Here is a 248,386-nt window from a genome sequence, read left to right on the forward strand (position 1 = left end):
ACTTACGGAAGGCGTTTGCACACTTTATGCCATCAGTTACGACAAAAATCCAAGTAAATTTGAGCAAAAAGATGTCAAAGGATTACATGCTGTTATTCAAAGACGTTGTAATGAGACAACGTGCGGAGCGCCATGGGAAACGAAAGTTTATGAAGGATACAGATTGACAGGATTTGTTGATCGTGTTCGTGATGGATGTTCTAAAGATGAATGTATCAAAGCATGCGCTGACGAAACACGATTCCCATGCAAATCAGTCAATTATGATCCGACAATGAGAGTTTGTGAACTCAACGGAAGAAGTAGACAAAATTTGGCATCTCTTAAATCTTTGGTTTATGATACAAGTGAGTTTTAACAAACCTTCAAAAGTTAAATTTTGCTAATTTTAAATTTTTTTCAGACTCTTTGTACATCGAAAATAGTTGCGTCAGTGAACCTTCAATGGTTTGTACATTCGAAAAACAAGAAAATATGATCCCAAATACATTCGATGCCTTCCATGTTGATGTTCGCAATGAAGAAGGATGTAAAGCAAAATGTGACAATTCACCTTTGAAGTAATAATTTCACTCAAATTTCATTTGAAAACATTTTAATTCAAAAAATATAATTTTCAGATGTCGTTCATACACTTTTGGTCTTGTTGCGAACATTCCAATGTGTTTCTTAACACACACTGTCAGCTCAGAATCAATTGAAGCTCAAGAAGCTATGTGTATTTTATCGAATGTTAATACCACGGAATTGAAAAATTGTTATGACTTTGATGCTGTTTGTACTCCTGATGGTTTCCAAGTTACATTCCATGCATCACGCGAATTCGATGGAATTGTTTTCCCGCCTGAATCTCCATATTGTCAAGTTCATGTTGATAATGCTCATACATTTACCTTCTCTGTAACTTCAAACAATTTCTCTGAATGCGGAATTATGTCTGATGGAAATGGGCATTATTGGTCTGAATTGCAATTGCAACATTACAAACCCGTACTTTCGGATGCTGATTTCATCATTAAAGCTGAATGTGATGTTGATCCTTCTTTAACTGAAGAACCTAAAGAGCCCGGAGAGATTACAACAACAGAACATAGTCAAATTAGTACTGAAGAACCTATAATTACGGAAGCTCCTGTTACCCCTGAAATCATTACAGAAGCTCATGTTACTCCCGAAATCGTTACAGAGGCTCCAATTACGCCTGAAATTAGTACAGAAGCTCAAATTACGCCTGAAATTAGTACAGAAGCTCAAATCACGCCTGAAATCAGCACTGAAGAACCTTCGCCCATGTCAACAACTTCAATGTCACAAATCACAGAAGCACCCATCGAACCAATTACTTGCCCTGAACCCATTATACCCGAGCCACAAATCATTTACGAAACAGCTTCATGCCCGCCAACGCCTGAATGTCCCGTTTGCAAACCAATTGGTCCTCCGCGTTTGGGTATTACTGTTCTCCATCGCAATGTCACAGAATTAACTGAAGATCCCAAAATCGGAGATCCCGTTTCGTTGGCTTTCTTCACATCTGACATCAATTCTCCATTTGGTCCTCGTATCACGGATGTTGCTGCCGTTAATGTCAATGATGATAGTATTTTCCAAATGATCGATAAACGAGGATGTCCCGCAAAACCATACATCGCAGGAAAAATTTACAAAAAACAAGATGGGCTTTACATGTCAGATTTCGAAGCATTTACTTTTAATCAACTCGACACGATCAGATATCGCGCAAGCGTTGAATGGTGTTGGGGCGAATGTAAACCTGCAATTTGCGATGAAGACGACGATGAGTTGGCAAATCATAACGATGTCTATTTGGATTCTTTGCAAAATCGGATATACAAATAGACAAAAATTTTAAGTATTTTTATTGAAATTTTAATTAAGAAGCTTGAAAAGAGCTTGGGTCTTAAATTATTTATACAATGGAGCGGGTAACTTTTAAGATTTGTATTAAAAAGTAATAAAATAAAATAATAAAGAAAAAAAAATAAGAATTTCTTTGAATTTTTGGCAAAAAAAAAAACATGCGTAGATCCGTTAACTCAAAATCGATAAGATTTTAGCATATTTATGACTTCGATTATGACAAAATACCGTTTTAATGTTTGTTTTTCTAATTTTTGGACATCTAAGTATGAGAGAGATATCGCGAGAGAGAATCGCAGAAAGATATGGAAGAAATTTGAGAAGAAAGTCACCATTTCCATGCTAATTTTTGTTGCTGTTTTTAAATGTCTCATTAAATCTGGATTAAATGGAAAGACGAAATATTTTTCTAAACGCTCCATTTAGTAGTTGATTAGAGTTGAACGGGAAAGCACCTGTTTCAGCAAGAAAGAAAAAAAAACTTTTTAACGAATATTCAGAAGAAACATAACAAGAATAATCTGAAGTCAGAAGTGAAAGTGACGATCAGAAAAAAAAGAAATCGAAAAATTGTGAAGGTCAGTTTCAAATCGTATTATTGGTTCAACATGAGATTCTTTCTTCTCATATCTTGCGTTCTTCTGTGTTTGAATGTCGTCTTTGGAAGAGTTGCACGCGATGAACAATCCGTTTGGGAGTATCAACAACTGCTTCAGGAGCTGCAAGACACAATTCAACAAGATCCAGTTGTTACAAATTGTCCTCTTGAAAACACTGGATTTCAGTTGATAAGTGAGTGAGTAACTTCATGATGATCTAAAATATAAGAAAATTTATTTAATAATTTTTTTTCGTTAGTTACCCTTTCTTGACGGATGATAATTCGATTTTAAAGCGAGTATTGAATATCCCTTCGCTCGTTGAGTGTATCTATCATTGTAGAGACAACCTTCGATGCTCATCTGTAACATATTTTAAAAATGTTTGCATTTTGAATAAAGTTAACATTAAAGATTTTCAAGGTAAGAATTTCAAGCTGCGGAAAATGTTAATTTTTTTTTTCGATATTATATGCATATAATTTGTATATTATATGCTTAAAATATATAAATAATATGCATTTAATTTTTATATAAATTTTTTTTAATACTAAATATCGAAAATTTGAGCATATATTGAAGTTCAAATTGTATAAATTCAACAAAAATATATTTTGTATAAAAAAAATTATATAAAAATTATATGCATATTATTTATATATTTTATGCATATAATATACAAATTATATACATATAATATCGAAAAAATTAATATTTTCCGCAGCTTTAAAAATTTTCATTTGAAATTTAGCTTTTTCATTAATTTTTATTCTAAAACGTTTTTCAGAGCTCGCTGTTTCAACATCAGAACGTCCCGGCATCTACAGTTATGCGGAAAAGATTTGTTTGGAACACGCTCGTGAATGTTCAGATGCATGGCAAATCGAAAAGGTTCTTCATAAGGAGATGATTTACACACAAGGCGAACAAAGCACGATGGAAGCTGAATCTTCAATGGATTGCTATCGCAAATGTGTTTCAAATGAAGAATTTAAGTGTCGTTCAGCAGTTTGGATTCAAAAAACGAAAACATGTACAATTTCTATTCATAATCGTGCAACGTTAAATGGCATTTCCATCCTTACTCCAAACATCGATGCTCAATATATGGAAAATTCATGTTTTGAAGAGACTAAAAGACGATGCACATTTGAACCTTTGATGAAAAAAATGGTAAATTATATCGACACGACAATTTCTGAAGTACGAAATCACATGGAGTGCAGACAATTGTGTTTGGGAGCAAATTATCCGTAAGTTTTTCGATTTTTCAGTAAAAGTTAAGATTAAATTTGGTTGATTTTTTTCAGTTGTCGCTCATACTCATACAATCCGGATAAGGTTTCTTGTTATTTGAGTCATCATTCTTCGTCGACAGTCTCTCGTCGATTGGCATACAAGCCTGCGGGTATAAATATAGAGACTTTTGAGCTTGTTGCTTGTTATGATTTGCAACTTGCTTGTAAAGCAGATCGATTTGTAGCTGATATCACAACAACAAGACTTTTCAATGGCAAAGTTTACATCAAAAATTTAGAAGATGAATGCGTTAATGATGTCAATAACACATTAGCATTCAGTTTCGAGGTAAAATATGAAGATGAAAAGTGTCATGCCAAACAACTCGATAAAGGATTCTTTTTAATCGACTTTGTAATTCAATATTTCGATCATATTGTAACTTTCAACGATATTTGGCTCTCAACAACTTGTCAATACGACGTGCGAGACCAAACGCTCATCAATGACGGGGATTTGGGCGTTTACGATATCAAACCAACAGATTACGATGACATGCTCGCGTCATTGCCTCAAATAGATCTTGCTGTTGTTTATCCCAACGGAAGTTACATCACGGAAACATCAAATGTCGGTCAATTATTGATTTTGCGTTTTGAACCTTTGGAAAAAACTGCTTTTGGATTTATCGTTAAAAGCTTAATTGCGACAGATGCACGTGATAACAACAATGAAGTCGTTCTCCTTGAAGATGGATGTCCTGTTCCTCCGTATTTAGTTTCTGCTCCTTATCGAAACGCCTCAAATGTGCAAGTTGACTTCAAGGCATTCAAATACACGAAATCCAAATTTGTGAGATTTACAGCTGTTGTTGGAGCTTGTGATGAAGATTGCAATCCTATCGCTTGTAAAATGCCGGATGATGATATCGCGGGAAATAATGAAAATGCGTCAGTTGTTCAAATTAATACATCTATTGGACAAGGCACGAAACAAGAAGATGAAGAGATGAATAATGTCTTACCTGAAAAAATTGTTCAATCGAAAACTTTTGAATTTGTAGAAGATGCTGAAGAAGAAGATGGATTTGGAAAGTTGAGAAAAGCGAGATCTTTAAAGGAAGTTGAAAAAACAGAAGATGTACAAAAATTTAAAGAAATGGTTTATGTTGGAATTGTACTTACAGTTTTGTTAGCTGTCGTTATTGTTTTTGTATGGACCGCATATGCGATTTCAAAACGACGATCATCAAAAGTTTTTGTTGCTTTATAATTTCATATTTTTATTTATTTATTTATTATATTCTTCGATGAACTTTAAAAATAAAACGTTTTGCGCCTATTTCATTCTTTGAAAATTGAGATGGTTGGAATTTGAATTCATTCACTTTTTATAACTCCTCTTATAAAATCAGTTATTCCATATAAAAAAATTCCATGTGACATTCGTTTCTGTTGTTTTGAATGTTTCTCAGTTTACATTTAGCAATGGTTGTGAAAAGTCTCGTTTCTTGGTTTCTTTCTGCCTTTTGGCGACAAAAACAAATCAAAGTAAATCGTAATTTAGTTGTTCTTATAACGGGATGCGATTCAGGACTTGGTCATTTTGCTGCTCGAAGATGTCATGAAGAAGGCTTTACAGTAATTGCTACTGTGTTGGACAAAAACTCAAATGGTTCGAAGAAACTTTTACAAGAAATCGGCGATTCTGAATATTTTCATTCAATCCCCATGAATCTCAAGAGCGACGAATCCATCAAAAGTGTTTATGATTTTGCTTCAAAGTTTATGGAGAACAACGATGTTCGCTTTCACGCATTGATAAATAACGCCGGCGTAATGTGTTTTGGAGAATTCGAATGGTTAACATCGGATATTATGAATGAAGAGCTTCGCGTTAATCTTATCGGACCTATGACGCTCGTCAAACATTTTCTTCCAATGATTCGTCAACATAAAACACGAATTATCAATGTAACAAGTCATTGTTCATTGAAATCTTTACCCGGATTGTCTGTATATTCCGCAAGTAAAGCAGGTTTTCGTTTTTGGACAGAAGCTTTGGAAAAGGAACTTTACAAATTTGGCGTAAGAGTTGTTAATTTCATTCCCGGATCGTTCATTACGTCAAGCAATATTGTCAATAGGAGTCTCATGTTATCGAAAACGATGAAAAATGGATTATCAAAAGAACAAATCGACACTTATGGATATTATTTTGAAGAGTATTATACATATTTGGGTCACGTTGCGAACTATGTGACAGAATTTCCGACAGAATTTCATCCAGAGATCATTTCAAAGTTAATGAATGCCATAACTGATGAAAATCCGAGATGTTTGTACAAAGCTGAACCATGGCGATACACTTTTTATTATAATTTATTTAGAATTATTCCTCAAGGGCCTTTGGAAAGATGGTTAGTTGAGAAATTCATGTTAATGCCAAAAATGAAAATAAATAAATAAAAATGCTTATTGATTTATAATTTTGAAGCGCAGCTTTATTTAGTGCTAAATAAACGACTCTTCTTTATCATTTGAACAACAGGATAAATAATTGATATCTACTTGTGAAATAGTGCATTAGACATTTCCTCTGTAATTATTTTTATATTAAACTTTGAGAATTTTTATTATTTTTACTTATTTTTTGTCACGACTCTTAAACACTTTAATTTTTCAATCAATTTTACTATAATAATAATTAATCATTGTGTGTGTAGTTTTTTTTGTAACATGTTTTATATCTTCTTTAATTTTTTGTATTTTATTTTTATTATTTTGTCTAATATTTATTTTTTGAGAGAATTAAAATTTTTGTGTCTTCTTTATTTTTTTTTATAATTATTTTACGTTTTTTATTATTAAATTATATTCTCTGTTCTACGCTTTTTTTTATAATTCAAACATTTATTAGATTTGCTTCTGTGTTTTTCAATGATAATTAATAAATTACTTCTTTTATTAAATTTTAGTTCATTTACGAAAAAAAGGGAATAGGGCAGACAGTTTACCATCCAGGTTTATCAGTTTTGTTGTTATCAATTCTTTCTCTATTATTATAGTTCTATTTAAGTTTGTTCCTCATCAGAAACTTCCTACTTGATCTTGATAAAATTAATGTTTAAAATACATTTACGTAATAATAACAATTCGAAGTTTAACTATTTCTTGCTTGCTTGTTCAAATTTAAAAGTAAAGACGACAAAAATATTTGTGTTGCTTACTATTTGCTATTATTCTTACGGGAGAGGGCCGGAAATGTTTATTCATTATTTTTATAATTTTAGAGGAAAAACGATGCAACTGTGTATGTGTGTGTAATCTTTGTTGTTGGTTGTTGTTGTTTTTGTAAAGATGAACGAACTTAATAATAGGTTTCTTGCTCGAGCCAGCCTCCTGGATTGCGACGCAAGTAGAAACGACGGGTCTCGTCGTACAAGAAAATTGATAAACTGAATGGCAAAGCTGGGAGCCACCAAACGAATCTAAAAAAGAGAAAATAAGTTACTATCTGATGCAAATTGATGAAAAACAAACAAAAACTTACTTAAGAGGGAACATACGCAAACCCTTATCCATACCGGGAGTGTATGATAGAATGGCAGCCAATACTGTTTCAAAGATGATACCAAAGTTGAGAGCCCAATTGCGCATTCCTTGATGGAAAATGGAGTTACGACGTGTCTTACAGATGATCAAATCAGCCCATTGTACAACGACAATTGAGACGAAGAAAGCTGTGTGACATGTGTATTCAAGTGTTTTACGATCACGATAAGTCTGAAAGAAATTTCGCATTAAACATACATTTTTGAGCATTAAATAAGAGAATTACATACCCATTCTTGTCCATAGGAATCAGTTAAATCGTTGACAGCCTTTGAATCCCACATTTTACGGATACCGAACAATTTCAATGGAAGGAATCCATTTTCAGCCATGATGACGAAGTATACGAAGAATCCAGCAGCAGCTTGAATCATACCAATTTGACCGTATGCCATAGAGATAAGTCTAAATAGTTAAAGGGACGCGAAAAAAAATTCTAAATTACTAAAAAGCTCTCTATTTTGCCAGATTTTCATATTATTTTAATGTTAGTTTTTAAAATGAGCATTTCGTTTATGTACAGAAAGCTAAGACAACAAAATTGAATTTTGTTCTTTACAATTTTTAATTCAATTTTCTTGCCTTCTACTTATTAATACTCGAAAGCTTTGTATATCATGCAAAATTTAATTATTATTATTATATTTACACTTATATACAATCATGCATTAAGCTAATATAGACAGCATTTAAAGCTAATTTACGTGCAACATGCAGAAAAATTATGAAAAAAGTAGGAAAAATGATTTTTTTTTGTTAGTTAAATGAAAAAATGGAAAGGATGATAAACTTAAAAATAAATACTTCTTGGGTTTGGACAATCTTAACAAAAAATAACTAAACATAACATTAATATTGTTCCTTTTTGTTTAACATTTAAGTGCTTCATGCTTGATTTTTGGACTGAGTTGTGTCTCTAATGTCTAAAGGATAGAAATTATTTTCTTCTTAATTAAATAAAATTCAATGCTATTCTATAAACTTTATCTTTATAGAGAAATGACTAATTAGATCTATTTGTTATAAGAATTAAAAGGTAAGGCAGAGCAGATGCTTCAGAAGGCAGTAAAGTTATTAAAAAAGTATTGTCTTGAAATTGTGTAAGTAAATGTATGTTTGAGTTAATTAAATTATGTACAAAAAAAAAATATTTTTCAATATACTATACTCAGGTTATGTAACTTAACAACTGCTCTGTTCTGCTATTTCATTCATTTTCCTCTAAAAAAAATTTTTTTTTTGTTCAAAAAGCTCTTTCTCTAAATGATCAACAACATTTCTCTAAATATATATATTTTTTAACTAAAAGCTTCTATCTTAACTGTCTTAACTGTTGGAGACGAATGAGACATTTTATATTATATCTGAATGGCAGTGGTTGGGACTTTCATATCAAAAAACAAAATAATAATAATAAGACAGAAGATAATAAATGTACAAACTGTGTTGTTGATGTCCATAGAAATTGTTGTGATTTTTTATAATTAATTGTGTAACATTAAATATATATATATGAAAATAAAAAAAAAATGTTAAACTTAAAACATTACAAATATTGAAGGTTAAAATTTCGCGACTTGATAACAACAATAAACATTTTAATTAAAAAAAAACGTTATCAAGTCAATTTTAAGATCATTTTTTGTCATTTCTTTAAATTGTTGAAACTTTTATAAAACTCTTAATTTATCTTATTTTAAAAAACCGCACATTGAAAGCCACATTTAAATGAGATGTTGGATGAAATGACATTGAAATTGATGAATTTGATGGTTTTAAAATTATAATTCAAACGAAGTTCTTTATAATAAAAGTAATAATTAATGTTTCAATATATAATATTATAACAATTAACGTTTTGGGATTTAACATATAAAAATAAAAGGTTTGCATAGTTTGGGACAAAAACGCCTGTACCAACATAAAATATATAAAACAAATCATAAACAAAAATTGACGAGTGACATTTTATGAGAAATGGGCGAAACTTTATTGTTTTTGGGCAACATTTACGCATATTAATGTTATTCAATTCAGGAAAATATTGACATCACAAAAACAATCTGTTTTTATTTTCCTGCATTAATTAACAATCTGTTTATAAATCCATTGATAGATATAAATTTGAAAAAGAAACAATTTTGAACGAACGGCTCAACTACCACCAGGTCAAATATATAAAATTGTTTATATATATATATCTAGTTTTATATAATATATAATTATATATATATATATATTCATGTAACTTTTAAAGGTGTATTATATTTATTTGTGTTTCGGTATATTTATTATTCTGACCTGCGATTTACCAAGTTGTCGCGATATGGATCTCTTGGTTGCCTTTTCATAATGTCACTCTCAGCAGCTTCATAGGCAAGCGAAATGGCTGGCACCTTTTTACGTATATTTTACATGTTTGTTATATTTTTGTTATTTATTTATTAATTGGGGTATTTTTTGTGATGATGTGTGATTTTTTTTAGTAACAGTAGATGTAGATGTAATACAGTAGAAGATGTATAGAAAAATATAATAATATAATAAAGAAGGAGAAGTTAATTTTTGTTCAGATTCATTATTATATAACTATTATTAATCAAGGATAAACAGAAGTAAACAGGGGGGAGAAGGCGAGGGCATTTGTTATCTGAAGAAGGACTTTCAAGAACAATTCTTGTGAAATATTGTACGATTTATCAATTTTTTTTTAGTTTTCAGTTTCATAGATTCGAGCAAAAATCGAATATATATATTCAAAAAAATATAAAACCAATATTAATTTTTTTTATGTTATAAACTTCTAAAACATCGTACGAATATTTCATCTATTCAAAAATCAAAAATAGTTCTTGAAAGATGGCGACACATAGAAATCCATAAGTTAATCTGAAAATTATTTATCATTATGTTTGTTTGTTAGCACTCTTATTATTATTCAATGTCTATTCTATTACTTTATTTCTTAAAAAATATCTACTAAAAAAACCAGTTGAAATTGTTACGAAAATAGAAGATCTCTACAACTGCAATGGAAGTGTTTGTGTCACTCATTCCGTTTCTCTATATATTTTGTTGTTACACAGGACAAAACTTACCCTCAATACAAAAATATTCAAGGTAGATGTTAGAATTTTTAAAGTTAATAGATAGAGTTTAACTACAAATAGACCTAATATCTAGTTTTCATGAAAATTTTCATGTTTGATTGTCAAGCATGTCAGTCTCTATGATAGTTAGTGGCATTCAGCGTGCTTTTTCGAGATGTAGTTATTTTTTGTTTACTTAAAATTAAACTATCTAACTCTTGTTTAAAAGAAGTTACTCAAAAAATTATTATCCTTAATATATAACTTAATATATATAATTAACTTAAAAATATAAAATATATATGATGTTTATAAAACGAAAATAATGATGATGTGATGATGATTGTAGGAAATATAATAATATTATTTATATAAATATATAGAGAGAAGAAAGAAAATAAAAATGTTAGAAGTTAAATATATTAGATAGAAGGAAAATGTGTAAAAAATGTTGTGAAGAAGAAGAAAGTTTATATAGAGTAAAATTTAGTGTTTGTTGCAGCTGTTTATGTATAATATTTATATAGCAAAAGTTGGCACTCTGTTTTTCGTATGTTTTGTAAGAAAAAAAAATTAAACTTAAAGAAAGCAATATGGAAGTTTATAAAAAAAATCGTCTAATTAAATTAGAAATTATTATATATATAATCGCAGAAAGGAATCGTATACTATAATAAGGTATTGTACACAATAACAACAAGAATACACGACTTTTCAAATTATTATTAAGGTATATTGAGAGAGAGGAATAGGTTAAAATAGTTCTACGAACATAAACATTACTCTAATTAGGAAGATTTCTACTATGAGTGTGTATAAAAACTACTTAATAAATTTCAAGATACGAAAAAAAAATTAAATTAACATTTGTGTTCATAGAACTATTTTGTGTTACTGAATCAACGCATCGTGGAAGAAAATCTAAAGGGCGGATGATGTTTACGGGGTTACAGATCAATAGGAAACATTTGTAATCAAATATACACAAGGAAGGTTCAAAATTTTGTCAAAAAAATCATAATAATTTTTTTTTCAAATATACGATTCCAATTAAAAATGATAAAATAATAAATAATTTTAAATATGTTTAACATAAAGAATGCCAAATTTGTTGATTTGCTGTCAATTCAGCCCAAAAATAATAAAATATATTCACATGACGTAATTTTTGATAAAAAAATTAAAAAATAATTGTTCATTCAATCAAATTAATATAATCATTACAAATCTCAAATATATATATATTAACACGTTACAACACACGGCAAAGTATTTTATATATATATTTATATCAAAAATACATATTTATTAAAATTTATTATTTATCATACAACGATCATATATATAAAAGACGCACGATGCAATCAAAACCTATATATGTGAATGATAACTTTTGACTCTTTAGATCGAAGAGGTAGATTGTAGAGCATAGAATTTTATGTTTTTGAGAGAAAGTGAATGTGCCTAATTTGTACTTTTATTGTTAGTTAGTGAAAAAAGCCAATTGCTACGATAGTTTTTAGCCCCAAAATTACATTATCTACATTCTACCTCGCTTGAAAGTTGTCGTATATTATTAAAAGACAGTTATTATTTATATATTATGTATATAATGGTAGAGTTTCTTTTTGTATAGAATATAGGGGAGATATAGTGTTGTTCTTTGCATTCAACATTTTTTACTTTTTTTTTTTTTTTGAAAAATGCTCAATTAACATTTACTTTAATTCAAATTATTTTTTAGAATTGAGACATTTTTTACCTCTCGTTTACCAATTTGTCTGTAAAAGGATTCCTTGGCTGTCTTTTCATAATATCTGATTCAGCTTCCTCATATGCTAATGAAATAGCTGGCACCTATGTATGTAATTATTTGATGAGATTTTTAAAATTCTAAGTTTCGATTTGGGTTTTTTTTACAAAGTCACTCTCTCTCTCTTTTGCTTTTCATTTTAATAAACAACGGCGAACGGATAATTTGTTTTTTTTTTGTTCAAAATGAATCCGAAATGTGAATGTGTGTTTTGGGTTGTTTGTTTTGGAAGATGATGTTTGTTGCAGGCGATGTTTGTCATACACTTATGATGTATCAAAAGTAGAGTAAAAACAAACTCAAAAATAAACATGTGAAAGGACAAAACATTTTCAATGATGTATGAAAGGGATATGATTTAAAATTAACGTAAAAAACCTTATGAAAAATTTTTGTTTTAGTAATCGCCGAAATTCCATGATGTAGTTGACGTGATTTTTAATCTTACATTGTTATTATTATGATGATCACATTCGGTGCAACTTAACGCTAAATGCAGTTAATTAATCCAAACAACATTCACAATAAAGTGATTAATTAGCAATCGACCTTTTTGTTATACTTTGGTAAATGCTCACATTTGGGGATATTATTACAGGGTTCAATGGTTCAAAATTTTGATTTTTTCGACCAAAAAGTTATCAGTTAATATTAGTCATCATTCAAATATGTTAAAAAAGTTTAAAAATGAGAGTTAATAATCAATAAAAACGTGACAAGAAACTTCTTGTACAAAAAAAAAATTAAACTTAAAGTTAGAGACATTCAAAAAAATAATTAAAATGTTATTTTTTTAAAGGAAAACCATTACAAGAAAATAATAAAATTTTATAAACCTTTGATTGACAAGTTTGTCACTGAACGGATTACGAGGAGGTCGTTTCATAATATCAGCTTCAGCATGTTCGTAAGCCAATGAAATGGCAGGAACCTAAATTATTTTTATATAAACGGTTAAAATAATATTTAATAAAAAATTTGGTTTGTTTTTTTTCATTGATGGGTGTCGTCGTGTGTACGTTCAAACGAATGTCATCATCATCATTTTTCATCGCGCAAAATATGATTTTTTTTCTGTGACGACATTCGATTTTTCTACTTGGCAAAGTGCCTCATCATCATAAAAATCACGTGACTGCATATTCTAATTTTCTTTGTGATTTTCTGTGCAAACTAATAATAAATATGATGATGAAATAAAAAAAAATATACAAAATTTTACTCCTATAGCAATAATATTTTTATTCATTAAAAAACAAGAGAAAACTTTTGTACGATCATTTTCCGATGTTTTTTAACAAAAACTAAAAATGAGTGATAAAAATAACTAGCATGAAGGATTTTACTTTTTTTTTTGAATATTAAGCAGATTTTGCATCAATTTTTGTTAAAATTTAATTTTTTTAGAATTTTTAATGATAAAAATCACTTCAAACTGTTCTTTGTTTTATTTTATAATGAAACTTTATCTTGTTTCGAGATGTAACAAGTTAAGTTTTCATCATATACAAGACATATATGTTGTCCATTCGATTTAGTATGAAAAAGTTGGAATGGAATATATATGAAAAAGTTTTCGAGTGTAAATTGATACAAATATAAAGTTTATAATAATAATAATAAAAAAGTAAATTTCTAATAAGTAATAATGATAATAATAATATAAAAATGGAAAAAGTTTGAAATTTCGAAATTAAAAATAAAACTATTTTTATTATTGTAATAAAGTTGCACTTCAATCGTCATGCCAAAGTAAGGCCATTTCGAGGATTAAAGTTTGTTTGTTAATGTATATATTACTCTATTATATTATGAGATAAGAGATAACAATGGAAAAGTATGAGATAAATAGAAAATTTACTGAATAAAGTATTGAAATAAAACAAAGAAAAAAAAGATATAAAAGTAAATACTGAGCGTTAGAAACGAAGAACATCGTATCGTTCGATTTTAATTTCTGAACGCTCAAAAAATCAAAATAAAATGCTCAAATCTGCGTAATAATTTTCTTAGCTACTTTTTTTTTTGGTAATAATATTTATTATTTTTTGGGAAGCTTAATAAATATATAGACGTAAAATTGTGAAGGAATATTGAATATATATATTGAATTAAAATATATAGGAAAAAACTTTATAAGAAAATATTGAAGATAATAAAAAAGAATTGACTTGAAAAATTGTGATTAAATTTTGACTGTTCCTTCACAATATTTTACCTTTCATTGACTAGTTTATCACTGTAGGGATTACGAGGTCGTCGTTTCATAATATCTGACTCAGATTCCTCGTAAGCTAATGAAATCGCCGGTACCTGTAGATTTATATTTATTTTATGTGATTTTTCTTGATTTGAAATAATTTTGTTTTATCAACTTTTTTTTCTAATCTACAATTTGTTTTTAGAATTTCTGTGTAATTCTTTATCGGTAATTATTGTCACTTTTACCTTCGTTTGTATTTATATTCGTAAGTCACGTAAATAAGTTTTTGTTTTTTTTTTTAAAGTTCGAATGAGTGAGATAAACACGGATTTACACTCTTTATGTCAGAGTGTTTGATTCCTATTTGAGTATTCAAATTGTCGAAGTATCTTTTTGTTTTAAGAGAGATGGGGTAAAGGGGAGATTTTGATAATAATATAATGTTTAGAGGGCTTTAAGATGAAAAAGGGCACAATTTGGAGAGAAATTCTTACCATGTCAGTTCCCAAATCGATACACAAGATAGTAACAGTACCCAATGGCAATGGGATATCGCACAAGATGAAAGCCAAGAAAGGAGAGATTTCGGGGATGTTTGACGTGAGTGTGTAAGCAATTGATTTCTTCAAGTTATCGAAGATAAGACGACCTTCTTCAACACCTGTGACAATTGAAGCGAAGTTATCATCGAGCAAGATCATGTCAGCAGCCTATAAAAGGAAAATTTAAGTTTTGGAAAACAAAATGATAAAGAAATTCTTACTTGTTTGGATACATCAGAGCCTGCAATACCCATAGCAACACCAATATCGGCCTTTTTCAAAGCGGGAGAATCGTTTACGCCATCGCCAGTTACAGCGACAATAGCACCCATACGTTGACAACCCTCAACAATGATCAATTTTTGTTGCGGCGAAGTACGAGCGAATACGATTTCAGTGTGATAACGTAAGATTTCGTCGAGTTGATCGGATGCCAAGTCACGCAATTCAGCGCCATGAACGACAGCAGCTTTAGCTTCACGAGGATTAACTTCGGAAACGGGAATGTTCAAACGTTGGGCAATATCTTCAACAGTTTCGTTGCCTTCAGAGATGATACCGACAGATTTGGCAATAGCTTTTGCGGTAATTGGATGATCGCCTGTAACCATGATAACTTTAATACCAGCTGAACGACATTTTGCAACAGCATCGGGTACAGCAGCACGAGGAGGATCAATCATAGACATGAGACCAACGAAACGCAAGTTATCCAATGGGAAGTTGACTTCGTCAGAGTTGAATTTGAATCCTTGAGGGAATTTGTCGGATGGCAACATGAAATCGCAGAAACCAAGTACACGTTCGCCCAAGCCTCCGAGTTCGAGATATGCGTTGTTGAAAGCTTCCTTCATTTCTTCATCCATCAATTTTTCCTTGCCATTAATGAAGATCGTTGAACTGCGTTCGAGAATACGTTCAGGAGCTCCTTTCATGACCAACAAGTAACGAGGATCGTTGGGATCTTCAGTTTCGTGAATTGAAACTTGGAATTTGTTGGTTGAGTTGAATGGGATTTCAGTAATCTTCTTGTTCTTTTTACGATAATCCATGACATTTCCGAGAGCCAATTCCATACATTTGAGCAAAGCAGCTTCTGAAGCATCGCCGCTAACTTCTTTCTTCAAGATTGGGACGCCTTCCTGACCTCCTTTGAATTCAGCCCGATTGCACAATGTGGCAATTCGCGACAAAGCCTTGAATCCAGGGCTTGTACGATCATATTGTACACCTGACTGATCTTCTGTTGTGTCGGCTTCAATAATTTGGTTATCGAACCACATGTGAGCGACAGTCATACGATTTTGTGTCAATGTTCCTGTTTTGTCTGAGCAAATTGTTGATGTAGATCCCAAAGTTTCGACAGCTTCCAAATTCTTAACCAAGCAATTTTTGGAAGCCATACGTTTGGCAGTCAACGTTAAGCACACAGTTACAGTAGCGAGTAAACCTTCTGGCACGTTAGCGACAATGATACCGATCAAGAAAATGACAGCATCCAACCAATGGTATCCCAAGATGAAAGCAATAACGAAGAATGTAACTCCCAAGAAAACAGCGACGCCCGTAATCAATTGAATGAAATGATGAATTTCCTTTGCAATTGGAGTATCTCCTGTATCCAATCCAGATGCCAAACCAGCAATACGTCCCATAACAGTGTGATCGCCACAGCTGATAACAACGCCCTTTGCTGTTCCTTCGACGGCGTTCGTTGAGAAGAATGCCAAGTTACGTGTTTCCAATGGATTTTCGTGTGTAAATTCAGGTCCGCGAGATTGGGGTTCAGATTCTCCTGTCAACGACGAGTTATCTACTTTGAAGTTACGTGCTTCAATGACACGGATATCAGCGGGAATACGATCGCCGAATTTCACTTCAACAACGTCGCCCAACACGAGATCTTCAGCGCGCAATGTCAATTTTTCGCCTTCACGAATGACAGTAGCGAATTGAGGGACCATGTTTTTGAACGATTCCATAATTTTAGACGATTTCGATTCCTGATAGTACGAAAAGATGCCCGTTACGATGACGACAGCTGCCAATACAATACCGAGATACAAGTTATCGTCAGCAGGTTCTTCAACGGATGCTGCTTGAATGGAATAGGCAATGAAGCAAAGAATGGCGCCGATCCACAAAAGAAGAGCGAAACCGCCAAACAAGTTCTTGCAAAATTTAACCCATTCGGGTGTCGTTTTCGGGGGTGTCAATGCATTTGGACCATCACGTTCTAAATTTTCCTTTGCTTTTGCATGACTGAGACCCTAAAAAACAAAAAGAAAACTTTAAAATCTACATTTTTCATAAAAAAAAATTCATTCAACTTACATTTTCGGGATGAGTTTGGAATCGTTGATATAATTCTTCATTGGAGATTTTGTGATAATCGATATCTAACTCCTGTTTTAGATCATCAAGATTCTCGGTCTTTTTCTTAGGCGGCATTTTGCGTCTCGACTGTTGAAGAAAAAAAGATAAAAAAGGAAAATTAGTATAAAAATTCACACAAAAAAAAAAATTGTAAAAAAAAATTATTACAAAAGCACACTATTTGAACTACAATACGAAACGAAAGCTATAACACGAATGAATAGATCGACGGAAAAATCATTAAAAGACAATAACAAATCAATTATCGTCTATTATTACTGAAATCGTCACTATTTGACACTTAACGCTCGTCTTGCTACACAATTCATTTAACACTTAACTCACTGTATGTCACGAAATAACCTTCAGAATGTTTCGAGGAGACGACGGGCACAACAGAAAAAGTCTAAAAGCCGCTTGCAATAGCAAGAAAATTGCATACAAAAAGTTTATATAACTCTTTTTTTCACAAAAAACAACGTTTCTCGTGCGCATGCCTGTGAATGTGGGCCAACAATGCGTGTAATAATGTGGCTTTCAAATATTGGCGCCATATAAATGACTGTACAACTCTCCAATTCTCTCTCTCTATGGAACCTAAATCCTTATCATCATCGTATCATTTGACGAATTCCCTGGATAATATCCAACAGAAAAAATTTCTCATGGGGATATCGTTAGTTTAACTAAAACTGGACTGTGTGAGAACAATAGCAATTTATTACATTGTTCATTCGTTCGTTCAATCGCTGGAAGGACAATTCAGAACTTTTGTTTCGTAACAATATCGCGTGATTTAAATTTTGTATGAATATCGATTTGGAAGTCGTCGTCGGTATGATTTTTTAAATAAATATTTAATGCAAAAACGACACACATATACAAAACGATCCAATTTACTTGTCTTCAACACTAATGTTGAACATTGAACGTTACATAAAAAAAGCGTCTCTACCGATCTGAACGGAATACATGAATGCATAATGATCATCGATTTATTTTACAGTTTTATGGCTTCTTCTTTTGCGGTGAATTTGTAATTTAGTAGACTTGTCGTCGCTTCCTTCGCTCCTTTTTCACATTTTATAAATTATTTGCGAACGGAAACTTTTTTTTTCTATTATTAGAAATTCTATAAAGTTTCGTCATTCAAACGTTGCACCATTTTTCAAGTGTTTATTTGCCATCATTGACACAATTTGTTGCATTTTATTCATTCACGCTGTGTCAGCAATTCACAGACTCGAACACAGATAAGGCGTAATCGAGTATGAAAAGCTTTCAATATCAATTTGATATTAATATCAAAAGCACGTGGTAATTTTTTTTGTGAAATATTCAGCACGAGTTTCTGACCAAACACTTGTTTCAATTGATATTATCGATAAAATATTTTGAAAAACTTTTATTTTGCAAGAATCTGTTGAATTACCTCACACTTCACTCCTTGTCGAACGAATGAAAGTCTAAAGTATACTAAACATAAAAGCTTTTTCGACTTCAATCATTCAATTAAGTATTTCCTTTTCTTTATAGTGCTCTGACAAAATTCTATGTGCAATAATCAGCAATTTTATAACAATAAATTTGTGTGTTGAATGAACACAAACACGTGATACGAACGACGCGATTATGTCGAAAAAACGAAATAAATAAAAAATTATGTTGAAATTGTATTCTAAATTGTACAAATGAGCTTCATTTCCATATGAGAGAGAGCTAAAAGTTTGATTAACGGAAGGAATGTAGGAAGATTTGTGAGTAATTTTTGCATAAATGACGTGCCTTTGTAGATTACGACGATAAGAAGAGTACATCTGTACCTAATTCAAAAGGAATTTGATCGCTAATTGATTCAAAACTTGTGAAAATTTTAGTTTTTCAACTTTTAAAATGAGCTTTAGAGCAAAAGAAGTCATAAATTATCGGATATTCGATCTCAGAGAGCAAATAAATCAACCGACGCCCTTCAAAATATTTCACTTTTATCGTTTTTCATACGTTTTATATTTGCCATCATATGTTAAGCCTCTCCATTACATTTATTATACTCATTTCAACCTATTTTGACATAGCATATCATGCTAATTTGATGTCTACCTTGACAACGTACGATCTGTGGATGCACAAGTCGAATATTCATCTCAATAATGAGAAAAAAACATTGTTTTATGTAATAATATTCTGTCGCCTCTGTGAAACGTGTTCAAGTTGCGGTTATTTAATCGAATCAAAGATCATTAGAAACGAGAAGATTCTTCCAGACTCTTCAATTGTTACATTTTGTGTAAATATTTATAGGAACAATTCAATTAATTTTCAGAATTCCGCATGTTTCATTTATTGTGAATAGAATTTGTACATGTCGATTGCTGAGATAAACAAAAAAATAATAAACTTTTTGTATGATCCAGCTAAACCTGACAAACAGGTTAGATATTCATTATATTATTTACTTTGCTCGAATTTTGAACTGTTCAAGAGTGACAAATATTTTATGGTTGTGAATACGATATGAAGTGTAAAAAAACAAACAATTGTCGAATCAGAGTAAATATTGCGAAAGTTTTTTTTTGTTTCATTATCGCGAGACTTGAGTACATAAGAGGACGTTAACTCAAGTTACCGGCTTGAATCAAATTTTTTTTAATGTAAAAAGTTGTCTCTTCATGATAATTATGATATCTCGCGTTTATTTAGTTGTTGTTGTGTAAATAACAGATTTACCTGCATTTAACTGGATTAATCTGAATTTTTATTATCATTTGTGTGGCAAATTTAGATCTAACTAGTTAATACAGTTCAATTTCGAAAGAGAAGAAATTTTTATTTGTAACAATCTAAAATTTAATTTAAAGTTTATCCTGTCAACTTCGGGATTCTTGTTACATAACTATATTTATGACTTCTTGCCAAAGGAAGGATGCGAGCAAAAGTTGTCATGAACAGACAAACTTTTGAATCTTTGCCCGTTTTTGCATATAAAATAAGTTTTTCTTGCGGAAAGTCTTCCGAAATTGAATTGCTTTCTTACATAATTCGGCAATACATGAGGCGTCTCCCCATAGCTTCAATTTGAAACTTTTCTCTCGTTGTCACAATTGGAACGCGTGTCACTTGCAACTAAATTTTCAATATAATAATTACGTTTATAGACCGAAATAATTAGCATTTTCGTGATAAAATCGTCAGCATTCGCATGGCGTTCATTGATTTTTGATTAGGACAAATTTGAATCTCTGTCAATCATGACAAGGCTATACGTGACTGTGAGCTACATAAATTGATGACGTAAACGCACAGAACACGAATGAAAAAAAAAACGGGAATGTCCTTCTTTTCCATTTATAAAACGTTGAATTATTGAATTTTTCCATTTTGTTCATAATGTGTTACATTAAAGTGACGTCTATGGCTCAATTATTTCACTTGTGTTGTAATTTAATGACGATATTTTTTTTCGATAATCTGTTTTTCAAACTTTTTCACTCACAGCACGTTTTTCAAATGTAAAATTATTACCTATTTTTATCGTTCACTATTTATTTGTTACAAAAATTGTGTGTATTTGTGGCAGTTTTGTTCTTAAATATCTTTTAAATATTTCATGAAAAAAATATATATAAAAAACGGAGCCTGACGAGCTCAACACTGCATCAAGTACGAAACTAGTTTGATGGAAAAATTTCTTTTTCCATGATGTTTCGAGTCGTTTGTCGTGTGCAGCTATGGAAATAGGCGCACAGTTACGTAATACGAAGAAATATCAAAGAGCGGGTGCTAAATGCGCAGGTCGGTACTAAAATGCTAAAAAAAAGTCTTCATTGTACTGAAAAAACCAACCTTGTACTATTATATTATAATAAGCGACGTGTACGAGTCTGCGATGAAAAACCAAGTCTCTTATGTAAGGGAGAATTTGCATGTTTATGCTAGAATTGTTACAGCTTATAACAATTTTCCATCCAGTTACGAAAAATATAATGGAGACAACATCGTGAAGCAACATTAAGAAAACGTTCGAACCCTTTTTCCTCTTTTACTTCATCTCGTTACTCAATTTTATGACCAAACGACACAAAACACGCACATTTCTCATAAAAAGTGAACCGAAAAAAATCGATGATTCCATGAAGGAAGGTCTTGAAAGGTCATTTGAGACTTACCTTCTTAAACATCAAACGTAGGAGGATTATCTTAAGACTCGTTAATGAGTCGTTTCATCCAAATGCTGAATAATGTTCTAAATACATGCAGACACCGCAAATGAACATCCAACAGGAAATTCAAATTAAAATCTATTATGGCAAACAAACATCTTACAGTCGAGCGATAAAAGTTGTTGCAAAGTGAATAGCAAGAGGAGGATTAGAAATGATGATACACGCTATAAAGTTTACACTCACTCTTTTTATCATATCTATCTGGAGCGCATGAAGCTTGATGATTATCTATCATAATTTCAATTGATTAAGATTAAGGTCAAAATTGTCATTCACTCGAGTGTATGCGACTTTTGTGTCAATGTCTGCCTACCTTATCAAAAATATTGTTAATTTGAAGAATTTAAAAATTTTTTCTCTTAACGAAATTATTTAAATTAAAACTTTTTTCTTAACATTTTTTATTTAAAAATTTTATTTTTAAAATTTTTTTGTATTTTCATGTAAATATTTTTATTTTAAAATAATTATTTTGGTTTCAAAAACATTAAAAAATACAATTAAAAATTATTTTAAAAAATATCAATTTAAATTCAAAATTAAATTTATTTATCTATATTTTTCCGTTTTAATTGAATTTCAAAAAAAAAAAAAAATTTTTTTTTCGTATTGAACTGTATATTTTCTCTTAAAAAATACATTTTTTTTTTTGTAAAAAAATATATAATAATTTAAAAAATTATTTTTCATTTTTTTTTTTTAATTTTTTCATTTCAGATACAAATAAAACGATGGAAAATTTCTTCTATGGAGTCAAAAAAAAAGTTCATCGATAAGCTATATGAAACGGAAAATGGCTCACAGGTGTGTTAATATATTGCAATGGGGATTAAAATAGAGTAATTTAACGATAAAATTGCGAATGTTGCTTCACAATAAAATCCAATTAAGGGATGTGAATAAAAGTGAACAAAAGTAAATATCAACCTATTTTGCCATTAGCTTTCTTGCGGTAGCTTATCGACTTTTGCACATTTATTTGTCGCTCGAGGGCGACTTTTCGAAATGGGGCAACATTAATCATGATTATTATTTTATGATGTGATTGTTTAATGTTTCGCTAAAATTTTGTCCCATGTCACCGCGAAAGCAGAAAAAACGAGAGACAAGACAGCAAACTGCCTCGTGATTAATAATACATTAGGATGATGACCGTAATAAATGTAAATGCGGAATAAAAGAGAGATGAAAAAGATATTAATGATCATCTAAATAAAAGTACGCAATGATTTGGAAGGAAAACTGGATTTCTTCTACACAAACACACAAAAAATCTTCTTTTCCAAAAAATAGAAACATTCGGAAAGGTAAAAAATGACATGAACTTCATTCAACTCAAAAGCCTTAATTGTATGAAATGACACCATTTGAGAGTTTGTTACGTAACATTATTGAAAATTTTATTGCGGCGCCGGCAATTTGCCGGTTAACACAAATCATCGCATCGATTAAAATAACTTAAAAAAATTCATTCGCGTCAATTAAAATGGTATCATTTCATGCGACGACAATGCGCGAATAATCGCCCATTAAATTACTTTACCTTGTATTGTCCATCCGCAGTCAAGTTGTCATCTTCCACTGAATCTACAGTGGCAACTCGGTATGAATCTGACCTTGATAACTACGATGATTTTTTTTTTTTTTTATGAAAAAACATTTAAATTGTGAAACAAAATTGTGTCAGGAATGGATGAATGATGTTTAACGGGAACAAAAACAAAAATAAATGTTAAGCAAAATCAAATAAATTAAAAAAAAAAAACGAAAAATGTAGACCAAGAATAAATGAGACCCAAAACTGATTTAATATCTTGTCTATTTGGATACAAATCGTGTATGCAATTTATTTTAGGACTAAAATGTTTAATTTTAGCAAAAATTGCATAAAATAGCGAGTTGGATCAGCGTGCGGCGATTTTTTCCACAAAACCGCCATCGAGGGGAAATTTTTCCACAAAATCGCCAAGAGAGACGAGTGTTTGTGAGTTACTCGCTCTCGCTCTTTTCTCTCATTTTGTTCGTCAACGTCATGAGCTACACGCGTTGAGTTGACGCCCTTTGAAAAATTGTAAATTTTTTCTACAAAAAATTACGATTCATATTTTTCTGCTCTTTTTATGTTTTTTTTTTCAGCACTTTTCGATACGAATTTAACAAATTTCCAAATTCACTTTCAGCTCACAAACACTCCGTTTCGTCATTGATTGTATTGTATTCTGGAATAGCAATATATATGAGGTAAAATATTGATTTCTACGAATAAAGAGACTCGTTGTTATATAACACAAACGCGGTCAAACTAAATTTACTCGGTTCTTTTTTTTTTTGCTGAAATTAAACTATTTTTGTCACACATTTTGGGTCTCATTATAGTATTTTTGGCTTTATGAAAAATAAAAAAAAAAGTTCATAACCTACCTCAGACATGACGGGGTTACACAAATTAAAATCTATAAAAACACACTAATGGTTTTTTTGCTACGCAGAATGAAATAAAATAAAAAGAGGAATTAGATGCAAAAAGGTGTCGTCGTATTGAAATTCATATATTTCAGATTTGACATTGAGAACATGTAAAGCAAAATGAAAAAAAAATATTCTATAAAACGAGCAACACTATAGAATATTTAGCATATATTTTGATTAAAACGTACTTGAAAATAAATAAACCTTGATTAGCAGAGAGAGATGAAACCCTTCTTATTTATATTTTATTTTTTCACAGTTTTTTTTTTGTTGCACTTCTGTGGTGTTTCTACACACTCACTCGCTTCTTCTTGTGCACACAAAATAAAATTTAATATTTTTTTCTTGTAGGTGCACACTATATTTTAAAATGAATCTCCGATCTCTTCACAAAAACACTAAACCAACTATCACTGGCAAGGTTTCAGCTACTTCTGACTACACTTTTGAAACTCAGCAAAAGTTTTCAATGTGCTCTCTCAATACCAATACAACTGCGCAAGAACATCTACGTCGAAATATAGGCAGCGACGTCATCAAGCAACGAATACAGCTAAACAAGTTGCTTTTGTTTTTTCAATGGTTTATGTGAGTGACTAAAATGGCTGTACTCAGGTAAAAATTCATCATTAGACACCTGTTTCAAATCGAACGTTTCTTCTTCTTACAAGAAAATTTCGTATAAGACATTTTTTTGCTTCAAAAAGGTGCTAATTACTGAAATATGGCAAACAGAAGACGTCATAATGTTCAAATTTTATCAAATTAGCACAGATATGCTAACGAAGTTGAAAGAGATTTATTGTTGACCTCAGACTATGAATTTAATCCGAGTTTCAATTTGATTCAATGTCAGTTCGCTCGAGAACGATACAAAGTTGCGATTTGCAACACAGACAATTTGATAAGAATTGCATTTATCGTCAAGTATCTCTTAATGTGATCCAATTGTGAAATGTCGTTAAGAAAATAGATAAGAGAAGCCCATTTGTTGCTGATTGTGGCTGATTGCGTTGCTGATGACGTCATACTGCGCTAAATTTCCCCTTAATGAGTTCCCCTTATTCTCCCGAGGCTCGTGACGATGGATTTCGCGCGCAATTTCGTCCCGAGCCTCCTTGCCCTGTGGCAAAAATTAACCCCTTAAGAGGATAATTTGACCCCTTAAGAGATCAATTGCGCTCCTAAATGGTCAGAATAAACAAATTAACTTCTTAAGAGACAAATTGACCTCTTAAGGGTTCAAATTTACCTCTTAAGGGGTTAATTTTACCCTCTTTTCACCCGCAGGGTAATTTTCGATGCTCATGCGCGACATCTGTTGAATTTTTTACGGAATTACACTTTTTTTTTTAAATTTAACTGAAAAATATATCTTAATTAAAGCCTTTTTTGGCTGAAGAATTTAAACGAAAAAAGCTTCGCAAGGACTTGAAGCGAAGCTGTGATATTTAATTTTTAATTAATTTTAATTTTATTTAACTTTAAATTAATTCGAAGGAATAAAACATTATTGTATTGTATTAAAATAAAAAAAAATATATATCTTAATTGAAGTCTTTATAAAAGCAAATAAACGATACATAAAGTTTATAAATAGAACGAAAAATCCCCTAACCGCAACTTTTGACGTCATATATTTCTTATCAGCGTATAAATTTTATTCAAATTTAAACTTATAATTTTATTCACATAAAAAAACAATAACTCTTTTTTCAAAATTTAAAGAAAAACCACAAAAACGAGCCTCCGAGATGATTTTATTTGTTTAATTGTTGAAAGAATTTGAATCATTTCCTGACAACGTACTTACAAGAAAGTGCATGACATGCTAATTTGCGGTTTTTTGTTTGTTTGTAAGATTACACAGTGTTTCAAATTTAAAAATAATGTTATTTTTAATTAAAAAATAAAAAAAAAAAAAATTTAAAAAATTATTTAAACAAAAATTAAAAAATTATTTAAACAAAAAAAAAAAAATTAAAAATTTATAATTTTGTCAAAAAATATAATTTTTAAAAAAAAAATTTTTTTTTTATATTTTTTTAATTTAATTTTTTTTTTTAAATTTTAAATAAATTTTGTAACACTGTGATAAATACTTACGCGATTCTCCTTTTTTCTTTTATATTTTGTTCGAAATTGTTATTGTTTGAGGAGTTTGTTAAATCAAGTACTTGTAAACAACTCAATTACATTTAGAAGTACGCTAATCTTCCTCTTTAAAGGAAACATGAGTAACGTTTTTGATAAAAGCTTACAAGGATAACATAATCAATTTTTTTTCTCCAAGTTTTCCATCATTTGTGCCATATATTTGTTGAAGAACAGTAATGAGTTAAGAATTAATAAAAGAAAAAAAATTAAAGAATGTTACCTCCAATAAGATTCATTCACAAAGGACTTCGTTCGTGCCGTTATCGTCATCCGCAAGAAGAAATTGAGGTACGTGAAACAAATTGTAACCCCTGCTTCGCACCTAAAATATTTCACGTTATATTCTTTTTGATTACCAATACAAACGCATTTTTCATTCATATTACGGCGATATACATTCATTCAATACGATAGTTGTGTGTTTTTATTGCATTTTACATTGGTATGTGAAAAACGATGAATCATCATTCAGAAGTAGACTGCTTTTTAAAACATGTACAAACAAGCATTTGTGTCTCCCAACTAGAATCTTGCACAATTTTTTTCGTGTTAAGGAACAAAGTTTTATATTTTTATACAAAAATTACACTTAAAAACCCATAAAAATTGCTAAAAATCATCCAAAAGAAATGGTAAAGCTAAAAGTGAAGGTAGAAGTAGAAGTAGAAAAAAGTTCATGCAAAAATAAAGCTGTAAGTAAATTATTTTATTATTTGACGTCAAACATTGTGACACCTTTTTTATACAAAAAAGTCACAAAATTGGAAACAAAGAACGCATCTACCTGCACACTTGAAAGTTTTTTAAGAACAAGAGAGACGAGACGTGTATTGACTTGTCTGTCTCCAAATAGTGTAATATATATTTGCCTGTCTGAAATACGTTAATGAGCCTTTTTACACTTGAACGTGAGTGAGCTTACTTTATCTACATATAAAAATTGTGTGTACATAATAAAATTCATACACAAAATTTGTTTGCGATCCCGATCATCGTTGTCGGAGAGAATTCGAAGTGTGTGAGCAGGCACTTTAATGTATAACTTGACGTGTAGCGTATTGTACGTGATAAAGTGTTTCTCTTGACGAAAATTTATATTGTTTTAAATTGCATGTGTGCAAAGTTGATATTAATTTATTAAAAAAAAAAGTGTTGATAAATATTTAAAAAAATAATTATTTAAATTAATTAAAAACGGGTTAAAATTAGTACAAAAGACACGTGTTTTCAAATTATTAACTACAAATTAAGGTAAGAAATCTTATGAAATATAAACGAATTTCGTGAAATTACGAAATCAAAAGCAGTTCGAGACTTTTCTGTTGAAATGAGGGAAAGTTTCCGTTGATTCGAGGACACGCAAATGGTTTTTCCATCCATACTACCTTCCATCGAGCTGAATCTCGATCAAACTAGAATGATTTTAAATATTAATTTGTTCTTTCAAATAAAAGAAATACTTACTTGTGTGATATTACGATAAATTTGGTTCATTAGCATATAGCTCAAGACTCGTCCCTGAAGTTATTGGAAATCCCAACATTTCCAAAACATTCATGTCAATGGCATTTCCGGTTCGTGTGTCTGTTGAATGTGACGATAAACTGTAACAAATTGAATGAAATATATGGCGCCAAGTTTTTTCTTCTTTCTTTCATTTCTTGAAAAAAAAATTTGGAAGTAAATTTTAAGTGAAAGATTTTAACTTTGGCAAATCACGCAAAAAAGTGTGATAAAAACAAATAAATAAAAAAAAACAATATATGATAAAAATTCAATATCTTGAGCAGGAACAAACAATCGTTTTGTTTATAAACGACTCGATAATGAAAATTGCGCCGAATTGTTTAAGCACACTAACACAAACTCCCGAGCTTCGAATATTATTAGGTCAAACAATTTCCAAGAAACTTTTTTGTTTTTATGAATGAATTATTTAACTGTTGACTCATCTGTCATTGATTGATAGTAAATTGAATTGATAGTGTTATCGTAAAGTAGAGTAGACAATACATGATGTCATCTGAAGAGCCCTTTAGCTCGTAATGTTCAAAGAGAACAATAACAAGTGCGACAATTGTCACCTCAAGTTACATTCATTCATACATTTTTTTTTGTTTCACTTGCTTGTTCTGCCAAATATTCGTAACAAACGTAAGAAAATTGCTTTGGTATGCCGGTTTGTGTGAGACTACACAGATACCTTCATACAACAAGCAAGAGAGTTTCTCTTTGATGTACGAAAAAACATCACAATGAATGACGTCATGGAGCGATTCCGAGAATTGGCGATGATTTCATAAGATAATTTTATTATTTGCTCAATTGCTTGTCTGTGTGGCATGCGATGCGACAACGGCGGCAATGACAGTGAATGTATTGGAGTCGTCGTTGTATTGATGATCACAAAAAAGTTTTGAACTTTGAAAGTAAATATTTATGTGGGTTGAAAAGAGGCTTGCTTGTTTGAAGTTTGACAAGTTTTTGACCAAATATGGATTTTTTCTGTGTTTCGACAAAAGTTAGAAGGATGAAAATGACCTTTAAAATTTCCCGTTACTGTTGCCTGTTGTTTTTTCTTGTTGTTGTTTTTTTGAAAAAACAATGTTTTTCATCAAAAAAAAAAAAAATTTTTTTTTTTGAAAATTTGGAAAAAAAAATTTTTATCTTCGTAAAACGCCTTCTCATGAAACTTACCCTGAACAATTTTTTTCATCAAAAAAATTTTTTTTTTGAAAATTTGGAAAAAAAAATTTTCTCTTCGTAAAACGCCTTCTCATGAAACTTACCCTGAACAATGTTTTTCATCAAAAAAAAAAAAAAAAAAAAAATTTTTTTTTTGAAAATTTGGAAAAAAAAAATTTTTTTCTCTTCGTAAAACGCCTTCCCATGAAACTTACCCTGAACAATGTTTTTAATAAAAAAAAAAAAAAAAAAAAAAAAATTTTTTTTTGAAAATTTGGAAAAAAAAAAATTTTCTCTTCGTAAAACGCCTTCTCATGAAACTTACCCTGAACAATGTTTTTCATCAAAAAAAAAAAAAAAAAAAATTTTTTTTGAAAATTTGGAAAAAAAAAATTTATCTCTTAATAAAATTTCCGTAATTTTTAAACTTAAAAACCAACAAAAAGACATTCAAAGTGAACTTTCGTATTTTCATATAAAATTTTTAATTTACATGGATTTTCAATCGATATACTTTTCGATAAATCTCTTTCTTCCATTCATCTTTTTCCGCACGCTTTTATGTTGAAACAGAAACACCCAACAAAAACAATGACGTCATCTGTGTTTTCTGAGAAATGGATGGATTTACTCTACAATACCATGTTTCGTTGCGTGTTGGGTTTTTTCGGTTTTGCCTATATATCCATTCACGATTTGTCTCCAAGTTCAAGTGATTGTAAACTTTTTAATTAACGTTGACTTCTGTGAAATACAATAAAGATTCTTGGAAAAAATCAAACTCCTGACATAATATAATTATCGTTCTTCTTCTCCTTCGTGATGACTAATTTTACAATTTTCCAATGCAATTTCATCACAAAAGCAGTAAAAAAACTTGTTGACCAACGACCTTCAGTGACGATTATTTTTTTCTTCTTCCTTCCACAATACTACTATTCGATACTCATCGTAATGCAATTATGTAAACGAAATGAGTAGAAATTTCAAAGGCAAAACCGGAACTTTCATGCATTGGAACGTGCGGTTGTTGTTGTTGGAATGTGAATTCAATTTGCTTTAATAAATAGATCATACGACACTTTTTTTTTGTTCCTTCACTCTAATGAAAAATGAAGAACTTTTTCATTATCGCCTCTTTTCATCTGTCTCGCCATAAAATTGATGCATGCAACGAATATTCATTTGTTGATAAACAATAAAGCCTCATAGCTCGCGATTTAACGAACGCTGATTGGCTCAAAATATCGTCATGAGTCATGAAATTTATCCAAGAAAGAGAGAACGAGCAAGGGAGAGTCGTAAAAATTCGCTCTTTTGCTCGTACAAAATTAATACAGCGTCGTACAAACTGCCTATCATGCTTGCTCTTTTAATATAAAACCAAAGAAACAGTGACGCAATGTGCTTAGTCAAAAACAGTTTGTCGAAACGTTCAGACACAAAACGGAACAGTCAAAATATTTACATAAATTCCAAAATTACACAAAAAAGTGTTAGAAAAAAAGTTCGTTTAAAAAAAAAGCTTTTGAAAGTATAATTAAAAAGCAATAAGTGACATCCTTTGTGTTTAGTTTTTGTATCGTACGATTTGTAAAAAAAAAGAAATCCTAACAAGTGTTTGCGATATCACGATAACAAACAGAACAACGCAAAAAAAAACTATAAATTGCTGTGTAGTCATCATACTGCAAAAAATATTCAAGTAATAAAGAGACACATTCAATCGTAGAAATATTGGCCTTGAGCAAAGTTCAGTAGAATTTATCGTTGCGTTGTCGTGTGTGTGTGATTTTTATTACTACTATTTGTTATCCGGAACAAAACACAAAAAAAAACTATCGCCATGACGTTGGATAACCCAAATATCCTAAATGACGTTCTTCTAAGTCACACAATGACTCCATATCATCAACTTAGTTCGCCATTGACGCCGGTTATCAAAAATATGGTAAGTAAAGACATGTTTTCGGTTAAATTCAAGACACTTGACTTTGGAAATTGTTCAAGTATGAGAGCTTTAACAATCAATTACGTTCCGAATTTGATGACTGTACCGAAATTCAGGCATTTACGACTCGTTTTGATAAGGTTTTGCTTGTTGAAATTCATTTTGATTACTCAGATCGATGTTAGGGACGACAAAAATTTCTTCGTTATTCGAATAGCAACTTGACAAGTGTCTTCAATTCGCGCAATCCCTAAAATTTGATAAGAAAAAAATCAACAACTTATAAATTCCTTATCGCAGTTTGTTTGTTTGTCTTTAAATAGTAATCATAATAAAAAAAAAGCTCTTCGTACCTACTTGTTAGTCATCGAGGAGTCTCATCGTTATATAATCTCTTCTTCCTTGTCAAGTTACTTTCGAGTAAAGACGGAAGTTAACTCCTCATTTTTTATCGTAAAATTTCCTGACACTTGACAGGATTTTGTTCGTTAAATGAAATTTCAGTACTTTGAACAATATTTTTTTATCAGTTCATTTCTTATCGACTTTTTTTTTTGTCGTCGAACGACTTTTCTTGATAATGTGTTGCGAAATTTTATCAACTTTTAAAGTCTTTCAATTTTTGCTCAAGAATAGGCGATCGTTGTACTGCAATTTCTGAAAAGAAAAAAGCCTTTGTTATAAATGTTTTTGTGTAATTGTAGAAAAAAAATAACATTACAAATATCTAACTAAATACTCGGCAAATAGTTTAAACTCCAGTTACAATATTTATTTGTAAAATTTGTGTAATTTCTGTATGAAGGCAATGCGATGACAATAACGTTTTTTTTATGATTTTGCTTATCAATGTAAATAATTTTGCTTTGGCACACAATTAGCAAGCATTCCATAGTTGTTTGTTTGTTTGCATACCTACAACAAAAATGAAATGAGGCGGTAATATGAGATCTAATTGGTTGTGCAAACTTTTTATCTTTGTGCGCGATATTCGCTTAAAACCTTGTTTGACGACTTTTTGGTATCAAAAAGTCCATTGCGCACGTGTGCATATTTCAGTTGTAGGCGAAGGCGCTTGCAAATAAATTACACACAGCTGCAGTTTCTCAATTTATTCTCGAATAAAAGTGACCATTGTGTGGAATGTGTGAAAATGATCATTAAATGCAATTATGATGACTTTGAACGCCTATCGGGGCAAATAGGGGCATTTAGTTTTTAATCAAATCACTCATCAATCGTAAAAATTAATAACAATCTCTGTTCTGTTCTCTAATCAAATCACAATAAAATAATAATGATGACTAAATTGTTTGTAGATTGCACGACATGACACCGGCATCGTTATAATGGTCATTAGTGCAGCTTTATTGAATCAATTTGTAAATAAATAAAACCAAACCAGCAGAGATTCAAAATTTACTCATGAGAAAAAATTTTCTATTTTTGTTACTTGTCTCATCATCTCGCGGTACCTTTAATTCTGAGAAAGAACTTTTATTCCCTTGAAATTCGTTTCAGTTTGGACCTTATCCAATATTTTTTCTTTTTTTTAAGAATTGTGCGACAAGTATATCTTCGCAAATAACAATATTTTAATCATTGTTACAATTTTAAATGATGATGTCAGGAAAACCCCCTTTAGTCAATTGCTTCAATTGATCAACAACAAATCAAAAGCTTCTATAATTAAATTTGTACTTTAAAATCTTACTCATTTTCGTTTAACCCATGTTAAATGAGAGAGCGACAAACACCCAAGAGAATAAAAATTTCCCATTTTTTTTTTTCATTTTTGCGATTCGTGCAGTTAGTTTCGAGCTTTTGTGCTTGATGCACACCTTTAACGAATTCTCAAGTCACTTTGGATTTGAGAATACTTTTAGTTTTTAATTTTTTTTATATGTACAAAAATCCGAACGAACTACATTTTTCTTGTTAGCGCAATTTTGAAAGAAATAAACGGAAAAGTTGGATAAAACGACGAATCACTCACTAACAAAAGCGAAAATAAGTGTGAAGTGACATAATCTTTAAAAAAAAATATTTAAAATTGATTGAGCCTATCTCAACTACTTAATAGTAATATTGAATTGAGACGAATTGGATAAATTTAGAATCACAAATACACACGCTTATACGCGGACAATCTGTGCAAAAAAATAAATACTGTGCCCTGCTTATAGATAAAATAGACTGAACATAAAAAAATAGATTTTTTCTCTGAATTTGCCCACATTCAAAAAAAAAAATTGTCGTCTTTTTCTCGATTAAAAAATAAATGCATACGTAGAAAAAAATTAAAACAATAATAATTGAAAAGACTAAGTAGAAAAAACATTAAGGGCGTAAATAAATGGTGCAGTGAATAGACTCAAACTTTATGTGAATGATTAGAAAAGCAAAACCAGACACTAAAAAAGTAACAATACACAAACGAAATTTAAAAACGTGGGCGGATTTATAATTCTCTTTTTCTGTGCACACACGACAAAAAGGTGTACGGAACAATACCATTCTCAATTCGAGAGACAAGTCATATTATATTTATTATTATTGTATAAAGGAAAAAGATAAAACGTAAATAACGAAAAATGGATGCGTGTGAAATTGCGAATTTTTTAGCAAAAGAGCTATTTTATCAGGTTACTGTTAATATAATGAAAAAGTCGAATAATTTTTTTAATCAAAAAAAAAATTTTTTTTTTTTTTGTCTCATTACAGCTCGCAAGTTTTGATGGTTTCAACAATAGCGGAAATGGTGCATTAACGCAAACAACAGCAACCCTTACTCCAACCGTCTTACGCAATATTGAACAAACTTTTTTGGATTACGCTGACGATACAACCAATTCTCTTCCTTTTCAAGCGGGATTCGTTCCTCCAATTGCCCCTGCATACCAAACATCTTCCTCAATTATCAACGGTACGAATAACAACAGTTCGACAATCCTCACGGATCACGAATACAGTATGGATAGCAGTTCAATGTCGAGTAGTTCATGGCATACAACGCCGCCGCCTCAAGATATTGTCATTGAATCCGCGAAACACAATAAAGGAGTTGCAAATAATAACAACAATAATAGTGTTAACAACAAAAATACCGTTGGAAAAGCTCCTCGTCGTAATGTCGGAGGTCGACGTCCCAATCGCCCAAGCAATTTGACGCCCGAAGAAGAGCAAAAACGCGCTGTACGACGCGAACGCAACAAAATGGCAGCCGCCAGATGCCGTCGTCGACGCGAAGATCACACGAACGAGCTGATGCAAGAAGTCGAAGGCTTGGAAAATGTCAAAAAAGGTTTGCAAATGGACATGCAAAAGTTACAACGCGAAAAAGAAGAACTCGAATTCTTGTTGCAAAATCATCGAACAACATGCAAACGACAAGTTCGTGAGATTCCGATGACACAATTTATTCTCCCAACGGTTGATAGAATCAAGTCTGAACCTGTAGAAGAATCGTTTGATAATGATTGCAGACCGCCGTCGCCTAAACGGTAAGTTTTTGCTTTTGCAAAATTAAAAATTGACAATTTTTCTTACGTTTTGTATTTCTCTATTTACAGTGCTCTTCTTTCAAGTGTCGTTTTCAACTCAAATCCCTCCCAACAAACACAACAAACTCAAGCACTTCCCCAAATTCAAACTGTCGTTCAACAGCGCCCAAATCGACCAAATACCCTAAATGTTCCAATGACGATGCATCCCTCGTCGCAAGCCCTCAACAACGTTCAAATTGAGACTCCATCAAATGGCACAGTTAACTTTAACTTTGACAGTCTCATGGAAGGCGGCACAGGACTCACGCCAATCAATCATCCGCTGAAAGTAATTACAGATCCCCGCCATGGATTAGATTTAATCACACCCACAAGCGATGCAAGCAGATTGTGTAGTTTATAAAAAAAAAGTGATTCTCTCAGCAAAGATAAATAAAAAAAAATAGGACGACGCTAAAAATTTTAATACAGAAAGCTTTATAGTTTACGCACGATTTGTGATCTTAATTTAAAACAGAGAAAACAATAGAAAATCATATTTAAGAGTTATGTTAAAAGAAAATCTATGAAAAATGTTTACCAACTAAAACAAAAATCAATAACAAGAAAATTGTATTAGCTTTAAGTTGAATAACGAGCAATATTTTTTATATCAAAATTATTGTAATGATCCAGCAAAAAGTTTATGAGGTGCCTAAAAAATTTCGTACTACTTAGAACATTCAAAAATTCAGGAATCTTTTGAAAAATTGTTGTAATTGTGTCTTAGAAAAGAAAAATAAAAAAAAAATAACGATGTGCTCTTGTGAAACTTTCCTTAAAAAGACAAATTCAGAATAAATGAATATTTTTATTGATAAATGAAAAAGTTTATATGTATAATAAAATAAAAGCCATTATTTGATACGAAATCTGCAATAAAAAAATTAAATAAATAAAATATTTTAGAACAATTGAGTTATATATTTTTTTATCATCTCTCGCATTTGTGTGATCCAATTAAATTTTCGTCTCAAACTCAAACAGCTTTTTTCTGTCCAACATGATTTTTCGCATTGTTCTTTGATTGTACTTCATTCAGTTGAATTTTCTGTTTCTTTTAGTATTCTCATGTACACAAATTTCAGCTGATATACTTTGTACCGTAACGAAACTTCATTCATGACTTCAATTCGACAAAAAAACATCATGAATGAACACAAATAACGGCGAATGATGTTCAACTTCTTCTTTTAACACAGGCAGTTGAATCAAAAAAATACATTAAGATGAAAATATTAGAAGTCAAGGGAGGAAATATACGTTTTTTAGTTGAAAGATATTGACAAAATTCTAACTTTCAAAATCCGAAAGCATTTAGACTCTCACAATTAATTTTGACATCCAAAACGAAAATTTCAACTACTTAAAGTAAAATTTTTGATCTTGCATGATTTTCTTATTGTTTATTTGTTTGATGGTTGTACGGCTTAAAAATTGATACATGTGAAAATACGTAAAAAAATACGTAAAAAATACGTAATTTTTTTTAAATGTCTCATTGATGGTTGTAAAGCTTAAAATTGAAAAAAATAACATACAAGTAAAAATTGAAAAATATTTCTTCACACTTTTTTTTTAAGAATCTAAATTCCGAGATCATACAGAGCCTCAGCATAATTTTAAAACTTCATTATTTTCATGATTAAATGTAGATTATTTCTTTCTTTTGACAATTTTTCAAATACTTATGTTCAAAATTTCATGTTGAAATTTCAAAGTCAAAAATTTTTTCGTTGCTTAAGCTCTGTGATAAGGTATGATTTTTGACGAAAATTGTTAAGCTCAAAAATTTTTTTTTATTATGATATTTTTTTAATTTTTTTTATTTGTATTGTTTAAATTTCTACAAAGTTGTTAATTCTGATATAATTTTAAATGAAGAAGCAACTAAAAATGACAAAAATATGCTAAATATGAGATTCCAAGCAAATGCTCTTGTTCCCCGTTTTTGCCCGATTTTTGAGTGAAAAGCGGTAAATAAATCACTGTAGCAGGTCTGATGGCTCAATATTCACGTAATACTTGACAAGAATAGTGACTAAATTAAATATTTCTTCCAAAATTAAGCTAAAAACACAAGAAATTAACAGAAAATATTCAAAACAAATAAGATTTGACATTTCATACGATTATCATCCCTGTTTTAACACCCCAGTTAGCTGCACACCTGAGTCAGGCTCCCAAAACCGAGTACTCGATAACCGGATAACGAAATATTTGCTCCTAACCGAAACTGGTTATTTTGGAATTAACCGACTCGGTTATAAAAAATACTAAATTTTTGTCACTTTTTGATGATTTTTTAAAATTTTATCAAATTTTGGATTTTTTTATAAAATCTTTAAAAAATGCTTGGATTTGAAACAATAATAGGTATTCTTCAATAACAATTATCAAATTTTTATTTTATTGCCATAAAAATAATTATTTTTCGAGTTGATATTATTTTTCAGCCCATACATGAAAATTGATATTGTTCCAAAATTTGGATGGCGTATTATAAAATTTGCTTTTTCAATAATGTTTTTTAAATTTTTTTATTTATAGGAATAATACGTATTTGTTTTTTACAGAAAATATTATTTGTAGACTAAAAAAATTAAAGCATCTAAATTCTAATTCCAAATATTAAAATTTGAAATAATTGAGTTTTGAAAATATGCTTTCTGCACTTTTTTTTATATATTCTTTTAAAAATATATCAAAATATCAATGGAAATATTACTTTTTTTTAACAATAATGTTAATGTTTTAAGACTTTTTATTAAAATAAGTTATAAAATATACCTATTTTATCAAAATTAGAAGTGAAAATTTTCATCAAATAACCGATAACCGGATAGTAAAATAGCGGGTTAATTGGGAGCCTTACATCTGACACACATTAATTGAAATATATTTCAGTTTATATTCAAACGTTCGCAAGACAAAATGTTCAAGTCACCGGAAAAGTGTGCTAAATGCAATAAAAATTTTGCAAATCTACCGATGCACGTATTCACTACGCATTTTCGGTCCATTTCATCAACGGAGGAGCGAGAATGCCTTCGTCAGGGTTTTGAAAATGTTCTGGCGGGAATAGATGCCGAAGCGACGCCCATCACACCATTACGAAGCCCCATCAAATATACAACAATATCAACGCAATATAGCCCGCCAACATCTAACCCATCCATAGAAACACAATACAGCCCGCCAATAGCAAACTCATCCACAGGAACACAATATAGTCCGCAACAGCCATCATCATCATCAGCCGTTTCCGATCAACAACAACCCTCAACGTCAGCATCAACATCAGCAGAACAGGAATATGGTCGTCCTTCCGAGGTCCTTCCGCTTGGAAAGTTGGACAATCGAGTTTGTTGTCTAATGGAGAATTGTAATTTTGATTGTAAAGAAAGAAAAGAGCTTTACAGACATCTCCGAACAAAACATGGGATGAAATTTACATTTGATGGATCCCGAAAAAAATGTACTTTGGAGAAAAAATAAATTGATTTTTTTTAAATTTTCAATGATTTTTTTTTATTGAATTTCCTTTATTTCATTAAAAATTGCTCCAAATACTCCGTTTCCAACGGATGTAATTCCTTTGCCGGCAGAATTAACGAATGTAAAGGTGCTCCAAGATCGAAATTTCTCATTTTTTCGAGTGAACAAGCAACAATTTGTTGAGTTTCATGCCCTACTCTTGCCAATCCAACGAACAAACTCTCTTCTGTGTACGCCAATTCTTGTCCTTCGTTACGTTTTTTTACAATAATTTGATATAATTGCTCGCAAGCTTCAGCTACACTCATAAATCGAGGCGGCATGTATTCTCTTTTTTTCTTCATTAAACTTTCCAAAGTAGGCTCTTTCACTTTTATGTCTAACAAACACAGCGTATGTAATCCATGGTCGACATTCGCTTTTATTTTGTCATAAAAACTATCCGGTTTCCATGTATCGCTCCAATAGGGGATAGAAATTGTTTCTCCAAAACTATACAATTGCAATCCGCAACATCCAACAGCATTCATAATCGAGGCATTATGAACAACTTCGAATTTGATGCCGGATTGTTTGGCTCGTAAAATTAAATCCGTATGAGTTGTAGCTCCAAATGGATCTCCAACAACCAACATTGCGACATCTTTTGAATCAGCATTCGATAAAATATCATCAGCTCCTTGCTCAACAAGATCCCTATCAGCGATTATTAACTCTCTTCCGTAAAACTCTTCCTAAAAAATCAAACTATCATCAACTGTTTTATTCGAAATTGTTGAAAAAATCTTACCAATGCTTCTTTGCCACACGATAATATTGAAGTATATGCTTCCAAATACACTTTTTCGCATCTTTTGATGATTTCCAAGCCTTTTATTGTGACGTCTTTTGGGTCGCCGAGTCCCAATCCAATCAAATAAAACATTTTTTCATAAAAAAAAAACGAAAATCACTTTTTTTTGTATTTTTGTTTCCATACACGTGAATTTGACGTTTGCTGAATCAGCTGACCTGCACCAGCATGCAAAAAAAAATTCCTGCCCATGTGCTCTGGGGCGGGCAGGAATTTTTTTTTGCATGCTGGTGCAGATCAGCTGTTCATCAATTTCATTCGACTCACCCAACCGCTATCTGTCCCAGCATGCAATTAGGTATTTTTTAAAAACAAAATTTTATTCAGCTAAAAAACGTTAACTAATTTTATACATTGGTTACTAAAATTACGGATGGAATATTAAATATTTCGAGAGTTACACACACCAACTTCTATTTACTTTGCATTTTCCCACAAACCATTTGATCATCATTTGATTTTTCGCAGATAAATGACGAATTTCGTTCTCATCGAACTTTTCGGGATCATTTATCTCCGGAGGGAAAACTCTTTTTGTCTCGCCTCGATTGACGTGTTCTCTGTAAGCGGCGTGCAAATCAAAAAGTTGATACGAATTAAGACACGACATGCAGAGTTGACATTTTTCTGCTGCACAAGACTCAATACACGGAGCTTCGCTGCATATTTCGGGAAAAACTACGACATTCTTGTTGGCAGATTGCATGTGTTCTGTTGCAGTTTCTCTTCGCTTGAACGAATCTCGTTGAACTCTTGATCCGATGCCTACAAGACCAAAAACGTTGTAAAGAACTTGTTCGTACAACAAAGCATTTGGTTTGAAATGATCCGAAGAGAGATTTGGCGACATATTTGCTTCCATGATGTACACATTCAAATCGTCATCGATAATCAGGTCAAAACGGATCATTTCAAAGAAACTCGAACGATATTGATAATTTTGCAAAAACGGAAGAATTTGAGATTCTGCTTTGACGAGAACTGATCGAATTGCTTCTTCGGCACGACTCCAAATGATTTTCGGATCTTTTCCTTGACTGCGCACGTAAGCATCAAAACTATCTCGCATTCCAAATCCTTGATCCTTATAATATTTTTGCAACGCAGGAATTTGCCAAGTTGGTAAATAATCATCTCCAACGACATATTTGTCGATGTTTTTCGGATCAAACGGATTGTACTTTACAGGGCAGTAACGGAACAAAATATCTCCATTGTACATGTAAATTCGCAATGGATTGAGAGAAGTTATGATCACATAAATGCCGATATCGAATTTGTGTCCGTCAACCAAAAAGGGATTATCAACATATTCTTGAATAAATGTCTCTTCATTCTTATAGTCGATCTCATCGACGCTCCTGATGTAAATATCTCGATGCTTATTGCCCTTTTGCACGAACATTTTAGTCGGATTCTGTTTCGCATATTCACGAAAAGTTGCTTCGTCTTTCGGCAATTGAAATGCCTTTGGAATGAATTTATTTTCCGGATCTGATACAGCCAAATCAACTTTGTTCGTGACAAAACCTGTTGCAGGTATATGATTTACGCGTCGATATGACTCAAGATTTCTCAATATACTTCCGAGAGCCGTGAATGGATAATCGTGTGCCCATAAAACATCCCATGGATCTGTTTCGTTGTAAACTCGCGTGAATCCGAGTCTTTCAAATACGGCAACAACGTGTTTCAAATGCCCATTATCGATCCGTTCGATATTCCGTTGCCACATAAAGTACTTGGGAGAGTTGATAGAAGGCACAACGACATTTGATACGCAAGATGAGTTTTTACGAATCTCTTCATACAGCAAAAATTTTCGCAATTCCTCTTTTGAAACTAACGCCATGAGAGATGCCGCCAACACAGTTACGACGAAGAACAGAAATTGACCTCGTTTGGTTCGCAAATCGAAGAAAGTTTCTTCATTGTCGGCAAACGACACATCTTTTGGTGTTACCTATGCATGTGATATATGTTAAAAGGGAAAATCCCGTTAGAAATGAAATACTTAAACGACATGAAGATGACACACTTACAGTTTTAGCTTCTTTTTCATTTTTCTTCTCCATAATAAATAAAGATGTGAGTTAAAAAACTCAAAAGAATTTGTGAAATAAAAAAATTTAATGAGACAAAATCAATTTAACACAAAAATTAACACTTTACAGCATTTGTTTTGCTTTTCTTATGTATCACATTAACTTTGAATACTAATTATTGTAGCCCAACTCAAATTCAGCTTCATCTGAGCGGCTCGTGCCTTAGTAGGTAGTGAAACGAATGCAATATACTTAACTTAAGCCAACTTTTATACATTTTTTTTTCAAATTTTGAATAAAAGTTAAAATTCCATTTAAAAACTGAATTGATTAGAAGATACATGTATTTGAAATTCATAATTTTTAAGAAGTATTGAAAAAAAAAATTAAGAAAAGACAATTGGTCTCGTGTTAGTTGGTTGATATTGCGAACAGAATCTCTCGAATTCAGCTTCCTTCTTCATGTAATCTGCAATCATTGGGCTATCGGGATGTGCATCTTTCAAATTTGACAAATTCCTATTGACGTTATCTCCCTTTTCCAAATGCTGCGAAGCTGTAATCAAGTTTACGAGCGTATCGTAATTTGTGGAATTTCGTTCGAGAGCATCACGCAACAATCCATCAGCTTCTTCGTACTTGTGTTGACCAATATTGCAAACTGCTTGACTGTTCAACAATTGAATGCTCGGCGAAAATTTATCGACAAAATCTTGAAAAATGTAATATGCATCTTGCAGTTTATCGCCTCCCATTTCGATGCTAAGCCATGCATGAGCTAATTGCGTTAACGTTGCATCGTCGTCTTTTTGCTGCATTTGTTGATAAACTTTTTTCGCAACATCCGGGCGATTTATCTTCAATAACGTTTGAATCTGAAGAGCTTTGCATTCCAAATTGTCAGCAGTGTGCAAAATCTTCAATGCTGACTCGTAATTTTCTTCGTTGTAGTAAACAGTTGCCGCAGCAATTACCCAAATATCCTCCAAATCGTTTACGGGCGCCGCAAGTTTATCATCGAAGAATTGCACGATTGTTTCTCGTTTGCTTGGTTCAGCAAAATACTCGGCTAATTTACGAACAGCTTGCAATGACGTGGCATCGCCGGAGCTTAAAACGAAAAAAATCCAAAATTACACGAAAAGAACATCAAAATTTACTTTCAACTCATTTTACCTGATTTCATCTAAAACAATGCGATAACGTTTCTGAGCTATATACGATCGATAACTGCAAAAAAATGAAAAATATTAACAAAAATCTCCAAATTGCCCAAAAAAATCAAAACATACACAAGCAAATCCTTTTCCAATGACTTTCCGCGAAGAGTTGATGCTCCATTTATACATTGTTGATAATTTCCGATGTAGAAAGCATTACGGATCTCAAAGAGATCATCTGAACCTGCATCTTTTTTCGACATTTTAGAGAAATACACAAAAATTATTTAGCTTGACTGAAAAATATTTTATGGAATGTCAAAGAACTACTCTTTTCCGTCGACTCACAACTCCATGATACAAAATGACAATCAGCTGTTTCGTTTTGTCTCGCATGTTTTGAAGAAAAAAAAACTTTTCCGGCAATTTTTCTTTGATTTTCTCATCTTCTTTGAACAAATTCGCATCATGAGGATCACATTAACGTTATTGAAACAGCACAATGCACGGATGTTTCGTCGACATTGGCAGGTTCAAGGCAAGAGAATCCCAAAAGACATGAAATCCGAAGAGAGTCTCGTGGCGAGAGGTATTCCAATTGTCGAAGCGACGTCTTTTTTGCAACAACGAGAGGGAAAGTAAGTAAATTATTTTTTTACATTTTTTTCTTCTAACAACTTCTTTTAGAACTCCTGAAATCGTTCCCGAAGCTCCAAAATTGCCGGAAAATTATCACTCCAAGCCATGCGGAGTATTTGGAGATTCTAATGCTCTTCTATTGGGTATGCCTCAAGCGCAAATTTTACTTAATACCCTCAAAATCGACGGATATCCCGAAAAATTGGAAGATCAAATGGAGAAATTGAGTATTCCAACAAACATCGAGAGAGCAATGTACCAATCGGTAATGAATGTTTGCCTGTTTGATCCGGAACAAGTAAAGTTGGAACATAGAAAGAAGGATCCCGAAAGACCTGCTTATATTTTTCCTCGAATTTATGGATTAACGGATGCTCGACGCAAGTATGAATTGAAATTTGTTGAATTTTCGACATTTTTGTAATTTTTCTTTGATTTTCAGTCGTTTATTGTTCCATAAGTTCATCCAATCGTGTGAAAAATTTGCTCCTGCATCAACTCTCACGGATCGTAGAGTTACAGAAAACATGTTTTTCAAATATCCCTTTGAAGTTTCGGAGAATCAATTACAATTGGAAGTTCATTCAGAAGTTTTTATCGCATCCAAAAAAGCTATAACACCCGTTGATGAAAAGAAACGTTTTGAAGGTTTGGAAATGCCGAATATTTTCCCCGCATTGCCAACTGTTTCAATTCCACGCACCAATATCTACAAATTAGAGAACATTTATCGTAAGATTGATTAAAATTTAAATTTAAAAGTTTATAATAACTTTTTTTTCGCTTCAGCATTAACCAACAATTCAGCTTTTGTGCATCCTCACACCCTTTTTTTGCACTTTTCGACTTTGGATGTAAAGCATTTGTCGGATATCCCTGTTTCAAATACCCAATTTGAAAGTCGAGCTATCATGAAGGCATTTGCTGTTGCCGCAAGTAAAGCACGAGCTTCATTGGGTACAAATGTCACGGATTTGCAACAACCTATTGTCGTTCAAACAGTGCAATCTGATGGAAAACGCTTCCAATTCGGCATTTTTCAATTAAATTCGCTTGATTTGACGAGTCAAAAGCAAAACTATTGGTACAGTAGTCAAATAATGAATTTGTATGAAGAATGCGGAGTCAAAAAAGGAAAACCAACGCTCGAAGGATACAATCGTGACGTACTGAAACATATGACAGTACTTTATAATAACAGTTAGACTACAAAAAGTCAAAAATTTTAGTTAAAAAATAAAAAAAGTAAAGTTTAATTCAACTATCTATCACACAACATAACAACAAATCTAAAAATTAAGTTTAAACAACATTTTTCATCATATCCGATAACCCGTAATACATAAATTGTAAGTTAATTGTGCACGAAGCAAATACTTTATCACAATTTTTGCCATTTCGAGCTGTTAAAATGGCATCTTCAATAGCTGTTCCCGAAATATATCGCATAATCCAATCGCTTCGTGTCATTCCTTCCAATATGATATCGATATTTGTCGTTTCAACAGCGTTTTGTTCGATTTTAAACAAACTTTCTTGCACTTTTTGGCAAATTCGATGTTGAACACATGCACTTATGTCGACATTGTATTTCGACAGAGCCTTATCGAACTTTTCAATTATTTGCCAAATGTTGATTGTTTGAATCGTCTCATCAGTATCATCTGAAATTTTAATATACAGGTAATTTTTTGACAAAATTTTTATTTTTTTTTTTACCTTTTCTTGATCTGTTGAAGAAATAAAACGGAGCCTTTCCTTGCACATATTTGTTAAAGTTGAAATTTTCCATCAACACTCCAATACTTGAAAATCCAACGCATAAAATTCCAATCAACGTCAAAGCTTGGAAGTTAAAATGAGGTTTTGGTAGCTGACCTTGCATCACGTCATAAACGAAAGTTTGCAAACCATCAATAGTTCGTTTTGTGGGAATAGTAATGAAAGGAATACCGAACTCCATACGAATATTGATGTCATCGTCTTCAGTATTAAAAGAAAAAAGTCGAGGTTCTCTTTTGGATTGAACGAAATTTCGTTCGTCTCCGATAAAATTAATTCCTCGCGATATCCGATGATTCGTTGGACAAGTTGTTACATTTCCTTCTTCAGAAGACGTTACCAAAGATGCTAAAATTATCAAAAAATATGCATTAAAATGAATTCGTAACATGTCCGTTACTTTTGTTAGTTCAAATTACACTAAATGTTAAACGAAAAATTCCTTCAGCAAGATATTTTTCGTTTAGTATGGAAGTATGGAAGGAAAAACAAAAACAAACAATAATTACAAGTTATAAGCGATGTGTGAAAAGACTTTCAAGGAAACAAAATGCCATCAATTACAAAAAGCAGAAGCGGCAAAACTGCAGAAACGAAACGTTTGTCACACAAAATTTATTTCATAATCGCTTTGTTGTTATCTTTTTCACCTACATTTCGTGTGATGTAAAGAAAAATCGTGAAATCACAAAGTATGAAGTACGTTACCCACTAAAACAAATAAAATGAATTGCAAGGAAGGTAACAGCGGCGATTAATTAACGTGAACAATGAAGACGATTATAAAAAACCTTCTTTTAGTTGAGTTGAGTGTAAAAACACGGAAAATTTAATGTTGACAAGAACGAGATTGTAATTAAGGATGAAAAAGGTTTTTGATTAAATGTCTTGTTGCTGACGATGATGAGGCAAAGGAAACGACAAATTTTCAAGGCACGTGAGTTAATAGGGATTAATGACATTTAAAAAAAGGTCAAGAAATATTGAAAAATTATGTAAGTATTTATACTTCATGAAAAAATTTTTTAATTTATATTGTTTTCGGAAACATGTTAAACGCATTGAAAGTCAATTTTTAATGATACAGTAAAAATTTTATTACAAAAAGTATAAAAAATCAATATAAAAAGTACAAAAATTTCATCTAAATTCTATTTGAAGCATAAATAACTACAAACTAAAGTATAAAAAGAGTTTCAATATCACCCGCAGCTATTTCTGCATAAATAATTAGTTTAAAGTCTTTAAATTTGTTAGTAATAAATAGGTTGACTAAACATCTAAGCAGGAACAAACACTTTGTTAATTCGTATTGTAAAACCAAAAATCTGGATTGCATTGCTTGAAAACACGTTTACAATCTCCTTCGCTGCGCCCCAAATTAATTGCGTATTGAAAAGAAGTTCCTTCAACATATTCAAGAGCCCAATCCGAACTAAAAAATGAAATTTAATTTTTTTTTTAGAAAAATTTTTAATTTTCTTACCGTGAAAGTCCTTCAATGATACGATTGTAATGACTTGCATCAATGTTTCTTGCTTTTTTGTCGATCACAGCATTTTTCACGTACATGCAAACAATTCGTTGTGCACAGACATTCGTATTGACCCCATATTTCTCCAATGCGGAGTTGAGTATTTGGAAAATGTTCATAACGGAGTCGAAGTTATCCATCATTGATCGTGCATCGCGTTTTTTGTGCAAATTAGTTGGAATGAAGGGTTTGAAGAATGATCGCAACGTTATGGAGAACAATGTGCTGATGAGAGTAACCATAGCAACCATTACTATTGCTGTGATGTCGAAATTTATCAATGGTCTTTCGCGCTGAAAGAAATTTTTTGAATAAATTTTGAAAAAAAAAAAATTCTTATAAAACTTACTCTGTACAAATCTTTTGCCAAATTCAGGATGTTTGAAGTATTGGCAACGGGAATTCGGATGAATGGAAAGCCCAAATTCAAATCGAGCTACAAGTGAAATACTAATTAAAACTTTATTTTATTTTTTTTTCAGAACTTACCGTCATCGTAGAGTCTTGAGCATTGAACGTGACGAAATTCGGTTCTCGGCGTTTATCGAAGTTGGCAAGAGGCTTGAGCCATTTGTACATTTGCATCATGCCATTTGTCCAAAATGTATTGCTGCTCGTGTTATTCAACGTGTTGTAGATCCAATCGCTGTATCCGAGACGATTTTGATCGCTTCCAACTTGAAAACTCGGACCATAACTGCTTTCTGTTTCTTCCTGCGATTTGACAAGAACAACGACGGAGCAAAGAAAATAACTTGTTGCAACGAATATGAACACCGAATAATTCATGATTTTGTACAGCACGTTAAATGGCTCGCGAAAGACTGAATTGTCATTTCAAATATTATTATAATTATTATTTCACTTTTCATCGTCAGTTTTTTCGCTCAAGGAAAATGTGAGTGTCTTTTTTATTTTTTTTTTCTTTTTGTCTTTTGTTTAATTTTTTCTGTTATTTTAATAGAAACCAAAATGATAAAAAATAACATTCGATTTCCTTGAAAGTAAAGCAAAGACTGAACAAATAGTACAAGGAAAAGCAAAAAATAATCTTTTTTTGGAAGCAGCGTAACGCTAAATAACTTTTACAATTATTATCATCTTCATGCAACACGTGTCTGTCTTATTGTAATGAAGAAGGCGTTAAACAAACAAATAGCCTTTCATTGCAAAAATGAAGCAACATAATAATAATGATAGACAAAGTCTTTTCTTTTGTGTTTGTTTTGCTGCGACAAATAACAATAGAAAAGCAGCGAATTGCGATTACCTCATTCAATTTGCTGATGGTTCGTTTGTGAAAATTCATGTTGCAATTTTGGTAAAATGTATGATTCGCATGTTTTCACTAAATTTTCATTCAGAACATGCGAAAAATATTTTCCTTTAATTTAGAAGAAGAAAAAAAATTCAATTAAAATTTTGAGTTTTTTTAATAAGTTTCCATATTTTTGAATAATTTTTGCTTAAAGTTGTAAATGTTTTCTTATAAAAGTATCAAAAATGAATAATTATTATTTTGGTAATTAAATTTGTTTTTTCATTAAAAAAATCAAATTCAAATTTTCAGATTTAAAAAATTTTGAAAAATTTCAAATTTTGAGATTTGGGATGTTTGAAAATGAAAATTTTCCGTTATTATTAACGTGAATACATAAAAAAAATAAAAACATTAAAAAATTTAAATGATAATAAAATAATTTTTGCCAAAAGTTAAATTTAAAAAATAAATTAAAATTAAATTTTAAAAATAAAAATTAAAAAGCATCTTTCATATTCAATTATTTCTTTCAAAAAAGGTCACTGTCAAGATTGAATAAGAAGAATTTTCACTTTTCATCATCTGACGTCTTCATCAACTCGATCAAGGTAAGAACGAACAAAAGCTCAATGCACTTCAATCTGTTCGGAATGCATTTTTAGCATATGGGCGTCTCTTACAATATGACGAAAAAAGCCAATTATCGTTATTTTCTTTTTTTTTGCATTATGTTTTTACGCACGTCATGTCTATAATATTATTATCTATTGTGTTATGTGACAAATGTGCTCGCATTTTACGGTAGTTAGATTATGTTAATATAAGTTATTCACTTTTTTTGTCTTATTGTTGTCTTTATAGCTTACACGAACATACATTCGAAGAAGGGGGATGTTTTTATTTTATTAACTTATCATATTTTGACGAAAACAGAAGAAGAAGAAGAAGCGACAAGTCGAAAAAAGAAACAATTAGATAATTTTTTTCATGCATCAAGCAATGACAAGCGTCGACTGCAATTCTTTTATACATTGTTCGAAATTGTCTGTCTGTGACAAAATTTTCGTATAAAATATGTTGCTATTTAGGAATTAGTTAACATATTTGTAGAAGATATCAAAAGTGAAACAAGTCTCGTGGATATTTTGTTAAAAAAAAGTGATTTTTCCCGAAATTTCAAGAATGTTGTCGACAACAAGACTTTGCAAGCTGCTTATTGCTTGTGTGCTGTTAGCGAAATTAAGTGCTGCAGTCCCTAAAAAGTACGAAACACAAAGTGACGGGTAAATTTTCAAATAATTTCTTCAGAGACTCGACTTTTTTTAGAACGTGATTTTGAAGTTTTTCTTTTTAATTAATGGAAAAACTTCGAATTACAAGACCTAACGATTTTTCAAACTAACAAACAGCGAAAGTACGACAACGACAGACATCGCAAGCACAGTGACAGATTACCAAAAAGAAACAAAAAATAACGCTACACTTCCGTGTATGTCAAATTGTGGCGAATGGCGTGTTCTTCAATATCCCGAATTCATTCACACGAATTATCACGAGTCACAATCCAATGAGAGAAGCAGACAAAATACTCCCTATAGTAGTAGTAGTTATAACAAAAATCAGACAAATGACTATTTTAGACGACAATCTGACACTCAAGACAATCATTTTAGCGCAGATGATCGTTACTTAAACGACATCAATCATCATACAATCCAATTTCCTCCAAATCAGGCGCACGCCAGGTACTTTTTTGTTCATGTCTTACAAAAAAACAAAAAGACACTTTTCCCAATACATAATCCGACATCCAATTTTTATTTCTGTGTAAATATCCTGACCTGACATACATCTCCCCTAAAAAAAATAATACAAATCACAACATCAACAATACATTACAACACTCGTCAGTTGTCGTTTTTATTGGATTATCAAGATATGATGAATTTGGAAATGAATAACATGCCAAACGCAATTTTTTTGTATAAAAGAAAAATAATTCAAACTAAATTTTTATTTTTTGATAATTTTCAAAGAATTTTTCAAAAATCAGTTTTGTTTCCAGCACTTATCCTGATAATCCATGGAGACGAAGCTTCCAAAAAGATAAATTTAATGAAACAAATGCTGCTTACAGCGATAATGCGAGCGATCGTACTCAACGACTCGGATATTCGACGGGACTTGGAGCGGGATACGGAACTGCTGGATATGGCGGAGTTAGTAACGTAAGGTTTTATTTTTTTTTATTTTTTTTTTTAAATTTTCAATTTTTTTTAAATTTTCAATTTTTTTAAAATTTTCAATTTTTTCAAAATTTTTCATTTTTTTCAAAATTTTTAATTTTTACATTAAAATTTTTCTTTTTTTTCAGGGATATGGATATTCAGGCGCCGGCATTGGACCATACGGAGGATATGGAAAAGTTGATTTGGGCGGCGTTGTTTTAGGAGCAATTATTGGCGTTGGAGCTCTTCTTATCATCCCCAAATTTATTGCAGCTTTCCATGGCGGAGCATATGGAGGCACAGGATACGGAAGTTACAGAAGTAAGAAATTCTGAGCATTTTTGCGAGTAATCTTCATTATAGCTGCTATTAACATTTCAGATATCGATGAATTTGGCGGCGTTACTGATATGATGTCGAAATTCGATGAATTCCTCGCGAAAAATAATGTCGATTCGACGGCTTGCGTGCAAAAAGCTGTTTGCCATTACATTCGTAACAGCAGTGCAAATGCGAATCAAGGAGCATCAAATCAATTTGAAGAAATGGCATTGTCTTTAGCTGATAATTCAATTGTTGACTACATGATCGATGGTACGGCGATCAAAGAAGCTCTTACGAACGGGCGAAATGGCGATGGGCGTGATTGTGATGCAATTTACTCCAATTGTCCGTTAGATCGAGACAGTGCGATTGGATTGCTGAAGAAATTTCTGCCCTTTCAGACAAAATAGTACCTTGTCAAGCAGATCAGGTCGTAAAACCCTTGACGATTTTATGATGAAATACGCCTTACGTATGTTAGTCAATTATGTTCTTACGAAATTCTTCTCAATGCCGCCCATTGTACCGCAAATGGTAGCAAAATTCTTAAACATTTAGGTGATTAGTCTCCCGCTATTCTTCTCTTTCTGTAAAAAAAAACAAGAAACAGGGCAATAATGATTAAATAAATAAAAACCAATGGAATAAAGGAATTCAAATAATTTTTTTTGTATCTTGATGTCTCACACAAATAAATAATTTTCGAGATGATAAAATTTTTAAGTTAAAAAAAAAAATCAAAGACGAGAATTAAATATCGTAAAACTCATCAATATGTCGATTTCCTTCAGTTTTACGCCCTTTTAATATTTACCATCATTTATATCTCTCGTTCGTGTAAAAATTGTGATAAAAATCAAGTCTGTGATTGATTTAATAAACGTCAACGTATCTTCATGAGATGACATTCATATCAATAAATGGAGTGATTATCGTTGTCATCAGGATATTAACTACTGATACTCGGAAATTGAAAAGCGATGAACATTTACAAGGTACAAATTTTAAGAAGAAATACTCGATTTAGAAATTTGAAGAATACAAGATGGTAAGAGAGCTCATTTGCATAAAACGCGCGATAATTACAACAATTAACAACTTTCCGCAAAACGCACACGCAAATACGTTTCTAACTAATGAATAGAAGAAAATTTAATTATTTATAAGAAAAATTGTGCAATAAATTCATTTCATTGTGTTCCAAAGCACACAATTGTGTAACAAAAGTGCATGTTGTTAAACTGTTCATAATCGAGTACATTTAAATTTATTTTATTTTTCCGCATATTTCTGCAAGAAGACGGAAAATGTCTTAACCGTACGCCATTTCGCATTGTGTGTGTGCAAAAGTGCATGGCAGGATAGATGGAAGGGAACAACACAAAAAAAAAGTTATTCAAGACACGACTTTATGCAATATTTGTGGCGCGGCGTGCGGTACTGTTGCATCAAATAGATTACATTTGCATTTATAATTGTATGCAAGCGTCAGTCAATTAAAGCAGTTCAGTGAGGAGGAAAAGAAAAGAACGCGGCGCGAAGGAAATGAATGGCGTGGCTTATTTGCAACGATAAAGAGGCGGAAAATGGCTTTTAAAAAGGTAATTTTTCATGTTTTCTTTTGTTTAGATTCAAGTTAAATAGATTCTTTACACGTTGTTGAACAATTTTTGACTTTTTGCTGTTCGTCATCCCCCAATAACTTCGTAACAATCGACATTTCTCAACACAAAATAATGAAAAATGACTCAAAATCACCGTTAAACGCAACTGCTAAAAAAAATAAATAAAAAAAATCATATTTTCTGCCTCTGATCTGTCACACAATACATAATAAATTGGTTTTCATGCATGAGAACCCCAAACAGCTATCTAAAGTTGTAGTTACAAATGAAAAACAGGCATAATCGTTTTTCTGTATTCTTTTGCAGTCGAAACAAAGCATTGCGGAGACAGACACTAACACTGTACAATCTAAATGGGTCACGTTTGAAAGTAAGAGTGCCTTAAAATAAATAAAAATGTTACATGAGAGACCATTTTTTGACTGAAAATGGAAGACAAATTGGGCACAAAATTCGTTTCTACGTTTTCCAAATCCAATAAATTTTGCAGATAGTCATTCGTTTGTGGGTTGACTGCCCGTTTAAAAATTGAAGCAGAAAAGAAATCTCTGATAGCCCATGAAATATGTTCTTATAAATAACGTCAAACGATTACTTTTCAGAAATTAAGTTGCCTAAAGGCAAAATATCCTAAATTAAAGTTGACTTTAATGTCATTAAGTTCCGCTTTTAGTTGCTAATGAGACGGGTTTTAATACGAAATTAACATATTAAATGTCAAATTATCATAAAATATAGCATTAATTGCTTCAGTAGATAAAATTCAATTATTTCTGACGAAATGCATTTGAATAATTCCTTGGAGCTCATCTTCCGCGTATATACGTTTCAGCCAACTTCATGTCTCGTATAACACAGATGCGTCGACACACATTCAATTTTCATTCATAAAATCGTTGAATGAAAAGCATTGTCATACACCTTTCTACTCTTACCATATTTATGTTCCTCATTAAGTTGTCGCGTACATTATTGCACACGTGAGCATGTGTTTTGCGTGATGGAAACGCAACAATTGCTTCAACACGTTGAAAAATACAACAGAAAAACACTTGATAAATCATGCCGCCGTGAATCAGATGTTTTCGGTACGGGCAGTTGTAAAATTCTCGTGAATCCATGTAACTATGCGAAAGTAGCTATACATTTGCAGGATGATGTATATGGGGTGTTGGAAATCTGTGCAACCATCCTCAGTTAAAAAGAACGATATGATTCGAATTTTTTTCTCAGTTGCCTGCTAGATTTCATCGTGATCGGAAGTCAAAAGAAATAACTGAAAAAATATTTAAAAAAATCTTTAATGAACTTGTCTCAAAAAAAAGTGAGAAAAAATGTAAATAAAATTAAAAATCATTGGAAAAAAATTAAATCAAATAATCCTTAAATAAATAAAAAAAAATCGAGTATAAAACAAATAAAAAAGAATTTTTACAAATATTGACTTAACAATATTTAAACAAAATTGTGCACAAAAGAATTTTAAGGCAAATATTAACGTTTACTTTAATGAAAAAAAAATAATAAAAAAAATATCTGAATAATCATAAAAATATTAAAATCTCTCGAGAATTAAAATTAAAAAAAAAAATATATATTCAATTTTTTCCAATTAATCAATCAATTAAAGACAACAATCAAAAAATAAAAAATAAAAGGTGAAGTGAAATTTAAAATTTATAATTGGAAAACATTTGGAGTACTAATTTATTTTTTTTTTGGTTTTTGTAATTCAATCTTATCATTCTAAAATAAAGTTTTTATCAGTGTCAAATACAGACGTGCTTCATTAATAATTTGGATATGAATAATAAATTAATTTAATTGCTTTTGCTTATCTATTTAACGGAACGTGGAAAATTTTATCAAAAAAAAAAATATCTTATAAAATACTATTAAAAATTTATTACTACTTCATAAAAAAAATCCAATAAATTATTGTGAAAAAAAAAAAATAAATAAGAAGAACAAATACCCAAGTGACGAAAAGTTTTCGATACAAAAATCTCATTTGTTAAAAAATAATGCAAATTTATGATTTTTTTTTCGAATCTAAAAAAAATATCAACAAATAATATTTTTGTGTGTTCTCTATATTTTTTGTGTGTCACGCGTGTGCTATTTTGTTACAAAATATGAGCAGAGCAAGCATGATTATTATCATATTTGAACACCTGTGAAAATGATACACATATAAAATTTTTTTTCGACAGTGCATTAAAGACAGACAGTAGGCGTAATTTGCATTGACTTTTATTTAAAAAGAAATCTACACTTGTTTACTTTTTTTTCCATAACATAATCTTTAATGTTAATGGTAAAAAGGTAGTTTAAACGGCAAATAGGAGATATTTTGTTCTTAGAAGGACACAGTTGTTTGTTAATTTATTCAATGTTAATATTTTTAATACGTAATAAAGGGTTACAAAATTATTCAGTGAATAAAATCCCATAATTCAAAAAAAAAATATTACTTTAATGCGAAAACTAAAACCTTGAGAATAATGGAATAATTTTATAAAAAAATTAACAAAATTTAATTTTCAAATTAATTAAAAAATTTAATTTTTATAAAAAATATTTTTATTAATGTTTTTATAAAAAAAATAAACTTAAAAAAATTAATTAATTAAAAAATTTAATTTTTATGAAATATATTTTTATTAATATTTTTACAAAAAAAAAAAAATAAATAAAAGAAATATAAATAATTAAACAAACTAATTTAAATCAATTTAAATTTAATAAAAAAACAATTTAATTAAAATACAAATTATCATTTGTACAAATTTTTTTCTAAAAATATATGTTTATTTAAATTGATAAAAATCATGCAAAAAAAAAATCTTCTTGTTAATTAGCCTAAAACTTCGTTTCCGCTTTTAAAAAAATATAAGATTTGCCTCAAAGATAAATTCATTCGCGTGGCTATAATCCTTGTCAAGCTTTGAATGAAGAAAAAAAAGGAAATAAAAAGCCATAAAAAGGACACAAAATTAAAAATCTTACCGAAATCCCGTACCCCTTCACTTTTCTTTACAATTTTCATGAGCTTTTCACTTGAGCCTAATAAATATCAAGCAATTTTTCTCTCGTACGTACTTTGATTGAAACAAATTGACGTACAATTACTTTCCGCAAGTGACTGAGTGCTGTCAACTCTGCCATAGAATTCCGAAAAATGTATTGCTCTTACGTCTTTTATCGACATGGATCTCTGTCATGGGGAACGAAAGTCAAAAATTGTCGTACAACGGTTTCAATTACAGGAAATTACACACGATCGCTTGATAAACGGCAAGGATTTAGGCGAACAAAAACTGAAAGAAATGAAAAGAAAGTTGTTAAATTTAAAAAAAATAATGAGATTATATACATCACAACTTAATGCCTTTTAATCTCCCCTTCATGTCGAAAGGAAACGTCAATTGAGCGTGATGACGTGTTGAAAAGTTATTATTGATGATCCAAGATGAATTTGACGAAAAATAGGGAGTTGTTTGGAAGTCATGTCATTAAATTTCTAAAGAAGAAATTACATAATTATCCAAGCAATTACTGCGAGCGCGAAAGATGATACGTGATAATTTATTTGCGAGAAATTCAAAATGTAAATTAAATTTTTGTTTTGTTTTTCGTGAAAGCTGAATAAAATAATTAAAATGCACAAATTTGTCGCACAATTCGCTCTTGCAACACATTAGCATAACAGCAAGAGCAAAGTTGAAATTCGTTGCAAAAACTCGAAATTAGTTAATCGAGCAGCAGCAATCTAATGTGAAAAGTGTGGTTTTGTACGAAAATAGTTTTAACTGAAAAGTTTTCCAACTTCAACGCGTGGTTTTGGGAGATGTTCCTCAAAATTATTTCGAAAGTTAACAAGAATGTTAAAAGTGATGATATTACAAAAAAAAAAAAAAAAAACATCTTGTCAGACCTGACTTTTATGATTTTTATTAAATTTTTGTCTTTCTCGTGTGTTTATCTTTTAGAAGAAAATTTTGTATTAATAGAACTGGATTAATAATGAGGAAAAAAGGTACATGAAACAGATGTGAGTCGATGACGAGCACGTTTCAAATTAAAATGCGGATCATCATTAGTTGGTGAACTTTTGCCCAAAATTATCTCCAAAAGATAAAATTCCACAAAAATTACGCATAAAACTGATAATTAAAAACAAATTAAGTTGTATCAACATTCACTGAATCGTTTTTAAAACTCATTGAATTGACTTTCGAAAGAAACGGTTTCGTTGAATTTTTTATAAACATTTTATTAATTGGCCTGAAGGTTTTTGTCTCGTAAACCCGTTTTATGTTTCAGTTTTTATAGAATATAAAAATAAATGCAACAGAGTGAAATTTTAGTGCAATTTTTCCGTTTGCCATTAAAAAAAGTAAAAATGAGTAAAAAATTTCGAATCAAGTTTTTACAAAAAATGTTGTATTAATAATTTGAATCATTCAAAATTCAATGGAATTCGTAATAAGAGCATCAAAGTTGTTTTTATTTTCATCATATTCAATATTCGAAAAATATAGAATATTTTTTTTATTTTTAGGCCGCTCCAATTTTTTTTTTATTTAAAGTTTTTAAATATTAAAGTGTTTCATAATAATTTAATATTAAATTAAAAATATTTAAAAAATTTTTGAAAATTTCTCTAAAAAAATTTTGGAAAAATAAAAAAAAATCAATTTTGATGAAATTTTTACTCCATTTGGTTTTCGACTTTTCATATAAGGCATGAGACTTATGCTAAATGACATCTTAAATGAGAAATCAAAGATATAACTTCTGTTTTTGTAAAAAAATAAATAAATAAGATAAAAAGTAATGAAACAATTGAAAGCAAAAATCTCATTTTTCTATACAAATATTTACGAAATTTGCAAGTAAGCAACGATAATTCAATTTACCGAATAAGTATAAAAAAACAACAGACATACCTGTAAACCAAAGACAATATTGGCTGCTAAACCATTTTAACGACAGACAAATATGTTGTTCAATTTTCCAAATTTTTTCGGTCTGTAAATCCCTTTCTATGCCGGTTAAAAAGGAAACAAAAAATGTTGTAAAATATTTGTCTTTAATTTTATTTCTATTTGTTTGTTCGATTTTTGTCTGTGACGTTCAAATATTTTGTTTTGTCTTCTTCACTTTAACTTTTTTTTTCTACCGAGATTTGTGTTGTCAGGCGTCGACTTTCCTATCCTTCCGTGCATCCCAACATTAAGAAGGATTTGTAATGGTTTGATGTTTGATTCCTGTGTCTATCGGATTTCTTACACAAGTGAAGATATGAAACAAAGACTTTAAGTAGAAAACCGTGAAATATCTTTTTAAAAAACTTTTGTTTTTGATGGTTTTCATTCACTTTGTATACAAACAGGTAAATAAAAGTATTTTTGTGCGGAATTCTCGAATTATTTTTCAATTCACGTGCAAAACTGAAACAAAAATTTATAAATATTTGTATTGGATTTCATTTTAATGGAGTAAATATTTTTTCGGATCAACAAAAATTTAACAAGATTGAAACTTTTTTCCCTGATCTTTTAGGTCAAACTCATTAAAGAGACACAAATGTATCTCAATTTTCTTTTATCGATCGTCTTCCAACGTCATCCCATTCATTTCACTTTCCCGTTAAACATAATCCATCCACACATTAATGCATAAATGCCCAACTTACTTGTTTGCTGCTTCCTTCTCCGATCCTTGATACATGTCGTAAAAAAATTATCAATATATGGTAATGCTCTTATTACGACGTTATTACTACTTCGATGTATGCACGAGAAATGTTAAACAAAAAAGTTTTTATCACACTTTTTTTCTCTGTGTGTCTCATGCACAAAAAGTTTTATGACAATCGGTCTCACTTCTTATCAAATGTACAATTTTCGCTGTGAATGAAAAAATAAAAATGAGATAAAAAATTACATGAATTACGATATAATGTAATTTTGTGTCTTGTCTTGTACTTGCATTTGTACGGAAGACCTAAGGAAATGTAGTTACACTTTTTTTCTTGTTGCTTGGTTAGTTTGTAGTTTTTATTTTTCTTTTTTTTTTGCGTTCTCCGTGTGAATGAAATGAACTGCAAAGAGTGGTTTGGCGTGCTTTTTAACGATTTTCATGTTGATGTTAATGTACAAAGAATAATTTTCTGAGAGGAAACAGAAACTTTTGTCTTCAAGTAATAAAACAGAATGATATGGACATCGTTAGTGTGGGGGAGTTAATGCTAAAAATGCATTACTTTATCTTTTTTTTTAAAGGAATAAGGCTGCTCCAAATTTTTTTCTTTTTTTTTTGTCCCATCCCTTATTTCAAAAGTCGAAAATCTTTTTTTAATAATATTTTAATAATTTTTAATAAAAGAAATTTAAATTTTTTTTTTAAATATTGAAAAACAAAATTTAACATAAATCTTCTTCTTTAAAAATATTTAAAAAAAAATAATTTTTCAAAATTTTTAGAGAGTTATTTTTACGATTTTTTTTTGTTTAAATTTTTAACTTGATATCTCGATGTAAAAAACCAACCATAAAACTAACTAAAATATTCATTAAGGAACAAAAATTGTTAAAATTTTGTCATTTTGTATGAAAAAGTATTTCAAAACTTTTTTTTATTTTTTTTTTTCGAAAAAATTCTTTTGGGACAAAAAAATCTTAAAAAATTTGGAACGGCTTAAAGCTTAAAATTATTTCGTTTTTAACAAAAATTCTCTCCGAAATTCGTTGAAGCAAAAACTCTTGAAACGATATTTTTCGGATTGTTCTTCAACTTTAAAAGAAATTTTCTTTTCAAGTTTATTCTTTAATGAACTTTGAGCAGATGCTCTTTGATAGACAAGACAAGACATTCGAAATACTTTTCAAGATAAGTGCAATTTAACATGAGGTTATAATTGATATTTTTCTGCGTATTTTCTCCCATTGTAATCTTCAAAGAGAGAATTTTTAATTCGGAAACTCGATATGAAACCACAAAATGTACTTCTTTGAGCTTCTGTGACACGACGACGACGACGACGTTTCTGTTTGAAATATTAGATTTTGATATCTTTCACGTTTTCAATAAACTTTATGCAAAAGATGAATTTATTCAGTTTGTGAAAGCATAAAAGGATATCAATAAATGTGCACTTTGTAGTTTTTAAGGGGTTTATATATATTTTTATTGTTAAAAACAGATCCGACTTGTCTTTATTGTGTGCAGGTTTGCAAAAATAGCAGAGAGATGCAACAACTGACAGAACAAGTTACGTTTTCTACTACAATAAACATTACATCGATACAAGAAAAAACAATTGAAAAATATCAATAGAAGAGTCTCATTCGATTTTTTCGTATTTTTCATGCAAATAAGTTGATACATATCGGCTTATTCCTGACACCTGTTATTATTTGCATATATTGAATGTGAAAAAAGGGAAAAACTGCCGAAACGTGTTAATATGATACTTTTCAAAAGCGCTTTTGACTCAAATTCCATTTGTCAGACAGGACAAAAACTCGAAATTTCACTTTTTATGTTGATGTCTCCATAATCGCTGCTTATTCAAATGTAATTAATAAGTACTTGTCAATGACGAACCATTTCTGTTGGTAATTCTTTTATGAAAGGTGAATCGTAAAACTCACTGAAGCTTGTTTACATGAAAATTTTTCACATGTAATGCACAAACATATTGAAAAATTTTCTGTGACGAGTATTTCTTGCAATACGAGAAAAAACATGTTTTAGTTTGGAATTTGCCTCTTACGAACTCTCCATGAACTGAGAGAGTCTCAAAAAATAACATGCTACTATTGATGATGATGCAGAAATTCTCTTATTTCACACAAGTTGAGTTGAGCTGCAAAAAAAAAAATGAAAAAAAAAACAAAATATAAACAAGGCAGATGCGGAGAAGTCAATTGGTTTTTTATGTTTCACCGCAGGTGTGTTTTGAGTGCTAAATTATTTTAAACGGTTGATCAATGAAAGTTTTTCAAAAAAAAAAAAAAAAAAAAATATCGATTCGACTTTAATAACATTTAAATTTTTTTCTGCGAATTTTCTTTGTTTACCAACTCATCGAAACGTCGTTGCACAAATTCAATAAATTTTTGCCGCACAAATCTTTTGTGGCTCAAATGGATTCGAAGTAAATATAATTGCGATTACGTGCTTATGGCATATATATCTCTTCCTTACAGCAGAAGATGTTTAAACCGTTGACAACAACGGAAAATGCAACAAGTATAACTAACAATTGTATCCTCTTATTGACAAATCGAATTAAAATGACTTGTTTTTCCGCTTTCCTTCTCGTTTTTCTTCGTTTTTTTTACGTAAACATGGATTGGTAGCATTTCAACTTTAACTTCACATTTTTTTCCATTGGATTTGTTGGAATGAAGAAGAAGAAGAAACATACGACAAAACAAACTGAAGATAAAAAATTCTTCGTTAATCGTTACTTTCGCAAATATTTGTTGATCAGCTCTAAATTAGCTGGTTGGATGTTCTTGATTGCATTTTGTGCTGTACAAACAATGAAAGAAGAAAAAAAATGTTAGTTGCGCAGGACAAGAAATTGAATTAATTTATTTTACAATAGCGTGTCATGATTACCGTGCATTTTCCTTATTTTTATGCGCTCCTCCTCCTCCTTCCTCATCATCGTCTCTGCTGCAACAGTGAAAAACAAATCACGACAAGTAGTAATTATTTTGCGTTGAAGAGATTTTCGTTTAAAATAATTTACCTTCGGAGTAATTAAATTTGCGCATTGTTCCACGTGTTGCGACAAGAAGTTTATTGAAACGGACATCATTACACTCGGTTTTCAAGCACGTCCTTGAGTGTAACTCGAAATTTCCGGTTGAAAGAAACGAGGAATGCGATACCTGTTAGTTACGAAAATTCCTTCGAAGAAAAGGGAAACGAAAGAAAAACTTTTTGTGGCACAGACAAAAGAAGGATGACGAAAAGTAAAAGTCCTCTTGTTAATTTCACCTTACAAGTACACGGATATCTATTTTGTTTGTTTACAAAAACCTCTTTTTTATGAAAAATTATTTTGAGAAAATTTCAACCAATGACAACTCGAAAGATAAATCAAGTTTTGGTTGAGTTTTTCGCAAAATTGTCATTTAGCATAAACAACCGTGTTTCGAGTAAAAGGAAGCAAATAAATTATGTGTCAGTCGGTACACATTTCATTTGATTCCGTGGGCAAAAAGTTCCATTTACTATTCAAAAATTCTTACGATTCGTACACACAAACAGCGCAAAGTGACTTACCTACTTTATTTTTCTGCAAAACAGACGATGAAAGGAAGTAATCGTGAATGTCTTCTTTTACAGCCCGCTGAGCATTTCATTTGATTAAGTAACTTTCGTTCCTTCAGTAGAGTTGTCCAAAAGGTTTTTCACGTTCGTTCCGCTCTAAAAGAAAATTTTATTAGAAAATTAAATATTTGACAGAAACTTTATACTAAAACAAAGAAAATCCTCTTTTTATTGCAGATAAGCTTTCCTTTCCTTTATGGCATGAATCAACATCATCTTCAACTTTATTAAAAAGAATCAGAAACGAAAAAAAAAACATCAACCATGGATCGAATGATGTCGCAACACTTTACATCCATGTTGGAGCATTTGAAAGTCTCAACACTCATCAATATGACGCGAAACTCGACGCAATCGGCATCTTCATCGCATCAAACGTGCGTCGATCAAGTCGATGCATCTCCAATTTTTGCGCAAAATAATCATGACACAACGACACTCTGTGACAAGTTACTCTCGAACAATAATCCGAACAGTAATGGCATTAATGTCAATTGCAATAATCAAATACAAGCGAATGGCACAAAAGTTAAAGAGGAAAATAATGTCGTTGGGACAATATCAAAGTGCAATGATATCCATAATGGTCCTCGACAAGTGACAAATAATAGTAATAGTGTAAAGTCGAGTACTACTAACAATCCCGTGCTTGAAATTATTCCGCCGCCATTGACGATAAATGCGCAAGTAAATAACAGTGCGGGATGTCCGATGATGGGCATGCAACAACCTCATGTGCAACAGCAACGAAAACAATCGTTTGTGATTAAACCAATTAAGTTGAAAAATGTCATGTCTCAGGTAGAGACATATGATACACTGTATCCGGGAGCAACAGAAGTGAGTACATAATTTTAATTAATTTAATTATTTTTTTCTCATATCTTTCGCATCTTTTTCACGAAATAAGCGCTCAAATCAATCAAAAATTTTTAATTAGGCCGCTCCAATTTTTTTAACTTTTTGTCCCATGCCCCATTTAAAATGTCGAAAATCCAATGGGAAAAAATTAAAAAAAAAGTTAAAAATTTCATACTTTTTTAATTTTTTTTAAATTTTTTATTTTTTGTATTAAAAATTATTTTTTACATGAATTCTCTTCTCCAAATATTTTTTAAAAAAAATTATTTTTTAATTTAAAAAAAAAAAATATTTTTCAAATTTTTTGACAATTTTTTTTATGTTTTTTTATTCAAATTTTCAATTAAGATCAATTTTGAATTATCAAATCTCAATTTGAAAAAAATTAAGAAAAATTTTAATTTTGTCATTTTGTATGAAAAAGTATTTCAAATCTTTTTTTTTGTTTTTCCTTCCATTTAAAAAAAAAAATTTTTGGGATAAAATGTTCAAAAAAAAAAAAAAATTGGAGCCGCTTTACTGAAAAAAAAACGTGAAGTAAACGATGGATTTATTACTTACCAACGAGTCGGCTGAGTCGCATTTTCCGTGCCATGAAACTGTCTCGTTCGATTATTACTGCCCATATTAAACATCACGTCTCTTCCGCACTTCTTCCATCATCAATGGCTATTCAAATTCAAATATTGCGCCCTGCTAAATGCACGTAAAACACTTGAAAATTCAATTTTAAAAAGACTTGGCATGAGCACGAGAAAAGGTCACATTTTAATAGTATTGACAATTTTATCTGTGCCTTTCTAAATGATTGCATTCTGCTTGCAATTTGACGTAAAATTTACTTTCCTCGTTTTTTGTCACCTTTTTTACATTTTTTTTTTGGAGCATCGACAAAAAAAGGACAAACGTGACACCAATATTGTTCAAATAATTGGTATGGTTCGTTATATCCTGTGTTGCTTAACCACATTTCCAAAGATAAATGTAACACAACACCCGCAACGCCAGTTTACGAACGAATCTCAATGGTGACAAAGTAAAACCTTAGTTAATATTAAACTCCGACGATATCGAATGAATGCAAAATTTTGTAAAATGTGCATGTGTGCATATGAGAACTCGACAGAAAAAGAGACAACGAAACACGCAAAAACAAAGAACATGTTCCTTTCAACTCGTTTTTTTTTTGCGTATTTGTCTGTGAAATAAATTTTAGGCGCGATAAAATTTATATTTCCACAAAAAAAAAATCTGAATACTAAAAGTTTTCTGACACGTTCATTGAATTAAAACTATAGTGATTGTAAATGTTTGCGTTTCTTGCAGCAGCGCATCCTCGTCGTCGAGCAGAAAAAGTGTGTGAAATGAAATTAAAAACCATTTTATCTCGTTACAGAGTTTTTTTGTGTGTTCCATTTAATTATTCGCAAAAAGTCGATAATAATGGTTTGATTTGTGCACGTGAGATCGTTTCTGTGTTTTAAAGAAGAATTTAGTTCTGACATTTAAATATTTTTTTTTTCAATGAAATTCGAGTTTACAAGAATTTTTTTACAGCTAATTATTTCTACCTGTCTTATCTGTAGAGAGAAAAATTAACTGTCTGACAGACAATCAAACTTTTTTCTCTCATTTTTTGTCTTTTTCACAAGTTTTTGTCTCCAATGTCATTCTTGTAACGAACGGCAAAAAAAATAGTTATGATAACGATAATTGTCTGTTCATCTTTTTCTCGTTCAAATTCCATTAAAATTTTTGTTTGTACGAAAAAGTTTAACAATTATTTCTACAGCATAAGATAATCAGGTAAAATTGTTAAGAAAGTTGCGGAGGTACTTGGTTTCAATTGAACGAAAAAGTTTTCACAAAATGCATTTTGGAGAAAAATGTGTCGAAAATTTGTCTATCCTTCAAAAAAAAATTTTTTTTTATAAAAAATGCCTTATTAAGTTTAAAAGCATTAAATGCACTCTCATACATGATTTTTTTCGAAGGTAAAATTTTTTTTGTTAACTTATTAACTGTTGCAAAAATCTTGAAAGCCTCAAGTCTTAAAGTTTGAATTGTTCAGATGTGACCTAAATTTTGTCTTTTATGAAATTTCTTCGATTTCTCCATTCAATTGTCTCTGTTTCATGTCTTCTGTGTCAATTGTATTTTCCAATTTGTCACCTACTATTATTTACTTTAATATCTGACAGAAACCAACTCCGTTCGTGTTGTCCGTTGACTCACACTGTTCAAGTTTTAATTTGTTTAAGATAAACATTGGTTCTGCTCTATTGATCAGCAGACATTTTCAGCTACGAATGAGGGCGTAAACATAACAAGCATCGATATAATATTTAATCCAAACAGTCATCCAATCAGTTGTACTTCAGCTTTATTGTTGTGTATCGGTTTTTCATTACTGTTTAAACAAACTATATTAATAAAACAATGTTTCCTGATTTGGTTTAGTTTTTTTTTAAACGTCGATGTAACAATTGACTGACGGGAAAACAATTAATTGTGCTTCTTTTTTTCTAAAAAAAAGTTAATCACGTTGCTTGTTATACTTACTGTTTGTAACAAATCCGTAGTTAGAAAATTTTTTAAATAGTTTATTTGATGATGATTAATGAGCTTCATTGTAAAAATCTCATAAAATCCAAAGCACATGGATTAAACGGTTGTTGTATTTTCTTTTTAACTCGATGGAATAATTTTTGATGGAGACGCATGGTTATTGGATGACTTTGCTTCCGTATTGTATTTCCTTAAAAATTAATTGCTTGATTAAAAGTTTTTGTATTATTTACTTTAATCTTTAAAGATAAAAAGAAATGCTTACTTTCGCTTTGCCATTGTCAACAACTTTCGTATAAGTGAATGAATTTTCGTTTCTTTTGACAAAACTTTTCTGCTTGCTTTTTCTTCTTTGTCATCGAGCGAACCACAAAGTTTTCCATTCATCAATTAATAAATTCGCTTTAATAGAGTTATTGGATCTTCTGTTCGAACTACTGCAATAAATGTCTGCATGTTGGCAATTTTCGGTTAAAATTACGTGACAAGCAATTTTCAAAGAATTTCGATGAGAATTCGATAAACAAAATTGAATATCTCCTACTTCTGCAAAAGTAAAGTTTACGTGATTTGACTCGACCAATGCTAAAATAATTACAAAGCAGAAATAAACATAAAATAACGAAATACAAGACAAGACATACCTTTGTTGCATTCTCTAACCCAAAACAAAAATTCTATCAAAACTTTATTGGAATGCAAATAAAGTTCAATGGCTCATCATCCAAATGAAAAGGAGAATCATTTTTTCTGTTTGCATAAAAAACGCCCTTCAACTCGTTTTATGGACCAATTTGACGAAAATTGTGATGTAAATAAATCCAGCGAGATCAGTCATTTTGCATTCGACTTTTTTACGAACTTTTTATGGGACTTTGTTTCGTATCTATGTAATTTTTTGATGATTTGATAAATGATCAGCTTCATAAATGTTTATCTCAGCATCGAGCAATAACCTGTAATTTTTGTGTCTATCATCCTTATTATGTTTAAGTATCATGATTTGATCGTAATTTTCGCTATAAATAGAATTTATTATATTCTTCAGTAGAAAGTTGTGCAAAAAAAAAAATACTTGCCTTAACTCGTTGCTTCTCCTGCACATCATTTATTCCATTTGACATAAATATCAACACTTTTCGTCTTTTGTGAGAAAATCTAAATAAAATAGATAAAATTTAGTGTACCTCATTTACCTTCCTTCAAAATGTATGAAGAACAAGAACCATGATAATTCATTTTTAATACAGAGGAAGATTAAAGTTTATCTCCTGTGTTACGTTCGGATGACATTCAACAGGTTCAATTTCTTTTTTGTGTGTTGTATTTTGTCATCGTCATCTTTTTTTATGTGAAATCTAGCATGCAATCCTTATAATTTATGTAAATTTATTTCAAACAGATTGCAATTTATCATCTTTTAGAGAAACTATCATCTCTTAAACAGGAGCAGAAAAGTGAGAACGAGAAGACATTTAATTAAATTTATTACAAGCAAGTTTGTGATAATTATTAGGATTAAAAATATTTTGTAAAGTACACTAATTCATTAGATGAACTACAAGAGAAGCAAAGTTCACAGGGATTTTTGATTAATTTATCTTCCTTTAGACGAATTTAGCTTTTTGTTCTTTGAAGAATTTCTTTAAAAAATAAATATTAAGAGACTTAAAATATTATTATAATGGATTAGGCCGCTGCAAATTTTTTTTTCGAATTTTTTGTCCCAAAATATTTTTTTCAAAATGGCAAAAAAAAAAGATTTGAAATAATTTTTCATACAAAATGACAAATATTCTATGAATCGATTCAGAGCAATTCAACTAAAAAAATTAAAAAATAATTTTTCATAAAAAAATTTTAACTTTGAAATCAAAAGTTCAATAATTTTCGAAAAATTATTTTTAGAGAAGAAAATTCTTGTAAAAATATTATTTTCAGTACAAAAGTTTATAAAAATTAAAATTTAAAAAAAAAAATAATTTTTCTTATTATTTTTTTATTTTGAAAATTTTTATAAAAAAAATTAATGTATTTTTTTTTTAACTTTTAAAATGGGGCATGGGACAAAAAGTTGAAAAAAAATTTTGGAGCGGCTTTATTGGGTCTTTTGTTGAAAAATCGACCGTTTTGTAGGACTGTTGCATGAATTATGGATGCACGCATACGTGTTTTGTGCTTTCTCTTCAGTAATGGAAACTTTACAACTTTATTTTATGTTTTAATTACAACCATAACTAAACCATATATTGCGCGGTAAGTGTGGTTTTTAAGCAGAAGACGTGTGTTCATGCGGTAGATAAATTGTTTAGTATGTAATGCAAACGGGAAGTATTTAACAACCACACATTGCGACGACGATATCATCATTTTATCGAAGGAATGCCTGAAATAACCCGGAAAATAATATAAATAAGTAATGATACTTGAAAGGCATTAATTTTATCCTATTTTCATTATTCAATTATAGTTTCGTGGCGAAAATTCGCTTCAATGCACATTCCATAACGAGAACGGGAGAAAATTTAAGAGAAATCTGGTCAAATTCTGATAACACGAAACTGTTTGCGTAATAACATAGATGGAGATAAATCACTTTTTCAACACATTATCAACTTAAAACTCTTACAGTTTAAATACCTTTCATTGAGTAATTACTTGTGGGAATAAGGCTACTTTTCCATCATCATATTTTGCATCAACTTTCAGAGCGTATAGTTGGAAAATTAAGTTTTCCTCCTTGTAGAAGACACACGATGAAGTTCAATCGTCAGTCATTTACACACGAATTTCCCGAAATGACTCAAAGGAGACTACTTTGGAAAATGTCTATGGTTTGTTGCAACAAAGCCTGAAAATATTTACTTTTCATTGAAAGTCTTCTTTTTGATGGCATTATTAACTGTAGAAAGTAAGAACAGGCAAGTTAATGAAGAACAAACACTGTTGAAATTGCATTTTCAACAAAAATCATGTCGACAATCCAGACATGGAATTATTGGAGAGAAGATGATAATCGTAAAAGTGAGAAAGGGTGAAAGTGCCAGACGACAATTGATGATCAATTTCGTTGCTAAAGTCATTTTTAAATCATCCTTTTTTAAATCTTTTGGGAAAAAAATGATATTTTTTGACAAAAATTGATTGTATAACATAACTTATGTTCGATGTGACGAAAGATATTAACATGATTTCTGTTTAAATTTACAGATTTCTTAAAATTTAAAGGAATTTGTAAAAAAACCCAAGCGTTGCAATCAACTTTTAAGACAAAACATCAAAGAGCCTTTTGTGAGAAATTTCATTTCTTGCATAAATATGCGCTTCGTATCTCTTTTGTTAACATGTTGATTAACGCGTTTTTAAAATTATTGTACTTTTTATTATTCATAACGTAAGATTCTCATTTTCCAAAAGTAACTCTTGAACTGACAATTTAGAAAGTCATTTTATATTAGAGTCTCTCTCATTCTCTCCCTTTTTACCGTTGTAGCTAATTTTCACGTATCTACAATAAAAGTATGAATGAAGTTATAAGACATAAACCTTTTTTACGTGAAAAATATCTTTATAAGATGTTTGTTTTAACATAATAATCTTTCCTCGTTTATGTAATTCTCTGAATTTCGTAGACACAACCGACAGACACCTAATTAAAAGAGCATTAACTCAGGGTGTGATATCGATACCATTTGTCTTAAATTTATGTCTGTTCTCGAGCGAAACGAGTTTAGGGATCGTAAATTTTCCTATTTTTTGTAGTCTCGAAAAAATGCAAAATAAAAATTCTTAAAAACGTTAATCATTGGTTAAATTAAAAATTTCTTATTTTATTTTTTTTAAGCTTAAGAAACATCAAAAAGATACTCAAAGAAGTTTTCCGTAATTTTTGATCAATTTCTAGCTTATGCAACTCAAAACTGCCAAAAAATAGAAACTGAAAAAAAAATTCCTTTGACATAGTTTTGTTTTGAAAACTAAATCAAGAGAAAAACTAAATCAAAAACTATGTCAAAAACTGTGTCAAAGCAATTTTTGTCAAATCTTGCTCCAAATGGATAAAAATTTGTCAGAGGGCTCTAATTTATCATTTTTAATCATTTTATAACCCAAAACTTCAAAAAAATTGAAACTGAAAAAAAAAATTTTCTTTGACACAGTTTTGATTTGAAAACTAAATCAAGAGAAAAACTAAATCAAAAACTATGTCAAAAACTGTGTCAAAGCAATTTTTGTCAAATCTTGCTCCAAATGGATAAAAATTTGTCAGAGGGCTCTAATTTATCATTTTTAATCATTTTATAACCCAAAACTTCAAAAAAATTGAAACTGAAAAAAAAATTTTTCTTTGACACAGTTTTGATTTGAAAACTAAATCAAGAGCAAAACTGTGTCAAAAACTATGTCAAAAACTGTGTCAAAAACTATGTCAAAAACTGTGTCAAAGCAATTTTTGTCAAATCTTGCTTCAAATGGATAAAAATTTGTCAGAGGGCTCTAATTTATCATTTTTAATCATTTTATAACTCAAAACTGCCAAAAAATTGAAACTGAAAAAAAAATTTTTCTTTGACATAGTTTTGATTTGAAAACTAAATCAAGAGAAAAACTAAATCAAAAACTATGTCAAAAACTGTGTCAAAGCAATTTTTGTTAAATCTTGCTCCAAATGCATAAAAATTTATCAGAATGGCTCTAAAAATCAAAATTACGTATTTTTTATTTTTCAATTTGTAAGCTTACGAACCATAACGAGTTTTCTGTAATTTTTTAACAAGCCAATGCAAAATAAGAATCAAAAGCAAAAGTAACATTTCGTAAATTTTTTTTTAATTTTTTTTATTAACAAATTCTTATTTTTTTTTCTTGTTTTATTTTATTTTTTTACAATTTTTAATTTAAAATAATTAGAGCAGATTTGAAGCAAACTCCGAACCCTTAACGAGTTACTTGAAGAGACGAAGAGTGAGAAAAGGCAACCAGATGTCTCCATTCACTTGATAAAAATCGAGTTACGACACAACGGCATTAACCGAAATGAATAATTTATGAAACATAGAGAAAGCAACAAGATGTTTTTGAAGCAACGAAGATGCTAATTGGTAACGTGTTATATATATGATTAATTCAAAGGAATTCCATTTTTTCCTTGCCTTTGCTCGTACATTATATTGTGTGTGTGCTCATAAGCTTAACTAATTACTGCAAACAAAGAGAAACAGGTGTGTGTTTCTCTCTACTTCACACTCATTTTCTAACTCTTCTGCTAAGTCTTTGTGATGTTGTAAATTTTTAACCAGAATGGAATGCCTTGAAGTCGATGCGAACTTTGAACTAAACTGAACTGAAATAAAAAAACACACAAAAATGTACAAAGATCAACTTTTTTACGTTGTATCTTACCTTTGAGGTGTTTTCGAACTATGACTTCGGTATCGAATGTAAATTTTAATTAAGCACATGGATGCTTTGGTGCATAAAGAATGAAAAGTACTTACCATAGGCCATTTTCAAATCATGGTTTATTAAAAAAGTACAACATACCCATAAACAATTTAAGTTGATAAACATTTCCCAAGCGAGCAAAGTGTCCTATACAGAGTCAAGTAAGTATAAAATTCATGATACAATTTAAAACCCGAGATACAATTACACCTTAAACACATAATTTTCGCAAGAGACGTACATTGTCGTACATGAGCCAAAAAAAATTAAAGGAAAACTTTCCCATAATGCACAATTATGTAATGCCAGACATTTTAAATTACCACGCTTATCTTTATTGTAGATCTATACAGTATTTTTTCAAAAAAAAAAAAAAAAAAAAAAAAAAACATTGAGATGCATCGTTTCGTGAAGAACGGTAAATAGCATCAAGTAGAAAATGTGTTTTTTTTAGTGCAAGGAAAAAGTTGCTCATTAAACAAATGAATTTAACGTGAAAAAGTTTCACCTCCGTAAAACCGTTTTTACTCACATGAGTTTGTACTTATCTCTCTTTCTCCCCTCAACAAACAACAGAAACAAGCAACGATAGAATAATATTATTCTTGTTTTATAAAAGTTTAAGTCAACAATGTTTGTAGTGCAAGTCACTGTTAGAAAGTCAATAAAAAAAGGACTTGAAACGAGAGTAAATTGAGTAATTTAAAGCGTTTCCGATGATGATGTCAAGATTTTTTCACTTTTGACCAATTTCTCGTTTTTCTGAAAATTTTTGCACAAAAACAATAAAATTTGTTTCTATTTTCAGGTAATGCCTTGCAACAAGGATGTTTGTTTGGGAAGTGTTATGTTCCCGAACATGATGGGCACAGAACCAAGAAAACGAGAAGTTGTATTGCAACATGCAAAGGAATTTATCGATCAGTATTACGCATCGATAAGGAGGTAAGGGCGCTCCAAATGAAAATCAAAAATAAAGTCCAAAATTTTTGAAAATAAAATGGGGGTAAATTTAAAAAATGTTTTGAAATACTATTTTCATACAAAATGACAAAATTTTAACAATTTTTAGCGTTGAATAAATTTTTTGAATATTTTCAAGAGATTTTCTATTTTTAAATAGATTTTAGAATATTTCATATTAAAAATAAAAAAAAAACTATTTCAGAAAAATAACTGTCAAAAAATTTTGAAAAAAAAGAAGTCAGTAATTTTATAAAAAATATTTTTAGAGAAGAAAATTTAAGTTAAAATATGATTTTAAAAACAAAAATTAAAAAATATAGTTTAAATTTTTTTTTTAAATTTCTTGAAAAATTATGAAAATACACTAAAAAACGGTCATTTTTGATTAAATTTTTAATCTTTTTTTTATTTTTTAATTTTTAAATGGGACATCAGACTTTATTATTGATCTTCTTTGGAGCGGCCTAAGTTAAATATTTTACTCGTTGAATCGATGTAAATCTGTTAATGAATGATAAATGCGGAGAACAACGGTTTATTTATAACAGAAAAATACTTTGCATACTTTTCCGATGCAGACGAGATAATATGTTTTTGTCATATTGAACGCCCAAAGGCGAAATGCGTTGATTAAACGTGATTGATTCACATTCATTCACAGAACAAGTATTAAATTCCGTTTCAGATCCAAGTCTCCGGCTCACATCACGCGATGGCAACAAATTCAGGATGAAATTGAGACAACCGGGTCGTATCAACTGAACGAGACAGAGTTAATTTACGGTGCAAAATTGGCATGGCGAAACTCATCGCGTTGCATCGGGCGAATTCAATGGGCAAAATTACAGGTAAATTCAAAATAAATATTTTTTTTGACGAAAAAATTTTTAATTAACTTTTAAATTTGAGTAAATATGAAAATGTTTATTTTACGACGTTCTGTTAAGTTAACAACCCGCATGTCAATTATAAAACAATTAATTTGACATTTTGGTTTTATTCATGTGCGACAAGAAAAAAGTTGAAAATATGTCATGTAGTAAAAAAAAGTGAATCTCAAAATAATTCAATGAATGCATTTGTGTTTTGTCACATCGTAAACTTTAATCGTCTGATAGCTTGGTTAAGTGACATCGACATTATAGGGCAATTTCCCACAATTTTATGCGGAAATAGGCAAAACCAACTTTTCGAAAAGTGAATTTTTTTATCAAAAAGTTTGTTCAAACATTCGCAAGAGTCGTTTTCGCCTTAGTTGCTCGCAGCATGAAACACAATTGAACTACACAAATCCATATCTTTCCATTAAGAATACAAATAAAATAACGATTCCGACTATCATTTGAATTTAATCGGATTTTCCTTCTTTCCTTTCGCAAATTTTATCAACTCCTTTATTCCAATTTGTTACGTTCGTTGTTGAGCTGTGCAAAAAATTCTCATTCTTTGTGTGTGCCTTTCGCATTATTTTATCTTCTCATCAACATCGTTTAATTCTCCTTCTCATAGGTATTCGATTGTCGTTACGTTACAACAACAAGTGGTATGTTCGAGGCAATTTGTAATCACATTAAATATGCGACAAACAAAGGGAATATCAGGTGAGTAAATTAGCTGATAAACGAATGAAAAAAAGTGAATATCGGGAGTTTTTTTTTTAGATCGGCAATTACGATTTTTCCGCAACGCACAGACGGCGCTCACGATTATCGCATTTGGAATCAACAATTGATACAATATGCGGGATATCGAAATCCTGACGGGTCTGTGACAGGCGATCCCGCAACTGTCGAATTCACGGATTTGTGCATCAAGATGGGATGGCGCACAAAACGCACGGAATGGGATATTTTGCCGATAGTTGTTTCCGCGAACGGACACGATCCGGATTTCTTTGAATATCCGCCGGATTTGGTGCTCGAAGTTACAATAACACATCCAACGTGAGTTTTTATTGCTGTTTAATGGCAGAGCAAATATTTGACAAACTCTTCATTAATGTGTTTTATTTTTATTTTTTTTTAGTTATGAGTGGTTCAAAGACTTGAATTTGCGATGGTATGCAGTCCCGGCAGTGTCATCAATGTTATTCGATTGCGGCGGCATACAATTTACGGGATGCGCGTTTAGTGGTTGGTACGTTATTGATGAATTTTTCTCGTGAATTTTATATGTTCTGTCGACAAGAGGTGTCAATATTTGCATTTTACGTGACTAAATTGTCGTTACTATTTTTCAGGTACATGTCAACAGAAATTGGCTGTCGAAATCTTTGCGATTCAGGACGAAGAAACATGTTGGAGGTAAGTAAACAAGCGATAAAATAAAATTAAACTGACAAAAATACACATTTCATTATTTCATGTTTTTTTACTTGTGTCGGCACGTAACACTCTTGTGAAATTTTTACCAATGGTCGACAATTTGCTCGTAAAAAGTTATGTTTATCTCATAAAATTATCCGTTTTTCTAGCCAGTTGCATTGCGAATGGGACTCGATACACGAAATCCGACGTCATTGTGGAAAGATAAGGCACTTGTCGAAGTCAACATTGCTGTTTTGCACTCCTATCAGAGCAAAAATATTACGATAGTTGACCATCATACAGCGAGCGATAGTTTTATGAAGCATTTGGAAAACGAGATGAAATTACGGTAAGGCTTCAAAATTTTCGACGATATAATCCTTCGTTTTAACGACAACCAATAACTATTATTTCAACAGAAAAGGCTGTCCCGCAGATTGGGTTTGGATTGTTCCCCCAATGTCGGCTTCAACGATGCCCGTTTTCCATCAAGAAATGGCTTTGTATTATCTAAGACCATCGTTCGAGCAACAAGTAAGTGCCCTTTGGAGAATTGTCCTCTTTTGCGTTATGTTTACTCTCCCCTCGTGTGCATTTCAGGACAATCCAATGAAGACACACATTTGGGAAAAGGACGAAGACTCATCAAAATCAAAATTGCCGAGACGTAAATTTCACTTTAAGCAGATTGCGAGGTAGGTAATCTTTAAATAAATAAGTTGTTTTTGTTATAAGCACACATAAAAATGGTACAAAAGTATTTTTTGTCATCATTTATTATGTCATTGTGTTTGCGAGAAAAAGTAGTAGTATAAACGTGACTAAAGCTTTCGTTTCAAACGTTTTGCCGAAATTCGAATTGCCTGATAAAGGAACGAATAGGAGGATTACGTTTTGATTGTCTGACCGAATTACTTTTGAAGAGTTGTTGTTGTTGTAATGGATACACATAAATTTTAGAAATCGATTTTTTACAAAATTTTTATATTGTATTTCCCTCAAAATTTTTGAAACCAACGCGACAAAAGTCGAAACTATACGTTTCCGAGCATATGTTTCATGGAGAAATATGTTTGTTTTGACGTCGCCCATGTTTTAGGCGAAAAAAAAATTTTTTTTCAAAAATTCTCACTTATATCCTCTTATAAAATTTTTATAAAAATATTTTTTTTTTATTTTATGTTTTTTTTTTAAATTTTTTTTTTATTTTATTTTTTTATATATTTTTTTTTCATTTTTTTTTATACTTTTTTTTTGATTTAATCCAACACGTGTTGGAAAATGTTCATGGAAACGCCAAATCAGGAAGTTATTATTTTGTCAACAAATTTATTTATTTACTGAAGAAGAAAAAAGTTCCCACGCTGATAAAATGTTATCTCTCGTCTAACGTGGATTTGTTTGACCAAATGATTTGACAAAATCGTTGCTCAAGTTTTTTTTTGTCTAATCTTGCTTTTGATGTAATTGTCGCATGAAAAGAACTTTAATCAGTTTCAAACACAGCTGAACGATGACTCTCACAATCGCAATGAGTAATGTCGCTATCAAGAGATAAACTGTGACGATATCAAGATAATAGAATTGATACCATGGTATTTTCCTTCCATGATACGTTAAATGTTTTGCTCCCTCATGACGAATCACGTACTCTGTCCAAAAAACAGCTTTTTTTGTCGGTGTCATTGGTTCATCTTTCACAATGTCACTTAATTTCAAAATGTTTTCCTTGAATTTTGGATTGTCGATGACTTCGTGCACCGTTGAGAGGAAATTGTCTGCGGAAAACGTGTCGATGTTTAACGATTTTCCGAGAATTTTCGCCTCAATGCGTCTCGCATTGATAAATTGATCGCCAAAGAAGGGAATTGCCAAAAGAGGAACTTTTCCACGGTAAATAGCTTCTTCGAGGGAATGTTGCCCGCCGTGAGTAATAAACAATTTGACATTTTTATGCATTAACAAATCTTGTTGAGGCGCCCATTTCACAAGTTTTACATTCGCAGGCTTATTTTCGATCGTGTCATTGCCAAATTTGAACAAAACATCGTACTTCAACTTTCCAAAAGCACGCAAAATCATTGTTAAACGTTCATTGTCGAACTTTTCCGTCAAAACATTGGTTCCAAAACTACAATATATCACTCCATGCTTCGATTCGTTCAAATATTTTTCCAAATCAAGAGGCAACTTTTTTGGTTCTTTGATATGCAAAAATCCCAAAGTGATAGTTTTTGGTACGATCGGGCGAATATATCCCAAAGCTGGATGAGCATTAACAAACAACATATCAATATCCTCAAAAATTTCATCAAAAGATCTCGCATTTGGTCCAAAATGCTTTTTAACGATCGGCATAATTGCATTTTCCAAAATATATTTCACAGGAAGGAGAATTAAGTCTATTGTTTTTGCTTTAAATCTCTCAAGGAACGTCATTTGTCCATTCGTTGGAGCAGCATATCTCATTGGAGCAGCAATAGAATGCACAAAATTTCCAACACTTTCGTGTTCGACAGCATCTGACGAAGCAATTACCAACAAAGGTACTTTTAGGATTTCAGAAAATTCAAAAAATCCAAAACACGTTGACTCAACAACTACAAGATCGAATTTTGGGCGATTTTGAATAATTTCTTGCACATCCGGATGAGAAAGTTGCAAATCCAAAAGATTCTGAATCGTATTGAGATAAACTTGTAATTGACTGAACATGCCTGTTGTTGAACTTTTTGCCAAATTCATTCTTTCAATCCAATACAATTGAACGGAGCTCCAATCGATTGTTGTAATGTTCGGATGGCGTTCAAGAACGTTCGGATCCGTTGTTGCTACAGTTAATTCATGTCCTGCTTCAACAAGTGCAGTTACATATGCGCCAAATACAATTTGATGACTTTTCGATGGGGTTGGAAAGAAACACAAAATTCGATATGCAAAGCAAATATTTGAACTTGCAAGTAAAAATATAAGAAAAATTTTACTTGACATCTTGCAATTTGAACGAAATCTTGTCACATACTGCTTTTTTGCACAAAATTTTCGCATTAATACAATTATTATCTAACTTTGTCTTATCAAGAAACAAATACTTATCTCATTGAAATGCAATAATTAGTCTCATTAAATGGCGAGACATTAAAAAAACATTTGTCATTTTTACAATTTTTATATTAATTTTGCCCTACAAAATTTGTTCGTGAGAGGAAATCTCGAAAAATATACGTCTCAAAGCATATGTTTCATGGAGAAAAGTGATTCTTATGACTCAAGGAATGTTTAGCGCGAAAAAAAAATTTAAAAAAAATTCTCACTGAATACCTCTTGTTATCAAAAATTTTTTTATTATTCTATATCTTATTTCTTAATCTTTTTTAATATCTTTTTTGTCAGAATTGCATTGAAAAAATATTTTATTCACAATTAATATGATTTTGTGAATGACTTTTGATATCAATTTGGTGAAAAAATATAAAACAATCGTCAAAATTATTAAAATGACGAGATACGCCGCAATCACATCCAGATAATACAATTGATAAGTTGGCACGTGAACACCTGGATATTCCAAATGTTTCGCTCCCTTATGTCTTATAACGTATTCTGTCCAAAAAACTGCTTTTTCTGTTGGTTTCATTGGTTCATCCTTCACTATTTGTCCCAATTTGGCGACATTTTCTTTGTACATTGGATTTTCGATAATCTCATTTATTGTCTCTTCCAAAATGTCACTTGTGATCTTTTCGATTTCTAATCGTTTACCCAATCCTCGTGCTTCAACTCGTTTTGCGTTTGTGAATTGATCTCCAAAAAATGGAACAGCTATCATTGGAATTTCACGATAAATTGATTCTTCGATAGAATGTTGCCCTCCATGAGTGATGAAAAGTTTGATATTTTTGTGTGCAAGTAAGTCTTGCTGAGGAGCCCATTTCACTAATTTTACATTAACAGGCAAGTTTTCGATCGTATCATTGCCATATTTGTACAAAACATCGTATTTCAATCTACCAAAAGCATCAAGGATTGAACGAACTTTTTGTTTGTCAAACTTTTCAGGCAGAATATTTGTGCCAAAACTGCAATAAATGACGCCATATTGTGAATTATCGAGATAACTTTGAAGGTCATTTGGTAATTTTTTTGGTTCTGTAATGTGCATGAATCCCAAATTTATCGTTTTTGGCGTGATTGGGCGAATATAACCGAAAGCTGGATTCACGTTAATAAGCAACAAATCAATATCACGAACAATCTCAGCAGGTGAACGAACTTCGGAAAAGTGTTTGTGAAGGACATCCGTGTAAAATCCCTCCATGAAAAATCCCATAGCGAAGAAAATGAAATCCATGGATTTTGACTTGAATCTCTCGAAAAAGCTCATTGGACCATAAGTTGCGGAAGTTCTCAAAGGAGCGGCGACAGCATGCACGTAATTTCCAACAGCTTCGTGCTCCAAATAGCTCGGATCTGACGATGAAATTACAATAAGAGGAGTTTTCAAGAATTTCGCAAACTCTAACATCGAGACGAATTGACTTTCGGCAACAACTACATCAAAATTATGCTTTTTCGGGTATTTTAGGATATCTTGAATTGCTGGATGAGACAATTCCTGATCTAAAACGTGCGATAATCCTCCCATATATTTGTAAATAATTCCCAATAAGCCATATTTGGAAGTTTTTGTCATATCAAGTTGCTTTTGCCAATACGAATTGACATCACTCCAATCGATTTGTGTGATATTCGGATGGGGATTCTTCACAGGATGCGTTGTTGCGACGACAACTTCATGTCCAGCTTCTGCAAGAGCTTTTGAGTAAGATCTGAAGACAATTTGATGACTTGCGGCGGGTGTCGAAAATATGCAGAAAATTTTGTATGATGAGCTTTCGTGAATAATTGTGAGAAGAAACGCAATTACAACGAATTTCGCGACGAAATTAATACCGCTTATCATTTTTTTTTTCGAATTTCAAGAAGAGAAAAAAAATTATTGATTCGTTCGTGTCGAATTATTCTGACACACTGAATGACTTTTGATATTGAATTATTCGTCATTCGCTACTTTATAGTAAACTATCCTGTTATCTTATCTAAAACAATGAGTAACGAGTGTCATAAGGCACCAACAATCTATTGGATGCATTTATCAGTACAATGCCCTTGATTTCACAATATGAGTTTAAACATAGCTTATCACGATGATCAATGTGTAAATTTTTACATAATTAGCTTACACTTTGCTGAATAAGGCCCCTCCAATAAAAGAAACTCAATAATTTTGTCAAAAAAAAAAATACATTTTTGAAATATTTTTTTTTCATACAAAATGCCAAATTTGAAACAATTTTTGATCGTTTATCAATATTTTCCTTGTTTTGAGTTTTTAACATTGATATTTGTTTATTTAAAATTGATTTAAGAACATTTTAGTCAAAATTGAAAAAAATTAATATCATAAAAAAACTTTCAAAATTTTTTTGAAAAAATTACAACAATTTTTATGAAAAATATTTTGATAGAAAAAAATTCAAATAGTTGAAATACAGTTTTCAATACAAAAAAATTTATAAAATTTAAAAAAAAAATTTTTTTTTCAAAATTTCTTTTAATTATATGAAACTATAGACAGAAATACTGTAATTTTTGATAAAATTTTTTAAAATTTAGAATTTAAGCTTTTTAGAATTTAAAATAGGACATCGGACAAACTCATTGAGTTTCATTTGGAGCGGTTAAACTGCTTTAAAAAGGGATGAACAAAATGAAAAAAGTTTTTAAAATAAATATAAAACTCATTTCTTTAAAGATGTCATTCATCTCTTTAAAACGATTTTTTTCTGATCTTATCTTTTTGATGCCTTTTGTCACAGAAATTTCTTTTCATAACAACTTTCGATTTCCTTTTCTCTTTTTGCCATTCATACACCCATAGAGCTGTCAAATTCACATCCAAACTTTTCGGGCGAGCATTGTCGCGTCGTATCAAGGCTACTGTACTTTACGCGACAGAAACTGGAAAATCTGAGCATTATGCCAAACAACTTGTTGAATTATTGGGACACGCATTCAATGCAAAGGTAAGAAAAATCCAAACTGAAAGAAAAAATAAACATTAAAATTTTATTGTTTTTTGTAGATTTACTGCATGGATGATTACGATATTACCTCAATTGAGCATGAAGCACTATTGATGGTTGTTACATCGACTTTTGGTAACGGAGATCCGCCTGAGAACGGAGAGGTAAGAGCTTTTGACCTTTTTCTCTTACAATTTTCTATGGAAGATTAAGTGAAATGAATAGCTAAAGAAAATATTGTTGAACATTTTTTTTGTTGAATAAAGAAAAGTAAACTTTTGAAAAGGTTTTGTTTACTTTTCTTGTTGGTCGAAATCAACAATGTACTTCTTTTTTCTTTTATTCATCGCATTTTGATATCCGTTAGACTTTTGCACGTGAATTGTACGAGATGAAAATACAGGAGAATGGCGGTGCATCGACGCAACATAGTTTTAGGTAATTTTCCTTTGAAATTTTTTTTTTTAGGTTTTTAAAAAAAAAATTCTTCGTTATACAGTCCCGTTTCAAAAACATTCATCAAAGTCAACTCACGTTTGGATTTGCTTGCGCTAAAGAAACCTTTGAAGCAAATTGATCGTCTCGATTCGTTACGCGGGTCACTTGCTGATAGTTTTCCCTCCGAGAGTTTTGGGCCCTTGTCAAATGTTCGTTTTGCCGTTTTTGCTCTCGGATCATCTGCTTATCCGAATTTTTGTTCCTTTGGCAAGTACATTGACAATATCTTGGAAGAACTTGGCGGAGAACGTATTATGCCATTAACAACGGGCGACGAAATCTGCGGGCAAGAACAAGAATTTCGACGATGGGCTCCTGAAGTTTTCCAAATTGCATGCGATACTTTTTGCTTGGATCCCGAAGATAATGGCGGAGCGTTTGGGATGCGAGATCAATCAATTACAACAAGTACAGTTCGTTTTTCAAAAGTCTCCGAGACACTTTCGATCGAAGAAGCTCTCGCCAAATTCCATAATCGCGGTATAAAAGTTTGTACAACGAAAATAAAGCCACGCAGTTTGCATAACAACAATGGAAATGAACGAAGTACGATTTCAGTTGAAATTCTTACGGATGAAAGTGTGACATACCAACCGGGAGATCATGTTGGAATTTTTCCTGAAAATCGAAAAGAACTCGTTGATGGTATCATTGAACGTTTAATTGGAGTCGATGATCCTGATGAAATTCTTCAACTTCAAACTCTGAAAGAAGATCACAATCCGGAAGGAATTTTCAAAACATGGGTTAAACATGAGAAATTACCTCCGTGCTCTCTCAGAACTTTGTTGACACGATTTTTAGACATTACAACGACTCCTTCGCGTAAACTTTTGCAATTTTTAGCTACGTGCTGCGATGATGACAAAGACGAAGAAGGAATCAATACGTTAGCGAACGATCCTGCTGTTTACGAAGATTGGCGATATTACAAAACTCCCGATTTGTATGAACTTTTGCAACAATTTCCCTCTTGTCGACCTCCTGCTTCAGTATTAATTGCACAACTTGTTCCCATGCCTGCACGATTTTACTCAATTTCATCATCGCCGTTGAAGAATCCGAAGATTCATTTGCGGAGCTGTTGTAACGTATCAAACAGCGAGATCAATAAAATTACAACAAGTACAGTTCGTTTTTCAAAAGTCTCCGAGACACTTTCAATCGAAGAAGCTCTCGCCAAATTCCATAATCGCGGTATAAAAGTTTGTACAACGAAGATAAAGCCACGCAGTTTGCATAACAACAATGGAAATGAACGAAGTACGATTTCAGTTGAAATTCTTACGGATGAAAGTGTGACATACCAACCGGGAGATCATGTAGGAATTTTTCCGGAAAATCGAAAAGAACTCGTTGATGGTATCATTGAACGTTTAATTGGAGTCGATGATCCTGATGAAATTCTTCAACTTCAAACTCTGAAAGAAGATCACAATCCGGAAGGAATTTTTAAAACATGGGTTAAACATGAGAAATTACCTCCGTGCTCTCTCAGAACTTTGTTAACACGATTTTTAGACATTACAACGACTCCTTCGCGTAAACTTTTGCAATTTTTAGCTACGTGCTGCGATGATGACAAAGACGAAGAAGGAATCAATACGTTAGCGAACGATCCTGCTGTTTACGAAGATTGGCGATATTACAAAACTCCCGATTTGTATGAACTTTTGCAACAATTTCCCTCTTGTCGACCTCCTGCTTCAGTATTAATTGCACAACTTGTTCCCATGCCTGCACGATTTTACTCAATTTCATCATCGCCGTTGAAGAATCCAAACGAGATTCATTTGACAGTTGCTGTTGTAAGCAAAAATCGTTTCAACCAACTTTTGTATCAAACAGACAGTAAGATTTTCATTGATATCTGATCGATTTTTGATGAAATAAAAAAAAGTACGATTTTATCATATGAGGAGCAAAAATCGTACTTTTTTTCTCAAGTCAATTTTCAACCAACTTTTGATGGGTTTCAAAGCTAAAAGTTAATAAATATTCATTCTAAAGTTTATTTTCATTGATATCTGATCGATTTTTGATCAAATAAAAAAAAGTACGATTTTATCATATGAGGAGCAAAAATCGTACTTTTTTTCTCAAGTCAATTTTCAACCAACTTTTGATGGGTTTCAAATCTAAAAGTTAATAAATATGCATTCTAAAGTTGATTTCCATTGATATCTGATCGATTTTTGAAGAAATAAAAAAAGTACGATTTTATCATATGAGGAGCAAAAATCGTACTCTTTTCTCTAGTCACTTTTCAACCAAGTTTTGATGGAATTCAAAGCTAAAAGTTAATAAATATGCATTCTAAAGTTGATTTCAATTGATATCTGATCGATTTTTGATCAAATAAAAAAAAGTACGATTTTATCATATGAGGAGCAAAAATCGTACTTTTTTCTCAAGTCAATTTTCAACCAACTTTTGATGGGTTTCAAAGCTAAAAGTTAATAAATATTCATTCTAAAGTTGATTTCCATTGATATCTGATCGATTTTTGATCAAATAAAAAAAAGTACGATTTTATCATATGAGGAACAAAAATCGTACTTTTTTTCTCAAGTCACTTTTCAACCAAATTTTGATAGGTTTCAAAGCTAAAATTGAATAAATATTCATTCTATTAAAATCTACTTGATTTTCGAATAAATAAAAGTTAATTAAGTGAATTTTCAATTTTTTTACTTTAGATGGAAAAGGTCCTCAACATTACGGTGTTTGTTCCAACTATTTGGCAAATTTAGAGAAAAATGATCCGATATATTTGTTTGTGAGAAACGCAGCAAGTTTTCACATTCCAAAAGATCCTGAACTGCCCGTTATTTTAATTGGGCCAGGAACGGGAATTGCTCCTTTTCGAGGATTTTGGAATCATTGGGATGCATTAAGAGAAATGGGAGAAAAGGTTAATGCATTTTTTTTTGCTTTTTTTCAAAATTTTTCATTTAAATTATTTTTCAGACACCGAAAGTTTTCCTCTTTTTCGGATGTCGCACAAAAGCTGTCGATCTTTACAGCGAAGAAAAGTCTGATATGGTTAACAAAGGTGTTTTAGATAGAGTATTTTTAGCGTTATCACGAGAACCAAACATTCCAAAGGTATATTTACACTCATGACTTATGAATATTCAAATTTTTCTAACACATTCGACACTTCAGACATATGTGCAGGACATTGCAAAACAGGAATCTGACGCCATTTACACGTTAATTGTCAAGGAAAAGGGTCACGTTTACGTTTGCGGCGACGTTACGATGGCAGAACATGTTTATCAAACATTGAGGTACCTACATGGAAACACTTCAAAAGTTAATTTTTTAATTAATTTAATGGTCCTTTTTTACATGCGCGCAGACGAATTATCGCCAACAAGGAACGAAAATCAGAGAACGAAGTTGAAAATTTCATGCTTCGATTACGGGTGAGAGTTTATTTTTTTTTATTTAACCGTATTGTACCTTATATTAATTGCTGTTGACATTCCAAAAAAGGACGAAAACCGCTATCACGAGGATATTTTTGGAATTACATTACGCACACAAGAGATTCACAACAAATCACGGGCAACAGCACGAAGTCGAATGGAATCACAAAGTTAAATTATTAAAAATAAATCAAATTTTTCCTCTAATTTTTGCTTTTCAATCAAATAATAGCAAACAAATAATTAAAAAAAAATATCAAAAAATCATCAATTTAACATCTTAATGTTGTAATTACACACAATTTAAAATAATTATCATAAATGTGGAAAAATGTTTAAAATTGCTAAATAATTAAAAAAATAATATTAAAAAAAAAATCGAAAATCTTTGCTAACAATCAATCTAAATGGACAATTTTGAATAAATTTACAAAACTTTTTGAATATTACTCTTGAATAATAAATCTTATTGTTGGAGAAAAATTCTGCGAACAGCTTAAACTTTGAATTAGAAATGAAAAATTTTGCTCGCAATATTTTTTCTAAACAACTCAATTTCAAGCTATTTTGCTTTTGTAAATTTGAATGAAAAAAAAAAATATAAAGAAAAATTATTATTATCATGCTCTACTATTATTATTATGTATTTTTAAAATAAATTATTAAAGTAAATAAAATTAAAGCGTTTTATTTCTTTTTTACGTTACCCGAAATATTGAAGTAAACAAACAATGATATAAACAAAATTGTGACAATACATTCGTAATTTTATCGTTTTCTTGAAGATTTGGAAAGTATTGAAGGTAAAATTTATTTTATGAGTGTTAATTTAAATGTTTTCGAGTAAAAATACGCTTTCAACAATAAAATTTCTCAATGTTTACTCTTCATTTCTTCAAATGACATAATAGAAATTTGAGTAAATCTAACAATAATCACAGAATTAGTCTTTTTGTAAAGGAATCCGCACATAAACAACATTTTCTTATAAAATTTAATCTCATTTCTTCATTATTATATTATTCATTGTGACGTAATTTTCTGCGCCGTGTGTATTTATTTATTTATTTAGAAAAAGAGATGAGAAAGAAAGAGATTTTAATCGCAAATTTAGGTAAATTACAAAAATATTCATTGTCACATTTATAATTAATTAGCTTTTTGTGTTTTTTTCTGCCTTGTTAAGTTTATTCCATTGACTTGACAAAAAAATTAATTGTGGACAATTTTCGTTTTATTGCATTTTTCACTATTTACAAGTTTGACACACAAAACAATTTTGACTCGTAAAATTTTTTGTTGTTAAAAATAAATATTATTCAAACCACAGCGCTGCATTTTACAATAAAGTTGTTGCCACAGGATTCTCGATGATTTTCATACTAATTTCATTTTGTTTTTTACGTATATCCATTGTGATATTTTCAAGCGTATTAGTTAAGAATACGGGTACGTCATCATCACGTCGCTGATATAACATTTCGCCTTCAAATTGAACGTATCCATGCTTTCGGGCACGCAATAAGATTCCAACGAGTTTGTCATTGACTGTCGCGTAAAGCTATAAAAAAGATTTTTTTGATAAATTTCAAGTTGATTGAGAAAATTTTAAAATTTACATGAAATAAATCGCCAAAAAGGATCATTTTGTGATTTGCTCCGTTGTAAATTTGTCCTTCAATGTCAATTATCTCACACAATTGCAGCATATCTTGAAACACGTGAATGCTCGCTTTTTGTCCTCGCATCTCCGTCAAACTGCCACTCTTTGGTTTTCCATATTCGTTGCGACGTTTCAGCGTTTCCGTCGAGTATTCTGTCGTTTGTGGTCCGAGAAATTTTGTGCAGCGACTAACATCAATCTTTTGGATTCTATATGGCACATTTGAACCCTGCGCGAATCTCATGACGAAAAATTCCTGTGTCACTTGAAAAAAATCATACTTACATAGTTGTCTGACATTTTTTGCCTCTGATGTGAATGAATGGAGAGTTAAATTTGATATTTTTTGTGAAAAATGAAAGAAAAAAAAATCACAATATTTTTCACGTTGTAACGATTTGACCTGAACAAGTGAACTATATGGAATTTATATTTTGCTTTTTTTTTGCTCGTTGTTTTGTCCAAAAAACAAACAATAAAGCAGTCAGTTACGCGTTTGACTGTGACCAATTACACTCTTTTTTTTATATTAAATACATGCGTACCGCTTTCTGCATGTGAATCGAGTGTGAGAAAATAGACTAAAAATAAAATTAAATGAGGTGTTTCTACGTTGATGCCGACGATGGCTGTGCTCGTACTGCAGAAAGAATAAATATTTTAGAGTATAGTTTATTAGTGTCACGAAAAAAAATTTTTTGAGCAGGTGAATTAGATGAGAAATCATTTTGTTGGAGAATTTCTTGCCAAATTTAGACTCGTATGCAATTTTCGTATTCATTAATTCAAGGTCTTAAGACAAAAAAAAAATTGAGAAAATTTTTTTTTATTTTTTTTCTGAAAATTAAACTTTTACTAAATTTAAAACTAATTTTTTAGAAAATGTATTATCACAGTTCCATTTTGCAAGAGCATAACCTAAAATTGAAATTTTTTAAAAAAATTTAAAAAAAAATTAACTTCAAAATTATTACCAATTTTGTATCTCCATCGATTCCGTTGACAAATTGGAATGATTTTACATCGTCAGTCAAAGAAATTATCTTTTCACAACCGTTTTCGTAGATCGTAAGTTTGTTATTTGTTACGACAAATAATTGTTCATTATGAAATCCGCATGAAATATTGTTATAACGCGAATAACTAATCAAAGGATCTTCATAATTTCCATTGAAATTCGTTTCAGATGCAATTTCAGGACTGATATTCACGAATTTCACAATGCCGTTCGACAAAACGACGCCAACGACACTTTTTTCCGTACACGAACACATTGTAATGCCGTAAGCAGCATCATTCGCGTCATCAATTTCGATCATTAATTTCCTCATTTTCGAGTATTCGGCAAGCGAGCATGTGTAAAGGTAGTTTTTGTTCGTAAGTACCGCAAGATGTTCATTGTCAACCACTAACAAGTCAATTACACGTTCCGAAAGTGACAGCAGATGATGTTTTACTTTCGCAGCATTCGCTTCCGAGAGGTTTTGTAAGACTTTGTCGTTGTAAATGCCCGCTTCGAAATATTTGTACGTCTTTTCGAGGTCAGTATCTATTTTTGCTTCGGGTTCTTGTTGTGAAAATGGCGGCAAAGCAAGAACTTGAATGATGTTTGTTTGGATGAGTTTCAGTTTTGACCACATTGCGCCTTGATCGAGCTTTGCCTTAATTAGGGATTCATTTCCGAGCGATTGCATGTACATGAGAGACCATTCCGTAATGACGCCTTCTTCGTGAAGAGTGCAAAGCTAAAAAAAAATTGTAAAATTACAAAAAAATATTTTTTCAATATTTTAATTTTTTAAGAAAATTTACCTTCGCAGTTTGATTTGTATTAAAATTTTCAGTAAAAGGCGTCATTGGCAACAATCTCATCGCTAAAATCTCCCCATTATACGAAGATCCATTCGTATCCGTCGAAGTCGTTACAACAGAAGGCGCATTGTGAAAATTCAAAGGAAACGCTCTATTCCATTGAACTCTTTCCAAAGTATCCCAACATACAATCACTCTAAAAGGTAAAATTTCAAATAAATTTAAAAAAAAAAATCCTTTTGAATAAATTTCTTACCCATCTTTTGATCCTCCAACAATAACTGTCTTCATCGTAGGTACAATTAACAAACACGAAATCCAATTCCAACAGGACAAAATTTTAAGAGGTTCTGAAAAAGCCGTATTCCAAATGCAAACCAAACATTCCTGCGTGAAGCTATCGAGTGTTTTCGACGTGTGAACTGTCAAAAGGGTATTCGGTACATCAGGATTCGCATAAATGAGAGAAACATTACTTCCGCGATTCAGATTGGAAATGTCAATTTCGTTGTAACCTTTGCTTATCTCGAGTTCTGTTTGTTTCAGTTGCTTCGTTTTTGTATTGCGATCCAGAATGGAGGATATCGTTGCAAGATATTTCGTTAAAAAGGCATTTAATTTGTCCATATCGAATGCGTAATCGATAACATTTGATGAATTTGTCTTTGTAGATAAATTTTTCAATGTTTTTTCCATCCAAGCGGATTCTTCTTCGTTTTCTTCCTTCGTTTCCATTTCGCTCATTGATTCAACTTGCGTTGCAATTTCTATTGGAAATTGAGTCCATACCGAAAATTTCTTATAAATGTTCGTTTGTGTCTCAATGCTTTTCGTAAATGTATCGGTTTGTGTGAAATTTTGCATACTTTGACTATTGCCATATAATTTCATAAAAGTTTGATATGGAACAGGATTTGCATCGAATAATTCGTACGACATATGATCTAACGTAATTTTTCGCATAATCTCGTAACTTCTATCATAAAGCCTCGATTTGCGTTGAACATGAAGAACAGGCTTAACTTCGATTGCTGTTGTGAAATTTTCCGACATTGATTCGTCGTCGTCATCTTCGTCATTAAAATGTTCTATTTCGGATACTTTTTTCTCACTTTCCGTTGTTCCATTTGTCTCGTTCGATTCTTCAGAAAAATCGGATTCATACTCTTCAAAATCCGATTCGTAACTTTCTGAATCTTTATCTGGAGAAGGGATTTCATGTTGAATTGTATCAACTCCCGGCTCTTCCGTGTACTTTGGATTCTTCAAGAGAACAATTTCGTGCGGTTCGAGTGTTCGACTGTTACTTCTGATATGATTTGGCTTCCCGTCGCTCATTTCATGAGCAGTTCTTTGTGTTGTTGTTGTAATTTTCTTCTCCGTCGTTGTACTTGTACCTCCATTTTTCGGATTATTAACTTCTTTTGTCGCTTTCAAGGGTTTTTTTGGTACCGTTTTTGGCTTTACAGTTGATGCGCCTCCGTAAATTTTCTTCGTTTCTGCTTTAACAAGTGACAAATTCTCCTGCAAAAGTGTTTTTGGCTTGCCATTTGCTGTTGTTTTCACACTTGTTGTCTTCTTGCTCGCTGCAGGAGGCTTTTTATCTTGCGCTAAAATGAATCCATTGAAATTTCGAGCCATTTTTAGTGTAAAAAAATTAATATTTAAAGAAGAAGTGAAGAAAGTTGTTTAATAACGTAACGTGTTTATCGTCATGGAGATGCGTAAGTGCAAACAAACCAAACAGATGATATGGGGAGTGCACTGAAGCAAATCAACGTACAATTTAGGGGGTTGCTGACGTCATTAATTCACATGAGAGAGGTAGGTCAGTATGTTAAATCAAGGTTAACTTTCGGAATTTGAGTCGCGAGGTTAAAAATAAAATTTTCATCTTTTTTTTTCTTTTCAGCCTCCCACTCTAAAATTTAAGTTTTTTTCTATTGTGTCTGAAAAAACAATGAGATACGAAAATTTATTTGATGAAAATCATGTACAAGGATAGAAGGTCATATCGCAACTTTTAGTCCGAATTCGACCTTTGATCGTAATGATTTATAAAGTTACCTTGATTTATTATAAGCTGAGATGATGTTCATGAGAGAACATTCCACAATTCTTTCTCATCCGAAAAATATTCTTATAATATTACGCATCATCATGTTTATTTATTCGCTTACTGAATGAATATTCACGATTTATATCTTACTCAGCCCACTCAGGTAATGTTTTTCTTTTCGATTTTCGACTTGTTGTTGTTTTCATTTGAAAATTTTTTTGTTTTTCGTTCATCTATCAATGTATGAGAACAAAAGTCAGACAACAAAATTTTAATAGTTGTCGTCGTGTTATACTATTATTATGAATGACATGATGAGTCGTTTACTAAAATCTGGCAAGAAAGTCAAGTAATTGCCTCTTACAAAGGTGTCCCATTAAGCGACATAATTTGATCTAAAAAAAATTTTATCAAAAAGAAATTCGAAAAAAATGATAATTTTTTTACCTTTTCAATATAGAGATGGCATGTAAACACATTAGTCACTCTCTTGTTTGATCCTATGACACAATCCTCGTCTGAAATGACTTTGCTAAAAACACATCACATATATCAGCTACCTCGAATCTTTCGCGCCCCGCCATGAGTGAGTGAGAACAATTCCAAAAATATTTTCTTGGAAACGTTCCAAAAAGTCTTCTGTGTGTACATGAAAATATTATTCAAAATATGAAAATATACATATTTATAGAACTAAAAAGACGAACCACTTGTACACTAAAATTAACAACACACATGTAAAAGATCTCGCATACCACGAAACGTCGATCGTTAGCGCGAATGCAAGCAGAATCTTCGCTTTTACAAGTGCGCAGAACATCTTCAACCGGCGTTAAGTGAACACACATTCATCCGATTTTCATTTTTTTCACCTCTTTCGAAAAAAAAAACGTAAAGTGAATTCAAGAACTTAAATTTTGTGATCTTAATACTGAAAAATTTTCCTTTTTTTTTTGTTTGTAGATTTTTTCTCCGCACAAATTATCACAAATAATACGAAAAGTAATATAAAAAGTGTTTTGCAGTGCAAGAGCAAAAAAAAATTAATTATTATTGCAATATATTTACAGAAAAAATTATAAATTTTCACGAAATTTTTTGAGAAAGAAGTTGTGAGAAGAAAATTCAATTGAATCAAAATGGTTTACGAAACTGATTTTTATACAACTCGTCGCCCATATTCACGACCAACTGTATCGTCTTACTCAGTGACGGTAAGAGAAAAGTTTTATTTTATGTACCTTTAAAAAAAAATTCCCGTGCCCAAAGTTGGAAATTTCCTTGACAAAAATAAAATCTCATCAAATTTCGCTTGGATAAAAAGTAATTTTTGACCATTAATTTAATAATCATAATTTTAATTTTTATTAATAATTAGCACATTTTGCCAACCAACCACACAATGGTTGAAAATAATGAAAATTAAATTTTTCTTTTATTTTATTTTCACTCAAACGTGAAACAAGCAAAATTTCAAATGTGATGAAAATTTTATGTGATTTTATTTTATTTTTAGACCCAAGATTTTCTTGAACAACTTGTTAAAGCAACTAAAGAAAAAAAGTTCAGAAAGCATTTTACGACACCTACCCGCAAAAAAAAAATCAAAATTTCTTCGTGATGATGCTATATTATGACGCGCGCAAATGCAAATAATTTTGCCAGATTTTAAAATGTTTATTTAAAAAAAAACGAAATGCGAGTAAAACTTCCAGAAAATATTCGCCTTTGATGTCCATAATCCGATCAATATCGGATGCGATATTTATCGCACAAAATATTTCAAGTAAAAGAGTTAATATTAAGGGAATTTAAATTAGAATTGTGTACCGTTGTAATTTAATTAGCTTTAAAGTTATTTAGAACAACGACGTTACAAAGTAAAATCAAGATTTTGAACAACAACTTTTAACATACACGTTAATTAAAATTCTAATATTTGAGGAAATTCGAGTTGTACGACAAGAATTTTGATTTCTATCTTTTTTTGAAGTTGAAATCTTTCATTAGATTTTTAAAATAAAATTTTACATTTTTTTTTTGAGATTTCAAAATGAAAAGTTGATAAATGATGACTGGAAGAATATCAAATTTTTTAAAAAAATAAATACGAAAAAATAGCAATTAAGACACCCATAAAACCGTCTTCATTTTCCAGTTTGTGAAAAATAAATAAACAACACTTCTGACTTTTATTCTCTTTTCTTGCTTTAACAACGAAATTTCCAACATAATTTTCCCTCTGCCTCCATCTCCTTCTTTTTTTTTTATTATTTTTCATTATTTATTATTTATTTTTCTGTTTACTCAAACACGAAAAAAAAAAGTTTTAAAAATAAAAGTGTGATTCAGTTGACTTTGCTGCCTTGAGAAACCTTGTGAGAAAATCCAAAATTATCATAATTACTCAATCATTTTGCTCACCCACAAACTTTTTTTTTGTGTATTTCAAAAGAAAAAAAAAATTAAACGCGGTTGTCACCAATTTTCAAGGCAAAGTCAACTGAATCACACTTTTGCATCTGCTATACATTTTGTGGTTGGAATCTGTCCTTTATATATATTTAAATTATTTTTGTGATTTTTTTAATCATTCGATTCAATGTCAATTTTTTTAATTTATTTGTTTGAAAAATAATCACGAGTCAAAATAAATGTAGAATAGAGTTGTTTTTAACAGCAAATGAAAATCACAAAGATTTTCCTCGTAATTGAACGAACAAAGTTTGAAGAAATTGGAACACGTTTGCATCTGTTTTGTCCTATCTCATCCTTAATTCTGCTCTTTTGTTAATACCAAACTGAAAGGATAAAAGTCATCAATAATATAAACTTGTGTCCCTTTCTCTCATTCACTATTTTCTTTAGTTGTAAATATTTCTTCCCCCGTTTTTTTTTTGCACAAAACTCTTGATAAAATAAATCTGTCTTTCGTTTAATTTTTTTTTCACTCTCGACAAAAAAAAATATAAACAACATTTACATCGCACTCTAAAATTAGACAATTTGCGTAATAATATCGTATTACATATTTTTCACATACCTACAAGAGAATCGTCCAAACAAGACGAGTCATAATATAAATTATATTGTTTCTGTGAGAGATCTGAAAAAGTCGTAAAATGCGAAATGAAATTAAAATTAAATGTCGTCTCAATTGGTTGTGTAAAAAATGAGAATTTTCCATTCCATGAATGTCCACACAAATAAAATACGAAAATGAGCGAATTCTTTGTTTACTTTACGATGATTTTGAGCATGTGATGGCGAATTAATGCAAAAAAATACAAAATAAAAATCAACAGTTACCGCAATTTTTCGATATTCAAAAAAAAATTTGCAACAACGTTTCATGTCACGGTCGACATGCGCAATAGAGCAATTCGTAAATTCTATTTTTTGAATGTTTTTGTTATAAATTGTTCGTAACAGTCGTTACACGTTACGTTTTGTTGATAACCTAATGTGATATTAATAATGCGAGACAAAAATAAATTTAGTTGAATTCTTTGTATCAAGACAAATATCTTCCTTCTTTGAGATTGATGAGCTATTATTAATTGAGACATTGAAGGAAAGGTATTTTTTCGTTGCACGTGCTGCCAATGTATTGCATCATTTCTTATAATAATAATTTCTTTATTGGCGTATTCTTTTTTTTTCTTCATAATGTATCGCGGGGGGCATTCAACAAATTTCATTAATTTTTCATTTTTCAGGGAAAGTTCAATTTCTAACATTTTTAATTATTCGGAAAAAAATCTCGACAAAAAGCTCCATTTTCTGCTAATTTAATATAAAAATTCAATCAAAAGGATTGTCACTCGAAGTGACGTCATGATCATAGAGGCTGTTGACTTCTGGGTTGTCAACAAAGTAGCGCCTTTGTTCGAATGCGAGCTTTTCGCTGACGTTGCTTTTCATCTCGTTCATTGAATTTTTATTGCATTTTTAAGTCCTATGGATTCTGTGACTTTCAAAGAGAAATTAAAAAAAAATTTTTTTAGAAAAACTTTTTTAATTTAAATCTTACCTTTATCAAAACCGTTGATATGCGGATAGATAAATGTTTACTTGTAAATTATTAGATATTGAAATCAACTTTTTCTCACATCATTCAAAAACTTTTCTGTTTTTATTACAGCTATTTACCTGTATAAAGTTTCCTTGTTATGTTTTCTTGTTGTGTTAACCTTTCACAACATTGGTTGTCAAAACTTTTTTATTACTCTCCCATACAAAAAAAAAAACTTGCACAAGCAAAAAAAAATATTTTTGTATTTATTACCGCGTTACTCATTAATTGAATAAATCGCAAATTTTATTGAATATTTTCCGCCAAACTTGTTGGTCAACTCGTATAAATATTTACATCGCTCAACATCCTGTGGCTATAAAAAAAATTTAAATAATTTATTTATTGCGGCTTTTTTTTGTCATGGAGATGTGTGATGATTTCGGCATTTATTTATAGACCGCAGTAACAGAATTCTATAGAAAATAAATAATTCGTGATCAAGTAACTTCCGTTGACTGTGAGACGAAAGAAAAAAAATTTGGCAAATTCCGATGAAAAATTTAGTGAAAACGTTAATTTTATTTGTTTAACCTTCAGTTATTTCGGTAACTCGTAAGATTTCTTTTGTTTGCTTTTTTTTTGTGTTATCGCCATTGTGCAAAAGTGAGAGAGATGACTTAATAACAGTCAAGGTTTGTTTATTTTACGTTAAAATATTGAATGAAATGTCAAATAATAAAAACAAGTTTTTTTCGGTTTCTATGGAAATTTACTCGTTCCGTTTTTTTTTGTTCTTTAATCAGAAATGGATAATAAGAACAACGTGTTGCTATGACAAATCTCACATTCGATTAAAGCGTTCGATATTAATTAAGAGAAACCTAATTTCCTTTCTCACCCATTTTCATATATTTTTTTTTGTTGATGAAAAATATATTTTTTTTTCTCGAATATTTTATCAAAAAAAAAATTAAAGAACTCTAACTACAAAGATTCCAACTCCCGCAATTTTTGTAGTCAGATGTAATTTCTTTAATTTTGCCTGATAAGACATTTGAGAAGGAAAAATATATTTTTAACCGACATTTTTTGTCTCTTATTCCATAAAGACACATTACATGAAGCCGTATCTTGATCTCAATAGGGAAACGTGGACAATGAATTACATTAAGGATCATCAAGAAATTGTTCACGCGGTAAGAATTTTTGTGTGTGCGTTCGTTATGATATGTGATGTGTGAACCTTTTTTCCCTAAAAAAAAAATAATGCGATGAAAAAATTTCAAAATTTCCTTTTGTCTTTGGGGAGTAAGAAATGATATCCATATGAAATGGTCCAAATTATGAAATTATTTCTTCTCAGAAGTGTTTACGAATGATATTTCAACGTGCTGCATAAAAAGACATGTATCCGATAAAATACTCGGAAGTGTTATTTTTAGAGCTCGTTCGATGTCAATTTTGGTTTAATTTGAAAAATGCCCAAAAAAATTATGTTTACAACGGGTTGCTGATGCAGTTGTTGCCTTCTTCCGTTCTAATTCACAGAGACGCGAAATCCCATGGGAAAAGGTCCCATTTGTACCTCGTCCCGCATTGATAGCTGATCCCGTAACGGCATGGGGCAAACGTCAACCAAAACACGCAGAACGTCGTTCAATTTTGGAAAAAGTGAGTCGAGAGACAATTCGACCCTTGCCTGAAGCAAAATTACGCCCGCTCGAGCCTTATGTATCGACGCGCGAAAAGAATCGCGAACGCATCCTTAACGAAGTGAAACGACAAATGAACGTCGTTGAATCCGGAGGCACACGAGCGATGGCTACCTCATCAGACAGTATGGATCTCTTGTTGCCGCGATTGCATGGCACGACGGGAGTCAAAGGAGAACGACGACATCTGTACTTTAAGGAACCTGGATATGCGTATTATTGAACTCTTCCATCACTTTGCACAAACACAATTCCCTCCTTTTGAACTGAAATTAACACATAATCCTATTGACTTTTTTTTTCTTTAGTGTAGACATCTTCTCAAATTATTATCGCTTGATTGCCGCAGTTAGATTTTTGCTTTTTTTTATAAAAAAAAATGGATTTCCTATGTTGGTTAAAAAACATTTGGAAATCCTTTCGAAACCCACACGACGAACGAAATGCTTTTTTTATTAATTATTTAAATAAAAATTAATTAATAATTTAAACAATAAATCGAAACGAATGAAAAACCTCTCATGTAGGTGCGCACGAACGTAGAGTGTTGTTTTCGTTTGTAACATTTTTTTTTGTTTTTCCGTTAATTACAATTTTTTTACCTGAAACGTAACATACTTAGAATTACATGACATAATAAATAAATATTTTTTAAGAAAATAAGCGCAACCTTTAGTTAAAAGTTATAATAATTTTAAGTTTATTTTTAAGGTACAACAATTTCAAATGATTTTTTATTTATTAAAATTCATTTTAATCAGTAAATAATTCCCTTCTTAAAATTCAAATGAAAATGCCCATAAACGGCTAAATTTGGATTTTTGCCTTTCAAACCTGATAAATTGAATTAGGAAGCAATTTTTAAAATATTTATTTTAATTGTGTGTGTGGGTTGTTTTTGTTAATTTTTTGTCGTTTTGTTCGCTCACAATCGTTAAAATATTTTTTTTTTGCTTGCATTAAAAATATTATTTAGAAAAAAAATATTTATATTAACACAATACAAGAAACAATACATGTGAAAAACAAAAAAAAAACAATTGTTAAACATTTATACGGATTATTGTGTGTTTTATTCAATAAAAAAAGCTTTGTTGGTGAAACGAGTTCATTTTTTCATTATTTTTACACATCTGGCTACCATGGGGTTTTAAATTTGTAAAAATTGGCGCCCTGTTGACTTTTTCTCTACTTGACATACGAAACACGAAACACTCTTCGCGAGACTAAAAACTTCCAACCAACAGTGCGAAAATGTTAATTATACGAAAAAAATATCAAACATGTTTCAATTTCTGAAAGCTGTCTAAATTTTTCTATCTTCTGTATTATTTTTTCTCATCTTGCTTTTTTTCATAAAATTTTAAAAAATTTTCCTTCTTTCTATCACGACGAAAGCAAGAGACTTTTTTTTCTTTGAAAAATCATTCAGTCAAAAATTTTGTATAAAATGTATACAGACGCCACGCCATTACGTTGTCTCTGATACTTATGGTGCCCCGAGACGTGCTGAAGAAGCCTATTCTTATTCTTATCAGACTTCCACGGAACGTACATCGAGCTCATCGAACAATCCCTATTCACGCCCATCGACAACTTCCTATTCATCAACCACGGAACGTCGAAGCACCGGCGGACCCGGCGGTTATTCATACACGAGTGATCGCACAACATCATCTGGCGGACCCGGAGGCTACAGCTACTCGTCAACCATGAGCGGAACTTTGCCCGGAGGCACCAGATATCGCCATTATTCATACCGCGTTTAAATTTTTCGCGAGCGATTGCCCTTGAATTTGCTTTTATTTATTTATTTATTAACTCTTAACACAAAAATTGTAACTGATATTAACGTTTATTTATTCAATTGTTTAATCAATCATGCAAAACAGTATTTATTGATGTCATGGGCAATCATCATATATTTACTCAATTTTCACTTTTTTACAATGAATCGGAAATAGTTGAATTAAAAAAAATTATGTTTGTCGAAAAAAAAAATGTAAATGAAAATCTACACAAAAAAATCAATAAAATCCCATAAAATTGCATTATTAATGCATCCAAATAATTTGTTTTAATATTCATATGGAAATACATATGAAAATTATTTCAATAATGATAATATTAACTGAAACAGTGAAGGATATATATGAGCCCGAATGATTTATGGTGCAATTAATATAGATGAAAATTTGTGGTTATGAAAAGGTTCAAGGTTCTTTCGTGATGAATTTGTGGTTGAATAAATCGTAATTGAGACGAATTTATATAAACTTCAGATAATTGCTCATCAAATTTTGTGGCTTCGTGGAATGTAATTCGTAATTTTTGGATTTTATCGATCCAAAATTGAATTTTTTAAAAGAAAAATTTAAAAAAATTTGTTCGATTCAATTTTTTGTTTGATTTCAGCAACTTCAAAGTCAAAATACTAACATCAATAGTAAAAAAATATTCATTTCCTGTACAAACTTTCATCATAATAATTGAAATTCTTAAAAAAAATGGCATGCAAAAAATAATTTTTTATTTGTCTCATCAATTTCACAAAAAAACGACGTGTTCCAATTTATTCAAAAAGTTCGTTAAATGTAAACGTAACATTTTTGTAAACAACAACTTCACTGTTTCATAATATTATTATTGTTCGAAATAATTTTTGTATGACAAAAAAAATGTAAGTTATATGGAAATTTTTGCGACAATTTTCACAGTTATTATTTTTGTTAAATCAACCATAAAAGGTAAAAAAGTTGCAAAGAAAAACAACCGATATGTGTTTTATGTTGAACTCGACTTTAACTCGACCCACAGGGAATGTGAGCATGACTTGACACAAACATAAAATGGTTAATGAATAGCCACAGAAGCATTTTTTATTGACTTTTATGGCATGACATCCTTTAGGCACATAAATTTTTTTTCAGTTCATTATAGTAGATGAGTAGAGTAAAGCACTTTTGAATGCAATTTCCTCTTTTTATCCAATTTGCCGGTCAACTATCTCTCTTTTTCTCATGTCCTGCACGAACTCCAAAGAATTTTCCATAATTTTTAGAATTTATTTTAGAATATAGAGAAATTTTTTTGCTTGCCTTACAGAAAAGCACTTTGAAAAAGCCAAATCCCTATTTAATAAAAGAAGAAAGTCCCGATCGTGAAAATATCGATCGAGAAAAGTCACGTATGACGGTAAAGAAAATTAAAAAATTACGACAAAAAGTACGCGAGGGTGCTGCCAAATGCGAAATGATTGCAACAAAGGGCTATAACTTTAAAAATACCCAAACTAAAATGCCTAAAATTAAAATGCTCTGTTTTGACGTAAGTAAGAAGCTTGAAAAAAATAAAAAAAAAACTAAAAATGAACACAAAATTTGTAAATAAATACACATCAAATGTGCTGACAAGTAGACAATAGAAACAGGACATGCTTGAAATTCCTTCGTTTACATAAAACACATGACATACTTTTGAGTAATCTTACATGTTCAGTATATATATAAAAAGGGCATCTCGATAAAATAATAATTTTAAAGGATATTTCGAGTAACGAAACATTTTTCATTTTATCACAGACTCCATTGAGAATAATTCCCGGAGTAGGAAGAGTAAGTAAAAAAATGTTTTTCAACTATGCATGTAAAAATGTTCATCTCGACGATCAATTTTCAGGTGTATTCTCCCAACGTTTACACTTATTCGACATATTTGTCAACCCCGTATCGTCATTATACGCCAATTTCCACATATTCGTACCATCTTCCAACGTACTCCTATGATTATTCGCTTCCCCGTTCACTTTACTTACCATCTGCCGTCCCGATCAGATATTATTCGCGTTCCTCGCCCGTGCGTGTCGTAACATCTCCTCTCACGGATTACTATTCGCCACTCATCTACTCCGTCAATGTGCGCCCATCCGTTATTCATCGCGAGATGATGCGTATTGAGCACAAGACTCGCCCAAGATATGGCTATGATCCCACCGAAGACTTCTTGAACAGTGCTTCAGCAAAGGTAAGTCCTCATCTATCTGTCTCAAAAACATCATTCTTTCTGTTAAATGTTGAAAATTTTAAATTTCTTGAAATAAAAATTTTTTTTTCGACTTCATAGGAATTTGAAGACGACTTGAGATCAATTCGCACACAAACATCACGCGTTTTGTCACGCATTCATGCTCCCTTGCCTCGTGCAAGACGTGCAATTTCATGCACTCCTTTCTCGAGCTACTCTGATCGCGAACTTTTGGATCGCGTTCGAGGAAGATCTGTTGTTCGTGATGACATCTTCACTTTAGCCAACTATGCTGAACCTGCAAGACATTACACAGGTAAGTTATATGTGCAATATCTCTCACGAAAATCTGAAATATAGTAACAAAATAATTAAAAGTCGAAAAAAAATGCAAATAAATAATTAAAATTAACAAGGCTTCTCTTCAGGCTTGTATGATTTAAATCAAAAATTTAAAAATATGATCAAATCAAAATATTTAAAAAAAATGAATTTTAAAAAATTTTTAATTACAAAATTAAAATAAAAAAAAAATTAAAAAATTTTTTTTAAAAAATAAAAAAAAAAAAATTAAAAAAAAAATAAAAATTTAAAAAAAAAAAAAAAAAAAATTAAAAAAGTAAAAAAATTGATAAATTGTAAAAATTGATTTGATCTCATTTTAACCGATCAAAATTTAAAAAAATTTTTAAATGAAATGAAAAAAAATTTTTTTAAACTTTTTTTTTTATTTTAAATTAAATTTTTAAATCAAATTAAAAAAAAAATAAAAAAAATATTGCTTAAAAAAATCAGATCATATTTTTAATTTTTTTTGTTTATAAATTTTGATTTAAATCATACATTCTCCTCAATTTCGAAGTAGGAATATTTAACGAGTACATCGTAAAAACGTAAAATTAACATAATTTTCTGTTGTTAACCGATAATAATGATAGTAATAAAAACAATGACTTAACCTGGTGTCTGGCAAGTGCGATGCGACAATTTTTTTTTATTATACATATTGATAATAATATGTACATTAATTAAAACGCAACTTTTTTCGCGAGCGTGTTTTTTGTGATATGACAAATAATGGTTATGATGATCAAATTTAGAGCTTTTTATTTATTTTTTTTTTCGCTAGTCCTTTTTTATTATTATTTCTGTATAGTCCTGAATTTACCTTTTTTTTCTCTCTCTTATTACTTTTGATATAATAAAATGTATTAATACGGATTTGGAGCGTGAAATACATGTCATTATAATATTTAAAAAAAAATAATAATCAAGAGGAAGTTTTTTAGAAAACGAAAAAAATAATAAAAAGTAGATGATAAAGTTAAGGACAAACACCTGACACCAGGTAAGTGACGTCAATGCTTTTATTATTGTCTAATATTTTAATTTTTCGAAAATCTTTTTGATTAATTAAGATTTCGGCGGTTTGACTTCCATTCATGTATAAGTAACTTTCGTGGTTAGATAATTAGAAGGATAATTTTTCTTTATGATTGATTTTTTATCGTTTTCTTCTTTTTCCTTCTTTTCTTTCTGAATTTCCGAAATGATTTTGAAAATCCATTTAGGCGAGTTGAAAAGGATTCATTATCCGTACGAGGATAAATATGGTCAGTAATTACATTTTATTCTGTGGTCTCATGAGAAATCTTTGTTTAATGTAAAATTTGATGTTTTCCCATTTTGTGATGTTCATTTTTCGTCATATTTTGCTCGAAGGAAATTTTTGTTCGACATAGTTTTTAGATATGCCAAAGGAAAATTTTGTATGAAAATCTTTTTTTTTTTACGTAATTGTAACAAATGATCAAAAGACGAAATGGAAAATTCTGAAGTTTTCTCTAAAAAGTACGTTACCCTCATTATTTTTCTTCTGCATTGATTCGTAACAACCATTTATCTGGAAACGGAAGTACTTTCCATCTCGATTTGTTACCTAAGACACACGTTCGAATCAAAGTAAAAAGCAAAACAAATCCGAAAAAGGTCATCTTTTTATAGAACAGACCAATTCTAAAATTATTTTTTGTTTATTGGATAAAGTAAAAATATGTCGAAGGCACCCTCGTCAACCTCAACGTAATAAAGTTGTCATCTAACACATTTTTATCTCCCAAATTGTTCATCTAATTTGTTCACGTGTCGTCTCTCCGTGTTGCGAAAACATCAACAATCTTTGCGAAAACCCCCAAAAAAATTGATGTACTTACTAATTCATAACTTTTGTCGTATCTGGCTTTTTAATTCTTAACAAAAAATAAAAAAAAAGTATAAATTATTGAAAAAGTTGCCAAAAAAACTCTCACATTTAATTTAAAGGCAAAAGTCATTTGGCATGTGTTCGTATTTGCGGCAATAAGGGATATCCTGTGCGTAAGCCTGCCTACACTGATGATATTTACGATCCAGCGAAAGTACACAATGAGGTACAATATTTATCGTACTACTTGAAAAATCGACGTGCCGCTGCCGAAAAAGGAAATAATGCGCCCAAACTTGAGTCAGGTATGCAAAAAAATTGATCTTAAACATCGGAGAGTCCTTTTTTCGTACCGTTTACGTCATACTTTTCCTTTTTTTTCTCCGTGCCTTTATCATGAACCTCATGACGATGATAAATATACATGATCCGTGTGTGTTTATTGACGTTCATGATTATTCTCGTTTTTTCCCATACCACACACACAAAACAAAAGACACACAATAGAAATAGAAAATTCCATTATGGAAATCAATTCACTTATTTTGTGCAACTATGTTACGAGTTATTTCTGTAAATAATCGGACCTGCTTGTTTAGAAATGTAAATAAATGTTTCCCCTTTGGTTATCATCGTATCACATCACATGCGACGACATGTCATCATCCATGGCAAAAGTGCATGCGGGATCATATGGTTGCTTTAGATTAGATTATTTTCGAACAAATTAAATTACAATTCACAAAAACATTTCTACACAAAAACATTTTTACACTGACACACACACACAAACACACATTCCGATATCTTTTTCTTTTATGGATTCCTTTTTACAATATATCTCTTCTTTATTGTAATTGAGAGGTGAAATCTTTTTTTTGAATTCAAAACGAAACATCAGCAATTTTTATTTCCTTTCCTCAATACGTTAATACGGTAATTCAAAAGCGATTGTTGATACAGCAAACTTAGCTTTTCTCCGAAAAAAAATGCGAAAAAACACTTTTTTTTTCACCTTTCGATTACTTGCTTTGATCTTCTCTTCTCCATCATCATTCTCTCCTCTCTAAAATAAAAAAAATTTAAAAAGTTTTTTAAAATACATTTTTTTTTCACTACAACTTTTCTTTTTTTCTTTCATTTTGCGTGCCATGCGTTCGTCATATATTCATCTGTTTGTTCTGTTTGTAAACAAAAAAGATCGTTTAAGCAAAACAGATTACGAATCTAAAACACAAGCCGAACCACTTACTAATGGTTGTAATGAAGAGTAAGAAAGAGGGAAGAAAAACTTTTTTTTCGATAATATTATCAAACTTTCGGAAAAAACATCTACAAGCGAAAAAAAACTTTTTTATGTATTTTTTTTAATTATATGTTTAATTTTTCATCATAAATGCCTTTATTTTTATATTATTTATTTATTGTTATAATTTAAAAAAAAACATCAAGTACGACGATTCGAACCATTTTTGTTGCTTTTTTGAAAAAAAAAATCCCCATGTACCTTACAAACATTTAGATTAGAAACACACACGATACAAATTAGAAAACAAAAATATGTTGAGGAATGAAATTCCCATCCATGTAAATTTTACAAGTAAATATATTTAAATATAAAACAATCATAAATATTTCAATTACATAATCTATGAACATAAGAAAAAAAAATGCCTAAGCGAAAAATTAATGAAGTGATTTAAATAAATTTTATGAATATTTTTGCAATAAATCTTTTTTTTTGTACTTCAACATTTTCATTCTTGCATAACATTTTTTTTATTGATTTTTAATAAATTTTCAGTGATTCCAAGTTTTGCGTAAATTTTTCAATTTTAATATCGAGAATTTAAATAAAAATTAAAACTAAATAAAATAAAATAAAATAATTAATTTAAATAAAATAAAATTAATTAATTAATTTTTATTAAAAATTATTTAATTTTAAAATTAATTAAATAAAATTAAATTAATTAATTAATTTTTATTAAATTGTTTAATTTAATTTTTAATAAAAATTAATTTAATAAAATTAAAATAAAAAAAATTATTTATAAAAATTCATAATTTGCGTAATTTTGTGATGAGATAAATTTTAAAGTCTATTAAACAATTATTATTTAATACATTTAACGAATTTTGTCAAAATATTAAATTTTCATATAATTAGCTCAAACCTTATTGTTGATTTACGAAAAAAGAACAACTTCTTGGAATCGCTGTTTACGTCATGTCACTAAATTCGCATCATATTTTCATCAAAAACTACTTCTTTCTACATATGTCTGATAACGCCAATTAAGTAAATTTCTCATGAAACATTATTAACTTAATTCGTCACTCATCATGCCATCTTGAGATAATTTTGCTTTCATTCCCATTTATTTTTGTATTTTGAGACATGTCTACATTTTGATTTTTGTGTGTAAGTTTCTCGAGTTTTTGTACCGTGTTTGTGTCATTTGATTGATGTCCCTGTTACTTATTTTTTTTTCTCCCGGTTGTTAAATGATGACAGATCCAATTATTTTGTATCTCTGTAAATACTTGAAGACTTATTATTATAAAAAAAATTGCAAATATTACAAGAAATACTTCTCTTCTATTCTTATATACCTGCCTTATACTTTTTTGTTAACTACTGCCTTCTACTGATTGACTGACTTTTTCTTCTGTGATGAACTAAACGATTCGCCAATCGATAAAATGCTTGATAAACAAACAAACAAACAAAACACTTCGAGAATGGGAAGTTTCATGAACGAGTAAATGTAAGTACAAAAATATTTGTATATAATTTTACGAAAAAAAGCTTTAAACTAACAGACAACAGTGAAAATTTCAACAAAAAAGCACTCAGACACCAAAAAGAAAAATTTAAAAATAATTATTAATAAAATTTTACAATCAACGTGAACAACAAACATACAAGAGACACAAGTCACGTTATTGAATGCCATAAAAAATAATTATTTTAATATTAATTTTACTCATAACAATGAAAATAATTTAAATTTTTTTCTTTCATATAAATATTTATAATTTTATTTTTCCATTTTTTTTTTCGTTAAATTTTTTTTCCCAAAAATATAGCTTCGAGATTCCTTGACCCCAATCGCCCATCTCGTAAATTCACAGCTCCCAAGCCATTGGAAGATCCTCTTCTCGATGTAAAGGCAAAGCAAGCTGAGCGTGCCAAGAAGTTGGCAAGCTTGAACGAAGTTGACGAAATTGAGTTGGAGAAAATTCGTGCCAAGCGTTTGGACGAGCAAAAAATGAAAGCAGAAAAGTAAGTGCAAATAAAACGTTCAATTGTTAAAAATTCTTGTTGTTGTTGGAGAAAAATTTTGATGTTTTTTTTGTAATAGTTTAGATTGAGAGAGAGAAATAATGACAAAAAAAAAAATGAAAACTGATTGTAAATAATGAAAAAATAGCGCTGTTAGTTGTTGTTCTTTTGCTATTTATTAATATTTATTTATTTATTGTTTATTTTTTACACATAATTTACGAACAAAAAAACGAACCTTTTTTAATTTTTATTACTTTTGTACATATCAATGTCGGTTGTTGTTGTCAGAGACACAGAAAGTGATCATAAATACTACTTGATAATAAAATGTTCAAACGAAACGAATTTTTATATATGGAACAATAAAAAATATGGTTTGAATGCATGTTCGTTTTCCTTTTGTTCTCCTTAGAATAGAACTTTAGGCTATTTTTGAACTTTTATTTTCGCGACAAAGCAATTTTTCTCATAATTGGGTTCCTCTTCCGTACATCCGCTAAAAACACGGAAAATTGCTACAAGTGTTTAACAAAAAAACTTCCCTTCCTTTCCTTCCTCTTATGAAAAATCCTCTGATTGTCACACTTTTTATTACTTTTTTTTTTGTAGGTTTCGAAGTTCAGTTAACTTTTATTTTAATAAATTTTTTCCTACAAACTTTTTTTTTCCTTTTTTTGTATATAATAACGTGAATTTTTGTTATAGTATCTAACTAGAATAGAATTTTTTGAGTTTTTTGTTGTATAATGAACGATTGGCATTTTTGTAACAATTTTTGCGCAATTTTTTGTTGTTCTTGTTGAATTTTGTACTCATTCGTTCATATTGGCTCAAAATTAGATTCGAGTTTTTTTTTGCTCAAAATGAATTTTCTCTCGTCACTTTGTATGTTACCTTTGTGCAGAATGGCGAATGACGCAGCTGAAGCTGAAGCACAAAAAATCGAAGCAGCTCGTCGTGAAGCAGCGAGACAATTAGAGGAAGAGCGCAAAAAGGAAGAAGGCAGAAAATTAGCCGAAGAACGTATGAAGGTGAAATATTTTAAAAATGTTTAAACATTTTTTTTTTACTTTTCAAACGTATTTTTATTAATCATTAAGGCTGAAGCTGCCAAAGCAAAAGAAGCTGCTGAATTGGTAAGTAAAAAAAAATTTCTTTATTTCAGAAAAAAACAAAAAAATTAAATTTTTTTAGGCGGCGAAAAAAGCTGCTGAAGAAGAAGCTAGATTAGCTGCTGAAAAAGCTCGTGCCGAAGAAGAAGCTGCTGCGGCGGAAGAAGCAAGATTAGCTGCTGAAAAAGCTCGTGCTGAAGAAGAAGCGAGATTAGCTGCTGAAAAGGCAGAACAAGAACGTCTCGCGAAGGAAGAGGAAGAAAAACGCCTTGCTGAAGAAGCTGCTGAAAGAGCAGAACAAGAACGTCTCGCCAAGGAAGAAGAAGAAAAACGCCTTGCGGAAGAAGCTGCTCTTTTAGCTGCTGAAGAGGAACGTCTCGCTCAAGAAGCTGCTGAAAAAGCTGAACAAGAACGCATCGCGAAGGAAGAAGAGGAAAAGAAACGCCTTGCTGAAGAACAAGCGCGTCTCGAGGAAGAAGCTGCCCGTATTGCTGAATTCGAAAAAGTCGCTAAGGAAGAACGTGAAGTCGAATTGGCACGTCAAGCTGCTGAATTAGCTGAAATTGCGCGTCTCGAAGCTGAAGCTATCAAACTCGAACAACTCGAACAAGAACAACACTCTGAAAATGCCGATAATCAAATTGAATCAGAGCCCGTTGTCGAGGAACCTTTGACACCCGCCGCTGCTGAAGACACAAAAGAAGACATTTCTGAAGCGCATGCAACTGCCGAAGAAACGCCTCGTGAATCAGAACAAGCTGGCGAAGATACAGCTGATGAAGCTGATCCCTTAGAGTAAATTTTATTATCACAAAAATCTCACACTGACCTGACAACTGACCAAAAAAACTCTAATGTACCTCGAATAATTATTCAAAAAAAGGCTTCAACCAATTACTTTGCTACAATTACCTTTAATGTATTTAAAACAAAAATAAGAGACTGATATAAGAATTTATATCAATCGATTGTATTCCTCTTGTTTTCGCATTAAAAATCGAAGAGGATCTCATACAAAAACCCGAAATACGGGAGGTTCAACCGATTTGTGATTTTTGTTTGTCATCCCTCGTCTCTTCTTCATACTCGATGCTAAATCTGGGCGCACATCATGCATCAATTGTTACAAATTTTCCTTTATTGTTACACGAAATATTGTTAAACATCATCATACATACGAAAAAAAAGTGTCTCTTCACGTCATGAAACAGCATTTAACATGAAAAAAAAATCTTCAAAAGTATTTACAGTTGTTGCCTTTTTCATCGTCACCTTTCTTTACTGCCGTTTTTGCCCTAATTTTACAAATAAACATAAAACTTTCGACCAAACGATTTGAAACGTTCTGTACAAAATTTTCATCATTTTTCATTGTAAAAAATAATATTTAAATATTGTCAAAAAAAATATAAAAAAAGTAAATAAAAAATTAAAACAAAATTTATCTGTTGACATACCTATTTTTGTTTCTCATTTTAATGCTCGAATAACCCAATTTTTGTCCTTTTCGCATCAGTAAGTCACTGTTGTCCTTTTCATCAAAGGTTTGTACTACTGTCTTTGACGTTATTTTGATTTCGCACGTAATATCATCTAAAATATTTAAATGTTCAAATTTATGTTCTCTTTAAAATTTTTTTTCTGTGTCTTGACTTCCATGCGATTTTTCGAGAAAATCAACCATAAACCAAACAAAAGTCATACGTTTGATAAAAACATGTGACAAAGAGAAAAGGAAATTTGAGGAAAGCATATCAGCAGAAACACATAGATAAAAAGTATTTTTGGGAAAAAAGACCTGAAAATTGAAATAAACGACATTAAATTCGACACCATGGCATGAAAGAACAAGAGAATGCGATAAGAACAAGAGTATTTGCTCTGAATGAAAGAGAAAACGAAGCCGGGAGGAATAAACGATACAGATAAATCACCGAAGGACAGGTAGAATGAGAATTTTCTGATTAGGATAGCTCTTGAACTCATGTCTGATAACGTATTTCGCCGAAATGCTCGAGATCAATAAATAATCATAATGATGATGGATAGCTGCGGGATATATATAGCGAGAGAAAATTCCAAAATACGTCGTAAATTTTTTAAGTGTTTTTGACCAAGTTTGGTAATCCGAAAAAAATTGGTTGATTTTTCTAAAAAAAAAAAAATCGGGGTAAAGTGCTCTTTACTCTTTAACATATTTATGTAATATTCATCGAAATGTGAAGTAATCTCAAAAAAGACATACATGAGCAGCTTAGACACACAAAAAAACACATGTCTCATGAATGAAATAAAATAAGAAAGCTAACATTACAATAAATTCAACATTTTTCGTACAGATAAGACGATTCGTCGTCACAATAGATACCCTCATTGTTTGCGCCTGTCACAATATTTCCTCATTATTTGTTTTTTTCCTTTTATACAACGACTCGAGTGGCGTTAAGTAAAGTCTTATGTACTTTTTCTGTCTTTTCTTCCCGTTTTTTTTTAATAAAATTTAGAACTTCTTACAGTTCGCGCGCCCCTTAAGAGTCTCGCATCATGGGCTTCGATTGCCAAAAAATACCGTTTCGACAACGAAGAGTACTATAATCTCGTTCGCGTGTTAGATGTCAAGGAACGCACGAAACTCATGTGTTATGCAACGGAAACACATCACGTGGATGACGACACAGGAAAAACGGTTGACGAGTTGAAAGCTCGAAAAGTTTACAGTGTGCAACCTGAAGCGATGGATCAATATTTGGAGGAAGTGAAGCAACGCAAACGCCCGTTACGGAGATATCGCCGCATTATATCTGATGAAGAAGACGCAAAAGCCGAGGAGATGAAACGACGAAGTGAGATGAGACTTGAACCACATATGGCGGATCAAAGTTACTTGTAAGAGATGAAATTCGTGTAATCCGTGAAATAATTTTAAGCTTAAAAATTGTAGTTTGTAATAATAAAATAATTATTTTGTTTAAAGTTGTGTGAATAAAATTTTCTTCCAATATAAAATTTTCCGCTCGTGCTAAATTTTGATAAATTTCATGGAAATTTTCAACGAGACCATGAATTAAATTTTCGGAATGGCAACAAGAAACATTGAAAAGGGAAAAGTTTTGCGGTTTCGTTCATAATAATTTTCCATATGGATTTCGTTGAAGACACTTTTCACACACAAACACGACAGCCTTTGTAAATATTTATGAAACCAAAGATTAATTTATTAATAAAAAATAAATATTATGTAATTTGGTTTAAAACTTTTGAGTCTCCATGGAATTCCGTTGTAAAATATTGCAAATTTCATCATAAACCGACGAGTCTCATGTGTTTTTATCTCTCTCGTAATTGCTTAAAATTGAATATTCTTTAATTAGAAACTCGCAAAATGAATTTTAATTGAAAATTTTCAGTCTACAGCTTTTGATTATTTTTAGCCGTTATTGGTAACAAGGGGATAATCATTTTAATAAGCGAAAACTGTCAAAATGTTCTAAACTTTATGATATTTATCATTATTACATTATTCAATCGCATCGAAATTTTTGTCTATCGACTTTTGTCTATTTCGTGTTATTGCTTTGCCTAACAGTCAATTAAGTGCAGATGAAAGGCCCCTCAAGCGTTAATACAAAATTGTGTGAAATGAACTGAAAAAATTTAATTAAATACGAGATCAAACATGTTTTTACAAAACATTTAATTTTTCAAAATAATTCTAAAAACATGTTTTTTTAGGGAAAAATTGAGTCTCCGCACGTGAATTACAAAAAGGTATAAGAAAACCTTTTAAAGAACCATCATAAAGGAAATTTTAATAAATTCATGGTCGATTTCTGTGGGAAATAAAGGTAGGAGGAATTAAAATTGAAAAGAAAATTTTCCCATATTTTGGTTTCGGACATTAATCACATCTGTTGTCCCCTCGTCATATTTTCTGTCATCATCAACTGCTCAACTGTATTGATTTAATTAATTAAAAACGTATTTTATGGGCTTCGAGTCTTTATTGATCTCTCTTTATATTAACATCTAACAAATACTCCGTGCAAGACGAACGATTACGGCGGGGATTAAAACAACGTAAATTCTACTTAAATTTTTGTCCATTTCTATTCTACGAGCACTCGAACAAAAGGTCTTTTCAACGTGCTTACAGTCTCCAAATCGCTTATCTGTCGATATAATTTCTGCGATTTTCGCTACAAATAAATACGAGCCGCTGCGACATTTGTAACGTGCTATTTTCGTGGAACAATCTTCGTAAGCTGCACGTGCACTGAAATGATGAAATTTTAATTTTATTTGTTTTTTCTCTTAACATAGATGAGAATTTTTTTTTTGTTATTTTCTGTTTGTTTATTGAAACACGTCAGACGAAAGACGATATTTTTAAATAAAAAAAAAATAATTTTTTCATCATAAATAAATGCAATTAAAAAAAATCAAGTTTGTATTTAATTAAATTGCGTTCCTTATTAAATAAAAAAGTTATTTAACAAGAAATTTAATAAAGTTATTTAAAATTTCTTCCTTACCAACAATAGTCCATAAAGTGCAAGTTGTCTTTCTTCTTGTGAGCAACCAATTCTTTCAAAATTTCCTTGTAGCCTTTCTCGCAAACGCTCCAATCTTTTTGTATATCGACGAAACATTGTTTGTTCTTCAAAAACTCTGTTCATAAATTTTCTGTGCAATTAATTCGGAAAACTTGGAGAAACTTTCTTCGATAAATTTACCTCGTTGAAAGTGCATGTCGTCACACAAATACTCGTACAACTTGTTAGCGCCATAAATCTCATTCTGGACAATTCTCTTGTGTTCCGGCGTACTACATTTGTCTAAATATCTGTTTGTGCAAGCGATACCGCGTGTAAAAAGTCTGAAAATGCAATTATACCAAAAGTTAATTTTGTGCTGATTTTTCCAACAATAAATTATATTTTTACTTGCAACGAGAAACGACTTGTTCTCGTGTGATCGGGATGTTCACTGATGCAAATAGCTCAGGACTGTTTTGAAAGCATTCCAAAAATAGTTTGGTTGTGTTACCGCAGACAATATCGGGCAGATCATGCAACGAATTTGTTTCTAAATTGGAGAAATTGAAAAGTTCATTAGAGAAAAAGTCAAATATTTGTCATCAAAATGAAAATTTTATCGCATGGCAAAGGGAGAACTTCATAAAAGTCAATTTAAGCTATTTTTAATTGGTATTGAAGTTGTCTGAAGAATCATTTCATACGAGAGAAAATATTTTGATATTTTGTTAAAAATCATACAAAGGTAAGTTTTTCAGAGAAGAACCTGTTTTGGTTTTCTTATAATCCTTTAGTAGAGGCTTTTCTCATTCAAAACACTAATATTCAAAGACATTTCAATATAAAGGATTAAACGTTTTTCCGAAGTAAGAAATATATCTCCTAAATAAGGGATACAAGATGCTGATGTATAATCCGCTTAACCTCATCCATTCCTTTCATTCCTTCGCATTCATTCTGTTTTATTATCAAAGTTCAATCCAACGTTTCATTTCAATATGTTTCAAATTAAATCAGAGAAAATATTTCCTTTTGAACGAAAATTTCTATGAAGCTTGCATTTAATATTTTCTCAAATCTCAGATTCTCGTATTGAATAGTTTGCTTGATAAGATAAAAAAAATGATTCAATTACAAAAATATTGTGTCATTCGATCTTCCAATCAACGCTCAAAGGATGCAATTTTTTCTTGCAATTTATATGAAAAGTAAAAAAAAAAATATTTCTCGAAGATATTTTTTTTTGCTGTTTATTACAACAATCTAAGTAAACAAGATTTGTTTGAAAAAAAAATGTTAAAAAAAATGGAACATTTTGTAGATTTTTCTTACCACAAACTTTATTTATTGGCACTTTGTGAAATTGAAAAAAATTCCAAAAAACAAGGAAAAAGGATAAAAAAAAATCTTTGTAGTTGGATTTAACTCAGTTTATCTTGGCTTTAGACAAACTTTTCGAAAACATTTAATTTAATTAATTGTCCAGAAAGCAATTGAACAACTTTAGAATACCCGTTCGATATGGAGACGTCTTGTTTTTCATAAAAAAAAAGTTTTTTTTTTCTATTGGAAATTTAATCTCGCATCGTTAAATTTGAATTTTTTCCTCATTTTATTAAATATTCTACTTATTTTTTTTCTTGTTTCAACATCAACCCACAAATGAGGAAAATATTTTTAATATTAACTTTCTCAACAAGCCACAATGAGAGAAAAAGTGCATTATATAACAAAGAGTCGTGTTACCTGTAACCGCTATTCCGCAAAACATTAGTAATGTTAACGCGAGTCTCCATAATATCCAAGGGAGATAACTTGCAATTATGTGTTGTTGCTGCATTTCGTATCCAATATGTTTTGGTGCAGCTTTGCACGATTCTCGGAAAAAGATGTTATGCAGTTCAGCGGAAAATTCAACGTTTTTCTCATAAATTTTTATTATTAAAAGCACTTATGAGACTTTTTCAAGAACATTCTTTCATGTATTTTATTTTTTTTCACTTTATAACAGCCAAAGTGCATTATAGAACTCATTTATCACATTACATTTCCTACTGCTATTTGTCAGAATTTCACTTTGCTTTTCAAAATTTGAACTTGATTTATTTTTGTAAAAAATTGAATTTTTATCCATTATTTCATTTTTTTATTTAAAATTCACAATATCAAGTAACAATGATAAAAAATTAATTTATTTGTCGATATTAGAAATTTTTGAATTTTATGTAATTTCCGTTCAATTTCCTGTACTTAATAATTTGTAATTATGATGCGCGTAATTGTATCTCAAGTGATGTTTTACCGGCAAAATCCAAAAACAAACTGAACTTTACGGGAGTAAAGCAATGTCCTTATATACGGTTGTTCTCAGATGGTATGGAGTAAAAAAAATACGGCCAACATGTGTATATTATTTGCTACCATCTATAAGCAGTTGCGCATCGTTCTTGATCTTCGTGATGTTCGGAGGTAAACGATGTACATTTTGAATTCGGTCTACTTTAAATTTTTTTTTTTTTTGTTTTTTGCAAAGAGTCGTTTACATTCGTTTGAAAGATATGATTCAAAGCTACAAATTACAATAGGTCTCAATGCCTTTTACGCAAAAATAAATTTACGGGAGCCCAAAAACAAAATTACGTATTTTGACATAATCTATATGCGACATTGTTGCATGTAAAAATTGCAATATCATAAAATTTGATAATTTTAGCTTTGTACTTTACGTAGACAGTCAAATTTACATTCGTTTGAAAGATATGATTCAAAGCTACAAATTACATTCGTAATAGGTCTCAATGCCTTTTACGCAAAAATTAATTTACGGGAGCCCAAAAACAAAATTACGTATTTTGACATATTCTATATGCGACATTGTTGCATGTAAAAATTGCAATATCATAAAATTTGATAATTTTAGCTTTGTACTTTACGTAGACAGTCAAATTTACATTCGTTTGAAAGATATGATTCAAAGCTACAAATTACAATAGGTCTCAATACCTTTTACGCAAAAATTAATTTACGGGAGCCCAAAAACAAAATTACGTATTTTGACAAATTCTATATGCGACATTGTTGCATGTAAAAATTGCAATATCATAAAATTTGATAATTTTAGCTTTGTACTTATCGTAGACAGTCAAATTTACATTCGTTTGAAAGATATGATTCAAAGCTACAAATTACAATAGGTCTCAATGCCTTTTACGCAAAAATAAATTTACGGGAGCCCAAAAACAAAATTACGTATTTTGACATATTCTATATGCGACATTGTTGCATGTAAAAATTGCAATATCATAAAATTTGATAATTTTAGCTTTGTACTTTACGTAGACAGTCAAATTTACATTCGTTTGAAAGATATGATTCAAAGCTACAAATTACAATAGGTCTCAATACCTTTTACGCAAAAATAAATTTACGGGAGCCCAAAAACAAAATTACGTATTTTGACATATTCTATATGCGACATTGTTGCATGTAAAAATTGCAATATCATAAAATTTGATAATTTTAGCTTTGTACTTTACGTAGACAGTCAAATTTACATTCGTTTGAAAGATATGATTCAAAGCTACAAATTACAATAGGTCTTAATACCTTTTACGCAAAAATTAATTTACGGGAGCCCAAAAACAAAATTACGTATTTTGACATATTCTATATGCGACATTGTTGCATGTAAAAATTGCAATATCATAAAATTTGATAATTTTAGCTTTGTACTTATCGTAGACAGTCAAATTTACATTCGTTTGAAAGATATGATTCAAAGCTACAAATTACAATAGGTCTCAATGCCTTTTACGCAAAAATAAATTTACGGGAGCCCAAAAACAAAATTACGTATTTTGACATATTCTATATGCGACATTGTTGCATGTAAAAATTGCAATATCATAAAATTTGATAATTTTAGCTTTGTACTTATCGTAGACAGTCAGATTTACATTCGTTTGAAAGATATGATTCAAAGCTACAAATTACAATAGGTCTCAATGCCTTTTACGCAAAAATAAATTTACGGGAGCCCAAAAACAAAATTACGTATTTTGACATATTCTATATGCGACATTGTTGCATGTAAAAATTGCAATATCATAAAATTTGATAATTTTAGCTTTGTACTTAACGTAGACAGTCAAATTTACATTCGTTTGAAAGATATGATTCAAAGCTACAAATTACAATAGGTCTCAATGCCTTTTACGCAAAAATTAATTTACGGGAGCCCAAAAACAAAATTACGTAGACTAACGTAGACTTACGTAGTGTACTTAACGTAGACAGTCAAATTTACATTCGTTTGAAAGATATGATTCAAAGCTACAAATTACAATAGGTCTCAATGCCTTTTACGCAAAAATAAATTTACGGGAGCCCAAAAACAAAATTACGTATTTTGACATATTCTATATGCGACATTGTTGCATGTAAAAATTGCAATATCATAAAATTTGATAATTTTAGCTTTGTACTTATCGTAGACAGTCAAATTTACATTCGTTTGAAAGATATGATTCAAAGCTACAAATTACAATAGGTCTCAATGCCTTTTACGCAAAAATAAATTTACGGGAGCCCAAAAACAAAATTACGTATTTTGACATATTCTATATGCGACATTGTTGCATGTAAAAATTGCAATATCATAAAATTTGATAATTTTAGCTTTGTACTTTACGTAGACAGTCAAATTTACATTCGTTTGAAAGATATGATTCAAAGCTACAAATTACAATAGGTCTCAATGCCTTTTACGCAAAAATAAATTTACGGGAGCCCAAAAACAAAATTACGTATTTTGACATATTCTATATGCGACATTGTTGCATGTAAAAATTGCAATATCATAAAATTTGATAATTTTAGCTTTGTACTTTACGTAGACAGTCAAATTTACATTCGTTTGAAAGATATGATTCAAAGCTACAAATTACAATAGGTCTCAATGCCTTTTACGCAAAAATAAATTTACGGGAGCCCAAAAACAAAATTACGTATTTTGACATATTCTATATGCGACATTGTTGCATGTAAAAATTGCAATATCATAAAATTTGATAATTTTAGCTTTGTACTTTACGTAGACAGTCAAATTTACATTCGTTTGAAAGATATGATTCAAAGCTACAAATTACAATAGGTCTCAATGCCTTTTACGCAAAAATAAATTTACGGGAGCCCAAAAACAAAATTACGTATTTTGACATATTCTATATGCGACATTGTTGCATGTAAAAATTGCAATATCATAAAATTTGATAATTTTAGCTTTGTACTTAACGTAGACAGTCAAATTTACATTCGTTTGAAAGATATGATTCAAAGCTACAAATTACAATAGGTCTTAATACCTTTTACGCAAAAATTAATTTACGGGAGCCCAAAAACAAAATTACGTATTTTGACATATTCTATATGCGACATTGTTGCATGTAAAAATTGCAATATCATAAAATTTGATAAAAAATATGATTCAAAGCTACAAATTACAATAGGTCTCAATGCCTTTTACGCAAAAATTAATTTACGGGAGCCCAAAAACAAAATTACGTATTTTTTACGTATTTTTTTACGAACCTACCTATCCGAAAATTTTATAATTTTAGCTTTGTACTTTACGTAGACAGTCAAATTTACATTCGTTTGAAAGATATGATTCAAAGCTACAAATTACAATAGGTCTCAATGCCTTTTACGCAAAAATAAATTTACGGGAGCCCAAAAACAAAATTACGTATTTTGACATATTCTATATGCGACATTGTTGCATGTAAAAATTGCAATATCATAAAATTTGATAATTTTAGCTTTGTACTTTACGTAGACAGTCAAATTTACATTCGTTTGAAAGATATGATTCAAAGCTACAAATTACAATAGGTCTCAATGCCTTTTACGCAAAAATAAATTTACGGGAGCCCAAAAACAAAATTACGTATTTTGACATATTCTATATGCGACATTGTTGCATGTAAAAATTGCAATATCATAAAATTTGATAATTTTAGCTTTGTACTTAACGTAGACAGTCAAATTTACATTCGTTTGAAAGATATGATTCAAAGCTACAAATTACAATAGGTCTCAATGCCTTTTACGCAAAAATAAATTTACGGGAGCCCAAAAACAAAATTACGTATTTTGACATATTCTATATGCGACATTGTTGCATGTAAAAATTGCAATATCATAAAATTTGATAATTTTAGCTTTGTACTTATCGTAGACAGTCAAATTTACATTCGTTTGAAAGATATGATTCAAAGCTACAAATTACAATAGGTCTCAATGCCTTTTACGCAAAAATAAATTTACGGGAGCCCAAAAACAAAATTACGTATTTTGACATATTCTATATGCGACATTGTTGCATGTAAAAATTGCAATATCATAAAATTTGATAATTTTAGCTTTGTACTTTACGTAGACAGTCAAATTTACATTCGTTTGAAAGATATGATTCAAAGCTACAAATTACAATAGGTCTCAATGCCTTTTACGCAAAAATAAATTTACGGGAGCCCAAAAACAAAATTACGTATTTTGACATATTCTATATGCGACATTGTTGCATGTAAAAATTGCAATATCATAAAATTTGATAATTTTAGCTTTGTACTTTACGTAGACAGTCAAATTTACATTCGTTTGAAAGATATGATTCAAAGCTACAAATTACAATAGGTCTCAATGCCTTTTACGCAAAAATAAATTTACGGGAGCCCAAAAACAAAATTACGTATTTTGACATATTCTATATGCGACATTGTTGCATGTAAAAATTGCAATATCATAAAATTTGATAATTTTAGCTTTGTACTTAACGTAGACAGTCAAATTTACATTCGTTTGAAAGATATGATTCAAAGCTACAAATTACAATAGGTCTCAATGCCTTTTACACAAAAAATAAATTTACGGGAGCCCAAAAACAAAATTACGTATTTTGACATATTCTATATGCGACATTGTTGCATGTAAAAATTGCAATATCATAAAATTTGATAATTTTAGCTTTGTACTTTACGTAGACAGTCAAATTTACATTCGTTTGAAAGATATGATTCAAAGCTACAAATTACAATAGGTCTCAATACCTTTTACGCAAAAATAAATTTACGGGAGCCCAAAAACAAAATTACGTATTTTGACATATTCTATATGCGACATTGTTGCATGTAAAAATTGCAATATCATAAAATTTGATAATTTTAGCTTTGTACTTAACGTAGACAGTCAAATTTACATTCGTTTGAAAGATATGATTCAAAGCTACAAATTACAATAGGTCTCAATGCCTTTTACGCAAAAATAAATTTACGGGAGCCCAAAAACAAAATTACGTATTTTGAAAAATAAATTTACGGGAGCCCAAAAACAAAATTACGTATTTTGACATATTCTATATGCGACATTGTTGCATGTAAAAATTGCAATATCATAAAATTTGATAATTTTAGCTTTGTACTTTACGTAGACAGTCAAATTTACATTCGTTTGAAAGATATGATTCAAAGCTACAAATTACAATAGGTCTCAATGCCTTTTACGCAAAAATAAATTTACGGGAGCCCAAAAACAAAATTACGTATTTTGACATATTCTATATGCGACATTGTTGCATGTAAAAATTGCAATATCATAAAATTTGATAATTTTAGCTTTGTACTTTACGTAGACAGTCAAATTTACATTCGTTTGAAAGATATGATTCAAAGCTACAAATTACAATAGGTCTTAATACCTTTTACGCAAAAATTAATTTACGGGAGCCCAAAAACAAAATTACGTATTTTGACATATTCTATATGCGACATTGTTGCATGTAAAAATTGCAATATCATAAATTTTGATAATTTTAGCTTTGTACTTAACGTAGACAGTCAAATTTACATTCGTTTGAAAGATATGATTCAAAGCTACAAATTACAATAGGTCTCAATGCCTTTTACGCAAAAATAAATTTACGGGAGCCCAAAAACAAAATTACGTATTTTGACATATTCTATATGCGACATTGTTGCATGTAAAAATTGCAATATCATAAAATTTGATAATTTTAGCTTTGTACTTATCGTAGACAGTCAAATTTACATTCGTTTGAAAGATATGATTCAAAGCTACAAATTACAATAGGTCTTAATACCTTTTACGCAAAAATTAATTTACGGGAGCCCAAAAACAAAATTACGTATTTTGACATATTCTATATGCGACATTGTTGCATGTAAAAATTGCAATATCATAAAATTTGATAATTTTAGCTTTGTACTTAACGTAGACAGTCAAATTTACATTCGTTTGAAAGATATGATTCAAAGCTACAAATTACAATAGGTCTCAATGCCTTTTACGCAAAAATAAATTTACGGGAGCCCAAAAACAAAATTACGTATTTTGACATATTCTATATGCGACATTGTTGCATGTAAAAATTGCAATATCATAAAATTTGATAATTTTAGCTTTGTACTTATCGTAGACAGTCAAATTTACATTCGTTTGAAAGATATGATTCAAAGCTACAAATTACAATAGGTCTCAATGCCTTTTACGCAAAAATAAATTTACGGGAGCCCAAAAACAAAATTACGTATTTTGACATATTCTATATGCGACATTGTTGCATGTAAAAATTGCAATATCATAAAATTTGATAATTTTAGCTTTGTACTTAACGTAGACAGTCAAATTTACATTCGTTTGAAAGATATGATTCAAAGCTACAAATTACAATAGGTCTTAATGCCTTTTACGCAAAAATAAATTTACGGGAGCCCAAAAACAAAATTACGTATTTTGACATATTCTATATGCGACATTGTTGCATGTAAAAATTGCAATATCATAAAATTTGATAATTTTAGCTTTGTACTTAACGTAGACAGTCAAATTTACATTCGTTTGAAAGATATGATTCAAAGCTACAAATTACAATAGGTCTCAATGCCTTTTACGCAAAAATAAATTTACGGGAGCCCAAAAACAAAATTACGTATTTTGACATATTCTATATGCGACATTGTTGCATGTAAAAATTGCAATATCATAAAATTTGATAATTTTAGCTTTGTACTTTACGTAGACAGTCAAATTTACATTCGTTTGAAAGATATGATTCAAAGCTACAAATTACAATAGGTCTCAATGCCTTTTACGCAAAAATAAATTTACGGGAGCCCAAAAACAAAATTACGTATTTTGACATATTCTATATGCGACATTGTTGCATGTAAAAATTGCAATATCATAAAATTTGATAATTTTAGCTTTGTACTTATCGTAGACAGTCAAATTTACATTCGTTTGAAAGATATGATTCAAAGCTACAAATTACAATAGGTCTCATTCGTTTGAAAGATATGATTCAAAGCTACAAATTACAATATGCCTTTTACGCAAAAATAAATTTACGGGAGCCCAAAAACAAAATTACGTATTTTGACATATTCTATATGCGACATTGTTGCATGTAAAAATTGCAATATCATAAAATTTGATAATTTTAGCTTTGTACTTAACGTAGACAGTCAAATTTACATTCGTTTGAAAGATATGATTCAAAGCTACAAATTACAATAGGTCTCAATGCCTTTTACGCAAAAATAAATTTACGGGAGCCCAAAAACAAAATTACGTATTTTGACATATTCTATATGCGACATTGTTGCATGTAAAAATTGCAATATCATAAAATTTGATAATTTTAGCTTTGTACTTAACGTAGACAGTCAAATTTACATTCGTTTGAAAGATATGATTCAAAGCTACAAATTACAATAGGTCTTAATACCTTTTACGCAAAAATAATTTACGGGAGCCCAAAAACAAAATTACGTATTTTGACATATTCTATATGCGACATTGTTGCATGTAAAAATTGCAATATCATAAAATTTGATAATTTTAGCTTTGTACTTAACGTAGACAGTCAAATTTACATTCGTTTGAAAGATATGATTCAAAGCTACAAATTACAATAGGTCTCAATGCCTTTTACGCAAAAATAAATTTACGGGAGCCCAAAAACAAAATTACGTATTTTGACATATTCTATATGCGACATTGTTGCATGTAAAAATTGCAATATCATAAAATTTGATAATTTTAGCTTTGTACTTAACGTAGACAGTCAAATTTACATTCGTTTGAAAGATATGATTCAAAGCTACAAATTACAATAGGTCTCAATGCCTTTTACGCAAAAATAAATTTACGGGAGCCCAAAAACAAAATTACGTATTTTGACATATTCTATATGCGACATTGTTGCATGTAAAAATTGCAATATCATAAAATTTGATAATTTTAGCTTTGTACTTAACGTAGACAGTCAAATTTACATTCGTTTGAAAGATATGATTCAAAGCTACAAATTACAATAGGTCTCAATGCCTTTTACGCAAAAATAAATTTACGGGAGCCCAAAAACAAAATTACGTATTTTGACATATTCTATATGCGACATTGTTGCATGTAAAAATTGCAATATCATAAAATTTGATAATTTTAGCTTTGTACTTAACGTAGACAGTCAAATTTACATTCGTTTGAAAGATATGATTCAAAGCTACAAATTACAATAGGTCTCAATGCCTTTTACGCAAAAATAAATTTACGGGAGCCCAAAAACAAAATTACGTATTTTGACATATTCTATATGCGACATTGTTGCATGTAAAAATTGCAATATCATAAAATTTGATAATTTTAGCTTTGTACTTAACGTAGACAGTCAAATTTACATTCGTTTGAAAGATATGATTCAAAGCTACAAATTACAATAGGTCTTAATACCTTTTACGCAAAAATAAATTTACGGGAGCCCAAAAACAAAATTACGTATTTTGACATATTCTATATGCGACATTGTTGCATGTAAAAATTGCAATATCATAAAATTTGATAATTTTAGCTTTGTACTTAACGTAGACAGTCAAATTTACATTCGTTTGAAAGATATGATTCAAAGCTACAAATTACAATAGGTCTCAATGCCTTTTACGCAAAAATAAATTTACGGGAGCCCAAAAACAAAATTACGTATTTTGACATATTCTATATGCGACATTGTTGCATGTAAAAATTGCAATATCATAAAATTTGATAATTTTAGCTTTGTACTTAACGTAGACAGTCAAATTTACATTCGTTTGAAAGATATGATTCAAAGCTACAAATTACAATAGGTCTCAATGCCTTTTACGCAAAAATAAATTTACGGGAGCCCAAAAACAAAATTACGTATTTTGACATATTCTATATGCGACATTGTTGCATGTAAAAATTGCAATATCATAAAATTTGATAATTTTAGCTTTGTACTTAACGTAGACAGTCAAATTTACATTCGTTTGAAAGATATGATTCAAAGCTACAAATTACAATAGGTCTCAATGCCTTTTACGCAAAAATAAATTTACGGGAGCCCAAAAACAAAATTACGTATTTTGACATATTCTATATGCGACATTGTTGCATGTAAAAATTGCAATATCATAAAATTTGATAATTTTAGCTTTGTACTTAACGTAGACAGTCAAATTTACATTCGTTTGAAAGATATGATTCAAAGCTACAAATTACAATAGGTCTCAATGCCTTTTACGCAAAAATAAATTTACGGGAGCCCAAAAACAAAATTACGTATTTTGACATATTCTATATGCGACATTGTTGCATGTAAAAATTGCAATATCATAAAATTTGATAATTTTAGCTTTGTACTTAACGTAGACAGTCAAATTTACATTCGTTTGAAAGATATGATTCAAAGCTACAAATTACAATAGGTCTCAATGCCTTTTACGCAAAAATAAATTTACGGGAGCCCAAAAACAAAATTACGTATTTTGACATATTCTATATGCGACATTGTTGCATGTAAAAATTGCAATATCATAAAATTTGATAATTTTAGCTTTGTACTTAACGTAGACAGTCAAATTTACATTCGTTTGAAAGATATGATTCAAAGCTACAAATTACAATAGGTCTCAATGCCTTTTACGCAAAAATAAATTTACGGGAGCCCAAAAACAAAATTACGTATTTTGACATATTCTATATGCGACATTGTTGCATGTAAAAATTGCAATATCATAAAATTTGATAATTTTAGCTTATGTACTTAATTTTACGTAGACAGTCAAATTTACATTCGTTTGAAAGATATGATTCAAAGCTACAAATTACAATAGGTCTCAATGCCTTTTACGCAAAAATAAATTTACGGGAGCCCAAAAACAAAATTACGTATTTTGACATATTCTATATGCGACATTGTTGCATGTAAAAATTGCAATATCATAAAATTTGATAATTTTAGCTTTGTACTTAACGTAGACAGTCAAATTTACATTCGTTTGAAAGATATGATTCAAAGCTACAAATTACAATAGGTCTCAATGCCTTTTACGCAAAAATAAATTTACGGGAGCCCAAAAACAAAATTACGTATTTTGACATATTCTATATGCGACATTGTTGCATGTAAAAATTGCAATATCATAAAATTTGATAATTTTAGCTTTGTACTTAACGTAGACAGTCAAATTTACATTCGTTTGAAAGATATGATTCAAAGCTACAAATTACAATAGGTCTCAATGCCTTTTACGCAAAAATAAATTTACGGGAGCCCAAAAACAAAATTACGTATTTTGACATATTCTATATGCGACATTGTTGCATGTAAAAATTGCAATATCATAAAATTTGATAATTTTAGCTTTGTACTTTACGTAGACAGTCAAATTTACATTCGTTTGAAAGATATGATTCAAAGCTACAAATTACAATAGGTCTCAATGCCTTTTACGCAAAAATAAATTTATGGGAGCCCAAAAACAAAATTACGTATTTTGACATATTCTATATGCGACATTGTTGCATGTAAAAATTGCAATATCATAAAATTTGATAATTTTAGCTTTGTACTTAACGTAGACAGTCAAATTTACATTCGTTTGAAAGATATAATTCAGAGCTACAAATTACAATAGGTCTTAATACCTTTTACGCAAAAATAAATTTACGGGAGCCCAAAAACAAAATTACGTATTTTGACATATTCTATATGCGACATTGTTGCATGTAAAAATTGCAATATCATAAAATTTGATAATTTTAGCTTTGTACTTAACGTAGACAGTCAAATTTACATTCGTTTGATAGATATGATTCAAAGCTACAAATTACAATAGGTCTCAATGCCTTTTGCGCAAAAATAAATTTACAGGTCTTTAACGGGAAAAATTAAGAAAAAAAAACAAGAATTAACTGAATTAAAACAAACAAATTTCTGTAACATTGATATTTTTTTATAATTTCATTAAAATTTATTGACTTTGCCAGATTTCTACATCAGAATAACTTTTGCTTATTAATTATTTCTTGTGACTATCTTATGGTCTTTTCGTTTGACTCGTGTTAAACTTGATGCAAGAAAAATATATTTTTAGAAATGCTTAGCAACAATACACGTACATGATCTTAAAGGTCATGCGAATAATAATTTTACGATCTGATTTTTTTTTGTGATTGTAGAGCTAACAAAATTTACTTTCTCGCATTGACAATATCAACGAATTCAGGCTTGAGAGATGCTCCGCCAACCAAAAATCCATCAATATCGCCTTGGCTTGCCAATTCGCGGCAGTTTGCAGCTGTAACAGATCCTCCGTATTGAATGCGAAGATTGGCAGAAACGTCAGCGGAGACATTTTCAACCAACCATTTGCGGAGAGCGGCATGAACTTCTTGTGCTTGTTGGGGCGTTGCTGTTTTGCCCGTTCCAATGGCCCAAACAGGTTCATAGGCAACAACAACGTTGCTCCAATCCTTCACAAGTTCCGAAATGGCTTTCATTTGACGGAAGCAAACAGCTTCGGTTTGTCCTGCTTCGCGTTCTTGCAAAGTTTCGCCGATGCAAGCGATAACTTTGAGGCCTTGAGACAATGCGTATGCAACTTTTTCGGCAACGAGTTGGTCAGTTTCTCCGAAAATTGCACGACGTTCAGAGTGACCGAGGATAACCCAATCAGCGCCGACATCTTTCAACATTTGAGGAGAAACTTCGCCTGTGAAAGCTCCCTTCTCGGCTTTGTAGCAATTTTGTCCAGCAACTCCAATGGAAGCGGGCAATAATCCACGCGCGAAGGAAACGTACAACGATGGGCATCCAACAACGACTTCGGTATTGGCATCCAAAGCAGCATCCGAAAGCAATTTGCACAATGCGGTAATGCTGGCTTTGTCGCCATTCATTTTCCAATTTCCTCCAACACAGAATTTGCGACCCATTTTTAGTAGATTCGTGCTTTTTGAGTGATTAAAATCAGGAAATATCTGCAATAAAAATTAGAAGAAAAACATATTACGTGAGTAGCTATAAAAAAATCGATAAGGGAATCTGATGAAATACTTTTGAAATTGACCAAAATTCAAAAGAATTTCATTGAATTCCTATTGATTTTAACTTTTTATCAATTATTTTACAATTTTTCGCCTTTTATTTATTTATTTTATTTGAAAAATCAGGAAAAAGGACTTACCGAAGTTCAACTGCAAACGACCTTCTCAAATGACCTTTTCAGCGAAAAAATTTGACGTTTAGGTACCTGTCAAATCGAAAACTCTCTCATTGGTTAATTTTTAAACCAATCACAGAACACAGCCCATTTCACAATTGCAAATTTGTGACAGCCCCGAGACACAGGCGGCACAAATTTCTAAATGTGCGCTGGACTTGTTCATTCCCGAGTTCATTTCCGAGTTCATTTTAGAACTGAATGTCAACACGAAAAAATTATCATTTTCAACACATTTTTCCAAAGTTTTTATTTTTCACGGAAAAATGTTGAAATCTTTCGTAATTTTAAGCATCTTAGCATTAAGTTTAGTCAATGGATTGTACGAAGATCAAATTGGAAAGTTTGATTGGTAAGTATTTCATACAAAAAATCATGAAAATTAAAATTTTTTTTTCGTGACACGAAAATTTGATATCGATTTCTACATTAATTTTATCAATTTCATTCAGGAAACAATCATTTATTGGTATTGCAAAGTCTGCACATTTCGGAGATGGAGACAAAATAGCTGTAACAACGGAGGAAAACACTTTTGCTGTTTTGTCGGCGAAAAATGGAGAAATTCTCAGTCGTCAAGTGTACGAAAGCGATTCTCGGGGAGAAATTTTACTTCTTGCCGGCAATACAGCTGCTACGGGAAGTCATTTAACTCGCGATTACGACACAATTACCGTCTCGGGAAGAAATCCTTCGATCATTCGGGGATGGAATGCCGAGAATTCAGCTCTCGAATTTGAATGGTCTCTGAATTTGTTGAATGCGGATGCCGCCCCGAACGTTATGTGGTTTTACAATAAGCATTTTCTGTATCACGTCATTCCCGTATGGGGCTCGCATGTCGAAGTTGCTGGATATATTGCGAATAGCGGACAATCGACGAAACAAACTGCAACGAAAATCACGACGCCATGGAGTCGAAAGGAAAACTGTTTGCTCGTCGAGCAATATTTTGTGTGTCATGTGAAAAATCAAGTTTTAGTGTTGGATTTGATTGCTGACGGTTCAAATAATATCAAAACTGTTGCTGTTGATGTTTCTGATGCTCAAATTGAACGAGTTAATGGAGGTTTAGCTGCTGTTCGTGTTGGAAATCAGGTCGTTTTGTTGGCAGAAAAGACTGTAGTCAAGACAAAAATGCCAAATCCATCGTCAGTGTTTGCCGAAGCAAGTTTGGGAGATAACGGAGCCTTGATTGAAATCCTTAATGAAGAAGCCAACGTAAAAATTGTCACAACAGACCTTCAAACGAACAAACAAATTGAAGAATTATCAACAACAGCTTCTTATCCGAAAACATTGGGAGCTCCAAAGATTCTTGCTGCAAAATGTAGAAGCGGAAATCAACCAATTTGTCGATTGTTAGTGAAATCTGAGGATGGAGCTCTTGTTCTTTTGCAACAAGGCAAAATAAAATGGACTCGCGAAGAATCCTTAACGAACATTGATTCCGTGGAATTTGTTGACTTGACTTTATCTGATGCTGAAGGAGAATTAGAAGAAGAATTAACCAACAAGAATAGTAAGTTTCGATTTTTTTTTATTTTTCAAAAATTAAAATTAATCAAAAAAATTTAACATAAAATTTCTTTTCATGCATCCAGATGACAAAAAAGTCATTGAATGTGAGTCTCAAGTTTGACGTGTTTGAGTGTGATTTTTTTTTAGTTTTTTTTAGAATTAGATTTTTTAATTTTTTTTTTTTGGTTTAAATTTCATCTTTTAATATGAAAAAATTCTAATTTTTGATATTTTTTCATATTTTAGGGGACTTTTATGGAGCTTTTGTTCGTCGTATCGCAGGTCAAATAACCCATGCTAAAAATATCTTCTTACATGTCGTTGGAGGAGGTCCTGCGCCATCAGCTTCTCAAAAAGCGGGCTTAGTTCGTGATGATTTTGGACTTCACAAAATCATTATTATCGTAACGAAAACAGGAAAAGTTTATGGAGTCGATAATTTATCCGGAAAATTCCATTGGATCAAATATTTGCCTCATATGCAAGGATTTAACGAAGAACAAGGCTTACAATTGCTTGTACAAAGAACCTCCAAATATTATCCGCTTCCTGCGCAATGTGCTGTTATTGGAAAAGACAAAACCACGGGCAATGGAGTAATCTTCCAATTCAATCCGATTACGGGACAATCGCTTAATGGAGGAGATGGCGTTACAAAACTCACGTATCCAATTCAACAAATTGCATTGTTACCAAAATTGAATGAAGATTCACTCAAAGGCTTATTGTTGTTGGATAATAATAATCATGTGCATGCGTTACCTGAATCTACAGCTAAATTCGCTGATGGGCTTTATCTTTACACAGCAGATCGTAATACGGGAGCGATGTCGGGTTATTTTGTGCAGTTCAGTAATAATGTAAGGATTTTATCTTTTTTAAAAAAAATTGAAACTCATTTTTGTTGTTTTTTTAGAAATTACAAACAATTCCAACATGGAAACTTCATGTCGGAAGTATTGCTCGTCAACAAAAAATAATCAAAATTGCTTCTAAAAATCCAATTGAGCATGTTCATTCTCAGGGACGTGTTTTGGCAGATCGTTCTGTGTTGTACAAATATCTAAATCCTAATTTGGTTGCTGTTGTTACGCAAGGAATAGATCCTATTCATAAATGTAAGTTAAAAATTTGAACAAAGATTTTATATTTCGAGTGCGAGAATTTTTTTTTTATTTTGCACAAAAAAAAATTTTTTAACTCCTTAAATTTTTTTACGAATAAAAACACAAAATATTTTTTAATTTTTATTTCGGGAAATAAAAAAATATATTTTTAATTTTTATTTCGCGAAATAAAAAAAATTAAAATTTAAAAATATTTTTTTTGTATTTTTATTCGTTAAAAAATTGAAACTTTTTTGTGAAATTAAAAATTTTTTCTTTAAAATAATTTTTTTTTAATTTCTTTAAAATATGTTTTCAAACAATTTTTTTATTTTTAGATATTTTGAACGTACATTTGGTTGATGTTGTTTCCGGAGCAATTATTTTCTCAATGACACATCGTCGAGCAAAGGGACCTGTGAATATTGTTCATTCGGAAAATTGGCTAACATACTCGTTCTACAATGAAAAAGTTCGTCGCACGGAAATTACTTCAATTGAACTGTATGAAGGCAAAACACAAGCTAACAGTACTGTTTGGAGTTCTTTGGGAGCTCCTCCATTACCGCTTGTCGAACGTCAAACGTACATTTTCCCCGCAAATGTTGCCGTAATGAAAGAAACAATCACTGAAAAGGGCATCACGAACAAACATGTTTTGTGTAAGTGAATTTAAAATTTTTTTTTTTTGTTCAAAAATTAATTTTTAATGATTTTTTCAGTTGGCATCTCATCAGGACACATTTTGGAAATGTCATGGCATTTACTCGATCCTCGTCGACCTTCGACAAATCCTGAACGTGCGCGAGAAGAAGGCTTAATTCCTTACATTCCTGAATTGCCGATTCAACAAGATGCGATTGTCAACTACAACCAAACAATTGAACGTTTAAAGGGAATTCACACAGCGCCAAGTGGTCTTGAATCAACGTGCCTGATGATCGGATATGGCTTGGATTTGTTCGTAACTCGAGTTGCGCCTTCGAAAACTTTTGATTTGCTGAAGGAAGATTTCGATTATTTCCTTATCACGGCAGTTCTGACAGCACTCATCGTTGCTTCTTATATTACGAAGCAGCTTGCGTCGCGAAAACTCATAAAACAAGCATGGAAATAGGGAATTTTTGAAAAAAAAAAGACTTTTTTGTAGTTAAGGGAACATCTTGACTAAATAGATAAAATAAAAAATTAATAAATAAATTTGAACCAAATTAAAAATTTAAAAAAAAAAAAATTGAGGTTTACATCGAGTTTACATCGTCTCTTGAAATGCGAGTTGGTCAAAAAGTCCTAATGCGAAACGATTCTCACGATGTCAAAACATCCGTCAAGAGTAACCAGTGCGAGAAAGCAAATGCAGCGTTTTCATTGAATTTTACTGAATATAGCCCCGAAATAATTGAAAACTCGCGCAAATATCGGAGAAAACCTTCGTTTCCTACGAATTTTGTGATATTTTAACTTAGGTAAGGGGTAAAAGCGTTAAAAATTCGTGCAAAAAACGGAGGATGGCGAGAGTTCATTCGAATAGAAGAAAAAATTTGCACATTTTTAACATAAAATAATGCGAAAGAGAGCGATTCTGAGACAAAAAGTGTAATTAAATGCAAGAAAATTATCAAACTTTTTTATTAAAATGCAATTTTCGGATCAAAAAGGACTGAAAATGGAAAAATTCATGAAAATATCTTAAACCACTGAAGAATTTAACGTCACCTTGCCTCTCTCTCTCATTCCTTCTCGCATACAGCAAAAGACGCCGTATGTGTGTGTGATACTGTGAAAAGTGCACTAAATTGTTTTGTTCTTTTTTGCAGAAATTGCTTCGATCTGACTGCAAAAGTAGCTTGTAGAGACTTCTAATGGAGCGCAAAGAGCGTCGATTAGCAGCTTTAAACAATCATCTGACGACACAAACGCTTCTCGACTTTGATTTGGATGAGGAAAGTAGCGACAGTGATTTCTTGCCTCCCGAACAGGAAGACAGTGACAATGAGTTCAACTCTGACGATGATCCCGACAAAAGCGACGGCGATTCAGAAGGAGATGATGATGATGAAAGTTCCGAAAGTGACGATCTCGCGGGACTTTTGCTCGGCGAAAGTAGCAAAAAGAAAAGTTCAAAAGCCATCGAAGATGAACAGGTTTCCACGAACAATTTGTTGGAGTTGTTAGAAACGAAAACAGCGGATGAGCCGACAAAAGCTCTCGTGCATCCAAAAATCCCTCTGAAGCCAATTTGTTGCGTTTGTTTGGGAGATCGCAGCGATGACAGCAACGAAATTGTCGAATGTGATAATTGTGGCGTAACAGTTCACGAAGGTTGTTACGGCATCACAGAATCAAATAGTATTTCGAGCACAGCATCATCTTGCAGCACAGAACCGTGGTTTTGTGAAGCGTGTCGCGCCGATTTGACAGATCTCGATTGTGAATTATGTCCCAATAAGGGAGGCGTTTTCAAAGAAACGGATTGCGGAAGATGGGTAAGTTTAAATTTTCAACTTAAGGCCGCTCCAAATGAAACTCAAAATTTTGTCTGATGCCCCATATTAAAAATCGAAAATCTAATGGGGCAAAATAAAAAAAAAGTTAAAAATTTAATTGAAAATTATCAATTTTTCGTGCATTTTCATAATTTTTCAAGAAAATTTTTAATTTTTTTGTAATTTTTATATTCAAAATTGTATTTCGACATGAAATTTTCTTTCAAAAATAATTTTCATAAAAATTATTGAATTTTTTTTTCAAAAAAAAATTTACTATATTTTTTTGATATTATTTTTTTTCAATTTTAATTTAAATATTTTTAAATCAATTTTTAACACACAAAAATCAATGTAAAAAACTCAAAACAACAAAAATATTGATTTACGATCAAAAATTTTTAAGTAATTTCGCATTTTGTATAAAAAAAGTATTTTAAAATTTTTTATTTTAATATTTTTTTTTTAATTTTGGTCAAAATTATTGAGTTTCATTCTTTGAAATTCTTTCATTGTTTGAGGGTCTGAATTTATCAAAAATTTAAAATTTTTCTGTCTTTTTTAGGTTCATTTGGTTTGCGCTCTTTACGTACCCGGCGTCGCTTTTGGAGATGTAGATTCTCTGAGTAACGTGACACTCTTTGAAATGCAATACAATCGATGGGGTGCAAAAACTTGTAGTTTGTGCGAAGACTCGAGATTCGCTAAAACAGGCGTTTCCATTGGATGCGATGCGGGAATGTGTAAAACATACTTTCACGTTACGTGTGCACAAGCAGCTGGATTTCTCTCGGAAACGCATTTCGAGGAAGTTGATCCTTTTTATGCACATTGCAAACTCCATTCCGACAAAACGCTCGTGCGAAAGAGAAAACGCAATTATTACACATTTAAGCTTCAACACGAACAATGTATGCGAGAACGGGAACAAAGAAAGTCTGAAATGAATTTGGCGCAACAACGAATCGAGCGAAAATTGAAGAAACATCGAGGCAAATACTTGAGTGTTAAAGCAAGTAAACCCGAGCCATGGGTTCCAACGCAAAAAATGCCGCGACTTTTGTTGTCGAGTGCATCTGCTGTTCGAACATTGATCAAAAAAACCGAATTGATGGGCATCAATGCGGCGGCGATGGAATTCGAACAAGCACAAATCGCATCTTTAACGGAAATCAACAAGAAATGGCACATTCCTCCGGCATTCAGTGTCGAATTCGTCGGATATTATCTCGATCGAACGAATCGCATGGAAGAGATAAAGAAAAAACTACAGGAGCAAATTACGCTGAACAAACGTTTGACTGAAGAACAACACACGTTAAGGGATTCGTATAACGAAATATTGAAAAATAACGATACCGTGACGGAGAAAAACTTCAATTTGAAGACAACGATTGAAAAGTTACATTACCAAATTCTTGCGCTGTGCCCGAACAAACAATTAACTGTAGTAGATAACATAGGAAAGCCCGTTAATGTGCCAAAAATCGCATCTCCGCCGCATTCTCCTCCAATTCCTCGAAGAACAGCTGTTCCAACTGCCGCTGCGTTAAAAATGGGCGTCGGATTTCCATTGAAAAATTTCGCATCGACTCTCGGAGGAAACGAAATGAACGGAAGAGTTCTCAGCACACAAGCTTCATCGAGCAATTCTTCACGTACAGTAGATGGAATTGTGCTTAACAACTGCGGCATTTGCAAAAAGATGAATGATCAACATTTGCTGGCGAAATGTGACACGTGTAAACTTTACTATCATCTCGGATGTTTGAATCCCCCGTTGACACGACATCCGAAAAAATCCAAATTATACGGATGGCAATGTTCGGAATGTGATAAGTCAGATGACGACTTCAAGCCTGAAATAATTCCCAAACAACCAAGACGTTCACGCATTCGTTACAGCAAAGATGGTCAAATCTTGCCCGCAGATTTTGATGAATCTGATTTCCGAAGCGGAAGTGAAATGTCGAAATCAGGCACAAATACGCCGCGTCAAATCAAGTCTCCGCGAAAGAGTGATGTGATGCGAAACGGAAGCACAAATGGTCCCGAACTCGAAGAAGTTGTGAAGAAAGTTACAAAAGTGAGAAAACGCAAGTCATACACACCAAATAAGATCTCGAGTCAAAAACGCATGTCGAATGTTTCATCAACGACGAACGAATTATCGCTACAGGAAATGCCAACAAGCCCCAAACCTCTCGATTTGTCGAAAACAACTTCGACTCCGACGAAAAAATCTCCCAAATTGAAAATTAACAATTTGGATAAGCAAAAATACGTTTCAGAATTGATCGCAGTTTCGCCATCAACGTCTCCGACACAAACAATTCCCCCCAATAACATACTGAAAAAGTCGCCTGAAACGCCAAACAGCAAAAAGAAAACGAAAAACAAGAAAACTCTCGTTAACGAATCTCCAAAATCTCCGCCGAGAATTGCATCGCCAACGAGAAATGTAACGAAAATGAGTCCAACAACGCTTGTACCGAAAAACTTTTCGGTTGAATCGAGTCCCGTAATTGCGGCAGTAAGTACTTCATCGACATCAGTTGTCATGACAAATGGAAATGGATCCGAAAGTTCGCACAAACCAAAGAAAAAGCACAAAGAGAAGCATCGCAACAAGAATGGCGTCGACTCGGAGACATCAACATCGAAAGAGCACAAAGTTAAGCGAAAACGTAAGAAGAAGCATCAGGAAAAGACACCTGTTGATGCAACAACAATTTCAACGACGACGACAAATGAGCAGAATCATATCAGTGCAACGTTAGTCGAACAACCAAGGATCAAAATTAAGGTAAAATTTTTTTTCTTAATTTTTTTGAAAAAAATTTTTTTTTAATCTCAACCTTTTTTTCGAAATCTCAAATTTTATACAAAACTTCAGTTTAAAGCCAAAAAAATAAAAAAAAAAATATTTTATTTTTTAAAATTTTAATTTTATACCTAAAAAATTTTTTTTGCAAAGTTAATAATTTTTTAAATTTTTCTCAAAATTTCAGTTCAAAGCAATTCCTCGACCTGCGGGACAACCAATTACGGATTCAATGCCCCAATTGTTTTACGTGCCCACAGATAGCAATGATCCGCCGCCAGTATTAACAAACAACATGCTAAGTCGAACAAATTCATCAGATTCACACGAAGGTGTTAATTTAGTTAGTTTACCAACGGTAAGATTTTTTCCCTTTTCACATTTCTGATTATGTAATTGAAATTTATTTTTTTGAACAGTCCCCAATTAGAACGGAAACAAATCACATAACAACAACAACAACAGCAAAGAACAAAACTCCCCAACGTGGCATCAAGAGAAAGTCGACATCAGCGTTGGAAACATCGAGTCGTAAAAGTTTGCAGCTACCCGCAAATAGTTCAGCGACAGTATGTGAAGATGTGTGTGATGTTTGCAAAGAAATGGGAACTGCACAAAATCTAGTCAGGTATGAAATTTGAAAATATTTTATTTTAATTTTGTAAAATCGAAAATTCAATGGCCTATTTTCATAAATTTTTAAAAATGTAAATTTTTACTATTTTTTTTTTTTTTTGAAAATCATATTTTTACTTAAATTTTCTTCTCAAAAAATATTTTTCAGAAAATTATTGAATTTATTTTTTTAATTTTTTTAAAAGTTTTTTCTATGATTTTTTTTTTAAATTTGAAGTATTATGAAATCAATTTTTAATTTAGCAAATCTCAAAGTAGATAATTAAAAAAACATCAAAAATATTATTTAACGCTCAAAAATAGTAAAAATTTTATACATTTTATAAAATTTTATTTTCAAAATTTTTTGAATTTATTTTCGATTTTCATTAGATATGTTTTTTTTTCAAAAACTTAATTTTTTATATATTTTTAGATGTGACGAATGTCTCAAATATTATCACTTTCATTGTTTGGATCCTCCGTTGAAAAAGTCACCAAAGCGACGTGGATATTCATGGAATTGCTCTGATTGTTATCCAAGTGTAAGTTTCAATTAAAATTTTTATTTCGAAATTTTCAATTAAAATTTTCTTTTTCTTTCAGGATGTTGAAAAGAAAAAATGATCAACAAATTTGAAAAAACGACCTTTATATTGTCGCAAACTGTGTTCATGTAAAATGTGCTAAATCGGTGATTCATGATATTAAAACTTTCAGTACAGTATACTACTAAAGCCCAATCATCTTAAACAAAACTTCAAATTATAGACTTAACTCTATAAGAAAAAAAATGACTATTTAGGTTTTAAGATAAATTATAAAAAAAAATAATCTTAATAAATTTTTGGTTTATATTCATGATGTCTGAAAATATGGTATTAATAAAAATCGCTCTTCTTTCATTTTTTTAAAAGGTTAGCAAATTAAGGTATTCGTTTGTAAATAATTATGTAATTTTTTAACAGGAATTTAATTTAACGTGAAAAATATAAATAATAAAATAACGAATTTAATGAAAAAAAATTTTTTATTTCATTTTTTACTTCAAAATATTCAACAATTCATAAAAAAATTTTTTATTCATCTCCCATTTCGACATCATCTCCGATGACAAGATCATCGAGCATCTCTTCCAACGTGACTCGCGGCGCATTTTGATCATCCATGTCATTCGTGTCGACGGGAATTTGTTTTTTGCTGTCCTTGAAAATGTTTACATTTTGTCTCAAAGTTGGATCTTCTTCCAAATCTTCCAAAAATTCGTTGTAATCAGCTCCTTCGCCATCTGTATCGGTCATTGGTTCATCAACTAAATGCTTGAGTTTCCAATTTCGCATACGTTTTCGCACAGATTTGTCGCCATAGTGTTTCTTCACGACAATTACATCGGGGATTTTGTCACTTTTGAGTTTTTCAAAGTCGGCATTGTTGATGTTTGCTTCACTTAAGTCGTAACACATCACAGAATCGCCAACTTTTAACAAATGTCCAATGTGTGTTCGGGTATGAATTGTATTTTCATTGACGCCAAGTTCGCTTGCTTTAACGAGCCAAATATCCGACAACACGTGTTTGTGTGAAACGGGACCTTGACCCGGAAAATAATTTCGATCTTTGTCTTGCACATATTCCAAATCCATAACGATGAATTCGACGAGTTGTTTCGGATTACAAATCGATTCGAAAGGGCTTTTCCAATATGCCATTCCCGTAATTTCCGCCATTTGAGCTGTCAGAGGATCGATTAGATGAATTTGCGCACCAACACGTTGAATCAAGCAAATTGGAGATATGCTGCCTAAATGTTGTTGTTGCTTTTTGTTCAAACAAACTAAACTTCCCTTTGAAACAGGCACAACTTCGATGGCATACGTGAATTTGTAGTTGTAAATGTTACTGTGAATGTCTTGCGAAATGAGTTTCTTCGCTGTCGTTAGCTTGATGGGCAAAACGCTACTTATGAAATCGACCATTTTACGGGCATGCGAATCTGTGTGATAGAAAAAGTCCATTCCATTGGGCGCAGGTTTGATACCAATTGTGTTTTCGTGAGCGCGATGCTTCAAAATCATCTGTTCCAAGTAGAAAAGGGTCTTTTTGTTGATTGCCTTTTGACGCACTTGCACGACACATTGCCAAAAATCTTTCGCTTCAGTACGATGACAATCGTCACACATTTGATTCTGAACCGTAAATTCGACGACAAAAATTTGCTGCAAAACAGTTCCTCCCATTACTTGTCCGTGAACAGTTAATTTGACTTTTATACGTTTCGAATGAGGCTCTGTCCAAACGAAACCCGCATCAACGAGTTTGACATCCTTCAGGCCTTTGAGTTTTTTGATACAAACAGCCAACAGTTCACGCGACTCGAGCGAAGCTTTGACCCATTCCATGGGAGGTTGCAAATAACGCTCGCAATTGCGACAAAAGTGAAGAACAGCCTGTTTGGGAATTCCTTCGGTAATGTCGACGTGTGTTCGGAGACAAGCAACACACATATTTGCGGGATTTGGCTCAATATCGACGCCACATTCGCAACAAAGACTGCAAAAAAAAATAATATTTTAACAAAATCAAAATTATGAAGAAATTCGACAAATTAACACTTACATTTTGTTGACTCCGCTTCCCGAAGTTTGGGGATTTCCTTCTGTTGACATGTATTCCATTATTAATGAAGATTTCCTCAATTTTTTACATGAATTTTGGAAATCACAAATGAAAACATGAAAAACGTGCGATTTGTGAGACGAATGAAATTGATAACGTTTTCGTAGTTCATGTAACGGGCACTACGTATATAGATGGCGCTTTTGTACTTCCCGTATCGCCCGTCACGCATATAAATGGCGCTGTTTTATCATTTTCATTCGTCTCAATTGACTCCAGACATAATTTTTAATTTTTTTTGTCGAACTCCCAAAAAAAGTCAAAAATCTACAATAAAATTGAAATTTTGAAGATTTTTAACGTAACTAATCGAAGACAAAATGATTGGAGATTTGTTGGTTGTGCCTGTAAAAAAGCCATATGAGGTAGATATTGTGAAACCATTGAAAAATCTGATTCAGAGCTCGTATTCGTCATCGGGAGATGCAGGAGAATATAATGAAGCTGCTGCGGAATTTGGCAAACTGAGAAATGGAGCTGTCTTTAAGGTTTATGAGAAATACGAGAGCTCATTGCCCGTTGTCTACAAGTGAGTATTTTTTAAGGAATGTCGGATTGAAAAAAACTATGACTCATCGACGTCTATTGTTTTGTTGTGTATATAATCCGTATATTTACATTGATGATGTTGAAATTAATGATGTTGACTTTTGACTTCTAATGATAACATTTTTTCATTTTTTTTTAGTTATTATGATCAATTGTGTGCTTTGGAGACGAAAATCCCCGTGCAAGAGTTGCAAGTTCCCTTCAAATACAAAGATGCCTTTGACAAGGGAACAATTTTCGGAGGCAGAATGAGTCTAACGATTTCTTCGTTGGCTTACGAGAAAGTTTGTCTTCTCTTCAATATTGCTGCCTTACAAAGTGCTGTTGCGGGAAGTCAAGGATTCGATTCTGACGATGGTTTGAAGGCAGCTGCAAAGTTGTTTCAACAAAGTGCGGGCATTTTTGCGCATTTAAAGTCAACAGCTCCCGCGGCAATTCCTCAAGAACCAACGCCCGACTTGAATCCTGATTGTTTGCAAGTTTTGTCGAGTTTGATGGTTGCTCAGGCACAAGAAGCATTCATCTTGAAAGCCATACGGGACAATGTGAAAGAACTTTTGGTCGCAAAATTGTGTTGTCAATGCGAAGAAATGTACGCGGATGTGTTGAAATTGATGCAAAAAGAGAGTCTGCGTACGTTATGGGACAAGGAATGGATAACAACAGTTGCGGGAAAACAAGCTGGCTTCCATGGATTGACAATGTTGTATCAAAGTTTGGTGAATCGCGCAAACAAACAAGTTGGTCAAGAAATTTCTCGTCTTCAAAAAGCTGTTGAATTGTTTAATGCGGCAAAATCTCGTTCAGGAAAGCCAACATTCTTCGAAGAATATGCGAACAAGGCACAACGTCATTTGACAGAAGCACGAAAAGACAACGATTTCATCTATAACGAACAAATCCCCGATATCAATACATTAGAAGGACCCGGAAAGATGCCTTTGGCAAAAGCACAACCCCTTTCGCCGCCCTTGAACAAAGATTTCAAAGATATTTTTGCAAATCTCGTTCCCGTTGCCTTACATCAAGCTTTAGTATCGTCTGATGCACGCAAAAATGAGATTGTTAATGCCGAAATAATGAAGTTGCGCGAACAAACTCAAACCTTGAATGCAATTCTGTCAAGTTTGAACCTTCCCGCAGCAATTGAGGATACAGCAAAGGGAACATCTGTTCCTCCATCCTTGCTTGAAAAAGCAAATACTTTGAGATCTAAAGGAGGAATCGAGTCGATCAAAAGTCTCATTGACGAATTACCGGATTCTCTCAAACGCAATCGAGAAATTCTCGATGAAGCAGAGCGATTGTTAAATGAAGAACGCGATTCGGATAATCAGTTGCGAGCACAATTCAAGGAGAAATGGACTCGTACGCCATCGGATAAATTGACGGAGATGTTTAGGACAAACGTGACAAAATATCGTGAAATTATTAATAATGCCGTAACAGCGGATCGTGTTGTTCGCGAAAAGTTCGATAATAATGCGTATGGCATGGAATTGATGTCGAAATCAGCTGCCGAACTGCAAGAAGCAATTCCTCAAGCTGCTGGAGAACGAGCAACATTGAGTCCAAGTGTTCAACGTCTCAGGGAGCTTATGCAAAAGGTTCGTTTTATGAAATTATTCTTTGTTTTTGAAATTTTTATTTTTAAAATTTTCATTTTTCAAAATTTGAAAAAAAAAAATATCTCTTCGTAAAACGCCTTCTCATGAAACTTACCCTGAACAATGTTTTTCATCAAAAAAAAATTTTTTGTTAAACTTTGTTCATTTTTTTTTAATTTTAATTTTTTTCACAGGTTGAACAAATCAAATCTGATCGTGACGCATTAGAAACAGAGCTAAAATCAGCAACTTTGGATATCAAGAGTAAATTTATGGAAGCTTTAGCTGCTGATGGAGCAATTGACGAAGCAGCAATTTCCGTCTCTGAAATTGGAAAAGCTTTAGCTCCGTATCAACGTCGCGTTCAACAATCTTTGCAAGAGCAAGAACAAGTTGTTGCCGAAATTCAAGAGCAACATGCTTCATTTTCACGTGAAAGCGGCGCCGGAACAAATTCTCGTGATGCTCTTTTAAAACAACTTGCTGCCGCTTATGATGTCTTTACTGAATTGCAAAATAACCTAAAAGAAGGCACAAAATTCTACAATGACCTCACAGAATTACTCGTAATTTTCCAAAACAAAATTTCCGATTTTTGTTTCGCACGAAAAACCGAAAAGGAAGAACTTTTGAAAGATTTGACATCAGCAAGTAGTCGATCTGCGCCTCCTGCGACACCGTCCATTCCTCAACATCATACAGATTCGTCGAATAACTTTGCAGCAACTTCAGCAAATCCCGCAAGCGCTCCATCTGCTCCCGGAAATGTCCCGTATCCAACACAAATTCAAAATATGCCGATCCCGTATGGAGCAACAGCTCAAACTCCGTATCCGACATATATGCCGCCGCCAATGCCGCAATGTTTCAATCCATATGCAACGTTACCATATCCAGGCGCTTATCAATTCCCTCAAGGACCTCCGCAAACGGGATACGGAACATGGCCCGGACCTCAAGGAAATTATCAAGGATATCCTCATCAACCGCCTCAATAATTTATTAAAATTTTTAATTTTTCAAAAAGTGTCATTACTCGAATGATGAGTCTAAACTACACACTTCCTTACTGTTATCGATGGTTTTTTGCTAAAAATCAATTTTTTTCGTTATTTTATCCAATCTTTATTATTATTATGAATATCAGTGAATTAACAAAAAAAAATATTCTTGAAGCATTTTTGAGCAAATAAATTTAATAAATGTACTCAATTTTGTCTATCAATTTTTGGTTATGAGATTAATGATCAGAGTGTCAACTTGAACAATTTACTGCTTTAATTATTATGATAATAAGTTCATGAGTGCTTGAAAAAAACAAAAATCTTCCATGATGAAAAACTTTCCTTCCCCAAATAAAATTTTCTTGTTGCTTTCGCCGTTTTTGTATTATACGCCGTATAATAATAAATAATAATGATGTTATATGGGGATAATCTAAAAGTTTGTTGTATATTGCATGGGAAATTCAGAACAAGGTGCTTAGCTTATTAATCTTGTTCGTTCGTTGGCTGGCTGACGATGATGATGATGATGTTGTTGTTCGTTACACAGCATAGGTATCTTTATTGTTCTACCTTAAAATTTTATGTTTATTATTTTGTCTGTCTTGTGTGCGGTATGTAAATCATGTGGATTAGAAAATTCACGATGAAACTCATTTTGTGTGTTATTTTGCGCGCGCTGCACAGTTCAGACATATTAATTTTAATCTTTTGCGTTTCGTGAATTTTCGACTAAATAAATATATATACGTTAAGGCAGGGAGATCATAAAAGTGATGTATTGTAAAGTAAGAGAACGAAGAAGGTTGTTTTTAATGAAAGAAGTCAACTGTAATAAAACAAGGATGGAGATTGAGGATAAATTCAAATGAAAATTTTTTTTGCCTGAAATTCATCTAAAAAAACAATACATTAAAATATTTTCGGGAGTGCACAATTTTTTTAATGATCATTCTTTAAAAAAAAAACATAAATAGGCCTTTCAAAGTTTTTTTCTATTTTTTTTGTCGCAAAAAAAATTTCTCAAAATGGGGAGAGTAAAAACAAAAAAAAAGAAGTTTTGAAATGCTTTTTCACATAAAATGATAGTTTTCAGTTTTTGAACTAAAATATTTTTTTTATTTTTTTTCTTTGTATTCGCTCTATTTCGCTAATTCAAACTGTTTTAAGTAAAAAATAAAAAAAAAAATTAAAAATCAGTAAAAAAATTTTGAAGAAAAAAAATTAACTAACCTACTACCTAATTTATTTGCAAAAATTATTCAAAAAAAAAAAAAAAAAAAAATACATAAATAAATAAATAAAAAAAAACTTGGAAAAAAAGTAATTTTTTTTTAAATTATTTAATTTTAAAACTAAATAAATAATTTAAATTAAATAAAATTTATTAAATAAAATTATATTAAATTAAATTTAAGTAAATTAAAATAAATTTATTTAACATTTTTTTATTATTATATTTTATTTTTTTATTTAAAGACATTTTTTTTTGGATTTTTAACTTTTGAAATGATACAAAAAAAAACATAGAAAAAAAATGAAATGGCCTATCTTCAAAAAAAAAAAGTTTTAAAAAAATCTTCATTATGCTTTTTTTTTCAGCGAAGGCATTCAAAAATATGTTCATTCACATTTCTCAACATGCATGAGAAGATGAGCACAAAAGTTTTGATTTACTTTTTATGAACGTGGCTCAGCATTCCATTGACTAAAGTAAGTAGTTGAAAACTTTTATTTGCTTCAAACTAATAGTTTTTTCCTCTCCTTTTCTCCCTTTCTAATAAACTTGGCATATTAGACACGCATGGAAGTGCTTAATTATATCTAGATCCCGTTCTTATGAATTTTCATTACCCGCACAATAAAAAGAAGAAAACGGAGAAACAACAATTGCCGAGTAATAAAAATGAATCAAATTTACAATTAGAAACTTTTCACATTTTCCCTTCTTCTTATTTAAACAAACTCTAATGCATATTTTAATAATTTTGCTGTAAATGTTTCATAATCCATATTGTATTAAAAACTTGTTGAACAAACAAAAACAGAGATATTACGATAAAAAGTTCATTATTGCAAGTACCGCAAACCACATTTATCGCATCTCATTTTCCATTAACACAAAATAGTTTTGTCATGAATTTTACTTTTTTTTTCATTTTTTTTTTTTAGATTGGCAGAGCAAAAAGGAGACAATGAATGAACGAGGAACTGTTGCATCTTCAAAAGTTGTTGGTACGACGATGATAAAAGCATGCAATTGTCATTTTTGTTTTGTTTGCATCTCGATTTAGTGTCTCGAGTATCGTAAAAGTGGATTGAAATGCGATACAAAAAAAATTTTTCGCTCTCCCGAGAGAACTTTTTGATATCAATGAGGATTGAAATTTAATATCTTGGAATGATGGAAATATGGAAAAAAACTTCAATTGTTCGTTTTTTTTATCCGCAACGGAGTTTAATACATAATGTTAATAAGAAACGTGTCTCATGGAGATTATTAGAGTGATGTTTTTTACACTTTTTATGCTCTAAAGTTACTCAAAAGCTCAATTTCTCGTGAATTTTACAACTTCTTTGACATACAATTTTTTTTCATGCAATTTATCTTTAAACAATCTGTGAATGAATGAAAGAAAGCATAAATTCGTATTTTTGTAGAATTTTTTAAAAAGATTTATTGCATTGGAGCAATGGGAAATGAGAATGAACAACAAACGATGTCGCGTACAGCAAAGTAAAAATATGAAAAAAGTTTTTTTTAAGAGTGCTTGTTCGTTTTTGATGTCATTCCGGAGTTTTTATGTCCTCTTGAAGAATTTTTTTATTGTTTGTTGGCTTATTGTTACAGTAGACACATTTAAAAAATAGATTTTTTTCATGCTTTTATGTCAAAGGATTGCCTTCAAGTGCATTTTAAGAACTTAAAATTGAGTTAGTTTGGCTTGTCAACAATACTTGTGTGCTGAGACTCCTTTTCGCATGACAAAATCTCTTGTGCTACTTTCGGAATGGAGTCTCAAAGCGTACACAAATCCTAAGTCAACAGACATCAATGTTGATTTAGTGTCACTTTGATGAATTAATACCCGAAAATTGTGTAACTAAGCCGATATTTATTGATTAATTGTGAATCTCTCTCGAGTTATTAGTGCCGGATGACTGGATATGCATGAAGAAAATATATCTTCGGTACGACAATTGAGTTGTCACTCTCCTTATAAACAAACACATTTGTTGTCTTCGTCGTAATGAATGAGTTTCTGCCGAATTATTATTTCAATTTGGAGACTTTGTTGATAAGGGTTACACTTTTTGTTTGCCAACACACACACGAGAGAGAAACTAATCATTGTTGTTTTTTGACGCATCCATGCGTGCCGATTTCTCCTTCATTCAATTTATCAGTGGTTGAGGACGAAACTCGAGTAATTTGATGTCACGCCTCTAACCATCAGCTATCGTTAACTAAATATTCGGAGCAAAAGGTAGGCAAAAAAAAAAAACAAAACAAAACAAGCTCGAAACTGTCAATCACATTCATTAAGCCTCAAACAATTTCGTTATTTAGAGATTTAGGTGTCTTCTCACACTCTCTTTTGTTTTTTCGCCTAAATAACGAACATCACTTACACTTCAGTAGATTCTGTGCTGATTATGTCACACAATGGCATTAACTATGCTTAAATAGCGTCGTGCGTAAAATGTACATAAAAAATCTGAAAAGTACGTGAAAAGAGTTAAGTTTGGAAAAGTGTGTCGAGAACGAAGGTAAATAATGATTGATAATGTATAGCTTCGGGGCGAAAACGATGCTCTTACGTCTTTAGTCAAGGCGAAAATCAATAAAGACGGTGTTCGTTTTACTAATGAACCAAATATTTATTTATTTATAAGTTGGTCGAAAAGTTGTTTAAGTCATATTCGCTGTAAATGAGAAATAAAGAGATTAATTTGCTTTGATTTTTTTTTCAAAACTTTTCTCAAAAATTACTAAAGTTAATTAAAAGTTTTAATTAATTCAATTGAAAAAAAATAGAAATATTTAATAAAGATTAAATGATACATTTAATTGAAATATTTTAAAATAAATTTGTTTTTATTTTTTGTATACTCTATTAAATAATTTTTCACAATTTTTTTTATTAAATTTAAAATTCTTTAATTTTTTTATTTAATTTAATAAAAATATTTTTCATTTTGTAAATTTTATTCAATAAAAGTTTTAAACTTTTTTTTTATAAATTTTTTATTCTATATAAATTTTATTCAATTTTATTAAATTATAGTTTAATAAATTTTGATTTATAAAAAATTATTAAACATTCATATAAAATTTAATAAAAAAAATTATTAAAAATTCTTATTGAATGAAATTTATATAAAAATAAAATTAATAAAAAAAATTATTTAACAAAAATTTATAAAAATAAAAAAATCATTAAATCATTAATAATTTTTTGTCAATTAATTTTCAATAAAATTTTGTGTATGATGTTCTTCAAAACAAAAATTTCACAAATTTTTTTTGTGAAATAGAAACTAAATATGAACAAGAGTCAAAAACAATATCTTTAATAATAAAATTCAATTACAATCAACATCTCATTTGTTTCTCAAAATATCATTCATAACAAATTTCACGAAAAGGCAAATGTTGAGACGCAAAAAAAATCACTTACAATTAACATCTTATTTGTTGTTTTTTCCATTAAATAAAACACTCCGGAGAAATAATCACGTCTTTTCCCTTCCAAATTTATATCAAATTTCAAGTTTCTTCTCACATTATTATTCATATGGTTGAAATAATTAGCTTCGCATTCAACGTTATTCAATTAAAAAGTTTATTTATTTACCACTTTTACGAAATGCAATCTTATCCCTTTTGGCATGGCACGACGACATAAATTAACACACATCAAGATTAATGTATTGGAATCTTTCCTCTTCTGTGAAACGGACACCATTCTGTGATCATTTTGCGGTATGTGTGTTCCAGTTCATGAATAAAGTCAAATGGATATAAAATAAAACGAAAAGGAAAGGTTTCTGAATAATTCATGTGTATTATTTTCATCTATTTAAAAGGATGTATGAGGAAGACGGAGACATGTGAAAAATACGCCTGGAAGGTGAGTTTTTTTTTCGAATCTTTTCTTTCTTTCCGTTTCCGTGCTTCCAACACCTTCCTCTCTTTTTTTATTTTAGCTCTTAAATTACTGCGAGACAGAAATTCATTTATTTAGCAGAGTAAATTTATTTTTTTTCTTCCTTCATGATGTTTTATCGACACACATTTTGTGAAATGTTATCGATGATAAGACGAGAACAAAGTCTCGCTTGTAAGCAATTCATTTCGCAGATAATCAAATACATGATCAAATTGAATGGAGAACTGAATAAAAACATGATAAATTGAATTTATTGCGAGTGTCTTCTTCTATTGATGATAGTTGTTAGTTTTCTGAAATCATTTCTTGTTGTCGTATTGTCATTTATAACGCTCGTTTTTATCGTCGCTTTCTCAAATATTTGTATTTTTTGATGATTTGTTTCGTTACAGGAGTAATCGAGGCATGGTTATCAAACAAAATATCGATAAGTGAGAGAAGTAAATTGTTTATCGGATGTCTTTTGGAGAAATAAAGACAAAAATCTACTGAAAAATGGAAACGACAGGTAGTTTTTAACTTATGAAGATTTTTTGAAAAATTTTATTTCGCATTAACGAAATTAACGAATTAACGAAAATATAACTCTCATGAAAAAATTTTTTTTTAAATTTTTATTTTTTAATTATTAAAAAAGTTTTTGAAAATTTCTTGAAAAATTATGAAATTTTTTACATTTCTTTTTTAATTTTTGATTTTTATTTGGAGCAAGAATAAAAAAAAATCGAATAATCTAATTTTTAAATAGTAAATGTAACATTTGTTATCAACACAAGCTTTTTCTTCATAAATCATTCGTCGAACTTTTATAATAAATAATTTTTTTTTTCTTTTTTTAGCACGCCACACAATTTTGGTCGAAAATAGCGACCAATTGAGAGCAAAAAATAAATAAAATCACTCACAAACACAAAGAGCATCGGGAACAGAGACATGCCAAGCAGAGAAACACAATGAAAGTGTCCTAAATGTCACACTCACGGTATAAAGAGAAAATAAAGGACAGATAAATTACATTTTCCTGCATGCAATTCGCTCCGTAGCTGTAGCATTGTGCGGAGATGATGGAAAAACAACACACATTTTCCCATAGGTATTTTTCGAGGAACGATGCTGCATGAATAGATTTGTTGTATTTTGTGAGTTGTCACTATTTTATATCTCACAGACAAGGTAGGCATGAGCTTGGATAGAAAAAGACTTATTATTACGAGTGAGGGGCCTTTTGTATCCATCTACTGAATGTTGTTGTTCTCTAAATGCACTATGATTACTTTATTCTCTGCCATGCTCCTATTTATTATCAAAATGACACGGAAAAACTTTAAAATTCTCTTCATTTAAGTTTAAAAGTTGAAAATATCAGAAAATAAGTTTTTCCGTGTTATGTTGGTTATTTGTCTATCATGATGACCAGATTCCATTTTCTTCAGTAAATTTCATGTTATCGTGTGCTTCCGCCTTCTCTGTTGAAATGAAGTAAAATAATGCTTGTAACTGACGTTCATGATCTAATGGAAAAATCTCAGTCAATTTTAAGGTAGAAAAAATTTTCACGAGGAGATTCAAACTTTTTTCAAACCAACAAACAGCGGTTTTTCTCAATAAATTTTTAATTTAATGTTACATTGTTATTTATCACGAACCAATGATTGCCGTGCGCGTAAATAATTTTCAACGACAGTGACACATTTTCCATAGACTTTTCGTGTGCACACCTTTCGCCAACATAATTAGTGCCAAAAAGCATCATCATTAATGCAATGTCCAGTGTGAATGCAATTAAAAACTAAAGTACAGAGGGGGATATTGCGTGTGTGCACTCTTCAACCCAATTTCATTTAAAATTTTAAATGAGACGACACACACACGTCATGAATCATTATATAATATGCATCCGCCGCATACTACACAAACACATGCGTAGATGAAACAACAGAACATTATCCCATTTTATCACTGAAGAGAAATAAAACGCATGATTCCCCCAAAAATTTCACAAGCCAAGCACACACAATGAGTAAATGTTATTACACAATTTCCATTTTAAAATTAGCATTTTACATTAATAAAATTGGTCACAATATTATCATGGCTCTTGTTGTTGTTTATGCATATCACACATGCAATGGATGCACAAATAAAATAAAATAAATGTTGAATGTCAGAGAGTACATGCACACACACAAAAACCGGAGAGAGACAAACAAATAAACAAACTCTGCCAAGCTAAGCAAGCAAAAACACACAAACACACACGATCACTGAATGCAGTAATGATATCAATAATGCATAAGAGGAACCTCTCGCTGTTGTTATAAAAGTTATTACTCGAGTAAAATTGTGACATAGTTTCTCCTTGTTATACGAGCGTTGCATTTAATAATTAAAAACCGCACAGACACTCGATTGGCAAAAAAAAATTTAATAATTTATTTTCAGCTTATTTCGTGTACAGTTGTCTGTTTCAGTTGAACAAAAAAACTCACGGAGCATTCAATAATTATCTCATTTCATTTCCATCAAATTATTATCGTTTTTTAAATAGGTAAGTACAATTTTATATTTTTGTTTTTATTAAATATTTGAAAAATTTTTAATTTAATTTTTTTTCGACTAATTAAAAAATTAATTTTATTATTCTTTTAAAATTTAAAAAAACCCATATTAAAAAAATATTTTATTTTTATTTCAAATTAATTTTTTCAATTAATGTAATTATTTATTTTTAAATTAAAAAAAAAATATAATTAAAACATATTTATTTTATTTTTTAAGATTTTTAATTTATTTTTTTTTTAATTAATAAAATTATTAATTTTATTATTTTTAATTAAAATTTTTAAATTAAAAATTTTATTAACTTTTTAAAAATTTTTTCTTAAACTTTTAAAATTTTTATTCAATTAATAAAATTATTAATTTTTTCAATATTTTTTTTTTAAATTTTGTGAGACTTTTAATTAAATTTTTTTCAATTAATTCAATTTTAATAAAAAAAAAATTAATTAAAATTTTTTTTATTAAACTTTTAAAATTTTTAATTTAAAAATTTAAATTATAATTTTTAAAAAATTTTTAATTTTAATATTTAAAAAAAATTATAATTATAAAATATTTGATTTGTTAAAAATTTTAATTTAAAATTTTTATTATTATCAATTTTATTATTTTTTAAAAATTAAAAATAAAAATATAATTAAAAAATAATGATTTTTTTTATTAAACTTTTAAAACTTTGAATTTAAAAATATAATTATTTAAAAATTTTTAATTTTATTATTTTTTTAAATTAATTTTAAAAAAGATATTTTTTAATACAAACAAATTCGAACAAAACAAAAAATTGTACAAACCGCACAATAATTATCAATAATGCATTTTTGTCGAAACAAAACCATCGATGTGTGTAAATAAAAAGGAGATTTTTCTGATGTTTATTAATTTATACATATAGTACATACCGTTCAATATACATTTTCGGAGCTCACAATGAAATTGACACCCAAATATATTTTTCTCGAAAAAATAAAATTTAAAAACTCATTGAAGCATCAAAACAAAATGTTTCGTATTATAAATTATACAAAATAAATGAAACTCGGTCCGATAACAATAAAAGTACTTTTTTCTCTCATTAAATATAGAAAAACAACAACAACGCCGCGTTGTTTGTGTGCAGGACATTAATTATTTAAATTACAAAATTAGTTTTGGAATTTTATTTTACAAACTATGCAATTTATATTTCGTGTTTATCTCTCTTTCGCATCATTATCTATTTTATATAAATTTCGTATTTATTATTTATAGCTGTTAAAATGTACACGATAATTAGCATGCATCGAGGAAATCGGGACCATTTATCAAATGTGAGTTATTCGTATGAAATTTCACACCGTCACGCTGATGACGATGCAATAAAAAAGTGGTTTTGTTTGATTTTTTGGATCGCGTGACCTTTTTCAATTAAAATTCGAACCGATATTGTGACATTATTATCTCTGCAGGGTTCGGATAAAATTACGTGAAAAATGTTAAAATAAAAAGTTTATAGGTCACCTGAGGAAAAGTTTCATTCAAAACGATCAGTTGAAAATTAATATATCACAAAAAATGTACTTCATGTGAAAATTTCGACTGTGACATTGCAAAACAAACAACGAGAGCGACGACGTGTCACAAAAAAAAATCACAAGATAAAATTTCTATTTTTATTGTTTTTTAATCCATCAACACACACGCTCGAAACCGAAAGAGCGAGAGATAGATGCAAAAATCGATTGATTGCAATTGTAAAATGTAAATATTTGCATTTTAGCCATCCTCCGCATGGAATATTTATTTCATACCAAAATAGAGCCTGACTGCACTAATGGAATTGGAGAAAGGCAATAACACTCCTGCCTGATATAAGTGACTAAATTCATACATATCCGTGTGTATTTTGCATTGAAACGTGGAAAAATTCTTCAAATAATGAAGAAAAATGTTTATTTAGTGCAGATAATTGCGAACGTAAGTACTCATCAAACAAAACATCAGTTTCTAACTAACCAGATTAACTTTTCTCATCCCATGTTTGAATTCAACTTAAAAATTTATTTTTGTTTAAACATAAAGATTTCGTCAGCAATGCGACGAGAGGTTTTTGTGACCGAAGAAAAAATCTGTTTAAATATTTTATAAAATTACAATATGCTAATCCTATAACAGAAGCAAAAAAAAATGACAAAAGGTAGAAAATAACGATCTAATAAAATGAAATTGTTTATTTAACGAAACCCATAACATAACGTCTAGCTTCCAGCAAATAGGAAAGGAAGAAAAAAAATGTTGTATTGGGAGGATGCTGACTAAGGTAATATTTCTGTGGAATTTCGCAAATCAAATAAAAAAGGTGTGTGAGGAGGCAAACACAAACAAGAATATCTAAGCAGAGGCAGATAACTTATTCTATTTGGTATTCAACGAAAGGTTTGTGATTTCTACATTTTCTTTTTTTTTGCATGAAAATTGATTGTAGATCCATTTTTTTCAGAAATTTCAGCAAGTTTTGCATCTGTGCTGTTTTCGGAACATCAAAAAACATGAAAATTCGAACAAAAAAGGGAAGTAAATGCACAAAAATCGATCAACAAACTTTTCATAGTTTAATTTTTTGACCAACTTGAGGTAATTCTTGATAAATATTCCTCTCATGAGAGGTAGGTAGAACAAAAACATCTCAAACTTTATCAAAACTTTCCAAAAATTTACTTCTTTTTTAGTTCGACAAAGCCACGAAACCATTCAATCATCACATATATGCACACAAAAGTCAAGGATGTGAAAAAGTTCGGCAACAAAAGTTTCTCGTTAAGACATTGTGCGACGACGACGTGCCAATTGTTGTTATAGTATTTGCATTTAATAAACCACAAACAAATACTTTGCACACCTAATCAACGGATCGGTTTGACGCTATGTGAGCACAATCGATAATGACGATAATACAATCATTTATTTATGAAGAGAAGAGATTTCGCATGGAAAAAATCGCATTATTCGTCCTTTCATTCGTCATTCGTGCCGCTCCTTATCTCGTTTGCCATTCCGTTTGATGATGTGATGATGATGAACTTTGCTTCTTGTGTAATCCGGATTACATTACTTTTGATTATTTATGAATTTTCTCTTTCTTCTCATCATTTTGAAGATGTGACGATAATGAGAATTAACCATTGGAAAAACTTTTCTGTCAGTTCGATGGAGTAAATTAAGCGAAAGGATGGATAATGACAAAGAGTACAACAACTTGTGTCGATATTATTAAAGTGAAGAGTTCGTTTAAATACAAGTTTAATCTCGGTTTTAATATGAAAATGTCTAAAATCCTGTCCATTGAGACGTTTTAAGGAGATAGAGATTTGTGTTTTATCTATCTACCGTCGATTGGAGTGCAAATTTTCACAATTTTAATAAGTTTTATCGATTTAAGACACGCACGTTTTAGTTCAGAAAAGGATTCAAGAGTAAAATTCTTAATCTTTACGAGATTTGTTCCCCATGAACGGTACATTTTGTCCAAAATTTCGATTTTCTTCGTTCCCCAACTACAGCAGAGCGTATGTCAGTGTGTAATTTCACGCATGAATTGCGAGCATGATGTATGTTCTTCTGCGAAAAGTAAATGGACACGCTCGGAGTTGCAGGAATTCTCAAATTTAAAAATTGCAACATCAAAAAAAAAAATTTTTTTTGAAAATTTTTAAAGTTGAACTTTTCAAGTTTGAATTCAAATTTAAATTTGGTTTCTAATTTGTAATTTAAATTTTCATCTTCTTTTTAATTCAAAAAATTCAAATTAATTAAATTTTATTGATTTTTTCTGTTTCGTTTTTAGTATAATTTATGTTAATTTTCTACTTTTTACAAATGTTTTTTTTTATTTTTCTCTTAAATTTAAAAATTCCCGCAACTTCTTCTCATATGCGACGTGCATAAACAAAAGTGAACTGATATGATAGTAAATAGCCGTATAGTGTACAAAATATAATGAAATGTGAAATGAATAGAGATGACCTACTACTCTCTAAAAGCTTTTTTGGTGTGCGTAGGCATAAATTTGAATGGAGTGGCATGTTTGTTTGTTTTTTGTGTGTGTATGTGCGCTTGCATATCTCAAGTATTAAAGTAATAATAAAATATAATGAAATAAATGAAAAAGCTTTTTAGAAAGGATTTGATTTTAATGCTTTTTCAACAAACGATGCATTCTGAGTGAAATCTTTGATGTTTTTAATCAAATTCTCAAAATATATTCGAAATTTTCCTCTCAGACACCGACAGCAAAAAAAAAGTATCAGACAAAAATCGCATCAAAAATTTAATAATTTCAATTTTGCCATTAAATGTCTCTTTCTTCCCAATAAAATAACGGAAAATTATCGCCATCCGTTTTTTTTTTATGGAACGTTCGTAATTTTATGATTTTAGCACATTTATATGATGGCACTTTCGTTTCCATTTTGTTGTGAGACAGTTTCAATAAAATTCCCTTGGTCATAAAATAATAATACAAATTATATGTCATTCATCTTTTTCTCCGTCTCTCACAATTTTATGTGATGTGTGATAATAACACGTCGCACACAAGAAATGTTGGTAAAAAAAGGAATTTTGTCGCCTTAAATGCCGAGTTAGATGAAAAGTCGACGACAAATGTGAAGAAAAGTTATTTTTTATTGAGGAAATAACGACTTTTCGACCGTTAACTTTCTTTTTTCTCGTCATGCGAGAATTTTAATGGGTTTCAATATGTTGTTATAAGATGTTCTCTTCATTCAAGGAGTTTTTTTTTCGTTCAAGAGACTTTTTTTATTTAATAAATAAATAATGAAGCATATTCGCACCTAATTAAAAATTTCCGCATTATTAATTTAGACTGTTGTTCTTGAGAGAGAGCTCAAAGAAGAGTCTTTGTTTGCCTCTTCATTCACTCAAAGTTGTTGTAATTGTGTGTTCTGTAAAAAAAATGACTGAAGAATAAAAGAAAAAGGGTGCATTTGAGATTTCAAGTATGTTTAATATAAATGAAAGCATCATTAGTGAGATGACGTAAAATGTTCTTCTTTTTTTTGAAATTCACATTTTTTTTCTTTTGTTGTGCAATTATTATACAAAAAAGAATTTTTTTTTTGTAAAAATGTTTTTGAAGAAATTATTTTCAAAAATGTTAAATAAGGAAAGAAAAAAAACTTTAATTGATGCTCCAACACCTGATACTTGTCCTTTATCTATTTAATTGACCAACAATGGAAGTCATAAAATACAAAAGGCAACAATAAAATTTGATTTCTTTCCAATTTCGGTTCATTCTCACTTTGTGATTACATAAAAAAAAACAGATTTCTTTGGATACCAAAAAAGGTATCTAAAAAAAGGATGCTTTTGGTCCTTTCTTCACACACAATTATGTCGGTGAGCAAAATATGTCGTTCAAGCAACCAATTCATCCGAACACATTTCCTTCCGTCATTAAGTCGAAACTCGAGTTTTCCCCTGTATTTTCATAAAAATTGTCGTTCCGGCAAAATATCTCCGCATCAAAAATTTATTGACTCATTTAAAAAACAAAAATACCAAAAAAAAAATCCCTTCTATGCCAATTAAAGATAGACAACAATTCAAGCACGTACGTAAGCACTTGTAGAGTGTCATTCTATTTTTACGCGTCGAAATGACAAAGAGTGAAAAAAATCAGAGGAAATGAAAATAGACGAATAATAATGGAACAGAGACCCTTATTTCCGGTTCGATTTTGATTCAATATGTTTTTACGGAATTGTTTTTATTTCTTTATAGAGAACAAAGTCGTTTTTTATAACGCTTTTTGTGAGCTTTGGTGTGAACATAAGAAGGCATTTCCGAGATTTAAATGATTTTTTACGACGAAACAAATTTTCATTCATATAAAAAGAGGAAAAAAAATAAAAAAAAAATTATATTAAAAAAAATAGAAAAAATTTTTTTTGAAGTTTTCAACTTTTCAAAAAAAATTTTTTTTTTTCTATTTTTTTAATATTTTTTTTTTAATATTTTTTTCAATATTTTTTTATTTCATATATTATAGTGTTAGATTTAATAGTTTTCTAATAATTTTTTTTCGCGAATAATTTCGGGCACGTCATAACTAACATTTTTTTCCATGAAACATGCTCTGAGACGTGTAGTTTTCGAAATTACCTCTCAGGAATAAATTTTGTAGGGCAAAAACAATATAAAAGTTGTAAAAAAATGTTTTTATGGAAAACATTCGTTTAATTATTGTGGTTTCAAGTAATTTTCAACAGTAATTGAAAAGAAATATCTTTAATTCTGAGAAATCGATTTTAAATGCTATTCAACTCGTGCAAGATGGTAAATAAACAACAACACACTCATTCAAACTTTTAGATAAAATAAATAAATTATTATCAACACCATTGCTTGGATATTGAAAAGAGCTCCATTTAGTTTTCTCTTTTTTTTATTTATTTGCACAAAGAGATGCTTTTATGCTGCTGAATCCAATTCTTTTGCGGATAAATCGTACCATAGATCAACTGATATAAAGCCTAATATTTATCATTTTTCAATGCCCACACATTCGTACAACTTGCTGAATCCCACAGAGAAGATCTTATCTAAGTAGTAAACATCGCAAGAAAAAAACCTGCCGTTAACAATAATGCATCCATCCTTTTTCACAACATAAAAAGATTTCACAGATCTGATTGAATTCATAGAAAAATTTATTTACTTTGCTTACTTGCCTGTGCTTTGCATCCGTCCTCCTTCAGAAAATGTAAAGAGAGGAATTTGTCTGAAGGCAAATTTTTTTTTTGGAGATGTGCGATGATATCTCCTCGTAAAAAATAAACGTTTTTCTAACAAATTCTTATTATTTGAATTTGTTGAAAAGTTTCGTTCAAATAACATTGCTGTCTCAATGAGCATTGATTCACATTTTAAGCCATTTTTAAACGAAAAATTCCTTGAATAAATAATAATGAAATATTTAACCCGACCATGCTTCGAAATTTTTTTCCTTAAAAAAATATGTTTTCAATGGAATTTTTTCGAATCTGAAGTTGCTGTAATGTGTCGATAAGAATTTTATCCCGAATATGTTTCGTTGACATAACCTTTATTTTTTTTCTCGTGTAACCTTTTTTCCTCAAGTATCGTTTTCGGAGAAAAAAATTACAGAATTTGTCAGATGCAAAGCAACATACTGCCAAGATTTACATTTTTATGATCCATTATGTGTGTTTAGATTTAGATTTAATATTTTAATGGTTTGCTCTGGCAAGAGATGCAAGCACAAGTGTTGTCACAATAATAATATGATATTAGAATGTCGCCTTCGTTGCTTCTGTGTGACGCAAATGTGACATGCGATATGACCCAAGATGATGGAAATTTACATCTTTGTCGCCTTCTTGGTTATGCGAACGAAGCATGGGCAAAAATATTAAGGCCGCTCCAAATGAAAATTAAAAATAAAGTCAAAAATTTTTGAAAATTAATTAGGGGGCAAAATAAAAAAAAATTTTGAAATACCATTTTCATATAAAATGACTAAATTTAACAATTATTGAGCGTTAAATAATATTTTTAATTTTTTTTTAAGATTTGCTATTATGAAATATATTTCAAGATAATTCCTATAAAAATAAAAAAAATTAATAAAAAAAAACTGTCAAAAAAATTTTGAAAAATTAGTTCTGTAATTATATGAAAAATATTTTTAAAAGAAAAAAATTTGATTTTCAAAACAAAAATTAGAAAAAATTTAAAATAAAATAAAAAAAATAGAATTTGTTAAAATATGATTTTTAAAACAAAAATGAGTAAAAATTGAAAATTTAAAGAAAAATTTATACAAAAAAAAAAATTAAAAAATTGTTTTTTTTAAATTATGAAAATAAAAATTAATTTTTGATGAGGCTTTTAATTTTTTTTATTTTGCTCCATTTCGACTTTTGAAATTTTGATTTTCATTTGGAGCGGCCTAAATTCAAAAAAAAAAAGAAGTCATGTTGAAATAATTTCGCGAACAGAAATATCCGCAACACTCTCGACACATCACATAATAAATAAATAAAAATCAAAAACAGAAGCTCCTGTCAATTTATACAGAAAAGCACTTAAACCGTTCAAATTAAAATTTTCAATAGATCATTTTATTGTTTTGCGCTGTACTCAGCAACGTGTGCTCAATATTTAATTGGAGGAAATTCACGTAAAACAAGAATTTTTGTTTGCATCATCAACAACAACAGCAGAAACGGGTAACAGATGAAATATTCATTCGTAAATATTTCTGGACCAAGCATCGAGCAACGAAGCACATCAATGTTCGTGAAAAAAAAACATAATATTGGCATGATCGGTGAAAAATATGCAACAAAACGGGAATGAGAATGCTGCTTAATTGGATTAAAAATACATACAATAAAAATTATTCTTGTGTAAATTTTTGTACGTTTATCCAATTGAATGCCAATATTATAATGTTTTAATAATAATTCAACGGATGATGGATGAATGTAGAAAAACTTTCAATTTTCGTCAAAAAAAAAGGTAAGAATTGATCTTTTTAATGCATTTTTCACTCAAAAAAAAAAGTTTGATGAAAAGCTTAAACTTTCATCATACAAAGTGTAACCATGTAACCTCAAATTTGAATCGCCTTTCATCCGAGATTACGTTTCCGCTGCTCAAAAAAGGCACATATGTCTGTTTTGTATCTAACGATTTCGAGGGAATCCTGTGTTACATAAAAAAAACTTCCTCTTGCAAAAGTGCAAATAATTTGAAATGCAACGCGACGACTCAAGTAGTCCATTAGCTAAATTAGAAAAAGAGACAAAAAAAAATGTTTAAGCTCACCACTTTCGATACAATTTATGTTCGCATATAGAACGAGGAACGACAATGTTTCTTTCCCCTCTGGAAATTTCAATTCATGTCCTCTTTTTTGTGCATTTCCGATGCAAAAGTTCTATTTTATGGCTTTTTAAAGTCCATGCTAAATACGAATTCAATGTTTTTCGTGAAATGACAATTTTTTAAATTTCTATTCTCGAGTTTATGAAAGTACTTCGTACTATTTTTTTTTTGACAAGATAATTTATTCAATACCATGAGATAATAAAACAATATAAAATACATTTTGCAGAGTTGAGTTGAGTTTATAAATCTAGTTTTGGTTGTCTTTTCGCATTTCGTTTAACTCTGAGACATTTGTCCAATATTATTTTATTAACTGGTTGCATTTGGCACAGAATCGTTGGCAAGAGGCAAAAAGATAAACTTTTTTTCCCGTATAAAACGTGAGGATAATTGTCGGTGAACGTACCATCTGTTTGGTTTTAAATGTATTTTTAATGTAACTCATACTCTATTTCTTCTCGTACAAACGACTGACGACCCTCATTGTGTGTGTTGTTTCTGTTAGTAAAGGCATCCCGTATAAAAATTTTGTTTGTTTACTTGATTTTGTGTGGTTTCAATCTGTTGCCTGACACAGTTTAATTTTCACTTTCTCTCGTGAAAAAATATTTATTTTTTTAATTTCCTGACTTTGAGGAAAAACTCCATCGTTTTAAAGGATTTTTTTATTTCAATATTAAAATTATTTTTTTTATATAGAGTTTAAATTAAAAAAATATAAATTCATATTCTTTACAAAAAAAAAATTAATAAAATAAAATAAAATAAATAAAAAATAAATAAAAAAAATAATAAAAATTTAATTAAAAAAATATTTTAATTTTTTTTTAATTAATTTTTTTTATTTATTTTATAAAAAAATCTTGAACAAAATATTTTAATTTATTTTTTTAATTAATTTTTTTTATTTATTTATTTTTTTTGTAAAGAATATTAATTTAATCTTTTTTTAAATTTAATTTTTTTTAATTTAATTTTTTTTAAATTTTTAAATTTAATTTGCAATAAATTTTAAAATAATTTTTTTTATCATTGCTTCAGCCTATAAAAGAAGAATACAAAAAACAAAACTTTCCAAAAACTGAATGAAATTCATGTAACAATGGTAACCGCAAGAGCATCCAATCGTTAATTGGCTCGTGTACAGCGATTGTTACTTAATTAAAAGACACACGTATAAAACTGCATTTACATAATCAATTATTTATCATGATTTTTCATACAAATGGACAAAGCATAAAAATTTTTAATGAACGGCTAAAAATTAAAATGAAATGTAAATTAAAATTTAATTGCAAATTTTCAATGGTTAGGTCAACGTTCAATGCATTCCCATCATTTTTATTTTATTTTTATTACATTTGCCCGACATGTACATGGAGGAAACAATGCTGTTAATTGTTTTTCTATAGCATATATATGCAAAAATATTCGAATGCATTTTAATTGCAATTCTCGTATATTAAAACATTTTTTCGCCGTAAAATCGAAAATATTTTCATTTCGCACGAACATCATCGTTTAACATGTCAAACATCTATCCGATCAATATCTGGCTAATAAAACACTGAACATACTCCGCTGCCGTACATATAGAGACATCAACAGCACTAAAATTATTAGTTTATCGAAATTGCATCAAAACCTGCTTCATCAAATAGATCGTTTTTATTCCCCATTTTTTTTGTAGCTATTGATAAACTAGATTGAAAATGTGTTGACAGATAAAATAACCGGTGTCTGCATTGCCTTTCTACTCGTTTTACTCCAACTACTACAGAAAACAACTCAAATCTGAACGGTATAGCTTCTACGGCGTTAACAAGATGAACTTTTCAATTTATTTTGTTTTCGTTTTTCTTTCTTCTAACTTTTTTTTTCTGCTTTCTTTTTCTTTTTAGACACGGCGTGTTCATCATTATTCGATACAAAATAACTTTTCGTGCGTGTGAAAAGCTGTATAGGATTTCTTTTTGTGCCGACATGAGGAAAAGCATCGAGAAATTTGTTTGCTTTTTTGTCTATCTTCGTTTTTTTTTTCGGAGAAAGGTTTTCTTCTTGTCGGAGAATCGTGAGTAAGTATGTTTGAATAGACTACGATGGCAATAACAAAAAAAAAAATGGATAAATAAATAAAAAAAATGGAAGATAAATCTTGCTGCTGTAGATATGGAAAACATGCCAACCGGATATGTTGTGTCGAATCTATCACTATCATTTGCAAAATTCAATTTTCTCATGAAGATAATGCTTTTTATACTTATTCTGTGTTGTAAATGTGTTTTTGCGTCAAAGAGAGCAAATATCACGGTGTGAAAAAATAACCTGTCGTCTCCATTTGGCTTTCAATAAATTTGATGATCAAACTGGTTCAATAGGTTAATAAAATAAAGACATTTATTCTATTCTCGACAAATTCAACTCACATTGAAATTCAACAGAGAAATGCAAACACACAAAAATGCATAAAATGGCGAATCAACAAGAAAAGTTTATTATTCGATTCAGTTTGTTTCGGCAAAACAGTTTCCTCTTTCAGCTACAAAATATTTGAAGTACTTTTTTTGCATTAGGCCGCTCCAATTTTTTTTTGCCGCATTTCAAAAGCCGAAAATCCAAAAAAAAAAATTAAAATTTAATTTAATTTACCTAATTAAATTTTAATTTTTTTTTAAGAAAAAATTTTAATTTTTTTTTTATTAAAAATTATATTTTTATAAGAATTTTCTTCTCAAAAAAAAAAAAATTGTTTTTCTGTATTCAAATTTTTTTATGATTTTTTTCTTAATTATAAATAAGAAATTCTTCTATAATATTTTGTCATTTTGAATGAAAAAGTTTTTTCTTATTTTGCCCCATTTTGAAAAAAAAAAGTTTTTGGGATCAAAAGTTAAAAAAAAATTGTAGCAGCCTTATCGGAAATCTGGCAAATTTAAAAATTTTCCGATGAGCTCATTGAACAAACACTCAGGTCCAGATTTTGGATGCGATGCCAATACAAACAATGCTGGAAGAAACATAAATAGACATTTTCAGCAAAAATCGAAGCCAATGAGATGAGATGCGAGATGAAAAAGTATGCCAATCACGTTCAGTTTGCTTTTGATTTATTTAGATTGTTGATTAGAAATGCACTTTAAATGCATTTATTTTATCGTCGGCGTCATTACCGAACGTTAATTTTTGCCTCGGAACGTTCAAAAAACAAAAACGAACCGCGTGAGCGATTGTGCGAAAACCAACAGCTGCATCTAAAATTATAATTGTGTTTAGTTGCAACGAGAGAGGAAAAAAATTCTTCTAAATACGTGTGTGACATATAAATTCGATTACCGCTCGCCGCAAACACACAAATGCGAATATGTAAATTTTCAATAAATCCAGTGCCTTAAAATAATCACGTATCTGATATAATTTATTTTCACTGTTGACTGAATAAAACTAAAATGCATCTCCGTAAGTATGATGCGTGACGTGTGATGGCTTAAATCAAAAAGTTGTACGTCGCATTCGCAAAACCAATGTAGAGAAGGGGAGTTGATGGTTTTCACTATTCAATTCATTATTTATAACTATGGCGCGTTGTGTTTATACAAAATAATAAAAGTTCAGAGCTCTTATGCATGCACTTACTCACTCGGGATGAAGTGATGGTGTTTTGCGGCTGTACAAAATAAATTGTCGTGCTATTCAATTTTTCATCCTTTTTTATTTGTATTTGATTGTGAAGCCACATAAAAATACCTTATATTGCTTTCTAGTTGCTTTTTCTCTCCTCTCTTTTATATTTATTTCTTTTTTTTTTGTTCACACTCTACAACAAAAAAAAATCAAAAAAGAGTTGACTTTTTATTCGTTTTTTTTATTACTTTTGCGTCTTTCAATTATGTTCGGCTTGACTTTTGCGGCGATGGGGGTGTTTCAATTTGTAAAAGCAATTTGTGCCATCGATAGAGTTTCCGAACCACATCTATTGTATGAATTGTTGGAGCGTGTTCTTTTGTGAATCGAGTCAAGTACGAAGCTGTAACAAAACAGAACAGAAGAGAAAGTTGATCGATAAACGTTTGATTCGCATGATTTTCGTGTGTTATTTTGTCAAGTGTCGGAAATATTACTTACCTTTTTATTTAGCATTTTTTTTATTTTTTTTTACTTTTTATTGTTTTTGCCTTTCAAAATTTGTCCCTGAGAGGTAATCTCGAAAACTATACGTCTCTGAGCATATGTTTAATGGAAAAAAATGTTAATTATGACTTGCTCGATGTTTTTCGCGAAAAAAAAATGTGAAAAAAAATTTCACTTTTTGGGCAAATTTTTTTTTATATTTTTAAATATTTGTTTTTTAATATTTTTTTTATATATTTTTTTTCACAGCTTTTGATAAAAAAAAGAAAATCTTCAAAGAACTTACTTTGTACAGATTCAACCTTCATACTTCTTAATGGAAAGTGTTTATGATGGATCTCTTAAGATCTTCTTCTTAACTAATGATGATTGAAAAAGTTTCAATTGGCAAACTTGTTGGATGGTCATAATGCGTCTTATCACTTTTGCCCAATTGATGAGAAACGATAACTTATCTTTTGTTCTCGAAAATTTATCTCATGTTTCGCAAAAAAAAACTTTTCCAAAGAAATCATACAACTACTTGAACAACTTTAGCTGAAAACATTCAGATGATGCACGAAATTGGCTTATCAACAATTATCTTTTTTTTTTAAATCAAGTTATCTTCGTACGATTGATATCATCCGGAAATGCGATAACTCTTCTTCATTTTTCCTCCTCTTTTTTGCATTGCATCGAAAAGTTGAAAAATGGATTTCTCGATAAATTTTATCATCATCATCGTCATTCGCTTGTCAAATACATTTTAAAATAAAATCTTTTAACAGTAAATCGTTTACGGCAAATTTATCTGAGAATGTGTGTCAGGTATAAAATACTTACTCGTGCTTCGCCTAATTGAATTCCTGTTCCAACTGTTGAGCTAATTTCAATATGAATTTCATATTTCGATGTTGCATAAAAAGAAGCCTTCAGCGAAATGTATGAAAATTTCGCATTCGTTCATAATTTTAACAACTATCTAAATTTTTATTCATTTTCTACAATTTTCTTTTTTTTTATAGATAATAATCTTCATTTAACATAATTTTAATTAATTTTTATCGTTACATCACTTTCATTTATTTTATTCACTTTACATTATATTTCAAATTTTAATCTCTTTTGTTTAGTATTTTTTTTCATTCATATATAGAGAGTCTTCTTTTGTTTCTAACAACATTAATAAATATAGTTTTTCATCATCGTCGTTTAATAATACTTTTAGTTTATTAGTTTGAAAAGTTTTATATTTACTTTACAAGTAGGTATTATATTTAATTTACGTTTTAGTATAAATTCTGTTATTATTATCGTGTTAAATTTTGTTTTTTTTTTCATGTGAATTTTAAATATATGATTTTTTTTCGTGTGTTTTTGGCAGTAAATTTTTTATGGGGACTTCAATTAAATTTATAAATATCTTCAACATAATTTTTTTATTATTTTGATTTTAAGTGCAAAATATTAATATATAATTGATAAGACACTTTTGAAGAATTTTATAAATAAATTTATAAATAATTCGTATAGAAAAAGTTCATTTTTCATATAAAAATTTAATGTTTAACTATTATAGAAGATTTATTCTCGTGAAGTTTGAATATCACAATTAGAGTAAAAATTCAAAATAAATGCAAATATATATGTCAAAAATTTTTCGATTACTTTTTAAATATTAATGAATGTTTAAAACTCACTTTTTAAGAATTTTAAGTAAATATTGATGTTAAAATTTGTTTAATTTATTTGCTAATTCAGACTTTTTCTTCAAACAAACAAAACTCGTAGAAAAACCTTTCAACATGTTGTGATAAACAATTTACAATAAAACGTTTTTATATGCGTAATACGATTGAAAAATGATACAGAACAACACGCAAGAAAAGTAATACACGAGAAAAGCTCCTTAAATGGTGTGACAGTCAGTGTTATATATATTGACAGTCGTGTCGTATAAGGAAAAAAATGGAATCCAATAAATAAAATTGGATTTATGCTAAACATGTCAACAGTTTCTCGCACTTTTTTGTATGTGTTGTCTGACATTTAATAACATCGTTCTTGGTTACTATTGGAAGAAAAAAAAATCAAAAATTAAGATCTATAATAAATGTTACAAAAGATGAAACCAACGAAAAAAGTTGTATATTTTCTACTTTTTTCATACATGAATGGTGTACTCTTGCCTTTCCTGTTCCTTCTTTTCCTGATACCTGTCAAGCAAAGACAAAAAGAAAAAAAAAACAAATTAAGCCAGATTGATTAATGATTTTGCAATGAGTTCTAACTTTGGATAACAAGAAGTTTTTTTGTTGTCAGTTGATGGATTGCTGATTTTTCGACTTTTCTAAACCCCATGTCGACAATAAAATGATTCATTGTAAAAGTTAATGATAAAGTTAGCTCATTACAGTTCGTTTTTCTCTCGCTCGAGTGTCTAGACAAAAATATTAGAGAATTTAACACCCTTTCATTTCCGTTTCGTGTCGCGCCCTGTTTACATCGCAAAATTGTTTCGCTCGTTTTGGGTAAAAATTCAGGTTTTAGCAACTCATTGTTTGTTAAAAGCGGAAATTACTTCCATACTTTAGCCGAAAAACATTAGCAGGGAGGACAGCTAATTTATTATGATAACATGTTTAGAGCCGTAAATACAAACAATAAATTACAAATTGAAAAACAGAGTTAAATGGCGTGTAAAAAGGGGATACCTTGCAAGTAGTGAGGTCAATTCCGAATCTCCTGTTTTGAGCCCGTTTTGCTGTAACTGTTGTAATTGTTGTTGTTGTTCCATCACACGTTGCACTTCCAAATCTAGCGCACGATCACGATCACATTCCGCTTCACTAAATTCCCGAGAATCCGTAAAACCGCTCGGAGGCCGAAAACGAATCCCTGATTCAGGAATTGCCTCACCGTTGCTGAAAGAAAAAAAAAAAAAATAAACAAAAAAAATTATTTTCGTAATTTTTTTGAGATAGTAGTTTCATGATGATGATAATGAGGTCGTAAAACGTGCATGCACAAAAATAAAAGTTGTACAAACATGAGCTAAATGTCGTTAAGAGAATCATTAATTAAAAGAGGGATAAGTTGTTACACATGCAATGGTCGTTCATTTGGACCTCAAAGAGAAAAGCACTTTCGACATGGAGCGTATCTTCTAATTTTATTTTCGCACAGCAATTTGGAACAATGTTCAACTAGTTGTGCACGAAAAAGTTTTTAATAGGTCATTTATGTGTGCTGACCAAGGAGAGGATTTATGTTTGTGGTTTGAAATCCGAAGAAAGGTAAGAAATTGTGGGAAAATGTACACTTTTGAGTGAATTACGTTGCGTGTTATCCGACAATATTAATGAATTGTAAATAAAATTGAGGTTTTTCGGGCGTTTTGTAACTCGAGAAAAGATTTTTCAAGAGAATTTCTGAAAATGTGCGACAAAAAACTTAAAATTAAGCTAAGGTTTTCTAATTTTTTTAGGATATAGGTACCTGAACTACCTGTTGTTACTTGTTGGTTGTCGTAACAAATCCATAGATTGACTTTCGCGTGGATTTGGAGTAACAACTTCGCCTCGTGTCGCAGATACCAATTGTCTTGATGAGCGTGCGCGCATTTCAGCAGCTGCTATGTGTCGAGGAGTATTCAGTCGACGATCTCGTACAGGAGATTGATCGTTATTTGATTCGGTACTTGAATCTGGACGAAAGATTTCTTCAAAAAAAAAAAAAAAAAAAAAAAATTTTTTTTTTAATTTTCAAATTTTTCATTAAATTTTTTTTAAATTTTAATATCTTACCTCGCGAAGATTTAACAGGAACTCTATAGGTGGGAGCATTTGAAAAGTCTGTAGTAGGACTCTGACTCGTATCTGATTCAGATCCATTATTTTCCTTCTGACTAATGCGAGAGCGATTTCCGCTTCGACGATCTATCAGTCGAGGATCAGAATTTCCTCCATCTCGAGAACTGCGATGTCTCGAATTTCCCGCTACTACAGTCATTGATTTGCTTAACGTTGACTCATCTGATGAAAATTTCATTTTTTTTCAAGAAATTTTCAAATTTATGAAAAAAATTTCTTACCATCTGTGTTATAATATCGTTGTTTGTGCCAACTTGATTTCCCTTTGACGTGCCCAAAACCCGAATTTGGAAGGATTGGATAGGCAGTTGCGTTCAAATCTAATTCTTCGGGATGCCCAAAGGTTTTGAATTGTAAAGTATAGTCGAGTGTTGAAGTATTTACGCCTCTCGTTGGAGTTTTTGCATGTTGAGGAACTCCAGCAGGCGTTCTACCTCCTGTTACGCTAAAAGTTGCATACGGAGAAATTTCGTACATTTCTGAATCCGTATCTTTGTCACGATGTTTGACAGGAGATGCTGTATAAACTTGTTGATTTCGAATGTCATGATCATCTTTCATGTCATGCGGAACAGCACGAGTTTCGTATCCTTCGCCAATTGGAGAACATAATAATCCGCGATGACGAAGGATTAATGCGCTAAAAAGTTTTTTTCTTTTGTGAGATAAATTCTTTAAATTTTTGTTCAAAACTTACATTAAAAGAAGAGCAATGATCAAAGCAAGTCCTACAATGATCGAAGAAAGCCAACTTTCTGTTTCAGACATTACAATAACGTCAGGAGATGTATCTTGTTCAGATGGAAATATCGGAGCTGCTATCAATTCTTTAATTTTTCATAAAAAAAATAATAAATTTCATTTTTGAACTTTTTGAAATTTTTCAATTCTTACCTCCTGTAATAGTTCTTGTTGCAAAATTATATTGAGCAGTTGTTTTTCCCGCATCATTTGTTGCTGATATTTTAAGTTGATACCATGACGCAGGCAGAAAATCACAAAATACTAAATTTTCAGAGCCATTTTCCGTTCCCGATGTATCTGACGAAACAACAATCCATCGTTGTTCGCCAAGAGCTCGATGTTCAATGGAAAAATGAGAAATAACGCATCCGCCATCATTCCATGTCGAAAGTTGAAGACTCAAACATGTAGCGTTCGATGTAATAAAATCCTTTTCTTCAGGTGCATGAGGAGATTTTCCTTTTGTCCAAACAACAACTTCATCGCTCATTGGACCATCGCCAACTTTATTGTGTGCCGACATTTTTATGACATATTGCGTTCCGCATTTCAATCCGCTGATCGTATAACCCGTTTGATCGGGCGTTACTTCGTACTTTGCTAAACTTTCGCCAACAATTTGCACGGAAATTGTATATCCCAAAATTGTCGCTCCTCCATCATCAGGTTTATCCCATCGAATTCGAATGCTATCTGAAGACGTATATTGAACAGAAACTTTTGGAGCATTTGGACTTTTCATTGCAATTACTGTATACGTAATTTCATCTTCGCCAAAGAGATTTTTCGCATTACAACTAAAATTACCCGATAACGAAGTATCTAAACTGTGAATCTTCAAACTATCTTCGCTCGTTACTTCGTAATGAGGACTAAATGTAACGGGACGATCACGCGTAAACCATCGAGTTCGCGGCGTTGGATTTCCAACTGCCATACACTCCAAAATTACAACAGCTCCAACTGCTTTTTTGATGGTTTGAGAAAATGAGGCAATTTTAGCGGGAGCTTTTGAATTTGTCGGTTGTGAAACAACGGGCGTTGGTTCGCCTTCTCCAATTGCTGTTGATGCAGAGACCCAATATTCGTATTTTTGATTCTCAAGCAATCCGCGAGATTCAAAAGTTACAGGATAACCAAATTCATCAACGCGCATTGTATGACCTTTTTGTTAAAATTTGAAATTTTTCAAAAAAAAAAAATCATAAGATTTTTTTAATATTTGACTTACTTTTTGCTTGTCCTTTTCGCCCAAATTCCTTGCTGTATATCGTATAATGTGTTAAAACTCCATTTTTGTGAATCGGAGGAACCCATGATACGAGAATTGAATCTCCTGTTAAAGCAGCAGCTTTTATTGCAGCAGGAGGATCAGGAACTGTTAAATAAATGCAATTTAATTTTTTTTGTTTTTGTTTATGTTTTAAAAAAGAAAAAAAATTTTGACATAAAATTTTTATCCATTCGGAGCAAGATTTGGCAAAAATTGCTTTGACACAGTTTTTGACATAGTTTTTCTCTTGATTTAGTTTTCAAAACAAAACTGTGTCAAAGAAAAAAAAATTTTTTCAGTTTCAATTTTTTTGCAGTTTTGAGTTATAAAATGATTAAAAATGATAAATTAGAGCCCTCTGATAAATTTTTATCCATTCGGAGCAAGATTTGGCAAAAATTGCTTTGACACAGTTTTTGACATAGTTTTTGACACAGTTTTGTTCTTGATTTAGTTTTCAAATCAAAACTGTGTCAAAGAAAAAAAATTTTTTCAGTTTAAATTTTTTTTGCAGTTTTGAGTTATAAAATGATTAAAAATGATAAATTAGAGCCCTCTGATAAATTTTTATCCATTCGGAGCAAGATTTGGCAAAAATTGCTTTGACACAGTTTTTGACATAGTTTTTGACACAGTTTTGTTCTTGATTTAGTTTTCAAATCAAAACTGTGTCAAAGAAAAAAAATTTTTTCAGTTTAAATTTTTTTGCAGTTTTGAGTTATAAAATGATTAAAAATGATAAATTAGAGCCCTCTGATAAATTTTTATCCATTCGGAGCAAGATTTGGCAAAAATTGCTTTGACACAGTTTTTGACATAGTTTTTGACACAGTTTTGTTCTTGATTTAGTTTTCAAATCAAAACTGTGTCAAAGAAAAAAAATTTTTTCAGTTTAAATTTTTTTGCAGTTTTGAGTTGCATAATGATTAAAAATGACAAATTAGAGCCCTCTGATAAATTTTTATCCATTTGGAGCAAGATTTGACAAAAATTGCTTTGACACAGTTTTTGACATAGTTTTTGACACAGTTTTGTTCTTGATTTAGTTTTCAAATCAAAACTGTGTCAAAGAAAAAAAATTTTTTCAGTTTAAATTTTTTTGCAGTTTTGAGTTGCATAATGATTAAAAATGACAAATTAGAGCCCTCTGATAAATTTTTATCCATTCGGAGCAAGATTTGGCAAAAATTGCTTTGACACAGTTTTTGACATAGTTTTTGACACAGTTTTGTTCTTGATTTAGTTTTCAAATCAAAACTGTGTCAAAGAAAAAACTTTTTTTCAGTTTCAATTTTTTTGCAGTTTTGAGTTATAAAATGATTAAAAATGATAAATTAGAGCCCTCTGATAAATTTTTATCCATTCGGAGCAAGATTTGGCAAAAATTGCTTTGACACAGTTTTTGACATAGTTTTTCTCTTGATTTAGTTTTCAAAACAAAACTGTGTCAAAGAAATTTTTTTTTTCAGTTTCAATTTTTTTGCAGTTTTAAGTTATAAAATGATTAAAAATGATAAATTAGAGCCCTCTGATAAATTTTTATCCATTCGGAGCAAGATTTGGCAAAAATTGCTTTGACACAGTTTTTGACATAGTTTTTCTCTTGATTTAGTTTTTAAAACAAAACTGTGTCAAAGAAATTTTTTTTTCAGTTTCAATTTTTTTGCAGTTTTAAGTTGCATAACAGTGCAATAACATAACATATCAGTGTTAAACTTACGATCTTCCTCTGTAGAACAATAGACAGCTGAACTCGACACTCCATCGCCCGATGATGTATAAGCTAATACTTTTATCGAATAATTTGTTGCTTTTAACAAAGTATGAAGATAAGTTTCGAGATTTGGTGTTCTTTTGATCTCACTTGGAGAAGCAAATTCAACTGAAAAATGATACAAAAAATAAAATTTTTCAAAACTATTTTACAAATTTCTCAAAAAACTTACTTTCTTTAACCAATGGTCGATAAATTATTTTGTATCCTTGAATTATTCCGCTGTGAAATTGAGCGGGAGGTTCTTGCCATGATATTTTGATACTCTGCGAAGATAAACTTGTGCAATTTACATTCAAAGGACTTGCTTCGGGAACTCCTTCGAGTGTTGTCCCAATAACTATAGGACTCCATGGACCCGGAGAAACGCTATTAAATGTTCTAACTTTCACAGAATATCTCGTGTACTTCCGAAGATTCGTAATAATCGCTTTTGTTGTTGCCCATCCATGTACTGTAATGCTTCGTGTTATGGATTTGTTCAAATTATTCGCGAAATTTATCGTTTGTTTGTCTTCCGTGCAATTAACCGTAAATCCAAGCAATTCTCCATTCCATGAACTTCGTTGAGGAACTTGCCACGTTACAATTAATTCGCCAACATTTCCGGCATGAACTTGAACATTGAACGGCGGATCTGTGGGAGCTTCTTCTTGCGTTTTAATGACAATTGGATCCGTATATTGACTTTTTGCGATATCATTGATTGCTAACATTCGAAGCAAATAAGTTGTTGCAGGATGTAATCCTCCGACAATTGCTTGTTCACGCGCTTGCCCATCGGGACCAATTGTGTTGCTGATAACAGCAGCTGAGAGATTCACGGTATTCGGATTGCGCCATTCGTCGTTGAAATTCGGAAGAGTATTGCGATCGTAAAGAGTTTTGTGAGGTTGAAATTGAACGACGTACGTGAGAACGGGAGAATTTCCATCGAATGGGCGTTTCCATGAGATTTTTACAGAACGACTTGCTACTTCGACAACTTCAATATCGGAAGGAGTTTCAGGACGTTCTGTGAAAAAATTTAAGAATAAGAAAAATGTTCAATTTCGACTTTTTTTTTTGTTTCTGAGTTGAAGAATTTTTCGCATATGAAAAAAATTTTAAAAATAAGATTTTTTGAAATTTTTTTTGTATTTTTTTTTAAATTTTTCAAATTATTTTTTAAAATTTAATTTTTTTTTGTAATTTTTTTTTTAATTTAAAAAATTTTTTTTTTAAATTTTGAAATTTTTTTAAAAATTTTTTAAAATATTTTTTGAATTTTTTTTAATTCTTTTTTAAATTTTTGAAACTTTCTTACCTTGAACTGCCAAATAGATCAATTGTTCACTTTTTCCATACGGATTTTCTGCAATACATCGATATTTGCCGGAATCTTGTCGATCTGTTCTTGAAATCGTTAATTGAGATGTTACTCCGTCATCTGTTTTCATTTCTGCGATATTAATACGATAAATATTGATATCGATTCGATGATCATTATGAGACCAATAGATATTGAGAGGTTCATCGCCCATCGCTTGGCATGTTAACGTCGCAGGATCATTTCTTCTTGTTGAAACATTTTTATGAGTGTACTCAAAACGAGCAGGTTCTAAATCGAAAAAATGTTTTATTTGGTCAATCGATAAAAAAAAAGATGAAAATTAACATACCATTAACATGAACATGAATTGTCTTTTTCAAACCTGTACCGATATCATTATTGGCTTGACACATGTAATAACCTTCGTCAGCTGATGTCGCAAAGTTGACAGTTAAAGTGCTGTTTCGCAAAGCGATCGGTTGAAAGTCCTTTGACATCTTTCCTTGTCCTCGGTGCCATGTGATGATAGGCGTTGGATATCCCGTCGCTTCACAATGGATCGCAATTTGGTTTCCAAGCATTATTGACGTATCTTGTGGTTCAAAAGACCATTGCGGGGGAACTTTTACAAGTAATTCTGCCGTATAATTAACTTTTGCTGCGGAATTTGTCGCAAAACACGTATATTTGCCGCTGTGACGTGATGTTATATCCTTAAAAATGAGTTGCGAGAAAAATTCGTCTTTTTTCTCGATAATTTGCAAACTCAACGGTATCGGAGCTTCATCTTTGTACCAACTAAAATAAATTGGCATATCCCCTGATGACACAGAACACGAAACTTGCGCTCTTCCGCCTTCTTGTAAATTTTTGGGAAACGAAAACTCTTCAATAACAGGCGGGCTATTGACAATTATCTGTAAATCTCGTCGAGCTTCTTCGCCTGTGCGAGATCTCACAATACACGTATGCAATCCATTGTCGTGTGTTGCATCGACTTTTATAATTTTCAGGTAACCGCCTTGTTGAACACTCGATACGTAATAATGGGAGTCTTTAAACGAACGAAAAACATGTTTTTTTTTGCTGACAAAATTTAATTAAAAGATGTCATTCTTGTTACTTACTCGTTATTATTTCCTGTCCCGCACGCTCCCATCGAATCGACTCAATAGGATATCCCGAAAAGGGACAATGAATAATTAAATCACTTTCGGCGACGGCTTTTGTTGGACCTATTGCTCGAACATATGGCGGACCTATGGAAAAATGTATAAATTGAAAACGTCAACAATAAAGAAAAAGGGAATATATAAATTTTAATGACACAAAAAAAAAAGATAAATTAATTAGGTCATTCACTTTTCTCTCGATATTTAATTATATTTGCGTATCAAAAAAAAAACTTAAAATTTATGTTCTGGACATTCCTATATGAGGCGTTGCGTGTCAGGTAGAACCGTTTTATTTATCAACTATTTTAATTAACGTTTATAAAATTGAGCAAATATAAAATAAATTGTTATTAATTTAATCAGCAATAATATTTGCTTACTATTCGTATACTATTTGGAATAAATGCACGGAACGCTGATCATCGCACTATCAAAATATTGCAAAATTTATTCGATTTCCCTCTTCTGCTACTTTGCTTATCTATCCAATATTTTTGGTTCAATATTTCAATTTTTTTTTTTTTTTAAATTTCACATTTTTTTGATCTTTTGTCATATGAATGTTTTTGTTCACGAAAATACTTAATTATCCGCAATTCTCGAAAAATCTTTTTTAATTATCTCTTCTTTGTATGAAATAATAATAATTGGAGTTTTAATGCAAATTAATAAGCTTACATAAATGAAATTACGCAAAAAAGGGAACAAAAAAAAATGCAGTAATCTTCGCCAATATAAATGAAAACAATTGCTTTTTATGATATTGATAACACAACGGTTAACAGCAAAGCCTCAAGCCTAATCCGGTTCATTGGATGCAAAAATTGCATTTTTTTAATATCGAGTAACGTTCATCAAACGAAACAACAACAACCAACAAAATCAATTTAATTCTGATTACTATAGAAACTCAAACCCGAATTTGACCAGAGGCCTCGTGCATAACGCAGTAACGATGATGCGCTATTTCAATATTAGTCCCCAGTTAGCAGCGCTAATAATAAACTGCCGATAAATGCATATTGCATTCGAAATAGTATACATTAGTAGCTCCAAAAGTGTGTTGCAATTAAAAATTAAACAGCAAGTCGATAAAAAAAAATTTTGCAATCCGAGTGTTTTAATTTATTTTCACGTGAAACGGATGCGAAGCTCGCGGATGTGTATATGTATTTTTCGGTTTTAATTTTGAACGTTTATGCACAAAAGAATGCCGAGCAAGAAGAAAACATTACAGGAATCGTTTTAGGCTGATTCAAATGAAAATCAAAAATAAAGTTCGATGCCCCATTTAAAAAAGCAAAATAAAAAAAAATTATAAATTTCATCAAAAATTACATTTTGATGTTTATTTTCATAATTTTTCAAGAAATTTTAAAAAAAAATAATTTTCAAAAAAAAAAATTTTTTTAATTTTTAAAAATTTTCAAAAATAATTTTTTTTTTTAATTTTCAATTTTTTTTAACTTTTGTTTTGAAAATCATAATAAAATTATTGAATTTATTTTTCAAAATTTTTTGACACTTATTTTTTTTATGAATTTTGTTTTTATTTTTATATGAAGTATTTGAAATATATTTTAAAATAGCATATCTCTTAAAAAAATCTTTAAAAAAAATTTTGTTCCCTCATTTTATTAAAAAAAAAAAATTGGACTTTATTTTAGATTTTCATTTGAAGCGGCTTTTGGTGCATTTACAAAAATCTCTTGTTTTCCGGGAATTTTCATTGAGCAGTGCAGAGGCGATTGTGTTCATGAATAATATTGATTTTTAATTTCGTTTATGCATCCAACCTATATACATGTGTGTGTGTGTGTTTTTGTAACCTAAATAAAAAGTGAAGTCCGTTTTTCGTGCAAAAAATTCCTCGAACCAATTTAAGTTTCACTGCTACAATTTTTTTTTTTGCACTGACGTGAATTTTTGCCCCAAATAACGAACGAATTCGTCACACAATTTCACAAAAAAAAGCATTTTCAATTTGCATTTTAATTTTAATGATGCATGTTTGCCTTTTTACGACGAAAAAATCCGGAGACAGAAAAAAAAGGGAAAATATTGATCTGTTCAATTTACCGTAAACATTTAGTCTCGCTGCATGTTCTACGTAACCGATTGAATTAGATGCTGTGCATTTGTAAAGCCCGCCATCATCACTTCTGACATGTGAAATATTCAAATGCGAAATTACGTCGCCCGACGCATCAACATATTGTCCGATGGCGTAACGATGTGTTGTCGATATATCCAAAATGGGTTGCGAATCGAGAAGCCATGTGAATTGGGGCGGCGGAGATCCTGTAGCGGAGCATTTCAGCGAAATATGAGGACCTGAACGTACATTTTGCTCGATGAAAGTGTAGATGAGCTCGGGAATTGTATCTGAAAAAAAAAACAAAAAATTGACTCCATTAAATTTTTTTCTGTGTGTTGTTGATGACAGAGTTGTAAATTGTGTCATCATTATCTACGACGATGCCATGCTTGTGTTTGTTCAAAAAATGACTGCACACCGGACTGACATAAAATAATGGAAAATAATGAGATTTTCGCGCAGACAATGCATTCGTACAAAACTTTAACTCCTATCCCGAAAATAGTAACAACTTTGAGCTTATGTTGTGCGAGGAGATAAAACAATGCAGGCGTAAAATAACTGAATGTCATCCCGATTTTGTTCTCGTCGTCTCACCTTTTGTGTGCGACATACTTTTTTTTTGTCGTCTGGATTCACGGTTCATAATAACTGCCTCAGGACGAGATATTTATGGTTGAACGTGATAATAGAGAACTTCAAATTATTCATAAATGTAAAATATTACGAGTGTCAGGTACTTTGCATGAAAGTCTTCTTTTGAATTTTTTTTCTTTTCTTTTTGAAACGCTGTATGTGACAAAGTTTCGTAAGAGGCTTATGTCACACGAAAAATGCCTTCAAGAAAAGTTCTTTTAACTAAACTCAAAAATTGATGCCAAAATTTTCAAAACCTTTTTTTATAAAATTTATATTGATTTTGCCTTACAAAAGTTGAAACTAAGCACTTGTGGCAAAAACTATGCGTTTTCGAGCATATGCTTCATGGAGAAAAGTGATTCTTATGACTTAAGGAATGTTTAGCGCGAAAATTGTTGCTTTTAAAAGAATAAAAAAATATTAAATAATATAAAAAAAAAAAATTAAGAAATATAAAAAAAAATTAAAAAATATTAAAAAAATTAAAAAAAAAATTTAAGAAATATAAAAAAAAAAATTAAAAAATATTAAAAAAATAATAAAAAAAGAAATTTTCAACTTTTATGAAAATTTAATTTTTTATTATTTTTTAAATTTTTTTTTTATTTTTTAAATATTTTTTTTCGATTTTTCATCAAAAGATTTTTTTGTGTGCGCAAGAACTTAATGAAGCAACTGACGTCGTTCACTTCCGAGAAAAAGCCATTAAAATTGTGAGCTAATTTATAATCGGTAGTGCAGTATTTTCACTGCAGCGCAATCTTGGCTAAAAGTTGATGTTGTGTTAACCGTTTCGATAAAAATATCTGCAATTAATTACAACGATTGAATCTTTTCTCTCATTCTTTTAAAAAGTTTTCGTTTCTTTGTCTTCGTTTCTGCCATAAGTTTCTTGTCTGTTTTTCCGTTTCGCACACAAAATCGAAGTAAGATCAATTTAATCGACCAGAACAAGCTGAAAAACTGATAAATTAAGGGTTTCTTCGTTCACTGTTGTTGTTGTTATAAGTTGAAAAATGTGCTTTTGTTCGGTTTTTGTTGTTTTGTTGCTGCTTTTCTTGATATTAACGCCATATAGTTTTTATGGAGAGGTAAACTTTTTAGTTTTTCTTTCGCTTTTATTGGAACAATTGGTCAAGAAGTATCTTCAGACGACGTAAAATGAGAAAGAAAGAGGCAATCATGCAGCAAAGTTTCTTTCCAAGATACATTGTAACTACGACACAGACAGAGATTTCTCTTTTCCTCACATAATTTAACACGATTTTCGAATTAAAATCCTTTTATACAGAGATTGGTTGCTCATGTGATATTTTTCCAATTTTTCACTACAACTGCGAAGACGTGCTTGAGTATAAAATGCGGTCGATTAATAAAAAAAATGTAGAGAAAAATAATAATTTCCTATCCACATATATTTCTTCAAAGAAACGGAAAAGTGTTTCTTATGGGCATTATGACGATGATACGGCAAATAATAAAAACAATCATTTATATTGCAGGGATTTAAAAGCAACAACTCTCTCGATATACACTCGAAATATCATGTCATTTATCATTTTTATGTTTTTCCGTTTGTTCTGCCGACTCTTTTATTCCGCATTTATTCAATTCACACATTTTTGATCACTTTTCCCGTCGTTTTGTCTCCTTTATTGTTCATAAATATTTGAGTTTTGCGTGATTGACAAAAACACGTTCATTCAAAAAGTCTCCAAAACCGCACATTACCTGAAAATTGCAAAAATACGAGTTAAAGATACCGTCGGTCTATTTCGGATGAAATATTAGGTCACTTCCTGTGTGTCTACAAATAATTTATTTCACGAGTTTCATTTCACTCCCATAGAACGATGACGACGCACGGTGTTAAATTTTCATCGTCACTCATATCAATAACACAATTCCCGATGATGTGATGTCGCTAACGGGCAGCAATTGTTGTTTGCAAAAAAAAAACTTTTTTTTATCGATACTCGACTTTTTCGTGTGAAATACGAGAGAATGATAAGTGTAGATGACATTGGAAACTCGTTTTGTTCTCTCTGTGAAACCTAAAAAAAAGTTTATGAAATCATGAAAGTTAATGCAGTTTGTGAAAGTTTTATTGTGACAGGTCATTGATTTGATACTAATGAAATTGAGTTTAACAATAACTTGCAACAAGTTCTTTTCGTATTTCATTTTAATGTTACACGAACGAATGAATTTCTGCATTTTCAAATCCTCTGCTGTTATTCAAAATTTATTACATTTTCATATGGGCAAAAAAATTCTAACAATACAAAAAATGCACCCATTTTAATTATTTTTTATATCACTAAAATCCCGTTTAATTATTATTTGCACATTTTTTCGCAAACAAACTCGCTAAAAAAAAAGGTTCAGACACAGATTTTGCATTCGTTCGAGAGAGAAAAACAGAAAATATTGCTAAACAAGGACGATTCTCTGCTCGTTGATGCTACTTATCTGATCCTACATGAATATTATTAGTTTTTATTATTTGCCATGTATGCAAATGTGTGTTCATTGCTCATGTTTAGCAAGTTGTTTTTATTTTCACTCCCTTTTTTTGTGCCATGAAGCATTAGAAAACTGCAGTAGTTGAGAGGGAACAATTGTTTCTCGTGCAAAAAAAAATCAAGAAACAACAACGCTAAATTTGCAATAACTAAATGCCACTTCTATTATTATTATTGTTTTGTTATTGCTATTCACGGAAAAAAAAATAAAAAGCGTACTTTTTCCTCTGTGTTATTATTCATCCCTCTTGTTTTTTTTTTTCTGTATTCATATGCACTTCTCTCTCTGAATATGAAAATCCATTCTGTGGGAGTCATTGTTCTGCCATTGAAACTCATGAATTTTACAATATGTTCTACAATTTTTTTTTTTGCATTTTCTCTTATGTTTGCAATTCTCACTCTTTATCCGAGAGTGTAGTCTCTGCTTTTCATTTGGTTTAGTACTTTTTGATTTTTTAACATGTTACGGGAAAAAATTTCGTTTTTCTTCGGGATTTGGAAGAAAATGCGCTCAATTTAGACAATTTTTTAACAAAAGAAAGGCATTTCCGCTTTTTTTGTTTTTTTAGAGTGTGTTGTCGTAATCTGTGCCATGCATTAGTCCTGTTCCATGATAAAGTCGGAGTTTTTAACAAAGACGTGTTTGTTATGAATAATAAATGCATGAATTACACAAAATATTATCACAACATTAATTGTGGGGGATGTTGTTTTGCCGTGTGGATATCTTGTTTGTGCAAAGAATGAGTAATTATCGTGCAGAAAAATCTGTAAAGTGTTGAATTGCTTGTGACTTTCAGATATAATGAGTATTTGTTTTTAAATAAACACCTTGCTTTGCTTTCGTATCTTTTACATTGAGAGGCGAATGAAATTTTCTTCGTTCTATTTAAAAAATAGATTGAATTAGCAAGAAAATTTAAATTGTAGTATATGTTTGAATTTTCTTTCCGGAAGTTAAAATTAAGAAAATTTGAATTTGAAAAATTCAAAAAAATTTAAATTCTGAACTGATACATCAAAAATTTTGAAAAAAATATTTTGAAATTTTTTTTTTGTATATTTTCATATTTTTCAATTTTCAAGCTTTCAACCATCAAAAAGGCATTAGATTTTTTTTTATTTTTTTACGTATTTTTTACGGATTTTTTTACGTATTTTTTTTTAATATTCATATTTATAAATTTTTCAATATGAAAATCATGAAAAATCAAAAATTTCACTCGTCAGTTGTAACTTTCGTTTCGGATGTCAAAATTAAGCAAATGAAGGCTTAAGTTAACGTTGAGGGTCTTAATGCTCTAAAAATCAAAAAATTTGTTTTTGAAAATCGCATCAAAAACAAAGTAGTATTTGAAACATTTACAACAAATATCACAACAGCATTGCAAACAAGACGACCATTAGATGTCAAATTAAACTGTCTACGAAGGCTTTGAACAAACAGACATTTCATTTATCATTCCTCCTCTCTTTTGCCTGCGTTTGAGAAACGTTTGTTTGAAGAGACAGGCGTTAAAATTTGCTTCGAGGAAGTTTTTCACCAAGTTTTGACACTCATCGTTATTTATGATGTCTACAAAAAAGCAAAAAATTAGAAGAAATCGATAAATTAGTACTTACCGCCGAGTTTTAATTCAGCTCCTGCTTGTGCGCTTAGTTTAACGTTGTTTACTAAACATTGATACAATCCGCGATCTTCTTTTCCAATGTGATTTACTGCTAAAGAATTTGGCGCCAATAAAACATGTCTATTAAAAAAATAAAAGAAAAATATTAAAAAAAGTATTCAATGAAGTTTTCAACTTTGTTACAATTTTATATGAATATTTAGGTATATAAAATTTAAAAAAAAATTAAATTAAAATTTTATAAAAATTTTATAAAAATTAAATTAAATTTTTTTTTAAAATTTTATACAAATTAAATAATTTTTTAAAAATTCAATTAAAAAATTTTTTAACACAAAAAAATCATACTTTTGATCATTTTGTCGCAAATCCGTTATTAATTTTCCATTGTGATACCATTCGATTTTCGAAACAGTTTGATCCGTAATCGAACAATTAAAAACTACATTCCCTCCATAATTCACAATTTGAACTTGAGGATTGATATGAACGGATAAATAGTTGTTCACAGTCAAGCGTATTTCCAACTTTTGTTCCCCATACTGATTGGAAGCTTTGCAAATCCATCTTCCAGCATCACGATCATCGACACTCCGAATAAAGAGAATCGTTTGTGCGGGAATTATGCGTTGCGACGATGGCAGAGGATAAAGAGCACCTGAATCTGATACACGAAACCACGTGAAAACAGGAAGAGGGTTTCCTTGAATGTTGCAAGGCAGATGAACGTCATTCGAGTTATCCATGTTGAGTTCAATTACGGATTTTTGACTCGTTTGAGGTGCCATGTTCGTTGATACTTCTGCAAAAAATACGGAAGAAAGGAGAAAAATTTAATGTTGAGAAGAAAAAGTTGACAATATTGAGCTGTCACAAATGTGATTAGTATTGATTTTTTATTATTATTCGGCTCGTGTTAGTTTCGTGCAAAAATAAATCCCCATCAGAGCAAATCAGAGAGTACATAGAAACTACCAAATGAAATAAAAATAGCAGTAAAGTAGAAACATGTCCAAATCAAAATAATATTTATTTTCTACTCTAACCGAAAACGTGTACAACCGAGGGATTTCATCTCACACACAAACTAAAAGACAAATAACGATGCAAGAGAAAAAAAGGGCAAAAAATAAAACTTTCAAGAATCAAGCTTTTTATCTTACCTTTAATCGACAATAAAATCGAGTCGCTGGATTTACGCTCGCCCGTGAGTGAATTTATGGTCAAACAGGAAAAACGTTTCAATCCATCTTCGGCACGTACACTTCTAATGTACAGATCTCCATTTCCGGTTGTAACAATGTAACGTCCTCCTGTTTAGCAAAAAAAGACAAAAAAAAAGTTTTATTTTAGTGCGAAATCATCCTGAACAACTTAACTCGTAAATAAAATGGAAAAATAATGGCATCCAAAGAGAAATTGCGAAAAGAGATGGACATTTGACAGACAAACATGCAAAAAGTATTTCCGCTCACACATTTTCGCAAATGCCCGAAAAACGTATATTTTCTATTTTAGGCCGTTGCAAATTTTTTTTTTTATATTTTTGTCCCAAACGAGGGCAAAATAAAAAAAATATTTTTGAAATACTTTTCCATACAAAATGAAAAAATAAAAAAAAAAATAAAAATTTCACTAAAAATTAATTTTTTTGTCAGTTTTCATAATTTTTCAAGCAACTTTTAATAAAAGTTTTAAATTTTGAAAAAAAGTTTTTGTGACAAAAAGTTCAAAAAAAAAATTTGGAGCGACCTTATGTGAAATTCTATACGCAAACTCGGAGCTTTTTTTTCAGAGACTTCATTGACGACGTCGAATGAACCGGATTATCGTTCAAATACATGCGAATCGGGTGTGTATTTAATTAATGAATGCCGAGATCGGGGGATTTCAATGGCTAACAGCATGTTTTAGTGAAACGCAAATGAACGACAACACATGTGTGACATTCATTTGTGATACAGTTGCGAGCAGCGAGGCACAGGATGTTATAAGTCTACATACAATTTCCTGTTTTGCATTTAAAATTATTCATGATAACTTGTAATCTCTGATTAAATACATGTTTCGTATCATGTACATTGTCTATTTATTTGAAGGAAATAATAATTGATGTGCGTAGTCATCCACAGATGAAAAAGAAACGTGCAAGGCGTCTCCATGAAAAAATATCGATGAAAATTTACAATTGAATGCGTCATTTTGATTTTCAGGTCAAAAAGTAACCATTTCTTGTCATGTGTGGCTCGTTTGATGTTATCTTTATCAAATTTAATCAATGACTTTCTAATTAATTGAATTGAATATTATGCCTGGATGCACTTTTGCACAAACAAAGGCAACAATTATCTCGTGTGTACATTACTGCGAAAGCTATATTTATCACACTGCAACAAAAAAAAAATTTTTAACGAAAATTTTAATTTTTTTCTTTTAAAAAATCAATTAAAACGAGAAATTTCTCAACCAAAAACATGAATTTTACCAAAATAATAAGAAATTATTCATCAAATTGAGAATTTTTGTTCCTCCGTGTTGCTCAGATTAATGAATGTAACCATATTCGCAATAAACAAATATATTGGCTTACCCTACATTCCATTTTCCTTTCGTCTCTCTATCTCTTATTGCCAATTATTTTAATATTGATTCCATGAAAAGCCTCAATGCAAATATAAATAAATGGAAAATGTAAAGAGAATGCTCTTCACATATATTTTGTTTTTTTTTTTTAACGAAATTCATCATTAAAAAAATAAAAAAAAATCTTTAAACTTTGTAAAATCGGACAGAAAACCGAAAAAAAAACTGATGCGTTTTAGCCATCAAAGTTTTCATAAAAATAAATGTGATGAACGATGATATAAAAAAAAACTCGTTTTTTAGGCTTATGAGTTTTTTTCAGAAGTTTTTTTTCATTATCATTATATTTTGAAAACATCAGCGAGTAAACGAAGGATATGAATAACTGACAGAATATGAAAAACTTGCTGGATATTTTTTTTTAATAATTTGATGGATTTTTGTTTTTCTTTTTCGTGATTTTGCAAAACAGATGCAATTTTTGTTTTTAACAGAATTTTTGTTTGCAAAAGGAACATAAAATATTGAGCATAAGGCCGTTCCAAATTTTTTTTTTCGATGTTTTTGACCCAAACGTTTTTTTTTCAAAATGGGACAAAATAAAAAAAAAAGTTTTAAATTACTTTTTAATACAAAATGAAAAAATTTAAACAACTTTTGATCATTAATGAATATTTTAGTTGTTTTTTATGGTATCTACATTGAGATTTAATGATTTTAAATTGATCTTATAATACTTTAAGTTAAAAATTTAAACAAAAAAAATTTCATAAAAATAACTTTAAAAAAAATTTGAAAAATAATTTTTTTGAAAATATTTTTAGAAAAGAAATTCATGTTAAATTTCCTTTTTCAATACAAAGATTCTTGAAAATTGAAAATATTTTGAAAATTTTTAAAAAAATATGGAAAAAGTTCAAAAAATTATCAATTTTAATGAAATTTTTAACTTTTTTTTTATTTTGTCCCTTTGGTTTTTGAACTTTTGAAATGAGGCAAAAAATATAGAAAAAATTTTGCAACGGCCTAACATACAATTTTAATGTAAATTTATCGATTTTTATCAATTTCATCCTTTTATACGATAAACTTTTTGATTTTTTTTTTCATTATAAAAAGTAAAATTTTATTACAACCTATCTTCATGTCGAAATATTATCTAATCAACTTTCTGTACTTCATATCTCGTATTTTGTACAATATTTTGATGAATAACCAAGTTCTCTTGCACATGTTATTCGAACAGAGAATTAGGAATTATTGAAAGGAATGATCGCCTCGGGCGTTACAAGACCATTGCATTTATTGTGTTTTGCATGCACGGAGAACATTACGGATATTTGAATAAAATTTTCTTTGTTTTACTTCAAATAATATTGATAGTTACACAAAAGAGCGCATAGCTTGTTTACTGCTTCGAACATGAAAATTTTAATTTATTTACAAAGTAGAAGTTTTTGGGAGTCAATTGTTCGCAACACAAAAGGAACAAACTCAGCAGTAAATTAAAAAAAAAGGATCAAAGAAATTGCTACAAATTTCAATTAGACTAAAAAGAGATAAAACTACACAAATTTCATGTTTATTTTAATTTAAAATTTATCTTTTAATTATATTTACATCTAGATTCTCGATTAAATTCTCGTCTCTCGTCACACATGCAACATATCAAATAATATTATTTTGGCAGGATTTACCTCGAAGGCATATGGAATAAAAATTATTATGTGATCATTATCCATAAATGTCATGTCACGTTAAATGCCAAAGCGACATGAACAAACAGTGTCAGGGCAAAGTTGCGAAAATCCAACAAGTAATTGATTTATTATCTTTCTTATTATCATTATTACCGAGATTTGAATATGTTTGTTTGTATAATACAAAAAAAAAGAGTCTTTTCGAGAAAACTCTTGTCTAAACGTGTTAACGTAAATGTGCGAAAAAAAAATCACGGAAGAGAATATCAATTTTCATTTTCTTGCATAAATATTTTCAGACAACAGTGGCTTATTGAGGATTATCAACTTTCTCGCGTTTTTCATCTTCTATCTCCGGTACCTAAAAAATACTTTGCACGTTATAAATTTCGCTAAATCTTGTTTAAAAGTGAATTCGTGACTGATGTCTCTTTATTTAGTGTCATGAATTACCGTTTTATGTCATTTAACAAACAAAAAAAGGATTACCGTAATGTAGATAATGCTAAGAGAAAAAAAATATAAAAACTGAAACAAAACGAAAAAATATAAATAAATTTAAAAAAGGTTAATTTTGAAGTAAAACAAACACAACTTCTCTTAAATTTTGATATTTTTTTTAAACAATTTTTTTTTAACTACCTAAAATGATAATTTTTAAATAAAATATATAAATTTTTGTATTTTTTTTAATTTAAATTTTTTAGTTAAATGACAATTTTAAAATAATATAAGAAAAAAATAAAATATTAATTAAAATTTCAAAATTTTCAAAAAAAAAATTCAATAATAAAAATTTGAAACAAAAAATATAAAAAAAATGATTTTTAAATTCTCTTAGAATTATCTACATTACGGTAATGACACTTTTTACATTTTTTTTTATTTTAAATAAATATTCATCGATTTTAGTAGAGAAAATTAATTTAAAAGACAAAAATACGCAAATTGGATTTTTGGTTCTTCCATTTCCTACCATTTCCATTTAAATTTAATCATTATTATTTATCATTTGTACAAAAATTCACTAATCGATAGTTCGAGAGACGTACGTAGAGATAAAGCTTTTGAATTACAACGCAAAAATACGTCAAGAGCGTGTGTGTACATTAACATGCAAACCACATATTCCAATTTCCTGATTTTCATTTCACATAATTTACATTTTAGTTTCTTCTGTCTCGATATATGATTTTATCTGTCTCGAGCTGCTTCTGACTACGAGTGTGTTTGTTACAAAACAATCTACAAATATTTGCAGGTATACGTTCCTCCGCTGCTGCGAGAGTGTGTGTTAGAATTTCTCACAAATAAATTAAATTGACGCTTTTTGTTATTGATTGCATTTAATTTTGAAAGAGACGCCTATCGAATATGTGTAGATGGAATGTGTCGAACGTTCCTTTTCCTAATTTCTCTTCACTATAAAATATGCGTCGTCGATTTACCATAGACAGAGGAGAGACAAAGAGCCTGTATACATAATTCAATTTGTGATTTGTGGTAGAACAGAGAGGAGACAAAAAGCATGCAGTGATGGTCTCTCGGGGTAAAATTGTGAAATTTTCCTAATTTTAAGTTTTTGTGTCATGTCACTGCTCATACGACGACGACGTGTTTGTTTGCTTGCTCATCATTATTTTATGATTAATATTACAAAATATTGGATGTCATAGCTTGACAATAAATTAAACTTTATCAAAATTCAATGTTGTAGATAACATAATAATTTCTCGAACGACATGTCAAGTAATAAAACATGCAAAAAAAAAACTTACCAATGTCCAATCGTTCGGGTAAAAATATCTCATCGCCTCGATACCATGCAGAAACACGTACAAAATCTTGCACGTTGGACGGTATTGCACATCGCAAATAAATTGCATTACCTAAGTAGGCTTCTCGTGTTTCAACTTTTATCTCGTAGTTTTGACGAACCACTGTCATGATGATGATGGAAAATAATAATTTTGCATGAGAGAAAGAGAATTTTTGAATTAATTTACCTCCTCGTATGTACACATCTCTGCTGAGGATTGTTCCCGCTTGGTTTGAGGCACGACACCGATAAACTCCTTCATGGATGTCTGATCGATAATATTGTCCGAGGAACGGAGGGAAATATAATGTTCCGTTGCCGGATGTTTGTCTGTTGGAAAAAAATAGAAAAAAAAAAATTTTACTTATCTTCAAAAGTTTTTAATCGAGAAACTGTCATTTTTATAATTTTTATATTGTATTTCCATTTAAAAATCTAACATCGATCGGTATGTGAGAAAACTATACGTCTCCGAGCATATGTTTCATGGAGAAAAATTTAAGTTATGAAGTGTTCAAAGTTTTCCGAAGAAAAAAATATAAAATTTAAAAAAAATAGAAAAAAAAAACATTTTTGAAAATTTCAACTTAAAATAAAATAATTTTTATATTTAAAAAAAAAGTTTTTTATATTTTTTTTTATAATTTTTTAATTTTTATAATTTTTTTATAATTTTGTTTTATAATTTTTTTGCATTAAAATTATTTTAAAAGTTGAAAAAATATTTTTTTAATATTTTTTTTTTAAGAAGTCGACAAAAAAAGAGAAATATTTATTACCTTGGGGATGGTAAGAATAACAAGCCTTTTGTTTTCTTTTTTATCCCTTATTGCAATGATTATTACTATAGTAATCATCCTATTTTTCTTTCTTTATAAAAAATTTCATTTTTTTTCTTTTAAAAAAAATGTAAAATATCATAAATGTTTCATTAATATTTCTCTTTTAGGCATCACAGAGCGACAACATGCACTTTCTAACAACAGCAGAGATGATAAAACAATAAAGAATGTCGTATATGCAAATTACGACAATGGATTATTATACCTGTAGGTATTATTTGATAATAATAACGCAACGACAACGACGACGACAGTAGGTAACGACGACGATAAAGGCGCACGAGACAGGAAAATGATGATGTTTCAAGAAAGTGTCTTATCTCTATTCCCTTACATTATTATTTCTTTCCTGCACGAACACAACGTTGTAAACTTTTCTTCCTGTCTCTGCCGAGAGATATTCATGCGACTGAATGAAAAAGGAGGAAGTACTTTGGGAATTTAAAAGCAAGAGGATCAAAAAGATCTCAACAAAATGAATTTTTTATCCATATCAGAGGATGATGGAGAAGATATTATTATTATCTGACGGAACACATGCATAACAGGTAAAATCAATTTTGATTAATTAATTATTAGGTACATGGAAATGGAACTTTTGAACAAGTTTCTTTATCAACATGTAAAATAAAGGGAATTACTAATTCTGAAGAAAATTGATTTACGTTTCTGACTGAGCAATATTTTGAAAAATCATTTATATGTACAAGAAATAACAATTTTCCAACAAAATTCAAATCTTCAACATGTTTCTTGAGAACGAAAACGTAATTTCCGGTGCAACAGACACCGCATACTTGTCTCAAGTATTTTTTTGTATGAATAGAAGCATCATGATGATCATCACACATGTATATTTTTTTTACTTTTATTGCATTAAAGTGCATTACAAATGTAACAACAACGTGTAGAGGAATCAATTTAGATTTACTTTTATGAATAGATGCTTTCAATTCTTTTCACGAAAGAGATTCTTTTTACATATTACATTATTTTTTATCCTATTACGAGCTGTAAGAGCAGATGAAAAGCATTGAAATGCAAAATCACTGCTTTTGTTACTTAACCCATCTGGTTGAACTTTTATTTTTTATAAAATTTTTATTGTACTTTCATTCAAAATTTGACTGTGACCGGTTTGTGAGCAAACTATACGTTTCCGAGCATATGTTCCATGGAGAAATATGTTAGTTTTGACCTCGCGGAGGTTTTGCGCGAAAAAAAAATTTTCAAAAATTCTCACCCATTTTTTTTTATTAAATTCTCCATTTTCTTAATTTTTAAAATTTTATTCTTAATTTTTCTGATTTTCGACATTTTTAAATTTTTTTTCAAAAATAAATCAATTTTTATAATGTGAGAATTTTGAAGAAATTTTTTGAGAATTTTTGATTTTGACATTAATTTAATTTTTTTTACATTTTTTAAAAATTTTTTTGAATTGTCATCGGTCAAAAAAAATTTTTTTTTCATTCTCGACAAATCTTGTTTAATCAATTTTTCAACATTAAGCACATTACGAGAGTCATGTCACGTGTGCACTTTCAAGAAAAAGGATTTTCATGTAAGTTGTCATCGCCATGCAGAAATAAATGTCTCTGAATGTCACTGAAAACACAAGAGACTCAGAACTACTTTAACTTTGTCTGTGTCTAAAATGTGACTTTGTGAATTTAATTCCAATTAATCCTCCATCGTCGTCGCCGCAGCAAAAAAATGCAAATATTTCAACTATTCGAAATCGGGATTACCGAGAATTTAACTTTTTAACACAAAAAAATACATTTTTTCACGTTTCACGTCTTGCTAAGCAAGAGAAATCATCAAACATGGATGGAATTTTAATGAAAATTGCTGCATTTTTTGTTGTTTTTCTTCTGTTTCATTTCATTGTTCATTGATTCAATTATCAGGAAGCTTCGTTGGCGATTAAATTAGTGTCAATCGATCAATGAGAGAAATTAGAGAGAAAAGTATTCTGTCGATTTTCATTTAATTTTTCACTTGCATAACAAGAGAAGATTCATTTTACAAATAACAACTACTTGTAAAAATCTTCGTTTGTTTGCAAAAGTAAAGTACACTTGTCTCTTACGGTTTTTTTTGTATTTTTTTTTTTTTCAGAAGAGCCATAGAAAAGACAATGTTGTCTGATACGATTTATAAGAGGGTCCTCAAAGAACGAAGGAACGTCGAACAAAAGGTTTCATTGTGCAAAAAAAAACTCACCTAAGACCCGAAACAGCACTCACAACTGTGCCATCTCTGTGCAACCACGAAATAATTGGCATCGGGCTGCCATGCGCTGTGCAAGTGACTTGTGTTCCTGTATCATTTCCGAAAAGAATCCTGCAAACAACAATAGATTATTGTAACAATAAAGAGAGAGTAAAAGAAGATTAATCATTAGAAGAGAAGAAGAAGAAGAAAAGTATCTTACCTCGATGGCGGTTCTTGCACAAAAGAAGGAGGCTCTTGAAGTTGCATGCTGTTTCTTCCTACTATTGTTCCTATTGTTAGTCTACCTAATGCACCTGCAACAACAAAAAAAAAACTGACTTTATTCAACTGAAATGCTAAAAAACGGAAAATTATAATGAGAAACATTTGTACTGACGATAATTATTCGGGGTTTGTAGATAATTTCTCTTGATATCATGCCTATTTTAATATTTTAATGAGCTTACCATAACTTTTATTTATTTATTTAAGCTAATTATGTGCTTTCATTGTTGTTTAGTTGAAAATTTCTTCCTCCGTACAGCAGAAGAATAAGTTTTAAAAACATGATAATAAATAAGTAAACAAGAAACGGAAGGAAATCTCTTCCTTTCTTCATTTCTCTCCTTTTTTGCACACAACACTATTTGTCGTCATCATTTGCATTTTGTTGAATTTCGTTCCGAAAATATCAAAACAATTTATGGGTATCATCAGGTCACGAGAAGCACGAGTACGAAATTTAAAAGTACACAGCTCAGCTTCCATTATTATCATTATTTTTGCAACACAACAACATCTCTTGTCTGGAGAGTAACACACAAACATATAATTTAGTTTATTACTCTATGGGAGTGTCACCGCTGTAAATGGATGAACATTATTAGTAGATGGCAAACTTTTGACCACACGTACATGTCCTTTGCTGTTCGTATTCCCAAGTTTTAAATGCAGATCGGTTTGCACACGCAGCGCAAATAGAGAGATCTATTTGTATATAACAACATTTATTCCTGAAAATTTTTGGAGTAACACAGAAAAACGAGTGTATATGACACTCTGTTTCAGTTATGGTCTATAAGCTTAAAGATATCCTGCCGACAAATAATTAGGAGACTCTGAAATTTTAACTGTAATATAAGATTATTTACGAAACTCACACAAACAAGTTAGAAATTTAGCCTTTCGTTATAATGTTTAAGTTATTTTTATCAAAAATTTATCAGAGGGGCTCTAATTTATCATTTTTAATCAATTTGCAACTCAAAACTGCCAAAAAATTGAAACTGAAAAAAAATTTTTTCTTTGACATAGTTTTGTTTTGAAAACCAAATCAAGAGCAAAACTATGTCAAAAACTGTGTCAAAGCAATTTTTGTCAAATCTTGCTCCAAATGGATAAAAATTTGTCAGAGGGCTCTAATTTATCATTTTTAATCATTTTATAACTCAAAACTGCCAAAAAATTGAAACTGAAAAAATTTTTTTTCTTTGACATAGTTTTGTTTTGAAAACCAAATCAAGAGCAAAACTATGTCAAAAACTGTGTCAAAGCAATTTTTGTCAAATCTTGCTCCAAATGGATAAAAATTTGTCAGAGGGCTCTAATTTATCATTTTTAATCATTTTATAACTCAAAACTGCCAAAAAATTGAAACTGAAAAAATTTTTTTTCTTTGACATAGTTTTGTTTTGAAAACCAAATCAAGAGAAAAACTAAATCAAAAACTATGTCAAAAACTGTGTCAAAGCAATTTTTGTCAAATCTTGCTCCAAATGGATAAAAATTTGTCAGAAAGCTCTAATTTATCATTTTTAATCATTTTATAACTCAAAACTGCCAAAAAATTGAAACTGAAAAAATTTTTTTTCTTTGACATAGTTTTGTTTTGAAAACTAAATCAAGAGAAAAACTAAATCAAAAACTATGTCAAAAACTGTGTCAAAGCAATTTTTGTCAAATCTTGCTCCAAATGGATAAAAATTTATCAGAGGGCTCTAATTTATCATTTTTAATCATTTTATAACTCAAAACTGCCAAAAAATTGAAACTGAAAAAATTTTTTTTCTTTGACATAGTTTTGTTTTGAAAACCAAATCAAGAGAAAAACTAAATCAAAAACTATGTCAAAAACTGTGTCAAAGCAATTTTTGTCAAATCTTGCTCCAAATGGATAAAAATTTATCAGAGGGCTCTAATTTATCATTTTTAATCATTTTATAACTCAAAACTGCCAAAAAATTGAAACTGAAAAAAAAAGTTCCTTTGACATAGTTTTGTTTTAAAAACTAAATCAAGAGAAAAACTATGTCAAAAACTGTGTCAAAGCAACCAAATCTTGCTCCAAATGGATAAAAATTTGTCAGAGAAAAACTATGTCAAAAACTGTGTCAAAGCTCTAATTTATCATTTTTAATCATTTTATAACTCAAAACTGCCAAAAAATTGAAACTGAAAAAATTTTTTTTCTTTGACATAGTTTTGTTTTGAAAACCAAATCAAGAGAAAAACTAAATCAAAAACTATGTCAAAAACTGTGTCAAAGCAATTTTTGTCAAATCTTGCTCCAAATGGATAAAAATTTATCAGAGGGCTCTAATTTATCATTTTTAATCATTTTATAACTCAAAACTGCCAAAAAATTGAAACTGAAAAAATTTTTTTTCTTTGACATAGTTTTGTTTTGAAAACCAAATCAAGAGAAAAACTAAATCAAAAACTATGTCAAAAACTGTGTCAAAGCAATTTTTGTCAAATCTTGCTCCAAATGGATAAAAATTTATCAGAGGGCTCTAATTTATCATTTTTAATCATTTTATAACTCAAAACTGCCAAAAAATTGAAACTGAAAAAATTTTTTTTCTTTGACATAGTTTTGTTTTGAAAACCAAATCAAGAAAAAAACTAAATCAAAAACTATGTCAAAAACTGTGTCAAAGCAATTTTTGTCAAATCTTGCTCCAAATGGATAAAAATTTATCAGAGGGCTCTAATTTATCATTTTTAATCATTTTATAACTCAAAACTGCCAAAAAATTGAAACTGAAAAAATTTTTTTTCTTTGACATAGTTTTGTTTTGAAAACTAAATCAAGAGAAAAACTATGTCAAAAACTGTGTCAAAGCAATTTTTGTCAAATCTTGCTCCAAATGGATAAAAAATTGTCAGAGGGCTCTAATTTATCATTTTTAATCAATTTGCATCTCAAAACTGCCAAAAAATTGAAACTGAAAAAAAAAATAAAATAAAATTATAAAATAATAAAATTAAATATTCAAAATTCTTTAAAATCGAAAATATTTTTAATGTTTGTATCAACCTTATCAAAGAGTTATTTTTAAAATTCCATTAAGAAGTGTAAATTCCGTCGAAGCAGAGTATCAATTAACTTTTAAAGTAATATAAATCAAGTACAGCATCATTAGCTTTTTGGAATGCAGTACATCTTCTATTTCACTTATTGCTAATATTAATAAAAGGGAATTCCTAAAACGAGTGCTTCTATGCGCTTTGCAGTAATATACATATTTTAAAAGCCTTTCGAATGCAAGTAAGCAACTCTCGTCGATATATCATCATATCCATATATTTTACGGTACGAGAGAGGGAAAGAGAGTTGATTCGAGAGAACAAAATGCTTGCGTTTCTGCATTTATTTTAACATGAAATATTGGTTGCAACGGGATGTACATATTGAATGTAATGCAAAATTCTTTCAAAAATTAATGGAATCTATCGCTCTTCGAATTGAAAATGATGTTGATGGTATGCAAGGATACAAAGGTCAAATATTTTCAATAAAGGACTAATTAATGATTTTGCTGCATTTTGCAAAACGAAAGCTAATTCCTGTTCAAAACATTAAATCCTTAAAGTTTATTTCTCCAAAGAATGGATTGTATCGAACTAAAGTCCGATATAAAACCTCTTTTCGAAGAAAATCTTCTGTAAACCTCCCGTTCGTTACTCTCGACATTTGGTCAATTCATCACTTCTGTAAGCCGCACAGTACATCATCCATCTGTTTGATACTTCTCGAACAAAATTTCGACAAATAAAGCAAGTAACGTTTCAAATACACTCACTCATCTGAGCAAACAATGGAACTATTTAAATATTTATCTACTCTGTGAATGTGGTTCTGTTGAAACCATGACATTACGTATATCGTGCAAAAATAATACAGAGCTTTTCAAAGGAAGCATCGCGATACGGCTTTAATTTTGTACCATTTAGACACACACACACACAGGAGCATTAAAGGAGATTAAAATTCACGTACAAACAACGAAAATGACGAAAAAAAATAAACAAATTCAGCTTTAACCGTCAAGAGTATTGATTTTCATTGTTTCGTGAATGAATTATAAGCGTTTTGTGCTACGAGAGACAATTGTTCAGATTTTTCACTTTTTTTTTCTCTCAGAATTTAATTCTATTGTGTGATTCTTCTGTCAAGTTATTTTTTGCGTGATACGAATTCACACATAAAAGCATCCAACAACAAAAAAAGTACGTGGCAGCGGTTAGTTTGATGATGAATGAACATAAGAGGATTTGAATAAGTCGGCCCATTTTCCTCTTCATTCACACAAACAACTCATATGGGAGCACAGGTGCAGGATTTTCATGCAAAATCTGATTTTGTCAGTTTTTTTTTTGACTGATGAGTGATGTGAGTGAACTTTATAGCTCTTCAAGGACGATGGACAACGTGCTTTTTGCGATTTTGAGTCAACAGATGAAAAGATGACTGATGTATTAATTAACCTCTGAAGGAATGTAACCGACAAGGGATCATATCATCCTTTTTCAAAATGTCTCACATGTCATTAATTGCCTGGATATGGGGTTAAAATATCCTTTATCCTCAATTTGTGAACAAATAGGTACAAAAAATCCACTATTGAGTGACGAAATGTGAGAGAAAGCGATAAGAGTGAGGTATTAAAATGTAAAATGAAACTATTTTGTCGTGCTCTAGATTATTATTATAATTTTATGTGTGTGTCAGAATGCCAGCGAGACGTACTCATTAAGTGTGTGAACATAAAGTTTTGTAAATGAACCCTTTTTTATGATGTTCACATGCGTGTTGCTTAAAAGGAAATGAATGTTTAACGGCGACACGGAGAGGATGAGGAAAGATAAATTATGATGTTTTAATGAAGTAAAACTTTTTTTGCTTGATAAATTGTTAATTATTTTGGGGAGAAATAGTTTGTACTCCGTGAAGGTCGAAAAACAACACGTGTTTACGAAGCTATTTTCTACCAAGTTTTTTCAGCAAAGACAAAAGAAGCTCATAATGAATACTTTTTTTGTTGTTTTCAACAGCAATTTTGATGTAAATTCTTATTTTGGTTCAAAAAACACAAAAGGAGCAAATTTTTCAGGGTCGAAAAAACTTTTTGACTTTTACTTTTGACTTTTTACTTTTTAAAGCTTAATGTTTGACTTGAGTTAATAAAATAATAAAAAATGAAAATCTTCTGAAATCTTTATTTTTAATAAAAATTTTATTTGAAACTAAAAATATTTAAAAATAATAATTTAAATTTTAATAAATTGATTTTTAATTTTTAAATTCAAAAATAAATTGAATTCTTGTTTCAATTAATTATTTTTTTAAATTTTTATTAAAAAAATTAAATTAAAAAAAAAATAATTAAATTATTTTTATAAAAATTTTTATTTTTAATTAAAAAAATTTTTAAAAAATGAAAATTTTCTGAAATTTTTATTTATATTTATATTTTTTGTTAAAAAAAATTGATGCGTCAAACTCAAGAGTTGAAAAAAAAAATGCAAAATTTTTTGAAAAAAAAAATGATAAAATTTTGACTTAAAAGTTTTTTCGACCCTGAAATTTTCGGTTGAAAACTAATCCTGCTAATTCAATCGCCTCACGTTGTTATCCAAAACCACTCAGAATTAATGAGTACACTTGCGTGTTATCGTAAAAAGAAAATCTATTTCATTTTTCTTCCGTCGTTTTTTTTTTGTGTCGTTCGTCCCCGACGTTCATAGATTTTTATTCATTTGATGTTCAAACTGGCATGAAATGGCATGTATTTGTGTCTCGCATACAAAATGTTCCTTTGTGTGCGACGGTTATCAGGAAAATTAATCGCCTTTACACAGTCTATTACTTTTTTTTTTTGCTTTTCAAACAAAGGACGAGAGAAAAAACCTCAAGTGACACTGTTGTATCTCAAATTGCTTGTCATCACAAGTCAAGCATATTATCATGATTGCAATAATGTTTAAGCTCAACACTACATTTTTTTTTTGAATATCCGATGCGAAAAAGGAAATCGAGGAAAGAAATGAGACTCATTGAATGTGAAACAAGGGAAATTGTTTTCGCAATAAAATGCCTTTTATTGCCTTCATAACTGGCAATAAAAATCATCATAAAGACACATCAATTTATTTTTTTCTCTCCCTCTCTATCGTTCGTTTAACTTTTTCACAAGTTTTAAGATAAAATTTATATCTTTCATCGACAGCATAATCGACGTTCGGTATCCCAAAGCGCTCTTCTTTGACATTTTCAATACATTTCCTGACGGGAAGCTGGAAACTTTTGCTCTACTGATGCTTCATACGCCCCGTAATAATATTCAGCTGAAGAATTTTGCCTTTTACGATAATAGATGCAAAGAATCAAAGCTCCGATGATCAAAATTAAGGCGATTGTTATTCCTCCTCCGATGATCCAACCAATTTTGTTGTCTTTCGTATCGGAAATCTCTTGAAACTCGTCAATTGTTCCTCCTAAACGCATTCCAAGCAACGAAATATGATCTTTATCGTTTAAACATTCGACATCCTTAACAATTTTCCGTTCGTAATGAGCATCTGAGCGACTATACGACACTCCTTTGCCAATTGTGACGTTATTTGATGCGAATACTCCGAGAATTGTCGCTACACGATTGCATGGCAGAAAATTTCCTTCAATATAAATTTTTTTCAATGCAGAAAATCGTCTTACAATCAATTGTGCATCTAATTCTATCAGTTGGTTATTGCCTAAGTGAATAATTTTGAGTCTCGTCAATTCCCCGATGTCACGAAAGTCGATAAAAATCAATTGATTGTTGTCAAGCGCCAATTCTTCCAACAGAAAAAGTGATGAAAAAGTCGACATTTCAACGTGAGTAATTTTGTTCCATGATAACGAGATGAATTGCAAGCCTGTGTTCCGTTTGAATGTATCTCGATGCACTTTAGTTAAGTCATTGTTGAAGAAACTAATGTACTTTAAACGACTACAATTGTTAAGAGATTTTTCTTGGATTCGTTTCAGATGAACTCCTTCGATGTCAAGTCTTCGTAACTCAGGAAAAGCAACACAAATTTCACTCGTTAACGTATGGAGATCCGTTTCGCTGAAGAAAATTCTCTGCAATGAAGACTTTTGAGGATTGAAATTGGCATTTTCAGCAGTTGTTTTGACGTTTCGCAACTCACACCAACCTTTGAAGGTAACAAAACATTCTTTTGGCACGATTTGACAATGAAATAAATTGAAAAGTGAGAATATTATTAAACGAAGCAACATTCTAAAGCCAAGTTGGAATGACGAATGGGCTATTTATGACATTGCCTTACACTTATAATGCTGTATTCGATATCCGTTGAGTGTTGATAATGATATAAATGTCTGTCGAATTGCGAATCAAAGCTGTATGAAACACTCAAAGGCAATAAAATTATCATCGACATTGGAAAATCGTTTCGAACCGTCAACTCGGATATCAATATGCATGAAACACCTCATAAAAATGGATTCGTAATAAAATACTGACAAAGACTGATAAGCAATAAAAATGCGAAGAAGGATACTTACCTAATAAAATAATCAGTCGAGTGAATGTTACTGTATCGATTAATTTTAATGTCATGATGATTTACAAATTTGTGTGTGTGTGTGATAAAAACGAATGTGGTCTAATATTTTATATCTCGATGAATCCTTCAAGTTTTTCTATCATTCTGAAATGAAAAAAGAAAAAAAAATAGAAAATTAGTCATCCATTTTTTAATTGCTCAGAAAAAAAAATAAATTTCACGCAAAAATTCTGCTAATTTAAGCAATTTTCCATTAAAAAGTTTATTTTACACAAAAGTTATTATACGACACAGACAGCATGGAATTAAAAACATTCCATAATGCACGCTTCAAAGTTAAAATAAAACATTTTAATTCAATTTTGTTCGAAAGTCTCTCATGGGCGGCGCGAATAATTGCATCAAAGAGTGACTTTCACCTGAATGACGGGCATGCCAAAATGTTGTTGTTGCTAAATATAATCAAAATGGTGCATTTTGTCACTTTTATCACAAAGTCTTTTACTCAAAGTTGACACAGAGTAAAAAGTTTCTCATAAAAGGTTTATAAAATTTTTAATGCAAAGTGACAGAGTGAGACAGTAGAGAAAATACTTTTTATGAGACACTTGTTGCGTTTCATTAAATTATCTTATTATTATTTTTACACCGAGACGTTAAAAATGTTCAACTTTTGCAACGGACTTTAACTCGGCAAGAAAATTTGTTAATTTTTTTTAGTAAATATTTCCTTCTGAAATTTACTTCATTGCGAATTCTTAAGACCAAAAACATTCCTTTGGCGAAGCAATTTGAGTTTATCATCCATCAAAAACAGGAAAAATTAAAATTACTGAACATCTGCCATTTTTTCACTCCAATGAACTGACCAAAAGCTGCGCAAAAATGTTGAAAATTGAAATATTTGCTATCTTTACGTCTTTTCTTGTACGTGAATTAAAGACTTTTCGTAAGACTCTATAATTTTCATCTCATTTCGCTTCATTGTAAAGCAATAAAAAACAGCCTCGTACTGTGTTTACTTTTTTTTGCCGCTTGTAAACAACATACATCGCAATTTTGTCTGTTTTCTGAAAAAAAAAAAACGGAGAAATTTGATATTTTGTTTTCATTTTCTTAAAAGGAATGTAAGTGAATTAGATAGATGGTAGAGATAAGCACACAGCGATAGAGATAAAAACATGTTTGAAATACTTTCGCTCGGTTTTTGTGGTTCGCCATTTCATCATGCTCTCTATCTCTACTTCTCTCTCTCCGTGTTGGGGTTGTTTGTTGCCTGTTTTGTTAAAATTATTGTTGTTGTTATAAACACGACGCGTACGAGATGTACGGTAAACCGCACAAATTTGATGTTTTACCCGACATCACAACACGGAAAAGTGTCTGGAAAACTTTTTTTTTTCGAAAACGCTTTTTATTATGCAGATTAACAAACACTTTTTGTGTGATTTTTTGATTTAGGACGCTCCAAATTTTTTTCTATATTTTGTCCCATGCCTCATTTTAAAAGTCAAAAATCCAATGGAGCGAAATGAAAAAAAAGTTGAAAATTTCATTAAAATTAACTTTTTTTTTTGCCTTTTTCATATTTTTTCAAATTATTTTTAAAATATTTTGAATTTTCAAAAATTCTTGTATTGAAAAACGAAATTTAACATTAATTTTCTTGTCTAAAACTGGTTTCTAAATTTTTTGACAGTTATTTTTATGATTTTTTTTTTTGTTTAATTTTTAAATAAAAATAATTTGAGATTAATTTTAAATTCTTGAAAATTGAAAATATTTTAAAAAATAATTTTTTTTTTAAATATGGAAAAAGGCAAAAATGGTCAATTTTGAAAAATTTTTCAACTTTTTTTTTATTTTGCTCTGTTGGATTTTCGACTTTTAAAATGGGGCATGAAACAAAAAATTTGAAAAAATTTGGAGCGCCCTTATTTTATTAAAAAATACTGTTCAAGACATTTTTTGGCAAAAATTCTTCATGGAACATTTTTTTTCAATTGTTTGCTTGTGCATATCAAGTTTCGCCACGTCTCAAGTTTCATTTGTGCTTTTCAAGATAAACATTACATTGATTCATTGTCATTTCTTCTTTCTTGCAGCATTACACCAACAACAATTGTGACGTCTCTAAATTATGCAAATCAACAAATTCAGCTGAAAATTGAATATTGTGCAACTTTACACGATAAACAACGCGATGACATCGTACGAAGCGAGATTTTATTTGTTTGGTTTGAAAGACGTTGTCAAACAAATTGGAAGATGTGTTCCCGATTCACGATCCGCAACGACGAAAGGAATGTGCAAATGAGAATATTTGAAGAATCGGTTTCTTTCAGCGTGTACCTTGAGCGATTGAAAAGGAAAACGGAAACAAAATAAGACACGATTGTGCTTGAGTTGATTGAATTTTCTTCAAATTCTCTTATCGAGAGCGTGATATTGATTTCCCGAGTTATTTTAAATGTTTCGGAGCGTGAAATTCAATTGAGCTGTATCTTGTTTCAATACGACGCAAAGTGCTTGAGGAAGGTATAAAAGAAGACTCATCTGCATTAGTGGCAAAAACTTGAATATTTTATAAGGGAAACCGTTGCCATTATCGTGAAAGCATTAATGGATTAATGGAATTGCATGCAATTTGTTGACAATATTTGCTCGATTTGTTGAATATTTTCCCTTTACTTTTACATTTTCGGTTTGGAGAGAATTCTACAAATGTTAAATTAATGGTAAGTCACTTAATAATATCCTTTTGGTACGAAATTTTCCCAAATTTTTCCATGATATGATCTACGTTGACACTTTTTCAACACTTTTTGTCGTAAATCTGTGTTACAACGAACCTTTTCACACAAAAAAGGGATCAGAAACGCATTGCGTACTAATATCCTTTTCTCTTCACAGACAATTAAACTTCTTTTCTTTCGGGATACTTGAATTTATTGGCGACTTACCTCCGCAGAAACGTAATTTTAAAGGGTACAAATTCATTGGAAAACAACCAATTTAAACGAGATGGCGGAGAAAAATCCATTGAAGCGCAAATAATTTCGTAGTTAAAACATTTAAAGCCATTAGCACGTTGCCCGTTCACTTAATCGCTCCTTCTATCAATTCATTTCGTTTATCTTTTGTTTTCGCTTCATCTATTAAAACATTGTCGTCGTTGTCGTTTTCGTGATCATCATCATCATCATTCGCATTCGTCGCTGTCATTCATTCGCTCTTGCAACATCTGATGAATGTGAAAAAAGGAAAATATTATTTTAGTGTAGAACGAAACTGAGGAGACACGAAAAAAATTTTATCACCCGTTTTATGTTTTTTTTCGTGCAATTTCGATTTTATTATTCATTCAATTTGCTGCTAGCCTTGCATCAACGTGCATTTTGTTACCGTACAAGCGTAAGGTTATTCCAAAAATGATTCCTGTTTCACGTTACATTTTTTAAATTTAATTTTATAAATTTTCGTTTTTGATACTTTTTTATATGAAAAACTTATAAAAGTGTTTAATTTTGAATTATTTTTTATTTTATTTTTATTACCATAAAATTTGTGTGTTTGACTTTTTTTTAAAAAAAAAAAAAAAAAAAAAAAAAAAAAAAATTGAAAATTTTTTTTAAAAAATAATTTTTTAAATATTATGATCGTTATTTCTCGATATCAGAAGAAAATAATTTTTTTTTGAAAATTTTTCAATTTTTTTTTAATAAATTAAAACATTATTTTATAAAAAAAAATATTTCTTGATTTGTTTATTAAAATTTTCATCAAAATATTTTGGAAATAATTATGAATTAAAGATTTTTGTTTGATTAAGAAAAAAAATTAAAAAAAAAAGTTGACATAAATTATAGGAAAGGAAATGCGAAACAAGACAAGTTTTTGAAACAGCCTCAAAACAGATGGAAGTAGAGATATTATTTTTTTCATATTCCGACTTATTGTTCGCAGCACCCGGCGACAGTTCGCAGCAGTAACAACAACAAAAATAATTTCGACAATGAAAATATTATTATTTTTTTGTATTATTTATCAGCTTATGCAAAAGAAGAGCACTTATAACTTTTGCATTATTAGACAGTAAAATACTGAGATTCACACACAAGGCTTATTTGCGTAACTTTTCAATTATTTCTGTGCACACACCAACAACAACAACAAATGAAATGAATATAAAATAAAAATTCGTCTGAAAAAAATACCGACACGTACAAACTATCATGCATTCGTTCAGTCACTCGAACTCAACTCATTTCCATAAGCTTTTATCTCATTGAAATTCATTTCTGTGGTGTTTTTGTCATCCTCGTTGTTGTTGCTGCCGCTTTTTTTTCAGGGGGAATTCAGGACACACGTTCACGTAAAAAATTGCTCATACACACGCGAAGCGCAACAGACAACAAACACACATGCACACACGGTGCAATGATGAAAAAACGAGCGAACGAACAAATGGAACGAAAAAACAATTGAAATAAAAACATTATAAAAACCTGCTGCATTCACATTTAAAAAAAAAGCAGGACAAAACCTCACACAAAAAATACTTTTATTGTTTTTAATCGCTGAAGTTTGTAAAAAAAAATATAAAAATAGAACGAAGAGACACTTTTATTTGTCTTTAATTTGAAAATAGAGCTTTTATACGCTTGGTTTGCTTTTCTATCGTTCGTCGTCGTCATCATCGAATGCACGAGAGATCCTGAGATATGCACTTATTTTGCTTTCTTAATGCATAACCGTAAAATATAGTTATTATTACGAAGTTCTGAAATTTTACTTGAACAACAAAAAATGCAGTTAACTTTATTTTTATTTTAAATATATATTTGAATGACTTGGCACTGCAAGTCTTTCCGTTCGTTCGCAATAAAAATATTTTTTTCATTCTTTTCTTTGGATAAGGATCTCGAAAAGACGGAAAAGGAATCTCATTTTGGAAACAAAATTATTTTTAATATTATAAAAGTTCTTTTTTTTTGTTGAATGGCACACGACAGACTCATTTGAGTTCATTGTTTATTTATTTATCCTCGTGAAAAAATTATTCAAAAATTATTTACAATTTTTTTTCGAGCATCTTTTTTTTTGTTTTCCAAATAAATATTTTACGTGTAAAAAAAGAGACTTGACTCAAGTGTGTACAATATCCAGCTTGCAGGTTAAGAGACAACATTATAATTTTATGAGAAAACTTTTTCCCTCTACTATTTTTTGTGTGTGGCTTTTATTACAAATTTTTTCTGTGCAAAGCAAAAAAAAAACACGACGACGAGACACTTGTGTTGTATATTGAATTATTCTTGCCAAGCCAAGCAATGATGACACCATAGAACCGCAAGTACTTTTATCGTAACGTTGCGTCGTCTCGGGTTGGAAATGGAAGTGCTTTTTATGCAACAAATGATGGCAATGAGAGCATTTTTGAAGATTTTCCTTGGTTGAGCAAAAAAGTATCATTAACGTAATAGGACTGATGTAATTTTACATAACTCTCATTTATGCTAAGAGCTTTTAGGATATGAAAACAAATGTTAGTAGCGGAAATGAATTTTTAGAAATACTTCAGGTAATTACGAACTTTCCTTCTTTTCATGAAATTTTAAACATTTTTTCATTTTTAGCATTATTTTAATTCATTTGTCCATTTGGAAAAACTCTTCAGTGATTTAAGCCGAAAAAAAAAATTACAAAAACGCTTTTCATGTATTCATTTGGGTAATGATAGCAACAAAATAACACATAAAAATTATTTTAAATCATCATCACTCCTTCGAATTTGTCGTTCATTGTTTGTTTGTCCAACAGAGAAAACACATTTCATCCATTTACATTCCTTTTTTTTTTAACATTTTAGGCCGCTCCAAATGAACATCAAAAATAAAGTCCAAATTTTTTTTAAATAAAATAAAATTAAATTAAATTAAAATAAAAAAAATTTTGAAATATTATTTTCATACAAATTGAAAAAAAATAAACAATTTTTGAGAGCAATTATTTCAAGATAGGTATTTCATATAAAAACTAAAAAAAAATTGTTAAAATTTTGAAAAAAAAAAAATTCTTATGAAAAATATTTTTTGAGAAGAAAAAATTATGTTAAAATATGATTTTAAAAAAAAATTAATAAAATAAAAATTAAAAATTTATAAAAAAAAAATTTAAAAAAATAAATTAAGAAAATATGTTAAAAAAAATTTTAAAAATTATGAAAATATACTAAAAAAGGTAATTTTTAAGAAAATTTTTAATTTTTTTAATTTTATTTTGCTCCATTGGATTTTTGACTTTCAAAATGCGGCATCAGACTTTATTTTTGATTTTCATTTGAAACGGCCTTAACAGAAAAAAAACTGTCGTAATAATTTTATTTTATTTTGTACTCGAGTTTTATACTAAACAAGACACGACCTCGGGGAAAAGCTGATAGAGAGAGAGAAAAAAAGATGAAGAGTAAAAATGTCAGATCATTAGCATATAATGATAATTGAGTTAAAAACATAAAATATCATCTAACTGAGGATTTTTTTCTCTCTTTATAAAAAATGATGATGATGAGGTGTTGTTATATTATATTATAATTTTTTATGCTCAGATTTGCAGACGAATGCTGCTAAAGAAGCAAGAGTGTGAAATTCAAAAAAAAAAAAAAAAAACGAAAGTGTGGCAAAAAAGATAATTCTTACTTACCTAAGCAGAAAATGCTGACAGAATTTTTTGTTTGGTGCAAAGTTGTGTGTCGTAACACGAGTTTTTTCGAGACAACATCAGATTAATTTAAAAAATTAAATTTAATCCGTTTAGCTGCGAGACGGTTGCTGTTTCTTCTTGCGTGTTGCTGGCTCATTATTTGGTCATTTAGATGCTAATTGAATGATGTTTGAGCATGCAGCGAAGGAGGAAAATTTATGAAATGAAAATGTCTTGTAATTTATAAAAATTATTATTTTTTTCCTTTTTTTACTTTTTTTCTTCACTGTTCACGTAAATTATTTTTTATTGTTAACCTTCCTTGTGTTTATTTTAAGTCCTTCGTACCATGTTTTCGAGCAGTTTTATTACCTGTTAAAATATTCAAAAATAATGGTTAGATTTTTTTATTTTTTACTTTGTGAGAGATCAAGCACATGTGTGACTTTAATTTTGAGACCTTGACTGTTCTTTCGAGAGAAATTTATCTTTGCTGTAGTTTCGAGACGAGACGAAGAGCAGCAATTTAATTTATGACAGCACATAAATTTTATAGCATAAGCCAAAAACTGGCAAATGTGTGCATAATAATGAAACTCGGGGGATTAATAAAGCAAGAACGTTCGTCTTCGAGTCGAACGAACATACAAGGCAACTTAAACATTCATGAGATTATGTGTTTAAAAAATGTTTATTGACCAATAACATCGATTTAACAGTAAATACTACAAAGTTGCTTCATCTATTTTTCTCTTGTACATTTTTTTCTCGAATTTTTTTGAGCAAGCCTTGGAACAATAATATTGATCAATACTATTTATTGCCAAATATTGCCATAAATAAACTATTGTTTTCAAAATTTAATTTTAATTTAATTTTATATTGTTTTCAAAATTTAATTTTATTTTAATTTTAATTTAATTCTAATTTAATTGTAATTAAATTTATTTAATTTATTTTTTTTTTAATTTTAATTTTATATTTTAAATTTTTCAATTTTAATTTTTTTAAATTTTATTAAAATTTAATTTTACATAAAATTTATGATTAAAAGAAAAATTTTAAAATGATAAATTTGTCGAATTATTGAAAGTAAAAATTATTTTTTTTTTTTCAAAAAATATGTCAACTCTCAAAAATAATATTGTTCCAAGGCTAGAATTTGAGTAAATTTATGGTCTTTTTTCAGACTTTGAAACCCAAGAGAAGACAAATCCGATTTCCAACTTGGACGAAACTATTACAATAATGAAGTCGTGCAACATTTTATTTATGAAATTCTTTCTCAAATTACAAACAAACTTATTTTTTTACGTATTTTTACGATTTCATAAAGATTACTTTTTGCAAGTAATAAAAATCATCATAAATTCTTTTTCTTCCTTGACTGTTTTTGTTATTTTCATTATGATATCCTGCAAAATGTTAATAACTTCAGCTAGATAAGCAAATATAATTTCAGTGTTTACTCTTTTTTGCATCAAATAGACGACATCAAAGGCGTGCGTGTGTGTGTGTTTGTTTGTTAAAAGCATCAAACCACAGAATCTTGAAAAAGTGCATTTTGTTTGCAAACACGAATAAAAGTCATAATAAACTCACAGATTTTTTCGCATATTTTTTGTGTAGTTTTGAATTTATTTACTTTTAAGATATTCTCCCTTCGCTCAGTGTCGCTTTGAAGCTTAACAAACTTATTTATGCATTACATTTGTATTTTCTTGTCTTGTTCGCTTGATGGGTACGGAGTACGGAGAACAATGTTGCAGCAATATATCAAACTGTGCAAAATTGTCTTTTTGATGTTTGTGTGTGTTTTTGTGTGCAAAGCAATCCGCAAAGGAAATGAAATCCTGTTTGTGTGTATGACTATGCGGAAATAAAGTAACTTTTTATGCGGTTTAAACACGTTGTCTGTAGAATAAAAGCGAGGAATAAATGAGGGACGTCTCAGAGAGAATTATTTGTTTGACAAACTGCCACATAAATATGCACGTCGTCGTCAGAAAAAATCTGTTTATTGTGTGGAAGACTCGCTTAATGGATTTCTCGTCAAACGAAAAGTCAAGCTTTGACATGATTTTACGAAATTCAACAAAAAAAAACTCAGGATTGAAATAATGAATATCTAAACTAAACTAACATCTGACGTATTTTTTTTTCGCTATAATGAAAGTTTAACAACAAGCAGGTTGCGCGTTATATGCAGACGACAACAAAAAAAGGATATGATTTATGTGATGTGTATGTTTGAAATATGATGGCATTAAATATTTTCCCGAGATTTTTCTGCTGATTTCTCAGAATTTGTGTGTTTTCTGCGTTATAGCACATGACTGAGCAAGAGGCAAATAAAAAGGAACATTTTCATATAAAAGTCAAACATGCCAGACACATCGCTGAAGCTCGCTTCAAAGAAATGGTCAGTATTTGTTTCAAAAACAGAAAGAATCAAAACATTTTTTTTTTTCTTGAACAAAGAAAAATTTTGTGAAAGAAAAATTTAGATGTATAAATTAAAATGTTTATTTGATGTTTTTTGAGCTTGAACATTGTTAAAAATAAAAATACGAGAAAAAACGAAAATTTTAGGATATTTCAATTCAAAACAAATTCGAATGAAATTTTTTTTCTCTTTGATTAAGTTGAAACTTCGAATATTTCTCAATTCAAAATTACTCAACATCAATCAAGCAAAATAATAAGTATTTTTTTTTTACAATTTTTATACAGAACTCGAAAGAAAACCAAAACCAAAAATATAAAAAAAATTAAAAAAAAAATAAAAAGAAATATAAAATATTAAATTTTATAGAAAAAAAACATTTTTGAAGGATGAAACAAGTCAGTTCTGAAAATTTTGATTTTTTTGTTTATTTATTTTATTTTTTATTTTTTTTATTTATTTATTTATTTTTTTTTTTTTTGAAAAATATAAAAATTATTTTAGAAGTTGAAAAATATTTTTTTTTAATTTTTTTTTTAATTTTTTTTTTTATATTTTTTTAAATATTTTTTTTCTTCGTTCTTTAGCTTGAAATTCATCAAATATACGATGATTTCGAAAATAAAAAATCTTTTTAAAATTCTTTAATTAAATTTCGACTTTAATCTGAAACGACACCGTTCACGAAAAAAAAAATCAAATTAAACCTGAAGCATGTACGAACGAAGAAAAGGACAAATTTCGACAATAACTTAGCTTTATGTGTGTGTGTCGCCTTTTTCCATCTTCTAACTAACGTCTCTAATAAGATACCGTAAAAATATGTTGTGCATAAAATTTATTCTATTCTTTTTTAATAATATACGTTACAGAGTTACCGCCGAAAAATTCATCCAGATGATGATAAGACGAAAATGGGTAAAGTCAATTTGTATAAATACTCCGAGCTGTGTAATGTAAACGGAAGAAGCGCCGTTGTCGTCGTCGTCGCCGAGGAAAGCACAGACAAAGTAATAAGAATATACGGTAGATGAGAATAAACGGGGAAAATATGAAAATAAAGCAGGTGAATGAATATAAAATGAGCAAAGTGAGGATATAAGTAGCTTTTATGAGCCCACATTGCACACGAGACACCTGCGATAAGTCTGAATTTCTTTCTTTTTTCCCTTTTTTTTTTGCATTTCTTCGTGTACCGTGTACGACAAAAGTCTATTTGTTATTATTATAACATGTTTTATTTAAATAAATAAGGACAAATTGATACAAGGAACCCGACTCCGTTTATCAAAACTTTTTGAAAGTATGCCAAGTCATGTTAAGTTGAGGAGAAATAAAATAATAATAAGCATAGAATAATAATAAAAGCTAAAAAGCTAAATGCGAAACAAAGACAGGTTGATAGTTCACATGGAAAGATCACACAAAAGTAGCTTGAACAAATTGAATTAAATTGAGACAAAATTTTGTTTATCTGAAAAATCTTCGATAAAAGTAGAGAACATTATCGTTTCTTTTAATGTTTGCGTGTGTGTGTGAGAGACAAAAATATCGAAAAAAGTTAAGATTTTTTCATGTTTTCTTTTTTCTTTCAGACAAGAACATCAAAACGGAGACAAACATCCTTCCCGGAACAACAAACTTCTCACTACTGACGACACTCTCGAGCATCATTAGACTTTTATTACCTCTATTTCCACGTTAACATTTCACGAAATTATACAATCGCTCAGAGATATAAGTTTAAGAAAAGTACAAGGCGTCTCCTCGAAGACAAATTACAGGCAAAGGAACGGATTTTATTGTAATTAAAGCGAACTTTGAGTCCTTTTTAATGATTATTTATTCGACAGATTAAAGAACGAAGTAAATTTTTATATAAAATATTCAACTGTTGCAGAGAAAATAGCTCAATATCAACACTCGTAAGTAGGCAGAATTGTAATTTATAAACAACTTATAGAGCGGGAGTACATTCGCTGCACGCACATAAGCGAAAGAGCAAGAAGAAACAACAATAATGAATTTATGCACCCTTGGGGCTTATAATACACCGATATATCGCTTGCTTTTGATTCCATTTTCTTCGACAAACGCCTCCCCATGAAACTTGTCCTGAACAAGTTTTTTAATAAAAAAAAAAAAAATTTTTTTTTTGAAAATTTGGAAAAAAAAATTTTTTCTCTTCGTCAAACGCCTTCCCATGAAACTTGTCCTGAACAAGTTTTTTAATCAAAAAAAAAAAAAAAATTTTTTTTTGAAAATTTGGAAAAAAAAAATTTCTCTTCGTCAAACGCCTTCCCATGAAACTTGTCCTGAACAAGTTTTTTAATCAAAAAAAAAAAATTTTTTTTTGAAAATTTGGAAAAAAAAATTTTTTCTCTTCGTCAAACGCCTTCCCATGAAACTTGTCCTGAACAAGTTTTTTAATCAAAAAAAAAAAAAAAAAAAAAAAAAATTTGGAAAAAAAAAATTTTCTCTTCGTCAAACGCCTTCCCATGAAACTTGTCCTGAACAAGTTTTTTAATCAAAAAAAAAAAAAAAAAAAAAATTTTTTTTTTGAAAATTTGGAAAAAAAAAAATTTTCTCTTCGTCAAACGCCTTCCCATGAAACTTGTCCTGAACAAGTTTTTTAATCAAAAAAAAAAAAAAAAAATTTTTTTTGAAAATTTGGAAAAAAAAAATTTCTCTTCGTCAAACGCCTTCCCATGAAACTTGTCCTGAACAAGTTTTTTAATCAAAAAAAAAAAAAAAAATTTTTTTTTGAAAATTTAGAAAAAAAAAAATTTTCTCTTCGTCAAACGCCTTCCCATGAAACTTGTCCTGAACAAGTTTTTTAATAAAAAAAAAAAATTTTTTGGAAAATTTGGAAAAAAAATTTTTTTCTCTTCGTCAAACGCCTTCCCATGAAACTTGTCCTGAACAAGTTTTTTAATAAAAAAAAAAAAAATTTTTTTTTTGAAAATTTGGAAAAAAAAAATTTCTCTTCGTCAAACGCCTTCCCATGAAACTTGTCCTGAACAAGTTTTTTAATAAAAAAAAAAAAATTTTTTTTTGAAAATTTGGAAAAAAAAATTTTTTCTCTTCGTCAAACGCCTTCCCATGAAACTTGTCCTGAACAAGTTTTTTAATCAAAAAAAAAAAATTTTTTTTTGAAAATTTGGAAAAAAAAATTTTTTCTCTTCGTCAAACGACAAGAAAAAGGCGACGTCACAAGGACATTTATCGACAAGAACTTTTGTGTGTCGTTTCAAACGAAGAACGAAGTTTCATGTTTAACTTGACCTAAGCATGAACCCAAAAAGTGTCGGATTGTAAGTTGGCAAGAAAACATGAAAATAAATTAAAATTATTCCGTCTTTTTAGGAAAAATGTCAAACTTTTGTGCCTCACATGGAAAGTTTTTGCAAAACCACAAATATGTTAAAATGGATGATTTCCGGTCAATGACAGCTTTTGATCCGAAATATTTAATTAGAATGCTGTCATGAAGGAAGTCTTCAACAGCTTTAAAATTTACGTCATACAAATGATAATTATCGTAAATTTCATAAATCTCACGTCATCAATCACGGAATCAGGTGAAGTGGTCGAAAATCGTATATCACACACGCAAATAATAACCGACATAAATAACGTTAATCCTTTCTATTGTTATTTTTGGGACGTCAAAAAATGAACAAACAACGAAAAAAGCAACATCTAATAATAAATGATAAAAATAATAGACAAAAACGAACATGTTTGGGCAAACACACACACAAACAAGTGCCTTGATAATAAAAATGAATTGTTCCAACTCAATCTTCATTTCGTTCACTTTTTTGTCTGTTGTTGTTGCTGCGAAAAGAATGTTGTCGTCGCCCAGCAGACAAGCAAGACGACGGAAAAAAATCTGAGCTGAGGAGAAAAAGGATGGTTTTAACAAGAATCCAATTTCCGATATGTTGAACATGTACAGAAAATATGTTTCTAATGCCTTTTTCCGGTTTTCTGTTGCTGATGTTCGCCAAAAAAAAAACGGATTTGTTGCAAAAAAATAAATTAAAAAGTCAAAAGTTGACAAGTAAGTAAAAAAACTGTTCTTAAATTCAATATTTTTTTTTTGTTTACTTTTAGAGCTTTAATACGAAATTATGAAAGTCGTCTTTTGTATTCCTTTGTGTATTATACCCGAAAAATTTGCCCATCTAATTTATGGCAAAAATACAGCTTGATGGCGAAATAAATGAACGAGTAGATTGTTCGTAAAATCACAAGTTTATGGCGAAATAATTGTATAGGAGGGAGACGTTTGTGGTCATTATTACGCAATTCAAGGGTGATTTATCGCAATTGGGTGATTTTTGGCTTATGCGAGGAAATGAAGAAAAAAATATGAAACGAGAGATAAGAAGTCATGAGAGGCAGGAAATTGAAATATTAAGATAACGTTTAAGGCGAAAATAGTTTTAGCATAAAATATTTCGAACAGTTTATCGAACTTCGAATATAAAAATATTCTTTGAGTCCCCTTAAATTTCCGTTTTCTGCTTAAATTCACACTTTAATAAAAAGTAAACAACATTTCTCACTTCAAAATTTATAATAATCGCTTTATTATTTGTTCCCTTCATGTTAATAAATAATCACAAAGCGTTACAATTTCCGTATGGTCCTTTTTTGTTTGAAAAATTAAAAAAAAAATAATGAGGGACGAGACACTTTTTGTTCTCAATATTTATGAATGCGAATGAATGAAAAACTTTTTGTAACTTTTCTCGTAAATTTAGTGAAAACAGTAAAAAATCATAACGATAAAGGATTCTGTATTAAAAAATAAGAAGTAAAGGACGCACAAAATAAATATAATTTTTTTCTTCTACTCTCAAATGTTTACAGATGTTGGCATAACCTTTTGTGTGTAATAATAATAATTTTTGCACTTCTCTTTTATCTTTATATTCCATCAGTCAACACATTCTTTCTTTCAAGTTGTTTTTTTTCTATTCACAGTTTTTTTTCCTATGGCAGGAAACACTTTTGATTTATTTGAGTGAAGATTCTTGAAATTGCAAGAATTTCTTGGCAATAAGGAAATCTTTGTTTTATGAAGGATTTATAAAAAAATGATGGATTAAATTATGTATTTTTTTTAATGAAAGTAATAATTCAAACTTTTATAATTTTTATTTAATTACTTTGGCTGTCATTTTAAGATTTTTTTTTTTAAATTTTTTTTCAATAAATTTTTTAATGAAAAATTAAAAAAAAAATTTTTTTAATTTTTTTAAGAATTATTTCGAAAAATAAAATTTATTTTCAATTTTTATTTTTTCAATAAAAAATTTTTTATGAATACCTAATTTTAAATAATTTCTCTTTTAAACTTTTTTCCCAATGACAAATTAAAAAAAAAAAATAATTTAAAATTTTTATTCAATTAAAAATGCAAAAAAACAATTGAAATTTATTCATAATAATTTTTTTTTATAAATTTAAAATTTTTTTTTACTTAATAATGAAAAATATTTTTTAATTTTTTCCAATGAAAAATGTTAAAAAATTTAATTTTTTCAAAATTAAAGTAATTTTGTCACACACTTGATCTCTACTAAAAATTTATTGACATGAATTAAAATTAATTAATAACATAATGAAATTCATCCACATACGATAATAAATTGAATTGCATGTCGTATCCCAAAGGTTATTCAATTATAAAAAATTTTCCGTTCACTTTTATTCATTGAATAATTATTTTATAAATTTTTCAAGCATTGGTCGATATCTACACTACTACATCATCCCGTCAACTATTTTTTCATTTTTTTCATAATCATCGATAAATTTTATACAATATGTGTCGTGTGTAATTTTTTTTTCTTTTATTATTTTTATGCACACATTTTTTTTTTCATGTATTTTTTTGACACACAATCAATCCTTTTTTTGTTGAGATTCTATCGCGAGCGAAATTTTTGCATCCAATCGAGTTGAAAGTTCACCGGCAACTGTTAAAACTTTCAAAATTTATATGATATCACACATCGTCGAGTAGATAACGCACACACAAACACACACACACGACAGACAAAACAACGAGTACGACGGCGAAATTCTCATCATTGCAAATAATAGCACAGTCGACCAGATATTTGTGGGGATGGTTTGTGATTTTCGAGGGAGGTAAATGCGTTCGTTCATGTAAGAAGAGCGCAATGTACCATATGAGAGAGCCGCTTTTACTACGATCGTGGATTTTTGTGAATGAAATTGCGTGACTTTGGGATGTAAACAGAGAATTTAAGCATCGGGCTGAGCGTAAGGCAAAGAGAAAGAGCAGGCATGCGTATTACGGCGCGAGAATGCAATGCGATACGGTATCGTAAGGTGAATTGTGCAACACTTTCAACATCAATCGGTATCAATTTCATTCATACAGCACACGAACACATTTGTTTGTTGTCTTTATAAGCCATATAACTGTTTAATTATTACCTTTTTTCGATTATAATTGGTTTTTTCCTCTTTTCATTTCGTTTCAGAAGCCCGCAAATGCAACTAATTAAAATGTTTTTCCGATTCCTTGAACACAATAACGGATCATCGGATTACGTCTGGAAATGCGTTTAATATCTTGCGGAATGTGACCTTTAACTTCGTCAATTGTATCCTGACAAATATTTCATCATTATTATGATTAATTATTAGGTTGTGACTTTAATGAACTCGACAAGAACGTGTAAAGCTCAACAAACAGTCCATTAAGTTCAAAACTAATTACAGGCCACACACTTTATTACTTGTAATATGTCTCTTAAACGTACTGTTCGTACTTTGTATGGATAGTGTGTTAAAATTTTAATTATAATAGTCATCAAAATACAAATTTATTACGTTTTATTAATCTTTGAGTGAAATATATTGTATGTAGGTAACATTATGTGAGGATTTTCGGTACAAAATTTTGTATAGAAACCCGAATTTTGGTCTCTTTGTGGTTTGTGTACCTTTCAAACAAGCATCACAAAATTATTTAGGGGAAAAATTTTATAAAATTTTGTTTTAAAGAAATTTTTATATGAATTTTTAATGCGAAAAATTAAAATTTTTACTAAAAATTTTGAATAAAAATTAATATTAATACTGACTTATGTTTTTTTATATTTTTTTAATATATTTTTTAAATATATTTTTTTTTAATATATTTTTTTAATATATTTTTTTAATATTTTTTTTAATATATTTTTTAATATATTTTTTAATATATTTTTTTAATATATTTTTTATATATTTTTTTAATATATTTTTTTATATAGTTTTTTAAAATATTTTTTAATATATTTTTTTCCAATATATTTTTTAAAATATTTTTTAATACATTTTTTAATATATTTTTTTAATGCCAAATATAAAATAAAAAAAATTTGAAAACATAATTTCAGAATTTTTTAAAAAAAGTTGAAAATGAAATATATTCGCAAATCCTAATTTAATACAAATATTACCTAAATAGGTAATAATAATCATATTTTAATGTGTTTCATTGTATGTAATTATAGTTACCAATGAAATGATACAACACACACACAGCAACGAGATGATATCTATTTTTGATCAAAATTGGTTTTCCCAATTGGTACGAGGTACGAAGAGATATGAAAAGTTTAACATCATGAATTTGTAATTCATCCAGAATTTTGTATCGGAATGACCAAATTGAGCAAAATGCAAATCTAGTTTGTTCTTGTTTCATGAAATATTTCACATTCATGCCCGCAGGTCAGCTTTAACATTAACTAAAATGAACATATATAATATTTCTCCGAAATAAAAGTTTGGAAAAAAAACAAGTTCACTAACTAAGTAATAAGTAAGTATGGTTTTTGTCATTAACTTTTATATTAAAAGTTGCGAGAAAAAAAAACATTCGATATCATTTCATAAATAAACATCCAGAATTCGTTGTCAACTCCATTGTTGTGTGTGTGTGTAATAATAATAATAAAGTTATAATCAGTTCACTAACTTTGTGTTATTTCGTTACCTCTCTGGTTGATGCTCACATTTAATGATACTCTGTAAATATATGAAACACAGAACGATAGCAACCAGTTAAATAAACCATCCCAAAGTTAATTTAGATATCAAAATGTTTAAATGTCCTTTGGACTTGAACATTTTCACATATTTTCTCCTCTCGCATGTGAGCAAAAGTTGTATCATGACACCTTTCGCATACATTCGAGGTAAGATAGCAAAACCAAATAACAGACAGAACTTTGAAATACTTTTGATATGTTATTCGTGTTATGTATGAAGCACATTTTATATCAGGTTGTTATGGGATTTTGAGACACTCTAATCATTTGAACTGATTAGCACTTTTGGGATTCAAAAATTTTTATCGTACATGCAAATTATTTGCAAGCATATTTTCATATAAAACTTTCGTAATATTTAGTTTAGTTTTGGGAAAATGTCGAAATTTAGGAGATAACTACGAGAGTTTATGTTGCGGCTTGCGTTGGAATGCAGTTTGTGTGTAATGTGATGCGATCCGGATGAACAGATATTGTTTCGAAACTTTAAGGAAGTTGTTCTAAAATAGCCGGAAGAACTTTTTTGTGAATCAATTAAACACAAAAAGCGAAAAAAAGTTGTTATTTTCACATAACATGATGAAAAAACACTCACTTGTCAATCAAAACAAATGTCTTAGTAACCCCTTCATATGCACTTGTTGATTTGTTGTTATTTCTGTAACGTTACTGTTACTGTGTTAAATCGATAAATCAACGACGATAGTTACAAAAGCAACAAAAAACGGGTTATTTACTTCAAAATCGTCAAACAAGATGCCTGGCAAAGGAAAAACTCCGAAAGAGAAAAAGGAAAAGAAGAAAAAGACTTCCATCGATAAATCGGGCGATGAAGCGGCGGAAGGCGAAGAAGACAAAGCTAAATCAGGCAAGAAGAAAAAAGGCTCGAAAGGCAAAAAAGGCGGCGGAAAAGGAAAATCAAGCAAATTTTCGGGAGACATGTTCAGCGAAGCAGCAATCGAAAATTCGTACTATTTGTGTCACAATATACAAGATGTGCTGAAAAGTCGAGGATTTATATGGCCTGAGCTGCAAAAGAAGAAGAAAAAGGGCAAAAAACGATAAAATATTTGTTTGCTGTCAATTCTTAATTTATTTATTTTAATTTTTCATTCAATAAAAGTTACAATTTTCTTAAAGTCTAATTCATGATATGTCTTATTTATGTCACAGCTACTTAATGTAATTTTTTAAATTAACTTAACATTAAAGGTATTAAGGGTTCAAATGCACTTCAAGTGTACGACATAATTTTTTTGGTCCCAAAATTATTATTTAAAAGGGTGAATTTTGACAAGTCAAATGTTTTTTTGGATTTTCAATGTGAAACTTATGAACACTATTAACCATTGTAACAATGGAAGCCCTTTGCTTTGGCGAACAATACACCATTTTTCAATATAAATTACTAAATTTTAGTCCATTGAGAGAGAAATAAAGTCTTGTTGCCTTACCAATATTGTATTGTACTATCTTACAGAAGAAAACTTAATTCGCGCGGAACAAAGTTTTATCATACGCTCATTTCCTGCTCAGTTATCGATCTAATATGTACACATATTCAAAGTCTATAACTAAATTTCTTAAGAATTAGGAACTGATTGGTCGACAAGTTTATTCTCCGTCAATGACACGCGCCCATGGATGCTCAACTTTGCCGTATTGGATGTCAGTGAGGGTATGCAAAATGCGTCGGAACACGGCGTTGTCTTGCTTCATTGTTGGAATCATGTAATCTCTGTCGAGATAATGGATTCGCTCGATGGGGCTAACGATACATGCTGTTCCTGCGCCAAACATCTCAAGTACCTTTAAAGAGTAAAAATTTGTTAAGATTTAAATTTTTAAATGAAAATTTAAATAAAAATCAAAAATAAAGTCCAAAATTTTTTTTAAAATAAAATTTTTTATCAAAAATTTGAAAAAAATAAATTAATTAAAATTTAATTTAAAATAAAATTATAAAATAAAAATAAAATTTTATTCAAAAAAATTAAATAAAATAAATTTATTTAAAATAAAAAATTTAAAAAATTTTAAAATAAATAAATTTTAAAATAAAATAAAAATTTTAAAAATAAAATAAAATTTCAAAAAATTTCATACAAATTGACAAAATTTTTGAGCGTTTTATTTTTATTTCTTATTTCTTAAAATTAAAATTAAAGAAAAAAATTTTTTGTAAAAAATAACTGTTAAAAAATTTTGAAAAAAAATTCAGTAATTTAATGAAAAATATTTTTACATGATTTTCGAAAGAAAAAATTGGCAAAAATGATAATTTTTAATTTTTTTTTTTTTTGAAAATTTCTTTAAAAATTATGAAAATATAGGATAAAACTGTCATTTTTATGAAATTTTTATTTTTTTATGCATCATTGGATTTTTGACTTTTAAAATGGAGCATCGGATTTTATTTTTGATTTTCATTTTTAAATTAAAAATTTTTAACTTACTCTTCCTTTGGCGAGCAATCTTGTAACCATCGACATGGTAATTTTGCCTTCTGTGACACGGAACTGTCCCCATTCGCGTGCCAAAGCTAAAATTGAGTCTCTTGTGATTCCGGGAAGAATTAATCCATTCAAGTTCGGCGTTATCAACTCACGTTCTGAAATGAAAAAGATTCTTTAAGGCTAAGCGTCAAAATATTCGCAACTTGTGTGTGCAAAAGAAATTTTTATTTAATTCAGCTTTTAATTTTACCTCCTAAATCGTTGATAAAGAACATGAAAATGTTCATTGTGCCAACTTCCGTTAACTGATGATCATCTCCATACAACCATAATACTTGTTCCAATCCCTTTGACAATGCGGTTTTTTGTACGTGAATCGTTGGTGCATAATTTGATCCCATTTTACGATCTCCAACGCCTCCGGGCCATGCTCTCGTGTATTGAGGATCAGCTAACAACGAAACGCCATTATCTGCATCAGCTCCCTTCTTTTGGTCGAAATAACTTCCAACAGGACTCAAAATTGTGTATAATAAAGCAGAATCGGAACTCGCAACTCCCAACGTTGGTTCAATTCCAATTAAGGTAGGTCTTAAATACAAACTCGCAGCATCTGTGTGAGGTACCCATTCTGAATCGATCGACACGAGACGCTTCAAACAACTAATCATCTCTTCGCCATCGAAGGTAGGTAAGCCCGAACGTGCCGCCGAAAGATTCATCCGATGCATATTCATCTCGGGACGGAACAATCTGATGCGATCATCAACTCCGCGATAGGCTTTCATTCCTTCGAACAACTGAAAAAGGAAAAGAAAAATTTCTTTTAAAGCTTGAAGATCAAATTTGGAGGTCAACATGTTGTTGTTATTATTGTAAACTAATATTTTATTACTAACCGCACAATTATCACAAATCTTAATCGATTTGCCTACGAAATGACTTTTAATTATTAAATCACTTTATTATTGAACTACCGTCAAATTCATTATTGTGATAAGAAAACCCGTGTACATGATTGTCAATAATAATAATAATTAGGGGATGGATTCTTTTTTTGTGCAAAATTATCAAAAAAGTCATGCCATGTCAAGAAAAGTTGATAAAGATGTGAGACAAGAAAAAAACCGAACGATAAGAAATAAAAAATTTAACGTTTTTATCAGTAATTAGCAACAAATAGTCAAAAAATTATTTTTTTTAACAATTGATAAGCTCACAACTCACCTCTAACGCATAATGGAATACTTTTGCTGCCGGATGTAGAACAATATTGCCAAAAGGAACAATTTCAGGTGCTTGCCATCCTCCCAATCGTTTGTGATATGCAATTTTCATCATGTGATCCGTGAAATTCTTGCCAAATTTGAGATCATCAGCTTCAGGTTTGGGTTGCAATTGAGTCGGGGCACAAAGTTGAACTTGCAAATCTGAATATTTGAAGAGATGTCCGAGATCCTTTTCGTGTTTAATGGGAGCAAGATTGGGAGCTTGACGTGAAACAGGAACTTGCGATACACGTGTGAACTCTTCATCATCGACAATGGCTTCTTGCAATCGAGCTGTACTGCTGCACAATCGAACCGTTTGAAGTTGGATCAATTTCTTCAATTTGTGTTGATTTGCCAGAATGTGACGACATAATTGCTGAAAAATAAAAAAAAAATTATTAAAAAAAAAATTTAAAAAAAATAATTAAAAAAATTAAAAATAAAGTTTTTAACTTCTAAAACAAATTTATATTGAAAAAAATAAATAATAAAATAAATATTAAAAAAAAATTATAAAAAAAATTAATGAAGTTTTCAAAGGTAAAAATTTTTGAAATTTTTTTTCGCGCTAAACATTCATTGAGTCATAAGAATCACTTTTCTCCATGAAACATATGCTCGGAAACGCATAGTTTTTGTCAAAAGTGCTCAGTTTCAACTTTTGCAGGGCAAAAACAATAAAAATTTTATTATAAAAAGAGCGGAAAAAAATTAATCTTTTTATCAAGACACGTTTAAATTACTTTTAAATCTTATCAAAAAATAAAAATTCCCAAAAAAAGGTGTGTTTAGCCTTCAGCAAGTTCTTCTATGATTGCAATACGTTAACGCCTGATCGGAAACAATGAAACCAAGCGCCGTCTTATCATCAACAACATATGTTCAATTATAAATTTTGATTACTTGTTAATATTTTTTTATTAAATTTGTTGCTACTCTCATTAAATTTTAATCAATTGACGCAATTCAATTGATATACACAGGATTTGTTGTTGTCGATCAATTTTTCGAAGAAAATGACAAAAACATCAACGGATGATCAACAAGTTGTTGCTTCCAAACACAGGAAATCTCCTCATTTTCCGTATTTTTCTCCCCAAAAGGAGAAAATTCATACGGAATATCATTGAAAAGTTTCTAGAATTGCTTACACGTAAACAACAAAACAACATATGATCAATGAGAATTTTTCCACGCCTTTTATAGAATAATATTATCAAATGAAAGCACATAAACAACAAATCAACAATCTGATTAATGACATGTGTTGTGTATAAAAAAAATTAATTGAAAGATTTGCACTTGTCCTAAATTGTTGAATAAAACCTGTTAATGACGTTTGGCGCTAATATTCAAGCACGCGTCAAAACTCATAAATATTAAAAATAATATTAATAATAAACTCTATTGAACTTTCATCCAACGAAACTACGTGTTCCTTGGAAATGGTGAAATTATTGCGTTTCAGCCTCAAAAACTTCAGGTTTTTAAACTACGCGCAGACTATTTTACAATAAATTAATTTAAAATCATTTCCATAAAGTTCGTATATCTTCCGTACCGAAAACGACGAATACGACAAAAAAAATTTATAATATTCAAATTGTTTCATTTCGATTTTGTGACGAAAAGGAACTAAATTTTTTTAAACATTTGCAATTTTTTCACAAAAAAACTTTAAAAATTCTCGAAAAATTTAATTTTTTTTGATAAGACAGTCTCGTGCTTCATATCACACACAAAAAATATTAATTATATAAAAGCTCGCCAAATTAACGATAACACATAGGAAAAAAAATATGTTAATGCGATTATCAAAAATGTCAAAAATTTTAACAAAATAATTATAATTTTTGTGTTTTGCCATTATCTGATGCAATAACTTGCTTAGACATAGTCACTTTTAGTTTTACTAAATTTTAATAAATAAAATCTTTAAATTTACATATAACAAAAAATATTTTTTTTTGTCGATTATGAATTGAAGTCTGAAGCAGTAAAATGTTAAGAAGGTCACGTACGAGAGATTTTTGATGTAATATTTTTTTTGTCTGTCTAATTTTTTTTTTATTATTTTTGATAAGAGCACGATTTTTTTTATTTTTTTTTATTCACGTGTATTTTTTTATTATTTTATTTTTTTCATTATTTTATTTTTTTTATTATAATTATTTTATTTTTATTTAATTTTTTATTTTTATTTTATTATTTTTATTTTTATTATTTATTTTATTTTTTTATTATTTTAATTAATAACTCACCTTGCTATTTTTAATAACCATTTTTTCTAATTTTTTTTTCACTTATTTGTCAATTTTTATTTTTATAATATTTTTAAATGTTTAATTGTTTCTTTTTTGTTTAAATTTAAAATTCACATAAAATATTTTTTGTGATTCTCTTTTGTGTTTGTATTCTTTTTTTTTTTTGAATTCTTGTCTTCCTTTCGCTTTTAGAACTTAATAAATTTAACTTTTATTTTTTAAATTTCCATCTAAACTGGATGAAGTATAAACGGCAACTGAACTAAAAAATAAAACCTGAAAATATTTTATAGAATGCGAGCGAAATTAAGTGTTTATCAATGTGTGTGTTGTTTCTTTAGCTTTTTTTCAGTATTTTCGTACAGACCTGACTGAAATAAATAACAACAACGTATGACTTAAAAGTCGACGTGATAACGTCAGCCAAACTCTGTGTGCCCGAAAAGTGAGTTCCATACACGCGCGATCAACGTTATTTACGATGATAACGCAGACAACGCTAATCAAGTGCAAAATATATGTGAACGAACGAGAAATAAGACAAAACGTGTGATACATAATGCTCATATGAATGAATCGCGAGAGAGACACGCATATTCGACAATTTACGCACACACATGTTTGATTTAAAGTAAAATATATGTTCTAACTTCATTCTCTTTTCAGAATGTGCGACGATTGCGATTCAGAGACAGCCAAAAATTTCTGGTTCTTTCGACGATGACATACGACGAGGGCAAAACCAGTTTATCTACTTCTACTTTCCGAATGTTGCCGAATGTCACAAAAAAATTTTTAATTTTGAAAAATTGTGCGCAATATTTTTTTCGGTGCAGTGTTATTTCACTTTACTCTTTTATTTGTTAATTTACTTACAAAACTGAATGTCAAGGACATTAAAATTTGTTTATTTCTTGCTCTCGTTCTGTAATAGATACCGTTGATTGAATCGTCATTCGCGTCGTGAATGAAAAATAAGAGCAACTTAATCAACTGTGTGCACTTGACGACCTTCTGCCTGCGAAAATAAGTGTTTACTATGAAAAATCACACAAATGCCGCTAAAACTATGCGAACATTAGACATTAGAAACAGTAAAAAACAACTTTTTACGCCTTCTAATGCAAATAAAAAGTTATGGAGTTGTCTGGTACGTCATTTTCTCATGGAAATCAATGACCTTATGACGTTTCTAGATTCTCATGCAACTATAATTACGTTCAGAATATGGAATTTCCATACATAAAGTGCAAATTTTTAATTTAAACTTGTATTGTCGATCATCGGTTTTCGTTTTCTATGAATAAATTAATGAAACACGTGCTTTTATGTATGAAATTCAAACAAAAGTAAACTATAAATGTTCAAAATTTCACCAAAAATTTATAATTTTATGTTAAATCATGCAAGTAAATACCACAGACGATTTTTTTTCTTCTCTCGAAAATACTCGTATTCGCAGATAACGCGAATTTTGGACCTTTTTTAAATATATATATTCGCGCTACACGATCATGAATGTTGTTTACGACTTTTTAAGTAATTTTGATTGGTTGAAATTTTGGGCTCGTCGTCATCATCGCGCACAAACGAACGTAAGAACAAAAAAATGTGTTTTTGTGATAAAACTTTTTTCGGTGTTGTTTTAATATTTTACGTCTTTACTTTGCGTACTTCCAATTGAGTAAATAACATTTTATTTTTTTAAAAAAGTGATGATGATGATGATAATGTTTACTGAACAAATTCTACAGTTTTTACGCATTCAAGGTTGTTTAATTTTTAGCAACACTTGTTGATTTATCTTGTTAATTTTTGTTGTTTTAGAAGTTTTTAATTAGATTCGTGTCACATTTTTTACGTTTGTGTCAATTTAAAAACATTTTTTTGATACAATTTTATTATATATTATATTATAAAATTATTATGTATGTTATATATATTTATTATATTTTTTTTAATTATGGCAGAAAATTAAAATTTAGATCAAAATTCATTTTAAAAAATACGTATATATAAAAAATTGAATTTAATAATAAAATAAATATTTAATTTTTTGATTAAAATTAATTTATTTAATTTAACAATTTTTTTTAAATTTTATATTATATTTTATTTTATATTTTATTATTATGTTTAATTTAATTAATAATATATATTTTTTTTCTTTTTTAATAATTTTGAACTAAATTTTAATTTTCAACTTTAAAACGTTCACAAACTTGTATCGTTTCGTAACTCGAAGCAAAATGTTGTTTTGTATGCGCCAAAAAATGCTGAATTAGTGAAATTTTTGTCTGGTTTCTCATAAACAAAACTTGTTTCTTTTTTTAGTTCTTATTGTCGATTCAAAATTTGCTTGTTTTTTTTAGTAAAATCAGAACGTATAAATATATATTATGAGGTCAATGTTTTCGTATTAACTTTAAAATACGTTGTATGTGAAAAAAACATATTATTATTATATTATTTGTGGGCTCGATTTGATAAAAAACTAAAAAAACAAAATTTTTCATTTAAAAATCGAATAACAAGACAATCAAGAGACCCTCTGATGACGAGATGTTTTTAAATTTTTATTTGCCGCGTAATATTTCGGTATCTTCATTGATTAGATTATACAAAAAACACTATTTGTAAATAGTTCCGTGAATTATCTGATGATGAAATGCAGAAATTTGTTTACATCGGAGTTCACATTTTGTTTTGTAAATAAAATAAATTCTGAAGATCTCCGTTCTTACTTTAATTGCATCAGATTTTTCGTCATTCGGAGCGTCTCGTGAGTAAAAAGTGTTAAAAATACATAAAAACGTCACAAAATTCGTATCTCATGTATTTTTTTTTTATGAAAAAATGGGAACAACTATCGATATCATTAACCAGTTATGTATGAGATACGAAAAAAAAAATCATACGATATGGAGGCTCGACCGAAGATTTTTCTAGATATTTTTTTTTTCATACAAAAATTGAAAAATAAGCGTGTACTGAAATTAAAACAAGTTTTTGAACGATATATAATTATGCTGATAACTTGCTGATCGGTTGCTATCCATATATATATTTATTGTTGGCACAGCTGTAAAGATGATGATTTCGCAGCTTCTTGTATGAAGGTCTTTTCTTGAAAACTTGACAATTTTTTACTATTTTTCTTTGCACAAATTCTTACAAAGAACAAGAAATTAACGGAAGATTGTCTCAAATCAAGGTTAAAAAAGGATTTTTGCTTACGTACGAGATAGCAGGAAGTGAATTTGATAAAATTGCGTCTCAGTTACAAATGTTTGACGTAAATTATGTCACATTAGACATTATATCTATTATTTTCGACACACTAACCTTCATTATCTTGATTCACAAATTTATCACTTATCAACTTATGATTTACCAACAGCGCCTTCCATTCATATAGAGACAAAAGTGAAGAATCATGCAGCGGAAAATACGTTTAAATATAGTTGTTTTGTCAAATTGATGGTTTGTAGTTGAAATTATGTTCAAATCTCGAGTTTTCGAGTAATTTTTTAACACTTTCAATTTCTATCGTACACGATTGTACATGAAAAGTTGCATGGATTGTATTTAAAAGCGTGACAATGTCAATTTGTTTGTTTCTGAACAATTGCAGCAAAACACAAAAGTTGCAATTTTGACGCTTCTTTAATTCTATTAACATTTCCTCTTCATTATTTTACTAAAAAATATAAAATTTTAGTATCGGATCGTCTTTCAAGAGATAAAGATGCAAAAAATTACCAAAAAATATTTTTACCTTTTTGTTCTTTTAACAAACTTTGCACCATTCGTACATACAAAAGATGATTTTTTCTCAAATTCATCAAATATTTGTCCTGAAAATGCCTCATCGCGTCAATTTCGTGGCCTGCAGTTTGTCAGTAACGATCAAAATTGGTTAAAATCCAAGAGAGAGCCTCGTCTCTTCAGTTTCAGCACGGAAGAACAAGATGTAACAATCCGCATGGAGTTTGGCGTTCCTTTTATCACAATTCCAACGAAACGTACAATCGATGGCCTCCGAGAATTTGCTTCGAACATCATGCAAGGCGAAATTCCGAAACCAAAATTTAATTTACCTTCATTGACGTTGATTGGGCTTTTGTGTTTAACTTTTTCAACACTCGGAACTGTTATTCGTGGCATCAACCAAAAGGCGTATGAAGCAGGAAAAGCCCCGAATTTGTTCAGAAGTGATGATTTCCAGTCTGAAAATGAAAATGAAGAAATTTTAATGAATTTTTGGGGAGTTTTTGAAAAAATGGATAAAACACTTGCGAAATATAACATCGATACAGTAGCATGTGTTCAACGAAGTATTTGTCAACAAGTTAAAATAAGTCGAAAAAAGGTTTTAACGCAACGAGGAACTAAATTTGATGTTGTTATCGAGGGGATTTCCCGTACAGATTGGATTTTGAACTTTATTGCTGATACAGCGATCGACGATGCTATTCGTTATGGCAAAGAGCAACGAGATTGCGATAAAAAATTTTCATCTTGTACTGTCAACTTGAAATTTTTCTCGTCAAACATTCAAAATATCATGAAAAAAATTCCATTTTAAGCTTAACGGATTTTTAATTTGAAGAAAATTTGAAAAATAAATAACGGCAAAAGTGTATATGAAGCATTCAAAGTGAATATCCGGCGAAAGAGACGACAAAACGGAAAAGCGGCGATGTGTGAAAATGCAAATTATCATTTTCATTCGCCTTTTTCGCGATTTTTGCATACACACTGCACATAGAACGATTCGCAATTCAGTCAACGGCGCGGCGTCGATTAGTTAATAGTACACAAGAATTATATTACAAAAAAAAATGTTGCATTTATTTTCAAGCACTTTAGTTTATACACAAAAATAAACACAAAACTGTCGTAGATTAAGAAAATTTGTGTAAAATGTAGCGTAAGAATTATTGATATACACGTTAAATACAGAGATAATCGGATTGTTAGTGATTTTCGCAAAGAATTTTCCATCCAAATGTTTTTTACACAAAAACTGAAATATTTTTCACTTCATCTCTATTAAAGTCCCCATACGGAGCACACACATGTAGACACACATTCAACAACAACAGAACTCTCTCGTATATGTTAACATATAAATATATAGAAATAAATACATAAAAGTAGCGAAAAAACTGAAAAAATACGGAGGCCAATAAAATTAGCACATATAGAGGTACGTTGATATGTGACTTGGTTTGTTTACTTCGAGCAAATTGAATTCATAATAAAATTACAGTTAAACTTATCTATACTTTATAAAACTTATGAAAATTCAATTGACATATTTTTCATTCGTTTCAGCTTTTGCAGTGTACCTTTGGAATTCAACAACACAAATTTTTAACAAAAAACGAAACAACTTTACGGACTATCAACAAATAAAGAAAAGAAATTTAAATATTAAAGACAATACAGCAAACATTTAACCTGATTTATAAATAAATAGAGGACATTTGCGTACATTCGGAACTTTTGTTGAATGTACGACGACGACGACGTTGTTAGTTCAATGCGCGATTAAATGTTCGCAAAAAAGTGGCGATGAAGCGATCGAAGAGATTGTCGGCGAAAATGTCTGCCAAAGACAGTGTCGGGGCATCAAAACGACTCAAAACAACAGCAAAGAGTCCCGCGACAAAAGAAGAGACTGCAACAGATGACGAAACCAAAGCTGCGAAAGTGATAAAGGAAGAGAGAAAAGAAGAAGATCCCGAAAGTGTGCCATCCGCGGAAAAATTGGAAGTGAAACAGGAAAAAATCGAGGAAGACGAGAAAAAAGTCAAAAATGAAGAAGAGGAGCCAAAAGTTTGTTTTGATTATTGTGATGTTGTTGCGCGTCGTATCGAGCCAACAACGACAAACATTACGGAGGATAATGTTAAAATAAAGGAAGAAATTCTGGATGACGGAAACAGTATTGAGATAGGAGAACCAAAAATCCATCAAGAGGAGATTGCAATTATTGTGCCAACGAAAACGAAGCATCACATAGAGACGCCGAGCGACGATGAAAGTGGGCATAATTTATTAGATTTAGAGGATGATAGTAACAATAGCTTGTTAGATGACGAATTGACTTCTGCCAAAAATCAATTAAGTTTAAGTAAGAGTAATAACGACGACGAATCAACCACCAACACGACAATTTCCATCGAAAACTTCATGGAAACGTACGAGCAGATGATAGTTTGCCGAAATGCTGAGAAGAAGACATCACAATATTGTTCATTCATGGAAACGTACGGGTTTATAATGACGTTTCGGTGTGTCTACGAAGTACCAAAACACAAACGAGACAGAGACTCTGAGCAGGCAATCAACATTTTGCTCGCTCGTTACACGGGAATCGATAATCTGGATGTTCTACAGGTATTATTGGAAGCACTCAACATGATCGGAGATCTGGAGGAATATCAAACATTTGGACTCGAGCCTGTCGACTGCATTTTAATTACATTTCTTCAACTAAAAGTCTGCGTATCATTTAAGGATGTTGCCAAAGTATTCAAGTGTGAGGAGAAAGTTGCTGCGACGTGTTTTGTCACGATGCTGCGCAAGATTCGGAAGATGCTCAAAAGTGTCATTTATTGGCCGACGCGCGAAGAAACCGAAATGACAATACCGAAATTCTTCAAGCCCGCTTACTCGAACGTTCGCACAATCTTTACAAATTTACAAGTACAAACGACGGGCGAGCAGAAACAACGGTTTGTCATCGGATTCGCGCCAAGTGGCTTTGTGTCGTACATTAGTGCGGGCTACAATGCCGACACGTATTCGGATGAGAAGATTTTCCGGGCGGAAAAGTTGCGACAACGATTTGAGCGAAATCAGGATGCACTCATGGTGCTGTACGGTTTTCCGATTGAGAATTTGCTGGGCGTGAGTAATTTTCGGGTGTTTAGACCGCCATTCATCGTGAAAAAAGTGTTACCTGATAACAAAACAATTGTAAGGGAAAATTTCGCCTTATTTAAACATGTAACTGAAACATGTTCGAGCTTGCAAAAATTTCAAATACTCTCACTACCGTTAAAATTTCCATCTGCGTTTGTCGATGAAGTTTTATTCAGTGTTTGTGTTTGTATCAACTATAATGTAATGTTTCGGAATACTTAAAAAACCTAAAGAAATTAACAAACAAAAAATTAACAATAATATTTTTAAGATTTTTTTATCAATATTATTATACATACAATTATTATAATGTTAGATGTATGGGGTAGACAAAAATTTTTTAGAAACCAATCGGAAATATTTTTTTTAAATTTTTTTACATTTAAAAACAAGCATTTTTTGCTTTGAAACTTTTAGTCTCAGGGATTTTTTGAAAATAATTATTTTTTTAATTATTTTAATTAAAATTTATACTTAAATTCAATGAATAAATTTAGAAAAAAATAAAATCTGGTTCAAAAAAATTTATTTTATTTTTTTCTAAATTTATTGAATTTAAGTAAAAATTTTAGTAAAAAAAATAATTATTTTCAAAAAATCCCTGAGACCAAAACTTTCAAAGCAAAAAATGCTTGTTTTTAAATGTAAAAAAATTAAAAAATATGACCGATTGATTTCTGACAACTTTTTGTCTACCCCATACATCTAAATTAATATTATTATATTAAAGTTAAAAAAAAAACAAACTAAATTAACCGCCAAGAAGGTTTTGATGAACACTTAGAACGTTATAAAATATTTATAATCAAACGTCATCCATTTTTTCATACAAAAAAGAAAAAAATAAAAAAATGTAACAATAATGTGCAAAATAAATTTTGAATCTATTTTTGGTGTACCTTTGAAATGTCTCTCGTGTTTCATTGAACTCGCAGCATCCGCAGCTCTTTGCAATAAGGAAACGTTTCACGAGTTGGTTGAACTTTAATTGTGTTGTGATTTATTTAAAATGTGTTTCAAAACAAAGATAAGTGCAAGTGATCTACATTCCTATAGCACGAAGTCCGTTCTATAGATAGAAAATGATCGGCTATGACGAACATTTTATTGCACTATTTACGAATGTTTGCTCGCTATTTGCGTGTTTACACATCAAAGTGTAGTAAATACTTGATGCATTCATGAATCGGGTGCCGCATTATTTACTATTTTTAAATTTTTACACAAATTTCTGACAAACTATGAATGAAAAGTGACAATTTCTCTGCATATCTTCAAATTTTTGATACGATCTTTTCATTCAAAAATCCCAAAAAGGCTCAAAATCCGTCATTTTTTCTCTAAATATGTAATTAGAACAAGAATGACACATACACAGGTCATAAAATATTCATAGGTCAGAGCTCATTAGGTGTCAACATCAATTCACGCTTGTTGATGAATAATTAAAGAACAATTTTCGAGGTCAAAGCTTTCATTTGAAATATTCTACAAAAAAAAACAACAAGGCTCGTCAACATCATGATTGTGTAAGTTTCCAGATAAGATAAGCCGCTTAAAGTAATATTCCTGAATAGATAGCGAAAAACGTAACAGGTTGACGATCATTGTACTGTGAATATACATATTGAATACTTAAATAGAAATTATATTATTTTTTTTTATAAACAACAATATCTTATTACCGCAAAAACTACGTTTTAACGTAAAATGCTAAACCATTTGTTTATTTTCACATATCCAACCAACGCAAATAGACTGATTTCTTCATTTTTGTCGCTTTTTTATTTATTTTTTTGCTTTTTTGTGTCACAATTTAGTTGATAAGACATGATATCCATCACATACAATGAAGGGTTTGAACATTTTTTTTCTGCAAAAAAAAATAATAATTTTTTAATCAATAAAATATTTAAAGGTTTTTCATAGGAAACAATCAACAAACGCATTTGACCTACAATTCATACAAATTAATATCTAACAGTTCGAAGAAAGTGATAAAATCGTTACAAAAATCATGGTAAGTAAAAATAAAAATAAAAAAAAAAAAAATAAAAAAAAATATAAAAAAATTTTTTAAAAAAAAATTAAAATATTAAAAAATTAACAAAAAAAATAAATAAAATAAAAAAAATACTTAAAAATATAAAAAAAAAATTAAAAAAAAAAATATTTAAAAAATAAAAAATATATATTTATAAAAAATAAAATTAAAAAAATATATTTAATGAAGTTTTCAACTTCTAAAAAAATTTACATTGACTCGAGTAGATAATTTTTCTCCATGAAACATATGCTCGGAGATGCATCTTTCTCGAGTTATAAGGTCACAACAGATCTTGTAAAGCAAAATCAATATAAATTTTGTAAAAAAGAATAAAAATTAATTTTTTTTCCAACGAAATTCTTTACAAGGTCGAACAGTTGCTTAAATCTGGCATCAGACACGACACGCGTTTCGTTCGCTTACAAAAAATTACACCATTTACCGAATTCACGTGTCACACGAGGAACACAAATACTGGATTTGAGTCATAACAAAATACGGTGAGACATTTCTTTTTTTTCAATTACGACTAATTACAATGAAATTTTTGTTCGTGCAGAGATTTATCAATTTTGAGTCGTTTTACGAGATTAAATTCCCTCATTTTGGATTACAACAAAGAAATGGACCTTCAAACGTTCCCTCGCTTACCGAATTTACGACTTTTGTGGTTGAATAATTGCAATATTATGAATCTCTCGTGTTGGATAACGAAAATTCGGGAAAATTGCCCCAAAATTCAATTTTTGAGCATAATGGAGAATCCGGGTAATTCGAAAGATGATGATACAAGAAGCGCTGTGATTCGATTTCTGCCCATGTTGGAGTATTTGGATGATAGAAAAGTAACAAAAAGGGAGAGAATTGAAGCTTTAAGGAATGAAAAGTGTCATTTGGTTGAAGAAAGTGAGAGTTTAAAGTGCAATGAGAAGGAAAAATGTTTCAATGAAACAACAGAAGAGTCGGAGGATGAGGAATTTATTACTTTTAAGTCAACATCTTATCCGGGTTAGTCAACCTTCTTAATTTTATGACTTCGTAGTAAATGTTATCTGATAAGAAAACAATTTAATCTTCACTATAAACTATTAACTACGTCAATAAATGGCACGCGAATGTAAGGATTTTCCACAAAAAAAATATTTTTTAAAAAATTTGTTAACCAAATCATGAACTCAACGTTTGAACCCAATTCACGAAAAACACGACGACGACAATGAACGATTGAATTATTTATCGTTGTTGATGTGTTTTTATTAACAAAAAGTTCAAATGCACGAGTGACGGCTACTAATAAAATATTTCTTTGTTGGAGCGTTGGAGTGAATGAAAAGTATAAAGAAAATTCACTTTGACGTGCACATTTCATCGTAATCTTATTTTTTGGAAAATTAATTCTGTGAAATTTCGTTTGGAGAGGGAAATTTATTGCTTTTGCATGTGTTAGAAGGCACGATTTATTCGCATGTTTATCTTTTTTGTAGGTAAGTATAACGAATGATGAATTTATTTTGGCAAAAAGTTGCGTAAGTATTAAAATAAAATAATTGGATTGAAAATTTTCCAAAAGAACTTGAATTTGAAGGAAGTGTTCAGTTTAAACGAAGTTTACTGTAACAGACACATATTTGAATAAAGCGCATATGATATTCATTCAGTGTGTTTGAGGACTTATACAAACAAATTTTTGAGAAAGTTATCACAACTTATAATAAAATCGCTTTCTAACTTTTTATTTAAAACATTTTTAATAAAATTCGAAAAAAAAATTTTTATTTTGATGAAATTCAAAAAATTTAAATTTTGAAAAAAATTTCGAGAAATTAAAATTTTTTAATGAAATTCGAAAAAATTAAACTTTTCAGTCAAATTCCAAAATTAAACTTTTCAATAAAAATAAATTTTAAAATAAAATTTTTCATTAAAATTCGGAAAAAAAATTTTGTTTTTCAGTAAAATTCAAAAAAATATTTTTTTTTTATGAAATTTAAAAAAATATTTTTTTTTATGAAATTCAAAAAAAAAAATTTTTCAATATTGAAATTTTATTTAAAATTTTTTTAATTTAATTTTTCAATTTTTTTTAATTTTTTTAATTACAATTAAAATTGAACAATTAAATTTTTCAATAAAAATCGAAAAATTAAAACTTAAAAAAAAATTTTTCCTTAAAACGTGTAAAAGAGCAAATTTTCAAATTCCTCGTCAAAAAATACGACTTAAAAATATACATACCCAACCTATTACAATCGCATATAACATACTTAGACAGTATAAGAACTGCCTTTGTATGAATCATACACACCATCAAATCGTCAGCAATTACGTTAGGAATCATCGCAACACAAATCAGTCCATTATAAACACTTGACTAATGTAGAAGTTAGTTTATTGCAGCTATTTGATGTCTCATTTTATTCGTAAATAATCGTGTATGATAAAAAAAAATAAATAATAAACAGACATTTCAAGAAAAATAACAGAAAATTACAAACAAGAATTTCCTCAAAAACAACATTGAAAGGCGTAAAAGTGAGAAATGAAAATTGTTACATAGAAAACAACAACGAAACGCAGATAAATATAAAATTTATGAAGTATGTTAACAACTCTTTAAAATATTTATTGATTGGTGAATGATATGAGTTGTCAGTAAAAAATTTTTCTCTCGATCGAAAATTTATCGAATGTGCTTCATCTCAAAAACATTTTTTAAAAAAAATGAAAAATTGCTAAAAATATTGCAAAGGGTGCAAAAAACAAATATTTCCCATCCGTTGCGCGTAACAAAAAAAAAACTGAAACCTTTGTTAAGCAAATTCAGTGTCAAGGCGTGCATGTCATGAATTCATAATAAATTTTTAGAATTATTATTTCTTACTGAAAACTTTAAAGTTCACATTTATTTAACTTCTGAGGTAAGTTATTGATGTAACAAGAGCAAAATTGCATTGATTTCGGTTCGTTGCATAAAAGTAAAGAAAAAAAAAATCGAGCCGGTCTTCAAAGTGTTTCTATTAAATAACAAAAATAGATATCTCATTATGTATTCATTGCGGTCAAATATATGTATAAATAATGTTTACATGTGTGTTTTGGTTGTATGACATAAGCATGTGATCAACGCATATTATTTATGCACACAAAACAAACATTTATAGCTCCGCCAGACACATTTCCCAAATTATAACATCCGATTAATTGATTTTGATTTTGCTTCGTTGGCCAAAAATTTATCGATTTTCGAGATATTTGAAGAATTACGGAGCCTCCTTCATGTGAATTGATTTGTTTTTCACATTTAATTAGGTTATCAACTACAAAAAAAAAATTACGTCGAATTTCGTTAATTCAATGAAATTCCGTACAAAAAAAGCTCATTAAAAGAGAACAACTTAGTATGTATTTTATAGTAAATACCCGACTTGACGTCAATTAAAAACGAATCAGTTGACCATATGTATGTTTTGTATCATATGACATACCGCATATCACCCCATAGAATCATGAATGAAGTGATTCGACGCGACGAGTCGATTTTGTCGGGTCATAACATTAAGTTATCAAAATATTTACTTACACATTTTTTTCGTTTGGTAAATTTCTTTGGAATGATTGTTTTATTTACAAGAATGCAAAACAGGTTTAACGAGTAAGATTTAAATGTTAATCCACGTTGTATGACATTGAATTGCTTTTTTGCATAAAATATAATATTTAAAATCATTAGAGAGAATTGCGTGCCTGAATGTCTTGAAACGAAATAATTTTAGGCCGCTCCAAATGAAAATCAAAAATAAAGTTCAAAATTTTTGAAAAATTAAATGGGGGCAAAATATAAAAAAAATTTTGAAATTTCATACAAAATGACAAAAATTTAACAATTTTTAAGCGAAAAATAATATTTTTCATTTTTTTAAACTATCTATTCAAAGATTTGCTTTTTTAAAATATATTTCAAGATATTTCGTATAAAAAATTAAAGAAAAAAAAATTCATAAAAAATAATTGTCAAAAAATTTAGAAAAATAAACTCAGTAATTTTATAAAAAATTTTTTTTAAGAAGAAAATTTATGTTAAAATATGATTTTTAAAACAAAAATTAGTAAAGTTAGTAAAATTAAAAAAAAAAAAATAAAATTTAAAAAAAAATGAAATATTAAAAAAATTGAAAATAAAAAAAATTGAAAATTAAAAAAAAAATTTTGAAAATTTCTTGAAAAATTATAAAAATACAACAAAAAACGATAATTTTTGATAAAATTTTTAACTTTTTTTTTATTTTGCCTTTTCGACTTTTAAAATGGGGCATCGTACTTTATTTTTGAATTTTATTTGAAACGGCCTTATTTACTTTATTTAAAAAAAATAAGAACAAAGCATTCACTTAGTACTAATGAGTAATTTCCTTATCATCTTTCTCTCGTATATTTATAGATTTATTGTGCCAGAAGGGGCATTTAATCGTTGACCATACATTTCAATCGAGTCGTCAATAAATGAAACAATAATAGAGCAAACCAAAAAAAATTTACAGCAACGTGCATCGACGAGACAGCTTTTATTTAAGTTTATCATCATTTATTTATGGACAACATGACTGTAACAGGTAAGTTCTCATTGTTATTATTATTTTATTTCTCTAACATGCGCTGCAAGTATTTCAAAACTAAGCAAACTTCCTCAACGAATACACAGACAGATGGTTTTAATTTTCTTGTTCTTCGCTTGTCAAACACCTCTATTGAGGGCGATTTGTTGATGCCGAAGGACAACTGTATCCTCCCACGTACCCTCAATAGAAACTTGATTTCACTTTCCGTGAACCTTTCTGGAATATTGTTTTGAACAAATGATATTCAATCTACCGCGATCTTTGAAGAAACGTTTATTTGCGTTTTGTTGGTTAATTTGCGAGTGTAAATTCACACTTAATTTAGCACATTAGTTATCATGTAACGATTTTTAACGAGTTTCGTGTCATTTATTTACATTTTTTGCCTCTAAAGGGTGTGTCAATTTATGTTAATTGGTGAACTGCTCTAATTTTTCTTATCTGCGAAACAGAAAAAAAAAGTTCAAAACATCAATAGCAGAATTTGCGTCATAAGTAAAGTTGATTAGAATCGCCATTTATTTATCAGTACAATTGAAACAAGGTTAAACGATTACCGAAAGTGATAAGGGAAACACGCTCTGTGATTTTTAGTTTGTCTTCTTTTATCACTTTTTAAAAATAATTCCATTAAACAGCAATTAAGAGAACAAAGAAACGAAAAATTGTTCAAATTTGTTCAATCAACATAAATATTGAATAATCGGTCATCGAACAGTTCATCAGCGAATTAATAGGCAAATTACCGATTTGACAGATCTTTGCAATAGGAAAACGTGTACTTTGCTACTTGTTGATAACAATGATTACTAATGCCTCGGCGTTAAATTCGTGTTTGATAAGGAAATTTATATTATTATTATTGTGTCAATTACGCGAAACGAGCAAGATGAACATGTAAGGCTGTTCCAATTTTTTTTTTGAACTTTTTGTCTCATGCCCAATTTTAAAAGTCGAAAATTGAATGAAGTAAAATAAAAAAAAGTTGCAAATTTCAACAATTTTTTTTCCATATTTTTTTAAAAAAATTTTTAAAATTTTTTAAAATAATTTAAATTTTTTGTGTTGAAAAAATATTTAAAAAAAAAATTATTTTTTAAAAATTTTTGACAGTTATTTTTATGAAATTTTTTTAAAAAAATTTTCAATTTTAAATTTTTGGGACAAAACATAGAAAAAAATTTAGAGCAGCCTAACTGACTTTTTAAAAAAAAACTAACAAGGCGTCTCCTTTTTTCTTTTACTTTCAGTTCCTCACGAGCCTGTTTGGCTTCTCGATCGACGCGGAAGTAGCGGGCATCTTTTTTGGCGACGGGACTCGTCAAAAGTCAAGTTTCGTTGCGACGTTGAAATTTTGGAGTATGTCAAGGATCCTCGCGAAGACCAATTTTTCCCTGAAACGCATGAAGACAACAAAATTGCAAATATTTTGGTAATAGCAGCAACGTGTATGGCAGCTGTTTGCGCTACTGTCGTAATTCCATGGCTATTGATTGGAAGTTCATAAACATTCTATTTTAGTTTGGGCACTATTGTAAATAATTTTAAATTTTAAGGAAACTTTTTTATCTAAATTGCTGTGATTAGAATTAAGGCACAAAAAATCTTTCTTCAGGCAAGAATGAGCGAACGTATGCAATTAATGTTACTATCGCGAAGCAATTTAACTTGTATTTAAAGAAAAAAAAACTATATTTAATAAAATCATGCCTTTTAGGTAGTTGATGTACAAAGCGAAATCAGTCTTTTTTCGACGAAACTTTACGACATTGTTCACATGCGGCTTCGACAGCTCCTTGTAATGCATATCTAAAATCTAATTTTCACAAAAAATTATTAAAATTTCATTAAAAATTTTTTAAAATTTCTTACTGCTCTTTTCAAGGAAGCCCAATCCAGCAGTTGTTGAACCCGCAGGACTCGAAACATCATCTTTCAATTGTCCCGGATGTCGAATATTGATATTTTGATATACGAGTTCTCCCGCTCCAAGTACCGTTTGACTTGCCAACTTGTATGCGAGTTCTCGCGGAAGTCCCATTTTCACTGCGCCATCCGCTAATGCTTCGATAGCGACAAAAATATAAGCAGGACCTGATCCGCTGAGAGCTGTTACGGGATCTAAATAACTTTCGGGTACTTCTTCGCAAATACCGACAGATTCCAAAAGTTGTCGAGTTGTTTTCGCATCGTTACTTGTAGCTTTTGAGCCTTTCACATAAACGCTTGCTCCTTTTTTGACGAGCATTGGAGTATTTGGCATGACACGAATTACACGAGATTTGTCAGAAAGTCCTTTTTCGAGTTGTTGAAGCGTGATTCCCATGGCGATCGATATGAAAAGTTTGTCGGCACTCAAGTTACGGATTTGTGCGAGAACGGAAGGCATAATAACAGGTTTAACAGACAAAAATACGATTTCTGAGTTTTTTACGACTTTTTCGTTATCATCGAATACTGTGCAACCTAAAGACTTGAAAAAAAAATTATAAAAAAAATATTTTTTCATGAAATTTCTTACTTTGAAAGCATCTTTTGCCATATCGACAGGATCACTCGCGACAATATGTTCACTTTTTGTAAGTCCTGCTGAAATAAATCCTTTTGCCATTGCTTGTGCCATCTTTCCGCCTCCTAAAAATCCGATTTTTAAACAAGAACTCATCTTTTTTTGTTTTTTTTTTCGTTCTTGAATGAATTTGAATTGTAATTGACGTTAATTGAAATATATGAAGCTGCACTTAACGATTGTATAGATGGAAGCAGACTGATGAATGAAATTTTGTTTCGTTGTTACATCCACAGAGATGCTGAGACTCTCAAATTTTGTCTCAATAAAGAATTCTTCACTGATAAGCGATGAGAGAGACAAAACGGAGAATGGAAAGTTTTTTTTTATTTTTTTTTTCATGACATCCTATGAAGTTTTAACTATTTATTTTTATTTATATGATTTTTGAAATGAAAAAAAAATTTTTTAACGAAGAATTGTTAAGTTTGACATGGTATAAAAAATAAATTTTAAAAAATATATAAAAAAAAAATAAAAAATATTAAAAAAAAATATTAAAAAAAATATTGAAAAAAAAATAATTTTAATTTTTCTCTTTATCTTTAATTTATTTTTTTATTTATTTATTTTTATTTATTTTTTTGAAAATTTGGAAAAAAAAAATTTTTCTCTTCGTGAAACGCCTTCTCATGAAACTTACCCTAAACAATGTTTTTCATCAAAAAAAAAAAAAAAATTTTTTTTGAAAATTTGGAAAAAAAAATTTTTCTCTTCGTAAAACGCCTTCTCATGAAACTTACCCTGAACAATGTTTTTCATAAAAAAAAAAATTTTTTTTGAAAATTTGGAAAAAAAAAAATTTTCTCTTCGTAAAACGCCTTCTCATGAAACTTACCCTGAACAATGTTTTTCATAAAAAAAAAAAAATTTTTTTGAAAATTTGGCAAAAAAAAAATTTTTCTCTTCGTAAAACGCTTTCTCATGAAACTTACCCTGAACAATGTTTTTCATAAAAAAATATGAATATTTTTCATATGAAAAATTGTAAAATATGATATGGTTGGTATAAAAAACAGAACTTTATTTCTAATTAAATATAAAAGAGTAATTGACATAAAAAGGGAAACAGAAACTTAACATTTAAAAAAATGAAAAAAAAAAATTAGATCAAAATAACAAAATCATCAGCTACCATAATTTGATTGTCGTCTGTCATACGATTCAAAGCAAGATTAATTTCAGCGGGAGTAAGAGTCTCGTCTCCGCTTTCGCGATTAACAAAGTCAGCGACATCTTTCACGGGCAACGATTGTTGACGACTTTCACGGAAAAGACGCTGCAATCCCGTTTTGAATATTTTGAAGCGATCTTCCGTCAAAGTTGCTGTTTCATCTGCTGTATTTGGCGTTTCTGCTTCAGCTGTTGTTGTTGCCGAAGGTCTTGAACGAATCGAATCTCTTGTAGTCAAATCATTCGAATCTGGTTGTTGAACGCCTGCCATTTCCTCGTCATCTGAATCGGGTTGCGTTTGAATGCGAGTTCTCTTTGCGTGTCTTGTAGCACGAGATTCATTCGGCGAAAGAGGAGAATCTTGTGTTTCTGCTTCATTTTCTGATCCTTCTTGTTCATCATCATCACGACGACGTTTTTTCTTCTCTTTTTCAAGAACTTTTTTGAAATATGCATATTGTACCAATTCGATTGCTGCTTCAGCATCATGTGCTGTAACAGTTTTGACCATTCTTGCTTTGGCATGAGCGGTTGCGAGACGAATTAACGTTTCGAGTGTACGAGCTGTTACGGGTTGCGTTCGTGCTGTATCTGAATCGACCATTTCTTGCGAACGCAAACGTGAATATTCGCTCGAAATGAGTTCGCAGGCTTGAGCACTGAGTTTGGGTTTCAAACATTTCGCAATATTGATGTATTTTCGCATGAAATCCACAGACAAAATTTGATCTGTCTTCTTACGAGAAGCGCCATGCAATAAAGGATCATATCTTTCATAAACAGTAGTTTCTTTTTCATCATCGCCGCCTTTGAAAGTACTCAACATATCGACAGCAGAATCGCCCATCGTAAGAACATCTCCATCTTGTTCCTTCGGATTGCGATAACGATGCATTCGAACAACATGATCCGCAATTACTTCATCCAAATCGCTATCGACCGAATCTAACATGACAAATAACAAGTCGAAACGCGACAAAAGTGAATCCTGAAGCCCAATATTCTCCATGGGAGTTTTGTATTGATCGTATCTACCGTAAACGGGATTTGCAGCTGCTAAAACGGAGCAACGAGCATTAAGCGATGCATGAATGCCTGCTTTAGAAATTGTTACACGTCCCTGTTCCATAACTTCGTGAATGGCGGTTCGATCAATATCCGACATTTTATCGAATTCGTCGATGCAAACGACTCCGCGATCAGCTAAAACCATAGCGCCTGCTTCTAAACGACGTTCGCCCGTTTCTTGATCCGAAGTAACAGCAGCTGTTAAACCAACGCCTGAACTGCCTCTTCCTGTAGTTGGAATTGCTCTCGGAGCTGTATGCAATACATAACGTAAAAGTTGCGATTTTGCGACACTCGGATCTCCGATAAGTAAGATGTTGATATCGCCTCTCAATCGAGTCCCGTTTGGAAGATTTTTCTCAATTCCGCCCAAAAGTAACAAAAGAATTGCTTTTTTGACGAATTCATGTCCGTGAATTGATGGAGCAAGACTTTTCGAGAGCAATTCAAAGATATCGTTGTTTTTCGCAAGTTTCTTACACATGTTGATTTCCTCCCGAGACACCGACAATGAAGTTTCTTTTCCCAAAGTTGCGACGTTGTTCGCAATTAATACTGTTCTAAAGACGCCTGTTGTGTATCCGCCTTGTTTTCCGGGCAAACAACGATAATTTCCGACAATTTGAACACGATCGCCGGGTTTGCATTTATCTACCAAATCATCGTCGCAAATTACATCCACAGATCGAGGCAATTGACCAGCAGGAGCTTTTTCGGGCATTTCTTGAATACTCAACGTTTGATGATCTTTATAAGTAGACAACCCGAATTCCGTTTCCAATAGATTTCCATCCTCATCTTTTGTTGGATATGCGGCGCCTGATGGTACAGCTTCGAAAGACGTTAAATCCGTGTATTTGCGTTCAATTACTTTCTTCGTTGCGGGACAATAATGAACACTTCGCACAACTTTGGGACGAATTAACGACACTTTCGTTACAATTCCTTCGACACAAACCAAATTTCCCAAATAATGCGATGTTAAACTTCGAGGCGTGACGTGATTTTTGCCAAAACTTCCTTCAAACCCGACATAAAATTCTTCGGATGTTTTTGTGTAACTCGGTTGAACAGTCGAAGCGTATTCCTTCAAGGCACGCGAAAATGCTAATTGCTCCTCAAAAGCATTTTTTAGCAATCCAAATGCTCGAGGAGGATTCTTGCGTCGTAAATCGTTGATATTAACCATTAAACGACGCGAACCCTCGTTAATCATCTTTTTAACTTGAGCAGCATAGATTCCTTGATCTTCCTGTAAAGATAGAAAAAATTGTTAAATTCTGTTTTAATTTTTAATTTTCATGAAAATCTTACCTCATCATCCAAGAAGTCAAGATATTCTCGTTGCAAATCACGTAAATGTTGATCTTCAATTTCCATTGTTAATTAGATATTTTATTTTTTTATTTTATTCAAGAGCTCAAGAAACAAAAAGCGCGTTGTTGATAAATTTGCCCGCCAAATTAATGTAATGAGACGAATGAAATTGATAATTTTGACATATTCAATAAATTTTTTCATTGGGATTATTTTTGAATTAGCAAATTCGCGATTTCATATCAATTTCCCAATGCAAAATTCAAAAGAGATAAAAAACACAAAATTTTTAATCAAAATCGTCGAATAAAAAATTAAAATATTAATAAAATGTCTTATAATTACGACGATCTGAGTTGGTCAGGTAAAAATCTTACCCTTACTTTACAGAAAAAACATAAATTCATGTTGATTCTCTTCGTTTTTCGTAGATGTTCGAGACCTTTTTCGTAAATGGCGTGATGAAAACGAAAGAAAAAGTGACGATGTCATCCAATTATGGGAAGCAATCCTCGCGGAAAAGGTACAAAAGCTCGGAAATGAGCGACATTTGGTATTGGAGCAAGTTTTCATTGCGGCTCTCGATTGCGGGCGCATTGAAGTAGCTGAAGATTGCGTGTGTACATTACAAGCTGAGTTTCAGGGAAGTCTTCGGGTGCAAAAATACAAAGCCATGTTGCTCGAAGCCCTCGAACGATACGACGATGCGTTAGATGTATTGGAAAATATTATCAAGAAAGACGAGACAAATGCAGCGCCTCGCAAACGAAAAGTAGCAATTTTGAAAGCAAGAGGCAAAAATGCCGAAGCTATCAAGGAATTGTGTGACTATTTGAAAAAGTAAGATTTTTAATTTAAAAAATTTCAAAAAATAATTTTTTTTATTTTTCTCGACAGATTTATGTCAGATCAAGAAGCATGGCATGAACTTTGCAACTTGTACTTGTGCGAAGGCGAATATCAAAAAGCAGCATTTTGCATGGAAGAACTTTTGTTACACAATCCGCATAACCATCTAATTAATCAGCGTCTCGCCGAGATTCGATACACGATGGGCGGAATTGAGAATTATGAAATTGCTCGTTCCTATTATTCGCAAGCCGTGAAACTCAATTCTAATAATCTACGAGCATTATATGGATTGTATTTGGTACGTTTTAACAAACACTTTCAATTGATTTTAATTAACCCCAATTTTTTTCTTTTTCTTTTAGTGTTGCGGACACATAATGAACTCAAAAGCGACAATAACAAAGCGGAAAGAAGCGCAACGCATGAGCGAATGGGCTTTGGCAAAAATCTCTGAAATCACAGAATCAAGCAAAAAAGACGGCAAAAAGAGTCCCAATATCACGGCATTGGAAAACGCCTTTGGCTCGATAGATCTCAATAAAGCAGCAACAGCAAATTGATCCGAAATGACTAAATTTATAAATATTGACTGATGTTGCCTTGATGATTTTGTGTGAAATCTTCAAAACTTCAATATAATTCAATAACATTACCTTTTTACATTTATGCATTTCAACATGGTTTTAGATAGAACAAAGAAAACTACCAATTAAGTGAAATAGGCAAGAAACCTTCGGTGACGGATAAAAAAGGAATATGCTTAAGTTTTATTCCCAAATAGATTTAAAGAAAAAAAAATTAGAAAAATTTAGTTACAATTTTTTTAGATAAATCACAAACAAAATTGTGTCATTTCCTGTAGTTTGAAATTCCTTAATTTTTTGCAATAGTTAGAAAAAGATTTCTATCAGGCCTTAAACTAAAACTTTTGCTTAATTTAAATCAACTGTTCATGCTTTGAAAGCAAATATAAGCAAAATTTTTAAATTTATTCAAACAAAAGGCAAAAATTGCTTTGATATGTTCTTCATAAAAAAAAAATAAAAAATTTAAAAAAAATACCATAATGTCGATAATTCTTATGGAAAAAATCATTTTATTAATTTTTGAAATTTTTTAGCAATTATTAACAAATTCTAAATTATTTTTCATAAAATTAAAAAATAAATTAATAATAAAAATTCATTAAAATAAAATCATTTTCAAAAAATTTGAAATTTCGATAAAAATTCAAAAGTTTCACGTAAAAATGTTAATAGAACGAGTTTTACAACCTATTTTCGTTTTTTTTCATTAGAATTATCTACGTTACGGTATATTTTTTTAAAATTTTGCTTAATTAGAAGCAATTCAACAAAAGCAAAAGTCATAAAATGTTTAAGGCCTGATTTGTATGTGTCCAAAACCTTTCATATAACTACAATGAAAGTATTTATTAATTTTTAGTTAAAATACCAAAATATATTTGTTGAGAATTTTTAATTGAATAAAAAATGATAATTTTGAATAAGCAAAAAATTGAATTTTCGTTCAAGGTAATGAAATTTTTTTAAGAAATTCAAGGAAAACGTTTCTCTTGAGAATCATCAACAAACAAAAAGCGGGCAAAAAATACACAAGATACCCCTTTCTCATCATTTACCCAATTTTGCTTCAATAACAACACGCCAACACAGACGAAAAGGCAAAATAAAACCACAATCGATGTATTAATTTATTTATAAAACAAAAGTAAAACAATTTGTGTTTGAAATCCTCGATGCTTTCACATCCATATGAGATAAAAGCAGATAAAATTTGTAACACAGACACAGTGAAGATTGCTTTTCCCTCTTCTGTTCATTGCTCAGCTCATCCGAAAAAAACTAAGTAAAAGCTGTGCAAGAGAGAGAAACTAATAGAAATATCTTATTTTTTCATTACACCTTCTCAATTTCTTTTTCGAACAGTCGTTATCGTCGAAAATAAAAAAAAAGTTGAAAAAAACAACGTTGCAACATTTTAAATAAATAAGCGAATCCAATTCTCGATTTCACTCACAAATAAAGTGTTTATACTATATTGCGCCTGTTAGTTGTACGCGTCTGAGCTGAACTCGAGTGATTGATTAACTTACATTATTTTGTACATTTTTCACAAATGTGTTTGAAAATTGCATCGTTTTCTACAACAGACGAACTACATACATACGAACAAATGGTAATCACAAAGTACCTCATTGCAAAAAAAAAATATTTTATTTCTCTTCAAATAGCAGAAAGAAAAGCAGAAAACCCCGAAGAATGATGAGGAGAAAAAAAAGGAATCAACAAGAAAAGTCGATGTGATGCTTTTAAATTGATAAAAGTTTAAACGAGAAACAAATTATTTAAGTGTTTTGCTGCGGAATCGTTTGAAAAGTCGATCGTACTTTCCGATATGATTGAAAACATTTGAAGGGCTGAAAGGATAAATCGCACATATGAAACAAAAAATGTGATTCTCGAATTTTAATCTTTTCTTAAAAAAATAAAAAAAAAATTAAAAAAATATATAAAAAAAAATATTTAAAAAAATATTAAATAAAAAATAAAATAAAAAATTTAAAAAAAAAATTAAATAAAAAAAAAATTGATGAAATTTTTTTAAATTTTTTTTTTTGCGCTAAACACTCCTTGAGTCATAAGAATCACTTTTTTCCATGAAACATATACTCGAAAACGCATAATTTTTGCCACAAGTGCTTAATTTCAACTTTTGTGGGTAGGGCAAAATCAATAAAAGTTTTATAATTATAAAAAATAGAAAAAAAATATTTTGGAGCAATTTGAAAATTTTGTTTTTTAATTCGTTTGTATGGCTTTGTATGTGCTATTTATCCTTTAAACACTTCATTTTTGCATTAGCTAAAAAAAATGGAAATTACGCTAATTTAAAACGTTAAAGAAAAAGTTGATAAAAAAATTTAAATTGAATTCTGAAAATGCAACAAAAAAATCATTTATTAATACAAATATAATGAAATCGGTGCCATAATCCATAAAAATGAATGAAAATAATGATGAATAGTAATTTTATTCACACTCCCACGCGAGGAAAAAAACACACAGTGCCTTTGATGTCATTATAAAAATGAGTAATAAAGCCTCGAAAATTACTGTGAAAAACATAAAAGTGTCTGAGAATTTTTTACATCGTTTGTGGGTGACAAAAAAATGCCTTCACAAAGGCGAGGAAATATTAAAAAGGACAGGAAATTGATATTGGATCCGGAATGTAGGTACGTTGAATTCTTCTTTTTACACAACTTTTCAAATTTTTCTCGCACAAAACATTTCAATCAACATTTAATGTAATGATTTTATCATTCCCAATAGTAGTTATTGTTGCTGTTTGCTGTAATTTTGTGTGTGCTTCCGGATAAATCAATCAACGATTCACACCAAATAAATAAAATAGTAATAACAATAAATAAATATCAGTAATCTCGTTTTGCCTGTTCATCATTCATCGTTTTTCTGCTCGCAGTTGTTGTTATGAAACAATAAAAAGCCCGGCAGAAAGAAACAAGACAACACATGAGTAAATAAAAAAAGTGCTGAAATCGGATTTTATTGGTATGTCATAATAGCAATAATGATATGACATCACACAGATGAAAAAAAAGGAAGAAAACATCCTCGTCTCATTGTCTCGTCGTGCGTGCTAACTGAGGCATGTTTATTATGAATTCGCACATAAATAATGTTACGAGCAGACGGTGTACATAATTTTTATGTCTGAATTCACGAACCTGAATATATTTTTATTATTGTACTCGACTCTCATTTACCTCGGAATTTCAGCGATTTCTCATGGCACGTTATGATGAATGCTCGAAACAGACAGATTTCCGAGAAATTCACCATTCCCATTGTTTATGATGGAAATGTCCTTTAATCTGCAAATTATCTCACCCTCGCATACCTGCGATACTTTTCAAAAAAAGGCACTTCTCATGAATGTACAAAAAGGTTCATAAATTTTCCCCGTAATATTTCCATGAATACAAATGAAGTGCTTGCTACATATTGTTCATGCAGATTCCCTTTCATTCCCGTTGAGACAACACGATAGATGACGTAAGGGGAGTGAAAAAGCGAGAAATGAGCTTCATTAGAAACATTATCATTGTATAAATATTAGAATTAGGGAGAATAATACGATTTAAACACGGCTTAATTAATGGTTTGCCTGCTCCGGATGATGATCATGCCTATAAAATAAAAGCTTATGTGTGTAAATTCCATCGCATTTATTCAAAAGTTGCACATGTGAGTACTGTTGCATGTACTTTTAATTACAGTCATTTTAAAAACAAGAGAATATTTAAAGAAAAATTTTTTTGATCAATTTCAAGGCAAAATCGCGAAATTTTTATAGCTAAAAGTGAATACTTATGCTCAAGGGTGCAAGAATTTATATTTTAAACTTAAGCTTCAAAAACTTATGCAAAAGTCAAATGTTTTTTAAAATTTCGATCAAATTTTGGGAAAAAAATTCTATTCTATTATTTTTTGAAACATTTAAATTTTCTTGAGTTAGTTTTCAAAACAAAACTATGTCAAAGGAAATTTTTTTTTTCAGTTTCAATTTTTTGGCAGTTTTAAGTTATAAAATGATTAAAAATGATAAATTAGAGCCCTCTGACAAAATTTTATCCATTTGGAGCAAGATTTGACAAAAATGGCTTTGACACAGTTTTTGACATAGTTTTTGATTTAGTTTTTCTCTCGAGTTAGTTTTCACAACAAAACTATGTCAAAGAAAAAATTTTTTTTTTTAGTTTCAATTTTTTGGCAGTTTTAAGTTATAAAATGATTAAAAATTACAAATTAGAGCAAAATGATTAAAAATGATAAATTAGAGCTCCTCTGACAAAATTTTATCCATTTGGAGCAAGATTTGACAAAAATTGCTTTGACACAGTTTTTGACACAGTTTTTTTGTTCTTGATTTAGTTTTCAAAACAAAACTATGTCAAAGGAAATTTTTTTTTTCAGTCAGTTTTGAGTTATAAAATGATTAAAAATGATAAATTAGAGCCCCCTGATAAATTTTTATCCATTTGGAGCAAGATTTGACAAAAATTGCTTTGACACAGTTTTTGACACAGTTTTTTTTTTTCTTGATTTAGTTTTTAAAACAAAACTATGTCAAAGGAAATTTTTTTTTTCAGTTTCAATTTTTTGGCAGTTTTGAGTTGCAAAATGATTAAAAATGATAAATTAGAGCCCTCTGATAAATTTTTATCCATTTGACACAGTTTTTTTGTTCTTGATTTAGTTTTTAAAACAAAACTATGTCAAAGGAAATTTTTTTTTTCAGTTTCAATTTTTTGGCAGTTTTGAGTTGCAAAATGATTAAAAATGATAAATTAGAGCCCTCTGAAAAATTTTTATCCATTTGGAGCAAGATTTGACAAAAATTGCTTTGACACAGTTTTTGACACAGTTTTTTTGTTCTTGATTTAGTTTTTAAAACAAAACTATGTCAAAGGAAATTTTTTTTTTCAGTTTCAATTTTTTGGCAGTTTTGAGTTGCAAAATGATTAAAAATGATAAATTAGAGCCCCCTGATAAATTTTTATCCATTTGGAGCAAGATTTGACAAAAATTGCTTTGACACAGTTTTTGACACAGTTTTTGACACAGTTTTTTTGTTCTTGATTTAGTTTTTAAAACAAAACTATGTCAAAGAAAAATTTTTTTTTCAGTTTCAATTTTTTGGCAGTTTTAAGTTATAAAATGATTAAAAATGATAAATTAGAGCTTTCTGACAAATTTTTATCCATTTGGAGCAAGATTTGACAAAAATTGCTTTGACACAGTTTTTAGTTTTTAAAACAAAACTATGTCAAAGGAAATTTTTTTTTTCAGTTTCAATTTTTTGGCAGTTTTGAGTTGCAAAATGATTAAAAATGATAAATTAGAGCCCCCTGATAAATTTTTATCCATTTGGAGCAAGATTTGACAAAAATTGCTTTGACACAGTTTTTGACACAGTTTTTTGTTCTTGATTTAGTTTTTAAAACCAAAACTATGTCAAAGGAAATTTTTTTTTTCAGTTTCAATTTTTTGGCAGTTTTAAGTTATAAAATGATTAAAAATGATAAATTAGAGCCCTCTGACAAATTTTTATCCATTTTGAGCAAGATTTGACAAAAATTGCTTTGACACAGTTTTTGACATAGTTTTGCTCTTGATTTGGTTTTCAAAACAAAACTATGTCAAAGAAAATTTTTTTTTTTCAGTTTGAATTTTTTGGCAGTTTTAAGTTATAAAATGATTAAAAATGATAAATTAGAGCTTTCTGACAAATTTTTATCCATTTTGAGCAAGATTTGACAAAAATTGCTTTGACACAGTTTTTGACATAGTTTTTCTTGTCAAAGAAAAAATTTTTTTTTTTTTGATTTTTGACAGTTTTGCTCTTGATTTAGTTTTCAAATCAAAACTGTGTCAAAGAAAATTTTTTTTTTCAGTTTCAATTTTTTGGCAGTTTTGAGTTATAAAATGATTAAAAATGATAAATTAGAGCCCCTCTGATAAATATTTATCGATTTGGAGCAAGATTTGACAAAAATTGCTTTGACACAGTTTTGCTCTTGATTTAGTTTTCAAAACAAAACTATGTCAAAAGAATTTATTTTATCAGTTTTTTCGCATTTTTTCTTCGAAATGCGGTAAAAATGAAATTTTTCCAAAATGACACATAATTTTCCGCTGAAATGATCCATTTTCACAACCGACAAATATCAACTTTTTTTGCAACATTTAAACTTCCATCCCAATAAGCTCATATTATTATTGTGAGTTTTTGTTTAAATGAATTTTTCAGCACAGTGCAATTGTAATCCATTTCGTGGTTGGATATTGTCTGTATGAATAAAGTAATGAATGAGATCCTCTTTCTCTCTCTCCAATTTTTTTTTTGTTAGAAATTTTTTATGTAACATAAAATGAAGTGACACATAAAATATTCATTGGACTATATGCATGGCGACATAAAATGATTATCGTGTGAATTTCGAGGACATTTTATACAGAATTCGCTGTTGGACCAGCTTTCAGTACTTTTTTTCTGATAATAACATGGCTTTCGGAGGAAATTTATTCACTAATTTGCATTGACAAGCGCAGCTGCTTTGTTGAAACACATTTTTTTTTGTGTGACATCATAACATCGGATCACACACAAAAACATTTGCAAGGACAAAACATCGAAACCAATTTAAATTAATTCCCTTGTGTAGTTGATGTTTTTTTTTCTCGTTGCATTTCTACACAATATTGGGTGACGTGTCATGTTACACACACACACACAACGCATTTCCTGTGCATCGCAATTCATTGTTGATTCATGCCCAAACCAATTTAACACATGTCCCTTAGCTCGTCAAGTGCTTAATTGAAGCAAATAAAAAGTTAATTTGTTGAATGTTGTATGACATTAATTTGAATAGCAGATGCCTGAAAAAAAAGCCCAACATTTTATGTGACACCAAATTAAAAATAAAAACAAATTTAGCAAAAAACCTAAAATTCCGTACAGCAGGGTTTTTGTTGACCTACAAACCAGCCAATGGAACATAATATAAACAAACAAATAAAATTGTAACAACTTTGTTTGCATTTCCGGGAAAATATTTAAATTTTGCAAGTCCTTCGATGGCTTCGATGACGAAGGAAATGAGATATGTGATGTTGTCAAGAAAGCTGCAAAAAAAATATTCATTCAAAAAAATTTAATTTAAATCAAGTCAAACAGACGAAAAATAACGAACATGCAAACAGACATCATCATCTTACGTACCTACATGAAATAAAGTCAGATAAATATAAAGTTTTTGAAAGGATGCCAATATATTATATTTTTCGGAATACATTTTATTTTATTATTATTTTTCTGCTTATTGAAGTTATTCAAGTAATTTTTTTTGTAACATTTTTTTTTATGTAAAATGAGATGAAATGTTTGCTTTTTTACAACTCTCTACTTCAAAAGCTGAATGTGGCTTCCTTTGAAAAGCATCTCCGTGCATCATCATCAAGACAACTGCTCAAAGGTATAGTAACGTAGTTGCTAATCATAAGTAGCTCTCAATACAAATCTGATCTATTTTTCATACATTTTTGTTGGTAGTTACTCAAATTTGCTTGATCAAAGTAAATTTCTTTACAGCTTTTGATTACTTATCTTGTTAAAAAGGAATTTTTTACACAAAATATTTTAACAATTTCTTCAATTTTCTATAAATAAACGGATTTTGGTGAAAATAATTGTAAATTTTCATTAAATTTGTGCTAAACTTAGATCACATTGTCCAAATTCCATTATTTGATTCCTGATAAGGATCGTCTAGACATCAAGGTATTTTACAACGTGCATGTTGTGTTAAATTTGTTACAGGATACGTTTTATTGTTAACTATTTTAATCATTTTTCGAGGTCACTTTGTTCAAAATTTACTCAAATCTCTTTAAATCCATTCAAAAACAATCAAAACAAAGGTTTTAAAATTCATACAAACCAAAAACAATGACACAAAGTCAATATTTACCCTTTCTTCTTCAACGTTTAACGCCTCGTCGTTCTCATGCCTCTCCTCAAACAGCTACTTAACTTTTTCCTTCGACAAAAAAATTTAAATTTTTTCCATATGTTTATAAACCTGCCTGTCGTGTCGTAATAATGATGAATCGTTTTCCATGAATAATATAACAGATAAATTGCAATTTCGCTCGCACGTCGAGACAGATAAAGATAACAAAGAATCAGAAAAGCGTGTCGGGCGAGAGAAAACAAACTAAAAAGTCAGGAAAAAGTTGAAAGAGAAAGAAAAACAAGCTTCGATTATGCATTCTTTTATGTGAGTTTAGCGCGGAGATAATAGTGAGGTTTACCCTATGGGCGAAAAAAGGTTCAAAATAACCCCTTATGAGATAAATTAACCTCTTAATAGTTCAAATTTACCACTTAAGGTGTTAATTTTTAATGATTTTTAAGCTTGATATTCATCAAATATTAATGACAAACTACTTTTTGATGGTTCAAATTCTTCAAGCTGAAAATTTGAAAAATTAAAAATACGTAAAAATACGTAATTTTGATTTTGCAAGCATATTTGAAGGGCTAATGTGATAAATCGCACATATGCATTTTTTGCAAATTGAGAAAAATCATTTAAAGTTTAAACAAAAAATTAAAGTGAATTCCAATATCATATGGAGTTTTCGTTCTTCCATGATTTGAAAGATTTTTAACTCAATTTGCTCAAAAAATGCATATGTACGATTTATCTCATTAGCCCTTCAATTTCATCCTTTTTTCACCCATAGAGTAACAGAAAATGTGTTAACCCGGTTTGCGTTCTTTTTTCCTCTTTTTCTTCCATTCACGGAACGACAGGAAAACAAATAAAAAGAAAAAAGAACAAATAGCTGATTCTTTTCTCGTTACCTTTTTGTGCGGCCCGATGCGAAGTGAAAGAATCAAGGATGTGTATTTAGTAAATGAATCCCATATTACTGCAATTTTATAGTTTTTCATTCACTTTTTATTGGCTTACCACTGATTTATGTTAGTTGGATGAATAACTCTTTCTTCTTATTTTTTTTTTCTAAACGGAATAATGCATTTAGCAGAAAATCATTTAGAAAAGTTTTCCGGATTTTTGTTGCCATGACATGGTTTAGCAATAAAATAAAAAAATATCGTGATTAAACTAAAGCAAAAGATTTTTTTCTTATTAAAAAGAAAAATTAACAAGAAAAAAGGTTAAACGTCGCAATAAATATACAAGACGACGCGAGCTGTCATTCAGAATAATCTGGGCAATCACTCGGAAAATATTCTTAATGGTCATTGCAATATTTTTCTCTTTTTTATCGTGCAAATTATGCGAGAAATTTTCTTGAAAAGGCACGTGCAAATGCGATTCCATCTTTTTTTCTTTTCGCGTGTTTAAGAAAACTTTCACTTCAACTTCGACGTGCAAAGTAAATATGCGAAAAAAAAATTTGCATATTTACCGCGAAACTTTATAATAATTTTGTTCAAATGTAAACGCTCTTATCATGACTTCTGTCATCGTCGTCGTACAAAGATCAAAACCTCGTGTTTGAACAATTTTCCCTCAACTTTAATGGGTTTCGTGACGTCAGACATGTTGCTTGTGTCATCTTAAGATATTTACTTGATACCAATCTCCATTCTTTTATTGTCGTGCACAAATATTTGTCAACTCTCTCTCTTTCTCTGTCTTGAATCGCCTATTTACCTAAAAATATTTGTTTTGCTTTAAATTGTGAATGAATTGAATTGAAGTCAAGATTTTTGGGTTGTTTGAGCGAATCAAAGGAAAAATTATACTTAACATAACAATCATAATTGTATTAGAAGACTGTTGCTTCAACTCGTCACAGCCCCTTTGTTGGCATCTTTTTCCCTTTTTCTCAGTTTTCTGAAGTAGTTTGTTGTTATCGTGACTTATAAATGTTTGTTATTTATAATTTTCATTGAATAATTTCTTCTCAAGAACGAAGTCAGTTATCTAATAGAGAGAGATTGTAAACAAAAATATGAGATTATTAATAAACGTTTCGAAGAAAATGTGTTACAAAGTCATTTTTATTACAAAATTTATTTAGATTCGTTTAGAGTTCGTTTAGTCTAAAAATTTATTGAAATATGTATTTCAATGATTTATGAATTTTCCTTAAAAAGTTTTATTTTTTCGGAAAATAAAAAAATTTTAATTTTTTTGGAAAATCAAAAAATTTTCTCGAATCACTTTTAACTTTTGATTTTTGAAAAATTTTGAATTTTCTTTAAAAACTTTTATTTTTTGGAAAATAAAACTTTTAAAAATAAATTTTTTTTTGGAAAATCAAAAAATTTACTCGAGTCGTCGTAACTTTTGTTTTTTGAAAAATTTTGAATTTTCTTTAAAAATTTAATTTTTTTTTTTTTTCAAAAATCATATCAAAAAATTTTTCATTAATTTTTCTTTTTTGAAAATTTCTCAGCTATGGAAAAAAAGAAATGTTCTGCTCGAATTTATTTATTTTTTTATCATTTTCATAGAAAAAAAAATATAATTTTATTTTATTTTATTGAGTTACAGACCTTTTAATGAAAGTTGTTAGAAAACAAACTGACCTCTCATAACCTTCGATCATTTACTCACCTCAAAACAAACTTATTCAAAGTTTATCCATTTTACTTTTTTTTCTCACAAAAACGTTAAAACTTTTATTCGAATGACACATTTTCCATTTCACAACACACAAAAAAGTCTCCGTAACTAACTTTCCAATTTACATTTTATAAGTCGTCTGATGAGCAAACTGAATAAATAACTTGAATTTGTGTTGCACTTTCATGCTGGTTGAAAATTTTCTCCCTTTTGTGTTGTCATTCAGTCCCTTTTTTAAAGTCATCTTGTCTGA

General features: G+C 30.1%; 30 protein-coding genes across 47 annotated transcripts; 15 read left to right on the forward strand and 15 right to left on the reverse strand.

The window, feature by feature from the left end:
* The first annotated feature begins 2,489 nt into the window (after positions 1-2,489).
* Positions 2,490-4,991, forward strand: LOC134833467 (uncharacterized). The gene is made up of 3 exons (XM_063847784.1): positions 2,490-2,673; positions 3,268-3,733; positions 3,791-4,991. The coding sequence occupies exons 1-3, from the start codon at positions 2,490-2,492 to the stop codon at positions 4,989-4,991; spliced, it is 1,851 nt and encodes a 616-aa protein (XP_063703854.1).
* A 177-nt stretch (positions 4,992-5,168) lies between these two features.
* Positions 5,169-6,207, forward strand: LOC134836047 (D-beta-hydroxybutyrate dehydrogenase, mitochondrial). The gene has a single exon (XM_063851179.1). The coding sequence runs from the start codon at positions 5,183-5,185 to the stop codon at positions 6,185-6,187; it is 1,005 nt and encodes a 334-aa protein (XP_063707249.1). The 5' UTR covers positions 5,169-5,182; the 3' UTR covers positions 6,188-6,207.
* An 870-nt stretch (positions 6,208-7,077) lies between these two features.
* LOC134836046 (sodium/potassium-transporting ATPase subunit alpha) lies at positions 7,078-24,481 on the reverse strand. Of its 7 annotated transcripts, none has more exons than XM_063851173.1 (10): positions 24,237-24,481; positions 24,001-24,060; positions 23,123-23,203; positions 17,315-17,443; positions 15,202-17,250; positions 14,933-15,148; positions 9,635-9,729; positions 7,564-7,738; positions 7,272-7,504; positions 7,078-7,209 (listed from the first exon to the last, which is right to left on the reverse strand). In XM_063851173.1, the coding sequence occupies exons 2-10, from the start codon at positions 24,007-24,009 to the stop codon at positions 7,089-7,091; spliced, it is 3,108 nt and encodes a 1,035-aa protein (XP_063707243.1). In that variant the 5' UTR covers positions 24,010-24,060; positions 24,237-24,481; the 3' UTR covers positions 7,078-7,088. The 7 variants fall into 7 exon arrangements, with proteins under 7 accessions (XP_063707243.1, XP_063707244.1, XP_063707242.1 ...); XM_063851174.1 differs by lacking the exon at positions 9,635-9,729 and adding an exon at positions 12,185-12,279; XM_063851172.1 differs by lacking the exon at positions 9,635-9,729 and adding an exon at positions 13,072-13,166.
* A 2,271-nt stretch (positions 24,482-26,752) lies between these two features.
* On the forward strand, positions 26,753-35,238 carry LOC134834959 (transcription factor kayak). 3 transcript variants are annotated; one of them, XM_063849794.1, is made up of 3 exons: positions 26,753-26,897; positions 33,566-34,344; positions 34,414-35,238. In XM_063849794.1, the coding sequence occupies exons 1-3, from the start codon at positions 26,835-26,837 to the stop codon at positions 34,748-34,750; spliced, it is 1,179 nt and encodes a 392-aa protein (XP_063705864.1). In that variant the 5' UTR covers positions 26,753-26,834; the 3' UTR covers positions 34,751-35,238. The 3 variants fall into 3 exon arrangements, with proteins under 3 accessions (XP_063705864.1, XP_063705863.1, XP_063705865.1); XM_063849793.1 differs by lacking the exon at positions 26,753-26,897 and adding an exon at positions 30,312-30,841 and having other exon boundaries at positions 34,414-35,236; XM_063849795.1 differs by lacking the exon at positions 26,753-26,897 and adding an exon at positions 32,683-33,486 and having other exon boundaries at positions 34,414-35,237.
* Positions 35,239-37,922: 2,684 nt separating this feature from the next.
* LOC134834120 (diphthine methyl ester synthase) lies at positions 37,923-38,884 on the reverse strand. Its single transcript, XM_063848671.1, has 2 exons — positions 38,675-38,884; positions 37,923-38,618 (listed from the first exon to the last, which is right to left on the reverse strand). The coding sequence occupies exons 1-2, from the start codon at positions 38,807-38,809 to the stop codon at positions 37,932-37,934; spliced, it is 822 nt and encodes a 273-aa protein (XP_063704741.1). The 5' UTR covers positions 38,810-38,884; the 3' UTR covers positions 37,923-37,931.
* Positions 38,885-39,067: 183 nt separating this feature from the next.
* LOC134833979 (probable tubulin polyglutamylase ttll-15) lies at positions 39,068-40,915 on the reverse strand. Its single transcript, XM_063848489.1, has 2 exons — positions 40,780-40,915; positions 39,068-40,700 (listed from the first exon to the last, which is right to left on the reverse strand). Exons 1-2 carry the CDS (start codon positions 40,810-40,812, stop codon positions 39,135-39,137), a joined length of 1,599 nt encoding a protein of 532 aa, XP_063704559.1. The 5' UTR covers positions 40,813-40,915; the 3' UTR covers positions 39,068-39,134.
* Positions 40,916-41,019: 104 nt separating this feature from the next.
* On the reverse strand, positions 41,020-42,280 carry LOC134833980 (coatomer subunit epsilon). Its single transcript, XM_063848490.1, has 3 exons — positions 42,075-42,280; positions 41,959-42,012; positions 41,020-41,892 (listed from the first exon to the last, which is right to left on the reverse strand). The coding sequence occupies exons 1-3, from the start codon at positions 42,203-42,205 to the stop codon at positions 41,169-41,171; spliced, it is 909 nt and encodes a 302-aa protein (XP_063704560.1). The 5' UTR covers positions 42,206-42,280; the 3' UTR covers positions 41,020-41,168.
* Positions 42,281-42,330: 50 nt separating this feature from the next.
* Positions 42,331-43,991, forward strand: LOC134833896 (large ribosomal subunit protein mL37). The gene is made up of 4 exons (XM_063848384.1): positions 42,331-42,580; positions 42,630-42,965; positions 43,024-43,313; positions 43,371-43,991. The coding sequence occupies exons 1-4, from the start codon at positions 42,411-42,413 to the stop codon at positions 43,784-43,786; spliced, it is 1,212 nt and encodes a 403-aa protein (XP_063704454.1). The 5' UTR covers positions 42,331-42,410; the 3' UTR covers positions 43,787-43,991.
* A 4,349-nt stretch (positions 43,992-48,340) lies between these two features.
* On the forward strand, positions 48,341-50,120 carry LOC134833472 (uncharacterized). Its single transcript, XM_063847791.1, has 5 exons — positions 48,341-48,441; positions 48,568-48,903; positions 49,212-49,386; positions 49,533-49,707; positions 49,768-50,120. Exons 1-5 carry the CDS (start codon positions 48,341-48,343, stop codon positions 50,118-50,120), a joined length of 1,140 nt encoding a protein of 379 aa, XP_063703861.1.
* An 11,258-nt stretch (positions 50,121-61,378) lies between these two features.
* LOC134834427 (nitric oxide synthase) lies at positions 61,379-83,146 on the forward strand. The gene is given in 20 exon segments (XM_063849076.1): positions 61,379-61,532; positions 70,375-70,511; positions 71,218-71,380; positions 72,042-72,133; positions 72,194-72,475; positions 72,558-72,668; positions 72,772-72,835; positions 73,006-73,187; positions 73,258-73,372; positions 73,439-73,533; positions 78,780-78,924; positions 78,984-79,136; positions 79,292-79,362; positions 79,424-79,830; positions 80,554-81,273; positions 82,122-82,342; positions 82,393-82,530; positions 82,591-82,715; positions 82,787-82,853; positions 82,924-83,146. Coding segments are annotated over 20 exon segments (3,525 nt in total). The 5' UTR covers positions 61,379-61,403; the 3' UTR covers positions 83,032-83,146.
* LOC134834291 (UDP-glycosyltransferase UGT5-like) lies at positions 74,072-75,845 on the reverse strand. Its single transcript, XM_063848911.1, has one exon. The coding sequence runs from the start codon at positions 75,827-75,829 to the stop codon at positions 74,285-74,287; it is 1,545 nt and encodes a 514-aa protein (XP_063704981.1). The 5' UTR covers positions 75,830-75,845; the 3' UTR covers positions 74,072-74,284.
* LOC134834491 (UDP-glycosyltransferase UGT5-like) lies at positions 76,185-77,854 on the reverse strand. The gene has a single exon (XM_063849191.1). The coding sequence runs from the start codon at positions 77,799-77,801 to the stop codon at positions 76,203-76,205; it is 1,599 nt and encodes a 532-aa protein (XP_063705261.1). The 5' UTR covers positions 77,802-77,854; the 3' UTR covers positions 76,185-76,202.
* Positions 83,147-84,135: 989 nt separating the features above from the next.
* Positions 84,136-84,958, reverse strand: LOC134835588 (actin-binding Rho-activating protein-like). Its single transcript, XM_063850473.1, has 3 exons — positions 84,805-84,958; positions 84,476-84,748; positions 84,136-84,417 (listed from the first exon to the last, which is right to left on the reverse strand). The coding sequence occupies exons 1-3, from the start codon at positions 84,817-84,819 to the stop codon at positions 84,196-84,198; spliced, it is 510 nt and encodes a 169-aa protein (XP_063706543.1). The 5' UTR covers positions 84,820-84,958; the 3' UTR covers positions 84,136-84,195.
* A 428-nt stretch (positions 84,959-85,386) lies between these two features.
* Positions 85,387-87,972, reverse strand: LOC134833473 (uncharacterized). The gene is made up of 4 exons (XM_063847792.1): positions 86,588-87,972; positions 86,332-86,527; positions 85,494-86,264; positions 85,387-85,437 (listed from the first exon to the last, which is right to left on the reverse strand). The coding sequence occupies exons 1-4, from the start codon at positions 87,970-87,972 to the stop codon at positions 85,387-85,389; spliced, it is 2,403 nt and encodes an 800-aa protein (XP_063703862.1).
* A 1,238-nt stretch (positions 87,973-89,210) lies between these two features.
* On the forward strand, positions 89,211-106,244 carry LOC134835946 (uncharacterized protein CG45076). 6 transcript variants are annotated; one of them, XM_063850983.1, is made up of 11 exons: positions 89,211-89,281; positions 89,354-89,392; positions 89,461-89,604; positions 97,226-97,447; positions 97,702-97,734; positions 97,799-98,143; positions 98,243-98,459; positions 103,440-103,635; positions 104,543-104,669; positions 104,739-104,774; positions 104,833-106,244. In XM_063850983.1, the coding sequence occupies exons 3-11, from the start codon at positions 89,530-89,532 to the stop codon at positions 105,547-105,549; spliced, it is 1,968 nt and encodes a 655-aa protein (XP_063707053.1). In that variant the 5' UTR covers positions 89,211-89,281; positions 89,354-89,392; positions 89,461-89,529; the 3' UTR covers positions 105,550-106,244. The 6 variants fall into 6 exon arrangements, with proteins under 6 accessions (XP_063707053.1, XP_063707056.1, XP_063707055.1 ...); XM_063850984.1 differs by having other exon boundaries at positions 89,218-89,286; XM_063850986.1 differs by lacking the exon at positions 97,799-98,143.
* A 2,498-nt stretch (positions 106,245-108,742) lies between these two features.
* Positions 108,743-111,434, reverse strand: LOC134835652 (uncharacterized). The gene is made up of 5 exons (XM_063850569.1): positions 111,032-111,434; positions 109,694-109,835; positions 109,484-109,626; positions 109,283-109,418; positions 108,743-109,023 (listed from the first exon to the last, which is right to left on the reverse strand). Exons 1-5 carry the CDS (start codon positions 111,123-111,125, stop codon positions 108,777-108,779), a joined length of 762 nt encoding a protein of 253 aa, XP_063706639.1. The 5' UTR covers positions 111,126-111,434; the 3' UTR covers positions 108,743-108,776.
* Positions 111,435-122,614: 11,180 nt separating this feature from the next.
* Positions 122,615-123,982, reverse strand: LOC134835978 (triosephosphate isomerase). The gene is made up of 2 exons (XM_063851057.1): positions 123,853-123,982; positions 122,615-123,646 (listed from the first exon to the last, which is right to left on the reverse strand). The coding sequence occupies exon 2, from the start codon at positions 123,599-123,601 to the stop codon at positions 122,858-122,860; it is 744 nt and encodes a 247-aa protein (XP_063707127.1). The 5' UTR covers positions 123,602-123,646; positions 123,853-123,982; the 3' UTR covers positions 122,615-122,857.
* A 117-nt stretch (positions 123,983-124,099) lies between these two features.
* On the forward strand, positions 124,100-127,731 carry LOC134833753 (ER membrane protein complex subunit 1). Its single transcript, XM_063848187.1, has 6 exons — positions 124,100-124,240; positions 124,341-125,410; positions 125,656-126,269; positions 126,326-126,527; positions 126,854-127,177; positions 127,238-127,731. The coding sequence occupies exons 1-6, from the start codon at positions 124,155-124,157 to the stop codon at positions 127,630-127,632; spliced, it is 2,691 nt and encodes an 896-aa protein (XP_063704257.1). The 5' UTR covers positions 124,100-124,154; the 3' UTR covers positions 127,633-127,731.
* Positions 127,732-127,843: 112 nt separating this feature from the next.
* LOC134835951 (PHD finger protein 14) lies at positions 127,844-133,370 on the forward strand. Its single transcript, XM_063851000.1, has 7 exons — positions 127,844-127,981; positions 128,333-129,001; positions 129,567-131,807; positions 132,013-132,183; positions 132,245-132,453; positions 132,877-132,985; positions 133,047-133,370. Exons 2-7 carry the CDS (start codon positions 128,378-128,380, stop codon positions 133,065-133,067), a joined length of 3,375 nt encoding a protein of 1,124 aa, XP_063707070.1. The 5' UTR covers positions 127,844-127,981; positions 128,333-128,377; the 3' UTR covers positions 133,068-133,370.
* Positions 133,371-133,451: 81 nt separating this feature from the next.
* LOC134835952 (60S ribosomal export protein NMD3) lies at positions 133,452-135,191 on the reverse strand. Its single transcript, XM_063851001.1, has 2 exons — positions 135,057-135,191; positions 133,452-134,990 (listed from the first exon to the last, which is right to left on the reverse strand). Exons 1-2 carry the CDS (start codon positions 135,113-135,115, stop codon positions 133,520-133,522), a joined length of 1,530 nt encoding a protein of 509 aa, XP_063707071.1. The 5' UTR covers positions 135,116-135,191; the 3' UTR covers positions 133,452-133,519.
* Positions 135,192-135,330: 139 nt separating this feature from the next.
* LOC134834243 (programmed cell death 6-interacting protein) lies at positions 135,331-138,473 on the forward strand. The gene is made up of 3 exons (XM_063848830.1): positions 135,331-135,645; positions 135,805-137,272; positions 137,467-138,473. Exons 1-3 carry the CDS (start codon positions 135,437-135,439, stop codon positions 138,268-138,270), a joined length of 2,481 nt encoding a protein of 826 aa, XP_063704900.1. The 5' UTR covers positions 135,331-135,436; the 3' UTR covers positions 138,271-138,473.
* Positions 138,474-161,093: 22,620 nt separating this feature from the next.
* On the reverse strand, positions 161,094-199,994 carry LOC134833478 (cell adhesion molecule Dscam1). The gene is made up of 23 exons (XM_063847796.1): positions 199,817-199,994; positions 193,110-193,255; positions 185,472-185,565; positions 185,261-185,380; positions 182,377-182,519; positions 182,149-182,310; positions 177,251-177,400; positions 176,436-176,889; positions 176,080-176,207; positions 171,271-171,576; positions 169,144-169,275; positions 168,366-169,070; positions 168,011-168,304; positions 166,877-167,719; positions 166,651-166,812; positions 164,889-165,035; positions 163,808-164,821; positions 163,611-163,740; positions 163,135-163,553; positions 162,848-163,075; positions 162,549-162,762; positions 161,756-161,965; positions 161,094-161,257 (listed from the first exon to the last, which is right to left on the reverse strand). Exons 2-23 carry the CDS (start codon positions 193,162-193,164, stop codon positions 161,206-161,208), a joined length of 6,162 nt encoding a protein of 2,053 aa, XP_063703866.1. The 5' UTR covers positions 193,165-193,255; positions 199,817-199,994; the 3' UTR covers positions 161,094-161,205.
* Positions 199,995-211,089: 11,095 nt separating this feature from the next.
* LOC134834609 (small lysine-rich protein 1) lies at positions 211,090-211,430 on the forward strand. Its single transcript, XM_063849341.1, has one exon. It carries the CDS (start codon positions 211,103-211,105, stop codon positions 211,409-211,411), a length of 309 nt encoding a protein of 102 aa, XP_063705411.1. The 5' UTR covers positions 211,090-211,102; the 3' UTR covers positions 211,412-211,430.
* Positions 211,425-216,576, reverse strand: LOC134834608 (branched-chain-amino-acid aminotransferase). Its single transcript, XM_063849340.1, has 5 exons — positions 216,335-216,576; positions 214,030-214,449; positions 213,053-213,602; positions 212,803-212,957; positions 211,425-212,155 (listed from the first exon to the last, which is right to left on the reverse strand). The coding sequence occupies exons 1-5, from the start codon at positions 216,353-216,355 to the stop codon at positions 211,961-211,963; spliced, it is 1,341 nt and encodes a 446-aa protein (XP_063705410.1). The 5' UTR covers positions 216,356-216,576; the 3' UTR covers positions 211,425-211,960.
* A 4,567-nt stretch (positions 216,577-221,143) lies between these two features.
* Positions 221,144-224,141, forward strand: LOC134834785 (uncharacterized). 2 transcript variants are annotated; one of them, XM_063849563.1, is made up of 3 exons: positions 221,144-221,549; positions 221,678-223,327; positions 224,004-224,141. In XM_063849563.1, the coding sequence occupies exons 2-3, from the start codon at positions 221,918-221,920 to the stop codon at positions 224,055-224,057; spliced, it is 1,464 nt and encodes a 487-aa protein (XP_063705633.1). In that variant the 5' UTR covers positions 221,144-221,549; positions 221,678-221,917; the 3' UTR covers positions 224,058-224,141. The 2 variants fall into 2 exon arrangements, with proteins under 2 accessions (XP_063705633.1, XP_063705632.1); XM_063849562.1 differs by lacking the exon at positions 224,004-224,141 and having other exon boundaries at positions 221,678-223,517.
* Positions 221,607-237,617, forward strand: LOC134834786 (ER membrane protein complex subunit 2-like). Of its 2 annotated transcripts, XM_063849565.1 has the most exons (5): positions 221,607-221,612; positions 236,391-236,427; positions 236,495-236,903; positions 236,961-237,213; positions 237,278-237,617. In XM_063849565.1, the coding sequence occupies exons 2-5, from the start codon at positions 236,394-236,396 to the stop codon at positions 237,473-237,475; spliced, it is 894 nt and encodes a 297-aa protein (XP_063705635.1). In that variant the 5' UTR covers positions 221,607-221,612; positions 236,391-236,393; the 3' UTR covers positions 237,476-237,617. The 2 variants fall into 2 exon arrangements, with proteins under 2 accessions (XP_063705635.1, XP_063705634.1); XM_063849564.1 differs by lacking the exon at positions 221,607-221,612 and having other exon boundaries at positions 236,324-236,427.
* LOC134835086 (uncharacterized) lies at positions 225,020-226,425 on the forward strand. Its single transcript, XM_063849941.1, has 4 exons — positions 225,020-225,129; positions 225,192-225,293; positions 225,689-225,820; positions 225,880-226,425. Exons 1-4 carry the CDS (start codon positions 225,104-225,106, stop codon positions 226,331-226,333), a joined length of 714 nt encoding a protein of 237 aa, XP_063706011.1. The 5' UTR covers positions 225,020-225,103; the 3' UTR covers positions 226,334-226,425.
* Positions 227,625-231,452, forward strand: LOC134834327 (uncharacterized). Of its 2 annotated transcripts, none has more exons than XM_063848951.1 (3): positions 227,625-227,917; positions 229,759-229,930; positions 231,187-231,452. In XM_063848951.1, exons 2-3 carry the CDS (start codon positions 229,909-229,911, stop codon positions 231,441-231,443), a joined length of 279 nt encoding a protein of 92 aa, XP_063705021.1. In that variant the 5' UTR covers positions 227,625-227,917; positions 229,759-229,908; the 3' UTR covers positions 231,444-231,452. The 2 variants fall into 2 exon arrangements, with proteins under 2 accessions (XP_063705021.1, XP_063705022.1); XM_063848952.1 differs by lacking the exon at positions 227,625-227,917 and adding an exon at positions 227,958-228,238.
* Positions 231,605-232,687, reverse strand: LOC134834326 (pyrroline-5-carboxylate reductase 3). 2 transcript variants are annotated; one of them, XM_063848950.1, is made up of 3 exons: positions 232,458-232,687; positions 231,809-232,409; positions 231,605-231,752 (listed from the first exon to the last, which is right to left on the reverse strand). In XM_063848950.1, the coding sequence occupies exons 1-3, from the start codon at positions 232,599-232,601 to the stop codon at positions 231,676-231,678; spliced, it is 822 nt and encodes a 273-aa protein (XP_063705020.1). In that variant the 5' UTR covers positions 232,602-232,687; the 3' UTR covers positions 231,605-231,675. The 2 variants fall into 2 exon arrangements, with proteins under 2 accessions (XP_063705020.1, XP_063705019.1); XM_063848949.1 differs by having other exon boundaries at positions 231,809-232,687.
* On the reverse strand, positions 233,508-236,200 carry LOC134833237 (DNA replication licensing factor Mcm3). The gene is made up of 2 exons (XM_063847494.1): positions 236,061-236,200; positions 233,508-235,998 (listed from the first exon to the last, which is right to left on the reverse strand). The coding sequence occupies exons 1-2, from the start codon at positions 236,124-236,126 to the stop codon at positions 233,611-233,613; spliced, it is 2,454 nt and encodes an 817-aa protein (XP_063703564.1). The 5' UTR covers positions 236,127-236,200; the 3' UTR covers positions 233,508-233,610.
* Positions 237,618-248,386: the final 10,769 nt, after the last annotated feature.

The sequence above is a fragment of the Culicoides brevitarsis genome, chromosome 3 (assembly GCF_036172545.1).
Source record: "Culicoides brevitarsis isolate CSIRO-B50_1 chromosome 3, AGI_CSIRO_Cbre_v1, whole genome shotgun sequence".
Classification (NCBI taxonomy): domain Eukaryota; kingdom Metazoa; phylum Arthropoda; class Insecta; order Diptera; family Ceratopogonidae; genus Culicoides; species Culicoides brevitarsis.

What these genes read in the sequence shown, in the direction of transcription:
- LOC134834243 (XM_063848830.1), top strand. Translation starts at nt 135,437, where the DNA reads ATGATTGGAGATTTGTTGGTTGTGCCTGTAAAAAAGCCATATGAGGTA. An exon ending in TCATTGCCCGTTGTCTACAA is followed by an intron (nt 135,646 to 135,804) that starts GTGAGTATTTTT and finishes ATTTTTTTTTAG; the next exon opens with TTATTATGATCAATTGTGTG. An exon ending in TCAGGGAGCTTATGCAAAAG is followed by an intron (nt 137,273 to 137,466) that starts GTTCGTTTTATG and finishes TTTTTTTCACAG; the next exon opens with GTTGAACAAATCAAATCTGA.
- LOC134833980 (XM_063848490.1), bottom strand. Translation starts at nt 42,205, where the DNA reads ATGTCGAAAAAAGATGCAGGTTCAGATGATCTCTTTGAGATCCGTAAT. An exon ending in TTGGAAAAGGATTTGCTTGT is followed by an intron (nt 42,013 to 42,074) that starts GTATGTTTTGAT and finishes ATTTTTTTGCAG; the next exon opens with TTATCGATCGTATATAGCTC. An exon ending in ATTGTTTTAGATGAAATCAG is followed by an intron (nt 41,893 to 41,958) that starts GTAAAATGAGTT and finishes TTTCGTTTTAAG; the next exon opens with CTCCGGCGATGCCACGTCAT.
- LOC134834786 (XM_063849565.1), top strand. Translation starts at nt 236,394, where the DNA reads ATGTCTTATAATTACGACGATCTGAGTTGGTCAG. An exon ending in CGACGATCTGAGTTGGTCAG is followed by an intron (nt 236,428 to 236,494) that starts GTAAAAATCTTA and finishes CGTTTTTCGTAG; the next exon opens with ATGTTCGAGACCTTTTTCGT. An exon ending in TTGTGTGACTATTTGAAAAA is followed by an intron (nt 236,904 to 236,960) that starts GTAAGATTTTTA and finishes TTTTCTCGACAG; the next exon opens with ATTTATGTCAGATCAAGAAG.
- LOC134835978 (XM_063851057.1), bottom strand. Translation starts at nt 123,601, where the DNA reads ATGGGTCGCAAATTCTGTGTTGGAGGAAATTGGAAAATGAATGGCGAC.
- LOC134835951 (XM_063851000.1), top strand. Translation starts at nt 128,378, where the DNA reads ATGGAGCGCAAAGAGCGTCGATTAGCAGCTTTAAACAATCATCTGACG. An exon ending in ATTTAGTTAGTTTACCAACG is followed by an intron (nt 132,184 to 132,244) that starts GTAAGATTTTTT and finishes TTTTTTGAACAG; the next exon opens with TCCCCAATTAGAACGGAAAC. An exon ending in ACTGCACAAAATCTAGTCAG is followed by an intron (nt 132,454 to 132,876) that starts GTATGAAATTTG and finishes ATATATTTTTAG; the next exon opens with ATGTGACGAATGTCTCAAAT.
- LOC134834609 (XM_063849341.1), top strand. Translation starts at nt 211,103, where the DNA reads ATGCCTGGCAAAGGAAAAACTCCGAAAGAGAAAAAGGAAAAGAAGAAA.
- LOC134834120 (XM_063848671.1), bottom strand. Translation starts at nt 38,809, where the DNA reads ATGTTTTATTTGATTGGATTGGGACTCGGCGACCCAAAAGACGTCACA. An exon ending in CGTGTGGCAAAGAAGCATTG is followed by an intron (nt 38,619 to 38,674) that starts GTAAGATTTTTT and finishes TTGATTTTTTAG; the next exon opens with GAAGAGTTTTACGGAAGAGA.
- LOC134835946 (XM_063850983.1), top strand. Translation starts at nt 89,530, where the DNA reads ATGGTTTACGAAACTGATTTTTATACAACTCGTCGCCCATATTCACGA. An exon ending in TAATTCCCGGAGTAGGAAGA is followed by an intron (nt 97,735 to 97,798) that starts GTAAGTAAAAAA and finishes ATCAATTTTCAG; the next exon opens with GTGTATTCTCCCAACGTTTA. An exon ending in CAAAAGAAGCTGCTGAATTG is followed by an intron (nt 104,775 to 104,832) that starts GTAAGTAAAAAA and finishes AAATTTTTTTAG; the next exon opens with GCGGCGAAAAAAGCTGCTGA.
- LOC134835952 (XM_063851001.1), bottom strand. Translation starts at nt 135,115, where the DNA reads ATGGAATACATGTCAACAGAAGGAAATCCCCAAACTTCGGGAAGCGGA. An exon ending in GGAAGCGGAGTCAACAAAAT is followed by an intron (nt 134,991 to 135,056) that starts GTAAGTGTTAAT and finishes TTTTTTTTGCAG; the next exon opens with TCTTTGTTGCGAATGTGGCG.
- LOC134833979 (XM_063848489.1), bottom strand. Translation starts at nt 40,812, where the DNA reads ATGGAGAAGAAAAATGAAAAAGAAGCTAAAACT. An exon ending in ATGAAAAAGAAGCTAAAACT is followed by an intron (nt 40,701 to 40,779) that starts GTAAGTGTGTCA and finishes TCACATGCATAG; the next exon opens with GTAACACCAAAAGATGTGTC.
- LOC134833467 (XM_063847784.1), top strand. Translation starts at nt 2,490, where the DNA reads ATGAGATTCTTTCTTCTCATATCTTGCGTTCTTCTGTGTTTGAATGTC. An exon ending in CACTGGATTTCAGTTGATAA is followed by an intron (nt 2,674 to 3,267) that starts GTGAGTGAGTAA and finishes AACGTTTTTCAG; the next exon opens with AGCTCGCTGTTTCAACATCA. An exon ending in TGTTTGGGAGCAAATTATCC is followed by an intron (nt 3,734 to 3,790) that starts GTAAGTTTTTCG and finishes GATTTTTTTCAG; the next exon opens with TTGTCGCTCATACTCATACA.
- LOC134834491 (XM_063849191.1), bottom strand. Translation starts at nt 77,801, where the DNA reads ATGATAAGCGGTATTAATTTCGTCGCGAAATTCGTTGTAATTGCGTTT.
- LOC134833753 (XM_063848187.1), top strand. Translation starts at nt 124,155, where the DNA reads ATGTTGAAATCTTTCGTAATTTTAAGCATCTTAGCATTAAGTTTAGTC. An exon ending in AGAATTAACCAACAAGAATA is followed by an intron (nt 125,411 to 125,655) that starts GTAAGTTTCGAT and finishes TTCATATTTTAG; the next exon opens with GGGACTTTTATGGAGCTTTT. An exon ending in TTGTGCAGTTCAGTAATAAT is followed by an intron (nt 126,270 to 126,325) that starts GTAAGGATTTTA and finishes TTGTTTTTTTAG; the next exon opens with AAATTACAAACAATTCCAAC.
- LOC134833473 (XM_063847792.1), bottom strand. Translation starts at nt 87,972, where the DNA reads ATGGCTCGAAATTTCAATGGATTCATTTTAGCGCAAGATAAAAAGCCT. An exon ending in GTTGGAGGATCAAAAGATGG is followed by an intron (nt 86,528 to 86,587) that starts GTAAGAAATTTA and finishes TTTACCTTTTAG; the next exon opens with AGTGATTGTATGTTGGGATA. An exon ending in TCGATGGAGATACAAAATTG is followed by an intron (nt 85,438 to 85,493) that starts GTAATAATTTTG and finishes TTTCAATTTTAG; the next exon opens with GTTATGCTCTTGCAAAATGG.
- LOC134834785 (XM_063849562.1), top strand. Translation starts at nt 221,918, where the DNA reads ATGAAGCGATCGAAGAGATTGTCGGCGAAAATGTCTGCCAAAGACAGT.
- LOC134833237 (XM_063847494.1), bottom strand. Translation starts at nt 236,126, where the DNA reads ATGGAAATTGAAGATCAACATTTACGTGATTTGCAACGAGAATATCTT. An exon ending in TTGACTTCTTGGATGATGAG is followed by an intron (nt 235,999 to 236,060) that starts GTAAGATTTTCA and finishes CTATCTTTACAG; the next exon opens with GAAGATCAAGGAATCTATGC.
- LOC134834326 (XM_063848949.1), bottom strand. Translation starts at nt 232,601, where the DNA reads ATGAGTTCTTGTTTAAAAATCGGATTTTTAGGAGGCGGAAAGATGGCA. An exon ending in GGGCTTCCTTGAAAAGAGCA is followed by an intron (nt 231,753 to 231,808) that starts GTAAGAAATTTT and finishes TGTGAAAATTAG; the next exon opens with ATTTTAGATATGCATTACAA.
- LOC134834608 (XM_063849340.1), bottom strand. Translation starts at nt 216,355, where the DNA reads ATGGTTATTAAAAATAGCAAG. An exon ending in TGGTTATTAAAAATAGCAAG is followed by an intron (nt 214,450 to 216,334) that starts GTGAGTTATTAA and finishes TTTATTTTTCAG; the next exon opens with CAATTATGTCGTCACATTCT. An exon ending in CTTTATCAACGATTTAGGAG is followed by an intron (nt 212,958 to 213,052) that starts GTAAAATTAAAA and finishes TTTTCATTTCAG; the next exon opens with AACGTGAGTTGATAACGCCG.
- LOC134836046 (XM_063851173.1), bottom strand. An exon ending in TCCAAACTCATCCCGAAAAT is followed by an intron (nt 17,251 to 17,314) that starts GTAAGTTGAATG and finishes TTTGTTTTTTAG; the next exon opens with GGTCTCAGTCATGCAAAAGC. An exon ending in GACAACTTGGTAAATCGCAG is followed by an intron (nt 7,739 to 9,634) that starts GTCAGAATAATA and finishes TTAACTATTTAG; the next exon opens with ACTTATCTCTATGGCATACG.
- LOC134835086 (XM_063849941.1), top strand. Translation starts at nt 225,104, where the DNA reads ATGATATCCATCACATACAATGAAGG. An exon ending in TCCATCACATACAATGAAGG is followed by an intron (nt 225,130 to 225,191) that starts GTTTGAACATTT and finishes AAATATTTAAAG; the next exon opens with GTTTTTCATAGGAAACAATC. An exon ending in TTGAGTCATAACAAAATACG is followed by an intron (nt 225,821 to 225,879) that starts GTGAGACATTTC and finishes TTGTTCGTGCAG; the next exon opens with AGATTTATCAATTTTGAGTC.
- LOC134834327 (XM_063848951.1), top strand. Translation starts at nt 229,909, where the DNA reads ATGGACAACATGACTGTAACAG. An exon ending in GGACAACATGACTGTAACAG is followed by an intron (nt 229,931 to 231,186) that starts GTAAGTTCTCAT and finishes TTTTACTTTCAG; the next exon opens with TTCCTCACGAGCCTGTTTGG.
- LOC134834959 (XM_063849793.1), top strand. Translation starts at nt 30,737, where the DNA reads ATGACGTTGGATAACCCAAATATCCTAAATGACGTTCTTCTAAGTCAC. An exon ending in CGCCGGTTATCAAAAATATG is followed by an intron (nt 30,842 to 33,565) that starts GTAAGTAAAGAC and finishes GTCTCATTACAG; the next exon opens with CTCGCAAGTTTTGATGGTTT. An exon ending in AGACCGCCGTCGCCTAAACG is followed by an intron (nt 34,345 to 34,413) that starts GTAAGTTTTTGC and finishes CTCTATTTACAG; the next exon opens with TGCTCTTCTTTCAAGTGTCG.
- LOC134835652 (XM_063850569.1), bottom strand. Translation starts at nt 111,125, where the DNA reads ATGCAGCAACAACACATAATTGCAAGTTATCTCCCTTGGATATTATGG. An exon ending in CAAGTCGTTTCTCGTTGCAA is followed by an intron (nt 109,627 to 109,693) that starts GTAAAAATATAA and finishes TTGCATTTTCAG; the next exon opens with ACTTTTTACACGCGGTATCG. An exon ending in CGACATGCACTTTCAACGAG is followed by an intron (nt 109,419 to 109,483) that starts GTAAATTTATCG and finishes ATTTATGAACAG; the next exon opens with AGTTTTTGAAGAACAAACAA.
- LOC134833896 (XM_063848384.1), top strand. Translation starts at nt 42,411, where the DNA reads ATGAGGATCACATTAACGTTATTGAAACAGCACAATGCACGGATGTTT. An exon ending in TTGCAACAACGAGAGGGAAA is followed by an intron (nt 42,581 to 42,629) that starts GTAAGTAAATTA and finishes AACTTCTTTTAG; the next exon opens with AACTCCTGAAATCGTTCCCG. An exon ending in TTAACGGATGCTCGACGCAA is followed by an intron (nt 42,966 to 43,023) that starts GTATGAATTGAA and finishes TTTGATTTTCAG; the next exon opens with TCGTTTATTGTTCCATAAGT.
- LOC134833472 (XM_063847791.1), top strand. Translation starts at nt 48,341, where the DNA reads ATGTTGTCGACAACAAGACTTTGCAAGCTGCTTATTGCTTGTGTGCTG. An exon ending in TACGAAACACAAAGTGACGG is followed by an intron (nt 48,442 to 48,567) that starts GTAAATTTTCAA and finishes ACTAACAAACAG; the next exon opens with CGAAAGTACGACAACGACAG. An exon ending in GATATGGCGGAGTTAGTAAC is followed by an intron (nt 49,387 to 49,532) that starts GTAAGGTTTTAT and finishes CTTTTTTTTCAG; the next exon opens with GGATATGGATATTCAGGCGC.
- LOC134835588 (XM_063850473.1), bottom strand. An exon ending in TTTTTGGCGATTTATTTCAT is followed by an intron (nt 84,418 to 84,475) that starts GTAAATTTTAAA and finishes TCTTTTTTATAG; the next exon opens with CTTTACGCGACAGTCAATGA.
- LOC134834291 (XM_063848911.1), bottom strand. Translation starts at nt 75,829, where the DNA reads ATGTCAAGTAAAATTTTTCTTATATTTTTACTTGCAAGTTCAAATATT.
- LOC134833478 (XM_063847796.1), bottom strand. Translation starts at nt 193,164, where the DNA reads ATGACATTAAAATTAATCGATACAGTAACATTCACTCGACTGATTATT. An exon ending in TTGCGACAAAATGATCAAAA is followed by an intron (nt 176,208 to 176,435) that starts GTATGATTTTTT and finishes TTTTTTTAATAG; the next exon opens with ACATGTTTTATTGGCGCCAA. An exon ending in AATTCATGTTCATGTTAATG is followed by an intron (nt 168,305 to 168,365) that starts GTATGTTAATTT and finishes TTTTCGATTTAG; the next exon opens with AACCTGCTCGTTTTGAGTAC.
- LOC134836047 (XM_063851179.1), top strand. Translation starts at nt 5,183, where the DNA reads ATGTTTCTCAGTTTACATTTAGCAATGGTTGTGAAAAGTCTCGTTTCT.